Source organism: Phalacrocorax aristotelis, chromosome 2 (assembly GCF_949628215.1).
Source record: "Phalacrocorax aristotelis chromosome 2, bGulAri2.1, whole genome shotgun sequence".
Classification (NCBI taxonomy): Eukaryota; Metazoa; Chordata; class Aves; order Suliformes; family Phalacrocoracidae; genus Phalacrocorax; species Phalacrocorax aristotelis.
In genome coordinates this window covers 51593965-51882322 of record NC_134277.1, presented here as the reverse complement: position 1 = coordinate 51882322, position 288358 = coordinate 51593965, and the positions used below count along the sequence as shown (strand labels likewise).

The 288358-nt window shown below is 40.7% G+C and overlaps 1 protein-coding gene across 16 annotated transcripts; it reads right to left on the bottom strand.

Moving 5' to 3' along the window:
• Positions 1 to 57110: 57110 nt before the first annotated feature.
• ARPP21 (cAMP regulated phosphoprotein 21) lies at positions 57111 to 260158 on the bottom strand. Of its 16 annotated transcripts, none has more exons than XM_075083542.1 (22): positions 259834 to 259964; positions 163279 to 163447; positions 161350 to 161555; positions 160927 to 160968; positions 160486 to 160527; positions 159445 to 159534; positions 155221 to 155371; positions 153885 to 153963; positions 152525 to 152584; positions 151491 to 151631; positions 135650 to 135758; positions 133720 to 133821; positions 127252 to 127289; positions 125083 to 125142; positions 122269 to 122501; positions 114575 to 114805; positions 110015 to 110184; positions 108311 to 108415; positions 105603 to 105866; positions 97747 to 97873; positions 59082 to 59233; positions 57111 to 57933 (listed from the first exon to the last, which is right to left on the bottom strand). In XM_075083542.1, exons 3-22 carry the CDS (start codon positions 161515 to 161517, stop codon positions 57676 to 57678), a joined length of 2622 nt encoding a protein of 873 aa, XP_074939643.1. In that variant the 5' UTR covers positions 161518 to 161555; positions 163279 to 163447; positions 259834 to 259964; the 3' UTR covers positions 57111 to 57675. The 16 variants fall into 16 exon arrangements, with proteins under 16 accessions (XP_074939643.1, XP_074939645.1, XP_074939640.1 ...); XM_075083544.1 differs by having other exon boundaries at positions 161350 to 161518; positions 259834 to 259961; XM_075083539.1 differs by lacking the exon at positions 259834 to 259964 and adding an exon at positions 198764 to 199016.
• Between the last annotated feature and the right edge of the window lie 28200 nt (positions 260159 to 288358).

Genomic DNA, 288358 nt, shown 5'->3' with positions numbered 1-288358 from the left:
CAATGAAGTCAGTATTCCAAAAGATGTATATTTCTAAGTGGATTTTCTCATGTTCGGTAACAGATGAATGCTGAGGGTTTCCCCTCTATAAGAGCGTTAACAGGGCTTTTCTCCATCACCCAGCTGTCAATGTCTGTGCCATTTGCAGGAATGTAATTGTTTTTAAGACCTCTGCCCCTCTGCCAAATGCCATTAGAATTGGCCAGTGGTTCAGAAGTTAATTGCCATAGTCTGACAGACACACATACACATATGCATAGAACGTGACTCCAAAACCCTCATTTCCTTAGGAAACCAAAGAAACAGTTACATTTCCTTTAGATATCTGAGAATAAATACATGATTGCAAGAGTAATTCATGTTTTGCCTGGTGGCTGAAATGGACACACAACTATGGATCTTCCAAATAACCTTTCTTTCACCTCAAAACAAGCAGCTGTCACCTCTGAGAGCTGCTTACCCCAGCAACATAAGCAAAGGATTGCTGGTTATTGATTCCATTAATCACAAACCCAGACTGTGAATAAAAGTAATCCTTATGTGCTGACAACTACTATGGAGCTTTAAAAAAAGAGGCTATTTTCATGGGTAGAGAAGGATTAGAGGGGGACTGCAATCACAACATAAGAGCTGTATCAGGGACAACATGCAACTACTGCTAGTGCTTAACTGCAAAATACATTTCATGCTAGGAAATAGCTCCATCTCCTGTTCTGCACACAGAAGTTCTCAAAATCCTCATTAAAAAAAAAACAACAAAGAAACCCACTCTACAGCTGCTGTTTTAGAGTCTCCACAAAGAGAAAATAAAATTCAAGCTTACGTCTACAAAATTAAATCTTCTTATGTAAAAATTTAAATACCCCTTTTATCTTGTTGGGGTAGAGCATTAGAAAAAAAAAATTCAAGTAGGTGCCAAGAGAAATATGTTCCTATTTGTCAAACCATCATCTGAAATGATGGTGCAGGATGTTCTCAGCAACCCCTAAAAAACTCTCATATGATTGGAACATAAATCTGTCCTGTGTCCTGTGCTGCAGAGCTTTGTTCTCCTCTTTAGAGAGCGCTTTAAAGATCTTACTCCATAATATAGCCAATCTTGGGTGCTTTTCCAGTCTCTTCAGTGACATAATTATCCCACTGAATACTTAGATGAAGTTAACAGGAGTTTTGCAATGCGTTTTACGACAAACTTTTCCCTTGCAGCCAAACGAAGAGTTAGGAAATTAGGGTGCAATACCCTTACTCTTTCTAACAGAAAGACGCATTCTCATTCCATCTCCTGCTGTACCGCATGCCCTAACACAAACTGAAAAAAACTGTATGGGAATTATGTCCTTGAAAGGTTGTACCTTCTGCAGAGAGACATTACACAACTTCTTTTGAATCATTTCTTGCAAGACTGCAACCACCTGTGAGACTACCAGGGTGGGGGTGGGGGTGTGTGTGGAACCAGGGTAAAATCAGCTGTGACATCTGATTTAATCAGTTATAAGCAGCCTGTATTATATCAGTCAACAACAAGACGGATATAGCAGCCACACAGGACAGCATCATTTCATTCTTCTACCAATTCACCTGCATGAGAGGACTTGTCCTGTCAGAGATCCATTCAGAATGGCAGAAAGGAGCTTCTACGCACAGCTCTGGGCTGCTTTCCAGCAGGTCAACCCCCAGCCTGTACCACTGCATGGGGTTGTTCCTCCCCAGGGGCAGGACCTTACACTTCCTCTTGTTGAATTTCATGAGGTTCCCCTCAGCCCAGCTCTCCAGCCTGTCCATATCTCGTTGGATGGCAGCACAGCCTTCTGGTGTATCAGCCACTTGTCCCAGTTTTGTATCATCAGCAAACTTGCTGGGGGTACACTCTATCCCTTCATCCAGGTCATGGATGAATATGTTGAACAGGATTGGACCCAGCACAGACCCCTGGGGAGCACCTCTAGTGACAGGCTTCTAACCATACTCTGCACCATTGACCATGACCCTCTGAGCTCTGTGGTTGAGCCTGTTCTCTATCCACTTCACTGTCCACTCATCCAACCCACACTTCCTAAGCTTACCTATGAGGATGTTGTTATAGGAGACAGAGTCAAAAGCCTTGCTGAAGTTGAGGTAAACAACATCCACTGCTTTTCCTTCATCTACCCAGCCAGTAATGTCATCATAGAAGGCTGTCAGGTTGGTCAAGCATGTGAATCCAAGTCTTTTCATAAGAAATAGCTATTTTGTGTCTGTACCTCGCCACTTTTTTTTTCTGGTTATTGAACGAATGTAAGAGTAAATACTACTTCCTCTAAGGACATGGGACCAAGCTTAGGGCTTCCTCCAGTTCACACCTACTCACACAGGAGTACAAACCCCAGCAGATACTTGACTTGCAGGACCACAGTGAAAGGTTTCATAGCCATTGCTACTTATGTACCAACTACCTTTATGATCTGACTTTTACAGCCTCCCTGGATGCCTTTACATCAAAATTTAACCTATACCAGAATAACATCTGTCACATAGCATTCAAATAGAAGGCATCTGACTTATGAATGGGAGCAGTTTGAGTACTACAGAGGTTGGCAGAAAGAAAAAGGATCCTAAGGGCTTAATTTATTTGTCCATAAATTGCAATGGAGATGGAGGCATGCCAGTCATTCTATAACACTCCATCAGCCTGCTGGCAAAGGCAAGATAACTTATGCCGAGCATCTTAAATCTTTCAAGAGGAGCAAGTGGTGCACTACTTACATGCTGGAAACCAAGTACCACCCTGCTGGGAGATCATACCCTCTTGAGGAAGCGTATCTGCTTGCTGGACAAGAGCCAGACTTCCCAACTGCTCCTGGGAGTAATGTGGGCTAAAATCCTGCTCATACCCTTGCAGCACTCATACTAAAGTCCTGTATGTAGTATGGGCTCACGTATATATTGGATGCAACATGAGCCTGTTCTGTACCTGCTTGTTACAACAACTGGAGCTCAGTGCAGTTGCTGGGCTATTATTTCACATTGGCGGAGTTAGCATGATAAAAATTCAGCTCTGCAGAGCTGGGAGGTTTGTAATTCTGATATGTCATACAGTGCATTCAGACTTTGACACTGAAAATAGTTATGTTATTTATTTCATAGTCTGGGAAAGTAAAGAACACTATAATCTACTTTTAAATGCCCAGCAGACAGCATGAGGCTGGTGGATCTGTAGGGAGCATTTGTCAAGTAGGTGCCCTCTGAAAATGTATGAAAACCCAGCAGTTTTGACCACCCACCTGTAAAACTGCAGTATTGGTTGATTGTATTCCACTGCAGAAAGTAACACCACTCATCTCTTTCTTCTCACTTTAAGTATTAGTCTTCTCAGCTAAGAGCTCCTCAGCAAGGAAATCAAAGCAGCATAACAGCAATTTTTGAGCAATTACCTATTCTATGGGCCTGTGAAGGAGGATCGTGATATGTGTTGCCTACATTCTCCCGTGCTGTTTCAGATGTTACAGGGCTAGCAGGATGGCTTTGCAACGGGAGCCAGTCTCAATCCAAATACCACTGCCCAAGGCTTCTGGGAGCAAATCAGTTTCAAGGGCTGGCTTTATAGTGGATTAAAGGAGAAGGAAAATGTTTTTGCAGCTCCTGGCAGCTTCCTCTAAGAATAAGTGCTACAATAAAACAAATAGCAGTATGAGAATTCTCTCAAAACAAAAATCATTGCAGCACATAAAGCAAAAGAACATATAAAATTAAGCCTGTTCACGGTAGCAGTATGGTCTGTCTGGACACCTTTCTGTTGAGGTATTGGGTTTTCACACAATTTTGACGTCCTTCTTTGCAGATAGCAAGGCCATACAAAGGCCAGGCAGGGATAAATCCAGGGAGGTGGGAAAGAAAGGTGCTGCAGTTGCACTGCTTATTAGCATTTCCCAGAGCAGCGTGTAGAGCTGCATTGCCAACCTGTGTCCTGCAAGAGAAGGGGGTCTATTTCCTACGTGGTATAGCTTACGACAAGGGAGAATAGGTAGATGTCAAGCTGAGCACCTCACCCTGATATCACTGCACTTGAGGTCAAACTAGCTTTTCTTGAGTGTCTCCAGAATGTGCTGGGCTCAAGAACTGGTCCCAGGGACTCACACCACCTCTCCCATGTTGATCATCCTGCAATGTATTTTGCTGTTCCCAGAGGAATGATGAACTTTTGTCAGAGACGCTGACCTAAGATTCAACAGCTTGGGCTGTAATTCCTAGCTCACATGGTCCCTGTGAGATTTTGGGTAAATGACTCTGTGGCTCTGGTTTAACCCTCTAGTGTGACTATTGGCACTTTCTTTCTCTGCCCAAAAACTGGCCAAGCAGCATGCAGACCTGATCTTCATGAGTGTTGCTGCCTCAGAGTATGCACAGCACCAAACTGACCATCCACGAAACCCCCTCGAAGTGACAGTGTGTTCCTTTGATCAATCCTGCAACAGGATCATATGATACCTTGTTGATTATCTATGCCTCTTCCTGGATAGAAGATAGATCATTCAATCCTACCAGGTGAAACCTAAAATATCTAAAGGCTGTTCCTACTCAGGTGAGGTTTTGAAAGAGCTACTATTAAGACAAGGTGTGTGATGCAATGCAGCAAGATCACTTTGAATGACAGACCAGAATACACATGGGTATAGCCCTCTCCTGTGTGTTGAAAATGTTCTCACCTACAGGAATAACAATTCTTGCAGCTTCAGATTTTTAAATATAAAAAAAATACATCTTAGAAGTAGAGTTGGTTAAGTAGTTCAAATAGCTGAACTCTCCAGTGTACAAGGCTATCATTTTAGATAATGAGACATTTCTCCATTTTCTAAAAGGTTAAAGACAGACTCTATAAATTCTGCATCTAGCAGCCCAGGGAGGCTTCGCCTAATAGCCCCAACAGCCATCATTTTATTGTCTAGGATGCATGAGGATCAGCTAATGCTGATGAAGTGCAAGGTTTTGTGTTCAGAATAAAAGCAGGAGCAGGTGAGGTTTCATGACTTGAAGCTGCAAAAGAGCTTTCTGCAAATAAGGTGCAGGAGAGGAAAAGAAAAAGAAATTAACTGCCACCAACTACAATGAAACCAGTAAATAACTACTACAAAACATTTGCTGCAAGAGGAGTGTACAAGGTCATTATCATACTATACATTGCATAAAGGGTAATCTCTGCAAACCAGACTTTATGGGCCAACCTGCGTTTCACAGAGCAGGTGGCAACGATGCCCTTTAGGTCCTGGCAAGCCAGAGGACGTGTGCCTCAGCCATCTGGAACTCAGTCAGCACACACTCATGCTGGAAATAAAATGCATAAAGATTTGCATGGCTGATTTTCTGCTTCATGCTTTGGCGAGGACAGCAGAGACGAGCAAGACGAGCAGCCTTGCCCTGCTGACCACTTGTGACAAGAATTAGTTGGTGACAGAGACCCTCAGGTGGCTAGATGAAACCAGCCATCTGTTAGCTGGGAGGCTACAGCCAGCCACTGCATGAAAAGGTAAAAATTAAAATGGGGGGGGGGGGGAGAAATCAAAGAAAGGACAGAGAAAGAACACTATTAACCGTGCTGCTACAGATTTCTTTTTCCTTCCCAACAATAGAGGGCATCAATCCTCCATTCTGTCCACGGCCTTGGCCCATTGCAAGCACAGTGACACACTCTGGAGGTTCTCAGCTCACCTCTCAGCAACAGGCAGCAATTTTATTTCTAGGGAGCAACACATTTTATGCATACTGCTTTACCAGAAACAAAAAAAGGCAAGAAGATTAATGGTGGCTTCAGGCAATTAAACAGACACCACTTCTCCTTTATTAAATAATGAAGATTTTTTTCAGGTTGAAATGCAGAACTGCTTTTACACTAGGCATGCATTCACAGAAGAGCTGTTTAAAAAAAATACACCAGCCCTCTAAGCAGACTTTAATCTCCGCTGGAATAGCAGTCTTCCACTGTGGGACACAGAGGCTCTTTCTTCTCCCCTCCTCTAGGCTTTGAGCCCACTAAGAGGGCTCTGCATGCTGTCTGGCCTGAGATAAGATAACTGCTCAGAGAACTGGGCAGATTGTCACCTGTGGACTACTGTAAACCCACATCACTCTAGCTGATCACCTCTATCTTGAATCCAGTTGGTCCCCCATGGAGAATCCAAGCATTAGACTCCAGATTTCATCAGGATGGAATCAGGGAAAGGACACTCCGCATCCTGAAAGTCTTTAGGGTTTATGAAGGAAGGAGGAGATAGGACTTGGACATTCATGCCATAGTTTTTGACGCACAGCCCACCTTGAAGAAAGCCTCTCAAGTGTTTGATATCCTGGGCTGGAGAAAAAAGCAGCATCAGGTCATGTGCCAGAAGTTGTGTCTGGTGTTGATGCAAAAAACACAGAGGACAGGCAATAAAGCCAGGCAGTAGATTTCCTGCACCCCCTCTGTTTTAAGGCACTCCAACACCAGTGTCACTGCCTGCTGCACTACAGATCAGGCTATCCTCTATAAAATGCACCTGGGGCCAGGGAGCAGGAAAGCACAACCCTATGAGTGCAGAAGGGGAGTGTGTACTCCCTCATCCACCATGTAAAGGTAAGCCAGAGTCAACCTAAGTGTTCAGTCCATGCAAATGGGGTTATTGGGCAGTCCCTGTTTGAGAGGGGAATCTTTACCTTCATTACATAAGGGATCCCAGGTCTGTGGAGAGGATGTGCCTTGTCCAAGGCCACAAAATAAGCCCAGGACAACACGAGAAAAAAAACCTGCACCTCCAGAGTCCCTGGCACTCATGCCATAATGCCACATCCACCGGAACTCCGTCCAAGAACTTCACCTCTGAGCCCTGATAGGATAATCAAACATTTCCTGCTCAAATCATAGGCCACATGATTCAGAGAGTTTGTGTGGCCCAAGTCTCCACATGGCAATTTCTGACCCAAAGAGACTGAATCCGAGTGGCAGATGCCTCCAAAAATCTTTCACACTGGTTCATGTTAGCCCCCCAGCCCTGATGTTCAGGAAAACATTAAGTGTCACAGTCCAGGTCTCGGTTTCAGTAAAATTAACGTTTTCCCTGTGAGCTCCAGAAAGTAGTCACAAATGCAGTCAAGCCTTGTCACTGTCAGGTGCTCAAGTTCTATCTCAAGGGAAACAGGTAAAATACATACTCCTTCAAAAAGAAGAAATTTTGATTCAAAGTGGCAGAAGGACTGAGGCTTACAGTGAACTCAGAACAGAAAAACACAACTCATGATCCCATCTTGCATAAAGACAACAGTAGCTGCTACATATATAATCTACATATATAATTTATGGTGCTGAGTCAGCCATGTCCCAAATTTGAGGTTTTAACTATTACTGTAAATTTAAAAAAAACCCCAACAACCCCAAAACAAAACATGAAAACAAAACACCCATATCTAGAAACAATACCAGTCACTGAGTAAACAGATTAGTTGGGTAAGGCTTTGAAGTGGTCAAAATTATTAGGTCCTATTTTTCTACCGACAGGAATCATATTTGAAATCAACCAAAGCTTTGTTGAAATAACTGGTGTAGCTGTTTTCATTTTTCAGCTAGCATGCTAGTTATGAATAAATAATGAAGGTGCCATTTATTTAAAAACATATCCAATATCTCTCCCTTGGAAGCCCCACAGGGTGAATGTGCAGCTCTACTTGCCTGTTTGCCTCACACTAAAAAAAACCTTGTGTCAAAGTACAAAGATGAGAGCGGGTGACCAAAGTACATCTATTCCCTCCCTGCCCCATCTTCCCCCTGCCAAAGAGTTATCATGCCAAGAGAAATTATCATTTATTCATGTTTTCTTCAGAAGATTAAAAGTGTGCTGAAAACTTGCAATTTCAAAACGAAGCATCTACAGGGAAAGCATGATTCTTCCCCTGGTCAAGTCTACAATCTCAGATTTTGTTGAATGTAAGTTTTCAATGAAAGCCCAAGAAATGCTTTTGTAAGTAAATCATATGCATTTTCTACAGAATTTTATTTTATTGAACAAGTGTTTGAAGAGAAAAATTCTGACTGTCTCTGCCAGACAAAGGGTACTCTCCCAGTACAGCACGTTCAGATTTGCAGCTGGGCATTCTGGTTGCATAGTATCACAGCCATGCCCAAACCGCTTCCTTTCTTGCTATTTCAAGACATTAGAAGAAACCCATCATTGTGGTTGCTCATAACCAGTGGTTGATCTGAGCACTGTGTATCCAGTATATAGTGGGAGGGGAACAGATAGAAGCTGGAAAGTATCGGCTGTTTTCCTGTAACCTGTACAAGGGCCTATGCGAGTAGTCTGACACATCTGCATAATCAGGTATGGGATTTTTTTCCACTCCCTGTATCAGCTGGTGCTAAAGCTTAATTTGACCATTGTATCAATACAGAAATGTAAAATCTAGAGTCTTTATGTTTATGTTCAGCCTTACTTTCTACCATGAGATACCATTCAGCATTGCTTAGAAGAGCAAAATACTATTTCCAAGAATTGTGCCCATATTTAAAATAGACAGAAAAATATTTTTAAGGGAATGTATTCTCATCTAAAGAATGCTAACAACCTTATAATTAAGGTTGAGATTTCCCCTATAAACAGAGTTTAAAACCAGCTATTTGAAGATGTTGCACTGTTTAGCTCTGGATACCAGCGTCTGACCCTCCCACTGCAAGTCCAGGGCAGTTTTTCAAGCTGGCTGTCTGCTTCAGTGTGCTACAGAAACCAGATTAGTTAGGACCACAGTATTCACTTTCCACAAATCGTGGGGTTTGCAAGAGCTTGTTGTAGGCATCTAGCAACACTAAATAGCAGCTCAGGATAAATTCTGATCAGAAGGTAGACTGACACTGATTGAAGACAATTTTCAAATACAGGCTCAGCTTGGTGTCAAGGGAAGATAATACTATACTACAAAAGCAATAGCAGGTGCCATGAAAGGCCACCTAGTGAATTATCAGATAGAAGGACTAAAAGTTTAACAAAAGGAAGTGGTGTTATTATTATTATTACCAAAATACTCAATTAATATGTGGCCTTGTTGTATACCTTGGAGAGTGCCAAAGCAGGCAGGGAAAATAAATCCATGAGGAACCATGGCCCATCCATGGCTTCTAAAATACAACCAGTGGAAACAAATGGGGAAAAACCCTCAGTGCATTAGTGTCAGGACATCTCTGACAGCAGAAGGATTGCTAGGGTTGCCCTGCTTAAAATGCACAGTGGTTGCTGTCAAAAGCAGGGGTCAGGTTGGACTTGTCCACAGTCCCGACTGACCCCAGGCAGCAGCACTAAGGGCCTGCTCAGGAACTGCTTAGGCTGTGGTGGAGGTCTTTGTGCTGGATGTCATCCCTAACCTTTTCACAACCATCATTCCTGCAGCACTTGTCTGCTGAGGACCAGCAATGGAGGAGGAGACCAGGGACATAGCAAAGGCAAGTCCTGCCAGTGTGACTGTTAACTGCAGCGACAGAGAGAGATGATCAAAAGCCTTGACCCAACCTAATGATGAGAGATGTTCATTCTTCTAACCAAACAACTGTGTGAAGAAGATAGATTAAACTCTCCTTTTAAGAGGGAAAAGATAAGCCATATTTTATTCCAGAATACAATACCAAACATCTTTACCGACTGACATCTTTGCTTCCATTGGATTTTTCTATGGCTTTTCATTTATTTATTTTAAATTTGAGACAGATTTTGTTTCTTTAGGTCAAAAGCCCTCAGTTTACCCAGCTATTTTTAGCCATGCTGGACAGATTCATTGAATTATTCCATGAATTATTCATAGCATCAAGAAACAACCTGGGCATTCCTACGATATTTGAAGACAATGACAGCTTCTCACATTTTTGCTGTGCAACTGCCAATCCAGGCTCCAGCAAGATTCTTACAGGTTTGTCAAGGGAGGCCAGAAATGAGCCTGTCTGTTTTCACCCAGACAACTACCTGTGCTCAAGTGCTGGAAACATAGTGAAAATCAGTAAGGCCTATTACAATGAAGACAGAATATCCTGTTGCAGGGGTTTATTTTTATTTTATTATTATTTATTGTGTCACTGTTACCCCAGTTTTTATATTTGTGTTTTCCAGGCTTAAAAAAAGCCATACCTACCAAAGCAGACAAAAGGTCCTCAGAGCAGAGAAAGGAACAGCAGGGAGGAAATTGCTGCTGATTGTTCTGGAAATATCCTTCACCCAACTTACTAATTACACACTCCGTTGATCACCTATAATTATGATCTGAAAGGAAATTCTACACCCTAGCAATTTAGCTGGTGTTTCTTTTTTAAAGTCAACCATTTCCACTCTAATGAACCTCAGTATGAAGCAGCAAAACCTTGGAGGGAAAGGCTACAGACATGAAAATGAGTGCTTGCTGTCTCATTAACATTTTACTTGCTTGGCTAGGAGTCCTTTTGTTACAGGAAGCTAAGTGTTTTTATGGCCAACTCTCCTGAATCTGTAATAATATCCAATATGAATGTAAGTGATTTCTGCTTTTAAGCTACTGAGCCTCTAAATAATCTCCACTAAAGCTAATGTATCCACAGTCAATGTGCAGCACTAGCTAAAATACAAGTAATTGCTGCCTTGGCCAGCTTCACAGCACAACTCTAAACCTGACATTTGGCAGCTGTTAATATATATAGCTGGATGGATCCAACCTGTCAGATATCATCTTCCCAAAAGCAAGAGTATGTCTGGGGCTACAGTTTTCTTTCCAGCCAGTAAAAAGTTAATGTCAGGCTGAGATGCCCCAACACCGAACTAAGCCCACAGCAACCATGGAAGAGAGTTTCCCTGCACAGGTAGAGCTAAACATACCCATGACACATAGATATTCCTGCTCTTTTCTCAAAGAAACCTACAGCCTAGGTTTAACACCACCTTTAGAAGAGTCTTAAGGAACCACAAGGGATACAAGGGAGTAAAACATACACTTAAGACATTTCTGAGAAATTAATATAGCAGGTATTTAAGTGAAGTTTAACAGTAAATAAATTGCCGTTAAGACTCCTAGTGTAGTGGGATCCTTCATGACTGTACCAGCTGAAAAAGCTGCCTCATGTCTCCAGAAATAATACATGACATAAAACCAGGTCAAATATGAAAATCAGAAGAGAGCTAGCTACCTCTCAATGAATGAATTTGTGCAAGAAATGTGCTTCTCCTGAGCCCTGCTCTCACCTTCTCAGTGGGCAATTCATTCTGAACAAGAACTGATCAGATGAGGGTGAAGAGGTTTAAAGAGAAGATGGGCCTGCCAGTCCTCTTCCCAGGCAGGCATGTGTAGCAAAAATGGTTCAGACATGCTCTTTCCAGATGCCTTCTCGCTGCAGTGATGAAGGCTGTAAAGGAGGTGGATGAAGAAAAGAGATCAGTAGCAAGGTCAAAAAGGAGACAATGAAGAGGCAAGCACAGAAGCTGAAATTATACAAGCCAGTAATTAATATTTCTAAACAGGACTGTTAGCTGTTCTCTCCATCCTTCCACAGAAACCAAGGCCATTTTGATTTTTAAAAGCTCTCTAGCAAGCATTATTTGAAGACAAAAGCAATATGTGACACAGGCCATGTGATTCAAGAAGCCAGTAGCCTAACACAGGTGAGGCCTCAGTACTCTTTAACCACCTAAGGACCAAAGAGAGAATAATCTTCTAGCCAAGAGAGATTCCCCCCTGCCCAGAAAGCTTCTCTCAGGGAAATGTGCCTCCCACTCAGGACTTCATTTAACCCATCTCTACAATGGAAGCCTTTGGGCCACCTCCTCAGAGGGCAGGGACAGCCATGCCTGGAGCTCCTAATGGGGTCAGTGCTTTCTACTACAAGAATCTCTTAAAAACTTTCCTACTACCTTCAGTGATATGGAAGTCACCTTTTCCTTAGAGGATTTCATTTCTGCAAGCTGACTTATTCTAAGACAGAAGAAAAATGAATTGCAGTAGAGATTATTTTCTGCTCACACTAGTGTACATTAGTTTCTCTCACTTTTACCATTTCTTATATTGCTGTCCCTCTGAGATCTTATCTCCTCTTCAGCTGTGTTTACACTTTGCAGCCTCAAGACTCTCCTGTTTGAGAGTGTGAAGTTTTGTGTAAAACCAAAAGACTGCCTGTCATCATGGATTCTTAACAGCTCAACTCATTTGTCTTATTGGCTTTGTGTTGAAGTGAATATTGATAGGCTACTACCACAAAAAATATTGTCATTGTGAAAACTGGTTTTACTCAATGAATCATGATTCAAAGAACAGAGACTAGATGCCAACTTAGTCCCATGTACCTTTCGTATCAATCACACAGGCCAGGCATTTGAAACATTGAGTGACCTTGCGTGCATTAGTTCCAACAGCAGCTGGGAAAACAAGTAGTCTCACAGAGACCAAAGAAAAGTCTAACTAATAGCCTGGGATTGTTTCCAGCAGTGCCAAGTAGCAGAAGGTGGGAGAAAAGGTAAAAATCTGGCATGTTTCTTTCTCAAATTGGCTCTGTTTCCTCAATCCATGGTAGGATTTTGTGAGCATGGGATGCTCAGAAGGGTTGAAAGATTTGGTATGGAAAGCAAATTTAATTTTCACTTTTGAAAACAGTGTGTCAGAGTTGTTATCAAATAATTAGCAAATTTTCAAATTTGCACTTTGTTTTATAAAAAATAGAAAATTAATGAAAAGCATTCTTCAAAACATGGTTTCAGACACGGATGGGATCTTTGGCATTGCGGACAAAGCTGTGGTGAGTCAAAGCTAAACGTGACTCAAACACCAGCTACTGAACAGAAACTCTTTTTCTATCAATGTTAGTGCATCTCTTTTCCAGTCTTAAGCTGAACCAAACATCCTTTTTTTTTTTTTTTTTTAAAAATCAAGGTGGTTTTCTAGAGTCTCTCCTGTTTTAAGAACAGCTCTTCTAGAGATATTCCTCTGAGGTACATTGTGTCAGATTCTCCTTCATCTTGACCATCTCACTCTGTCCCTAGAATGGGAGGAGGGTCTCTTATGCACACCTGCCATAGCTAGAGTTTTGAACTTTTGCTAGGTATTCCAAGACCTTGTACTTGAAGTCCTAAAAGAGTGTAGTGCTGCAGAACAAGAATGGAAAACAGATTCAAAGAGTAGATTGTAGTCTTTGTTATTTGATTTCAGCTGCTTCCCTGAAACAATAAGCAGCACCGCGTGAAAAGGACCTTACACAACACTTGCTGCATGAGAGTACAATTCTGATTCACCCTTTGTCTAATGAATCATAGAATGGTTTAGGTTGGATAGGACTTTTAGAGGTCATCTAGACCAGCTCCCCTGCAGTGAGCAGGGACATCTTCAACTAGATCAGGTTGCTCAGAGCCCCATCCAACCTGACCTTGAATGTTTCCAGGAATGGGGCCTCCACAACCTCTCTGGGCAACATGTTCCACTGTTTCACCACCCTCATAAAAAATCTTTTCCATATATCCAGTCTAAATCTACCCTCCTTTAGTTTAAAACTATTACCCCTTGTTTCTGTCCTGAGGGCCAGGAACCTCAATTTCAAAAGCCTGAGACCATAAAATTCTACAGAAACCAATAAACACATGCTTAGCAGTTCTGATATGAGGTTTTACCAGAGGTGTGGAATTTGTCACCTACAGCATATCATTTCAGATAGACAGATCATCTAGGAAGACTCTAAGTGCTTAAAGACCTTCTACCACGGACATCCCACTACGGCATCACAAATTGTTCCAGCAGCTACGTGTTCTCACAGAAACTGTTGTGCCATTATTTGCTACTGATAACTGACTAACATCAGATTTCATGTTTTGGCCTATCTTTCAGAAAACTGTTCCTTGTTTAATCTGTTGTGGGTCAAACCACAAAAAGTTTGCAAAGCTTGATCCTTCCCAGAGTGAAATCCATAACTGGAAGTAAGATGCATTAACCTCCCTACACAATAGGTAGGAGTAGACTCCTGTTCCAAAACAATATGAATTGCTGGTATGCAGAAGAAGGTTAGTCAGAAGGAAGTATCTAGGATAGAGCCACATCTGTATCTCTGGGCTGGGAATTAGTTGCTTCTGGCTTTTGAGGATCCATCACACCACAAACACCTGGGCAGAATCATCCCCCACCAAAGATAAAGGTCAGTGTCTTTTCTGTGGAAGAGCTACAGAGGATTCAGCCTTCTTTCAAAATGTATGCAAAAGTGGTGGTGACTGCCTTTTACATCAGCTCATTGACAGAGCACTCACGTAGGACTCTGAAAACTTGAAGTTTAAATGCATCCTTGGATCAGAGAACAGAGGAAGTTCACATTCATACCACCATTTTCTTTTTTAAAAAATATGCCCAACACTGGTATATGTGGAGACCTGTATTCCATTGCCTTTTCTCACTCCCCTGCCTCTCAATTCTTTAATGGTTTCCTGGAGAGTAGCAAAATTTTGGAAACTGGGTAAAGAGTGCTACCCACCATTAGAAACCTCTCAAGATAGCCTTGTAGTTACAACATTGTCCTAGGAAATGAGATCACAGTGATCTTCAGTCCGGCACTTCCCAGGGAGGTGTACAACCTAGTTGCACATGACACTAACATGAACATCCGTACATTTAACATGGAACACAATGCTGGGTACTTTCATCAGTCATTCCTACAGCTCTTGTCGATGACACCCCTGGGGCACAGATACAGGGCAGCATCAGACGTTGAGGATGTTAGTCAGGCCAAGACACAGTCTACGCACCATTCTTTCACCAAGAGAGACACAGTTCTGGTCTCCAGACCTATAGAGAGTTTCAAAGCCAAACAGGGAAAGTATGTGTGAAATACAGGCATCTCCAGGCACCATAGCAGCTAAGAGGAGATTTTATAAGAGTGCTAGTTTAGATGTAGGGATCTGAATTCCACATGCATCTTGTATCAGGCATTTTAGTAGCTGGAGATTTTATAGGCTCCATGATCAAGTCATTCCTTAACTTTCCTCCTGGATTACATAAACAGGCTGACCACAGGTTTAATCTTCTTTCCTGTGCCCCATTCTTGCAGCTGTCTTTGAAAATTTAAGATATATGGATTTACTAGGAAAAGGGGACACAGTACTGCCCCTGTAAAATACATGGCAACAAAACCCTTAACAGGCACAGTAGCATCCTCCAGGTTCACACATATACACCCCACCCACCCCAGTTATTTGAAATCCTGTTTATGATAGGCTTTTCAGGAGTCTGGAAGGGGAGGTTGCATGTATTTTTTGCTGACTTTTTCCTCCCTTCGTAGATGCCTTTTTTTTTTGTCAGAAACAAAGAGACTATGAAGGAACAGACATCACCTCCTCTGAAAGTGTCTGAAAGGACATAGCTGGAGTTTTACAGCTGAAAACCAAAAGGGAGCTCTTAAATACATCTGGTGAGAAATTCATTAAGTGCATTTTGTCCTCTGAAGTATTTTAGCATTAACTTTGGTAAGCTTTTCTATTTCTTTTTTTTTTTGTGGCATATGCAAATAAAATGTGATGATCCACAAGAGAAGCCAAGCCTACTTTTTTGCTAAGACAATCAACTTAATGAATAATTAGTGTAAGAATATTAGTAACATTAATGCTTAATGAGTTGAATCTTCTTTGCATCATATCCTCTAGTTTCCCCAGCTTGCTGAATAAAAGTTTATTTATTGTCTTAAATTAAAGGACATTTCTGAAATGAGATATAATAAAATTACAAAGAAGGAAAAGCTAATCAAGATAATTAAAATGAAAAATTGTTAGAATAATTCACTTTCACCTGCAGTTGCAGTATAGTTGAACTAAGAGTTTCTAATTAAACGAGAAAGTATGTGAAGTGCAGCTCAGCTGATTTGCATTTATGGAACTGGAAGAAAATATTACCTTATTAAAGTGAGTTTCAGAGGAAATGTCATAGCACAGAGGTTGGCCTGACTTGACTTTCTAGTAGATTATGCAGTCATTTATAAATTTGACTGCTTCACAGAGCCAGCTCCTCTGCGGCTCTAAATCAGCATGGTCTCACTGAAGTTAATGAAGCCACATCAATTTATACCAGGTAAGCATCTGCCCACTAACCCTTTCAACGTATATACTGCTGCACAGAGCAAAATTCAGCTACATCTGCCACTGTGTACATCTGAGAAGGATGCCAATGAAAGACACCATAATGCTGCTGTGCCTAGATAATCAATTTATCCAAATTCTGCTGCTTGGACAAGGGCTGTAGCACACTGTCTGCCTCTGGTGATTTATTCCTGCAGTTATACACAAGAAAATGAGCTAGGTGATATTTACTGGCCATGTTTTTGGTGAATTCCAGCCGATGAATACCACTGCTCTCAGTGCTGTATGCAGCACTTGTTAAAACTACCATATTTACCCCAATCCATGACCCTGAATCCAAGTTGACCTCAGATGTACAAAGCTGGGAAGGAGGAGAGGGGCTTTTGCTGGCACTGCCTGGTGTGATGTACAGCCCCCTGTCATGGTGGGTCTCTGCTTTCCTACCTGCACTCACAGCAGTGTGGTTAACACAACAACACAGTTGCCGTAAAAACAGGGAAACCGAGCCCTCTTTCACCGACAGGAAGCAGCCTATTACTGCTTTATGAACATGGAGTAGCCAACAGCTAACCCTGCATTGCCATATTGCCTGTGTCCACATTCTTGGTACAATATAATTATGAAGGTATTCAAGGTATTTTGTTCTGATTAGGGTTAACCTAAGACAATTCTTGAATTTTTCAGCTCTTGAGGCAGGAGGAAAGGATCTTCTGAGATTCAAATAATGCATTTCATCTCACAGATGGAGTCAAGCAGAACTCTAACTATGGGCATCTGCTGCAACACCACAACTACCCCTAGGTTATCAAAATGTAATACTCAATATTGGCAGAGTATTTACTCTGTCTCTTTTAAGAAACCAGGATTCAATCTATTGAAGAAGCAAATGCCATTGCAGCTAAATTACACTTATATTTTGTACAAAAAAAAATGACCGCTTCTATCATGCCTTTGCTAGGAAAACCACAGCTGGTCTTGGGAGGCATTCTGTGGTCAAGGATTCAGCTGTCAAAGTTGTGTTACATCAGAGACAACGACCTGCTGGCAGAGATAACAAGATAACACAACAGAAGAGAAGCTTCAAGAGAGAAAAGGCTCATTTCCAGCACCGCTTCATTCATTGCGGCTACAGGCCTAAATTAACCTTGCAAAACTGTCATGAAAATGTATCAGGCCAAGCATAAAATTTACTCTACAATTCTTTATTATCATAACAGTGATGACAAAAAATATTAATGACATTCAGTTCACCTGCCAAGTTGATTGCTCAGCCCAGATAAAGAGCAACAGTTTCGTGGAGCTGTTTCAGCGGACAAGCCCCAATCACAGCCATGTCATAGCACAATATCCAGCAATGTAGTCACACTAATTAAGGGGCTGTTCAGCCCAGTCTTTTCCTCAGCTGCTGGGGGTGAGCTGATAGCTCAACAGCCCAGAGCAGCCTTGCTGTTAAACACAGATGCATCACTAGGTCAAATGACCTTTTGGCCCCAGTTGGTTTAAAGTGCATAAGGCTAGCTTCTTTTTATTTATATTTTAAATCCTTTCAGTTTAATTTTAACTACAGAATTATATATGTGCTTGGAAAATCCATTTTACAAAAACTAAGTTGCCTTAATACCGAGTATGCAGGAACCTATACTTATGTTGACTTTCTATGCTACAAGCCACAAGAACTTTTCCACATGCTTTAAGCAATCTTTGTTAGGATTAAAAATAATATTCAGCACTACCAAACAGATGAATTACAAATAACCTACAGCCACCATCACAACAAAGTGAGGAAGGCAAAAAGATTCATGAGGCAGGCCACTTAAAAACCACCCCCCCAAAAAACATGAGGAAGTGGTACAGGTACTTCTTCTACTTTTGTGTGGCCAGTTGCATCACTGCAATTCAGTGCTCCTGACAGATTGTGGGGAGAAGAAAAGATAGATAAACAAGGAAAAGTGAGAAAATGAGGACAAGGAAGGGAGAGTAGCAGGTTTCTCACCTGGCATGGGAACATCCATCTTGCTGATTATTTTCTTTAGTCTCTCATGGTGTTATTCAGGTTGCAGCTGACACAGGCCAGTATACCAGCACAAAGAAATTGTTACAGGAGAAGATCAGTACACGACATTTTTAGAGTCCTGCACTGGATGTTGGTGGCGAGGTGCTGGCAGTGGGGGCTGCAGAGGCCTCTGTAAGGAGAGGCTGGGGCTGCCCTGTGCCCTGGTTCCAGGTGGCTCCAATTGGCCCCACCACAGAGGACAGCTGAGCCCCTCAGCCAAGAGGGTGGTGCCTTAGGGAAAACCTGTTTTTAAAAGGGCAAAACCCTGCCTGGCAGAATGAGGGGAGAGGAGAAAAAGAGGAAAAAAATTTTAAGAGAGTGAGAGAGAGTGAGAGAGAGTGAGAGAGAGTGAGAGAGAGTGAGAGAGAGTGAGAGAGAGTGAGAGAGAGTGAGAGAGAGTGAGAGAGAGTGAGAGAGAGTGACAACACCAGCCCTGTGAGCCCCGGAGCTTGCTGATGACCTGTCACCTGGCCAACACAGGTCACAGGTTTGAATATGCTGGGAATGCCAGAGGCACTCAGCACAAGAAGTCTCCAGACACTGCAATGGGTCCCTGAAGATGAAAGTCAGGGAAAAGATTTGTGGTCTGGTCTGAGAAGGTTTTTAACCTACACACTTACAAAATCTGCCCCTTGATTTTCAGAGGTGCCCATTAAATGTGTGGTGCCAGTGCTTTGACAGCATCTTTTAGTTCATCCTCAGCATCCTTTAAAGCCACATGGAATGGCTGATTCTACTATCTCTAAAAATAAAATTAAAAAAAAAGCCAAAACTCCAAACTTCCTAAAGTACTCAAACTTCTTGGTACTCTTGAAAAACAGGCACCATCTCAAAATCATTTCAAATGTAAAAAGCACTCTGGAAGTTGCTATTACTACAAATGTGCATGTTTACAGTGAAATGAAATTGTTAGGACAGGAAGATGTTGAAGGAAGAGGATGCCTACAAGGGGAAAAAAGAGGAAAAATAAGGAAATCCTGTATAGAACAAAACCAGGTACAGCCAGAAGAAGGATGCCATACTTTACCCAAGATTGAGGTCACCCTTTTAAAAAACAATGCATCAACCTCCTCTACTCTCAAATGAGATGTTAGAAGAAAAGACCTCTTGAGGCCCTTTCCAGCATTGTTCTCTATGAAGCAAAGAACCATCCTCCAAAAATCCACATGCGTTTTCAGTCTGTGGAGCTGTTGGGAGGGTTAGTAGGCTTTCTTTGGGCACAAGTTGATTGTGTGTGGCCTTGGAGAGTAGGAAGGCATACACAGAAGTCAAGCTAGACAAGTTCCGCCTGTACTGTTTCACCATACAACCTTCCAGAGTTAATATCCCCCCACCTTTCCTTGCAATTAGCATGTTAGAGACAGATTTCCAAGTTTGCCCCGTGCCTCCCCTTTATTATTTTTGGACATATAGGAGGAACTAGGCATTGCTTCAAGAAGTTTTGTCATCTTTCTAGATCTGTAAGCCTGTGAACCTGTGAAGCCATGGAAACCTCCATGAGGTAGATCACTAAATGGTACAAGACCTCCACCTGATGACAGCAGTAATGTTAGTGAAGAAGCCACAGCTGACAGATGTATTGCTTAAATGACAAATTCACAGAACCTTTAATTCAATAACCTTTGGTTCTTTTTCCTTTTTTTTTTTTTTTTGTCTGGATGACGCACATGCTTCCAATTCCAAGGTATTACTATTCAAAGTTATTTAACAAGATTTTTTATGTGAGCATATTCCAACCTGTTAAGCATTTCTGCTACTGCATTTGCAATGAGATTTTCATGGTGAGCAAGAGGTCATGTACCAATCCAATTTCCTGATTACAGCACTCAAGCCAACATGGCCAGCGTATTATGGCTGCTTCAATATCATCTCCTTTTTGCCTGGACAGTTATGATACTTTACCCATGGGCCTTCCTAAGGATGAAATTCACCAGGGAGAAGTAGACACCAGATACATGAAGAGGGAAGTGCTAGGCAGTACTTTTTCTACCAGCTAGTAGTCACAATCATTAGACTTTGCAGAATTTCCTAAAAACGTTGATAGATTTGATATGTAGGGAGAATGTCTTTCATAAAATAGCTGGATATGAAAACCTTAACACCACAAGTCAGAACTTCACAGATGACCACATCAAATGAAGAGGATTTAGGGCTAAGAGTGAGATTTAATGCTGAGTCTTGGAGCACAACAGAGAACAGATGATTTCAAAGTGCTAATCAGGAGGGAAAGAAGGATTCAGAATCTCCTTGTCAAATTCAGCTTTTGGTAACAGAGGCACCAGTTTGAGGAGAAAGGACTTTTAACACTTTCATGTTCATAACTAGCAGTACCAGTAATATATGCAGTAGTGGAAATACACACACATATATAATGTATAACTTACTCCAGCCCCTTCCAGAATCCCTCTGTAATTTGATTTTTCTTTTCCATTTCAGCTTTGACCAACATTCTCCTGGGTCCATAGACATTCTTTTATCCATTCACTTCCTTCATGTCCCCTCGCTGTAGTTTCCTCAAGTTCCTTTTATAAAAAAATATCAATATCTTTCCTGTTATCTTCCTATCTTCGCCTTCTTAAACACCCATCCACTCATCCATCTCACCCCCTCTAAATGCCTCTTTTCTCTTCCCACTCCTTCCATTTTTCCACTTCACTGAGTGTAGCTGCCTTTGGTGATAGAGTCAACTTTCACAGTTCCCATCCTTCCCTGCTGCTTTTTCTACCTCCCATGTTGCAATTTTTTGCCCTGCACCTGTGTCTATCACTGCTAGGACTGAATAGCCAAAGTGATGCAGGCAAGACATCCAATTTCATCACCTGATTCACAGCATGACCCCACAAGCAGTGGTATCAGTACAGCTGATGGGGTGGGGAGCTGCCATGCAAGGGCTTGCAGTTGGCAACACTACGCTGCACCCTGAATTTTGCTTTCTCTCCTTTGCCCGTATCTTCCAGAGTCAGATGCCCTTACTCACATGTAAGACAACTGCAGGCTTTCCTATTGCTTTTAGTAGTAACAGAGTACAAAACCTTTTAAATAAAAGCTAGTAATGTCTAGCCCTCTAGCTACCTCGAGATCCATCCGGCCAGATCAGTGCAGCATCATCCCAGACACGGCTTTTAAAAACAGGTTTTGATAATGTATTTTTATCTAGACATCCCATTATTATGACTTTTTTAACCACCTCTCTATTTTATATCCACATCTCTTTTCAACAGGAAGCTATTTCTGATATATACCCTAGAAGTTCTCTTAACAGCATATCCCTTGTGTAATTAATCCACCCTCCTTGCTTCCTCATTCCTTCTATTTGTAGATTTAAAATCATGTCTGCTTCTTTTTCCTGCTGAAATTGAACAGGCAATGCTCAAAAAAAAGAGCAGATATCACCCTGTCAACAAAATTTTTCCCTGACAGACAGCTACATATAAGAATACATTCAAAGGAATCATACGGAAACTTCAGATACTGGAAATAGAGTAAGGTATTTTACCTATTTAAATTCAGACTTTACCTTCATTGCTGTTGTGCTTAGAAGACAGGAAAAGAAAAATAATAATCAAGGAGGCACATAATGCTGAACAACTGAAGAGGGATAGGAATGAGAATGAACATCTCATGGCCCTAGAAAAAGGAAATTTGGTGTACTCTGTGCACATTTGGATACATTCCCTGAGAAACCAAAGAAGAGTCTGGCTAGGAGAAGAACAAAAAAAGCACACATAAGTACAGCTTTTTAAGTGCTGCAGTATTATATTGATTTATGTAGTCCTGACACTAAGTAATTCACTGCAGGTTTCCTTAATTTTGCATTTAGGATTAAACTATGTAATGACTATTTCCAGTACAAAATTAGAAGTTCACTAAATATGGTCTAGTGTACAGTTTGCTTGATGCGTTCAGAGAATTTTAAAAAAAAAACAAAACCAAAAACAAACCATGAGCTCACATCTGTGAATATAACTCCCATTTTAACACTATTTCAGTAGTATTTTAGTAGTAAGACTGTTTTAGAGATTGCTATAATATATTACGAACATCATAGATTATCATAGATTATGTTTTGTACCTCCTTCCTCTATTTCACAGCAAGCTACATGGGAATGCTATGTAAAGTTTAAAGAATCGTGCTGCTGTGTGAAGCCAGTGTAACCTCCTCTCCTGAAAACCAGAATAGGTGCAGGTAGAAGGATGAACAGGTATGACTGAATAGTTGGAGCAGTACACCTTGTCAGGTGCTGACAAATGTTTTAATCATTGCACTGAAATACAGCTTGGGCATAAAGCACCACTTTCTGTTGCACTAGAACAAATAACTTCTTAAAACCATTCATTTCACTTTGCACCTCCTTCAGCCTTTCAAGGGTTTCTTGGAAAGGAGAGCAATTCTTACTGAAGACTAGGATAAGCATATCTAGGTGTTGGGAGGATATGTCACAAAGGGAGTAACTTGTTCAAAGACAAACATCTACACACTGCGGTATGTATTCCAGATGCATCAGCTCATTTCCTGTTGAAAGTCTCCACCAATAATTTAAATCATGCAATAATTTTAAAAAATCCTGTAACATATCCAGAAACAAACCAACTGGCACAAGGGCAAGGAAAGATGAAAATTCTACTCCTAGGAAAATGAAAAAAAGTCATCATAATCAATTGATAAAGTCAATAAAACTATACTTTGTCAGATGAAAGCACCAGGAAGCAAATAAGTAAGCAAACAAGTAAACAAAGGGAAGAGAAAGTAAGCTGTTTTGAAAAAGAAGTATGGATTTCAGAAGGTTGCTGCTCTGATTAGCCAGGGGTACTAGTTATTGAATTAGTTTAGGGTTGACTTCTGGGAAGTGTCAGACAGATGGTGGCTAAGAGAACTAAGAGGTGTCTTGCTTAAGAGGTTAATTATTTCTTCAAGATTCCAAGTGAGAAAGTTAGAATGCTGGCATAGCCAAGAATAACTACTATTAACTATTGTCATAGAATATTAAGATTTTTTGTGGGTTTTTTTGGGTTGTTTTTTTTTTTTTAATTTCTTTCGTAACTTTGTTTCCAGGTCCGTACTCAGGAGTACATTAGCTTTAATAAAAAGAACTTGCAGTGTTCTCAAGAACAAGAGTTTAGGTGAAGCTGCCTGATACTTCCTCAAAGATAAGGAGTCAGGTAGGAATAGCATGTAGGTACACTACTCCTGCAACTTCAGGTGAGCCTGAAAGTGTCAGGAATTAGCACATATATCTTAAGGTGCAAATTTGCAGGGAGGCTTGATGCTGCAAATGCCAAGATCTGAGGAAAAGCCCCTTGCAGACCCCAGCTGGGCGGAACAGGCAGCTAAGAGGCAGTTCACAACTTATGTCTCAGATCCCTGCCCCAGTACCTAACACTACCATATTTGTTTTGGTTGTAGAAAGAAACCTACTACTTCAAGTAATACTGCAAACACCTAGAATAAAAGATTACCTGTCTTAAAAGTCAGACCTGATTACTAATACAGAGTCCAGGATCATAGGTAGGGGTGCATTAATGGAAGCTTGACAGCTGAGCTAGTGATTTACCGGGTTCACCTTCTTAAACAAAAATTTTGTCAAGTTGAACAAGATCATTTACATCCATCTAAGGAAACCCCTTTTATATTGGCTGATACTCCATGTGACAGCAGACCTTACCAAAAATTAATACGAGCCCTACATGACTTCATAATCTACTAAATTCTGTTGACTTAATCTCCCTTGCCCAAATTACTTTACTCATTCTGAACTCTAATACCTATTGAGGTGGTATTATCAACTGAAATTGCAGGGAAACATAATTAGCCAGGTTTTTCATGGCAGTGTTTTATTGCCTTTACAGATAGTGTTTCATTCTATTTATGACTACCGACACAACAAATCTTATGCGAGTGCCCTATTTTGGTAATTGTCTGAGCACATTGATTTCTTACTAGCAATATTGCTCAAATGATACAGTTCTGAAGGACACTAAACAACAACAAAACAAATCAAGACAGTTATTACAGCAGCAGTGTGATTTATTTACTATTCTCACCATCCACTCCCCCAGTAAAAATAAGATTCGTTTTGTTACAGACCAGTATGACTGCAGATGTTAAATGACTTTTATACACCCACGGATTAATTCAGTTTCTTCATACAAATGTAAAGGCCTTTTGTTATAAAAACAGACCATGAACAGAAAGTTATTCAAAGCATAGGAGGGGTCATACATGACAAAAGGTGTCCTATAACTGATGTTTAACTTCAGTTCCAGTGTACTGAACAAACAACAAGCTGTTAGTATATTCCACAACATACAGGATATCTAAACTGAAAAACAAGGTCACACTTGAGGTGAAAGAACTTGGTTAATTCTCAGGTTTTTTTAAGTATCTAGATGATCCCCTAAGATCTTTCAATTGGATCATTCAGTTGAGTTCGTGGTGCCTAAAACACATACCCTCACACACCAGCTCTAGTAGATGTCCAAAAATATCTAGTGAATTATTCAAAAAACTATTTCTGAGGATAAGTGCATTTCTTCATCACTGAGTTGATGGAAACACACTGGGGAAGTCTGGACAGTGTCTTAAATGTTTCATAATCTGTATTTTTTTCTGAAGGAAAGAGTTCCTAGGCAGTCACTCAGGGACTTAAAATTGTACCATCAGATGAGCCATATATATCAAGGAAAGTTTAAGATCTAAACCCATGGAAATAAAATACAGTTCAAGTCATAAGAAGTGACAGGACATCTTTCAAGTACCAATACATTGTGTCTCAATTGTACTGAAGGACAATAACACATAATGGTGCAGAAATAACATAATTCATTAACATCAATACACAGTAGTACATAATAAAATTACTCGGAGCTGCAGCGTCATTAATCTATGCCAAGTGATACAAATGAGACCGAACATCTGAACATAATATCGCAGGAAAAGTCTAAATGGAGAACATGTTGAAGAATCTGAGCTGCATGCAAAGCACATTGTTGTTTGTGTCATCAACCAAGTAGTACTGTCACTTTAATCATGACATAACATATGTTTGAAGAGCCAATCTTATTCAAGACTGGCTATAGTCCCACTGTAGCTGCAGCGTAACCTCTTTCTATTTGAACTCTCTGAGAGGCAGGAAGGCACAAGCATGGTCGGATGAGCAGGGAGCAAAAGGCCACATTTCTCAGATACACTGATGCAATATTTGGATCTGTAGTGGGTCCTGGGAAAAATGTGCTGCTTAGGGGGTGTCTGCTGGTGATCACCATTGGACAAGAGCTGTGAGGCGGGGTAGATTTTGCCACAGAAAGGTAGGACCATAGAGAAATAGGGACAGGTATAAACAGGAAACATCAAAACAAGCTGGAAAATAAGAAGGTGGCAAGCTGAGGCAGATCCATACCAATTTGTCATGTGAAAGAGAGAGTAGGAGAACAAAGGTGGCAGAAAAACAGCACAGAAAGCAAAAACCAGTAAGGTTCAGCTTAAGGTACCCAGAGATGGAAAAGAGCAAGCAGAACCTACGTTCCAATTGTATAGTGTTGGGACCTGAAAGGGTGAATGAGCTTTTATTTCAACATATTGAAAACTAATCTCCTGGCAGCAGAAGAGATTAGTAATACAAAAGATAAATGTTAGACTGTCATTAGACTTTTGGAACTCATTGCACACATTCCTACTGTCATATTTCAGCATCCCATTAGAAATTGCTGGTATTAAAGGCCATTTCAAAGTGGGGCCTTCCTGAAAGTGTTTTAGAGCAGTACTGATCTCTCACAATGACAGGGGAAAAACCTCAACTTGCTCATGAGACTGCTTCTGCCTCAGCTTCTAAATTAATCTGGGACCAAATGCCCAAAGACAGACACACAGTGCTAATGACAGAAGCCTCTTGCTTGTAAGAAACAGCATTTTTTTCTAATTAAAAAGAAACCCAGCGCATGATATAAGGGAGAGTCTGATTACCTAAGAGACTGGTTCAATAGCTGGAGTTGTTGTTGTAGCAGCCATGGGATTCCCAGAAGCCATGCTGCAAAGAACACCGGTTCAGCATTGCTTACTGTACACAGAAACACTGCATCCTACCATTGATCCCAGAAATGGGAGCCTAGTTTATTAGTCAAGGAGACCTCAGAAAGATGATCATCATTACTATTTTTAGTATGCTGAACCGTAACTCTCTTTGGCTATCTTCAAAGAGAGGATTTTGTTTTAGTATGAGAAAAAAAATGTGATTAAAGACTTCCTGCACCTTGACTATCTACAAACTCAAAATTGAGGGTACAAAATTTGGGTGTTTTAGGCTTTTCTTCAGTGTTTTAAAAATACAATACACAACCATTGCTATGAAAGTTAGAAGAGTGCTTTGCTCTGACACAGAATATGATCCAGTGGCTTGAAGAGTCAGACTGTTTGGGTCTTCTGTGCCTGACCATCCAAAGTTCCTGACCCTTATGACTGTAGGTCTGTCTTTTGATGGTGTTTCTCCCATAGCAGATGAAACATAAGAAGGCACAGTAAAGGACCCTGTATGTATATGAAGAATGCATAAAGACACATCTGAACCTCAGTGTGCCTCCACGGAGGTGTAGAAATCCAGCAAGCATGGAGCCTGCTAGAGAAGAAATGTTAGTTGGATTCCATAGCTGTGTCCAGACATTAAAAAAAAAATAAATTTTTTTTTTAGTCTGTTCCAAGCGGCAATATCATTCAGAGTTTTTGTTATGATGGTGTAATCCCAGTTTGACCTTGTTGTAACTCTTCTCAATGTGGGGCAGGGAAAAAAGAATTAAAATCACTATTCTGTCCATTGAGTCTCCCTAGATTCCCACTATCATGAGCTGAGACTGAGTGCTCCAAATGTCAGTTGAGAGCTGGAGCCTACTTTAGCTAAACTGTGTGACTTATTTTATTAGTTTTCTTGGATGTTATCCCATTAAACCTTTTATTTTATTTCCAAGAATGCTGTCATTGCTCACTCCCACATGTTTTATATGCCTCCTTGGGCATATAAATTCCTCCTCTTGATAGGAATTTCACATTGTTCACGAAATTCCAGCCTGTGCACAGAGCCAGCACCCAGCCCATGCATGGCATGAGTTTTACTTTATAGGCAACCAAGGAGACTTGTTCACATGAAGCCCTCTGTACCTCCCAAGTTGAATTGTTCTCTTCTTCCTCTTTGGCAGCATGAGGCTGTTTCCATTATTTTACATTCACTTTAACCTTTCCTATTCATTGAGGCACTAGGACATTTTATGTGAAAGCACACTGGTCTCAATCCTACATGCAATGGTTGGTTTACGCAAGTATTTAACTACATAGTCAGTCTTGCCTAATGAAAACTGACATACTAAGTACTGTTTCTGCTGAAGTACACTATGTTGATTCTCCTGGTGATTATTTGGTTGTAATGTCAATAAATCTGTCACCAGGTTAAAAAAAAAAACCCAAACAGTTAATGTGGGCAAGTGTAGGAATCCTAATGTGAAGAAAGAACATATTGAAAGGTCTGGAAGGTAAGGTGTTGGGCCTTTTTTAGTAATGATTGCATTCTTACCCTCATTTCCTCACCAACAACAAAGCAAGCCAACCTCTTCCACTACCAATCAAAATGTAAATATGTGGGAACAAGGATTCCCTCCCTGGGAATAACTGCAAGACAAAAAACACCAGAGAGTTTCAGTTGGTGTAAAACTGGAAGTGACATATACCACTTTGCAGACAATCACAGCCAAGAAAGAGGCAGCCCTTTTTCCCTTGTGTTAGTAACTTGCTGAGCTGCAGCCTCTATCTTAATGTATCAGGGTGAAGATAGATGAGACCCAATCTTTGAAAAGCAAACAAAAAGTGTATGAAGGATGTTGCCCCTTTAAACAGAAAACAATTAACTATCTTTCATTTCACAGCAGAACAATGAAGTAACCAGACAACTTCAGGCTGTCTTCGTCAGAGTGAGTTACAAGAACAGCTTGGGCTTGTGGTTAGTATTGAGAGAAAGAACTCAGCTTTCCAAAGCTTGCAGCAGACTGATCATTTTTTCTGGAGTGCAGTGGGAAATCCTAGTGTTGTAATCATAGTCAATGCAAACTAAAGTTATTAAGACAAAGAAGAACTACCAATCAGACTTCTGATCTTGCATCTTCCTGATGAGAAGAAGGAGGGAACAGAGATGGGTGTTCTGCCCTGTCCACATGCTTCTTTGTGGTTTGAAGAAAAAAAAAAACTCAAAAAAATCCAGAAGAAGGAAAAGGCTTTTGCAGAACCCAACTCTCATTTAGTTTATCTTCAAATGGAAAGTTGCAAGTTTCAATTTAGGAATGATTGGCTATACTGGGCACCCCAACAGTCTGATTCCCACCCACCAAGGTTGCAGCATAGCACCTAAAGCTAATGAACACCTGGATTACACTGGGCCACTTTTCTCCATGAGGTCAAGCAGGAGTTGGGCACTCAAAGATGGCAGTGAAAGACTGCACAAAGCCTTCTCTGTCATCATCTGTGAGTGGCTTTTCTGTGGTGGGCTACAGCCATCAGCCATGCTTACCAAACACTGCTGGTCACACTGAATCCCCTGCAAGGAAGGAAGCTGCCTCAGCTATATTTCCTCTCATCTAGCACCTCACATCCTCCCTGGGGTTTCCAGGTGGAAATGCTACCACAATGCTTCTCCACCCTAAGCTTGAAGCCCAACAAGTACCACCTTGCAGCATCTCACCCTGTCTCTTCATTGGTGGCATGAGCTAATTCTTATACTATGACTTAATGGCACTAAGTCAAGAGGGCAGCCATTCAAAGGGATCTTCCCACAGTAGCTACCTTGTTACCCTGAACCAAGTGGGACACTTGTCTGAGGCCCTCCAGCACCATTTCCCAAAACATTTGCTATTTTCAGGTTTGTACTTGTCTGTCAAGAAAGATTGGTTTGCGCCCCCAGGGCTTAACAGTGATTTTCTTAGCACCCTTGAAACTTCCTCTGGGAACAAACCTGTAGCAGATTCCAGAGTCTGGCTCACTCATTTCTTTAATGTTGTAGTTCGAGTTTCCCTTTTCTGACAAATTCCTGTTGTGTAGTTTCTCCTCTCAAACATATACAACCAAGTGTATCCATCACATCACTCCTGTGTCAACTGACCTTTCTCAGCTAGAGGAATTTCTTCAAGCAGCATTATCTTACTAAACACTTTATTTAATGAACTCCTGCAGAAATATTGCCTTGACCTTCAGTTAACACATCACAAAAGGCAACTCCTGCACAGCCTCTACAATACCTTATCCACCCATTTCCTTTGCAGTAGACAATAAGATTTTTTTTTTGACCAAGGAAACAATAAAAAACTGAGTGCCCTCTCTTGTATGTCCTTATAAACACATACACATACTTTTATAGACATGGAGTACTTAACCACATGCGGTCTAGTCACTTACAGCACCTCAGACACCTATATCCTTACAGAAATGGCATTTACCATACTTTGCAATGAGCTTTGCAACCAGTTACCCACTTTTCCTATGTCATCATAATTAACATATTCATGAGTATATACGTCAATAGCTTTCATTCTACTGGGTACCTCACTGAAACATGGGACTCACTGCAACATACATTACACCTACAGCATGGAGCTAAGGTTCTGCTGACTTGGTTCTGAACCCCTCCTGCAATAACTCACTTCCACCCATTCAGAGCTTGTTTCCAAGGAAATATTGCAAGGGCTGCATGAGCCTAAGATATACAGACCACAAGTAAACCCACAGCTTGAGAAGGTCTTGCTCAATCAGTACTCTTTATGCAGTCATCCTGAAGGAAAACAGAGCCATTTTAGCAAACTGAGCTTTACACCAAATTTATGGGGCAGTAACTTGTGGTACAACCCCAAATTGCAGGAACAATATTTCTTCAGATTTAACTTTTGTCCGGTCCCCATAATGGGGAGCTGGAACTGCTTTTACAGCTATGTCTGTAACACACCACAAAACTCTCCAGCCTGGCTCTCACAAGCCTGACCACTGCTTTACAGACAGTCATATGTGTCTCAGGAGCACAGCAAACTATTTCTGTGCCCTAGACGATTAACTGCCTGTTAGAGACATACTTATGTCAGTTTTGGTTTCAGATCCATCAGTCTTCATACTGTCATTCAAGTCATTTGCCCACGTGACAAAAATGAGCTAGCAGTTCATATTACTAGACTACAATAGCATGCCCATTGCTCTAGATCTGGGCCCCTTTCTGGGCAAGGCCCCACAAGAGGGACAGTGGCACATACAGAGTCTTTTTTGACATGGGAATGACATGCAGCAAAAGATTTGCCTGTCCAAAATTGCTTGTGGAGGAAGAGCCTAAGAACATCTATCAGACCCGACAAGTCTGTTCTTTTGCCTTAGGAAGAGTTTGTAGCATTATTTAAGTACATCCCTAAGCATGACATCACTGAACCTGTAAAAGCACAAACAGATAAGAAGGTGCTCCTCTGAGGAGAACAGGAAAAATCTCAAGACACATTTTCCAGGTTTTGCATTAAAGAACGCCTGGATAATTCTTAAGAACCGAAAAACCTGTTTCTTACCAAGGTCTGATAAGCTACCTTAGCACTATTATCCCACAGGAGAAGAAAGGTAATACAGCTCAACTGTATGTTCTTCCTTTGTAAGTTAGGCAACAGTAAATTACCTCATATTTCCTGGTGACTAGGAGTGCATGTACAAAAAGTTGCAGTCCAGTTATAACTCGTGCTGTACTCACTGAATGGTTAGTCAGAGCCCAGATGTCATCTGGTATCTTGAGGTGTTATAGCCAGTGTGAGGTGCCCATGAGCAGGGCCGGTCCCACATCACACAGGACAGCTCCTTCACTCCTTAGAACTTGCTCCTCCTCTCCTTAGAAATTGCTCCTTCTCCATGCAATTAAATTTAAAAAATAGCTCTGTCTTCAGGAACAGATTTGTGGTTTGCTCAGCATTATAAGCTTTTGCAAGCAGAAAATAAAATTCTCAAGCCAGTTATGCTGATGCTATCAGTAATATTGGCTAAGTACATCATCACAAGCTAGCTTAAAACTATAGCTGTGACATTTGGAAATGTAAGCAGGTAGATGAATTAACAAGTACTTTTTACACTTGTATTTTGCATGGAGGAGACCGTTAGTGTATTTCTAAATCTGGGAGGAAGAAAGAATCAGAATGCCATCATTTTTTGGTGGTTTTAGGGAAGAAAAAAAAATTGCTTTTCTTCAACATTTTTCCTTACTTTGATCCCTGTAAGATTTTGTCTAGGAATTAGATTTGGTTCTAAACTACCTCTAATTTTATTTATATAAGTGTGGAATAAGTGAGTGTCTCTATCTTATGAACACTCAAGATAAACATATTACACCAATTCATCATGTTGTAGCATGTGTTCTATAGACTCCAGGAAATACCATCATCTTAAATGCATGTTTCATTCAGGATCACAGCTCATTTCCAACATAGCAAAAAAAAGATGAAATCATAAGAACTAATAATCAAAGACACTTTTATGAGTCCCAGTGCTCCTGACTCTCCAAGTTCTGTAACAACAACAGAAACTCACTTAGAGAATAATGATGTTCTCAATATTTTTTTCCTGTTGCTGCCATTTATACAGTCCTAAGGGTGCTGTCTGGGAAAATAACAAGAGCTACTACAGAATAGCTTGTTGTCAGCTTTGAACATCAGCCTAAGTGAAACAGAGATCAACATGAAGTGCACTTTACAAAGCTTATCTTCAGACCTCAGGTATATGCTTGATGGTAGAAATTCTTCCAACAGCTGGAGTCATTGCCTCCTTCCTACTCCCAGCTGCTCCTCTCTGCTCCCACACCACCCCCTGCTCTCCGCAAACTGAATTGAGGCAGCAACCTTTCAAGCAGGTGCTGCATCTGAACAGTTAACACTTTCTCTACCTCTTCCCTTCTGTAATATGGAAGGATCCAGAAGTAATTTTCGGGATACCATGGCTAGAGGAACAAGTGGGTAGTGTACCTCTTCCCTACCAACAAGCTTGACAGGTGAATGGCATATGATCATTGCTATCTTATTCAGATGAGGCAGACAACTTCAAATTGAATTAAATACCTACTGCACAGAAAGTTATTCTGTCAGGCATGTCATGAAATATCCATCATGTGGCACATGCCACTAGTGGCATTGGCTTGCTACTCCTCTAATTCAGATAAAACAGTTAAGTTTATGCAGATAGTAAAATTGCACCACTGTAAAACTGACATAGCTAGGAGGAGAAAGACTCCTCATATGCTGCTGTTGACCTGTTAACCACATGTAGTTAACAGCTACTATTTCACATACGGTGTGCTTTTTTCTCCCATGTTCACTGAATGTTGCATTTCCCTGTGATGAGTATCACTCCTCAGGTTTCAGATCTATGGCTGTTTGGAGAATAGGTGAGAGAAGCTGCTTACTACTACCAGGCATGTATTTTGAAGCTATTCTGTTATTCAGGGAGTGCTGGAAAAACAAAGAAGTCATTTGACTGAATCCTACCCCACAGCCCCCTCTGCAGTAAGCTGTTGTATATGCCATAGTCACTCTAATACTGCTCTCCCTTCTTCGTTGCTCTGGCACTTTCAGAAACTCTACGTTAACCTTCAGGGGTCAGTTCACTTAATGAGTTGGATAAACTGTTTCATCAATTTGCTTTCAATTGATGAAATTACAAAAATAATCTTCGTGGATTCATGAGTCCTTTTGTGTTCCTCCTTAGAAGCTGTAAAATAGATAATTTATGCTGCACTTACAAGTTATATAATTGGCTAGGTTTTGGATTGCTAAAACCCTAAGAAGGGGGTGAATGAGCATGGGGGAGTAGAGGTGAGTTTATGGACATAAAAGATGCAGCATTTTCCAGGTCGTCTTACACTATCTGTTAAAACACTGCAATAAATCAAGTACCAGCAATTTTTTTTTCATCTGCAGCTCCACATAGAAAAGCAATCAATCCAAGCAAAGTTATGCACACCAACAATTGGATACTGACTTCAAAGCCCTTTAATTTGAAGACAAGATAATTTATAGCTAATGTGAACTTCCAGGCTTCACCATATACTGCACCCCTCACTGACATGCCTCTCGCAAAAGACTGGGCTGCCCTACTGGCCTTTTCACTCCATGAGGTGGACTCCTTCCCTGCACAGCTGTGTAGTAAACTGCAATGCAGCCATCTTGTACCACATAGCATTTACGTAGTTAGTATATGAGCAGGATGAGACTTAAATGGCCTGGCTAGGATTTAGACAGCACATCATTTCTGGCAAATAGTCTTGTTAAAAGGGTCACAGTTGGACATGTGATTTTCAGATAGTGCATTTTCCTCATAAAGATCAAGAGAGACTAAAAAGACATCATCTCTGAAGGGCAATACAGATAACTCCTACTGATTTGTCTCCAGGGGAACCAATCTCTCTATTGACTGCAATATTTCCTCCTAAAATTTGTGATTTCACTTTTCATCATCCAAGTGTTAGCTCTTTCCTCAGAGTTGTAAACAATTTTGTTTGCATCTCATCTCTTCAATTCTGTCTTAAACTGTTGTTCTTTCCAGTTTAACAGTACATCACTTTAAAGTGCTCTGCTTGTGTGCCAAATTTACCCATAGGCATCAGATCAACTAAAACCTTGAATATACATATTTAAAAAATCAACCTCTCTGGCATTTCCACTTGGCCAGAGCTAGTCCACATAGCCTTTCCTCCAGTATTCAATTATGATGAAATTAAGATGTTTCCAGACACTCGCCTTCACCATTAGCAGAAAGTGTAAATTCATATAAAACTATTTTTCTTTCCTCCAAGTCTGCTGTGCTTAACTACCTCAAGCAGACTGAATAAATTTCAGCTGAGTACTCCCAGTATGTGTTTCTCATGCTTTTCTCAAAAAATTGGAATGAAAAATGCATGTATAACAATGCAAGCCTGGACCTCACTTAAAGTATATATGAAGATGATCTTAAGAAGAGAGTAGCATTTTTAAAATATACAACAAAGTGAACAGAAGCCAATCTCAGTAAACATTGGTTTAAAAATATTGGTTCTAACAGCCTTTCAAATAGCCAAGACTCAAAAGTTTTCACTAGTGCTGAGGTTATTTTGTATGGCCTGGTTTATTTGATATCCAGACAGGTCCACCTCCAAAATTTCAGAGATGCGGCAGTTCTGACAATTGCCTCCCCTAAAGAATTTTCCCATGCAGAACTTGTTACCTCAAAGCTATTAGACCACCATCATATGTATCGTCTGTTAAGAGAGAGGAACACAGAGCATGCACTGATCTCATTTACTTATCTGTATAAAACAGTGTTCACTGCCGAGTTACTGCCCAGCCAGTCATAAAGCTGCATTAACACTCAGTAGAATTTTATTTATTGCCTGACCAGAAGATGGCCCTATACAGCCATGTCGGGAGGACAACAGCATTTTCCTTCTTTCAAAATTAAGCAGGGACAATAAGCACACCTGGGGACAAGAAGTGCAAGAAACAAGAAGTTCCCTCACTTACCTCCTCCTGATGCCTTAATTAAATATTGTCTTTATGAATTACAAACTCTGAAAGCTGAAGGTCTCTCCAAGGAGGAAAAAGAGGAGACTTCTCTCCAAACCTTGTTGATGAAAACAATATCTAAAACAATACCTGAAGTTTTACAAGAGGCATGGATCCCAGCCACCGAGCTTTTTAGGTAGGTGAAACTAAAGATAACTTGGAGAATACGTTGTTATAAAGCCTGCTTTTGTCTCACTTCTTTCTGCCTGTAGACCTAAGTTTTGTCAATTTTACCTTACAGTAAATGACATTTATTCTTCTTTAGAATCACAGTGTTGATCTATTAAAATGTTGTTTCAAATGGGCTGGTATCAACCACAGGACCCGGTCTTCCCTGTTCCAAGGGAGGACAGTCCATACAGAGACTGAAGTCACCATTCACAGGTGTTTCAGAGGCATCAAGAGCACCCCATGGCTCATTCACTGATCAATTGCTGACCACTTAGCATTAATTTCTGCACTGAGCTGTCTGAAAATTGGTATGGGAGGGTGGTATTAGGCAGGCTATTATTGAAAGAAGCTGATTATGAGAGTCCTCTAAACAACTCCACTGAATTCAGGACCCTTTGAAAATCCTGCCTTCAGAAGGGACTCTGCAAAGTCAGGAAGCTCTGAGAGAAGCACATCTGCAATAAGGTCTGCCTACCTTTTCCTTTTCTTCTGAAAGCATGTCAGGTACCATTACACATATAAAAAGTATGAACAAAGCTCAAAGCTAGGGTGCTACACAACACCTAGATGGTGTTCTATTACATAATAATATACTGTAGTATATTAATACACAATAATGATATATAATTCACTGATTCAGTACAACCTTGAGGCAGTTTTTTAGTTTTGGCTTTCTTATGCAGCTGTGGCCCAAACGCAAACCTCCTTCTCCCCAGTTCATTGCCATTTCAGGTTGATGCATTATGTGTATGGCCTCATTTCGGACATGCTTCCTGGGAGAAGCGAATGAGAAGAAGTATTGCACTGTCATGGCTCTCAGACGGAAAGACAACCCACATATATACCCCATGATCCGTACAGGGTGAAATAAGTAATTTCATTAACACATTCACATTTTGACAAAGTGCATAAAACAGGTAAGGCATTCCCAGCAGCCTTTGGGCCAAGTGGCTTTAGCATCCATGCCCAAATTCCTCTGTGGACAGCAGTTTCTTTAGTTCTTCCTGGCTGTGAAGGAAAGCTGGGAAATTGGATTGTGATTGAATTTCCAATGCACGCAGTTTAATCCATCTCCATTAGGCAAGACCAGATGAAGTAACATCGGTTAAATCAAAACCTGAGTACTGGTTACTGTGAAGAAAATTAATTCACGTAGGTGAGGTTATGATCAGCACTACCTTCGTTTGTAAGCTTTGCTGCCAAGGAGAATGAGCATGTAACTGAGCAGAGACTGGCAGGCAGTTCCTGAAACACAAAAGGAACCCAGCAAGCACCAGAAGGCCCTCAGTCAAAGCACATGAGCACATCTGAACCCTTTCACTGATTCCCCGAAAGTACTAAGTTGAAATTAGCTTGAAAGAAAACGTGGAAGATTTTGGGAAAGGCAGGTTTAAATGTGAGACCATTGCCATTCCTGATTATTCTGTATTCCCTTGTGTCAGAGTGGCTTAACATTAGGGTAGTCAATAGCAGTTTATGGAAAAGAAGGGCTTATATTGAGGAAACAGTCATGCCTGTGTTTTTAGATAAAAAAAAAATAAATACTGATGACACTACAGTCACCAGTGTGTTCCTAAAATTTACATTTGCTAAATCCACATGAATGCACCATGTCTAGAGACATTCTAACTTCTTTTCTATCATTTTCCTATTCTTTACAAGCTGCTAGCAACAGCGAGGCAACATTGCTTATAACATCCAGAAAGAGATAGGAGGCAGGAGAGCTCACATACATTTCTTAAAAGACCATAACAAGAGGGAATAAAAAAATCCTTCAGCTACATTAAATACCTAGCACATAAAAAATTAGCCAAGTTGGAAATGTCTGCCAATTACATGGCTAAATTAAATACCTAGATAATTGGTACAAGATAATTGGTACTAAGTTAAACTCCCATCTAAAGGGTAGTGAAATCACAGATGGGAGAAGTGAAGTGAGGAGGAGGTGCAAAGTTAGCCCTGATTATGCCTTGTTTGACTTGACCATTTGAACAGCTAATCCTTTGCTAACATATCTGTTTCCAGAGATATCTCATTTTTACAAGGCTGAATCAGTTTTTGCCTTATGTTATATGCAGGATGGTTTTGATCTGAGGTTTTGGGGGTGGTGGCACGTTGTTTTACTCTGCTTCAGATTAATGAATCTTTAATCACATTGATGGGGAAAAGTTAATAGAAAAATTAATGAAAACACAACATCAGTGGCTGTGATGTGTAATGAATAATAATAAGGAGAACAACAGATGCAGTCTGTTTGATGGCCCAATTTAAAATACTTCATGCCCAATTACAGACACACTCATTTTCTATAAGGCAGACAGTTGGATGAGAAATAGATTATAATTTTCTGCTTTATGACTACTATATAAAATACCTAAGGTCATAACACGGATGACTTACAGAAAACAGTAGTTCTCATAGGACTGATGTATGACAAGAAGCCCCAGTTCTTACCTGGCACGCAAAAGTACAATCAGGAGGACCCCAGGCAGCTTTGTGAAGGAAAAACACTAAAGGTGAGTCTTGTTTTACAAAAAATCACAACCAGGAGAGTTTGTCCTTGAATTGCGTCACCCAGATGCAGATTTCCTGGTTAAGAAAGGAGGTTGGGATACAGTCGTGTCCCGCACAGCCACATACTCCCCCTTCTCCACTCCCACAGGAGCTACGTCTGTCCCTGCTTCACCGTCACTGCTTCTCTTGCACAACAGAAACTCCCCCTAGAGAAGGGCCAGCTGAAGGCCCTTCTTGTTTCATTTTGGTGGCATCCTCTTTTGAACATCCTCTTTTGGTGGCTGTCCCTCTTACCTAGGCAAAAATATAGTTCCACTTTACACAAGGATCTCCAGGATCTCTATATTGTCTCTGCTCTGCACCCCCTGTCTGATTTAAACTATAAAAAGAAGAAGATAGCCCAACACAAGTAGCAAAACCAAAAAAGCCATAAAACAAGGAATGACCCAAAAAGCAACCCCCTCATAAAAGTTCCAGACCTAAATATTCAGTTCAAAATAGCAAAGTACAACATCATGATTTCAAATTACTCTATTATAACCCACAATTTGAAAATTCTAGGCCAAATGTACCTGAAAAAAAAATTCAAAGCGTGTTCTTTACTCCTCTGTTTTCAGAGGGCTCTATTCAGGTTTGGCGGTTTTATTGTTGGGTTTTGGGGTTTCACCCCCCTACCCCATCCCACCCCCCAACTAGAACGTAGTTCAACCTCTGATGAATTGTTACTTTTGAATGAAAGAGAACAGTCTGTTAGTAAATCAGAGACTGGATATACTTCAGGCCCTTGCACAGCAGAAGTTCAATATTACTTTAGATAACCTGACATAAACCGCTTTGAGTGCTTTAAAATAAGTTTGCAAAATTACAAAGTTCCTGCATATTAGTTTTATCCAGTAAAAATCTGTGTAAAAGGGACTCCTCAGATTGCTACTGGTAGCTGAGAAAAGTCTTTGAACCCAATGCTAACTGCATCTGCCTGTTGTCTGCACAGGGGCAAAACACCTCCGAGAAAAAATTGTTTGAATTATTAAACCCACCTGAATAGCACTGAAGTGTAAGGTCACTGTTTTAAGAGGATATTGTTGAGACGCTCTCCCTCTTATTGATTTGGGTAGGACAAAAGGGCTAGGAGTGAAGTTGAAAAAAAAGCAATATGATTTCAACTAAATTACTTCTGCTTGCTACCCAGGGCAAAAATACAATGAGGTTTGAAATAGGTCAAGTCCTTCTTTTATCAGCTGCCACCTTAATCAGTCTGGATGTGTGAAGCTATTAACCATCCATATGGCTATTTTATCTAAACAAGATAGTCTGTATTATTGGGAGAATAATTTTCAGATTCATGAACTTGTAAATAACCATTCTGAAAGGGCGTAGTCAGAAACGGCGTTTCATATAATTCTCACTAGGTGCCCTACAGGCACAGAAGATTACATTAATAAAGTCTTAAAATTATACATTAGCAAAAAGGAGTACATATCAAGATTCATATCACATTATCTCACCTAGAATAAAGATCTTACTGCCAGTTAAGTAATAACCTGGTACCGGCAGAGACCAAAGGAGAAAACAGGCTGTATTGAATCAGAGCAAAGTCAATCCAGCACTTAATTCTGTCTCTGACTGAGCCCGAGAGGAACCACTTTAGGAAGAGTATAAGACTGGGAAAACATAGCATGTTCCTTCCCCACGGTACTCTTCCAGCCTCTCAGGATCTAAGGCTCAGGTGACTTTTCAAAGCAGAGACAATGTCCTTATCTAAATATTATAAAATTTTTCTTCCAGAAGTTTGTCTATAAATCGTGGTCATCAACAGCAGCATGTGGCAAAGAATCCCACAGTTCTACCTCATATGATTTAAAAGAAAAAAAAAAAAAAAAGCCTTCTGGACTAAATCAGAAATAAACAAGGAAGAAGCCACCAAAAATTATTCCTAGACAGGAAACTGCATACTATCAGCCTCCCACTGGAGCTACAGAATCATAGAATCATTGAGATTGGAAAAAGACCTTCAAGATCATCGAGTCTAACCACTAACCTAACACTGACAGTCCACCACTAAACCACGTCCCTAAGCACCGCATCTACATTTCTTTTAAATACTTCCAGGAATGGTGACTCAACCACTTCCCTGGGCAGACTGTTCCCATGCTTGACAAACTTTTCATTGAAGAAATTTTTCCTAATAACCAATCTATACCTCCCCCTGGCACAGCTTGAGGCGATTTCCTCTTGTCCTATTGCTTGTTACCTGGGAGAAGAGACCAACACCCACCTCACTACAACCTCCTTTCAGGTAGTTGTAGAGACTGATAATGTCTCCCCTCAGCCTCCTTTTTTCCAGGCTAAACAAGCCCAGCTCCCTCAGCCGCTCCTCATAAGACTTGTTCTCCAGACCCTTCAGCAGCTCCGTTGCCCTTCTCTGGACACGCTCCAGCACCTCGATGTCCTTCTTGTACTGAGGGGCCCGAAACTGAACACCCTATTCAAGCTGTGGCCTCACCAGTGCCGAGTACAGGGGTACGATCACCTCCCTGCTCCTGCTGGCCACACTATTCCTGATACAAGCCAGGATGATGTTGGCCTTCTTAGCCACCTGGGCACACTGCTGGCTCATGTTCAGCTGGCTGTCAACCAGCACCCCCAGATCCTTTTCCTCCAGGCAGCTCTCCAGCCACTCCTCCCCAAGCCTGGAGCGTTGCATGGGGTGGTTGTGACCCAGGTACAGGACCCAGTGCTGAGCCTTGTTGAATCTCATACAGTTGGCCTTGGCCCATCGATCCAGCCTGTCCAGATCCCCCTGTAGAACGTTCCTACCCTCAAGCAGATCAACATTCCCACCCAAGTTGGTGTCATCCACAAATTTACTGAGGGTGCACTTGATCCCCTCATCCAGATCATTGATAAAGATTAAACAGAACTGGCCCCAGTACTGAGCCCTGGGAAACACCACTTGTGACCAGCCACCAGTCAGATTTTACTCCATTCACCACCACTCTTTGGGCCTGGCCATCCAGCCGGCTTATTTACCCAGCAAAAAGTATATCTGTCCAAGCCACAAGCAGCCAGTTTCTCCAGGAGAATGCTGTGGGAAATGGTGTCAAAGGCTTTACTAAAGTCCAGGTAGATAACATCCACAGCCTTTCCCTCATCTGCTAAGCAGGTCACCTTCTCATAGGAGGAAATCAGGTTAGTCAAGAAAGAAATGTCTTTCATAAACCCATGCTGACTGGGCCTAATCACCTGTTGTCCTGTACATGCCATGTGATGGCACTCAAGGTGATCTGCTCCATAACCTTCCCTGGCACTGAGGTCAGACTGACAGGCCCTTCTTGTAGATGGATGTCACATCTGCTAACCTCCAGTCAACTGGGACCTCACCAGTTAGTCAGGACAGCTGATAAACGATGGAGAACGGCTTGGTGAGCACTTTTACCAGCTCCCTTAGTACCCTTGGGTGGATCCCATCCAGCCCTATAGACCCATGTTTGTTGAAGTGGTGTAGCAAGTAGCTGACCATTTCCCCTTGGGTTATGGGGGTTCCTTCTGCTCCCCATCCCTGTCTTCCAGCTCAGGGGCCTCAGTACCCTCAGAACAATTGGTCATACCATTAAAGACTAACGCAAAGAAGGCATTAAGTATCTCAGGCTTTTCCTCAGCCTTTGTCACTATGTTTCCCCCCTCCCCCTGCATCCAATAAAGAATGGAGATTCTTCTTAGCCCTTCTTTTGTCGCTAATGTGTTTATAGAAACATTTTTATTGTCTTTTATGGCAATAGCCATATTAAGTTCTAGCTGGCCTTTGGCCCTTCTAATTTTCTCCCTGCATAACCTCACGACATCCTTGTAGTCCTCCTGAGCGGCCTGCCCCTTCTTCCAAAGGTCATAAACTGCCTTTTTTGCCCTAAGTTCCAGCCAAAGCTTTCTGTTCAGCCAGGATGATCTTCTTCCTGACCTGTTCATCTTTCAGCACATAGGGATGGCCTGGTCCTGTGCCTTTAAGATTTCCTTCTTGAAGAAAGTCCAGCCTTCCTGAACTCCTTTGCATGTCAGGACTGCCTCCCAAGGGAGTCTGTCAACCAGGCCCCTAAACAGGCCAAAGTCTGCCCTCCAGAAGTCCAAGGTGGCAGTTCTGCTACACACACCCCCCACCCCCATCCTTGCTTCTATGAGAATCAAAAACTCTATCATTTCATGATAGCTAAGCCCAAGACAGACCTCTAACCATCACATCACCCACAAGTCCTTCTCTGTTTGCAAACAACAGGTCCAGTAGGGCACCTTCCCTAGTTGGGTCCCTCACCAACTGTGTCAGGAATTTATCTTCCACACACTCCAGGAACCTCCTAGACTGTTTCCTCTCCACTGTATTGTATTTCCAGCAGACATCTGGTAAATTGAAGTCCCCAACCAGAATAGGGGCTAAAAGTTGTGAGACTTCTCCCAGTTGCTTATAGAATATTTTACCTGCCTCTTCATCCTTGTTGGGTGGTCTATAACAGACTCCCACCATGATATCTGCCTTGTTGGCCTTTCCCCTGATTCCTACCCATAAACACTCAATCCTCTCATCACCATTGTCAAGCTCTAGACAGTCAAAACCCTCCCTAACATACAGGACTATCCCATTGCCTCTCCTGCCTTGTCTATCCCTTCTGAAGAACTTATAGCCATCCATTGCAGCACTCCAGTGGTGCAAGTCATCCCACCATGTTTCTGTGATGGCAACTGTATCATAGTTTTCCCTCTGTGCAATGGCTTCCCGTGCCTCCTGTTTGTTGCCAATGCTGTGTGCATTGGTGTAGATGCACTACAGTCGGGCTATTTTCCCACTGTGCAAAGAAAACACTAGCTGCAACATTAGAAAGGAAGGACAATATTAACTGAAACATTGCTAGAATACCTCCTATTTACTGGGTCTTTATAGTTCAGGTTGCCTGTAAGTAACAGTGAAACATGCAGGACTTGCATAATCCATAAATACATGGCAGCAGAACATATAAGCTTATGCCACTTGCCACTATCATACATGTGCAAGAAACAAGTGAATACAGATTTGCAGCCTCAATTCTGGAATAATTCATGCAATCTAATGTACACAGGAAGGAGTGAGTTGTCTCAGGCAACACTGTTTCTGCTGTTTCTAGGAGAGATGTCATCTTTGAAATTAGCTCTGCGCTGCTTCAGTACAGAAGTTTTGACTCAACAGTTTGATCAGAAAAAGATTAAATTCTCCAACAGCAAAGGCACATGAGCTAGCAGGACACAGGTGACAGGACGGTACTCGGTACACCAAAAAGCATGATTACTGCAAGGTCTTTTAACAGTGATAGAAGATGGGGCTGATGAAGAAGGTCCTACTTTCCAGTGGAAGCAAAATGTTCAGTCATGGACAACACTAAAGATAGAAAACTAAGCCACAAGGCTTATTTTAACTCTAACAATCCTTCCAATGTTCGCCTATCAGACTGTCATGTGTAGGTTGTACTACTCGCATACAGCCACTGGGGCACTCACACTGTATGGTAAGCATAAACATATCCTGTAGTTACCTCAGCACTTCTCAGGGCAACACTTTGCTAGCATCTCTAGCAACAGAACTAGAGTGCTGCAGCAGTACTTTGCCACGCTTCAAGGAAAGTATTGCTTCTTTCCCATGTTGCTTTTAAGGGAAACAATGCAACTTCTCAGAAATCTCATGCCTGCTTTTTTCTTTCTAGAAAACAAGCAAGCTGTAATAGTATGACCCTCCACCTTAGCCTCCAACACACATCTATTAGTTCTAGTCATACTGAACTCTGAGACTTCCCACTCTTTTTTGATGGGATAATTAGTCACCCAGTAGTGCTTGTACAACACGGGAACAGGATACTGCACCTTCCAAAATCCAAAAAAAGAAGCAAGTTTGGAAAATACTGTCTCAGTCTGATAACACAGAGGATGGTTCTGCTACTAGATGGTGGCATTTTTGAGCCCTTTTTGTTTTCAGTACAGTCTGACACATCCTAGTGAAGAATAAAAATCATGCAGCTTTGGCAGAGCATATTCGTGCCTACTGTTATGGGTTTAAAAAAAAAAAAAAAAAGCCATCTTTAAAGTTCCTTTTATATCCTTTGCTAATCTGCTGTCTGCTAGCAGCAAGTAAAAATCACAGGAAGAGTCAAAATTATATGTGCTTAAAAGTGAAAGCTCTGCTTCTACTTTGGCTATTCCCTATAGTGAAAAGCTAAGGATACCCAGCATTCAGAAGGTTAAAAAAAAAAAAAAAGAAGCAAACAAATAAAGAAAAATCCCATGTAGCTCTGTGGGGACTCAACAAGGAGGAAGGAACTTCAGAGCACTGCAAGTAAGTAGTAAATATTGCTCACAAAGATCATACCAGTTTTTTACCAGTCACCATTGAGAGAACCTTTCCAGAAATGGCAATGTTCATGTTCGTGTTAAGCATGTATATTGCTGACGTAGTGGTGGGTCCTATTTAGCACCCATCCTACGGGAATACCTGCACAGACTCTTCTATGTGGCCAAGCTGACCAGCCCATCACAGTTGCAGTGTATTTACCATCTATGCTCTGCCCAGCAGCTGGACTGAGGCAAAATAAACAGGAGCAAGCAGGTAGGGTCTGTATGAAGCAGGAACTTCAGCGTGTAACAGCCCAAGGACTAAGGACAGTCAGGCTACAGAGTAGTAGGATTAGAGCAATGCTCTGTATCGAGGGTTCCTAAGAGCTGTAATAGGACTGGGGAACTAGGAGAAAAAGGCAGGGACCCAATTTAGAAAGTTGCAGAAAAGAGTTTTGGAATATGCAGGAACTTTGCACCAGTGCTCACAGTTTCATCTCCCCAGCATGCATGTTTTCCCCTTCAAATCATTTCACGATATTAACCAATTGATTAATACAGTATACCTGGCCACTACAGCAGGAAAAGCTTTTATTTGTTGTGTCAACATGGAAACCAATTCAAAGCAATCACAACTGCTCAAGTACCAGAATTACAGGATACAGTAGCAACTAGAATCAGTACTCACCAGGATGACTTCTAGCACTCTGCTCAGCCCTCAAGCTCCATAACTCAGTTACTTAGAATGGTGTCCTCAAGGAAGCTGAACACAACTCTGAAACAGAGTCAGGAAAACAGAGACATGGATCAACCCTGTTGCCACAGAAGCCCCATCACCTGTGTTTAATACCAGCTCAAATCTCTCTATGCTAGATGTTTGGAGAGCAGTAGGTGTCAAAGCACTGGATAGGTATGGCTCCAAATCATGCACGTGGGGGCAGGGGGACAAAATGTCTATATGGTTTTATAGTCATCTATGGATGAAAGCAAGAGGTTGACACAGTGCCTTGGACAGGATTCCTTGACACAGGGGGTCCCTTTCAGGCTATATTTCTCTTTTTCATGCTTAGGTTTGTATTTACACAAAACCTGACTGACCTTCATAATGCTTTTATTTCTGCTTAGCTATTCCACGTGCTTAAAATGTGCCTGCAAGGGCATTGACTTTGGTCACAGGCCCCACAGCAACCCTCAATGTATGTGTCTGTGTGGGAGCATCCTGGAGAGGCGAGACGAATGCGCTATCAGGAAGTGACATTAGCATACAGGAAATCCCAATAAGCCCACTCCTATGCTGTTAAAATACAGCAAACTGAGGACAAAATTTTCAAATACAACTTTCCCAGGAGACTTCATGTGCTTTACATTCTTCAAACCTTGTTTTGTTGGAGAAATCTAATTTCACAGTAGGCCTGCTGAGACAGTGACAGGGGGGACCTAACATTTTTCAGCCCTTCTTCAGGACTATGCATTCATATCACAGTTTTGTTGGTCCTTCCTTTCTAGAGGACCTAGGAGTCCAGTACATCTGGGCTTACAAGACAGAGCCTTATTTTGCTCTATCTTGCAAGAACCTGGCCAAAAATTGCCCCATTTTATGTGGTTGCACTTATTAAAATCTCAGCATACAGGATGGCATAGGTAAAGCACAAAGCCATGGCTTTTCCATCCTGTGAGTGACTGCCTGCTTTTTCTACACCACAAGTCTAGGAAACGAGGCTGCTGCTGCTGAGATGAACACTGGGGCGTACAGAGAAAAAGTTTTTGTGGGATGGACTTGTCTCCACCAGCATTTCCCCCCCATTCCTCAGCAGCAATACAAGGGGCAGAAAGTCCAGCTTTGGAAATCTGTCTCAGCCCTTGGCCTTCTCTTGTCCACACTCAACCTTTTCCTTTGGTAGATGAACTCTGGATCTGCTCTTGCTTCCATCCTACATCTTGACTTAGTCTGTGAGTGATCTTGCAGCAGAGCCTGAGCAAAATTTAGCATTTAGGTAAATGGGACAGCTGCACAGGTTTCAAATGGAGCCACATGCCTGCTCAAGCCAGATTAGCTCCTCTGCCAGCATCGCATTAGTACCTCTTGCCTCAGTGCCCAGGATATCTCCTGTGCTCTAACCATACCTGTCCAAAATGCCCAGTCCTGAAACTCAAAAAATTATCACCAGCTGACATGTAATAGAGTTACTTTTCCCTACAGAGTCATATCTTTCTCCATCTCTCTTCTGCCTTATATGAAGGAAAAAGCGAGAAAATGAGCCCACAACATATATCATGCTGCATTTAATCAGAAACATAAGTACAAACCCTCAGGAGGCGTGCTGGTTTTGGCTGAGAAGGGGTTAATTCTCCTCACTGCAGGGGTCGGCTACCTTTCCAGCTTCCCCCGCTTGGCCGCGTGGCGGGGGGGTTGGGAGGGGCAGGGCCATGGCGGGGGCAGCTGACCCCGACTTGGCCAATGGCACGTTCATTCCATACCATGTGACACCGTGACCAGTATATTAAGGGGGGGCAGTTGCGGCGTCGTGTGCGGTTTGTTTCGGTGGTTCGTTCCCCTCCCCCCTCCCTTCCCCCCCCCGGGGGCTTTGTGCCTCTCGTTGTTCTCCTTTACACTGCATTTCTGTTGTTTCTTTTAATTTTAATTATTAAACTGTTCTTATCCCAACCCACGATCGTTACCCTTCTGATTCTCTTCCCCATCTACCGGTGGGGGAGTGAGCGAGCGACTGTGTGGGGCTGAGCTGCCGGCTCAACCACGACAGGAGGAAAGCTCCCTTCCAATTCGAGGCACTTCCATTCTGTTTCCTACATGCTGTGTCTCAATTTACCTGTAGAGTCGTGTGCACCTCAAATGTGTTTCAGAATTGGGCAAGATTTCATGGGAGTCAGAAAACCTGAAATCTGTTCCTATCTCTGCCACTGAACTGTAGACTTAGTTGGATCATTTCCCTTCTCTTTCTTCTCCTCTTTCCACATTTTTGATATTAAAATTCTTTCAATGACTTGCTGTTTCTGGGGATAATTTCACAGATGAGCTCTGCTGCTGAATAGAGCCATCATTCCCCTGCCTTACCCGTAAAATCTGCATAGCTATGAGCAAACCATGGTATTGACCCTGGTTAAAACAACATGGGCTTTTTTTCTGTTTTGAGACTGCTGGGGGATTTTGCTGGGGGAACGACAAGGGTAGAGGGCAAAGGCAGGAAGCTTGTCCTGCCCCTTGTCTGACAGGAGGTTGTGAGAAGACCCCTCACACACACAGTCTGCAGCATGAAGCAGCCTCCTAACCTGCCTTCTCTGAGCTGCTCTCACGCTGGAGGACCCTGCCAACAGGCCTGGACTCTGCCTGGTTGTGAGTTTCCCGCTTTATGCTATGCCTCCATGATGCATTCTTGGAATAAATAATGAGCTACAGCTGGGTTCAGATAACCATGTTCATGCACCCTGAAAACAGAACCAGACCCAATACTTTCTGGTGACTTACAAAACACAGTCAGCACCTGGAGAAGGCTCACAAGCTGTTGAGGTGCATAACCCCCTCCCCATCCTCTCTGTTCATTGAAGCTCTGTTGAAGAGGAACAAGCAGAGGGGAAACATGCTTGAAATTGGACAAATCCAAGATGTGCTTCAAAGGCTTCACTGTACCAGACAGAAAGAGTATAGTTCAGATGTATTTAATATCACATTAATACTCAGCCTCAACACCCGAATGAGAAGCAGTGTGACATTATTTATTCATTCTAAAATAATTTACTTCTGTGATGGTGAGACTGAACTATGGCTCCAGCAGCATCTTATTTTTCTTACCAGCTGTAATGAAGTTGGTTTCACAGAAGCGTTCTCCCAGTTGTAATGAGCTGCCTGTCTCCTGCCACTGCAACCCAGTGAGAGAAATAAGACCAGCTGAGAAATACTTTAAACTTTGATCTGTCTCAACAAATCAGTTGAAGAGCTCTAAAACAGAAACCCCAGGGAGAGGAAAGGGGAAGAGGAGAAGTTCAAGCAGGGAAGTTTTAAAGCTGTATTTGATTTGTTTTGCTAGAGCTGTGGTAGTTTAAAAAAAAAAAATCATATCTGTACATCTTTTTTGAGCTTTCTCAGCTCTCTTAGGCCCTACGACACTCCGAACTTCAGGCAACTTTATTTCACTAACCAAAAGAGCAAGTATATATATATTTTTATATATCTATCTAAAAAAACCCCTGACGTCTTGAAAAATCAGGTTCTATAAGCTGGCTGAGTTGGATTTCTGCTGTTGCCAATATATCAGCAACCTTGTTATCCACCTCTTAGGAGAAAAAAATTAATTGAGCAAGAAAGTACAGTAAGAGAAGGCAGGGGTGGAACCACACATGTTTTGCTCCTTGCCTTTGAAGTTAAGCTGCTCTGAATGAACCCTACCTCTGGGATTCATCCTGCATCCCCCTTTGCAACATTGGGGGCGAGGAATTCATTGCAGCCATAAGCATTACCATGCTGGTGTCTCCTAGTTTTAACATCAGCTACACAGAGGAACTTTGTATTTCTCTTGCACTTTTTTTGTTGTCTGGGTTTTTGTTGCCTGCCTACTTGCTGCATCATCTTGGTCAAACCCCTTCACCCAGGTGGCTCCACCTGCTAAGAAATGATGAGGCTAGCCTCCTTACACAGGGAGTATACAATGAAACATCTGGGGAAAATTATCAAGAGTTTGGTGCTGTAGGAGAGGGTTTCCCACAGGATCAGCAGTTCATCTGAAAGATGGTAGAAATGTTCAGACTTTTAGTAAAAGAGAACAGGAATTAGCAGGAAAAAGCAGATTTCCGTCACCATGCTCCACATTATCAAGATCCAAAACTATCCTCATCTTCCTGTATATCAATGCCACTACTGTTATTTCTCAATACCAGCACACACTAGAAGTTGAACCTGTGCACGAGGATGGCCATAAATGTGCAAACCAGTGATGCCTCAATGCAAGTTCACGGCTCTAGCTCACACTAGTATTACATTGTGTAAAACAGGGAATTGGAAGGACTTTGTAAATCTGCTCCCTGAACTGGCAGTTTTCCTGCCCATCTATGTTTTGTAACGGACAGCTCTACTGTACACATTCAACCCAAATGCTCTTTCAGAGAGGCACGCCAATAAAGTCACATTTGGTATCTTGTGTGTTTTAGCCAAAAGTATATTAGCTAGCCTGAGTGCCAACAGCATGTGAGATAACTGATGTTAGGTGGAAAAATGTGTTTTCCACTGTATTGGCTGATTTTATACTTTTAGTATCACATTATGTTTCCAAGAGCATTTTGCAGCTATGAAGACCATTTTAAAGAAAAAAAAAAAAAACCCAACAACCCCTGCCGAAACATTTTAAGTTTAGGAAATTGTGAATTTAAAATCTAAACAATTCAGGGAGAAATTCAGAGATGGTGACAGTGCTTGAAAAATAACTTCCCTTCTCTTCTAGTTGATGTTCAATGGTCAATGGCATTTTAAGAAAAATGCACAGCTGAGAAAGCACACATAGGAAGGAGGAAACAAAAATGAGTGAATAAATAAAAAGCATTCAAGTGCAATACTAGATTAGTTAATTATTTACACGTATCCTTGTTGGTTTTGGTGTTTGACACTATCTTATGTGCAGTGATAGTAACAAAACTGGACTTAAAAAAACTGGAACACAACACAGTTTTAAATAGCTAGGTTTTCAGGAGGACTTTGCATCAGTGTAAAACAACTCTATACAAGTCCCGTCTCTTTCTACAGAACCATGAGGCACGTGGTAAGTCTCAAAAAAATGCTGCTGCCTTACGTAGCAGCATCCAATGCTTTAAACAGAACTGTGTCCCAGTGTCGCTCTTAGCCCCTAGCTTGCAGTCTAACATTTCTGAGGAGCGTTAAAGTTAGGGCTCTCTGAACAGTGGAGCGAGCTTATGTTTAAAAGCAAAGAGCAGCATGACTGCAGTATCCCTGTGCAGGAGCCTCTCAGGCCTGCCTTGCCGCCGCTCCACTGGCTGAGCTGGACCCATCAAGACACCGGTTTGCAGGAAAGCACACATCTTTTGGGAGAACATGTCTACTCTGACTGAGATTGGAAAATAACTCTAGCAAACATGTTCTGTCCTAGAAGGCTCTGCTTCTTTTAAAAGCCAAATGTGTGCAATATTTATACTGGTCATATCATTTTACTTCTGTGCTGGACTTTGCAAGCAATTATCAGCACTGGCTGGGAGGAGGCAACACCGCCTGCTGAAGGGTAGCTCCAGATTCCAGTGCTATAGGCATGGGGGGGCTCTTAACGCCTGGCTCGACTGCTGTAAGTAAGCAAGAAACAAATGCAGGATTAAGTGTTGCAGCAGATTACTGAGCGGGACGCCTGCTTTATTGTGACTCTGAGCTTCACAGATGCCAGGAGGGCTCAGTCCACACAAGTGACCAGAAGGTCACATAGCTGCATGTCTAGGGCCACCAGCATTAGACACTATTTGCAAGCTAAGTGTGGATGTGAACCAAAACTGATTGACAGGAATGTGCATCTGTTGAGGCAGTTGGGCCCGTAGATGACATTTGTTGCTATCTGAAAGCCTCTGACAACATGGGTCTCTGCTGTCAGGGTCTTAACTCCTGCATAGGCTGGCGTGGGACCCAGATTCTTTTACAAGCTGCCAGCCACCATTTCACTCTGAAAGAGACCAGCTGAGAAGCCAGACACAGATAAATGACTGTTGGGAAGAAATGCAGTCGGTAATAGGCTGAGAAACAGTATGGTTGTGACCCTTGGTTTTCTGGGATTCACAGACACAGTGCACTGAATTGAAAGTCCTTGCTCTATTATCTGTCAGCGGAAAAGATTACATCCCAGCACTTCCCCTTGGTCTTCCCACAGCTCAAGATTTTACTAATTCTGAAGAAATAAGTCATTCTGTGAGAGATCATCCCAGACCTTCAGGCCTTTTCTCCAACTACTACCCATGAGACACACTGCACTGATTTGTTTTATAAAGGCTGTGCTCCACTTCGGTAAAATATTGAGGGGTGGGGTGGGGGTGGGTGTCTGTTTAACGGTAGCACAGGGCGTTGGCAATCCAGTTGTCATTGGTCTACCTGGAATGATTACTGTGCCCTGAGTATCATTTATCCCACTTCTCACTGTCTAGAAGTTAGACATCAAGCTGCACTAATTATCTTGGCTCCCCTATTGTCAGTAGAGAGAGGAACGGGGACTTGCACACAGCGATTCATTCTACCCTAGAATATCACATCCTCACAGATCTCTGTAAAGGATATGTCTTTATCATGAATAACTGAGGATAACAGCCCTTCGTCTAATGAAATCAGCAGCAGCAGCAGCAGAGAGAAATATTCTTTGTCGGTAGCACAGGTTGAGAATCTGTAATGGTGCTTTTTCTGCCTGTGTTTCTGTGTGAGCTCAAAAGATCGGTCCTCTCCCACAGAACCAGGCCCACAGTGCAGTTATTAGCATCTGTTTCATGTCCCTTCTGGATCTCAAGGGTGCCAGAGCATTAGGCAACCTTTTTCTATTGATCTTATACATATTGCTGATATTAGAAATGCCCTCCCTAGCACCTTGTATATGGCCACAGCTGGCTTTTTCATGCTTCTGCTGCACAAAGACTGTCCATAATAGGCACAGAGGACAGGCAGCCAGGGTATGACTTCATTTGCAAGCCACGTTGGTATCAGGTCACACACGTGTCTCACGCTGGTGCTGGTGCGCATTCACAGCCAAGCACGAGTGCAGGCTCCTCACTTTAGCCAGCAGCTTCAGAGACTCTGCCATGCTATTCTCCAGGGGCTCAGCACACATGCCCAAAGCATACAGCAGCATGTTATCTGCTGTGAACCTCCTTGCATGCTCCCAAAAACTAGCTCACTTCTCTCACTGAATCTGCAAGCTATTGTTTTCTGTGTACAATGTTTCGGAGCCCCTTTAACCCCAGCTCCCAGCAGTACAGAGTTATTTATGTGGAACAAAACTGGGCAGTACAAAGAGGAAGGGAAAAGGGAACAAAATGCAGTAAAATTTCTCTTTTAGCCACTTGTACCTGTCTCGCAGCCTCCACAGAGCTCATCATAGCAGAGCTCAGAAAAAAGGCCTTGCCACTGCAGCTTGCTTGCAGGTATTTCTGCTGCTCTTGAATGCAGAAGAAATTTTCAGTTCTAACAAAAAAAAAAAAAAAGGCTTATTTCTTCACACAAAAGTGTTTTAAAAGAGCCACTGGTACCTTTGCAGTTAAACTTCACCCCCTGGTTTTAAAAAAACCCATGCTTTATTGATGAGAAGAATAGTCATAAATTACAGTTATACCAGAAGGGCCCTGTGTTGGATGAGTGGTTTGAAAAAATTGCAGCTTCCCTTTACACACTTGTACTTGGACAATGTCAGTTACTCTCACTCACAGACATTTTTGCTAAACAGATACATACATCTGTTCAGACAATTAGCCTTCCCACTGAACAAAAAATTTTATCTAAAACCCAATTATTTCTTAAGGAAAGCGGGGTGATGCTTCTAGCTCTGTACCACAGAACATCTGCTGTAGAGCAAGGCAGCTTTCTGAAAAATACAGCCCCAGCCCAGGGGAGTGTAAAAGCACATGAATAAATAATACCAGTACTCTCAGATCAAAATTTTTCCTATGCTGTATGAATGCTTCATGTCGAGAGCTCATTCCACTGCTATGTGACAGCTCTGATGTCTGCAAAATCTTTATTTGCACATCAACAGTAACTCCTTCCACAACATGCCAACTGCATATAATCTTCAAGGCCCAATGGACTGGGGAGATAAAATCTGTTCAAGAAATAGTTAAAGTAGACCTTTTTTTCCCCCCGTCCATCCCCAGGACAGCAGGAAGGCTCCAGTTTTATCTAAGCATCCAGATTTACCCAAGTGTCTTCCATAATTGTATGGACCCCTTTGTAGTTTCTGAAACACTCCCTGATAATTTCAGCCTAGTTGAAGGTGACAGTGAGCCCCGTGACATGTGGTTTTCTGATATCCATGCCAATAAAAGAAGCATCAAGCTGTGTGTAACCCATAGTCATGGGAATATATTGCCCAACAGGCTTATGCACCCAGTAGGAAGCAGGACTGTGGATGCCTGAAGCAGTTCTGAATTACAGCATGCTGAATGTCTCAGTGTTTCATCTGTACAGATGAAACAAAATGAGAGAGTGGCCATTAACACACACAGGAGCTCGGCTCAAGTGCCACATGTGAGCTTCATGCAAATGAATTCCTGCCTGCTCCACATGAGAGAAACCTCACCTCAAGCTTAAATGTAGTCAAGGCTTGACCCTCACTGAAAATCTCAGTAAGGTATATTCTGGATGCTGGCTGGCCTCCATTTTATTTACTGTTAATGCGATTAACTGAGACTGTACATGTGAATTGCTCTAAACTGTTATTTATGTGAAGCTTACAAATATCCAGCACTTTGCTTTAAGGTCTGCTCTCCTGACCTTTACAACGGGTGGCACAGACTGAGGCACTGAAAGTAATTTCCTTTTTTTTCCCCCTGTGGACATATTCTATAATGTATTTGAGTAGTTTTTATCTCAAAGGCAGAATTTGTCCAGATTTACCATTTGAGGTTTGATGTCAATGCCAATTTTTCCCCTCCTTCGTTCTTAGATAAGATCATTTGTTGTGCAAATAACTGCATGAAATTTTGCACATCAAAGGATTGTTCTGTGACCACCCACCTCCTGACACAGTGTCCCATGACTAAATCGTGCCCTCAATGAATCAGCAATGCTTAGCTTGGAGAAAGAGGAGCTTTGTTCATGAGAAATTTTGTAAAACCTTTGCTTTTAATTGAAAGGCTTTAGAAAAAACCAAACAATTCTTTCTTCTCTGTCACAAAATTTTTTACTCACATACACATGCGCAGAAGCCCTTTTCCTCCACAAGCTCCACCTGGCATAAGATTTGATCCTGCTCAGATCAAAGTTAATGGCAGCTAAGTAGAAGATTTCCTACTATCAATTCACTTGGTCTTCCTATGTCACGGTGGCCCACTGGCCACTACCTACAAAAGAAAATTACCAAATGATTTCATGTACATCTGTTTTCCATGCAGTTAAAAGCAGTTTTTCATTATAGTGGAGATGACCTGGCACAGATTTGCAAGCAAAACCTAGGTATGGCAAAAGCCTTGGTTCACACCCGTATGATTCACCCTTAGGGTTAAAAAAAAAAACCCACGTAGCCTTGGGAACTCTGAAGTCAGTTTTTTATCTCAAGACACACAGTACTTTCTGAGGGGACCTTTTTAAAGCATTCCTCTAGGGCTATATTTAGTAGAGTTCAATGGAGGTAATTTCTGTACTGGGGAGCATATATCTTTGCTATAACATTATCTTCTACTTACATTTCCTCTTTACAACTGTCTTTTGTAAAACTGTACCCACAACATAAAAGGCAAAGGGTTGGTTTTTTTTTGACTTATTTTCCTAAATCTGCAGCATCCAAAATTTTTCCTTAAAAACAGAAGGACGGACTGAGATGTAGTGCTTCGTTAAGCTTCTGTAGGTTTGCAGTTGATCTCTCCAAATGAAAACCAGGGAAGAATTCAACACTGCTTTTGAACAAGCCATCCATACGTTTACCCAGAACACCTGTTATTCTTCAGCTTGAAAGCTAATTTCAGGTGCTCCCTTGCAGTTTATTCCAGTAATTCCTACATCAATTAACCTCTATTAAGTCAGTGACAAGATACTACAAAAAACACTCTTAGTAGCAACTACACCTGGTGCTCAGAAAAGCCTGGACTTCTGACATGAAATAACAGATTATATACCAAAAGCCACCTGAAAAAGAACGATTTCCATTTTTACCAACTAAAGCAAACAACTCAGAACAAATGCATTGCTTGTGCATAATCAACTTTTACAAGGCTGCTAAGCAATCCAGCTCAGAATATTTTTATCAATGAGCAAAAAGTCTAGGAGAAAGACTTAAAAATATTATATGATTAAAAATATAAAATTAGAGAATCAGTTTTGTGCTTTGATATAAAATAGAATTGCTTAATTGTCTTCAAATATTACTTCTTCCAGTGTAAAGCAAGTATGTGCACCACCACGTGAGACGTCTCCCCCATGGATACGATACCTTAAAAATTAGGGCATTCTCTATAGCTGAGGGAGATCAAATTCAGTTTCTTCTGATGCCTAAGGAGATTCAAACTCTTTGGAGAGTGAGACAATCAGAGGATGTAGGCCATTTTGGAGTGGGTGGCTGTGACCTCCTCCTGAAACTGCTCAATTTCACATAAAAATTTAAAGTCATTTCAGCTGGAAGGTGCATGAATCTGCAGGTAGGTGCTGCTGCCACAAGGCTGAGAGAAGTCAGTCAGCAGGATCCCTGCTCCCACAGCTATTTGTGCTGTACATGAGCTGATCATTGAACGGGCAGACAGGTAAATCATGGGAAATCGTGGCCACGGTCAATCACGGGATATGCTGTTTGCCAAGGGGACATGACAAAAAGTGGCACAAGGACAGGAGAAGATTGTGTCTTTACAGAAGCAAGCTTCCTAGGCTTTGCTTTTTGACCTCCTTCCCCATCACTACTAAGAGCATCTACATCCCAGTTTGCCATCGGTCTATGACGCTGAAGGCGGGTTTTTTTTACCAGGCCAGTCATTCATAGCTCTCTGACAAGAAGGAAGGTTACTCAGTAAGGTAACAGTAGTGCTTCAGAGAAAAGAAGAAACAGGACTTAAATGCAGTGATTACCAAAAGGTCTCTTCACTCCAGACACCACGTGCACTTCACTCCCCCTCCCCACTCGTTCAGCTTGGCTACACCCAACCTGTCTGCATAAGGTCACCTGCAGGTCCTTCCTGCTGGAGTCTGGAGCCTTGGCAGAGAAGTACAGCCATTCATTCAGCCATCAGTCATTCAGCAGCAGTAAACCCAATTATGTGTAATTATAGCAATGCTAGGAGAGAAACCTCCACAGTATATAAAACGTTAAAAGACAATAAGCCATACAACACAAAGCAGCTGAAATGAGAGCTCAGGGTCATGGGCAAAATCCGAATGCATATCTCAATTTAAAAAAGGGGGGGGAAAAACCAATCAGTAGGCTTTCCCAAGGCATTTCGCCTCTAATTGAAGAGTGAATTTTGTTTACTTACCTGCTCGTGTTCTTAACTGTCTCTCAGCAAATGAATCATGATTACACTACATAAAATTCAGTGTTTGGCTCTCTCATGATCCCATAGGACTGGATTCCACACTTTAAGCCACATATGTAAAAAAAACCCTGAACTCTTAAAGATATCTATTCATTGTATCAAAAAGAAAAATATTTGTTTTAAATATGGTCTGTAACCCTTCCACTTCCAGCTTCCACAGCTGAAGTGTGTAAAGGAAAGGCCAGCCATCTTAAAGATAAAATAAAAGCTGTTTCACATTCAGATTAACAATGGTCAAGGGCCTAGTAGGCTGCTGTCATCTTGGATATACTTAAAATCATACTATGACACATACAGATTTTATGCACAGAAGGATTTAAGGCTTTTTCATGATGCATATGCATAAATCTGGAGTGCTCGACTCCTACCTATTTTAAAGGTGCTCAAAACTGATTAAAAATGCAGCTGAAGTGAAAAATGACAAAGGCTTTTGTCTGGCAAATACATTTGTGACTCAAATGTTGTCATCATTGAAGCAGATTGAGGAACTCTATGCAGCATTTATGAATGACAAATAATTTATCAGAGCAAGCTGGGAATTTGAGTGAACATGGACATAATAATGAGAAACGCCACAGGAATTACAGAAAAAACTCTAACAATTTCTGACAAACCACTGTGCTGCATGTTTTAAGAGCCAAACCCCCAAATATACTGTTCATCCCCATTCTTTGAACATGATGGACCAGATTCTTGGGTTGTCATCTTTTTGTTGCAAAAGGGCTTTATAGCTGGAATACCAGTAATTGGGAAGAATAGCTCTACATAGCAGAAGAATTGCTGGGTAAGGTGGTTGCTACATCAGTAGCAACTCCTTTTCCAGCCAGCGGATGGGATATCATGGGACATCTACATCATCTTGTATACAACTGTTGTATGGCCTCTTGAGTAGGTGTGACTTAACAGAGGCTTGTAGCAGTGGTGAATTGCGTTTGTGACATTGCTGGTCCTAGGGATGGGAAAGTGCAAGCTTAGTGTAAGATGACCTGGTACGTCATTCACTGAACACTTTCTGGGTGCCTGTGCTACAATTTCTAAGTGGTCTTAGCCCGTTATGGTACTGCATGTTAAGACACAGGTATGTTACTTTCTCATCAGACTCCCATAAGCCCATTAGCATCATTCCCCCCTTAGCTTTGCTCGAAACAGGACGATGCAGAACCAAAGGGAATTTCACTCATTCAGAAACAGAGAGGAGACCAAGCAGGTGGTAGAAACATGACCTTTCTCCATGAGGTCAAATAGCTTTATTGTGATTAAGCACTACAATACAGTATATATCCATAAAAAAACTCTATAGTGTATATAAATTATTCCTTCCATTCAGTAATTCTTTTTTGTTTTCGGTTTTTTTTTTTTTCATTTCCATTACAGCTTTGGTACAATGTGATTTTATTATATTTTTAAATACTTTTAGCTTCACAAACTCAACACAAAGTACAAAACTAATCCGAATCGGGGATATTACAATCTACACAGTGGTGTTCAGTGGTAGGAAAAAATCTTACCTCAATGAATTCATGTCACTAGCTAAGCTATAAAGGCATACCTAGCAGACATGACAAAAATATGCACCATTAACCAGCAAACTTTTTTTTTCAAAATTTATTTTATTTTTAAATTTTTTTTTTACATATTTTTCCAGCAGCAAATCACTTGAGCATAGTCAGTTCTTATGTCCTCAACTGATTATCCTGTTGCGTTCCTCTTCATTTGAAGGCCATGAGTTATTAATGCACCGCTATCCTCGTATATCCACACTAAGCCACGGTGTCAGTACTTGACCTGCCACCCTGCATTATTAATGCTCGCACAGTTTGTCCTGCAGCTGGCAGAAATAACTGGAACGTTATTGGAGGGGCAGTGTGGGGCAATCAACCGTAGGTTGTTCTGTGGGGCAGGAGGTATGACATTACAGTAGACAGGCATTCCAGTGGCTGTAAGTGTTCCTTGACCTGATTGATTAGGTAGCATGATTGGTTGTTGATATGATTGTTGCGGCAATCCTTGAGAACCCTGGGTCATTGGCACCTAGGTAGGAATACAGAAACGATGGGGGAAAAAAAAAAGTAATTAGTAAACGAATTAAAGTAGGTCCCAAGCATTCCTACCTTCCTTCTAGCTGAATTTGAGTATACAACATGTTCTGCCAAAACATGTCGTTCTCTGCTGCTCAGAACTGTGCTCATCCCTGAGGATCTTCTTTTGTTGTAGAAGGGTAAAAGAGAAATCTCTCTGCTCCTGGGGGTAGTAAGTGGCTCTATCATAATCTAGTTGAATGTGGATTTCCGGGATCAGTGCAAAGAGAAGACTCAGTCCTGATATATCTAGGCCATCTAAAAGGTCTAAAACTTTGACCTGATCATTGACCTTTAAAACACATTTTCAGTACAGTAATTCTTAAGACATAAGGGGAAAACTTTACCCACAAGCAATCCCCCCATTTCCATCTGTGTTGCTGTAATGCTTTCAGAGAAGCTGAGGGAAAAGATGAATGGCTGCTCAATCAGTGCAAACTATTAAAATGAATTAGAAGTCATTTAGTTTCTTTGCTTTCCAGAGGGACCAGCAGGAAACATAAGCACAGGCCACCTTGTAGGCTCTCACAGGCTCTTGGCATATGTCACAGAATCCAGGTATAAAGTTGGGGAAATATGTCTGGGTAACTTATGTACTTGGTAAAAATCAAGCCACTTCCCTCTCCCCAAAACCCAATAAACAAAAATCTATCTGGCTACAGCTTGTTATAGAAGACATGGTGAGATCCTTGGCAGGCATCTCCACAGATGAGTAATTTTTAAGTGAATCAGGCAAAGCCCTCAAGACCATTACAGGAAGCAATACTGCATGAGCAAAAAAAAAAAGAACAATTTTTTTTAACTTGCTTTCTTCACAGGAAGAAGTATAATTCCTTCATCCTTTGTTACCTTTTACCTGCACTGCAGGCTGTAATAAATAGTTCATTTAAAGTATTCCCAATTCTGAATGAAAATCGGGAGTACTAAGAATATGTAAACAGGAAGCAAAGAAACCAATTTGACTTAGAAGTGGATTTTTCAGGAGGCTGCCTGCCATACACTGTCCTAATAAAGTAATAAACACCATTCTGAGACAGGAAAAATTAATTCAATTAAGCACTCTCTGAGAAAAATCAGTCTCTCTTTATGGCTTCCAAGTACCTGATAAGACGACATGGCTGGATACTGCACCATCATGCCTTGCACCTGATTTCCCTGTTGATTATTCATCAGGTTCTGGCTTTGGGGCGGCTGCTGCATTCCCATGAGACCCTGGAACCCCTGCTGCTGGTTTGGCAGGACAGGCTGGTAACCTGGAAGAAGAGAGGTGTCTTCAAATAGCCTGTCACTTCTAGGGGCAAAATTAAAACTGTTCTAAAGAACAGCAAATAATCCTGTCATTTCTCCTCGCTTTCGTCAAATACTTGCTCTATTTCCGGAGAGGCGTTACTAGAAATAAAAATCAAAGGGGAATAAACAAACACTATGACTTGACAGTTCTGGCAGGCTAATGTGAGCGGGCAGCACACATTCCCTCATGCTCTTCAACACCACAGCAGAGACCACCTTGAGGGTTGCCTGACTGTGACACAGGATTGTAAAGCCCTGAACAGACACAGGGTGCTACTGGCTATTTCCTCAGAGGCAAAACCCCCACCGGCTTCAAAGATATCACCATTTGGCCTTCACAGTCTAATCTGCTAGTTATCTTTCAGGTCATCTTTTTTATCTTACCCTGTTACCTTTCTTGTAGTGCAGCTCCCTAGTACGATGTAAACAGAGAAGGCTTTATTTAATCAAGAAGAACGTCTGTATGCACACTGGCTCCTCCTTGCAAGGCTTTTGATACAATTAGAGCATATTAAGGGTCATATACCACTCTACTAGTTTTGTTTTTGGCAAAAGAGAAAAATCATAAGTTAGGGAGCGTCTGGTCCTCCCTGTTGCTCCGTAGGAACACTGCTGACACACAAGTGACTGCCCAGGGATGAGAAGTTGATGCTTCTGTTTCAACCTGTGATTGGCTCTGTGTTCAAAGTCACCACAACATTGCAGGTTTTCTGCTGGGGCAGCTCCTCTAGGACTAATTGAGAAACAGGCAAAGTCTGTATGATCTGGAGGGCAAAGCTGCTAACGATGCAGAAGCGTGGATGGGAAGTGAAGTGTGAGCAGTGCACTGCTTGGCAGCAACACAATCCAGCCTGAGAATGTGTCTCGTCGGATGGAAGTGGGCTGGCTGGGTGATGCTACTATTTAGAGATGCAGAATTCTACAGAAAAAGTGGGAAAGGAAAGGAAGATGCAGAAAGATCCTGCCCTTGAAAAATGCAGCCAGCCACAGTCATTATAAATCTATGAATAATTTCTCCTTACGACATTCCCTGTCCTTTAGCACTCACAATTTTTAACATGCAGTTATGCAGTGCACTATTAACTCTGTAGCGCTGTTCTCCGAAAAAGCATATTTTGGGCAAAGAAGAATTATCAGAAGCAGCAATGCAGTGTTATTTTTATAAGAAAAATGTGTGTCACGTCTGTTCAATTTATATTCATGAATACAGTACATGGTTCAATATACTTCACAAATTGGAAATCATCACCTGGGTATTTCTTCATTATGTAAGAAAAAGTAACCCATGTCTCTGTTTCTGCTGGTCTACTGTCAACTGACAGCTTTCCTTCAAAATCTTTTCTGATGCCAGAGAAGCGTTGGGTATCTTTGATCAATTTTTTGGCGTTAAAGATACGTTTCTACAGACACGAGATCAATGTCTCCAGTCAACTGAGAAAAAAAAAAAAAAAACTTAATTCCATGAGTGATTAACTTGGCTGGGATATAGCATCAAACGTCTCCCAAATGCACTGGATTATTACACATTCAAATTTGCTCTTTTCCTATGCACAAACACAGTGTCAGCATATTTTTTAGTCACAAGAATTACCAACATCAGAAGTGCTGTAACTGAGTTTACAGAAGGCTTATACAGCAATAATAAAATTGCAAGTCCTCTTCTGTTCCCATATACCAATTATGGCAGGGGAAGGGAAGAAAGGACAGAAATAAAAAATTTAGCACTATTCTGGTATTTGCAAGACTAGAAGTTGAAGCAGAGAGGAGTCAACTGACAGCAGAAGCAGCATCAGATAAATCATCTCATGTCACTTGCAGTTGTCAAAGTAAATCCCAGATGTTGTAATGAACGATATAGATTGATGGCGGAAAGGCATCAAGTGACACTAAGTTGCGGAATGCAATCAAACACCGGGTCCAGGCTCAGAGTTGGACTGTGATGCACTGGGCACAGGGTGGTGGACTGGTGCACTGCAGACAGACAGACATAATTTGGGTCAAGTAGAGAGAAATCCTTTCATCTCTAGTAAATATAATTGCATTACCATAACTCTAGTCAGACCACTGCTGATACTCTGCTGCATGTTTGAACATACAGCTCTCTCTTCACCTCAGCTTTGTGTTCCATATTTTCTAAATATGACAAATTTATTTCCCAATACATTAATGAGTATCAAACCGGAACAAAAAATTATGGAAATGACTACGTATCTACCCTTATGCTGAACATGTAGGCATTACTATAATGTGCACCTCTGCCCAGAAAATCTCCTCTGTACTAGCAGCACTGCTTAGTACATGGCACAACCACTCCAGGATTTAGGTGCAGGAATACAAAAACGGGACAGGTTAAGAGCTGAGGTCCACTAGGTTATGGATTTTTTTAACAATCTTATTTCTCTTCAAGGACTTCATCAATTTCTCCTGCCCACAGTGCACGTACATCCCTCACCCCTGTTTCAACATGCAGAGTCCTACTTACATCCCGGGAGTCAGGAGAAGACCCCTTTCCTACTCCCTCTGTGAGCCCTTTACAAAGCTCTGACCACACAGAAGGGCCTCAATACAAGCCGAAAAAATACTTCACGTGCACTCTAACACACTTCCAATGCGATCCGACAGGAGCAAACAAGTATTAGGGAAGGAATCTGATCACAATGTCTCCTGAATCTTCTTTGCTGTTGAAGGAAATTAAGTCATTTCTTTGGCCCAGAAAAAGGTACTTCAGTCTCTTGACCACTAGCTCCCTTGACTTGTGGGTGGAAACAGGGATATATTAGAAGGTTACTGCCCTGCTTGTATCCTTGCAAAGATGCTGGCTGTCATCCCTTCCTCACTTAATATTCTTGGACTTCTTTTTAATTATTGTTAGTACCCTTTGGAATATAATGAAGTTATGGATGTCAGACCTTGCTGCACAACTCCAGTAGAACATTTGGTCAAAATCCAGCTCCCCCTCCAAGGCTCTGCAACTTGAATTAAGCCACTTCCCTTTACCTGACAGCAAAATCTGACCCTTTAATATGTAAAATATATGAAGAAAGATGCAAGTTCCTTCATTACATCGAACGTAAAAACCTGACAAAGTACAAAAAATATACTACAATAGTGCAGAGAGGGTACAGACTATGAAAAGATGAATTCATTTATCTACAACAAGCTCTATAAAAGCAAGAGAAAAATTCTGTGAAAAAACAAAGAAGCCCAAGTCTGTTCTGCTAGATGGTTTCTGTTTCAGCACAAATACAAGGGGAAGGAATTGGCACTCTATGTGGCAATCCATTTGAACAAGAAGTTGTTGATATCAGAAACCAGCTGCTTTAAATTTTCCACCTCCGCAGCCCAAACTTTGCAATTCTGAATCTGCATGCCATGTAACCTTTGAAACGGATCTTTCAGTGTTTACTGTGCCCTGATGTCTTCCTATGTTTTTGTGTACTGGCCAGGAAAAGAGCAGGGATGGGAGAATGGAGCCTCTGCATAACTGACAGTCTTATTACATCAACCTTTCAGCAACGTTCATGAAACTGTATAATTCTAGCAAATCATCTGGGTTTTTTGAGGGCTCAGACTGCCAGAGATTGCTATTCCCTCAAAACTATTTATTTTGTACACACATAGCAGTTTCAATCCTGAACTCAGCTCTGCCATGCTTTTGACATGCTATTTATTTTTCAGTGAAATTAAAGTAATACAGCATTCTCAAAAGGCTTGGGAACCAACTGCAGTGCACAAAAAGCCATGCATGGCTGGCCAGAGATGGATGTTTTGGAGCTACATAGGTGTCAGAAAATGAGCAAGAACAGGAAGAGGCACCATGCCTTCTGCAGCAATAGTTTTCTTCATACTTGCTCTTTTGCTCATTAGCTTTCATACTACATAAAGTGTAATCCTTAAAAGCCTCTTTACTGTCCCCTGAGAACATACATACGTGGGTTATTTTCTAATGACAGTACACATCAGATGAACCATCCTATTACTGCAAGCTCCAGGGCCTCTTTACTGCAATTATATCATCCTGCTGTATGTTATCTCTTCTACAAAGGAGGATTTTTTAAATCAGGGCAAACATGAGAGACATTGTTAAACAACCAGAGGAACAAATCGTGCACAGAATTTCAATGAATGCCTCAGAGGAAAAGTGAGCCTTGGATTGCAGTTGAAATGGAGGAGGCCGTCATACCATCAAGGTAATTCTCTGCAACCTTTACAGCCTGCATCACCATGTTGATAGTCGGCTAACTTAAACAGCCTGGGGGAGAAACACTGCATGAAAGACCCACAAATGTTTTAATATCCTGATGAGGCTACAGAGCTCAAAAGATGAATCGCAGTGGTCTTACACCTCTGTCAGTAATGTCACCCAGAGCTGTAATTAAAGCATATTTGGTGCTCTGCTGGCCTCAGCATACACCCTGCATGGATGGCAGATCCATGTTTGGAGGGACTGTTTCATTGCTCATTTTAGATTTGAAGCATATATTCAGAAGATAGCTTTGTAATATGTGTATCAGCACTCTGGGTAAAGAGTAATCAGCACTTCGGCTGATGAGTGTGGCAGTCTGGCACGAGTCCCTGAACTGCAAATCATATTGTACTCCTATTGTACTCTTGCCACTTGAACAGAGTCCTTGCATCTAAGCCCATCTGACTGAAATCCATAAATTCACAGTGGTTTTGATGTGAAGTGATTTGAGAGCTCATCTGCTCCCCTCCTGCTTCACTCAGTGTAGTGCTGGAAGAAGCCAAGCACACCTTGGCAACGTGCTGCAGCAGCGCAGGCAGGCAAAGCCCAGAAGAAACTCAAAAGGGAAACCTCAGCGGAGCTAACTGGGCTGGGTGCAAGGCTGTGCAGCACTGGCCATGCTCCCACCTGCTCCACAACTACTGCAGTGCCCTTCTCAGCCTGGCACCCCTGCTGTATAGCCCTGGTATGGACCATCTCAGCCTCTGCTGGAACTGCCATCAGAAGCACCGGGGAGAAGACTGAGTTTGAGCTCCCAGGGAAAAGCTAAGGGGAACAAGTACCAACACTGGGTGAAGACACAAGGGAGTACCCTGCCATGTACTGAAAATAGTGTAACAGCAGGTTCTCCACCCGGTCTCATGTGCTGCACTTGCCACAGAGGCTTACATTCACAGAAGACTCGCCTAAACTGGAAAGGGCAGAAAGAAGAGCTACAAAAATGATCTGAGGTCAGAAAGTGCATCTCTTCCTGGAAGACCTAATGAGCTTGCTCTGCTCTATTTATTCAAAAGATGAAGAGGTATCTGCTGGTAGATAGTTAATCAACAGAATAGAAAACAGTATTAAAAAAATCATGGTTGGAAGATAAACCTAGAACCATTCAGATTAGAAATAAAACTCAAAGTTTCAGCAGACCCCATAATTATCAAGGGGGCAATTTACCAGAGAGGAAGCATATTTGCTATCACCTGAAACCCTAAAACAAGGATGGACAGCTTGCTAGAAGATATTAATCAGTTTAATAAGAAGTTCTGGGAATAAAGGTATCATTACAGTGTGCTCTGTGTCCAGTATTATTCAGAGCATTAAACTACATATTTCAGACTTGAAATACTTATGAAAACGTCAGCCAGCTAGCTCTTAATGCTTTTCCTATCTTCCAAGGAAATGACTAATCTTTTGCATGTAAGACAGGATCCTCTTTCCAGTCTGCTTCCTTCGGATCCCATACTGGCAATGCCACCCAATTCACTCCACAATCAGACAGCTCACCTGTGTAAGGTGGAGATTCTAAGGGCTATTTCTGGCCTATTTTAGTTTACTTTGCCCTGGCTGGAGTAGCGCTCCATAGGTTTTGTAGGCTGAAAAATATGATCAGTATCTATTCCCACAACTTTGCTAGGCCACATTGTCCCTTTACTTCTTAAAATAAGCTGTGAGTAAAGTATTAAAGTGTTTGGATGCAGCTTTTACTCTATAACCACAGAAACTTAAAATCCCCGTAATAAGTTCCCAATCAGAGAAGAAAAAAATGTCATTGTAAAGCTGTAATTCAGTCATGCACACATCAGTAAGTTTGGTAAAGTTTTTGGCAACTCACTTATTTGCCAAAAGCTCTGAGCTGGTCCATCCCAAAGCACTTGCAAAACTGGAAGGAAGAAAAAAAATGAAGCAAGCAGTTTGGCAAGATCAAACACTTTGTCTTGACACAAAGAACCTTTTGATTCTCAAACAGACCCTAAATTTATCTGTAAAATACGAGGAAAGGAAGCAAGGTTGAGGAATCTTGTGTTTAGGACAGTTAGCCAAGCTGTGGGAGGTGCATACTGAAATCCCTTCCCAGCACAACTAAGAGCATGAATTTGAGGCAAGGTGTTTGCAGCAACCAGAACAAATCCCTCCCTGCTACAGGGGTCCCTCAGTCCCTCCTGCCTATAGTCCTTACCTCATGTGAGATACTCAAGAACTGGACTGCAACCAGATGTTTCACCTCCTACATGACTACTGTAATTACCAGATACAAAATCTCCCCACAAACTGCTCGTTCTAGAGGAGCACTGCTCCAAGGCCTTGTGCTCAGACTGGCTTCTCATGTCCAGGTGTTATGCATTAGATTTGGGTGGCTGCTGAGGAAATCAGGGTTCATTCTCCCCACCCCTCACCCCCCCACTATGCAGTTGGCCATTACCTGGCCAGTTTCACTGCAAATGATCGACTAAATGTCTCACAGAAAACACAAAATTAAGCTATAAATTTAAGCTGACTTTGGTTTTAGCCTCACCCTGAAGCGTCTGCAGTTTGGAAGACTCCCACTGAAGACACACTAATTAACATCTCCCTGCTTCTGTATCATTTTCTGTGCAAGTCTGAAGATCTGAACTTCATCCTGTGCAGCTGGAATCCAAAACACTTTGTAAATAATTTTGTAGTTTCAGCTTGGATCTAAAATCCAAGGCATGCTGCAAACCAAATCTAATGCAGCTGATCAATCCACTCCTACTGTGCCTGCTTTCTCTCTGCAATACACATAAAAATGTCTTGACCTAGGAAGATACTCAGGCCTTGTGTTCCACTTGAAGACGTCACAGATAATTTATGGGTGTGAAGTGGATACCGTGTGAGCTAGGACGACAAATACATAATAGCTTAATGCTAAAAATCTATCCCTTTTCCATCAAAACATAAGACCATGCCATTATTTTATTTAGTTTTCACAAACATACAAAGGAAAAAACAAGAATACCTATGCCTAAAATAAAGGAGTATTAAGAAGCAACAGATAACTTGGATGTACAAGGTGGCTTATAACATACATAAAGCAGCACACGTGCTAACAACCACAGCGGCACACGGACTCCTCTCCTCATGGCACTCTGCAGGCTCAGACCCTCAAAAGCAAGAGAAGCCTTTTCACCTAAGTGACATGGTTTGGCTTCTTTCATTTCAGGTAGAAGCACATCCCACTCCAGCAGTACAGCTTGCAGGAAGACATGGGGTATTATGCTAATTTTGTTTTCAAAATTTAAAACTAATGACATGGATTCTTTCAAGTTGTGCATGATCAAAACAATTTTTAGCTAATGGCACTCCAGTTACGTTCACTTGAAACACATAACACAGTAAATATATTCCTAAACTGATTACAATGACAGTGACTCGAATAATTCTCTGTAGAGCTGGGGTTATAAAACTGCAGGATTTTGAACTTAGAGTCTAAATACATAATTGCTGCCAGAATCATAGCTCCCTGGTCCCTAAATTGGCTGTAGCTTTGCGGAGAGCACATTCATGCTTCCTGAACCTGGTAGCAGATCAACAGCCGTATTTGTTGGCAGACCCACAGAGAAAGAGCCTTATTCAGCTGCATTAAGGAACTCAGCAAGATGTATACGCATCAGAGATATGAGCCAGCAAGATTTATTACCACAAAAGAAAGAAAAAAAATACTCGTCTGTCTTCACTCCCCCTTTCTCTGGTTTACAAAGCTACAAATCCCACAAAATCAATAGTGCAAAAACATCTTCATCCAGCTTCAGCAGAATAAATCAAATTTGGAAATTTGCTGCAATTTTGCATTACTTCAGAGCAACCTATTTGTTGGATTTGGTAAAAACTGCTGATGAAAATACCCTGATACACAGGAAATTTTTTTGTGGATAACAGCTCTGAAGCCCCCCATGTGGGTAGTTCTGTCCAACTGCTAGAGCAGGATCTGCCTTATCTAGCTGAACTGCTCCTCCTTGTCCTCTTCATTTATTCTTCCTCAAAAAGCTATATGAAATCCTGGTTTTACTTGTTTTGTAATCCCAGGGACTGGAAGAAACCCAAGGCATGAAGCATCCGAAGTATGGATGGTTTAATGTGCTACTCGAGACAACACGGCTGACAACACAGCCAACTTCTCAGCTGCTAATGAAATGGAAAAAAATATAGGGGAATAACACAACTCCCCTAGCAATGCAAACCTGCCCAGTTCAAAAGATGTGCAGGATCAGGGCCTCAAAAATCTATTTTTTAACTCTGCTTCTTCTATATAAGCTGGAATAAGGTACATTTTTACAAAAGCTAAGAGCTTTGTGCACAGACTTTTCCTCAAGAATAGTCACTGCAACAAATGGCCTCATCTGGGCGGTAGAAAGCCTCCTGTTATGGTGGTTTAGATTATGCCAATGAGAAATGATGAAAGTAACACTGCATATCACCCGTGAGATTTAGAGCTTCTTACATGTCAGCGCCAAAGAAACACCCATTACATTTTCTTTTACCCTTTCTCTATAATGCCAAATTCCAACTGCTAGAGACAAGGAATAGCATTATCTTTTAAAAAAATATTTAGATGCATGCTCACTGTCCCATGCGGGAAAAATGTTTTCACAAAGAGCGCTGAACTGTTATTTAAAGTCTTCTACCTCATCTTCTTCCAAGCAACTACCTTTACAGCAAACATGCAAAATCAGGGATACAATGAATTTATGGATCACTTTAAGATGCACACCCGCCCCTCAGTTACTTTTCCACACCTTAAAATAGTTGTTTTAAAACTTGGTGACCTCACTACCAAGTAAGAAGGCCCAGACAAATAAGCAGTATGATTAAATACTTTCATTATATACCTAATGAAATCACATACTGTAACATCTTCTGAGACTAAAATTTTAATTAAGGCAGGCTGACATTTTGGCTTCCTTCCCTCCCTCCCATGTTCCAGGGGAACAGCAGGTAAGGTCAAACAAAAAGCTTATGTGATAAAATTGCATGAGAGCACTCTTGGGAGCCCTGGCATTATTAACAAGAACATGAAGAAGGGCACAGTTGAACAGTTCAAAGATAAATGATTGCATTCAGTTTACTTTTTGCTATCAACTGGAGAACCCGAGAGCGCTATTATTTGACAAGAAATGTGTATAAGTAGGCATCAAAAAGAGTTTGAATAGATAGAAATAAAGGAGATTCAAGGTTGGGGAAACATTTTTCTTCAGTTTAAAATCTGGATCTATTTTTTCCTTGTCTACACAAAGGATTTCCAAATTATAGGGACAGCTTTAAGTACAACTTGCTACTGGGAAGTGGCTTGATGCTGAAAATAAACCTGTTCTTGCTGAGAACCTAAACCCATGTTATTACATGACACTTTAATAACTTATTTTATTCTCTTTTCAATATACTTTTATTTTATGTTTTGAAACCATTTAGCAGTGTTCTTGTTCTTCAAAAACTATTACAAAGATGACTTGCTCTTCTCTGTGAAGATAAATCTGAAGATAAATGGAGGGACACCTCTTACAGGCACGGTGTAAAACTGAAAGCTTCTGTAAGATTCAGAAAAGAAAATTCTATTTTTAAGACAAAATCCTTTTATCTCACTTCAGTAAAAATATAGAGGGAACAGCCAGCTGCAAGCCAAAATAACTGCAACACAATAATGCAGGGCTCCATTACAGCAGCATAATTCCGGTAAAGCAGCTGATCCAGGATCTTGGCACTTACCCAGACCCTGGAGCCTGACTTAAATGCATTAACCCAGACAAAGCATGTGCAGCTGTTTTTGGTAATCTGAGGCTTCTGCATTTTATTGGAGACCAGGAAAAAAAAAAAAAAAATCACTCAGCCAGCAAGTGACACAGGTGATACAGAGAGAAAGGAAGAAAAGTATTTTATGCTTTTGAACTAAGTTAATCCACGTTGTCACGTGAACACGCTCAACAGCTCTGGGGAGATGGGCTTTGGAAAGCATTTCCCTGTGGCCAGCACGATGAGCAAGGGTTTACACTGGAGCGGTGTAGATGCCCAAAGCCAGCTGAGATACCTGCAGGGAGGGTACTGCAGGACCTGGAAAACATTATTCAGAGAGGGGTAAAGCCTTCTCATCCCCACAGAGCTAAGCTCGTACATGGTTCTCATGACATCAGGGAGGTCCTGAATAGCGCCAGGGGAAAACCAAGTATAATCCTTCTGCTCTCAGCTCCTGCCCACCAACCCTGATGACATTAATGAGAGTTAATGCAGACCCACAGGCAGGCCAATAGATCATTCTGGAGAATTTCTGGGTTGCTTTTAAGAGAGCTTTACTGCTTAAAGACCAAATGCAATGCAAATCTAGTCATAGCCCTTACTATGACCAGAGACTGTTATACTGCTGTAGTCTGCTGCAATTCTTCTTTATGGGATTTTCTGAATAACTAACATACAACTAAAACACTGATGTAAAAACTCATTAGTGTTATTAGTAAGAATCCTTTTGACATACGATGTACTATAGGTCTTGCCTCACATTTAAAAGTGGCATCTAGAGAGATGCCCTTACCAGCAAAACATAGAGGATCTTCATTTAGAATGATTACGTAACATTATGTTTAGGGTTCTGCTGAATTCAGGGACAAAGTTCCCATCCATCCTTGCAGAAAAAAAAATAATTATTTAAAGCTAAGATATACAGTGAACTGTGAAGAAATGAAGCATATCATTAACTATTTTATTAATATTATTTTCAGAAAAAAACCCAAAACAATAGCTTTCACTGAAGACTGCAAGAACAAACTGCTCTTTTCTCATCTTTCTACCCAGAAAACTGTATTTTGCAGAACCGCCAAATGTAACCTTTGTTACAAATGTATTCATTTTCACATGGGAATATTTTTCATGCAAAATGGTAATGTCCTGTAGTTCAGGGTGAGAATGTCAATACTGTAGCTGGTGCAAAGTTATATTTGGTGTAAACTCAAACCGTTATTTAAAAAAATTGGCACTAACTTAACTCTTGGTATGCATACACATACGCATGTATTTGTATCAGTGAGTGAAAACAAATATTAGATAAAATGGAGACCTAAAAAAGTTAAATAGTTGCCCGTTCATTGCAAGCACTGAGCTCTAAACTAACCACCCACTTTAACGGTGGGATGCAGGGCATGCATCAGCACCAGACTGCATGATACAGCAGCCCAGCACAGAGCTGCCTAGAAGAGTTTGTATAAATAACAAAAATGGGCAAGTAATATCAACTCAAGATAGACCACTAAAGAGATTTTTCTTCGTGATTGCATCGGAATGATTTCTTCACCTGAGTCAGGTAGCAATATGATCATTTCCCCGCTGAGTATAATGAGCCTGGCCTTTCCAAGGACAGCAGACTTACAGCTGTTATTTCCAGCCAAAAGTACCTGCAGACATGAGTGACAGCTCAAGATATAGGAAGATAACAATAAATGTCCAAGTTACTGATCATCAGCTGGGCTATGCAAGCTGACTGTGCACAACCGCTCTGTGCTGAATGCAAAGCAAAGCAGGAGGTGGGTTAAGCCTTTGCGCATCGAGCAGGCTGGAAGCGCACATGATCAAGTCAATGTATCTAATTAGATGAACAGTACCCCATATAATACTCCCTGTAAGTACCTGCATCTGTGTTTGCATTGTTATACATAACAGTTCCTGGCCATAGTATAACAATTATTTGCAATATCCATTGTTTTTGTTAGCAAATCTGTAAGAACCGTGTGCGATGGTAGAGCTAGCCGCCCAAGCAAAATTAAGCATGATCCCAAAACAAGAACAAATACAAAACCAGCAGGATCAGATTTTCCGTGCAGGCTGAAAAAACACAGATTCATTGAATTTCAGCAGGTTCATCTCTACATTACACTAGTTTGATTTTTTCTGGATTGCCCCCAAATAAATAACAGCAGGTCCAAGCAAAGTGTTAATCCCCCAGGTATTGATCTATAACTTAGCTCTTGGTGCTGCTGAAATATCTACAAGCACATGCCTAGGGTGAACCTTCACCATGCCAGCTACTATACGAACTTTAAGGAAAAACTGCAGTCCCTGCACTGTAGATGGCACATTCCTGAATAGGCAAGACAGCTGGAGACAGGAAAATACACACCGAGGAGAAATAACTTGCCCAGAGGAAAATCAGCAGAGCTGCACAAAACTTTTCTGGAAACTACAGCAAAACCTCTGTGTGCTGCCTCAGAGACCACTTGTGCTTAGAGCCCCATCCTGAGCAGGGAGTGCTTGGGCCAGCTGCTGCTCACCAGCACAGTCACAGAGATGATGGTCTACGTGCTCTCACCACTTCTGCCACACTGGTTGCTTCCACTCAGCTTCAGGTACAGGCTCCTGCCCACATCCTGTGTGTTGGAGGAAGGCCGCAGTGTGCTGGTGATGCACGGTTCACCATGCTGTGTTGCATTTACTGAGGGCAGAACAGGGTAGATAACTGCTAGCACTATAAATTCTCACTAACAATCTCTGCTTTTCACCCTCGCAAGCTGGGCTGTGTTTTGTGGCTCAGCCTCAACTAGCGTTTTCATAAACGCGATGCCAACTGTAAATACCATCTGCAACAAAGGCACGGCCACTGCCTGATGGCGCTCTTCCTCCCCACTGCATCTGCGTACACCTATAGGTTAACATATCGAACCACTGAACAAAAGGACTTGTGCTCGTTTATTTACCTATAACATAAGGGCACAGCAACTTATGGGCTACATCCCTCAGCTAGATGCAAACAGATGCAAGGATGATACCCGAAGCCAACAGGACTTTGATGGAGCATATGTCTGCCCATATGGGTCCAACTGAAAAAATATCTTTTCCAAGCGCACCCATGCAGAACGCAATCCAAAGTCTACTGGGGTTAGCAATCAACTTAAACCAGCTTTACACCATACTAGGAGCACTCGCCTGCAACACAGTGATTACTCTGGCCCCTGTACAGCAGCGCCCTTAAGCATTTGCTTCACTTTTAAGCATATGAGCCAATTTCTTAATTTCAAAGCAATGGTATACAGGCTTGAGTACACTTCCGGACTGAGGTCAGGGAACTCAGCCCCTTGAAGGGGCATCCTTTAAAAGGCTTCTGAGAAACTTGACAAGGCAGGTAGCAATCAACCTAAGGAAGAAGAGGCTCCATTCCAATAAAATTAAGTTCTACTATATATGAAATCAAATAATTTTTTTAACTCACCTTTTGCACAGCCATTGCTTAATCCATAAGCTAGAAATTAGGGCAAGATGGGACTGAGCCTGCATTCATACAAGGCCCAATACACATATATGTACACATATGAAAGTGCCATTAGACTAAGCATTGGCTAAGTATCAAGAAATACTGGCAAATAACCCAAATGGCAGCCAGGGATGAGTCTAACCTACTTCACTCTGTGGTGAGACACAGAGTGCTCCCAGTCATGTTTATCTTGCAGTTAGACCCTTCTAGTTTACTAGTAGACCCTAGTTTACTTCTCTTGCCTTATTTTAAAAGAGCTGTTAAGGAAATTGGGTTAGGTCTTTTCTGCTACTAAAGCAATAATTGCCATTAAAACCCTCTATTCCCATTACCCCTTGAAATACAAGGCAAAAGACATGTAAAGTACCTTCACGTACTTTCTATCAGTCTCTGTTCTAGGCATCCACTCCATTCCGTATCACTGAAGAAATGCAAATACTGATTGCAATTCTGCCATAGGTACAAAAAGCAATACATCAGATTACTGCACTAAGACTGGGCTGTATCTTCCAGCTAAACCCATTTCTTGGAAGATGAACAGCAAAACCTACGTAAGCAGTCACTCCAGTGCCTGGTTATCTTCACCTGTGGCCAAATTATTAATCTTACAAAGGAGGGAATAAGTGTGTAAAAGCCAAAAATATCTGAAAAAGTAAAACCATTCCCTTTTGACATCCCAAACACAACACTACCAATGTCTAAGACTTCAAAACCTTTGTTTTATATTTTAAAAATATTTTAAATGAAATTAAACCGTTTAATTGTCCACAGGCAATTTAATGCATTTGTTTCATCTTTTGGGTCACCGGGGGGGGCATGGTAGGGTGGGGAGAAGGGAGGGAAATCGTCTCCTTTCAAAGGAATTTGGGAATTTTTTTTCTTTTAATTGGCCAAGGAATCTGCAAGACAACTCATTCATACAGTTTTATAAACTCTTTTGACAAATCAGGCAGCTTAATCTGCTAAGCACATCATCTCCATGTCACAGGCAAATGTATTTCCAACTTTTGCACCGGGTGGGCAGAATAATATGAACTACATTTCTTTAAAAAAGAAAAAAGGGGAATGCGTGGTGGATGTAAACATGCAGATTTGCCTTTTCTAAAAAGGGTTTAGCAGCACTTTTGAAAACAAGTATATTAACACCTGGACACACAAGTTCCTTGTGTATTCACAAAAGAAATGAATAGATACCGCACTGTCAGCAGCAAGCAGCAAGATTTTCTGCACAGCTGCACCAAGAAATCTTGGCCCAAAGAGAGCAGAAGAAAAAGAAAAGAAAGAAGGAGGACGGAGGTGGCTTCAGAAGAGACTGCTCAGTTTCTACATTGATTCCTGAGTCTCTCTGCCAAGTTGGCCAACAGGCTGACAGTGGTGCTTGGGACACGGGCAGACATCACTCCACCCGTTTTTGCCGCACTTGCGCTAGCTACCGTTTATCTGTGGGCTTGAGTAAGCCTGGAACAAGGCCTGTGGTCAACAGATGTCAAAATGTTCAGCCAGAGCACGGTTTAATTCAGCTACATGGAAATAAACCTCTCTTTGCCCTCGCTCATCCCTAGCTTTCACTGCAGAGCACGTTAATCAATTGAAAAACTCCTGCTGTAGGTGGTCCAGCATTATCGCTGCACAAGGATATTTTGGTTAACCGAACTAGTGCAACAGCCTGAGAAGGCTGATCTGTCAAGCAAAATTATTGTATGCAGACTTGCTCTGCAAAACCCATAGGATCAGTCCTGATCCCCTTATCTCCCCCTCAAGGTATCTGCAACTGTGCAATTGTAAGTGATGCAAAATTTACTTTCATTAGCAAAAAAATGAAGCATAGCACAAATTTAAGTGTAGGAAAGCCTCCGGAATATTTGTGCATTTTCTGCTGTGGGTCTCTCCAGGGTGATGTCTGCTCTCAGAAATCACGGGGACAGAGCTGCCACGAAGCATTTGCTGCCACATGGAACACTTTTAATAGTTTGCAATCCCAGCAAAGCTGTGTTTACCATCTTCACGGCCAAAGGTATTTGCAAAGTCTGAACTTGTGAGCAATGCTAGGTAAGCATTCAGAGCTATGGAAAATGCACAATAAAGACCATAAACATATGGAGTCTTCAACTCAGCATAAATACTGAAGATCAGCCGGGGTGTGCGGTCCAGGCAGATTTGAGAGCCAGCAGCAGAACTTTTTCTTTGCATACATCATAAATAGTGATAGCTTTTTGCTTGCCTGGGACATAGAACACCCTGAGTGCATTACTTCTCCCTTCTGCATATTAGTTTTCTCATCTAAGATTAGGTTTTGAGGGGTGACTTTTTCATGAGACATTCTGAAATCCAGCAGTGCTGAGAAGTGCTATATACTCAACTGATAAAGTCAATGGAAAAACAACTGATTTCCAATATAGTATATAATAGGAAGAGACCTCTGAGTGCTGAATTTGCTAAGTGTTACATACAGAGCTTTGCAAAATTTTCAGTTGGATGACAAAGTATACTTTGATCCAAAAGAGACGGGTTTGTTTTCTTTTTTCTGCCAGCACCTGCAAGGGTAGGGCCGAATTCCCAGAGCCCAAAGTCTGCCAATACTGGCAGGAAGGTGAGGAAGAGGGCACAGCAAGAGTCATTTGCCAGAACACAAGTCTTAACTACAGGTCTTTGCAAATCAGAGATTTGCCAGCAAACCAATACGAATGGGCATTTTGAAATTAATCTGGAAGGGTTTGCAAAGGCTTTGCACTGCTTGCTAAAAGGCAACTGCCAGCTCCGCAGGCTCGGTTGAGGTAGGAGAGATATCTTCTGTGGGAAGAGCAAGTTTCTTAGTGGTTTTTCACCAAAACACAAGCATCCTTCATCCTTAGCTCCTCTGATCCTATTAAAAGATCTATGCATGTGGGCAGGGATATATACACGTTCCTATACGTGCAAATTACTGAATTTAATGCAGCTCCACCATCCACGTTGGCCTTAGGCTGAAATACTTGTTTCTTGCTTACGTAGTCGGTGGGGTAACTGATTCCATATACCACTTCTGGGGCTGCTCAAAATCAAACTACAAAGCAGCTGCCACAAATGTCTCTCCATGTAAAATTTACAACATGCTTTTCTGAAGTGGTAGCTGATGGGCCTATCCAATCTGCCAAAAATGTTTACTTAGCTAAAATTTTTGAAAAGAAAAAATCACAGGATCTTCAAATACATCTGCAAAATGTTCTTTAGCAACTACTGCTCATTCCAAGTGCAAACCTTAAGAATAAGCACTAACTTCTGTAACTGAAAAAGGCCAAGTGTAAGTCATACCTTTAGAGTACTCCTCACAAGGAACTCAATCTACACCTATAAATTTTCCTTAGAGTAGAGCCATTGTTCAATTTTAAACAATTAGCGTAACTTCTTCAAATTAAAAAACAGATGAATACAATCTTCACATTTTAGCAAATATATTTGCTACAAATAAATAATTTTCTAATTATAAAAACTGACTGCTTTATAGACCTTGTTCTCATGTTCTGGAATGAGCTATTGCATCACTTAAAAGAAAAGCACTTTTTTCCCATCATAGGAGACGCCATGGCAAATTGCTTCATAAATATTCACTAGTATTTTAGGCATGGCCATTAAAAGGAGACATTTTACTGGCTGTCCTGGAAACAGTGCATTTAATATCAGAGCATCCCCAAGAAAGGAGAGCTGAGGAGAGGCTCTTGTTGCAAGGAGCTTCTAAGTAACAGCAAAGTCCTGAAGCATCCACAGGTCACATTCATAAGCAGATCTATCACTGTGACGGGAGAAGGAAAACATGCTGGATGAGCTTATGTCTGTCTAGAGCTTACAATGATGTTACCAGGAACTTGCCTGGCAGAGTGGCTGAGCTAGTACACAGGAGTAGTCCCAGCACACCTGGGACAGGGATTGAGTAGGCAGATGGTGGAAGCACAGCTGGTCATTGCCCAGGAGAGTGGGTCTGGCTGCTGAGACACAACTTTCCCTCTCCCCACCCCATGCCTGAGCCTGGGGTCCACACTGCAGCTCTGTCAGTCTTCATGCCATTCATGCTCCCAGCTGTTTTTTATAATTCAGGGGAAGGACTCTCAGATGAAGGAATGAACTATGCCTTTGACACAATTAACTACTTCTGACTTCCCTTTTATGCTATCCTGCAGTCTCAGGTAGCAAGGCTTGTCTGCAACTGCTTTCTGGATTTGAAGAGATTTTTTATTTTAAATCCACACAGTTGATTACTTTGGTGGATATTCTGCACAGATGGCAAGTAAACTCTATGAGACAAGGGTGCCCTTGCATCTCCCCAATATCCTACTTGCTGCAGAGACTCCACAGCCCTGGACGGCTCTGTAGCTGCTCTTCCTGCTACACAGCAGAGCAGGAGAGGAAACAAGCTACAAAACAAAGCTACCCAGCTGCACGGACTGCTTAAAAGAAAGAAAATCAACAAATTGAAAACAAACTGCAAGTGTTCTTAGAGCTAATAAATAATAAAAAATAATTACTATTATAAAACATGTCCCATAGAAGTGCTGTCCTCTTTACAGATCAATGCAAAGTTTCCACTGTAAGAAAAATAAAGCAAAACATTCAGGGCTGCTCAAATTCATTCGATAAGTTATGATGCATTAGAATTTACACAAATGAAAGTCCAGAATAGTATCAAGACTAGAAAGCATGAAGATAACGTATTGTTCTGGCAAGTGATAAAAGTGCTTATAGTGACAGCAGTGATTTATCGAAGCAATTCAAATACACTTTGAGAGTATATTAGCTTCGCCTCTGCCCACAAAGGGCACGTTTGAGCAGGGTAGGTCACGCCAGTGATATATTACATACCAGCAAGAAGTGAAGGCAATTGGCAACATCAGATGCCCGAAGGCCCTGAATTGCTGTGATAATGTGGTTTTCATGATAATACCTCACATGCAACAGCATCTGAGCACCCAGAAAAACATATCAAAGCTGCCTTTTCCTTGGCTTTTTTGGAAGATAACATTACAATGGTGAGAGTGGCTGGGACTTCCCAGCTAAAGTTGACGTACAAAGCCTTTACAAATTGGCTCTTGAACAAAGTTGGGCACAGAAGGTCACAGTTTAGACACTACCTTTTGGGTGGAACCTGGAAAATAACTGCCTCTTGCTTCCAGGTTGTAGGCACTGAAGCAGACCACAGGCTGCAAACCTACCGTAGACCTTTGCTTGCACCTACCGGCTGCACAGCTCTGACAGGACTGGTAAAATGACCCAAGTGTTACCATGGTCTAGCTGTGCTAATATCCAGAATGGGATGGGGACTTGGCCGTATGGCAGTCACCACAGCCATGCTGACATCTGTATCATCACTTCTGTGAAGGAAGCCAACTTCTGGGCACAGTTGTTCACTGGTCACACCAGGTCAAACCTGCAGTAAAAGCCAGGCCCCTCCCATGGCTCAGAATAGCACTGGAAAAGGACCAAAGTCTTCTCCCACAGCATGGTTTTACTATTGTAAAAAGATTGAATTTTGGTTTTTATTTTAAGACGCTTTGGGCTAAATTCCATCCTCTGACGTACTAGCATAAACCAAGATTGACTTCACAGTCAAGCTGGACTTCAGAGGGTGTCCTTTGAAGAGAATGTGACCCTGGACAGTGCCATGGAGAGCTACGCAGCAGACTCTTCCCATATTTCCAGGGAAAATTTAACAAACTCTATCTGCCTTCAGTTATTACAGTCCTTCCATTTGACACACCAGGAAGCACACCTTTGAGTCTTTACAGCTGCTAAATTAAGAGCAACAAGAGAAATTAATGACTTGGTCAAAGCAGTTACATCTTGGAGTGGATCGAAAGAACTTTAGCAGCAATTATACTGTAATCGGCTCATAGCCAAAAGATAAAGCACATTTAACAAAGAGTTTGCTTCTGGCAGGCATTTTAAACTTCTATTTAATCCAAAACACTCCCTTGGGAAGTGATAATGAATATCTATCTATTTCTATGATACCTATTACCATATAACCTGAGAACCTCAGACATATTGCATACTTACAGAATGAGTTTGTGTAACGTTTTAGAGGAAGTTGGCCATTTCTTGAGTTTATGGCAGTAAATGCCTGAGAAAATTGTGTTTCTGTATTTACAGTCTCCGTATGAAAACACCTATATACAGATTGATACTTTAAAAGTAAGCTAGCTAAACCACTTACCCTACAGATGGAGACTTGTGAGAAGATGCAAAAGGGGCAAAACGTAGTAGTTGTTTTCCTAATTTCTTTAAAGCATATGGGAAAGAAGAGCTCAGCACCTTTTTGTACCTACCCCTTTTTCTATTTTTGTACCTGTAATCTAATGATTAGAAGAAAGAACATTTTTCCTTGAACTGAAATTCTGGGTAATACAGATATTACAGCACCGTGCAGGCTATAGCTTCCATTTATTTACGGCTCTACAGCACCATTCTTTAGAAACATTTGCAGGAATCAAATTGATTGTATGTTAAGTGTTAGTCTTAATAGTGTTTTTTATTGCTAGCTAATGGAAATATGGATTCAACATTATTTTAAGCTCAACGCAGTGTAAAAAAATTAGTTTAGTACACTGTAATTATGATTTTTTTTTTTACAGCACTTAATAGAAGCACAAGGCAGAAATAGATTTCTTCAAGCAAGGGAGAAGAATGGGAGCATTTTTATATTCTTACTTGAATATCCAAGTTGTTACAAGGAAGTCACTCCTCCCCTTTTTCTTGTCTATACCCTTCAGATTTACACTTGGTACCTAAATAAAGGAGCATGTTTGCAGCACCCCTCGAATTCTACCTTACCAAAAGACCAGAAATATTCTGCTAAACTTTACTTCTGAGCAGGGGAAGGATTCTCCCCTCTCTACTGCAAATTGAGCAGGGGGCTGTAGTAATCGCCATAGCCCCTGGCTTAGTTTCAATGACAGAAGAAGTAAGAATACCCTTCACCTACCCCATCACCTGCCTGCACTTGTCATCCTGCAACAATGAAATAACCCTCACAGCATTCCAGTAATTGGGACAGTAAAAGTGACCAGAAAAATGTGTGGTGTTTTTTTTTATTCCTCCCACACCTTCTAACCCAGAAAACCACTTTATCCCCTGTTCCCTGGAAAATGTCACTCTTAAATAGGTTCCAAATCTCCCGCCTTCCCAAACACCCATTTCTATGTTGCAGTCTTTGAAATGTCTTTCGGGGCTTTTCCCCTGGAAGGCTAACTTCTCCGTGTGGGCACAAATGTTACGTTGTCTGAAAAGCCTAATTTACTGGAAAACCACTGCTTTGTCTCCATCTCCTCTCACAGCTTTCCAGGTTCTCCATGCTGCACAGGATCCCCAGCCACAGCAGCCAGCCTACCTGCTGCAGTGGCAGTTCATTTTTCTTCCAAAGGGAAAACAAGGGTGGTCTCCTAACCCTCTGAGATCTCATTATAGAACAAAACCCAGCATCTTGTAATACAGTGACTTCTGATTTCATGACTCTCTTTGCAAGAAAAAGCCTAAACAGAGAGCACCATCAAAAGGAAAGGAGATAAGGTGGTCTCTGCTGTATCTGCTCTTGCCACCTGCTCCTTGCTGTCTCCCTTCCCCCATTTTCTCCGTACTGCTCGTACTGCTCAGAAACTTGCTGAGGCATGTATTCCCCCTACCCTTCCTTTTTACTAGGTGTTCAGTAATACCTAGCCATGGCTCTACTCGAGGGCTCTTGCAACTATGGCAACACAAACAAATTAATATGAAAACTGGAAATGCTCCATATATGTCAGGTTCCTTAGGTCTCCGAGGAAAATAGTAGCAGGATTCCCAGGCCTAAGACAGTAGTTCTGGAAAGCTGCCATAAAAGGTAAATACCGTATAAAAGCTGAGAGTATTTTACCACCTGCTTTTACAGCCCAGTAATTGTAAAGCATCTTTCTGTAGAATTGCCCTTCAAATGAAAGGAAAATTCCCCCCTATATTATGTTCAATTTTTCAGTTTCTGGTATGTCAAGATAACAATCTTTTGTAACAAGAAGACAAAAGCTTCTCCATCTTCTTGGGATCAATATTATTGCTCAAGCAAGGACAATTGGTATCTCTTTGTTAAGGCTCTATTTTCATGTACTACCAAAATACAAATACAATTCTAACTCAGTGGATAATAATCTGCTTTTCAGACCAACGGCTGAAGTGGCCAGGATGGAAAGCCTACAGAACCTTTAGTCACGCAGTACTGTTCTCTCCCAAGCCCTGCACACAAATAAGAAATCTGATGGTGCAGTCTGTACAGACACACCTGCCCCAAATGTCAGCTCACGCCAGCAGAAGGTTAAGGTCTGAAGCAAAGAGCAGTCCCATACACCCCAAAGCTCCTTTCATGCCAACCCCACTCCTCCAGTGTGATCACAGCAGTTTCATTGACCCTTGAACAGGGAATTGCAGTTATTCCTAAATCTAGGGATGCATAACTTGTAAGAAAAAGCTCGAGAAATAAATCTGGAGCAAACCACACACAGACAGCTGTACAAAGACAAGCAGGCCCCCAAAATGAAAGTCAAGCACTGAAAACTGAGAAATTTGTGATTGCTTGGCTACAGCTGCATTGTCTTGAGAGGTCACACATTCCAGGTTTTTAAAATTGGAACACAGGTCAATGCATTTGTGCCCACATTGCCTCAGAGATCACAGGGGTGGCATGGTTAATATTCAGAAATCAGGAAAAGGCAATGCAGAAGTAGCCCCTACAACCTTAATTCCAGCAACTTAGGCATGTATGAATAAGATGCAGTATTTAATTACATAATAATCATATATATTGTAACAGAATTTGCCCTATAAATTGCTGAAGTGCCCCCCAGCAGAACTTCTAATCTTCATATTTCCAAAGCTGTAAACCACAGGAGGGATTCAAATTGGTTTTGAGCTTGACAGCTTATAAAGAATTCACCTCAGCCCTTATACAGGTGTAGGTGGTTGATGAGCTGTGGAAAAAATCCTATGAGAAGTATGCTGAGTAGGCGAAGTAAATTTCAAAAGATCAGTCCTTGGTGCAATCTGCATCTGCTTTTGCTGGGACACCTCAAAAGGGCACTCTTCGTGTCAAATGTTAACCTCCTGCCCCAAGGAGAGTTGGTGCTTGAGGCTGCAAGTTTTCTTTCCTCCTTGTTTAATCATACAAGGAAGAATGTACCCGCCTATGTATGTTCTCCTTGTACTCAGAAGTCACACATGTGGGGCTTTTGTTAATTATATAAATGACATTCATCTTTGGAAAGAAACAGATTGACACAAAGCATACTGAAAAATAAACAGGCAAAAAAGCTCCAGACAAACTTATCTGGTCTTGAGGTCATCCCAAAGCATGGGTGTTGAAGATGTTAAGAAATAACTGCTGGTCAGTTGAGATCAGAACAGAATCTGCTGTCTATTAGGAAGCAGTAGTGCTCAGTTCTGCTCATGTTTTTTGCCTCAGATACAGGAAAAAAAAAAAATCCTTGTAACAGGAAAGCATTTTAAACACGTAAGAAAGTCCTACTTAGCAAGATGGGGCTCATATCCCTGAAGTGATTACCTGAATAGGAATGGATGTAAGTATGCACTTCAGTGGCCCACAGCTCCACTGCAGGGGGAAAAAAGGACAAGTCAAAGGAGACTGCTGGTTTTCACATGAAAGCAGCAAAATGGGGGGAACTATTTCAATAAACCTTGCCTATTTCACCTTTCCTTCTATCATACAGAGACTGCTCTTAACCTCACAAAATTGTCTCCAAGAGGAAAAAAATCTTAAGTACTTTTTAAACAAGATTGAGTTGCTGGTATTAGGAAGTCCCCAATGTTCATGCAACAAGGGGTAGCTCTCAGGGCCTACATAATTCTTCCCAAGGATGCCAGTAGCCCACAGACTGTTTTTCTAGTTTGATATATACAGTGGGTCACAGAAATTTTAGGTGTTTAGAGAAGCAAGGTTTCAAAAAGGACAGATTCAGTGTCTTCCCCTTAGTTCTGTCCTTCTTTAGAAAGCAGCAGATAATGCCTGGATAGCCACTTTTTGAGCAAAGACAAAAATTCTTCTGATATACTGAATCCTGAAAGAGTCCTTTTAGTACCTTCATTGTGCAGCACGACCAAGGCAGCTCATGGGCATTTTTTGAAAATCAATATAAAATTATCCCTAGTTTCAAAACGACTGGAAAGACATGACACATGACCTTGACCTAAGGAATTGAAAAATTTGGAACCTTACAGCTTTTGCTCATTTACAGCACAACTCAACTATGAAATTATACACACAACCCCATCCAACTGTTGGACTTCTGGGTTTCACTCCAACAAGCTAGTTCTTAAGATTTTTTAAGAGAAGTTGACTCTTGCAAATCAAGCAGGTGGTTTTCTGAGTTCTTATTCCTGTAACGGACTCCCAAACATTCTCCTCTTTTCTACATTCAGGAAGCACTGCCTTCCTTGCAAATATCTTTCTCTAACCAGTAAGATCTATGGGCCTTGCACTAAACCATGGGAGTCCTATAACTTCCAGGTATTAGGAAATAAATCTCAATCCCAAATTGCTGAACAAGAATATAAATGAGATATTCTTGATTCTACTAAAGCAGAGTCTGAAATCAACCACCTGCGCAGCAGATCTATCAATATCCACCCCAGTTCCATCACCAGTAGAGTGTGCACGGTGAAGTCCTACCTCTCAGTGTGACAGGCCTGTCACCAACACAAAACATATTCAACATAAGTTTTTGACATTCACTTTTGTGCTTAGTGAGCTCAGCATGATTAGAGCTATTACAATAACTTCTGATGTACTTGCACACCACAAAATAATGAAAAGAATGAAGAGAAAGAATGTGTGAGACCCCTTAAGGGGGTACCAGAGAAACGTTTTGGTTTACCAGCCCATTTTTTTGTGCCATCATTCTTCTTGACCCACCTCAGCTGCCTTCCTGGTACACAGTAGCCATTGCAAGTGTATTAAAACAATAACAAACCTATGAGAAATGAGAAATTCAGGATTTCCTTCCAAAGCCAACATTGTGATCACACAGCAAAGTGCTCTGCTGGGATTGCTTCACAGCAATACAGCCACTTTGCTCACTGGAGACTCAGGCTGTTTCCCCTCTCATTTTCTCAGTTTCTACTTGATGGATGTGCTGAGTCTGTTCATTTACAGGAGGAAACTCAGGAAAAGAGTTCTTGCTGATTAATTATAGTCTACTCGGAAACAGCATTTTACTAGTCAATTAGAAACAACTCTCCAAGGCAAACTGTATTTCCACATGCCCACACCTGTTTCTCCAATAAATCATCCCATTCTATATTTACACAATGGGCCATATGATAGCACAAGTGAGCTGCCTGATGCATTTCAAACACCACTGTAAACTCATATAACATATTAATCAGAACTGAGTAGAATGAGCAGACAGAAACTGACCTAGCTGTGCCCTCCTCCAGGCTTCAAATAGTTCAGAAAACTGGTTTGAGGACTAAAATGACTCAGTCCTACCTCACAGTGCTCACTTAACTACAACTCTTAATAAATATTAATAGTTTTGCACTTCAATTTTCTTCCTTATAATGTAACAAGTAAATACATCAAAATGGGGCGGGGGGGGGGGGAAGGAAAAAATGTACAAGCTATGCTTCCTTTTATTAACTTCTGTCAAATGGAAGCATACCATGTCAGCTTTTGTAGCCATTAGTCTAGCCTCAAATTTGTGTAGAAGAAATGAGAAGAGTGTGCAAAATTACACATTACATTTATTGTTTACATTTTATAAAACTAAGAAAGCTCCTCAGTTCAGTTTGTGAACACTCCCATAGCTCACTACTGACACATGGACAAAACAGATAAAAGGAGATGAGTCTTTACCACTGTGAAGTTTCCACCATGGAAGCATCAACATGGTTCACTGCAGAGATATGGTATCTCCCTGAAACTAGTGGGACCAGCGTGCAGACTCAACCGGACTTTGGACAATGCCCTACAAACCCACTGCTATTGCTAGCTATGTTTCGTAGCAACAAGTTTCTTGCTCCCTATATCGCAAGGCCATATTTCTGGGACATAGAGATGAGCAATTCAAAGGAAAGCAGAATAATTGTATTATTTTACTTAGGAAAATTTTGTTCTTTAACACGGCCCTGACATAACAATCTCACGGCTTCCCATTTTCACAGAGCTAGCCAGGGACTTGAATGGCACCTGCCTATTGCTCCAGTGGGCCAGTATGTTGAAGCACACTTCTGGAGTACAAAAATACAACTCTTTTACTTCTTCCTGCATATTTTTCTTCACATCCTTTGCCTCTCCTTATCACAGCATCCTGCACACAGCTCCATGATATGAAGTGATGACCCATATCGTACATGCTGCATTGATCCTTTCACTGACCAGCTTCCACTGAGTTGGCTGAAAAGCCCCAAGGTGAAGCAAGGTTAGCGATGCTGCTTTGGGATCTACAGGGCATGCATGGGAGCTGTAAGGAACAGCAGTGTGGCACTGTGGGGAAAGGCATCCCCTGAAGCTGCAAGAGCAGGAGAGGGAGGCTCAGGGTAAAGCAGCTCTGACTTGTATCTTTAGTCTCCTCAGCAGCTCACCACAATGGAGCAGAAACTTAGTAAGATGCAGTACCACTGAAAATGCCATGGAAGGCAGCACTGATGATATGGTGCCTTGAGGGAAGAGCAGGAAATGATGTGAAAGATGTTAGTATACCCATGCACCTTGGACATCACCTTCTCCCTCCATAAAACAACTCCTATCATCAGAGGCTCTATATGAGTTATAGCTGAGAGAGAGCAAGAGCATTTGCCTATACCAGCACTGCAATACAAATAATTTGGGGATAGCTCGGGTATAAAAGATACTTTGTAAAACCTGGCTCCACTCTTTTACGCACAAATCACAGGCAAATTTATACTTCTCTGGAACAAAGAACAGCAGGAAGCCCAATTCAGATTCCTAACTCCTGCATTATATGATAATTCTGTTTCACCAAATTACTTTTGCCTTCTAATGTAGCTGCATTTATAATTATTTATTGCCCAGCTCAAGGTTAAGTGAAGGAACAGCCTCACTGAGATCCTGTTTAAGCCCTTATTTTTCACAACGTGCTACAAAAGATTAATTGCTTTCTATTTCTCCAATAGAGACAGAATTAAAATTGCCATTTGATACAAACTATTAACGCAGAAATAATTTTGAAGTAGCACATTGCTTCTTATAATTTAATACAATTCCCTTCTTTTGCTTATTCTATAAAGTAGCATTTGGCAACCTTAAAAATTTAATTTGTGGAGGTTTCTTTGTAGGACCTGTAAAAACCCAGTCTTTTGCACTTCTGAAGGCTCGGCACCTGATGAAAGGTAGCTCTCAACAAAGAGCAAACTGGAAATACAGCATTGTTGAGCATATGCTATTGAAGATGTTCTGTTAACCAGCATGCTCCTTGGAAGCCTTGAGGAGAGTGCTGAAACATATAATAAATTGTTTTGGTAACAAAGGCTGACAAAAAGAGCAAGGATACATATATATAGCCTAAATATTTGCTTGCTCAGAAATGGCTGGGTTGTTTGGTGTTTTTTTTTTTTTCCTCTCTTTTTTTCTTTAAGTAATGCTGCAGGGCTAAGGTCTTCTGGAGAGAAATTATTAGCAACATACAAAAGACTGCTCTTATTTTCAGGCAAAGTCCACTCACTTCTTGTTATGTTGTGGGTTTTCATTGTATAAGCAAATATAACACCACGACTGAAGATGAATCAAACACTTGCAAAAACATTAATTACTCCAAACAGTAATATTTAGGAGAGCGCATGTGAGGATCCTACACAAATGATCCCAAAAGCTACTTACCATTTTCAGCACTCAGTGGGAACTTTGGGTGCCCAAGATTGTACAGGTAATGAATGAATGAACGAACAGCTGCTGCAGTAAAAGCTTTTTCTGCCTTTCTTTTCCTTATTTACCTAAGCTGTCTAAGGAGCTTAGGCAGACAATAGCCCTGAATTGGATGGCCACTAAGGTGCCTACATTAATGTTCCCTTTAGCCCTAAATGCAAGCTCTTTGCTGCATCTCAGGGGTGAAAAAGAAAACCTCTTCACATTTATATATACAATTCTTAACACAGAAGGCTCTCAAGGCTAGCTGTAGCTCCTTGGCATGACTATGTCATCACACAGATTGGCTTGTCTTCCTTTCCTTGTTCTGAAGTGCTTGTATGACAGTAGTCAAAACACTGTATTTGTTGCTACAACATTAGATCCCGAGCATTGCACTGAAAATAATAATAAAATACATAAAAATACAGAAGGAAAGTCTGTGGTAAAGTACTTCTTATCTCCTCTCCTTCCAGACATACAAGGGTAAAAGCTTATCTAACTTCCCATTATTCAGGAATGGTTGGCTTAGGGATTCAAACTTCCATATCATGGAAATCTCTATGTTAAAAAGAATATTTTGTAAAAATGAATTTCAGTTCAATGTACCGAGTAGTGTGCTTATTTGTCTCTCCATCCTAAAAAATAACATTCCTGATGAGGATATCATTACTTCTTGCCACCAGCACATAAACAGAAGCAGAAACAGAAGCTCTGAAGGGTATTAACCAACCTCTCATTTGTCAGTTCTGGAGTGAATTAAGGTAAAATGACTCACATTTACAGCTAAGACTTTAGACTAGCAGCAAAGGCTGAGTAAAGGATCACCTTTTTCGCTTCTCAGTCTACATCCTATCAGCTATGAGGGAACCCTCACTAGAGTGTGCAGCAAGAAAATCTGTGTTTATCCTTATTGTTCATAATGATAAATTTCAGCGATACACACTGGAAGTGAAACCTAGCAGGGACTATGTATCACTAGTAATAACAGAAATAATCAAGCTGTTGTTAGAACCAGACACTCAGACACCAAATTCAATTTTTTTTTCCTGTCCAATACCAATGACAGCTACCAGCCATCACGCATCACGATTAGCTCATGCTGCAGGAATGCTATCTGCTCTGGTGCATAGCAAGCGAGCTGCAACAGAGACCAGGACCTGGGGAAGAGATTAAGAACTATTTGGAGAGGTATCATGTATCCTTGCCTGTTGCTAGGGAAACCAACTCCTTTTTTTGGGGGGAAGACTCAAGGGCTGCCTCCTTCACACATCCACTCTATCAGCCTTTCTTCACTTGTAAACAAACAGAGAAATTAAGACAATTGCTCACTTTCTATCTAAATGTATACATTCTGTATATCTAACGTTGGTGAGTCCAAAATGAAAATGTCCTTGCAGTTGCATAGGGATGCTGTTCTTGCAGATGGTTTAGGCAAACAATAACTGACTGTAACGAAGGTTGAACAAAATACATGTAAAGGCACTAGGACCTTTTAACATATCAGGGCTGGTCAGCAGGACACCATTTCAGTTACTAGGACATCGTTCTTGAGTTCCTCTGCCCTAACACTGAACACAAGCTGTGGCACTTCTTCCAGGCAGCCCATACTCACATGCATTGCTTCTGCCATGTCCGGTCTAAATAAGTGTCCCATTCTATTAGGTTTTATAACTGCAAACTATGCTTCAATTCTTAAATCAATCAATAGCAACTGTAAGGCAAAGCCCCTTTTCCTGACCCCACAGTGCAGATCTCTGGTGTACATTCTGAGTATTTCTTCCATTATTAGCTTAGACCCAAAAGCCCTCCTGCACTTCACCCTGTTGCATGCTTTCATCTGCGGGAAAGCTACAGAAAACCAAGTCCCAAAGCCTAGAGACCTACTGTGAGCAGCATGCTTGAAGCAGAGCTCGAAATGGCCTCTGCCCCTCCAGAGAGGCCTTCTAGCATTTCTGTAGGTGGTGGGGCTCTACTTGTTCTACCAATGACAAGATGGTACCAGAAAAAGAAAAAAAAAAAAAAGGGGGGGCGGGGGGGAAACCAAAAAGCAAAAGATGAAGTCTTCTTTGTTCTGAAGGCCTACAATATAAAACTCTCAATTATTCAGTGCTGGAAAATTCCATTGCAAGAAGTGGGAGCACTGTGCATTGATCCAACACAGAAATAGCAATAGAGATGATGTATGATTCTCTGGCAGAGAAAAGACAGCAATACATAGATTCTTTGTAGACATTGTTGAATACCTTAGAGTATTCCCTACATCCTAGTGTGGCCTCTGCCATTTTACAGAGGCTATTTTGAAGTCCTATCCACTGCACAAGGCTGTTAGAAATCTTTTCTCTCTCTGCTTGCTCCTGTACATTTACTGACATGAGATTAATGCATACTGGTTCTCAAAAAAAAACCAAACAAAAAACCCCCTGTATTTTAGTGTGAAACCCTAGGAATGCTGTCAGAAATGGCTTAGATTTTAATTAGTGCTAGAGAAGCTGAACAAAACCTGAGAAGCCTTGAAAGAAAACCAGAAATAAATGCCTGTCTTAAGACACTTATGGCTGTCAAGCCTACTGGTGTTCTCTTCCCTCAATATTTGCTCTCTCCGTGTTAATGCTGAATAATCAAACAAGTCATCTGAGGAAGAAAAAAGCTTTTTGACAAAAGTGATTTTCCCTTTTAATTTTCAGAATCACATACACTGCAGGGACTGTGATAGTATTAATTCTGCTATTAATTTAAATTACAGATATTCTGTAAAGCTGAATGCTGCTTCAGTACTGGTACAGCACTACTGCTTAATGTCAGAATGACAACACGATTTAGTGCTCCGTAGACTAGAAATTTAAAAACTTTTAAGCCCCAGTCCTGGCTTTCCCATCAAGCTTCTGAAAAGTCTTCAATGCAATATAAGAAGGATTCGGTCACAGAATCCTTCTCCAGGTGTTGGGGAATGAAATCCAGGGTGCAAAACACTAGGTAGGAAACTCCCTATGGGTAGCTAATAGGAAACACCGAGGAGGTGGATGGGTCTCGGAGCTAATCTTAATCACACACCCTATACAATAGTGAAATACTATAAAAACAAGACCTTAAACTTGCAAAAAAGAACATAAAATATATAATCAGAAATAAGTGTTTTTCTTGCTTTATGCCCTTCTTTTTTATGCACTTAATAATTCTCTGTTCCGTCACACTTTTCAAGAAAGAACTGTAAGAAAGATGGGAAACGTCCCTGAAGAGCAGAGATCCTGGTGAGCATTTCCCCTGCATTACACAGTGTGGGTTAAAACTTTGTCAGGCCAAGGCATCTGGGTTTCTTATAACATTTAAATTCAAAAGTTGGAACTGGATCATAAAATAAAAAAGCACTCCTCCTCCAAATGTGATTTAGGAAAAAAGAGAAGAGAGAAAAGAGGAGAGAAAAGAAGAGGGGAGAGGGGAGAGAGAAAAGAAGAGGGGAGAGGGGAGAGAGAAAAGAAGAGGGGAGAGGGGAGAGAGAAAAGAAGAGGGGAGAGGGGAGAGAGAAAAGAAGAGGGGAGAGGGGAGAGAGAAAAGAAGAGGGGAGAGGGGAGAGGGGAGAGAGAAAAGGAGAGGGGAAGGAGAGAAAAAGAGGAAAGAAAAAAGAGAAAAAAAAAAAAAAAAAAAAAGACAAGAAAGCCTGAAGAGCAGTCCCCTAGGCTGCTACAGGCACTTCCATGGTATACCTGCCAGAAGTCTCTAAAGCAGCTGGCAGGAGCGCTTCGCTCTGCCTTGGCAGATGCTCTTGGTCCAAGGCACTCAGTACCGTCAAAATGGAAGCACTTGTACGTGAAACTTTAAGTTTCTGGGCAACTTAAAGATAAACTACTTTGACAGAAACTAATAATAACAGTGTGCATAACTTCAAGATCACAATTTTGAACTTAGTCCTCCCACTGCAATTGTTGCAAACTCCTCCTTGACCTGACCCTACCATTTAATAATACGCTTTTAAATTTCAGAGCCTTACATTGGCATTAATGAACGCACCACTATACTTAAGTTTCTAAAACAGTAGGGCTCTGTCCCTCCCATTCCTGTCAAAAATGAAACATACACCCCCTGCAAGGCTTTTCAGGAGAAGCATTATCTGCTGTAAAAAAAAAAAAAAGAAAAGGCATTAAACACAGATGGGCACCTTCAGTACAAATCTGTTTCAATAGTGCAGTAAGCAATTACTGTTGGAGAAATAGTTTCTTCAGATAATTAGATACTTAAAAAATGAAGTTGTTTATGTTTATATAAGCACAGAAATTATAGATGGAATTATGCAAACAAATCTCTCATGGACCATGAGCTCCTGTCAGGTTGCTAATGAAGGTAGAAAGCCGCAATCTTTCTTTATAAGGTTTTCTAATGACCATGATAACAAACCAATTTTGCTTTTAATGCTACACATTTCCCTTTCCCCCTTTTTTTTTCTTCTCAGTATCAGTTTATAGTGACAAATGCTTTCAGAAGACAAAGAGGATGAAAGAAACTTGAAAATAACACTCTTCAATTATGCTGACACCTAAATTATTAAATTAAGCAAAGATTCAGTACTTCATTGTCAATTTCACTCTGATTTCTACCTAACCAGATTTATGGACTCTTTTTAAGGTACATTTTGTCTTCGCTTAAAATTTGTTTCAGAGATGCATTAAAGAGATTATTACCTTTTTTTTTCCTTACTGGAAGCTGTAAAGGCTAACAATACAGCACTCCATCAGAAATATTACCTTTCCTTCAAGACAAACATTTACTGTTTAGAGAAGATCCATGGATACTTATTAAGAAAGGACTCTACATTCAGGCAGTGTTCAGATATATACTTTCCTCACATAATGACTTCCTTTTGCCCATGGTGTTACTCTACACAACCAACTATTCTGCTTTTAGGAAAAAGCAAAGATTTACTATGCAATCTGAGCCTTCCCATGCAATCTGGGCACTGAAACAAGTTATAACGGCAACACTTGTTGATTAAGAAATCCTAAAGTCATTACATTAATTACAGGAATTAAAGACCACCCAATTATGCCAAACACCGTCTTATCTTCTCTGGAAATATTAGAGTGTAAACTTTTGACTGGAAGACTTTTCAAGCAAATACTATAGGTGTTAGCTTTAATCTCCTCAAAAGATGATCTTCATTACTGATGCAAAACACATGGCACAGATTTTTACATTACAACTGTGGGAGGGCTGGAGGTGTCCGAGGACTGGAGGAAAGCAAATGTCACTCCAGTCTTCAAAAAGGGCAAGAAAGAAGATCTGGGAAACTATAGGCCAGCCAGCCCCACCTCTGTCCCTCAGAAGGTGATGGAGCAGTTCACCCTGGAGGTCATCTCCAGGCATGTAGAGGACAAGAAGGTTATCAGAAATAGTCAACAGGGATTCACCAAAGGAAGACCATATTTGACCAATGTGACAGCCTTCTATGATGGCATTACTGGCTGGGTAGACAAAGGGAGAGCAGTGGATGTTGTTCACCTCAACTTCAGCAAGGCTTTTGACGCTGTCTCCTGTAACAGCCTCATAGGTAAGCTTAGGAAGTGTGGGCTGGATGAGTGGACAGTGAGGTGGATTGAGAACTGGCTCAACAACAGAACTGAGAGGGTCATGGTCAACTGTGCAGAGTCTGGATGGAGGCCTGTCACTAGCGGTGTTCCCCAGGGTTCTGTGCTGGGTTCAATCCTGTTTAATATATTCATTAGTGACCTGGATGATGGGATAGAGTGTACCCACAGCATGTTTGCTGATGATACCAAGCTGGGAGGAGTGGCTGATATGCCAGAAGGCTGTGCTGCCATCCGGCGAGACCTGGACAGGCTGGAGAGCTGGGCTGAGGGAAAACTCATGAAATCCAACAAGTGCAAGTGCAAGGTCCTGCCCCTGTGGAGGAACAACCCCATGCACCAGTACAGGCTGGGGGCTGAACTACTGATAAGTGGCTCTGTTGAGAAGGACCTGGGAGTGCCGGTGGACAGCAAGCTGACCATGAGCCACCAACGTGCCCTTGTGGCCAAGAAGGCTGACAATATCCTGGAGTGCATTAAAAGGAGTGTGGCCAGCAGATCGAGAGAGGTTATCCTCCCCCTCTACTCCACCATAGTGAGACCACATTTGGAGTACTGTGTCCAGTTCTGGGCCCACCAGTTGAAGACAGACAGGGAACTAGTGGGGAGAGTCCAGCGGAGAGCTACCAAGATGATCAGGTGTCTGGAGCATCTCTCTTATGAGGAAAGGCTGAGAGTCTTGTGTTTGTTCAGCCTGGACAAGAGAAGACTGAGGGGGATCTCATCAATACCTATAAATATCTAAAGGGTGGGTGTCAGGACAATGGGACTAGGCTCTTTTCAATAGTGCCCAAAGGCAGGACAAGGGGCAATGGGCACAAGTTGGAACACAGGAAGTTCCACCTCAACATGAGAAAAAACATCTTTCCTGTGAGGGTGACAGAGCAGTGGAACAGGCTGCCCAGGAAGGTTGTGGCATCTCCTTCCCTGGAGACATTCAAAACCCACCTGGATGGATTCCTGTGCCCCCTGCTCTAGGTATGCCTGCTCAAGCAGGGGGGTTGAACAAGATGATCTCCAGAGGTGCCTTCCAACCCCTACCATTTTGTGTTTCTCTGATCAACCAAGCTAACTGCCTTTTAGAACTATGGCCCAAACAAGAATCTAAATATTATTTTATCCATTAAATTTCTGTTGTGCTATGAAATTATCCAGAACACGAGGCAGACATACAGCAATGAACCAAAGTAGGAAAAAATCGTGTAATTTGTTGCAGCTTGTTCATTTGTGAACGGCAATAAGAACAGTTGCATATCCCAAAGTAATGCTCATGTACTTATCCAGCTCATGTTTATGAAGCACTTTAAAGATGAAAAATCTTCAAAGTACACTGCACTTGCTATAACGGAAAAAATAAATGCAGATATAAAATAACACATTGCTGATTTCTTCTATCGTGATAAAATACAAATAATTACTGATTTATCATCAATATATCTCTATTTTTCTATTCAGTCACAATATCTAGGATTGAAAACTTTTTAAACTATCAATATAGAGATAATTTCTGAAGAACGAAATACTGATGATGCTAAACATGCAATTTATAGAGTACTGCTAGATGGGAATACAGAAATAATTTCTTCTTCTATGTGGTTACAGAACTGGGCATTTCACAGTATTTTAAGCATCACCTGTTACAGAGTGCAGAAATGAGTAATAGTAATATACCCAAAGATTCCGAAAAATGAGCATGCTGTTTTTGAGAACAGCTGCCTGAACATGTCCTAAGAATCCACCTAGGACGCCCTACACTTGCCATGGTGTGACAGACACCAGCTTGACCTTGGTCCCCCCTCAATGACAACACTTTGAAGAACTTTGCATTGCGCAGGACTGGAGACAAGAGTAGTGCAGAAGTAGCATAATGAAGAGCAATGATGGTATGCATCTGAGTGAAATAGAAGTATATCTGTTTACAGGCATGTTTTCACACTGTCAGATACTGCATTTTGGCTTGAACAGAAATGAACGTAATTCAAATGGCAGAGGTTTTTATAAAATCTTCATGGACAACTGTCTTTGTGCCAGGCTTCTGCCAGAAATGGGTAACTTATATTCTCATACAAGCCAACACTTAAGAAAAAATAAAAAGGGTAAACAAACACACACACAAGTTCTCATTCTTCTTTCCAAATGATTTATTGCTGCTAGAGCTCTAATCTAATTTTAGGTGAGCTCATCTTTTTTTCTGCCCTGGAGCCATTTTAACTTAATACGGCTCTCCTTCCAGAGCCACAAGAGGGTACAGGCTCCCTTAGCCACCACAGATGCTGCGCTGACATTCTACTTTAGCTGTTTGCTGTAAAAGTCATCAATATTGCTCTGCTCCTGGAGAGACCTTTTCTAAGAAAAATGAAAACAAATTGCTGGCATTAGATCGAACTTTGACCTCTGCAGACCAAAGTGGGGGAAGTAAGATATGAACTCCTTGCTGCTGCTTTGAAAGCTTCCAAAAGCTCCTCTGAGCGGGCAAGCTTTTTTATTTTAACAAAACATTTTCTAAGCTGCCAGGCTGAGGCTGCCTCCCTGTTCACACTGCTGTATGAGCTGGCAGGCAGGCACAGGCACACAGCCTGGTCTCCCATGGGCCTGCCTGTGCTGCAGCCGCTCTCTCTCCGAAGCAGCAAGTGTTGCAAGGTCTTTGGGGAAACCATTTCAGAAATCATCTTTTCATCTGCCTCCTTCCCATCTGTTCCCATCCTCAAAATTCCTGACCTGCACTCTGTTTCGCCAGTGCTATTCTCCTTCACGTCTTCATTTTCCTGCCCCTAGTTATCCCTGGCTCCTGCACAACAGGCTCACGCGCTGATCTGAAGCTAGGTCTGCATGGGAAGGGAAACTGCAGTCTGAAACACTCACTTCTTGATTGCTGTTTTCCAGTCATGTACAAGTTTCTAGGAAGATTTAAATGCTTTTCTTGGTGGTTTTGGGTTTTCTACAACTGGTTTCTGAAGCAAAAATGGGTGTGATTACTCTGCCAGTTTTCTCCCAGAGTAACTTTTTGAGCTCATCATCTAATTTCTATCATGTTTGACATGGAGATGCAAAGACATGAAGTTTCTAAAGTTTCATAAAAATTAGTGGCTTGAAAAAGGAGACACATACCACAGCTCACCTGCCCTACCGTCACAAGGCTGCGTTGCAAGCTAGCAGTTATTTGCTCTGTTTAGGTGCCACCAGTCAATCTGCTGCGGTGCCGTAACATTGCCTCCTGCCCAGCAAGCAGCTACTGGGCATTGAAGAGAAGACAAAAGAGATGAGGATTTTGCAGGTGGGTTGAGGCCACAGGGCACATGAGGAGCAAAATGTAGGTGTGTGAGCAGGCTGATGGGAAGAAAAGCAGATGCAGCAACACTGGACATGAAACCATCTGAAACCATCACCGAATCATTTAGTTTTTTGGTGTCTCAGTGCTTACAGTGAACTTCCTGCAATAAATCTGTAGCATAAATACTATACTTTAATTTTTCTTTTATTTTAGTAAAATTTATGTGATATTTTGGGAAGCTAGTTATTTTCCAAATGCCAAGAGATGCAGTGCAACATAAATTCGAATGATCCTTAAACCATCTCCAAGAAAAGATGTGTAGGAAACTGCAAGCTGCTTCCTGGCATGCCTATCACGTGCTCACACAACAACTATGGGAAGGGATGTATCTGAGCCCAAAGGGATGAACCAGCTTGAGGAATTTCTTGTTAGCCAGGTCTCAAGATCTGAGAATAGCTAAACGTTTAAAATCATTGCCACAGCAGGGAGTCTAAACTGTAGTCACAATATTTTCATTTTTAAACAAGAGAGAAGAATAATATTTCCAACTGAGCAGGCAGCGGAAAAAGTGAATTGCAGGAAAAGACTGATGCGCTAGAGATATTCCACAAACTCCTTGACTCAGATTTTTCCAAACACATAAGGAAAACAAAGCAGTAAACACAAAAACGAAATTAGCATTTGCATCTCTGCATTGTCTGTACTCAAGCATAACAGCTCCTGTGCTACAATAAATTTTTAAAATTAGGCTTTCCTCAACATCAAATAGCTGGATCTTCTCCAGAACATCACTCAAGTGCTTCAGACCATCTCTTGTGCCCTTCATTTACCATAATCTCAACTATGCTATGGATGTAGCATTAAACTGATAAATATGTTTTTATGACAATGCAGTAGGCCCAGATAATGCCATCTAAGTTGATTTGCACCTAGGTTCAAAAACCCGCTATACAGAGATAATAAATATGGTACCAGACTGTCAGGCAGGAGAAGTCAGAAAAGACAAATGACCTTCGTGCAATATCCCACCCCTTTCTCTCTCAGGAATGTATAAATACAAAGTTACGAAAGCAGAGTCAGCCACTATAACACTGACCAAAATAACACTCATTTTATTAGAACATAGAACAGCTTTAAAAAAAACCAAACAAAACAAAAACAACAAACCAAACAATCAATTTGCTTAGTTATAGCCATTTGCTGTGTCTTTTTTTCCCTGAGCGCCTGAGAGAGCATGAACAAAATTGCCAGCAGTCACATTAGAGACAGGTTGACGGGCTGGATGACCCCGTAAGTCTTGTTCATGTCTCACATCTGGGCTTTTGACTTACACCTTACGAGCCTTTCATATCAATGCCTTTGCGGGGAACCTGCTCTGCCATTCGGAAGGGTTTCTGCCAAACCCAGAGAGACAGATGAATGCTTTGTCCTACCTGGCGTGTCTGTAATTGCAAGCCCTACCAGGAAGCAACACCCTCTACACACCTTGGAGTTACTGTTTGAGAAACCCTACGAGGGGAGGTGTGCACTAAAGAAACACACAATCAACAACTTAAAAATTAAAAAGAAATCTCCAAACCAAGAACAACTGTTTAATCCCCTGAAATGCAAGGACCCTTCCATAAGCACAACCCCCGCCCTCTCCCAGCACGCACCAGCCCAACTCTGCTTATGTCCTTCTCACTCTGGTGTCATCAGGAATGGCATGACACAGCAGGAAAAGAGACCGGTTCACTGTGAGACCTGCTACTCACTCTCTTACAGTGTAACGGCCCCCCTTCCAGCCGCACATCACTGCGGGGAGCTGGTCCTGATGGGCACCAACCACATGGACCACCTCGCTGCTCCTTGAGCTCAGGGAGAGCAGAAGGTGGTGAAGCATGACCGGCCCCTTCTGCATCACTGCAAACCTGTTCACTGTGTAGTCTTACAAATGTTTGGGGAGTTTGCATGATGAAGGACAAACTGGAATGGCTGACTTAAACATGCAATGTGACTGCTCACACCAGTTCCCTCCCGGCTCTCTCTGTGCCCTGTCACATGGAGGACAGACACCAAGGACACGGTACTGCATGCGGGACAGCAGTGGTGGAGAACACAACCTCTGCTCTTCCACTGCTCAATATCTCCAAGCAAAGGGTTTCTCAATTTGTAATTTTCACACAGAACAGCGAACAGCTTTCTCCTCTGCTGTTCAGATTCAAAATTAAAATGCCACCAATAGGCTTCACCAGCAAAGGCACTGCAAGCAGCTGAAGAAATGAGAAATAGATGTAAATACCTGCTTGCTGTGCAGTCTGTGGTATCTGTTGACTCCGCTGTGCATTGTACTGAACTGAGGCAATGGGTCTGTACTGCTGAGTTGTTGAGGTAGGGTACTGACCAGATGGGTAATAATACACTGGCATCTGCAAAGAAAGAGAAGAGCAGCTAACTATGGACTCTAAAGCATGAAGAGTCACAAAATAAAACTGGAAAAGGAGCAAGAGTTCAAGTCAAACATAATTAGTGATAACAGTAAGCAAGAGGAGAGGTTTGCATTGTGTCTGTTCAAGAACTGCTGCTTGCTTTCAGCTTTGCTAGGAAAAAGGCTATCAGTGCCCAAATTTCTTCTCAGATACTCTTAGAGAATATTCTTAAAAACAGAAGAAAAATAACTTTAATTGAAAGAGACTTACAGGATGACTAAAAAGCCATGTGTATATATGAAAGAAATCAGAGTAAAATATCAAATGCTGCAGAAAAATGGATGCAAATAACACCTTCTATATCAACATAATACATATAGACAGCATGTTGAACCACTAAGTGAACTCTGGAGAAAATAGTCAATTTGAAGCAAAGAATAGCCTGGAGTAAAAATACATAGCAGTGAGATCGAGGGCAAGATGGAGTGTGTGCGCGCTCTTAACTCTTGTAAGAAATGATTATTGAAGTCACACTTTTGTTTAACAGCTACATCCTTCCTTACATGAATGTTTCCCTGCAAAGCCTTTCTCACATTTGGTGTGAATAGGAATACAGCTCAAAAAACAATCATAGCTGTTTTCCTGCAGGAGCTGAGGGTAGGCACTGAGTTGGCAAGTTCTGCCAGGTGGGCTTCTTTTTTATATTATTATTGTCATTACAGAGCAACATGTACTACATCACCTTAGCACACAGGTGAACATGGATGTTTAAGGGTGACTGGAGCTAAAGATTTTTCCTATACATCCTTTACCACCATTACTGAGAGATTTGAGCTACATCGTTTTCAACTAACCCCTGGCAGGTTCAAAGCACTCGAAATTTTTCCTTTTCAGCTGCAGTGGATTCTGTGGGTACGTGACAGGGTTCAGCAGTATATGGTGTCAACAAACTGCAGAGGGCACAGACTTGGGAGAATGCTGCTTTTCTCGATACTTCTGCCACATCTGTCAGCATTTCTTTATAAATCATACAACTGTTTTTTTCGTGTGTGTAGCATTTATCCTACTCAGACATATGCCCAGACATATGCCTAAATACTTTGGGGTTTTTTTAATTCAAGAATAAGAACTATTTTTGCCACTTTTATTTGCATGGAGGAAATGTTCCTGGAACAGCTCATTCAACTTGACTACCCATAAAGTAAAGTACTAGCAGAGTAAACGTAACTGCATCCTTTTGTATACCTGTAGGACATCATAAGAGAGATCAGAAATTTTCCTGGAGACGATGTCAGATGAGAAAGAACATGCATAGATACAGAAGACTAGGCAAGAAGAGGGTATGGATGGCTAATTCAGCAAGTAGAAGACTACTGAATGGGTAACTGTGGTGGGGAAAGTATCAGAATCAATAAAACTGGACTCGGCCTTGTTGGTGAAGTGAAACCCCTAGACTGACTGATAGTCAGTATCACCTGTCAATTGAGATTGAACGCCCATTCATTCTTCAGGGTCTATTCATTTTCTCTTTAATCAATGGAAATCACACAGCTTCCCCCCTGCCCTGATAATATCAGCCAAATTCAAACAAATGTTGTAAGCTATCCTCCCTCCAGACAATACCAAATGACAACTAATGGCTACAGCCTGCCTTAATTTGTTTTGTTAGAGACTAAAGTAGTAAAAGGAAAACGCCTGTGTAAAGTGGGCAAAACCATGATGAATTTGTTTCTCTGCAAAGAAAAGCCACAAGGTATAGGAAAGTTGACCCAAACATTTCAGGTGCAAAAATCACTCTTTAAATATCACAGCAGTATAAATCAGGGATCGGCCAAGTTTAGTGTGATAGTGGAAACCTCTGCAATGGGGGACTTGAAAGAAGTGAGAAGACTCAGCCTAAGTAAACTCAGTGCAAATAGTTGATCCTGCCTTGGAGCAGGGGAACAGAGTAGACATCCTCTCAAATAGTCTTTATTTTCTATTACTGTATTCTACAAATTAAAGAATATTAAACCCCTGTGGAAATACTCTCACTTCTCCTGGCTGCAGCTTAATCTCACTTAAAGGATTTAAATTTATTTGATTTACCCTCAACTTGCTCATTTTCCTCGTTCACACAAGCCCCTAGATATTTGAAAATACACAAGCATACGAGAACAATGTGAATTCTCTCTTGTGGAAAGATTCTGTAGGTATTAACTTTAAAACATAGCCTAAAGGGTATAGATTTTGAGATGACGTTTATAGCTGAACATGCTTAGCACAAACCCATATATGCACGCTGAAGCATTCAGAGTAATTTGGAAACAGGTATTTATTTTTACCACACAGATAACACCTCAGAGTTAGTCAAAGGATTTTCTCCCTTTCTCTCATTTTCTCAGTTCATTGGAATACATTTGTTATACACCCCATTTAGAAGCTTATCAGAGTGCAATCTATCAGCCTGGAAAATGCCAGTAGTAGGAGCACTGGGTTAAAAAAAAAAATTTTTCATTTAGAAAGATTAATGGATGAATTTGCTAGTAATCATGCACACATGACTTGCAAAGAGGAGGTTTGGTTTGGGGGGGATTAAATGTTAAAAGAAGGCCTTGGTGTAAAATAAAGACATGGATAAAATAAGTCTTTCGTGGTTGAAGGGTTTGGAAAAATCCATTTTTGTTTATCTTGAGTACATCTCTGCATCAGTAGCTGAAACATATTATTTGTCCTTTCTAATATTACTTTAGTGAACAGTGGAATTAGAGGGATCAGAGATAACATGTATCACTTACATAGTCTACTCTGACCCTCTTGAATTTTTTAGTTTCTCATTACATCAGAGTTACTAACACCTCTTCTTATGTGCTCTTCAACAAAAAACATTACATTTCTGGAGCAGCCTACTGACATGCCAAATTATACTTGAATTGCTTTCCCATGTGAATGCACAATCTCACCTTGGACCTTTTGCTTGTGTAATGTATTTAATTTACAGAACTAGGAAGTTTCCACTACGCTAACAAGCATGCCAACGCAGCTATATGATTTACCTAAAAACAAAACAACAAAAAACAAACAAACAAAAAAAGAACAAAAATTTAAAATATGCCCTTCTAAGACCATAACCTAAATAAACACTGTCGTCTTTAGTCTAAAAGCATAGTTTCTTGATCTGAATGCTTGACACTGTGAAAATCCCCCACTGCCTCTAATAATTACTATGGAAATAGTTGACAGATGATTCTTACTCCCTTGGATATTCTTATTTTGAAGGTGAATACCCTCCTTGTTTGTAGGCTGTCCATTTCAATGCATCTCTATTTTTTCTCTTACATACATCATTTTCTTTATTTAACTTAAACTGTAACAGGACTAGGCACATCACTTCAGAAACACTCATGAAATGGCACTAACAGGCATTACTTTTTCCCCTTTCTAATGTGCTTTTTCTCTAGATGATGGGCAGAGACTCAATACAGCATTGGCTTTCTGCCTTGTTCTGTCCACATACAGTTCAAAACCCATTACTAGACTAAGTCTCCCTTGGACTGCTCTCTAAAATCCCTTAAATTCACAGCTATATTGTTTATTTCCTCATGGTAGGAATAGGATTCCATACGTCTTTCAGGCTGATTTTTCTTTCCTAATCTATCTCCCTACTGACTTACAGTTTGATTCTACCATCAGACAGGTATTCCACCTTCTCTTAACATCACTGACAACCAATTAGGTTCGGATTAACATCTTAATCCAGATGATTAGTGATGCTGACACTATTGTTAAAGGCTGCTATAGTTGCATACCTGGGAGCGAAGACAACAGAAACCACAGTGATGTATGGACACATGGAGGTACCATTTCTTCCCAATATCTGACTGGGATCAGTCATTCTTGAAGGATTTTTCTCTCCTCCCTACCCCCATCCTCCATAATAATTACAGTAACAAAACAAAAAAAAAGGGCTTGTGTACAACTATAGGCATCTCCTCCAATACTGTCTTCTGAGATTACCCAGTCTTTTTTATAGCAGGTCTTCTCTAGGAAATTGGTTATGAATAAAGATTTTGTCTTAGGGTAGTTATGGACTCTCTAGGAAGGAGCTTCTGCAAAGAGGCAACTAACACCAATGATGACACAAAATTAATTCAGGTGAAAAATTCCCCAACATGTGTATTACTTCTCTCAGACTCTTTAAGAATTCATGCCATCTCATTTTTGGAGATGATTTTGTCAGTACAGCTTCCAAAAAGAATAAGTCAGAGGTGAAAATGACTTTAAAGGGAGTATATGCTTTCCTGCTGGCATAGTACTCGCAGTTTTCCCATTTCTTCATTTGCAGAGGCAGAGCAATGACAAGCACCAATGAGACAGTGCTGCAAAAACCAAATGTGGACCCTTGATGAAGTGCCTGGGCCTGTAAGTGCTATAGAACCACCACCAGAAAGAGAACAAAAATGAAAATAGGAGAAAATAGAGAAAGTAAAGATGTATGTTTGCTCTTTGTGATACAGAGAGAAAATAGGAATTTGCTGCTAAAAATCCCTTTCAGCAAACCCAGAGTAATGGCTGGTGGTTGGTTTGGGGTTTTTTGTTTGGTTTTCATTGTTTTTGTTCTGGGATTTTTTTTTGTTGTTTGTTTGTTTGTCTCCCCCCCCTTCCCCCCCAGTAGGCTGAACAAAAACAGATCATTATTTTCAGGTTATTAAATCATGACTCTGTTGTCAAGCTGTGGAACAGCTGGAATGAAAGAAGCAGCAAAAGAAATGCAACGGGTCCTCTCACCGCTTCTTAGGCATGTCATTTCAAATTCAGTCTGCTGCTGCTTTAATACAGACCGGATGAGAGAAACTCGGAGAACAGCTGCAGAGTCATGACTAATTGAAATTGAACTTCAATACAAAAGCAGTACCATTTTTTATTTAAATGCAGTACCTTTGGGTTTGTAGGCTTGGAGAGCATTTCTTTCTCCTTTCCCAAAGGAAATGACCATACTCACAGGACCTCCACCTAAGTTTTCCTTGCTCTGATATTTTCCAACAGCATACAGGGGCCCACAAGCCAACCGACTAGAACCGTATCACCAATACATTTACAGGAACTAATTAGCCATTAGTCAAGCCTCTTTTTTAGTGGTATAAATTCAATAGCAACATTTAAGATATAAAAGTGCTTTTACATTGATTGCATTGCATTGATTAATGCATCACATAATGTTTTCCATGCATTACCATTTCCAATGCCTTTTTCTTAAAGCCTGCCTCAAACTGCTTGCTTTAGCATCTGAGAGCAGCCTTACTAATGCATCTAAACCCAAAAGATTAACAGGTGATTCAGATAGCCAATAGCCACTGCCACAGTGAAGTTTTGCCACCAGCAGGACAGGGAGTCAGGGTCTCGCTGCCCTGCACAGAAAAGCTGAGCTGTTAGGGCAGAGGAACTTCTATTTCCCAAGGCTTTGCTCATCTTCCTGTAAGAAGGATCCCCTATTTACTGTACAGATGCTACAAGTAGTATGCAAGCCACTAGGTCATATTCTAGGGCTGAAGGGAATGAATGAAAACTTGAAATGTTGATCAGAAGTTCCCATCTGCGCATGTGGACGCAGAGAGCTGCTGCTCCCTCTACCTCCTGGCAGACCAAGGCCACTGCACTTTCACGGTACAGGCACATGGGCAGCAGGGACTGACCTGCCCCCTCCCCCACCGCTCTTCCACAGGTATCTGGACAAGACAAGGATTTTTTGGAATAGTGACAAGCTGGAGGTGAATGGTGCACATGGTGCAGTGGATGCAGAGGAAGCTGACAGCGCTGAATTTCTCACCTTTCTACACCCCCCGAGGACAAACCCCAGTGAAATAACTGAGGTTGTTGCAAACCCAAAAGATATTTTTCTGCCCTCAGTAACCTTCCACTTTGTTAGAACAGGAGCAAAGTACCCACACGTACTGTATTTGGGGTAAGGACAGAGACACAGTAGCCATCAGACGCACCAGTACAGTACTGGTCCTACAGCAGCCTATATGTGAAAAGGCATCTCCTCATCACTTGTCCTGTGAAGATGTTTATCTGCCTCTGCAGTAGCACCAGAGTAAATATTAATAAGGGAAAAAAGCTTCACAAAGCAACACTACGCCAGACTGAGTGAAAACCCCGCAGCCTGCTGCACATGCTAAGGTGAAATCCAACACTCCCACCCAGGTGACGAAGGCTCAGCCACGCACAGGCAGAGGCTGCAGGGAAACCCACAGAAGCAGTGTCTGTACAGTCAAACAAGGGGGGATCTAGCAGACACCCCAGGGTGGGCTGCAAACCTGGTCTCACCCAAGAGGGGAGAGGAGGCAGTGCAGGGTTCCCTGCCACAGCAGGCAGCACGATGCTGCAGCCCCCTTAGCTCCCACAGCAAACCCCAGCCTGCAGGGCGGGGAAACGCATGGCTTCACCTGCTGTGGCGACAGCTTGTAAAATGGAGGTGTTCGCATTTATCAGGTTCACTAGAAGTGTTGTGAGGTTGGATTAAATGATGCTTGAAAACACTGGGCACCGGGGGGTTGTACATGAGAAGAGAAGCCTGGACAGCCTCTACTTACTCAGGAAACACAAGTCTAGATGGGGGTAGATGGATTCATCAGGAGATTCTGCTCTTCTGGTCGTTTTTTCCTCCCAAAATTTCTTTTAAAATGCTACATTTGGCAAGCAGTGAAATCTTTTTCTAGGAATATTTTCAATTAAAAAAATAATCATATTATATTGAACATCTGCTTAAAAATTATTTTTCTGCAAGCCTTCTCTTCTCTCAGAAAAAAATGGCTGCATAGTTTCTAACCATAGAAACTATGGATGTCACAGTCCTGTATGGGGTATGAGCATCCAGTAGTCTTCAAATTTCTTTTATTGTGAATTAGTTATCTAATTAACTAGATCTCTAGCCCACTTAAAACGTTATAACAGTATAAATTCTTCATTACTGTGGCAATACAAAATCCCATTAACAAACACAATTGGAGATTTTCAGTAAGAAGTGGCAAACAAAAAACCAGTAGGGTTTACACAGTTTTACATCAAAAGAGATGGTGAGCTTTTTTCGCTTTACTTTTTACTTCTTTTTCTTCCAAAGGATAAAATGAAAATAGGAGAAATACTATTAATACCATTTAAAAGTAGAATTTAATTGAAGCAATCTCTAATCGGATAAAGAAATTTGGCTTTTTAAAGTGTATGTCTTGAAAATGGGCCAGAAAGTCACCTGTGCATTTTACTTCTTGACAGTAACCACTTTCAATATTCTGTAAAGGTACCCAGGAGACAAGTAGAGATGTTTGGTAGTGAACAGTAAAACATAATCAGTCTTCAGAAAGACAGTTAAAATTACTGATCTGTGACTTCTCACATGTTCAAGTCAATTAAATATGATTAATGACTACCTGGCTGATATGCATGTTACTCTTTTGGTATATACACAGAGAAAAAGGACTGTGGATATTTACTCACCCTCCTCCTTCATATTCATGTGCAGATGTGTCCTGGAGTACAAACATATGTTCAAAAAATAGTTTGAGGATAGGTAAGGAATTGCTGAAACCCAGGAAATGATAGATGATTTGCAAGTTTCCTGCTGCTTAAAAATCTGCTAAGCTTTTACCAGAAGGCAAAAAAATATTATCTAGAATCTGGGTAATTTTTTTATATCCTTCTTCTAACGTTATAAAAAGCACCATGCCAAACTGGTAGCAAAGGCTTTGCCTACCTGAGCAGGTGGCGGTGGTTGTTGCACAAAGCCCTGGGGCGGCGGGGGCGGCTGCAGCACTTGCTGGGATACTGGTGGACCTGAACCTGTAAAGCCTCCTGGGGGAAGCTGCTGACTTGGGGAAGCCATGATGTAACCCGTCTGCTGGGCAGGCTGCTGCAAGATAGGCGATGGGTAGACAGGACCAGAAGGTGATTCGGGGTTGTCTCCTGATGATTGACGACTTAAGCTCATCTGGTTAAACTGTGTTGTCATGTCATCTCGCTGCAGGGCATAAGGCAGTAGAAAATGATGTAGACATGATGTCTGCAGTAGACATGCAAATTGGCAAAACAAAACAGGTTCAAAACAGAGCATAAGGGGGAAAGGAATCACTCAGCTCAAATAGGTGCCAAACTTTGCATGGATAGCTGCAAAAATGGAGGCAATTAAAATGAAAATCACTCTGAATGCTTTGACAAAGCCTTCCAGACTGCAGGGTGAATGGTATCACTTGGCACATAAGCCATTTAATTTGGCTTTTAGCACTGCCCCCGCCCCCCTTTTATTCCAAAATGACAGGTGAACTTCAGAGTGTTCAAAAGACAACATTTTAAATATAAAAGTTGGGAAAATGATGTTATGAATAGCTCTTCCCCCAAACACAAAATTCCTCAGCCAAATACATGCTGGTAATTTCATCTGTATTTCAAAATGATCCCAAGGGGAATTCAGTAGGATTCAGGTGCAGACCTTTTCCATTTTGGACTGTTTTAAAAATCCAAGGTTGTAAACATAGAGAAGGTAAAAAAACCATAAGCCTTCAGTTGCTATTTCAAGGCTTTTTATTCAGTGTTGGAAAGAAACAAGTACTTTATTCGACTGGAGGGGGAAAAAATAAATCTGTGGTAGGATGAACATACTAAATAAAATCAACGGACCTAAGTTTCATTACAGGCTGGTAAGGGTGCAAGGATTCTAGACAGTATCTGTTCAGTCTTGCAAAAAGATCCATACTAATCAATGCCCTCAAGTTTATTCTGTGAAGGTCAAAGATTTACAAATTTGGTTCTTTGCATCTTCATTTGTGCCCATTTCACAAAACTTTTAAATACTCAAAATTAAAATGTACTCTATCTGACAATGAACCTAGCATAAAACTCCACTGTGTGCTAATATGCAGGTGACAGTCCCTTCCTTATACCCCCTCACAGATAGGTAATAAGCACTATAAAAATGCTTTTCACTTAGAACATCTGTGCTATTTTTTAAAAGGAACCTCTCTGACCTTGTTTGCATGCCTGCGGTGTTCATTCTCCAAAACTATCCTGCCCAACAAATTAATCGGCAGGAAACTCCAAAATGGGGGGGGGGGGGGTGGGGGTTTGTTGGCAGAAAGCACTGCCAGAGACTGCACAGCGACTCTCCCTCCCACTCTGAGAGCAGATACCATGGGACCACATTTTAAACATTCCTGGCAGGTCTCCAGGTGGTATAAGAAAGTAATGCTATTATCTTTACCATCATCCTACATCCATATTCAGGCACATAAGTTGTCTGTCTGAAGTTGTTTCTTTAAGAAGTTAGGATATTCATTACCTGGATGGCGAATGACTGCAGACAGATTCTAAGAGAAACTTAATTTAGCCTGGAATGTCTCTGGATTTGCACAATAGAGACCAAGAGCTTCAAAACCCTATAATTTATACATTACGTGTGTAATGTAATATACATTGAAGACATTAACTCAGGTGAAGTTTCACTATTAGATTAGCCACTAAAAATATCAACCTTTCTATGACTATCACTAGAACAACCTGAGATGCCTGCAAGAGAATTAGCACCGAGATATACAACTTCTGTTCAGCACAGAACATTTTTTTAATTGTCTTTTAAATGGTACTGCTCATCTGTGAGGCATTAACAACATTATTCTAGCTGCAAGGATCCGTTCAGCTTTGTTTCCATCTCTTACTATAACTACATGACATCTCTGCCTTGGGGGGTGGGGTGGGAGAAATCAGTCATAAACAAGATTACAAGAGCAAGAGAGAAAAATAAAAGAAAAAAATCTTGTAGTGCCTCTTAAAATGTCAGCTTTGTTTTACAACGGTATAATCACAGCCCTGTAAGCACCAAGACACATTCAGACTCTAGAAGAGCACTCTATTTACTTTTATTATACATGTCCATGGGTGCTTTGTCATGATGCATAGCGTATCACACCTTCTGCAGCTGGTTCACCGCAGCTACTTTCTGAGTGCTCTAGTATCATCAGGGAATAAATCCACTACCTGGATTTAGTATACTGATGAAATAATATAAAATAATATAAAATAAGAATTTCTAGAGGTGTCTTCTCCAGGCTCCGTGGACACAAAAGGGGGATAACCCAAATCTCAAACACCCAAGTTAGCGATTTAAGCTCCCTTGACAAAGTGGGGGGACAGAAGCTCCTATTACACACACAACAGAACATTCTTCTGGAGGCCGTGCTAACCAGGTCGAGAGCCCTGCTTCTAACATCATCCTCCAGGTTAGATAGCCAGAATCAGTGGGAACACTCTTACAAAATGCTTGTCAGTACCAAAAGTGTTAAGGCAAAAGGAAATTTAGATGGGGTTGTCATGTGGGATGCCACTCACAGTGCTCCCCAGAGGCTCTCCGGCATGCTCATGCTCACACACCCAACTTCAAGGAAAGGAAGAAAAAAATAAAATATTTAGTACCACAGAAAATTGCTGCGTTGGAGAGACTGGCAGGAGATGCTGGGGAGGATAAGAAACTGCTGGATATTGGACTGACTGAGAAGATGGCTGCATTGCCTGAACAGGCTGCAAAATAAACACAGTGAAAGACAATAAATACAACCTGTGTAGAGATAGATAACAATAACCACCACCACCACCTCCTCCATTACCAAGAACAGAGATCACAAACACAGCTCTGAAAATGCAGGTGACTCATCACCAGCCCAAATATAAGAGGTCAGGTACTGCAGTTTTAGTCTTCATTTTAGCCTTATACCAAACAATTCTTTATTACGGATTTTTCTACCTATTTTCATATATTTGATGGCTGTTAGATTAAATAAAGCCACAGCTACACCACCTTATTACTGATGTGAGGCAAAGCCAAATTACGATTCTGCATTTCATTTACAGAGATAAAATGGAAAGGCAGCACAGTGTAAATGTATATTTGAATTCTGCTGATAATGACTGATTTAACTCAAAGTATGTCATAGGCAAAGGAATAATGATTTTAAAGCTGCTTTGGCAGAACACAATAGCTAAAAAAAAAATTGACAAAGAACAGGCAGCGAATTAACAGAGACAGGCCTGTCAGCTTAGAGCAGATGTTTATCTAAATGAAAGAACAATTTTCTACAGCACTATTACCTTGGAACAGCTTTACTATTCCTTTCATTTTAATCTCTCATTTAACTTGAGCCTTACACAGGTTTGGTACTACCTCCATCTTCTAAAACTGCTAAGACCAAATCAAGAAAAAGAGCCACAAACATATAAGTCCCAGTAAAATGAAAGCAACTTATCTGAATTTAAGCATTGTATTTCTGGGTAACCTGGGATGAAACTGTGCCAAATTATAAAGCCACACAAGAACCACAGTAGATCTTGGCTGCTCTGCGACTAAGCAGGATGTAGGATTCTTGCTTGAGTAGTTTCCTCTGCCTGCTCTGCTCTGGGAGAGCAGGCACACAATCCACAAAACTAAGTTTGAACCAGACCCAAACCCTGCTGCCCAAGCTCAGCCACATCTGGCCACATGCCACGGCCAGCCCAGGGGCCAGAGAGATGACATACCGTGGCACCGTGCCCAAAGTACTCTGCTCGTCCCCCCTCTCCTGCTCTCCTGCTGTAGCTCCAGAGCTTCCAGCTCAGAGCAGGGTCATGGCCATCACATGGGGCGCAGGCAGAAGATGCATACTCTGGGGCAGGAATGCTCAGCGAGCAGGCTGCCCACAGCTCAGGCCTGATATAACTGGACATGGAAGAGTTTGTAGAGCCCTGCATTGTACTTGATTCTTTGACTCAACCCCAGTGCTGCCAAAAGGGACAGGGAAAGGTCTCCAGCTCTTTGGAGAGAATTACAGGCTGCACTAGTCTGAGAATGAATGCTTCAGCTTTCACTTATGGGCGATTTTTGCAAAATAAATTTACGTAGACATATACCAACTCACTTAACAGTCCTTTTCAAAATGAAACCATCCTTTAGATGGAATTGAAAAAGGAATCTGCCCTCTCCATCTGTTTCATCAACATTGAAAATACATATCATGGGCCCCATTTGTTTCAAAAGAAAATAATATCCTGGTATTTTGGGTAACCGCATCCTTTCCTCCTACCCTTTAGGCCATCCTTTGTACCCTTGAGAGCATCTTCTCCTTTTCCAATGTCCACCATACCTACCTGTGTGACAAGGTGACTTGCCATTTGCTGCTGTGGCTGTTGAACCTGCTGAGGCTGCTGGGATGAAGGCTGCTGCTGAGACTGTCCCACCATCTGGCTCCTCATTGTCTGCTGGCCACTGGGAGGATTGTATATTGCCGGCGTCCCATCAGGATTTACAAATGGTTGACCTGAAACAAAACACTCTGCTGAGCACTTTTAAAAACATACTCTTTTCTGTATGAAACCATACAACCTTGCTTTAACTGAGCACTCTTTAGCTGACCTGCTACAACAGTAAAGTGCTTGTCACTCTCAATGCCTCATTACAGTATCAGCCTTACTTTTTTTTTCTTTTATGTTTTTTTGCAGGCAAGGCAGACAGCAGGTATTTGCTTTGGCATTATGACTTTCCAAAGAATGGATGGAAGGTTACCATGGCTATAAGATTCAGGTGTTACAGTTACCTGAAGTCATTCAATGATGAATCAATTAATACTAAAATTGAATTCTGGAACAAACACTGGAGGTAGAGAATATTCATGTACATTTTATTGCCGTGCAATAGCAGCCAAATGTACACAACTACTCCTGACACACTGTAGTTCGTATGGAAAGGGAAAAAACCAAACCCACCCTTGTTAACTAATATATTTACACATTCTAACAACAAAGTGCTGTACTTTTGAGACCTATGCCCTTTGTAATTAGAGGCGGCAGCACTGATAGTTAACAAGGAAGAAATATTTAAGATGTCTTTGAAAATCTCTTATATACAGGACAAATTCTGTCCAAAGTTCTACTGAGTTGCTGAACTCTTTTTGCTTCAGATATTTTAGCTGGGGGAAGTAACCTTGCAAAAGCAATGTCAATTTAAAAAGAAAAAAAAAGAAAAGCGTTTACCCAAGCCCTTGTCTTACAAAGAGAAAAGAAATGGTATTGCTCTGTAGGGAAAATGTTTTCCATGACCTCAGTTAACTTTTGACTTCCATCATGAATTCATAAATCAAAGGAATTACAGATGTTTCCATGACAAAAGATGAATTTTAGCAACGAAGTGATAACAGTTAAAGTAGGTAACTAAAGTATGAAAATCTGAGATAAAAAGGGAGATCTGGAAGAATTCAGTAACTGATAGCAACAGCAAAATAATGAACTTCCGATTTGTATACCACAAGCATCTCTACCTGTTCTGTCTACTCCCCAGCCTCTCAGCTCCTCCCCCTTATTAATCATGTTCAGAAATGTATGAGGAGCACCAGATAAAGAAACCTTGCCTTCTCTCTCTAAAGCATGAAGATTTTCTGGATGAAATTGCCATACGATACTGAGCATGTCTCACACTCACAGCGAGAAAGGTCAACGACTAGCTGATTTCCTGCTTATTGCTGTGACCACACTGGGTGAGACAATGGCATGGACTCCCTAGATGTGGGAGTCTCAGGCTCCAGAAGTACTTTAGGAGACTGGGGAAATCAGACTGGGTGAGTGGGATAACAGGCTCCCAAAGCCTGCACCAGACGCTCAAGGGAAGCTGTAAAGAGCATTTCCCATGGTTCAGTGAAGGATGACAGAATGGAACTGAAAAAGAAAAGGCCCAGCAATGCTTTTAATGATGAAAAAAAAAAAGACCTTTCAAGAAGAAACCTTGAAATAAGAAATGAAAAGGAGAGATCAGATGGTGACAGGGAAGACATTTGCAAGCTATGAACTGTGGCCCTAATAGAAGGGCAAAAATGGCGATGTCATTTAAAGGAGTAAGAATGAAACATAAATGCTCTTAAAATTGTCAAAGGGGTTAAGTCAGAGAACTTGTCAAGAGGAATCCTTTAAAGGGTAAAACAGACTGGTGAAGTGGGTAAAATGAGAGTAAAACAGCTGAGTCACCTAAATGGTCCTTTCCCAAAGCAAGCAAGAAGTTTCTCTATCTCGGGAAGGAGAAGAAACAAAGGAAACTGCAGATATGGAAAAGAAAGTGTGGACTGTCAACACCTGAGAAGGAGCTGAGAGGTATAATCAGAGCAAGAAGATACTGACAGAATCCACAGATGTCATTAGAGGCTTGCACAGTCAGTGACTATGTTGTGTGAAAGGAATCAAAGATCTTTAAAGGACACAGTATTATGATCAAAAGAGAGAAAAAGATTGGAAGAAGCCACTCTGCAAGAGGAGAAGAAAGAGCTAAAGAACGGTGCTACATATGGAAAGAAAATCTATTCATTACAGGAAACAAAGCTCCTTTTTCCTTTTCTTTAAACTGTCTTCTCTTCATCTATGTTTCTGACAGCATCCATCACTTTGATAGCCGATCACAGCATCCAGCAATCTAAGTCTCCTCCCTACGGAGCTTCTTTTGTAACATTACCTTAATAAGATGCAAAGATTCTGAGCTCAAAGAGTCGCAAGCCTGCAGCATGTGTTTTGCTGCATGCTAAAAACACAGCAGATGGGCTACAGGATAGCCTGACTTCCAGCACAGGTAGCAGTGTGAAGCTATACATCTGACAAGAATTTAAGCTGTTAGAAGCAGCTGCTCCCTCCATTTTCTTTATTATGTATGTATTTACAAGGGAGCTACAGAAACAAAACATGCCATTTGGAAGAAACACAAAATTTTATGTACACAAAACCACTTGCTCCCTGAATATTAAACATGCTAACACACATGGAGCTCTTGATTATGTCTCTGCAGACAATCAGGCACACTAGGAGCGACGACCAGGCACTCTGGTCTAGTTAATGTTATTGAAAGGCATTATACTTATGGCAGACAAAGACTCCCCAGGTACCAGGGAGAAATATGAGCTAGCTGCTGCAAATTACTAAATTGGGAAAGCAGATGTAGAAGTTCCTGTTAAACAGCTCTTCTGGCTTACAAGTGTGGTGAGCTGCAGCCTCTGTCCTTGCCGTGGCCAGGAACAAGCACAACCTCTCAGCTGTTGGTTCGCTCAAAGCAGCAGCGATTCCTTTCATTTGTTTCTCTCAGTCCTATCCCTGAATTATGGATGTTTTATGTGGGATTGGACCACATAGCACACAAAATGCCTTCTTCTCTATTGACCAACAAATTCCAGTGTTACAGACAGAACTGTCAGCTACCAGAACAACAGAAATGAGTAGATTAATAATTATAGGGTTTGCCTTATGTCCACCTCTCATTCTGTCCTCTCCGCAAGTCATTTTAAGAAATTACTAAAATCTCCATTTATGCTGACAGTATTAGGCTCTCATGTCAATAAAGTAATAGTTTGGAAAAAAGTACACATAAATACTAAAGGCTTTAGCAACTTGCACAAATGTGTACTTTTCTAAGTCACCTTTCCGGAAAGAACTTATCACATTTGAATCTTATCAAACAAGAACTCCTCCCTGATTTTATATACACTGATATATATTGATCAGCCCCAGATTCTGCTATCTCTAAATGTCTGTGAAAAGTTTGATTTAACAGCTTGGCAAGACTGGGTTTTTCCTAAATGCTGTAACTTTCAGTTTTTCTTAACTGCATTCTGACAAAAAAGTATTTTTAGCGGTAGACTCACAAATAAGCTTTACATATTTGCACCAAAATATCAGAACACAGAAGTGTAACATACAAAAATACTGATTATAAATAAAAATCCCCAAATAAAAAGCTTCTGAATGCTTTATTAAGGGTTTTGAGAAAATATTTTGGACCTCAACTCTGAGGTCCCAGTATAATGGAAAATACATTGCACTGTAGGCTTTGTTATTTTAAGCCCATTATAGCTCAGCTAAGGTTGACAGCACAGCTAGTCATGGTCACTGAAATAGTCCAAACCACTGAAGAAGCATCAGAGTCTCAACCTCCCTTTTTAATGCTGTCAGTACAATACTGTGGGGACTAATAGTGTAACATTGTCTGGACTTCATTTGGACCAAGGAGGTAAAAAATTGCCTTAAACTTTCAGAAAGCCCTCAAGTTCAAGCTGAGTGGTTTCTGAAGTGTCCACAGTGCTTCAGTGACTGCAAATGCCTCATTCAAGCACTGCAGCGCTGCTAACTACCAGGGCCACGTTGCAGAATTGAAGAGATTATGACTTTCTCTTATCACAAAATTTCTGATTTAAATACAACTGCTAATCACACAAGGAAATTAACTCTGAAGAACTAATTCAAATGCAGCCATTAAGCCTTTTGAAATTCTTCTGCTGTTAAGCACAATCTCTAAAACTTTGAGCATGATATTTCAGTTGTGCTGTATCTCAGCACACTCAATATGGAAGAGCATCTATCTGTAGTGAAGCTAACGGGATCTCACAGGATTCACAGCCAGGGACTGCCAGGACTTTACAAGACGAATACCCTGTCTGGGACTGCACAAGTGTGTTTTGCATCACTTCTACCAGCTATGCCACAACAGCCTCAGAAAGCTAATCCAGCTTTGCCTGCAGACTCAAAAAACCAACCTGCCAAACGTCATTTCTACATATATTTGCTGCTTGCTTCCTCATAAAGTGCCTCAAGAAAAGTACCTCTAGAAACATGAAATTTGCCAATTCTCCAGTTGACATTAGAAACACTGAAGGGCAGTACCAGGCAGGAGAGCATTGTACTGACCTGTGTGCGGGTTGAGAAGGATACTGCCAGGTGGTATCCCTGCAGCTTCAAGTGGAAGAATAATATAGCTGGTGTTGCTGGGGGCCACCTGGCCACTCATCCCGTTCTCAGGGTAGGACACGTTGCCTGAAGAGCTGGCTGTCACCCCGGGGACAAGAGATGCACTTTGGAGAGGCTGATGTATTCGTGACAGGGATCCTGAGGAGCCAGCGCTGCTGGAAGACTCTGAGCCTAATGGAGACACACAACCACAACAGGGGGGGTTACAAGGGACCCCAGTTCCCATCAGACATGGCATGTACACAAGGACAGCCTTCACAGACTGCAAAGGCAAGCACTAGACCATGCCCAGCTAGTACGAGTGGGGTTTTCATTCTCTGCTGAGCTCAGTATCCAGTGGTATTTCTATAACTCAAAAGACCACTTTCCTCTGCAACATTTGCTTCTACCCCTGCCAGTAAGCAGCTTTATCAAACAGAATATTAAATGATCATCACGTATTTATAATGCCAAAGTATTGGTTCATAAGGTATAAAAACTAAACACCAGGTTTGTAAATGAAAAATTAAAAAGACAAAAAACCTCCAAAACCACCAGATTTTTTCAGTAAGAAAACAGGAAAAACAGCAACTGAGTTGTCAATCAGGTAACAAGGTAGCTGTACCTTATGTGTATTAACTTAGAGCTAAGACCCTACCTAAGACTTTTGCCACTTTGATTTTTCAGCACCTAGCTTATTAAAACTGATCAATCGAGATAAATGTGCTAAAACACATCTGTGCCTGGAAGGATGAGGAGATGCATTATTTTAAAAACCAATTATAATTTCCAAACTTCAGAGATTTTAACTTGATTAGATTTCAATTTGCTTCACATAAAAATGGCAAGAATCTCTGACAGCGTAAGGCTCAGGTGAACAGCTTCCTTACAGCAGGATGTTAAGGCAAATACACAGGAGGTATGAAAGCAAATGTCTGTATGGATTCTTCCTTCCAAAAGGAAAGTACAGTTTAATTGCAACTTCCTTTATTTTACTTCTGTGCACTGCCTATGCATCTCACACTAATAACTAGCCTCCCTAGTGCCCTCCTGCAGGTGTAAACTAAAAGAAAAGAATACTTAGGTTTCAGCAAACTTCTTTCTTAGAGGGCAAAGTACATCCCTTCATATTTGGGATACTACAGGAGGACCCTGCAGTAGACTACTTAGAGCTTCAGATTCATTTTCAGTCAAATCCATATTGGAAGTCATTTATTTCCTCCTCTAATTCGAGCAAACCAGGTTTCCTCTGAAGAAATCACACCAGCATCCTTTTGCTTAACAAACAGAGGGTCTTTCCACAGATTACTGCAGATTGCTGTGTAAAACATTTACATCCACCTTCTTCAAACTTCATATCCACAGGGCAGCTGCTAGAGAGATAGTCCTCTTTATGAGCTGTGCCCTGTTTGCCATCAGCAGGACCCTGAATCTGCTTCTCCAGTATCTAGTCAAGAAAGTAACAGAGACTTCAGAAGAAATTTTAATTTCTATAATACATGTCAAAGTTGAATTAACGGCTATATTTTTTCCCCTCATTGTAGACTGAGGTTGGAAATTTAGAAAGATTATGCCTGCTGGGATAGTTTTATTTATTGGATCATTTCAGATTTCAATGTTTCTACAAATTGCAGAGATATTCCTGGATGTCATCCTCATCAAGCTGCAAGCAGCATTTGGCATCTTCCTCCCAAATGATTTACATTTACTCATGCAACCGCATGAGTTTCCTTTTCTTTCTATAGCAGTTACTGGGTCCTTTCCTGCATATCTCTGGCCCTTCTACATGCCCTTCATGTTACTTCTTTGAGCTCTTGCTTTACTTCATCCTCTTTTTCTTTCACCTATTGAATTCAACAGGTTAGAAAGCTACCTGGAGATTCAGGAGCGATTATGAGATTTCATAAACCTCCCAGTATTGTTTCTAAGTGTGTAAGCAGAACCAAGCCCGTGTTCAGACCTTTCTCTCCCCATTTTGCGCTATTCTGAAGAAACACCATTATAGCATGAAAGAAGATGGCAGCTTTGACATTCAATAGTTTTTTGTGTTGTGGTTCTCTCCCCCCCCTCTTCAGCTGTTCTTATGATAGGATCATGAATTGATCTTTACCAGCTTCTGAATGTTAAAAGCCAAAGGACTGCAATGAATTCAGATGTACTCATCTGAAGGTAGGCAGCAGGAGCGGAACAACTTCTGGAGCTACCACCACACATCAGCCAAGATGATAGCTTTGAGGTGTCTGCCTTAAAAAGATCAGAGATCTGCTTCCCTGTGTCAGTAGATCAAGTCAGTGATTTTGAAAGAACACAAATAAGACACAAAACCATTTCAGCAATTTTCTGAATTTTTTTTAAAAATCCCAGAAATTACACTTAACCAATTTTGCCCCCATTTATCCTGTATAAGAATCATCTATTTTAATTTTTTTTCCATCACTACAACTTATTTCCTATCATTGTAAGTCTAGACATATTAAACCAAGTAAATTCCAACACTAATGTTTGGAAATTAACACCAATTAATCTTGTCTTTGTAGCTCTGATTAGCTGTTTTCACGGTGTCTAAATTTGGAATAAGAAATCACCAGATAATGAATTCAGTACTGTAACAAATGAAAAAAAATGAACTATATGACTTTATTCAGATTCATATTAAGAGATGTCTTGCTAAAGACTTCTGAAAGGAACTTGGACTAAATGAGATTTTTGCCCCATTACACAATTCAACCTCTCTTTTTCAGTATGTAATGATGGCTACTTGTTCTAGAGTCTTCTATAATTTTCTTGCTGCTTCACAGTTGACATAATAATAACCTTCATTTTCTCATCACTTTCCATTAATATATTTTTTAAGTATTCTGAAAGATACAGCAGTTCAAAGGGTGGTAAAAGAAAGAGAGACAGAAAAATCACCACAAAGTCTTAATAGCTTAGGAGGTTTGCAGATGGAGAGCACAGAGGTACCATTAATTTTCCAATATCCTGAGTGCTACTGAGCAATGCAACATGTCTTGCTCTATTTTCTTTGGGTCAGCATTCAGTATCTGATGACTTTGAACATCTCTGTCATCCCACCTTCCAAGTCTGAGGTAAATTTTTTATTAACTGGACTCTCAAGTTCTACCCACTTCTTGCTCCAGATGGTCAGTTTTTTAGGAGCAGTACAGAGCTGATCACCTCTGGAAGTATTTATGTCATGGATAAATTTCCTTGGCTTACGAATATTTGTTATTTTCCTAAGTCCCTTTTCTTTCTGTATATTACAATGTATTTAGGGTATTTTGTAATAATGGTACGTCCTCATATGAACACGATTATTCCTCTGCAAGTTGCACTTCTAAAAATAACATTGATGTTTCAGCACAGTCCGTTGGTGGGAAGCGTACTGGAAGCAGTTGGTTCGTGATTTATTGCCCATACATCAACATTCCTACAGTTTCTCTTGGACTCACAAAATCCATCAGGCTATCGCCTGATTAAGAAAAAGCAGCAGAAATCTAGTTCTAACACTTAGAGACAAAGTTACAATTTACAGGATACTTTATATATAAAAAAAGGTTAATGTATTGAAATGCCTGCAGTACAATCATCTTTGCCCAACAGGAGTAGCAATGAACACCTAACAGGAGAGATTAGATTGTGGCTCCGATTACTTGGAGCCCTGCCAAGAAAGTTAATGATCCCTACAGATCTGTATCAACACAGCTGATACCCCAATGCAATCAGCTTTTTGTAAATGGGGAGGGGAGGTAAGAAATAAACTCCAACAGATGTGCATTCCATTGAATGGAAAATGCATTAGAAGGAGCTAAAAATGCAATATTTACATCTTTTAGGTCTTCCAACACCTGTTTAAATAGCTATGTAGGTACACACACAGAGGACACTTCTGTGAAACGTATCTTCCCTCCTAATAATGTATATTAAAACCTGTTGTAATGTGTCACTGGAAATAACATGGGAGTTTGTAAGTTATATTCTCTCTTCATGGGTATAGTTAGAGACTGAACAGGTATAACTTTGATGCCTGTAGGGACAGCTATTTCACTTACAACTATACGTGTTAGTCAGTCTTGGAAAGCCCACTATATTACCAGAAATCTAAACTAACCAAGGTTTTGTATGATGTCCCAAGTTGTAGGAATGTAATCTGATTGCAATTTGTTACGTTATTAACTCCCCACTCAAGACTAAATTATGACTTAATACATTCCTATATATCTACTAAGTTTCAGAATAACAGAGCAGGAAGTTTTATTTGCAATATACAATCCGTGCTTTTCAGTGCAACAGGGCTTTCTAAACAACCAACAGGTGCCTGAACATAATCATCAAAACCATTAAGGTAACCACTTAATGGGTTTCAAACAGCCCCTTTTGTGAAGTTTGCAAAAAATGAAGTAACGTAATTCCTTTGCTAAGCTCCAATTCCTGTGCAGCTGAACACAATTAAAGTATAAGTCTAATTGACACTGCTGGACTCTACTGCAGAGAAGAGCACATTCTATGATCTGTCTTTGCCTAAGGGGAGGCTAACATCTTTCTGTACTTCAGTTTCTGTTTTTCTGCTATGTACCATTCATTACTGATTTATCAGAAGTTAAGGTTAAGGGCAGAACATTTAATTTTGGTGACAATATTAAAAATTATCCAGAAAGGCTACAATACTAGTATTACATCACTATATATACACTCTCAAAGGGAGTTGTGAGCCATCTGTGAGAATCCTGGAAGTTTTAATATCCTGTGCTCAAGAAGTGTGTTTGACAATGCTTCTGAACGACCATCATATATGTAGGATAATTTTCACATTTAAAATGGTCATAAGCATTTTCCATCCTTTAGCCAACGAAGAACATTTTGACCAACTAATGACTTCAGCCTGATTTCATACATACTATATGCAAAACAAAGATGTTTTAAATTTACTCTTGTGAATCATAAAGCACTTCAGAGAACTCACTAGTACTTCCTGCAGAGGAGAACCAGGACAGAATTGGTACCTACTGGGCTTTGCCACACTACCAGGGCAGCATGCCTAATGTTTGTAGCTACACCTCTGCAATCCCATTTCAATCACTGTAGTAAAGACAACAGAAGATAAACAAAACCCCCCAAAATAAAAAACTTCTCAAGCTTTAAATGTGTACTGAGCTATGGAACACCCAGCGCTGCCTATGACCGGAGTACAGAACGAGGAAGATCTAATGCAAAAGCTTGAACAAAGAGAAGTGCCACTTCGTAGCTAATGTACCTTAGGAAACACATGCAAATGGCACGTGGAGGCTCTGCCAGCTGTATGAATGCACTCAGGATTTTTGGTGAAGTGAGAACACTTTATCAAGGTATATTTCCCCATTGTTTTTTGAACAGTCATTCTTTTCTGCTTTAATGCCATTCAATACCATTTCAGATAGAAATAGCGATTCAGATATTATTTCTTCTTACTCTCCTCAGGCTGACTGACAGTTTGACTTTGTGTCCTGGCTTTGAAGGTGTAAATGTGTTTTGACATCCAGCCTGGCTCTTTTTCCCCACCTCTTACTTTTATTTTTTCTTTTCTTTTTCACTCTTCCTGTGCTTAACTAGCTTTCAGATTTGAACACTTGACTAAAAAAAAGTCAGAGCACTTAAAATATGTAATTACTCTGCAAAGAACATGGGATTTTAATATCACTGATGTTTTAAAAATGTATTATAAGGGCTTTTATTTGAAAGCAGTTTTGGGTTTGGTGGATATGGAATGCAGATGCATTTACACATAGTGGCATGCTTCAGACATCTCTCCTTTAATACATTTTTTTAAGTGCACCCTTTAATATGCTTGATTTTAACACTAAAACAGCTACTTAAAAGTATTACTGTCTTGCAATTAGATGTCTCAACCCTCCAAACTGCATTTCCCTGACACCATTTTAAATGCTCTGCACCTCTGCAATACAATGCTGCGGAGAAATACATTTACCTGCACTCTACTGAAGGTGAATGATATGAAAAGACCATACCAGGAATCTGTGCCTCCTCCCTAATTCATGCATATCAAATTGGATTCTGATGCAATGGAAAGATTTGTGGGAGGCAAAGAAACCTGGAGGTAAAAACACGGTCCACTGCATACTTCTGGCTCCACTGTATAGCTTATTCAGCCTTTATACAAATTAAAAAAAAAAAAATACAGGAGAGTGTAGTTTCAAAGCTACATATGCACTGTTTTTGGTATGTTGCATATGCTCATGCTCAGGAACAAGCCAGAGGTAAACAACTATACTGTACTGATTTTCAAAGTCAAATTAATGTCTTAATTCCATTGGATTTTGCACACATAGGATGGAGTAAAATTGAAGGACAATCTTATCTTAGGAAGGGATCCTTATGGGTCCCCTCCAGCTTGAGATATTCTATTAATTCTAAGATAATAAACCAAATATTTGTCTAGAGTCTCAAAGGAAACAAAGTAGAAGCATTAAGAGGAAGATGCAGGATATTCCAGAAGATCCCAGCAGCTTGACAACCAGTAGGGTTTGAAAGAGCAGATTTCTAACCAGCCAGGTTCCTTTACAGCTGTGAAATACAACAAAATTTTTAACTATGTTCAAGACTCGGAGGTCCAGAATGCAGTTAACAAGTCAAATGTTTTCTTGATTTATTCTGAACACTCCATTCCCCCGCATCCTGAATCACAGCAAAGGCTACCATACAATTTTGGGAACAGAAGTGAAATCTGACTAACCCAGGTTTCATAAACTGGGTTTAAATTAAGCACTGTCCATAAAACACTCTCAAGCTGAAAAAGCACTAAGTGCTAAGTATTGATTACCACTTGTCCTGTACTACATTTATCAAATGAACCAAATTGATGGAATCATCTGATGGGCTCATTATTTATTATGTACTTTTACACCAAAAATATAATAGAGTACTTTAATGGCATTGCTTGAAATTGTTTAGATCTGGACCTTGTGACTTGGTCATACATTAAGGCACCTGTGAAGTTAACGCAAATAGATGCAGAATTCCCACCAGGTTCATAGTCTCCTTAAATGGTGCTTTCATTTAATGGGAATTAAACAAAAAAGTGAGAGATTTTGGGACCTCTGTGAATCCAGCGCTTCTGACTGCTTCTACCACAGCCCACTGCCTCATCTGCCATCAGTGAGGGAGAGGTTGTACTCCAGGATAGACGGCCTGCGCTTTAGCAACGACAACAAAATGGTCTTGGATTTCTCATCAGGTACAGATCATTTAATTCTTCGTGATTCAAGTAGAGTAAAATGAATAAAAAGATAAAATCTGTGCTTTGCCTCAAAGGACCACCACCTTTTCAGGCTATAGCAAGTGCAGTGTTCACACAGGACATACATGTACTCTACTCCAGGAAAAGCCTATCTCACCTACAATTTGCAAACCTCAGACACCAGGTTTTCTTTTCGGTTCTTAAAAACTCAATACCAGGTACCCAGATACTAGCATACGTTGATGGACATACACATATGCTACGCACAGGACATAAAACTGTTCCCATAATTCACTACATAAATGATCTCTGAAAGTCCCTTCCAACCCAAACCATTCTATGATAAACCATGCTCAGGCAAGTACTAGTATACCCATTTATCACAGCACAACAAGTACTGTGAACCCAATACAGTACTAGCTACCTGTTTTAGACAGTTTGCCGGTGCTTCTGTTACTTGACGAGCTATCTCCTCTTGTCAGGACAGTTATCCCACCAAAACTGGCTGTCTTTGTTATGGCTGGCTTCAAATTTCGATTTGAGCTGTCCGAGTCTGTGCTGCTCCACGGCCTCTGGTGGTCTGTCCACTTCAATTCGTTCTCTGTACTGCTCTGCCGACTGCCAGATGCCTTCCCCGTGCTGTCTCTGTTACCCCTATGGACATCAGGAAACAAGGATTTATACACAAACAAAACCACATCAGGGCAGAGTCTATCTTTGGATACCCTGCAGCGAGCCTAATGAAGAAAATGGAAATACTCTGCATTTATGAAAGCATGCCTGAAACAGGGGATTTGACCCCAATACTCATCTGCCTTCAGCAAGTAAATACTGCTATATCCTTTTACATGCACAGACTTACCACTGCTCCCCTTTCGCATATATCCTAAGAGCACTTCACCGGACGAGGCTGACGCAGCAATATTATGCAGCACTGACGTAGCATTTCTGTTGCCTGTTGACCAGTCTCTTTCCTCAGCAAACCCCTCACTACTACTCCCTTTGCTGTCCATCACCTGTAAGGTTTTTCTCACTAACTTCACCTTCTACCTCTGTCTTCATCCATTCTCCTTATTTCTACTCCACCTTGTCCCCACTTGTCTGTCTCTTCCTCTACTCTGCAGTGTCACCCAAAGCCTTCCCCTAAACACGTGTCCTGCCAGCATGACCCCAAACTCTTCAGCGCTAACACTCCACTTAGAGACCCACCAGCAGGGATTTGTTTTATTTTGCCCTCTGCATACACTAATTGCAAACATTTCTGGGTAGAGACTGCCTGTCCTTAGACAGCCGCAGTGCACCCAGTGTATTGTGAGTAACACCACAGTAAACTGTGAGCAGAATCTGGAGGAGAATTTGGCTTAAACAGCTTACAATGTGCTGCTAAAATGACAAAACCAGCATGCCTACTATAGCTTAGCACACCATGACCATTATGGCAAACGATGCTAGTAACACTGGCTTTTGGAAGGCTTTTAGAAGACGTTTGCCACCCCTCTGTCTTAATTTACAGTATAATACCTTGCAGGCTCAAAAAACTTTCTACAGATCAAGTGGATAGGACTGTATCTATTTTGTTTGTTTGTTTGGTCCCCCTTCTCCTTGCGAACGTGGCTCCTGTTTTTTTATTTGGAGAACCTGCCGAACTGTGCCACTCGGGACGTGAAGGAGCAGCGTGTCAAAGACGGGATCAGGCTGGTGCGTTCCTTGCCTGTGATCAGAGCCTCTCACAGATGTGATCAGCAGTATTAACCTGTTGACCTTTGCTAGACCCAGACACTGGGAAAGCATGAAGAGAAACAGCACAGAAGCAACAACATAAAAAAAGGAAAAAGATTTTAAAAAGAAATTGTCCTTACAATTTAATTGGAAAGAGAAAAAACAAAGTATATTATTTACAAATTCTTTTTCATCCTTGTGCTTCGAAATTAACAATTCATTTATATTTACATTCTACTGGAAAAGAGAGAGAGAAACAATGCTTTTGTATCCCAGTTACGTGTGGTTTTGGGTTACACAAAATTCCTTTTTGTTCCCCAAACTGGAACAGGTATTAGTTATTAAGAGTCTCTGTGCATAAGATGTCCCCTTACTCCTGTATGCCCAATCCAAGACTCTCAGATCATTAAGGCTATCCCAAAGCATTAAGGAAGGTTTTTCTGCCTGCTGCCTGTGGCCATGGGACGCAGCTCCAGATGCTCCAGCACTGCTCCTTATCCGGTGCAGTCTCACCGTCTCCTCAGTGGTTGCTGACATGCACAGCCAGCAACCACACGTCAAATAATCCCGCATGCTTTTCTCCTTGTAAGGAAAAATTATGTAATATAGATGATATAGGCTTGAAGTGACAAAAACTATCACTGCTACATATGCAAACCCAAAAGCATACAGACATCGAGTGACCACCCTACTTCTGCCTAGCTATCCATGTGCCTTACTGGGTGAAGGACATTCTTCTGAAAGCATCCATTACTTCTGCCCACTCTGCTTAAGACCTGTGGCATCCGACTGACTTTAAAAGCAGCTTGGCATGCTCATGTTGATCTGAACTGAATCTGTGGGACCTCATGGTGCAGAAGGAGAGCCTTTCCAAGCCTCTCAGAGGAATCCTGTCACTACCAGGTTGGGTATTCCACTGATCTAGTGTGTCAGCTGATAAAAAGAGCTCTCCATGAAAATATGGACTGACTCATATGGATTCCCTGTGGCTTGGGACATGATCTGGGATAAGGGATACACCTGAATGTTCTCTGGGCAGAAGGAATTGGAGTTTGGAAGACAAAGGTCACAGAGAAAGTTTCAAAACATCGCTGCTTTAGATAAGGGAACTTCAATCAGTTTCACTTCAATGTACTTTTACTTCAGCTTTTAATAAACCAACAAAAGGAAAAAAGGTTAGTCTGGGCACTAGTCTGTGAAACGTGCCTGTCATATATACTAGAGCATAATGAACTTCCACCAGTCACAGTCAGCCCCAAATTGTGGCAGTCCAAGCAGCTGAAAATCTGGTATGGCTCCTGAGCCAACAACCCATAAAACCAAAGGAAAGGGACCCCCTGTGACCTCCCCACTCAGAGAGCGTGGGATGAGTGGGGTAAGAATTCTGTTCTCCACGCTCCTTTCCAACCAGAAAAATGACATACCCACACCCGTCAAGGTCTCCCTTGGTGAGGACATGGACTGAATCACAAATAAGAGTTACTGGGAAATGAATATTAAATAAAGTCATACAAACCTGAACAGCTGTCTTTTCTTATGGGTATCATTGCATATACTACTGTCTTCCAACAGCCTACTGAAAAATGAAAAGAAAAATTATGGTAACCGACATGGTAATTAAAATTTATCATATCTGTAAAGCTATGTTTAGTTTCTAGCAACACCTTCCAACTTGTGCTAGATTCATAGTTCATCAAATCAAGTAAAAAAAAAAACAAAACCAAAAAACCAAGGCTAAAATTGCCCCCCTTCCCTCTCCCATAACTGTGCACAGTCAACTGAACCTAAGATATGTCAGCCAGGGAGGCTGAAGGCCATTTAACATTTCCTGTTATTGAGCAAGGTAATTCTCAGAAGCCAAGGAACCATACGTCTACATCCAAAAGAAAATTCATAAAAATATCATCTAATAAGAACATAAAAAAATGCAAGCCAGCAAAATACTGCATATATAATTTTAAGCACTTGCTAAGTCACTTGGAAATCTCTGCAGCTCAGAAAAATGCTCAGGTTCTCTGATGAAAAAGGCAGGCAAAGCACTTAAACACATACCTAACTTTCAACACAGCAAATCAACAAGGTTGTTCATGTGCACAGAGATAAGTATAAGTTTAAGTGCTTCACCTGGTCAAAGAAAGAAAAAGCAGTGTTCTGAGGAACACGGCTGAAGTCTCCCTCCTGCAACAACAGTGCAGGCAGTAACAGAAGCACAATTTCCAACCTGGCCTTTTATTGGCCTCCACTTGAGGCCAATCTTCACACCAGGAAAGCTGGTCAGCCAGCTCTCGGGTTTGAGCAAAGTGAACCAAGTAACACCAGAACTGGCCACACTCTCCTGCATGCAGGTGTGGGATTGAATGCATAAACCAATGGATGCCTGGCTATGAAGTTCATGGTTTATCCCATACAGGTCCCTGCCCTACTCTCAGCAGCACAGTGTCTGAGCACTTTCCATACTGACTTGGGAACGTGAACAACTACATCACGTTTATTGTCCCATTCTCTCCAGAGAGGGAGAAGTAGGTTTATGAGAACATCTTTTTGGTTTTTTGGGTTCCTCAGTTGCCTTTTTTCATTTTGATCAAAAAAACCCGTATCTCCACAGTCAGGATACAGAAGCAGCAGCTGAGAAAACATCCTCGGCTTTCAGAATACAAGGCGGTTAGGTGACAGTGGCCATTACCTCCTGAGGTACTTCCCTCATTCCACTTTTAGGACTGTCCATCAGAAAAGCTGGTTTGTACCATTACCGTGGAATCATTTTCTATGGGAACAGCCTTTCCCATAAATGTATCTGACAGATGTAAAGATGGACAGAGATAGAAATACTGTGAAAGATAACCTCCCCTTCTTCAAGAGGATGATAAACAGTTTTAAAGCCTGCACAGGACAGACTTGGGCTAGCCCTGCTCAAGCACCCACCAGTGAAATTCTCAGCGTTTTGGTTAAAATCCTTATCTGCCATAAATGTGCACAATTTCTACGATCTTCAACACAGCTAAGCTAATTTATGGCTGCTACAGAGCTAATACTTGGTATTTTGTAGATCTTATTTAAGCACAGTTTCTTCTTCCCTTTGCTTTAAATGGATTTATTATGATAAAACGAACATCCATAAGAACCATCACACAGTAATGCAAAGTAACAGTTGGCTCAGATATCACCATTTTATTACCACAATGGAGCAGTAAAGCAGATCTGGTCTGGGGGCCTTGTGAGCCTTCATAAGCAACAAGAAGTCAGTGCTGCTGCTCAGCCCCACAGCAGAGCAGGTTAAACAACAAACGCAGGTGTGGTGTTTCATAAATACCATCATCCAGCCACTGCTGGAGTGCTTTTTAAAGATCCATAAGTTAAATTCTAAAGGCACTCCAGAGACAGGTTGAGCATTTGAAATGAAGCATTAGGTGGGTCATATCCCCGTCCCCCCCACGCCCCAGTCTGCTTTTTAAACTGAAATGCAAAGTCTTGGGAAAGCAGCAGTAACACCTTATCTGCTCAGATACAATACAGCAATGCAATCTCTTCCCCCCCCTTAAAGCAGAAAAACACTGCAGATAATATGGATTACAAATTTGCTCAACAGCCTTCGCATTAGGATAAGCAACTATAGATAGACAAAATAATAAGAGAGAAACAGCTAAGTTTAACACCAAAAAAAAAAAAAAAAGAAGCTATTTTTTACCTGTTTTCCACAAAAACGTTTTCCTGGGAGCAAACTGACTGAAAAATAAAAAAGGCATTGTATCAGACGTTCTAGATATGCTCTGCTGTTCCAATTCCTTCCTTGATTTTAGAATTATCTCCCCTGTTCAGGCTTAAGGGGATTTCAATTCATGCATCATTTGCATTTGCAGAAGACAGGAGGGGAAAAAAGGTCAAGAGTAAGGCCAGGCCAGTAAAGTAAACTCCATGCATTACAACACATTGCCAACAAGGGGTCTCAGTTTAGAAACAAACTGAAACTTCTCGGTCCTGAGATCAGAAGGCGGCAGTATGTGCAAAATACTGGCAATTTGAATGGGAAAAATGTTTTTCCTACATAATATAAGGTTCCACTGGTCTGCCCTACCACCTCAAAATAAGATTGCAGAATAGCACAGAGCTGCAGGTAGGAAGGACACACAGGAGGAAAGCATGCAGAATTGACAAAGTTCTTCAAAGGGAGAGAAGATACTGCAGTACCTAGAAATACTATGTGATTTCACATTTTGCAGTTGGAAAGGAAACAGTCATACCCACACTGAGATATAAAATGATGATAATCATCTTAATATTAACAACAATAAGTCTATTGCAGAAAGGTTCTCTGCTGGAGGACTTAGATCCCGAGAAAGGTGAAGGGCTCAGAAGAAATAAATCCTATGGGCGAGTGTATAATTCTTTTAGTATTACTTAATTTTTTATGCAGAGAAATGAAGCTGTGCTCGAATTTCCCATGAATAATTCTCCCTCTTTGATTTTTTTCATTCCCCTCCTATTTCATGTTCACAACACGAAGTGCCTCATAGCTGTCACTGGGTTGTATCTCCACAAGGTACAGAAGAAAGGACAGTCAGTACTTGCACTGAATTTAAACAAAAAGGCAAGCAAAGGGAGGAGGGTGCCAGAGATCAAGCCCATTACTTCTGTAACAACAGGACTCAGCTCAAAGAATAATGCAATGCCATCATTAGCTGCATCAAGTTTTAATGGTATGGGATATGCACAGATTTGGGATGTTTCTGTTTTGAAAAGGGTCAGCTAATGACCTACTCAAAGAGTGCTGGCCAACACCAGAAGCAAGACCCTGCTCATTCCCAGTGCTGCAGCAAATACACAGGCAGTTTTCCCTTGGCACCACAGCCAGTGCCATCCCATCAATTTACACAAGGAATGGATTTAGCCCTGAGAAGGCAACGTGGTTTCTCGTTAAAAGCTGTAATTCACCTACCCAGCACCCATGTCAGGGAACATCTGACAGCATTGTGGGCTTCCCAGGCGAGCTCCGGCCCTGCACTCCAACTAAATACACACGGCTCTGGGCTGCATCAGTGGCAAGTGAATCTCTCCTCAGCACAAAGCCTCAGGATAGCAGAAGCAAGTTCTCCATTGCCAGGAACCAAATTCCCACCAGCTACAGCAGACCTAGGGTTTCACCCCAGACATAAACTGTTCCACTTAAAACCACTGGGATCCTTTGTACAGCTACGACACTGCCTCTTCTCTCACTTTGCAAACCTTACTCACAAGGTTTCATTAACAAATGTGTCTGTGCAGACTTCAGCATAGTCTACCTACCTACAAGCACAGTGAAATCACCCCATGGGATTGTAAAAACCTCAACTGTGGGCCTGTGTCTTCACTTGAGGTTCATGATAGGCATTTGTGCATTGCCTACACTGCAGTCACATTTCCAAAGCAGCGTTATAGCTACTCTTCCAGAGCAAGCAAGTAAAAATCTTTGCGTAGGCCAGAGTACTGGTCTGTGTTCTCACAAAGTTAGAAAAGGAAGGGGGCATTTTTTTTTTAACCTTCATTTCATTTTTTCAAGTTTTTAAAGAGACTGGGCATAAAACAGAATAAATATCTGGGATTTATATTTTTATCAAGCAAGTGGAGAGGTCTGCTCCCTTTTCAGTGTCTTGATGGGAATGACTATCAGCTGCATTATAGACTTAAAGAGTCTGTAATAACTCCATTTGTCTTCCTGGTTGATGATGCTGGCACAGGGCCACACAGTCCCTGGAAACTACTTTTCAGTACAGGTGCGAGGCTGAGAGGCAGAGAAGACAGACACTTTTTTATTATGTTATTCTTACTGTTGAAAATCGGATGGCTAAGCAGCTCTGGATAGCAATTTAGCTACTACAAGGTCAGGACTCACTTTACTGATCTATAGCATCAGTAATGCTCGATTTAAAGCACCAGGAAAGCTTAAGCACGTAGCACAGCTGTTGTCAAAAACATTCTTAAAGCACTTGGCTCTTGTATAGTTATCAAAGACACTGACAACAAATCTACAAAAGGAAAAAAATTATGCAAGATTAACTACAGATTCGCCTCCTCAGAGACCTCCGCATGCAAGATTTCCATTAGCATGCTCTGTATGACTAATTGTAATTTATGAAATTAGTATTTCACTATTCCAATTTCCCAGAACCTTTTAAAGTCTCAACTGGAAAGTGTGCATCAGCTCTGTCAGTGCACTAGGTATACCGGGGGTTGCTGCTCTTGTTTTTAATTATATTAGCCAACATAGATGACTATTAACATGCAGCAATATCCTGCAGTGGATACCATCAGGTAATCATTTTTAAGTCAGTTAACAAGATGTGATAGATCTCAGGCTTCCAACTAATGCTTATTGCTTGATCTGCAGCCACAAACAAAAGGCTCTGTACAGCAGTAGGGGAGTTTTAGTACCTGTGGGTTTATGGTAGCCAACACAAGGCGTGTATTTGTTTTGTTTTTATTAATTAAAAACTCTCTTCTTCCTAATCCTTTCCTACTAGAAGGATAGGACAGGCTGAAGCCTCTTTTTAATCAGAGAGTGATAAAGATCCTCAGTGCTTTCTTATGTAGAGGAATTATGATTTATTTTATCTAGAGGATCTGGCTCTTCAGAATACACTCCTTAGTCAAAAACAGCCATTACAATTAACAACAAAAAAATAAAAAGCATGTGTATTTCCTTTAATAAGTTCCATGCGTACCTTGGGCAAATCTAGCATTTGTGTAAGTAATAAAACATCTACATTTTTCAGTGAATACACAATGATTACTAGAGAATACATTTATGAACAACGGATGGTCCTTACGTGATTCTGGCTCATGAAGTTATACATTGCATTAACCTCGAAGAATGAAATTTCCCCTATGTAATTTGATTGCTAGTTTTTAGAATCAATTTTCTGCCTGCTTAAAAGCCAAATGTAGTGTACCATTTATGCATGCATTTGGGATTCTCAGTTAAATCTACAATTGGAATTAACACACAGGGAAAGAACAACATACTTTTTTTTTTATTCTTTAGATTGTTCTTTGTCTTTCTTAGACAATTACTTTTCAACTTGCTAAAGGCAACTAAAGCAGGTCAGACAAGAGACAACTTCTTTGCAAGACCCACACACTCCAGGTCCTCTGCTCCAGTGCACTTGGTTGTAAAATCCAAACTGTTATAAAGCTAAGTTTCCAATAAAAACATGTTTTAAAAAGGAAGGTGGTAGGCTTTGCAATTAAAGTATAACATTGAAAATATCTTTGAGCATAAAAGAGCTCACGCAGCATTGTTTTACTGTTAGCAGCCTGAAAAGGTTGAGGTGCACTTTGTAGTTCTTATTTCAGTGAGCTGCAACAATCACATTTATTAACTATTTGTTTCTTCACCAATCCTTTTATTAAGATATCACATTAGCATTCTTCTCAAACCCTGCCATTTGCTATGACTCTACATGTGACAGGAGTCATTAAAACTTCCAAGCTCCCCTTGTCAAAATTTATGATAGCCAATACAGCAGATGGAAAACTTGCCAGAAAGTATAATTTAAACTGACTAATATCAGACTAATCATCATAAGGACTATCATAATGATGGCATTATTCATGAACGTATTTATTTTGTTAAAACCTTCCCACTTGGAAATGAAGCTATTTGGCACACTAGAGTGCTGCAAAAATCAAAGGAAGGGCAAGCAAACTTTCTGTTGGCTGGTATGTGGGGCCCAGGTTAAGACATTTTTTTCCACGGCATATGAAACATGCACAGAATTTTTTTGCTCCTGTAACCAGACTGCCTTTTCATCCCATATTTTGTTCAAAGTTCTGACTCTCGGGCTGATATGTTATCCAAAGAGTTTTGGGTACCTCAAACATGTTTAGAGAGGTGTGCTAGGTGCCACAAATTAAGGTGGTACTCTTGACCTTCATGGCTGCCCTTTGGAGACCTCTCATGCAAGCTCTCTTCATGCATACTCTAATTAGAAGTGAAGTACCTATAATCCATCTGCTAAGCTTCATAAGCAAGGCATTGATAAAGGCTTGACTACAGCAGTGTAAACAGCGTAGAAGTAATAAAAATACCACATGATTAATCCCTCCCTGTGTCTCTTTCTACATCTATAATTTGCAGGATGACAAGGCTTAGGTACCTACCTCAGAGAAGCCCGGGAAGAACTAGGTTAATTATAGTTTTAAACCCTCTGCAATCATTAAAGTCTTACATGCAGTAAGTGGCTACCTATAATAGGAAGCCATCGCTCTCTTTCCTAAAATTGGGAAAAAAAACCAAACATTGTCCACCACCACAGCCACTGACATCGTCCTAAAAACACCTCATATCTGAGGAGTGCTCCACTCAAAAAAGCTCAGCTAAGACATATATTCCTGTCAATATTATTAGTACAGCTTGCTGAAATTCACTGCACTATGATGCTCACTAGCACCTGCAACAGCAGAGAGAGAGAGCAAATGAGTGGATATGAGAGAGAGAGGGAGAGATATCTAACGTTGCTGATCTTTAAAAATGCTCACTCCCAATCCATTTAAAACGCCTGCCACAAACCACGCTGCTACTTAGGTCTTGCCGCTCAGAGATGCTAACCCAATGGACCACAACAACCTCCTGTGGCAAGCAATTAAAATGCTCGCCGCTTGCCTGTCTTTAAAACACAAGTATCTAGAGATAAAAACAGCAGCACATTGTGGAGCAAGTTTCAGCACGATTTTCCAGCCACCTCCTTTTCCCAGCCTGGCATTTCTAGCTGCTGCTTGCGATACAAACTGCATTATTCTGGCAACAACTTTCCATATGGTATTTTTTAACACCATTTTGCCTCATTTGAATCTTGCTTCAAAACCCAAAGTTTTTTTTTGTTTTGTACAAGCTCCTTTGCAATAAGCCAGAAACAGCAACTTCCATACAGGAGACAGGTTGCAAAGAACAACTCTCTAACTGTACCGTATACACCGTGACAGTTTTTACATCAGACCCACATGCTGAAAGCAAAACGTAAACTAAAGGGCCTCTGCTTTTACTGGAATTGTCTCAATCAAGAAAGGGAAAGCCAGGCTAAAAACATTTAGCAGTTGAAAGCTACTTGTAAACAAGCAAAGTTACTTATCACAAATGAGACAACACAAACCTTAAAACTATACAGTGTATTCTGCTAAAGAGAAGTAACTTGGATGTGTGCAACTCCAAAACCAGAGAAAAAAAAAATGATATCTAAAATAGTACTATTAGCCCTGAAACAAATGAACAGTTTTAATTTAAAAGGACACTGCCAAATATGATTTTCGGTAATAGTTTTAATTGGGTTTATTCCCATATTCCTCTAAGTGCCAGAGCTCCCGCACTGAGATGTGAGATAAAACAATAAAATGTTGACTTTTTTCTTTTTTTCCTTTTTAGGACCCTGTCATTACAGTATTATAGCAAAATTTTTTTTTCTTCCTTTTTCAGGAACATGAGATATTGCTCACAGATGTTTCATATTTAAATGTTTTCCTCTAGCTCACTGTACAAGTTCTGATTTTTTGGCAAGGCAGGGATTATAATGCCTATTTTATTTTATTCCTTTCAGAATAAAGTTATCAACAATGTGACCAACTCTTTCGGATGTCAGAAATACAGTTCCTTAATCAGTCATTTCAAAAAGCCCAGGCAACTCCATGTTTAATGTCTGGCTTTTCTTTGTTGTTAGCATCTTAGTGCTACAGCACCCGCCCAAAGAAACAAAATCCTGAGGAGGCTCTGCAGACGGACACTTGCAAAATTCGATCCAGCCCGAAACGAATATGAAATAACATGGCTATTGGAAATTATTGAGAGTGTCCATTTAAATCACTGCTCTTTGGCTGGCAAAAGAGAAGGAAAAAAGGAGACCTATATCACACAAATATTCAAAGAAAAGGGATAAGCACTCCCCAGACAACATGCTGGGCCTGATCTCTCCTCTACCCTTCTACCTGCAACTCTTGTCACCTCCTGCTCCAGAAGCCAGCCTCTGCACCACTCAAGCTCCTCTCAGACCCTCTGCACCAATCGCCCTTCCCTGTCACCTCCAGCTCCAGAGGGCAAGTCCAGCTGCGGTGTTCGTGTCGGAGGGGAGCAAGACTGTCTGACTACCGGCGAAGGTATGGCACTAAAGAGGCAATTAAAACAACTACTCACATCTTGTGCAAATATTCTCTCCCTCACTCTCTGATACTCCTCTTCTCTCTCTTCAATTGATTTACTTCGTCTGTCATCTCTAAATGGAAGAATTCTGTTTTGCTGAGCAGAAAGAAAACCAGGAGGGTTATATAAGTTGAGCTGTTAAAAACTGCCGTTAAGTAACTGTCAGCTGAGAATAATAAATGTTCACTTAAACAAATGAAGCATGAAAACGATAGCTGTCATTCCTGCACGAAGTGCCCAGCAAGACTGGGCACCTGAGGGTTTCCAGTAGATACTGCACGCGGCTTTGTAGAGCGAGTGGCTGAAATGAGGCTTTCTGCACGGCTTTTGTGGACCCGCCGTCCTAAAATCGGGTGTTTTCACCCCAAACCTAAGTGCCATTGCTCTTGACTGCTAAGATTTCTCGACAATCCTACCAGCTGCAAGGAGCAGGAGGGCAGGCAGTGCTGCACTCCCTATGAAACTGAGGAAGAATAGAGGAAAAGTAGGCTTCAAGAGCTAAACTGCAAACCCTAGAAGGAACCCAAAGTCTACGTGTACAAAAAGTCCCAAATATTGGGTGTGACAGTTTTAACCATTTCTACACCATAAGGAACCCTCAACTTCAGTTTCACTGGGAAAAAAGGGCCATTTGTGCCTCTCAGTAAAACGCAGTGCAGGAAATGGCTGTGCCATGGGAGGGTGGAGAGGAGAAGAGGACTCCCAGCAGGAAATGTTTCATTGGCAATTGGCTTTCAAGTACTGCTCCTTCTCCCCCTGCACCCCAATACTTGCGATAGGTCATGCTGCTTTCCTTTGGCTGATCCCCATGTTCACCACACCCTGAAAATGCTTGGGGTTTGTTTTTGAAGCCACCTCAGATGCAGCATAACTGGCAAGGCTACTATGTACAACTGAGAGCCAAGGAAAAAAAGGGGAAAAAAAAGAAAAGAGAACAGAAAAATCAGTCCTTTACTGAAACAATGAAGGAGAGTGGAAACGAGAGACTCACTGGCAGGTTCCTCCACAAGTAAAACCTAAGCAAAGAAAGCATATACTGTCTTCTTACCTGTGAGAATTTCCTCATAAAAGCAATTCATGTCAAAACCCTTTTTTGTTTTATTTTTTTTTAAATATATTCCACGTACACAGCTTGCATTGGATTGAAACAGCACAACACCCGCTTTTAAAGGAAGCACAAACACACACATTTCCCTGGCACTCCCCTACTCATCGAGCTCACCTAAGGTAAGGTAGTGTTATGGCACAGGCAACACAGAAGGGGAACGTCTGCCACAGTACATGCATGACAAGCAAGTAAGTTACACAGACAGTAAAAGGTGGTGAGGGCACAGGAGGAGGGAAGGAACTAAAAGAGGAAACATCTTTATTCTGTAAAAACTTAATTTAGCATGGCTTTTAAAAAAAAAAAAAAATCAACCTGGCCTCACCATCACATGTTTGTTTGGTGTGTGTTTTTTTGTTTTGGTTTTGTTTTGGGTTTTTTTCAAATTTTTTTTTCCCCTCTCCTTTTTGAGCTACATCAGTTTATCATCAGTCCATACTGAAATCCAACTCTGAATGAGTACAACAGAAGGAGGAAGCTGTAGGGAGCGAACGACTGCCATAGTTAGGCAAGACACTGAGAAATGCGACTGACACAGCCTTCCACGCAGCCCGGAGCCGCTGGCATTCCCCCTCCCGTGGGCATGCAGCAAGTCCTGCGCCAAGCAAACCACCCATGCAAACCCACACACTGCCATGGCTGAAGCGGCCACGCCGGGGCTCGATGCTACCCACGGTGGTACGTACGCCAGAGGAGGCAGGGAGGGGGCAGAGGGCAGGGGAGGAGGAGGAGAGCAACAACAAAAGAACAACAATAACATCAGTCAGCCCACCTTCAAAAACAGAACAAATTTCAGCAACTCTCGAACCGAGAACCAACCTGATTGTCTTCTTTATCAATACTAGAGTTATCTCGCTTCAAGATAAATCGCTTCTGGGATTCTTCACCTTTTTCATCTTTTAAATGTTCAGAAAACCTTTGCTCTGGTCTGCCAGCAAAGTAAAACATAGCAATAAAAAAATCTTTCTTTTGGTTTTGCTTTGATCTTTATTTCTCAGTGCTCTTTGTTTACACAGTGGCATTCAGTGCAAAAGCAGTTAACATTTGTGGTCATGGTGAGACGCTGCCTATAGCTGTCTGAGGCTGCTGTATCGCTGCTAACTGTTATTGCTATAAATAGCTTTTGTTGTTGTTGTGTAGCAAGGAGCGGGAATCCAAAGTCCCAGTCACTGAAATATTTAGGCTCTCCTCACTGTGACTGAAGGACAGGGAAAACAAATTAACATACTGTATGCTAATTTGCTTCCTTCAGTAGTTGTGGCGTCTGGCAACACTGCTGCTTAGTGAAGCCTATCCACCTTTAAAAGTAAGGAAAAAATTATAGGAAACTTAAAAACAAAACTAAGAGTTTCCTCACTCCTGATAAGCAAAACTGGTAATGGCAGGGACTGATGGTGTTTTGCTTAAACAAAATATTATCTCATCACCATTAAGTGGGGAAAATACTCAAGAACAATCAGAGTATCAATTAGTTCACTGATTTAAACCCATCCAGACATTTATTTTTAAAAGCCAAACCCCACTGGTTAAAAGCTCAACATTTTCAGGTTTGTCAGCCGGGACGATACTGTTCCACATTCTCACCTTGTGCAAAACCAGCATCTCATGTCACCTCACCTTGCACAAAAAACAAATTTTAAGAAACATCTCAATGTCAGTGCAAACGCCTCGTAGCTGTTAATAAATAACACTCCAGCCTGCACCACTCCCAGACCCAAACCCAGAGTGCTTCAAGCCCCACCGGTGTCAATAGGGCAACCAGTGGCTTTGAGAACCGAGCTGGGATTCATATGCCGCTATCACCCAACTGAGGTGCTACTAACACACAAGCTGGTTTTTAAAAGCAGTAATATGCCATGTCACACCATGAGCTTTCTATCAGGGAATGCAAACTTTATACCCTGTGTTGAAGGAGCTGCTAACAGCAGTACTGGAAGGAGATGCTCAAGTCTAGAGACCTAAGTAAACAAGACACAAAGCTTCCACTAACGGACCAATTGTGAAAAAATCAAAAGGTAGAATTTACAGAAGTCAGTGACTTTGTAAATAAAAGTCCTCTCCAAACTTTAAAATAAAATCTCACCTTCACCTTATTTCAGAATGGAAAATTAAACCAGATGTGTAAATCAGCCACCATTTTGTTGTTATAGCATTCAAATTTACACTTAACTAACTAGGAATGTATTTCAAATCAAAATACAGCACATTTTCACGCCATAATTAGAGTCCATTACAATTCATTATCAGATATGCAGGAAACATTTGTAACAAACTGTTAAAAATGCAGTATTAAGAGACAGCAACTCTCCTGCCTCTCTTTCTGTATGAATTTGAAGGACTCCCAACTTCTTCTCACAATCTGCATTTTTGTGACAAAGCAACAAAACATATCGGCCCCATTTCCACAGACGTTGAGAATTCAAGAAACCTTTGTCCATCGTCCGTAGATGCTAGCACTAACAGATATAGGGCCTGACACATGAAAGTCAGCAGACTCTCCAGATGCCCTACTAGCCTTCTTTTGGGAAAGCCCAGAGGCGAATGGCGCTCTGCATAGTTTTCGAACCTAATGGGTCATTAGTGATGCTTCCTCATAAACAGAAAGGCTACAAAGCCCTGTTAATGGGTTACTAGGTGGGTTGTTCTGCCTTTGGCCTCATTAACGAGCACTGTGCCTGCACAGCCAGAAACAAAGATTCATTCCCTCAAATATTCTGCTTTGACAGGACCAGCTGAGGAATGTTATTTTTCTGGTTTTACATCCTAAAGCACAAACAAAATTTTGCAGTTGTACTATCAGTGTAAAATTTAGAGTTGTAAACTATCTGCTGAGCATCTAATAAACTACATACAAACTGTAATAAAAAACGGGATTTTAAAATGAAGAGGGGAAAGAGTAATCAGAAATTAGAGAGAAAAAAGCTTGAAAAGGCAATTTGGGAAAGTGTCTCCTCCAACTACTAACACATTTAAACAACAACATGCCTTTGACACTTCATAGCATTACTTTCATTTTTTAATCCCATTTTCACTTCATTAACTATTTATTAAGCATTTCCACTTGTTAGAAGAGACTAGGAGAAGCATGAGATCAAGCCACAAGCCTAAACTAATGATCTGGTATGTGCCTGTTGATAAAATTAATCTACAAGCCCAGTGGGTGATTGCTCTCCAGTTGTGAAAAGAAGTTTGTTTGGGCAGAGAGACTCTGTGTAAGTGCAGAGCATTATGGAGCACCACAGTACTACCAGCACCATGAGAAGGTTCTTCCCTCCCAGTCATCACTGCAACTCTGGGTTACCAGCGAGGCTGCAAACAGCATGACCAGCTCAGTTAATAAGGATGCAAAGCCTGAGGGAAGACTGTCAAGTGAGAAATAGGATACACAGTGACAAATATCTTCAGGCATGACAACCTGCAGGCCTCCCTCAAACATTAAAAAAATCAGAAAAGGTCATTTAGTTGAAAGAAATGTAAGCTATTTTAAAGATGTCAGAGTCCAGTGGTATTTACATACGTAATTGTGTTTTTTTTTCTTCAATACTGCATTTTCTATTTTAACATCTATTGCAAAAATGTATTATTAGTAGGACACAGATGGCAAACAATGTTTAACACGAGTAAGTGGAACCAAATGCTTTAATCATCTGGGTCCAGAAGAGGTTGACTCTGCAAAGATTTGGGTCTAGTCCTCTGGTGGAAGTCTGTGCAAGTTCCACATTCACAGCTTCCCTCTAACCCTATAATGCATTTCTGAAAGGAAGCAGAGACACTGTGGGTATTCTGGGGAAATCTGTTGCATTAGTTTATGAATTTGCAGATGAATCAACTGCTTGAAAATGGAAGAAAATAATATGTAATTTTGAGCAAGATGCAGTATACTGTCAATATACTAATACAGTACATAATTACAGTAATACAGCAGATAGAGTGAATTCATCTTATTTGAATCCTAAATTAATAACAATCACATTTACTTCTCTTCTAGGCTTTCTTAGCCCTAATACTGTCAGTAGTAGAGTCTGCACAATATACCAAATGGTGTTCATACAAGTAAGAGAGTGAATTTATCAAGCTTATTTTAGTTCTGGCATAAATTAAGATCTTACAGAAATCAAAGCATGGTTTACAGTTATTATTACAAACCCATGTAAAATCAGGAGCATATTCACTGTTACCACACCAGTTGCCTAATTTACACCTTCAAATCCTAACCACGTCTCAGTATAAAGTTAAATGGTAAAAATCGCACTTGCAGAGCCTTTTTGAAGACACACTGGGAAATTCTGAAGCTTTATCACACACTTGAGTACTCTAACTATTTAGGGATCTTCGGGGGGGGGGGGGGGGGGGAGGGTACCAAACAAAACCCACCCAACAAACAAAAACAATCTACAATACCTGTCCTATATTGGTGGGTTGATCCTGGCCACACAGTACACTCATCTATGTGCTATCAACCATGTGCAATAAAACAGACGTGCAACGTATGCTTAGAGAGAATGCTGCCCACCTGTATGACATTCAGTATTTCATTTAGCCCCCATGTCTGGAATCAGTGGATCACCTGAGAACCTCATACCCCACTACTCTGAAGAAAGATTATGGCGGAAATAGCGATTTCCTTTTAAGTCGATAGGATTTTTGCAATTTGGGAACTGTACTGAGAAAACTGGAAAGTATGACCCAATTATACCTTAAATACCTTAAAGACTCAGAAACCAACACACAGGGAGGAGGAAGTCACAGAGACAAAAAAGAAAAAGTTAAGTTTGGGGTGGATTTTTGTTTGTTTCTTTTGTTTTTATTTAATATAACCTTTTGATTATCCAAGTTTTTATTGCTTGACAGTATGGGTAGAAGCAAAACACCTCTGCCCTAGAAATGGAACTTCACAAAAACACAATCGCATATGAACTTATTTAATATTTCCTAAAACTTGTCAGGTAGCTCAGTCATCTTTCTGGCAACGTGTTTCAGAACAAAACACACAGTGCATTTCCTCCTTCCCTGTAAAGCTTTTGATCAGGTGCTATGAATATGTAAGAGAAATTTGATCTCTCAGTAACTTAGTGCTCTTTGCCAAACACCCTCAGGCAGTTGCACAGCCCCCTTCTCACCCCTAGACCTGCCAGAAAGCATAGACCCTTTCAACAGCCAAGACAACCTCTCTTCTCCATCCTGCCTAGCAATGCCATGCTGTTCAGGTAGGTGCCAGCAGGGTGCCTACAGGGAACCAACCTCAGTAGGCATCCTGCAGCACCCAAACTTTTCACCATGAAAAGCTTCCTGAAACTCTCTGGGCGTCTGTGGACACCTGCTCCCATCACTCAAAATCTTTGGAAACCTTTTCCTAATCCATTTTCTTTCACAGTTGAGAAGAGGGAAAGGATGGATTATGAAATAATTTTTTGGTGAGTGATCAGTTTACCCAGTTGCCAGACACAGTATGTAACAGGCATCATTAAGCCTCCTATCCAGTGTTTTTCCATGGTTCAGGAGCACTTCTGCATACTTCACTGCAATATCAAGTCCAGAGTTGCAGAGAGTGTTCAGGTGAAATCTTGGGGCAATACTGCTTTCCCATGTCTAGTGGCTGTGCTCCTTCTTCTGCAGACAATGATCATTTCAACTCTTTCAGCCTCATTGTTTGTATTGGGAGAGCATTATAATGGTCACTTAAGATATAGATCAAGTTTCTTATTTCTGTGCTTGGAATATTTTCACTGTGAGGGTGACCGACCACTGGTACAGGTTGCCCAGAGAGGTGGAAGTCTCCATCCTTGGGATGGTCCTGGGCATCTGGCTCTAGGTGGCCCTGCTTGAGTAAGGGGTGTTGGACAAGTTTTGCTCCAGAGGACCCTTCCAACTTCAACCATACTATCATTTGGTGAAACACTAAGCCAGTAGCAAATCCATAGCAGAACAAAGCTCCATCACTACCTCTTTTAGATGTTTTTTGTGTCTGCTTTTTCTTGTGCAAGTTGACCATTATCATTTACCTTTCTCAATTATAGTCAGTTTAAAGCCATCTGCAGTCCTTGAGCAAGGACCCCACAAAGATACTCTGTGGGACTCATTCCTTACAATGAAGCCAATATTTTGGAAATGGTAAAGCTGGAATAAGCAGCAAAACATTTCTGTGTGTCAGAAAGTAGAAAAAGAAAGTTAAGATTTTGATAGCAGCATCTATTACAAGATTTTTTTTCTGCTATCATTATGCCGATTTTAATGGAAGCTACTTTCATTCACTTCAGTAGAGTTCCCCTCAATTTATCTCTGTATGACAGAAAACAGAGTTCACCCCTCAGGCTACTTTTTACATGGACTCTTTAGGGAGAATTCACCATTATGTGCTCATTTAATGCTTTTGATTCTGAGTCAACCATTTTAAGTAGTCATTAAAAAACCCCAAAACCCTAAGTACCTTAACCAGGTATTCACTATTTAATCAAATTACAGATTTTTAAAAACATATTGCAGAGTGGTAATAGCTACCAGGATACACGGACTAAGGAAGTCACAGGGCATTTCCTTGCATCTGCCATGTTCAGAAGCGGACTAATGTGGTTTCACAGACCTTGATTTGCATGGAAGATAAGGAATGAAATACCGGGGGTGGGAATCTGCACTCATTTAAAATAAGTTAACTAGCTCTGAGATAACTGGCTAAGAAACAGGAAACACAGATACCACACCAAAAGGACAAATGGAAAGAGACAATATGGGCTTTGAACATTATGGTTCTGACGACTTAGTCACTGTATTAGCAGAGCACACAAACAGTCTGGGCTGACATATATACACAGCACATAAATCTTTATTATGAGACATATGTTTCTGACAGCACCACAGTGCACGGGCTGTTGCAAGATGCCTTTCAAAAGAAGCAACAACCTCACCATGTGTGGAAAAGATGGGTTTGCCAGTACAGCGCCTGATGTAGCTAAAAATCTAGCAAGTGCTGTAGCTTATGTCATCTACAAAAGCCTCACAGGTAATAGTGAAGCAGCTTTCTGAAGAAAGGCAATATATGAAAGCAAGTTCTAAAGTGGAAATCGCTGTGATGTGCAAGAATTAAAACAACTTTGCATTTGCAATGCAATGTTCATTTAACGCACATAATGGGGGACAGCATGTTAATATCCCTCTCCTGAATGAGCCGCAACACAAAGTGAAAGATAGGTAGGATAATGGGGCTAGGAACAGGCAAAACACCACCCCTGGGTATTCATGGGATCATCATCTGACAAACAAAATGAAAACCCAACAAATTGTTCTTACATAAGGATGCCATCAGGAGAGCAATAGGATGGTGAGAGTAGGGGAGAAGTTGCGAAGATTTAGGGCACTCTTATGCAGGTGTTCTGATGGTTTAACAGAGTTTTCTTGTTATTTGCAATTGTCTTTAATTAAATCGACTGCTCAGTCCAACATCACATTGGCCTCTATGTTGAAGGCATGCTGTGACACAGTATGGTGGCCTTTCTTGCTTTGCTAGTTTGTGAATATCTACTACATCTGCCTGCTGTGCTTTTTGGGGTTTTATGCTGGAGGCTCTCCTAGGGCTCTGCAGTACCACCACAGTATGACTACATAAGCATCAATTTATTTTCTTTACCTTGTGGGCCAAAACTCTATTATCTGCACTGCAAATGACTGTTTTGATCATGGAGGCATGGGAACATATTCTGAGAGTTCAAGAATTTACAAAACTTGGAAGCAAATATCATCACTGACAAGAGGCCCCAACTAAATGATGAAAGGCAGAATTCCAGTCCTAGAGATTAGATTATTTGATTAAATTCTCTCAGGATAACATTTTTCAGGAACAAGGGCCCAGAATTTCAGCCTTCAAATACAAATAGGCTTCATGTATTTAGGGGCTGATGGATGCTAAAATATAGTTTCAAAAATTCAGAGTGGGAATTTAAATACAGATAATTGTTAAAGTACAGTGCATTTATATTATCACAACTTAATACTTAAAACCACTCAAGATGGCATTTCAAGCATTTGAAAGTAAATGCCTCATTAACAGATTGCTGCTTTTATAGCGTGAGTCACTAAGAACTTCTGTTATGATGATAAAAGCACATTGAAAGCCATCCAAAAAAAAAACAAACCCAAAAAAACAAAACCCACAAAATCAACCCTGTATAAGACAGTTCCTTCAAGGTGCTGCACTTTCTGTAGCATAGGGGAAAAACATCTGCAAATACCAAATGCTACATTCTTCCTGGTTAAAGACTGTAATTCTTGAATATTTTTTTCAGAACAGCATCTGGACTCTAAACATGTTCTGTATTTATTACTAAACAACAAGGATGTGAAAAGTCACAAGTTATTTTGACAGGCATTCTCCCCTCTAACTGGAGTTGCAGGTAAGTTTGGCAGGACTGAAAGGAAGAGCCGGTAACGCTACATGGAAGCGACATCCCCCTGGGTTTTTGTTGAGAGAGTGAGGTTCATTCTGTCACTCTCGCCCACCCCTTCAAGATGTTCAGACCCAGTACCCCAGCAGCACAACTTCAGTGGGGCTGGCACCAGTAGTATTTCCAACTATGAAAGTGACTGTGAAGGTGAAGGCTGCAGGATGGACACAGACTATGTACACCAAATCTCTTCCATATCAAGTTATGTTGTGTAAGGACCAAGCAAGAGGGACAGATCCTGAAGACTTCAAGAGTGTACAGTATTTAAAGAACCTGAGCTAATGTTAAGGTATCATAGCACAACTCATAACCCTCATGGGCTTTCCTAAAGTTTAATTCTGGAAAGTCATCCTACTGTAATCTACGGATGCAAAAATCATAGTGTATCTTGATTCCCTGAGTCTGCCTGATTACAGGCTTTGACATTCAGCCCAGTATTTTGGGGCCAGAACATGGGAACCCAGGTCTGAACTCACAGGAGATGGTGGCAGGCCAAGGGTGTGCTGAAAGACCAGCTCTTCTGCCACACACGGCTGAAAGCACAAAGCTTCAAAATGCCTCTCTGTCCTCCCGTGATCAAACTAAGATTCTTTCTTTACCTGAAGGACCTGCTTCTCCCGCTCCCACTCCCCTGGATTGGATTTAGTTCTTGATATTCAGGATGTCTATCAAGACTGAACATTTTGCACAGCATCAATTTATTTCCAGCTAGTAGAGGCTCAGAATTGGTAGCATAATTTATTACAGAATTCATTAATATTTGATTTTAAGGACGTGGCATACTGTGTAAGTGGCTCAAAATTAAAGTGTTGCATAACTGCAGTGATCTATTTAAAATTACATTTTTCTATCTTAGATGTTCAAAAATTAACAAGGAAGAGAGAAAGAAAAAGGAAGCAAATTCAAGATCTGAAGACTACCAACGAAGGCAAGATGGCTACCCAAAAGCTGGCGGGCTAATGAAGAAACCATTAGCCCTCTTGAAATGCCCCATGTGTACAAAATAATACCATAACAATTCTTGAGCTCGCCTCTACTTCAGGCCATTAACATTTTCCCTGTCTCCAGCAGGAAGACTCATGGATCAGAAGTGATTCCCTGAAAAATAACTGACCTGAAGAAGAGCACCTGTTTTTAATAACTTGCCAGAGACAGCCTCGCAAGGCTACCTTGGAAACAGCGAGCAGAATCAACTGAGTTTGCTTATAAAGACAAAGGTTTCTCAAAATTCATAACACTTTTTTTTTATTTCTAGTGATCATGTCATATTTTCTACATTAAACAAGAGGCAGACAACAGAAGCAATTATTAAGAGAGGCAATTATTAAAAAAAATTTGGATCACCCCTAAGATTCACTTGCTCGTGTATCAGCACTTCATTTCTGAAATGCCCAGCTTTAGAGACATCATTCCACATACTACTGACGTACATTTACCTCCAAGGAAAGCACAGGGGCCATTTCGGATTTCCAGATCTCCCTCCAGTGATTTGAAAGTATAAATGACCAAACAGCACCTTGATTAACAGGCCCCTTCCTGCTACAGCTTGGACAAGCACATAATGATGTGGGTTAATTACTCATGCAAGGAAGAACTTCCCTCAACCAAACTATCTACTTGCTACTCCATAGAATTCTTTTCCTGGGTAAGCCCCCCTCTCCCCACACAGAGCAGGTGACGATAACCTTCTAGGTTTATTAGAACTTAATACTAAGTGGTATGATTGTAAGGATTTTAAAAAAACCAGAACAAAAGAAATACCATAGATGTATTCTGATTAATGCTAAACCAATATTTCATTACAGTATAGAAGAGCTGTAAAGTACATGTCCACCTTAATTATAAACAATTTAGTTTTGATAAATTACATTAGGTGAAAATTTAATATTAGAGCTATTAGAACTGGTTCATTAACCCTAACATCTCATTTACAGAGTAATTCATTTCCATGGGTTCACTACATGGCTTGCACTGATCAAAGTAAAAATTAAGCCAGTATTTAAGGGTCAAATTCAGCTCAACTCCAAGTGTACCAAGTATTTTATTTTTTTTCTTTTGTATCTCTCATGTAAAACAGACATGTGACTAAAATGACAGAATGAGAGAATGCTTGCTCAGAAAAAAGGCTGTCCTAATTCAAGTATCATTAAAGCAAATAAACATTTTAAAAAAAAAAAAAGATGACCAGGAGATAAAAAAGCTCATTCTCTTCCAGATAAGCATCAAGCAGTAAAATTATGAACCTCATAATTTCACCCTCAACCTCAACTAATGCATTTAGCGGAACAGTGGCAACTTCATGTCTGAAACAAATGCCTGTAGTATAATATTAAGATATCGCTAAAAACTAGCAGTTATTAACATATGTAAGCCCTGAATTACTTCTGCAATCACCATGTGACTGGATAAAAGAAAGGCAATTCCTCCACATCAGGAGGCTCTCTCCTATGGTAAAAAAAAAATGGGGCGCTGCAGTGCATGAGGAGGCTCACGCTTCAGACGTATCCTGAACCTCAGTGTGAAACATCTAATCCCCTTTAATGCTTTTCTGAATAATTTCTCAGGAAGTTCCCCATCCCTTCTTAGATGTGAAAGTTTTCCTCTGCTTGGCACACAGGGATCCTCTGCCCATCTCTGGGACGCGGCAGGAAAGGCCACAAAGGAGCTAAAGGCCAAAAACCAGAGGGAAAGTATAAATAGCCCTAGTTTCTGCTTATTTCTTAGTAGTCAAGGAGGAACTATTCAGTAGTGAAGATGGGAAAGAGGTAACTCCATAGTGCCTTGAAGAAAAGTAATGCAAGACTCCAAGGAAAAAAAATAAAACCAGAAATAATGGTGTTCACATATGTTTTCCTGAGTCATATGGCTCATAAGTGACTCTGCTCTCATCACATCATTACTCTGTGTACATACGTGATAATCAAGGACAGCGTAAGGTGCTTAAATGCAGATGCAATATACCATATAGCAAACCATTTGCCAGATGACTATTCCATATTACAACGGGGTGGAGGGGAACCCAAAATTGTGCTTCAAACTCTCTGACAAACATTGAATTGCTTTGGCTGAGACTTTACAAAAAAATGAGATACATGCATTCAGGTACATACTTGTAACTACTACCATATACCTAACTAAAACAAGAGTCGTTACCAATTGCATGTGGAATATGTCCCATCTTTCCCATCAGCAAACAACTGCTTAAATTTACACTGAGCAACAATGAATACCTTATTCAGTCAAGGGGAAAGGCATACTTTTCTGCATGCTCCAAAGGCTGTAACATTTGGCATCTCAAGGAAGTCTTCTTGGCACTTCAACCTAGGGTAAAAAAAATTCTAGAAACTATTCCTCATTGAAAATGCCAATTTTCAGTGAATGCCATTTTACTGATACGACTGTAAGATCCTGTACCAAAGTTCAGATTCTTATCTTGAGATGATTCAAATGGCACAGGGCACCTCCACTAGCATAGGTGTTAATCTACAACATCACTCAGTGCATACACAACAGAAACCCAATGAGAATTTTTTCCTCTGTGATTCAAACCACCCTTACACAGAGGAGACCAAATAACACAGATTGTATTGTCATAAATATGAAGGTCTTGTACATTATTCAAAGTACGTGCTGTACAGTAGGTCTCACTCTGCTAATACAGTTCAACCCTAGCTTATGAGGAGCCCCTGTAATATATATATAACATCTTACCATTGCCTGAAGTTTCTGATGCATCTCAAAGGCACCAAAAAACCTTTCGACTGGGCCAATATTATCTTCACATTTACACAGCAACAGAGTAAGAAAACCAAATATTACAGGGATCATAACTCATGATGCTCTTGAAAAAAAAATTAGTCATAACTGAAGATGTGACTTGGTATGAAGTTCGTAATAGGTATGCTACACCCTCAGAATGTATGAAAATGTCTAAATACAATCATTGTATACAATAAACACTCCACCTTCTCAATGCTGATGAGCCCTGCTGCTCACGCTTATATAAAAACGTACATGAATGCATGTGTGGGCTGTGGTACAGACATATTTGTCACATGGGTGATGATCTAAACCAAATAAAAACCTTTTTCATTTACCGAACACACCAAGCCCACTTCCCCTACATTTCTCCACCTATCTACAGAAAATCAAATGAATGAATATAATTGAACTGATATGTGAAATAATATGAACAGTTCTGTAAAAAACTCTGAAGTACTTCCAGTTGTTTGATAGGAAATATTAGGAATATATGAAATAGAAGGTGGCACATACACATTTTTGGGGGTTCAATTTGGGATGCCCTGTCTAACATATTGCCTCAATTCCAAACTTCTGTTTATATCAGATTTCACTGTCTTAAGTCCCCTGTACATTTCAGTATATCTTTAGATAGATGACAGGCAGACACAGATGACAGACATATACACATTACAATGGTGACACAAGAGCTTTTTCATACTGAACAAAGCAGACTTCCCATTTTAAGTAGTATTTGAGCTCTTTGACTATAAAACCAAAACAACAAACAACCCTCCTTCATTTTCTGATCAACCTTTCTCATGGCTGCTGCTGAGAATAAGATTTTAGAAGTTGGAGGACTGAGTTAGACAGTACTTTGCAAGATATCAGACCATGAAAAATGACATTTAATTTTGGAAGTTGCTCTTTTTTAACCTAGCCTTCATTTAAAAAACCATATGGAAAGATAATTTGTTTTTTAAAATCCACTATTCTGTAACGAGAGCTAGAATACATAGACTTAACTTTATGAAAGTTAACAAACATTTGGGTAGTTGAGGTCAACTCTGTTTAAAAATTCCATTTCATAAAAAAGCTTCAAGAACAGTATGACTTGTTCACATTCTGATAATCTTATTTTTTTTTTTAAAAGGCACCTTAGATTAAGCTCCTCATCATAAATAGTCTTCAGACTGCAAAATTGTCATTATGGTCTGACTGTATTTTTAAGAAAGACTTCACTGTGAGTTCACTAAAGCTCCAGGATTGCAGCCCCAGGGAGATTCAAGCCCTGGTGCATTTTTATCATTGTCTTCCCCTCTCCATGAAGCAGCGCAGTTGACCAGACAAGCCACAGCCCTCCTTCCAGCTGCAACCTCTTCAATAAACACTTTCTCAAATTCCAAGCTCTCAAAAAGCAGGTATTTTTTTATAGGCACAGTGGATATATGTTGCCCTAAGACGGCCAATTGATGAAAAAAATTAAATGCCCCCATCCACTCCACTCGTACCCTAGTCCCGTGTTTGACAGACCCTACTGTTCATCTCAAAGCCATTAACTCTCCTGACACTTGTGCCTCCAAGCACCTGCGGGCAGCAAGAACGAGAGGTCTCTGCTGAACAGAATAAATGCATCTCATTGCCCAGAGCCAGGGAACAACTCATCACCTGCAAGCGTGAGCAGAGATGTGACACGAACCCTCATTCACCAGAGAAATAAGCCACATGGTACTTAGTCAAGCCCACACAGTCACTCCGCAGAGTCATACGCTCTTCCCAAACAGGCACACATACACAGAAGTAACAGCCAGTGCAGAATTTATGAATTCTTGAGTAAGCAAAAATATTCTTCCCTCTCCACAGTATGCAGCTGAAGTACTTTGGAAACCATATGCGATAAAGAGATAATTTATTGTCAGAATGCAAGTCTTTAGAATGTCTGTCTATGGGGCCTCTCCATAAATTTGCATAAAGCTATAAAGGCTCAGGCTTACAGCACAGCATAACCACGTTGAACAGCATTTCAGCCGCTCTCCAGATTCTCCGGTATTCTGGATACTGTCCAAGTAGTAATTAATAGAGTCAACACATTCCCAGTATTTGGTGTTGATTCTGAACAGCAAAAATTGTCTCCTCTGAGAGTACTGAAATGCAGAACACATGAAATCACATCGGACACTTTCAGATGAGGAAATTACACAATATTTGCTGTGGATAATAAAATCTCATCAGGCCTTATTCAAGCTGGATAATAACAATCTATTTTCTGTCAGAGCCAGGCACATCTTAAAAAAACATTCCTTCTCCTCAAGTTATGAAAATAAAGAGCTACATCTACAAAGCTCTATTTTACAGCAGTATCAAAATAATGTAAATAACACGCTAGAAGCACCATGATGCAATATGAGCTTCATATAATCCAGTTACCTACCATCAAATCACTGCATAAGAGAAAAAATCTGCAGTTCGTGCGGTGCTTACAAAACAGCTGTACTCACAGTAAACGGGCAGCAAAGTCCTGTGTTTATTTCTGGAAGATCAACACAGGAATGTTGTCAGAACCAATTTGTCTGGCACCGTGCCTCACCTCCAGCTTGCAAGACCACAGCTGAAAGGGTCATTTGATCCGTTATACCCCTGCAATGTCCTGCCCGCTGAGCTTGCCCAGAAGGATGCGAGTTCATGCCTGGTAAACAGTCTTGGTTGCTCATTCCCACCATGCAAGAAGCCACAGCTTCACCAGAGGACTAGAATAAAGTTTTGACTGTTGAAGACGACTTCAGTGTCCTCTCCAGAACTGCTGTGCAAGCATTCGCAACAGCACTGTCCAGTGCTACCCATCCGTACAACACACAGCCACACAACCAAGCAAGGCGTTATTAGATATTAATGTGATATTCTCACATTATCAAGTCAACCGGGAGAAAGCAATGCTGTGAGGAAAGATCTGTAGCCGTCTGTACACTACAGAGGTGACACAGATGTGAAGGGAAGAGGGAGAACTGTAAAGAGAGAATATTGCCTAAAAAGCATTAAAATATGATAGATTGTGTTTTAAGAAGAGACTAATTTTTTTTTCCTCATTTACAGCTCAAAAAGAACACCCGTTTGCTACATACCCAGATTTTTCTTATTTGTACCCAAACATAGCCCTTGCACAGGGGCAGGTATTACCAGACCCTGAGGCTAAGCCTTATCAGCCTGAGTGCTAGTTTTATTGAGCTACTGTAATTCTCTTGACTTCCGAAAACCAGACTGTTCGTGCACGCTTTACTCAAACCTTTGAAAACATTAATGTCTAAGTGTTGCTTTACAGATGCCCGAGTATCTCAGGGATAGCCCATGAAAAGGATCTAAAATAAATTGTCCGTGACCCTGAATTTACTTCACACGCATGGAAGATTTTTAGGGCTCAGTGAAATAGCAAATACCAATGTGTTTGTCTCAGGTTTTGATCTTGCGAAATTAGGTAGTCCCTCTAGCCTTTTACAGGAGAAGCTAACAACATTTACAAAAGAATAATACTCTCTACAACTGCGTCTAAGTAAATCACCCAACTACTGGATATGTAAATTAAATGCTTTTGTGTCTCCTGCTAATTGAATACAGGAAGTACACAATTTTTAAATAGAGCTTTCATGTTCCAATACCAGATACCAAAACTTCATTACCCAGTTGTAATTACTTCCCCTTCATTATGTAGTTTATCAGTAAAGAGGGCGAGGAAGGTTATGGTTCCATGATGGTTAATACACGTGGCACTCGGCAACACAAGTGATGCTGGTTGGGCAAGGACACATGACTGCATCTTTGCTGAATTAGCCAAGGAACTTCGTGTGGAGCTTTTGCTAGCTTTATACAGGTTCATGGAGGAGAGCATAAAGCATGCCAGCACAAGTTTAAGCTACCAAGAATTTCACAACACATTTGAACCATCAGAAGGAATTTATATCCCACAAAAACTCTGTGGTCAAATGATGACATCTGAAGAGAAAATAAAGTGGAACCAGGAGGGGATAAGAAGAGGAGAAGGGAATGTATGGTGGCAGGTGGTAGAGGGGAACCAAATCCTAGATAATCAGGTTGGGCAGAAAGTTACTGTTGCAGCAGGAAGAGCCTGAACAAGGGAAGAGGCAATCTTCCAAATAAATTTGGGTTATTTAGGAATATAGCCATATGGTATCAGGTGACAGGTAAAGCAACAAGCTCGTTTCTGTAGCACTACGGAGTCAGGGAAAGTAACATTCCAAGATACTATGTTAAGTTTCTTGCAAGAGACAAATTGGGTTTATTTCTCCCTATGCATCTTTATATCCTTAAATAATCTCACAATGCGAGCCCTGTCCTCCCCTCCCACCCTAGAAAGCAATAAACAGCCCCCACTCTTACTACAAAAGTAATAAATAAAAAAAATAAGCCAAGCAGTTATGGTACAAACCAGCTCTTGCGAAAAGGAACAAGAGAAAACAAGCGTTGCTACTTACATTCTTGTATTGCTCGTCTTGTTGATAATTACAGATTTTCCAGTCTGATCCACATTATGATCCATTCCAAAGTAAGCTGCCACTCTGTGCACTAACATCCTCTGATACGATGACATCTGAGGGAACTTTTTATAGTGATTACTGGAAAAATGAAAACAAATCTCACTGATAATTACATTTCCCTCTGAGCTATATTTATATTAAAATAGCAATACATTCAATAATTCAGTGGACAGAAATCTCACTGAAAACTTCTTTGTGCATTTTCATATAAACGTTTGCTACAAGAAAGCAGAAAAAAAAAAGAAAGTTCCAATAAGCACATTTCCATGCACTACACTGCGACAAACAAAGCTCATGCTTCATGGTATCTCCTGAGTATTCTGTAAATTGGGAAGAACTCATCCCCCGGCCCCGTGCACGCACACACACTGCCTGCACAAGCAATCCTGCAGATTTGCTGAGATACTGGTAACAGCTTTCTGCCTTTCTTCCAAAGGTCAGATGCAGGGAGATGCTGGAAAGATCTAGTTTGGCAAATAGGCCTTTTTTTCTCTCTCTTACTGACAAAATGCTTATTTCCCATCAGCATAATTTCTCCCTCTGCGGCTATTCCAGCTCTCTGGTTTTTAAAGCTGCAGAAATATTTTATTATAAAGAGCATGTGGTAGCAAGAATCCCTCCACCCAAGTCCAGATTTATTTTTCAACATACTAGAATAATGCAGCACACAGGGAAACTCGTGAGGTAGCATATTTGATCATCCTCCACACTGAAAGCTTTAATTATATTTTTGGACCTAAATGAGCAGAGCCAGTGCAATTATGATGCAATGAAGAGCAAAAGGTTTTCATTTTCATCTACTGTATTTTAAGCAGTACAACCACGTGTCAGGAAATAAAAGCCTGATCTTGCAGCGTGCCAGTAACAGTGCTCAGGAGCACTGTGGTCCATATGAGCATACCCCTTGCACAGCTCCCGTTGCTACACCCCCCCCCCCCCGATTTAAAAACCAAGCGTGGAACTCTACTTACTTGTTGTCACTAATAAAATCAATAATTTCCTGTTCCATTTTCAAGAGTATCATTCTGTCCCTGTCAAAAAGAAATGCAAGGATGTATAGCATCAACTGCCAATAGACATTTTAGATGAAGAAATAAATATATCAATGTTTGTAAGGCAATTTTGTAAGCCTTGTCAGCCATCTCGATTAAAAATTAAATGTGTTTTGCCCTGGCGCATCTGGAAAAGATTGTGGGCTCCTTTGCTGCACCTTCACTGACATATATGATAGATTTAGCTCTTTCTTGAGCTCAACTATGGTCTGAGAGTGCTTCCAGCCACACCAGGCTGAGATCAATGCCTTGCATAGGAAGACTCTGACTGCTATAGATAGCTTTGGTCCTTTTTCACCTTTTTTTTTGATGGAAAATGTTATTTCCAGATAGCCTAGCTATATCATGACAAGAGTTGCTACCCACAGAAATTTTCAACATTTTGTCTGAGACATATCTTCCATGAGGCATTGATCTGCAGGCAAGAAGACTAGGCACATCTCATCTAGTTAGAGAGCACAATGGAGAACAATGCCTTTGAACTATGGCTCCCAGGAGGCAATGCCACAGCATTTCTCAAAGTGCTCTGTTTTCAACTAGATTGTCTCAGATGTTCCCTTTCCCCCCACTCCTGCCAAAAACATTCAAAAATTTCCCCAGCATATTTCTACACACACTTTTTTTTTTTAAGCTTGATGGAGTCCATCTCTCCTTAGTTCTTTTGATCTTTCTCATTTTGTGCAGATAAAACAATCTGAGGACCTTCTGTCATCTATACAAGAGGTTATGCAAGCTATTAGGTACCCAATTATTCCTATTTCTCCTACAATTGCAGAATTACGTGGTACCTATTTAACAGGTTCAACTGAAGTAAATGATGAATAAACACAACATATGAAAGCGTTACATATCCTTCCTTATACATTTAGAGGCAAATTTAACAATGAGATGAGCTTGTTGCTCCCACTGCAAACTACAGGAATACTAAGAGCAGAATTTGGCACTGTGTACAGGGTTTTAACTGTGTACAGCACTGCCAAAAGAAAGCTACTTTATATTCATATACACATCTCTAACTGCAATGGTTACAATATATATGCAAGAAGGTAAGGACAAAGACCAGATGCCACTGGAAGTGAAATTAAGCAATGGGTGACTGGACAGGAAAGTAAAAGTTGACACCTTTTTATAGCTTTTTGCTCAGATAACAGCCTAACTCCTTCACATTTTCCCTCATAACTATCTCCAGAACTAATAAAACACAGCATACAGTTACTGGAACTCAAAGGCTGCCAGCTTTAATTTCAGGAGTGCCAACTCTAATGCAGAAAATACCTACCTGGGATTATTCTTTAATGTGTTAATAAGAAACTCATGCAAATCTATGCCTGTTGAGTCTGTATACTCTTGACTGCAATCTGAAAAATAAAAACAAACACCCGCCCCACTCATTTATTTTATTTCAACAGTTACGATTAAGCTATGCTATAAATCAAAATCCATTTTCCAGTAACAATCTGAAAGCATATGCTCTGAAAGAAAATGTTCATTTGGAGTTCAGCCAAGAAAGATCTATGCTCGGAAGCACCGGCTGGACGTTCGCGGTTCCTCTGCGCCGTTCTGCTGAGAACGTATCACCAAAACTAGACACTGACAGAAACTGCTGGTCATCTCAAACTCACGGGAAACCTCCAATGCCACTCAAAACCCTGTCAAGTTCTTCCTCTAAACTACTGAATAAAATTTTTTAAAAGTGGAAAAAACCACCCCAACTGTATTCATCAGTGTCTCTCTGCATTCCTTAATATATGCTGTACACACAGCAAATGAGGCATCATACCAGTGGGAATTTTATTTGCATTAACAGACTGAAATCCAGTGACACCCGAGAGTGGGCGGGTAATAAGGATGCGTGACAGTAGTCAGAATTGATTTTTCAGCATTGCTATATCGCCTGGCTCAGAAGTACACACAGATCCTCAAGCTGGCGTGAACTGTGAGAGCTCCATTGAAGCCAACTGACAATTCACACCAGCTGCGGATCCACACTCAGGTAGGCAATTATTACTTTTAAGAGATTACACTGCAACTTCATACCATGGATTAATAAAAAGATCTTTTAAAAAAACACCACCAAATTTAAACACAAGATCTTTTCTGAAGAAGTCTTAGTAGGTGATAATAGTAGATTGCAATGCAGGTTAAAGGTCATGGATGGACTTCCCTGCAGCATTTAAGAGAAATCCTCTATGAAAGGGAAGCAATAGTGACGAGGATTACTCTCTGCTGCCGACACTGTGCAAGTGACATGCCACGATATTATCGTTAGTGGGGAAAAAAGTGTATTAGAGTCTTACACTTACTATATAATCACACATATATGAAAATATATGTGTTTATACCAACATAGTTAAGTATTCAGAAGAAAGACTTTAAGGTAAAGTAAATTAATAACCTCTAATAACAAACCTCAGTTTAGAAGGTTTCTTCACTTTCAAAGCCTGACGTTTGTATGAAAAACACTCTCAGGCATACACATTCCAGATTCTGAATTTTCTCAATTTATGAAAACACTTCTACTGTGTATTGATACAAAAATAAATAAATGCATGCTTATAAAAACATACAAAGCTTTTTATAATAGTAATTAGCAATTTAAATATTTTTCCGTTCACCTTTTGATAACATTCTGATCTTGGTTTTTTCACTGTTTTTATCTTTTTCTTTATTTTTATCCTTCTCTTTTTCTTTCTCGGAGTCATCTTTACTAGATTTATCTTCTTCTTGCAAGCTAGGAAAACTTGAAAGCTGCAGTTGGATTGATTCCTGTTGGGAAGGAGAAAAAAAAAATTTAGGGCCAGATTCAATAAGCTTCCCATGGCTTCAGACTTGCAGAGATTTGCATTAAACTATGTGTAGCCAGAAAAGCTGAAGCCAGATACATTTCTTTCCTATTTGAAAAATTATTTTTTTCCAGGAGAATAATGATATCTTAGAGGCAAAGTTTTAGTGGTAAGTATATTTCTTCCCTAATATTCGAATACCATAAACTTTTAGTCTACCTATATTAAAGGCACTATATTATTCTACATTTTAGTAATTCTCACTTAAGACATATTAGAACAGTAAAATATATTTTATATGGGCTTTCTTAAGCAATTCTATAATTTAATCAATACTACACATATTATATGATTATCAACAGATAGATGTCTGAAAAATATAACTCACTAAAAAATCCTGCAGGTTCATATGAACTGTTTTGCACTCACAATAGCAGTATCAGCTAGACTGAGCTTTCAGGCTCTGACAGTGGAAGAATGCCAGCAAATTATATACTCAGTTTTGTACAAGAGCGCTTACTAACTTATCAGGTACTTTATATTTAAAGACATATGCAAACATGCCTTTAGCAAAAGGGGTGAAATGTGCATTGTGATTTTCAAACAAGTTGTGGTAAGAGAACTTCTCCAAGGCAGCACAAGTTTTAGTCTCAATAAAAATCAGTATTTCAGAGACTATGAGTCCCTTTGAAAGCATGCTTCAGCTTTAAAAACTTAATTAAAACTGATAATTCAAGCTGGTTTTCTCTTTAGGATTTGCTTCAAAGAATTTGTTATTTCCCACTTACATCATTACTTTGTATTGGCTTTGTTTTAACAAAACACAATTTGTTGTCTTTTGAAGTTACCATAGCATAATCTATATATTTCAAGAAATACCAATCTGGCTGGACAAAACTGAAGGAAGCATGCTTCTGTGTTCATATTCTTTTGAAGAAAAAATGGCCAAAATAATATGACATGCTTAAGTAGTGTAAAAATGCACATTTTAAGCTGTCACAAAGCTCCCTGGTAATGCAGTTTTCTTTAATAGAAAAAGAGTCCTGCATGCCTGATAATTTTCAGCATCATGTTAATGAAAATCAAATTCACCAATACTGGAGAAATCAGTGTTTCCTGAATGCTAGTAAATTCCCTTCCTTCAGAATTTTTCAAGGAGTACTAGCATACCAAAAGATTGATAAAAAAAACTTTAAAGTAAGGGGTGTTGTTTTTTTTTTAAAGCAACCAGACCATTACGAATTCAAAAGATGCTTCCAAAAATTATTAAAAATTTTAGGTTTCTTAATATTTTTTTTTAAAGAATTACAAATCATCCACCACAACACATGTAAGACAAGATCCTAACAGAACAAAATATCAGCATAAACCTGCCACAGTAAAACAGAAATTGGGTAATTTCTCAGCTTAATTGACTTTGTGAAGTTTGAATGTGGCTCAAAAGACTTGAGATGAAAAGCACTGTAAAAGAGAAACAACGCCCTAGAGCCAATATTTAACCTGAACTACCATCCTTAATTCCTACTTTTGTTAGTTTTAGCTGACAGTATTAGCCAAAAACTGAGCGAACAGAGGGAAAGAGTGGGAGCTCCTGGTCATTTGAGGTAAGGATAGATTTAAAAAGTTTGCTAACATGCCCAGTTGCACTCAGAGCACTAACATTATACCTGATTTCTTTCACTTCAAATGGCAGTTCAATTTCTCATTCAAAGAACAAATTTTGGATCAACCACTGCCAAAAGACTCTGATTCCCTGCACTGCCCAGAACAGAGCGACTGCCACTGGCTTGTCAAAACAGGAGAAAAATGTAACTGGCCATGCTGTTCCCAGGATATTAATCCTAACCTTCACAGTGGTTATTAGAATGCACTTATGAAAAGAAAAACAACAGACTTTACACATAAGCACACATATGAACATACAGTAGATACTGTCTTACGTGTAACATGATACTTATATATTTGCACTAGAAGAAACACACACAAGAGGGCTGTAGAGTCGTGAAAGCAAGCTACTGTATATTTTCTTAGATTTTTATTGATTTTTCTCAATAATAAAATACAATGTTAATAAATACATTGATACAAGGTAAGTATAGTGAACAACAAAATAAATGTTCAAATTGCAATAATACACTTCTTGGTCAATAGTATAACATTAAAGGCAACATTCCTTTTAAGTAAGGACATAGTGAACCATCAGGTAAGCGTTCAAGATCAAGTAATACAGGTAAACAAGTTTTTTTTCCCTATACAGGAAAATGAAGGCAAGTATTCAAATATCAATACAAACATCAAGTCTGCAGTACAATCCATACTCAGTAGTTCTGGCAATCTACCATACATTCTCTGGTAATTAATTCCCTGTGCTTTGTAAACCATTAAGATAAAATAATAATTTTAAAAAAATGCAAACTGAAAATAAGCTTTTTCTCCTCTAATGTGAAAGCAAAGCAATTCAGTTGGCACAAAACTTCCTGCATCCTTCAGCCAGTCCAAGGAGGAGCCTGCAGGTCCAGCTTTCCATGGCAAAGCTGAGCCACATTCATTTGTAAAAGGTCACAACAGCGAAAGTGCAATTCCTATCTAATTAATTACACCAAGCCAACTGTGTCCTTAGGAAAGGGATGCTGGCGTGCAGGGGAGCATTTTATCTCCCATAAATGTTTCAGTACAGTCAAAGAAATCTTTGCCACGGCTGGTCAGTCAGGTAAGACCAGAGGCTGTGTATAACAGGAACCCCTCCTCTGCCTGGCATCAGGGTGCAATCCACACAGAGATTTTACCTCAAAACCTGCCAGTCTCTCTGACATTTAATACAGGTCCAGTGAAGTACATTATAAACCACCATGTGATGCTTCATACTATCCCTTCATATTATTCTCCTTTTCGTTTTCCGTTAAACAATAGAAAATACAAACGGAAGCAGAACAGAAGCCACTCATCTTGAGTAATGCAAGTTAAGCAGAAAGCATATACCTACAACAGAACAACTGATATAATAACCTGTCCATCTACTGCATAAGCATTATTGTAGAGCAGTAGAACATGTAGACGTCCCCCTGCTAAACAATCTGGTTTTTGGTCTTTCAAAAAATTTAAAAAAGTAGAAAAACCTCTCCATACTTATGAGCTAAGAGGAGAGCCGGATTTGTTTTGTTTCAAGTCAATAGAGGAAACGGTGAGAAAGTACACTTAAATGTGATTTTTTGTTTTCGTGCTAAGCTCACAAGAAGTCACTTGCCCTAGCTCTCTCGACGGATGATCTCATCTACACATACACATCTCGTAAATTATAGGCAGTGCTCATGATATTTTGGTTTGGGTTTTTTTTTTAAGCCTTGCTCTTACCAGGCAAGCAAAGAAGAGTTATTTGAGGTTTATACTTTTGCTTTTTGGGGCATTTTTAAAGTTAGTCTTCAAAGACTGCCACCAGTGTTATTGCCCGAGGTAAGGGGTGCAGGAGACAGAACTCTACCAGCTGCTGGGAATACAACACTACCCATACAGATAAGCTCAAATACACGGTTTTTTGATACCAGAAAAATCTACACCAAGAGTTTAGGAAACGAATGGTACTGAGTAAGATGCATCCTTGGGTCTAGAGAGCAAGAACCTGTGAATTTTATGTGAAGGGGACACTGATATGAACTGGAGTCTCAGAGGAACCAGAAACCAGAGCATATTCATAACTGTATCTGGTGCAGCCTGGAAAGAGATAGCCTTAGAGAAAAGAACATATTAATATTCTTTTTGATTGTTACTCTTTTTTTTTTTTTTAATTTTAAAATCTTAATTCTTTTGAATTCTTTTCCATTTGCTGAAATTTTCAGGGGGTCTGGAAAAAAAAGCAAACAACACCCTGTGATATAGTATAAAACTAGTATTTCAAAATAAAGTTCACGCTAACCAGATAACTTCATAAAAAACGTGTTCATTGTCGGATGTAATTTTTCCCCCAAGAAAGACATTGTTAAATGCCCGATTAAGTAACATAATCATGCAACTGAACATGGAGGTCAACCATGCAGCTAACAGCAATGATTGCGAGTGTACCTGATTATCATGAATATTTTCTGCTCCCGGGCGAGGGGATGACTCTTCACACACAGCAAGACTCCGGACGAGTTTTCCTTTAGCTCCTGACTGAATAAGAGAGAGAGAGAACAAAACAGAGAACACTACTACTGACCCCAAGTCACATTAGCTGCACATATCAGCTGCCCCTAAATATCCCAAATCACCACTGCCCACCCAGCCAGCAAAACTGCATCTGCCTTCAGTGTGAACAGAAATGGATCCTAAGCAACAAGCCGTTTGACACACAGGGGAGGTGGTAGGTTTCTTTTTGGTTTTAATAGTTTCTGCAACAGTTCACTCCCACCAAAAATCATAACAGAAAAGAATAGATAATCCAATACCAAAGGTAGTTTAACATCAAGTTAAACTCAAAGGTTCTTCCTGTCATTTGGTTTCGGGGTTTTTGGTTTATTTGGTTTGGTTTCCCAACCCCTTTTTCTAATAGCATTATATCCAAGAAACACAGACAATAAAATGTGCAAGTTTTAGGGATCTGCACTTCGAAAACTAAAAGAAGTTTTTTTGTTTGTTTGGGTTTGCCTTTTTTTTTTTTCTTTTTTCTTTTTTTTTTTTTTCTAGAAGCTCCTTCGCCCCTGCCCCGCAGGGGAGCTAATCAGGGAGTGCCTCTTTATGTCAAGATGAGTCCATTAAATAAAATTTGAATAAAAACATTAATTTCAAAAACAAAAAGAATGACCTTTTTCCTTCCCCAGTGGTGTACACAAGCACATATTCTGTCTAACACAAGCACACAGTGAGCCTAGCAGCATAAAAGTATGATGGATAAATAAAGGGGAGCCTGACATATTTTCTCTAAAGGAGTTCCTCTGCCTTTGTGTAACAAGATTACAGGGTAAGGCAGAGTGGGGAAAAATTAAAAAAGAAAAAAAATTGCCCACAAATAAAAAAAAACAACCACCACCCAAGGGATGAAGCGCCATCACTTCAATTGCACATGGACATTTGATTGAAATTCTTGAAATTGGAACACAATTCCAAACAGAGATGGACCCTTACCTTGGATCTCTTTTTCTGCTGGTTCTGATTTGCACCTCGTTTCTAGGTATAGCAAAAAAGAGAAGTAGTTATCACTTCCGTGGAAAATGTGCATGACAAAAGCATTACCAATAAAGATACTACATCACTCCTAAATGATATTTTAAATCACTTGCTGACTGCAAAAACAACTTCCCCAAACCCAGTCTGGAAAGCAGGGAAAACCAAGAATCATCTCTGCTCACTTTATTCATTTTAAGAGCAGGTATAAAGAACAAAGCCACACTGCAAAGTGTTCTGTAATTTTGCATATAATAAAAATGTAAGAAAAAAGGCATACTTAGGTAAATGCTCCCCCTCTCCAAATTCCTCTTAAATTGTAGTCTCCCCCTTTATATTTATATTCGATTGAGCAAAAAGGATTAAAACCCCCTCATCCGATAAATCTTCTTATCAAATTACCTTCTTAGGCTTTGCATAACAACTTTTTGTTGGCAGTAACACCTACAAACCAAACCACACATTAAGTAATTATTCATTAGTATTACCTGTAAATTCATGAGTTCAAGGTAGTTTTCTAAATCCCCAAAGAGGGAAAACAGTCAAATATTTCACCAAGCTTTAACACAGACGTCTAGGAATTAACTTCACAGAAAAAATAACAACATGGACAGCAGCCTAAAGAGCTTGAAAGGTATAACAAATAACAGCATTTATTTTATAGGGAGATAAAAGAACAAAAAAAAAAAAAGAAAAGATAAACAGTCTCAAAATTATGAGAGAAAAAAATAGGGGAAGTGTAGGCAATGAAAGAGGTCATAAAAATGGAAAGGCAATGGTAACACACTGATATTTAAACACACCCGTTCACCATTCCCGTTTTACCTGCAGCTCTGTCTTGGCATCGCTCAGCTTCTCCTCCTTCTCCTCTACTTCTGAGCTTTCAGATTTATTAAGGATACAGTTGTCTGGGTTTGCTTCAGAGATGGCAGTCTCCTGCTCTTTCGCAGCTTCCTCTGCTGTCTCCTGGTTCAATTTACCTTGCTCAGACATTCTTCCAGACAGAAATTAAAATAACAAGATTTGGTGACCTGAAAGGTCAAAATATCACAACACAAACACACAAAAAAAACACTGGGGGTGAATATTTTTTTTTCATTCCTAAGTAAGTAATTCCATTTCCTTTGATAAGCAAACCAAAATATGCAGCTCAGGAGTAGAAAGCTATGTGTGTCCCAGCTGAAGAGATACACTGAACTGACAATATTGGATAACAGCAGAATTGTGTCAGGTTAAAAAACAAGCAGAGCTCTGATCTAAACAGTCTTCGTGGAGAGCAGATTTGAGGTAAGGTGCTGCAAATCCCCAGCCCTGTCTCTCCCAGCCCAGCCCTGGGAGTGCAGGGGTGCAGGCAGGGATGGTGAGGGACTCTCCGCTACAGTGCTCAGCGGCACCAGACAGGAAGGACCTATTCAGACTTCTAGGTCTGTGGCATCTCAGTGCTCCTCTCCTCTAGGAGGGAGAACTTCTCTATTTTAATTTTTTTTATATAAAAAAGAATAGCCAAAACACAACAAAAAAACAACACGGAAATAAAAAACAAGTGCGAGCAACACCACTGTTGCTCAACCATGCTCAACCATGGTTTTTGTACATAGCGGAAGCCCCATGGTGTTCACTACCAGTTAATATATATATATTTAAGAGGTAAAAATTCAATATAAATATGGAATCTACATTTGGCAATAATGCTCTCATGGTCAACGTTTTTAGGCATCGATCTGACAGCTCCATTATTAAAATCCTAATCCTCTTCTCAAACCCCATGTCACTCTCCCGCACTATGAAAATCCTACAGGAAGCCCCTGGCAGGTATTTCTAATGAAGATATCTTAACTGAACTGCATTTACTCTCAGCTCACAATGTGTTGCTGTACAGAAGCTTTAAAGGCTTTTCAAAGTTAAAGCCTATTATTATTTTCTCTCTCTCCTCCCAGCTCCCTCTTGAAGCCTCCCCCACTGATCAATTATCAAATGAGACTCATGAATAATTTAACTTTTCTTTCCCCATCCATTTGGTTTAAGAAGTACCTTCAGGAAAAACAACTGCAGTTGAGAAAGGGAGTTATTTCTGAAAGGGTCTTTTGCAATACCTTGCCACTTCTCAACAGCAAGACAGTGGCTATTCAGCAAAACCACACTTGGCCATATTTCTTTTTACAGCTTGTAATTAACATTCAACAGATCTGATATCATTTACCCTTCATTTTTTTAAGCTATGTTTTAAGTGAAAAAATAAGACCTACTGAGTTTTTAAAACTTAATTCTTCCAATTTTTGCTTTTGTTTTGATACTGTAAGCAAGTAAAGTAATAAAACCTTTCCTACATAATCTTCCCATTTCAGAAGAATGGTGGATTTCACAAGAAACAGAGCTACATGGTTCATAAATAAACCAACTGGGATATGAAGCTCAAATTAGCTCACAGTAAGTCAATTCAAGGTTTGGTCTGTTCTCCTTCCTCCCACCACCTTCCCCAGGAAGTCCCATGGTACTGAATAACTCAATAACAACTGAAACTTGAAGCACTTTGCTAAAAATTCAATACACGATGAATGGCAAGACCTGAAACTGGTCTGTTACACAACCCTTAATTTCTTAAGGATTTACATCAAGAAATGCACACACACACAGACAAATACACACAAGTTCTTCATGGGCATGTTACCCCCGCAGCCCATCTACATGCTTACGGAGTGTTCACAAAAACAATTACCCTCACAGTTTATCAGCTGCACCAAAGAAGCCATTTACCTGAAAAACTGCTATAATTCCCACTGTCTTTCTAATGTCTTCTGTTGCTCTTCACTGGTTAAGTCCACGCAAATGATCAATGACAATGTGAGTCCCATGTCCCCATTAACAGTTCAGAGTGCCAATCTCCATGCTGGTCCTTCAGAGAGTTTGACGGATCATAGTCAACCTGGAAAAAGATGAAAAGTAAATAACAACAATGGTAATGATCATGGTACAAGTTAAGGATGCAACAGATACGACCAGATTTCTAACACTAATGACCAGCTTCAAGCAAATCACTTTCACAGCTTGATCCAGCTCCACCTGTCTCAAAACTGCCTGCTTCTTCTCTAATGAAGGCTAGAGCCGGCTGTTCAAGTCATAACAGCTCCTACGCAAGGAGCTAAAATTAACAATTGCATTATGCACTGAAGATTACTCACTTCAATTTTAACCTTTTTTAGTGAATTCCAGCACTTTTCATTAAAAAAAAGCATATATACATATTTATATATAAGCTCATCTGTTTGCTTCAACAGAAATCAATGAGGGCATGAGGAAAAAGGACTTGCCTCCCTTTTATCTACAGCTTCTGCTCTAATTAAAATTTCAGTAGTTAAACACTATTGAAAAAGAAGCTAGGTGGGTGCTTTTAGAAAGTGATGTCCTTTGCCAGGGCAATGAATCAAGACGTTCGTTTAATAAGCTGAATAAAATTTTAAATGATCAAGAATGGGAGGAGGAGAAGGAAGAAATCCTACTCCCCGAACAACAGCTACCAGAAAAACTTGCTTTTGAGGCACTGTGTGAGGAGGAAAAATGAGATCTCCAGGTTATGATTTGGAAAAATAAACATGAAGAGAGAGTTGTCTCAGCAATGCAATCTATGCTGTTCATCAGTATTGCGTTTGCCAGCTGAATAGCTGATCTGACAGAAAAAGGGCATTTTGGGATGAGTCGGACTGATTTATAAGCCATGGCCGTGTGCCAAACTGTCTTGAAACAACAGTCACCTCTTCCTGCGGCTTGTACATGAATCACAGTTGAAGCAATTACTGCAAATACACAAAAACAGCAAACAGGAGGAAACACGTATCATTCTACTTGGGGGTGGGGGGGTGGGGGGGTGGGGTGGGGGGGTGGGTGGAGGGAAAGGTGAAAATCATCTCACTCTAATATTAGACTCCTTGTTTCTGAGTCACATTTTAAATTGCGCATGGTTGCAACTGCTGCACAGATGCAGCAGTGCACTGGAACTCACCACATTAAAAGAGCTGAATTTCATGCGCCAGAAATGGAATTCAGCCTTTCACAAAAATCAAGTCCTACTCTCTCAGGGAGCTCAGGCACACAGAGGAGACCAGCAGGCAGTTCTATAAACTACCACTGCCAGCCTGCAAATTTATACAAATAAAACTATTTCTTTTCCTCAAACCACTTCATTTGTACAGAGTAATACAGAGTAAGGCTTCCTACTCACTCTTTGGTATTCCTCATAGGACGTTTTCAGAAATGTTCTCTCATTGACAAACATAGGATTGCAATGGGAGTGGAGGAACAATAGGGAAAATTATGCCTAAGCACTCAAGCACATGCAAATTTATGTTATGGAGCAAATACTCAGACAGAAAAGAGTGAATAAACCACTGACTAAAAAACCTTTCCTCATAACCATCTTCCATTAATCCTTTCCCTTACACTTCCAAAAGGGGGGGGGGGGGGAAATCAATCAGAGCCAACGAAAACCCAAAACCCCCAAGGAAATACAGTGCATTACAGCTTCACCTGGAAAACAGCCATCCAGGGGATAGACCATTGCAATCAAACCCCTCCAAAACTGAGAAACATGTACAAAAATCAGGTCACAAAAAATTATTTCAGGATTCTTCAGTGTTACCATGTGTTGTGAATTAACTATTCATAAGACAAACAGAGAAAAACAAAAACCAGACAAACCAACCAAAGCTTATCATATCCAGCAAGTGAACAGATCTGCCAACACTCCAATAAACAGCATTTCTAGTCTTGTGCCACAGATGCTCAACATAAACTTATCATTCTTTACCAAAGACTTATTTCTTCATAAACTGAGTCCCCCATATTGTTACACTTAAAATCTCTCATGCCAACATAATTTTTCATTGGCAACGTACAAGACCACCATAGAATCTTAAATTAAAACAAAAAAAAACCCTATGAATTTCCCTCAGAAAACATAAGCAACTGGAAAATAAGCTTACAGTGTGCAGCTACTGTTTTTCAAATTTGCAATGACAATGTTTCTTAGGATGATTTTTTAAAAAAAAAAAGTCATAATTATCTCTCATTGGGGGTGGGGGGGCAAACCAAAAAACAGGAAGAACTGAGACATATAGCAGTCACAATCGAGCTCTTCACCTTCCCTTAATATAAATTCCCTCCCCCTCCTCCATTAGGCAATTTACAAGTGATGACTAATCATTTACATACTAGAATACGTAAAATACATTTCTGGTTGTTTGGGTGGGTTTTCAAAGGGACTCAGGTTTCTATAAAATACTTCAGGGAGAGTATAAATAGCAAAAAGGAATCAGTGAGAAAATAGCCATTAGGAGTGAGAAATTTTGTTTGAAAATATGTCTCAGTTTCTCGTGCGTTTCCAGGATATCTGGTTATTCAGTGATGAATGCACTTTTTACTATTGTCAGGCCTGCAGTGACAGCACTGCCATGGAAAAACATACTGGATTATTCTCTTTCTTGCACATGAACAGAAATGTCAGTGATGATCTGGCTGTCAAAACCTTCAGTACTGAAGTGACGCAAAAGGCTGTACAAGTGCACTTGTGTTTTTGATCCTCAGGTAGAAACTGCAAAGCTTGTTGCTAGGCAAAAAACACCTTCTTTATTTGCAAGCGAGCAAAACTTCATAGGGGTGGTGGGATCTTAGAAGCAGTCTACAGGAGCTTGCGGCAAAATTTCAGCCTCTAATTCCTTAAAGCAACTTGAGTATTGCACATCACAATGCAACAGAAAATAGAGGTGCCCACCAAGCCATTTGTAGAACCACTTTAACGAAAATATAATCTGTTTGTACAGAATTTATAAGTACCAGCTAATCAGCATACACTGTGGGATGGAAATGCTGGGTTTTTTTTCTTTATTAGCAGGATTTTCACTTTAGAAGCTGAGGGTACTACTACTGAGCTTGAGCAGCGACTGCCAGAGCTTGAAGAGAAAGGGATGGAAGACGGCACATATGGTCACGTACATTCGTACAACACACAGGATGCAGATTCCAAGAAAGGTCTGTGGGAAGGAATACGGTTAATTTAATGCGAGAGATTAAAAAACTATGCCCAGAAGAACAGCTGTCAAAAAAGGAACAGCACAGAAAAAAAAGACATTAGGAAGGCCTCCTCAATGAACACCTTGATAGCTGACCATCAACTGAAATTAAATATGGAGATATCTGACAAAACCCTAAGAGCCCATTACAGGAGAATAAGCCCTTTCTATATTATGTATCAGGAAACGTTTTGATAGTCTCAAAAGTATCACATACTGAAGCAGGAATTTTGAGATCCTTATGCTCCCAGTAAGTATCAACATGCCCTCTCTCATAAGAGAGGATAAGCAGGCTTTAAGGCCAAAGAGCATACTCTTAACCAAGAGCAGGCAGCAGCAGGAGGTAGGACTGAACCCTGCCAGAGTGAAACCCAGAAGTTTTTTCTCCAAGTGAAGCTGCTATGCATAGAGGTGAAGTCATCTGAGCCCGAACGGCTCCTGTAACTGAAAACTGGCTGATGTTCACAGTACTTATGCATCAGGACCCTTGTCACCCCATAGCAATTCTCCACTTGCATGAATGGCTTGCGGGTACAAGCCCATGAGCTGGAAGCAGAGATGTCAGTCATGACTTCCACTATGCGATATATACCTCATCCATATATATAAAGATAACTTTGCCTCATTATTGCTAACTCATCAGATTCTTGGAAAACATTGGAAATGGACTATGATGTTATCTTATCAGCACACACAGCCCTCAGTATTGCCAAACTCTCATGGCTTAAAGCATAAACTTGCTGTTAATTGACATTTACTTAAATATTTCCATTCATACCATCAAGCAAATCTATGAAAATCTCAGGTTTCGCACTGAAAACAAAAGCTTCATCTCTCTGTGGTGGCTTCAAAGAAAATCTTCAGGGTATAAAACCTATTGTTTAAAAAAATAAAACAACCCAAACAAAAAACCAACACCAACAAAACACCCACACACAAACCAACCACCCAAAAAAACCCCACCACCAAACGCAAAAAAGGCAAGTAAAAGAAATCCTAGAGTTTTAGTTTGAACACATTACTACTCAGTTGTCAGTCCTACTCTTCAGGAGTAGGCAAGCGGACTGTGTGCTCCTTCTCACTCTGTTTTCCCACATTTCCCATGGAAATATACATAGGCACTATGGAAGCCAAGTTTTCTGCTGCATATTAGCATAGTAGGAGAATAATCCATACCAGCTCTCACACCAAAATCCTTTAGAACAAAAAAAAAAAAATTAAGGCTGTGAAATATGTGGAATCCTACAAGTTCACTGGTTGTTGAAAGACTGAAGACTAAACCTTAAAACACAAGGGCAAAATTGTTTTTAAAGGAAATGTTTAAAGACTTATTTTATTTCCCACCTCCTCTTGTCTCACGTTGTTCCCTCTCCATCATCACTACATAAATAGATATGTGATTGCCTACTTCTTCTGCTCCTACGTGCCACAAACCTTTTATCTGCAAAGGTGATTTAGCCTCATTTACTATTGGCATTTTAACAGATACTGTCAGTTAGCAGATGCAATTTTTTTTTTCCCCAGGAGTTGTAGAAACATGAGCATCTGTGCACAAGCAACAGCGTAGAGGCCACTGACCCACCTTAAATAGGCCAGCAAACAATAAACATTGGCAATGCTGGTCAAATGTGATGACTACAGGATGGACTGAACCATACTGGGTCAGATTTTAGATCCTATGCAAAAACCAGTTGTCTTTAATAGAGGTGACTAGATGATATGAGGAGCAGCATCCCTCTGTCTTGGAATAGCGCTGGCTTTCCTCCCAACCTACTTGTGAAATCCAGTATTTACAAATTACAGCAGGGATGAGTGAGAACAGTCTAATGAAAAAACAAAACAAAACAAAAAAGCCAGAAGCAAAGAAATTTTTTTGTGGTTTACACCCAATTCCTTTTTTCAAAGGGATCCTCTTGTTCCTAATGGATTGCCACCAATATTTTCCACTTTAATCCCCTGTCAGAAGGCCTCATGTCAATGTCATCATCTTCAGCCAAGTAATAACGATGATGTTCCCTCTAGCTTGTTATATTCTGCAAAGCTAGAAGCTTTACCCAGGAAAATAAATACAGATGGCCTATAGGGAGAGCGTGTTTTGTTTTAGTACTTAAGAAAAGGCTGAAAAAATGCTCTTTTATCTGTCACGATGACCATTTGAAGTCTTCCAGGATAAGCATGAAAAGAACGGGGGCTTTGACTGATCTGGCTAATAAATGTCAGTCACACAAGTTTACCAGGAACAGAGTAACACCCAAACTTTTAATAAGCTAATCAGATGTACAAATCGGCACCCCTGGAGTGAGCCACTAGCTTTAGCCCAGCCTTCAATACAGCCTTGCACATCCCAAACACACGAATTTGTATCTTGTTCCCAAACATAAACCTGACAAACTTCCCTAAAATCAAAGTAATTAAACTCACTGGTCTGACTGTTAGGTGGTGGAAAACAGCACAGCTCCCGTGACTCCAAACACAGAGACACAAGAATTCCCAGCCATCCTTCCAATGCACAGGTCTCCTTGCAATACACAAAAGTCATTTTCCTCAAATCCTGTAATGAAAACAATAGCCAACATAGGCAAATACACAATTCAAAGCTAAAGGGGGACTGAAACTCATCTTCCCAGATAATTAGGTCTATTTCTTAGCTATCAAAGATAATTGTATCCCAAAGCCCTCTTTAGAGGCCGATAGTTTTATTTTAAGATTAGAGGGGGTTTAGGGAGGACACTCTGGGTCATCCTTACAGCAAGATTAGAAGAACCTCATTGCCTTGGCAGGACACCTTCTCCATCACCCCACTGTATACATTAAATACTTAGCACATTTTTCTTCTTGTGCCAATAGTTGTTCTTTATTTTAAATAGCTTTCCTGATTTCTTGGTAGCTCTCTCTTCCTGCAGGAAATACTTGTAAACCTAACTGCAAATAATGAGGTGATATAAGGAAGCCAATTCCTTTTAATTGCCAGTTAAACAGGTATACGCCATTTCCATTACTATCTACAGCTAGTCTAATTTTTATCAACTGGCGGTCTGCTTCAACATTTCCTTACATCTTCCTCATGCTCTTCCTCCATCAAGACTGCACTCTGTGCAGTCTGACATTCCTCTGACAATGGTGGATGCACTAGGGGAGCTCTGTTTTCACAAACATTGAAACCGGTTTAAAGACAGTAAATGTCATAAGGATATCCCAGAAGAAATACTACCATTTCAGTATAAAACACTGATCACCAACACAGCATAAACGAGCCCAGGTTCCCCACAGAGAGGTCTTGGCAGCACTGAGGGCAATTGGAGCTACTGCAGAGTCTGGGACCTGTCAGGCTGAAGGGGTGAAACTACAGGTATCCAGCACAGCCTAGGTGAGAAAATTCAAGATATTTGTGGTACACTGTGATATGCTGCTATACTTAAGGAAATAATATATACCTTACATTAATTTTAATTTGAACAAAATATATATTTATTTTTTAGTTTAATGCAGCAGTTCTTGAAACAATTTTTGATTTTCAAAGTCAAGCTATTCCTACTCTTTCTTGCTTCAATGCCTTCTATTTGACATTTCTGTCCTCCTAGATAAGCATGGATTAAGTCCATTTTGCTTTATACACGGGAACTACAAGCTCAACATAACCTATTTCTTTACTCAGTTCCTCGTAAAGCTTAAGGACTTCACTAGAAAACTCGAGCACCATGAGTCTCCATTTTGAGCATACATGCCTCTAAAGAATTCAGTCTAAGCAGACTGCAGGTAATAAATGAGTGGCCAGCTAAGCCATCATGCCTCACTCACTAATAACCAAGCAATTGTGCCAAACACAAAACAGTTGAGTCCAAGCAGGGAAAAAAACCAAACCAAACAAACAAAGAGAACCCTAAGCAAAGCAAATTTGTACACAACATAGTCTTTGCACAAAACTTCCCAGGCAGCTTCTCCCAAAGCAAAATTTTATTTTTTAAAAATACATAATACTCAGGGCACGGATGGCCCATAACTTATGACCAATTGCTTTACACTCTTCCAGCATCACCAGTGGATGAAGGCATTACCAGAATGAAAACGCCGCAGGAATGGACAAAGTATCACCACGTCTCGTGTGCTTTTCCTGATTTTTTTTTCTTTCCCAATTTATATAATGGCCCCTATATTTCATTCTGCCATTTCCTGACAAATTAGGTGCATTTTCACTAGGACTAGCTTAATTGGCAAACCCTGAAAGAAAATAATTGCTAACAGCAAAGCAGCATTATGCTGATGAAACAGACCTGCGCTTAACCACTAGAATTGCCTTAGCAGACAAATACCAACTGCAAAACAGCAAAAGGCTATCACATAAGAACTGAAAGAAAGAAAAAAAAAACAAACTCACCATTATTTCCCTCCAAAAGTTTCTTTTGATTACTGGAATTAAACATAGTAGGTATTACTATTTGTCTTAATACCATTTTCTGAAACAAAACTATCCTGCAGCTAAAGAAAAATTCTTTCTGGGAAAGTGGAGGCAGGGGGAAAGGCAAACTATAAATCTATATAAGGGTTTAAAAAAAAAAAAAAAAACACAAAAAAACACCCCAGACCAAAAAAAAAACCCCACCCACCACACACTATGAGATATTTCCGCATTTAACTTTGCTACTCAGAAACTCTGCAATTTATACTCTCCATATTCAAAGACAATTGGTATCAAGCTTGTTTTAATGCAGGCTAAATTTTCCAAGTTCATATTGCAAAGGCAACAAAGACTAGATGCTTTGAGAGTTCCCAATACAAGATTATTTTATTATTTTAAGATACTATTTTATTAATTTATCTTTATCAACATAGGAACACTCCTAAAACATCTTCCTGATTGTGTTTATCAGAAAATATATTGGAATACAAGTGCTTAGTTTATGGCTTCTTTTGGATATTAATAGACTTAGTAGAGCAATGTCCAGTGAGAACAGTTTACATAGACAAAATCCCATCAAGTAAGCTTATTTTCCCTAGACCCCACTACTCTGTCTAAAAGCTTGCAAGAGATATAGACAAGATTTTGGCAATTTTCAGTCAAATCTGGAGATGCCCCTTGTTTTTAACTTTGAATGTCCCAAGAATGGCTACTTTTTCTTGTTAGATTGACATCCCCCTGTTCTTGCATTGCTTGAAACCCTTCTGAAGAAAAAGAAAATTAAGACAGAGGAGTTACCTTACTGTCCTAATGCAATAGAGAAAAATATATAAGTATACCTATATGTTTATATAAAAATTGTACATTTTATGAATTTATGTATCTTTACATTTCAATATATGTACATTCGTATTTTATGTAACTACATAAATCCCATTTCGTTCGTCCCATTTTGGCTGGTCTCAGAAAATGCAGTTAAGTAGTAAATACCATGCATCACAAAAAGAAGCCTTAAACCCGCTATGGTTTGTATTCAATGCTCTACATTGACATGGTTTCAAAAGAAAAGAACCAATTATAATTATAAATTAGAAGTTAAAATGGATCATGATTAAATGCATGTTATAAAAGCCAATGAAACCATTACACATTTCTGTGCAATGCTCCAAGCACTTCAGCGCCAAATATCCTCAGCTTATGCTCGCTTGTAGAAATAAGAAATCAACATTTAGATCTTTTGTCAATTCCCTTGTGCCATCTCTAAAAATATTGTTAGAGATTCCCCCTCTATGTTAAAACTCATCTTAAGATACAAACTGATATACACCACATTTCCTCATGAGCAGCACCAGTACAATATACTGGACATTGCAATCAATTCCTGAAGAAACAAACAAAGAAAAAAAATCCAACTGTAAAATGCCAATTGGATATTTTATACTGTCACCCTAACGGCCAGCAAGAGGATGAAATCCTCTTCAAAAGCAGTTACAACAGAAAGAAAAGAAAAGGCACAAAAAGAAAAGAAAAGGCAGAAACCCAGGTTTACAGAACCAGCAGTACCAGTTCACAGATTTGCAGCTTTGGCTTCCGAAAGTACCTTGCCAGAAACCCTGCGGTTTCTGCATTATGTTTGCCTTTTCCAGTGGGTAATTCCAGGCTCCATGTGACATTCTGAACAAAAGAAAATGCAGAAAAAACTGTTTCGATGTCTGTTTGTGGTTTTCAGGGAAGAAATTATGACATATGTACGAGAGCACGCTAAGCAGTTTTGTTAAAAATGTAATTGGCCATTCCACATATGCCTAGCTGGAAAGCTTCATGACACACAAACTAATAAAAGAGAGCAATGAATGCACCGCAGAAATCAAATATTCAAGACAATGTCTCCAAAGAGTATGTCCTATTAAATTTAAAGTAGAAATATATATACATAAAATCCAAAAGGACATTCAAAAAAACAATCAGAAAAACAGTGAGGGGGTTTTTTTGACTACTTTATATCTTGTTATACAGATTGAAGTCTACACAAGTTCAAATATGATTTTAAGAAAACTTTTATAATATCCAAAATTGTGTTTACCTGCTGTGAAACAATCTGTCTTACTTGGCATTATAAACCACTAACTACATCAATGATCTAAAAATACTGAGATTTAAATTACAGGAGAGAAGTGCAGGACTGAAGTTCCATCGCCTGTAATATATTCAATTTCCACTGCAGAATGGCCATATCATCACATTTTTTCATTGCTTTGCTCAGTATCGTAAACAAAAATATGATTATAAACCACAACACTGAAATGGTAGAGAAAAATATATTTTATGAAATTTGACGAAGAAAAATGGAGGTGGTAGGACTTAACCAACTATGACAAATTGATATATATCAAAGACAGCTCTATGCTACAGATTCTTTAAAGTAAAGATGTATTTCCAGGCTTCGGTCCCAGCCTGGACATCAAACAAGACTGTTAAGTGTAACCTTCATTTAATAGCCTTTGGAAAAACAAAAGGCTTTCATAAAAATTCAAGAAGCTACCTCTAAGATTTCAGGATTTAATCAGTACTTTGGAACTTCAGTTGCCCTAAATTCTGTAACTAAAATTTCATATAAGCTCGTTATGAATATTTTAGTGGTATTCAGCCACGTAATCCAGTGACTTTTTTTCCCCCCTCTAAGCATTTTTAAAAGTCGACCTGTGAATAAAGTACTTTTCACCTATTTAATCATATTTTGTGTCTAGGCTGACCTTCCCCTTGCAAGAAACACAAAATCTGTTTGGTCAATACTTCTTAATATGTAATGCTATGCTATTTGAGCTTCTGGATTTATTCTGATACCTTCAAGATTTTCAAAGGCTGATGAAACATGACACAACTACGAGAAAGGGCAAGTCAATAACCACTCCTGTCACTGTAAGTCTAGTTCTGAGGAACAGCAATCCTTCTTGCAAGTCAGCCTTCCTAATAAAAAAAGACCCTATCCTTTGCATGGTTTACTGTAACCTGTCAAAGTGCAATAACAAGAATTTACACCCTTGTCTTTTCTTCGGACATTAAAAATTATCTGCTTGAGAACTTTCTGCAAAAGACAATAAAAGAAGTAAAACTAGCTTACTGTTATGTTTTGCTTAATTTATGACACACTATAGGAAAACAAATCTTCTGATCAAATATTGATTAAAAATCTGAATCTGTTGCACAACTTCAAACACTGGGAAGAGCGAAAGAGGGTAGAATCACAGTTTCATACAGAAGAATAAAGCAAAGGAACACTATTCCACAAATGGTATTCTAAGTGCTACAATATCTCAAAAATCACACAAAATTATTATGAAATTTGGTTTATAAGTATTAATTAAAACAAAACAAAAAAAACAAACAACAAACCCCAAACCGAACCCACAAAATCCCCAATAAATACACACCATTTCAAAGTGTGGTTAAAACACCCAAGGACTTGTTATATATAGATGCTGACTACAAGCAAGCTTATAGACATTCCAAGTTTTAGCAGATAACAGCAGGAGCAAGCGTAAATAATCACACACTAGCAACTCTGATGGAGAATCACTGGACTTTCAATAATGCAATTCCAAGCAAATCCATACAACTGAGTGAAATCCTTCACCCCATTATAGGGGTGAAAAAATCCCAGTCTGAAATACCAAAACTTTTCTTACCAGAAGAAATTTCTCTTTGTGACTAAATGAGTAAACACCTGACAGTATAAAAGTTATGGAAATACGTTAAAAAAAAAAACTTAAGGGAGGACTTGAAAAAATAATTTTATAACAAAGTATATTTGAAATTAGCTTCAGCTGCCTTAAAGAGTTCACTTACTTTCAAAACTAATTCCATTAAAATAGTTGTATCTCTGTTCTCTATCTTCTTAAAATTCAGAATTCCAGAATGTCAGCTGGATTTCTTTTTGCTGAACAGGATTAACTGGGCTAAGTTTTTTTTTCCTTTTGCTATTGCCTAGGTTTCTATGTTGCATAGGTGATTTTTCACAGCTGTTACAGATAAGCATTGGCTTTTATATGCATGTACTATATATGTAGAACAAACTGACAAGTTTCATTTTCTTCCCCTAAAAGGGCAACAGAAAAGAAAGTTAATAAAACCGTTGCATACCTCAAAAAATATAAGTTCAGTGCTGTAATTTGCTTTTAAGTAAGTCCATAGCTGTCATGAATCAGAAAACTTGTGGGTACAGTATAGGTTATCCTAAGTAACATATCTTTAGGAAACTTCCATAATTTAGGAGGAACAAGAACAGGCCGTCCAGCAACTTATGTAAATCCACCATGCAGTCCAATATATTAAAGCCTCAACTAAACACCACCAGCAAAGCTATGTTTGTTTCCAGTCGAGAATTGGGCCAGAAAAGCCCTGATCCTCAGAAACTCCTACATGCAGAGATCTGAATGCATCTCAAGCCTATGATGTCAGGAGGTGCTACACCTAAGGGACACTTTTTGTGCCAGAGAACAACTAAATAGATAAAACCCCAAAGAACAGTACTATTTCTTTCTTCTTTCTACCCCACTTCTGAATCTTGGTTCTCCCAAAGAGAGCTGTTGAGTTAGACAGCCAGCTCATGGAAAACAAACCTACAAGTCAGGACCTCCCTGCTAATGTATGACAATAAAAATATTTGGTTTTATTCATGATCAACCTCATCTCGACCTATAAGTAAGGAGTCTTGAAGTTGTGGCTGTCAGAGCTACTGTCTCACAGTACGTCTTCCAACACCAATGCAAGACTATCAGCAGCTGCAAAGATAACACCTGTGAAAACATGAAAAGCTGTAGCTACTTTTCAGATATTTCAGATGATGCCATGATTTTAAAGTCTAATTTGTCATTTTAACTAGAACTACAAAATGAAATGGATTGCATCCTGTTTGATGAGGGAAATACTTTTTAATCTGTGTTTATCCAGCATCCTCCACATTTTGACAGGAGCTGCTTGGAGCTACCATAATACAAGAAACAAGTCCACCAGCCAAAACAAGGCAAGAATGTGGCATGTATATTTAGAGATAAAACCAAATCTCTATTAAAACTGTAGAAGTCCCATCAGCATTCTGTTAATCAATGTTAAACTGCAGTTGCCCAAAACATAGGACAATAGACTCTTAAAAACATTCATTAACCTCCAAAGAAAGCCGGATACCAAAATCTCTCAGACCCTTATCATAATAAGATACAATTAAACAGGATTTCTGCACTTCAACTCCAATTATAGCAAATTAAACAAAATCATTGTAAATGCAATACCCTGCTGTTGATTACAAACTATCCTGCTGCTCCATACAAACTTATCTTGGTTTCAATGGGAGTCGTAAGAAGAGGATGATGGTAGAGAGCCTGAAGCATGACAGTAACACTGACACTGAACACAGAGCTATCTTTTACTGAGCAGAAATAATCAGACCCTTGCATGACCAGTTTTAGGTCAATCTTCCTGGCCCTGTAAGTTACACATGAAAGTCTTAATTTGGCTGACAGCTGAAACATTCACACATCAGAACCAAATCGAACAGGATAAAGGAAGCGTAAGGCTGGAAGCAGGCTAAAAGGAGATGACTACAGCCCAGGCGTTCCACCACTAGACTAGTGAACAGAGCAAGGCTTGCTATGCTGCCATAGCAGCTTGGTGACATTAGCTTCAGCAGACACTGGGAGTTTACTTCTGCACAGTTCAGGGTTTTAGTAACCCCTTGACATCTCCATGGTGTAGCCTTGGCACAGACACTGTTAATTGTACGGCAGTACAAGAACCAAAGGCTGGCTAGATTGCCAAATGATATGGCACTTACCAATCAGCAGAATAGAAGCGTAATTAAGTTTCCCTTTACATGTATCTGTAAGCCAAGAAAGTAATATTTCAATCTGTTTTTCTAAAAGCATTTATCAGAGATCATTTGGAACTTACTGAGATGTAACGTGGCCGTAACAGCAGCTCACCGTTTTACACTTCTCATTTCACTGCATGCTGTTATTTATTTCTTCTTGTATCAGTTTGCATTGCAAAAACATTAAATGAAGGAGAAGGGCTGGTTGCTATGCAGAGTTCACAAGGATACCAAGATAGCATTCATGACCTGATTTTTATCACCAGTGGGCACAGAAAAAAATTTACACGCAAAAGGAAAAAACACATTAATGTTACATTTCAAAAGAGGTTTTGAAAACACAGAAGTCAAGATTTTCAAAGTGATGGCTCCCACAGCATGCATAATGTGTTATATGGAATATTCCTTATTGCTACATTCTATGTTTTATGTCTTAATACATATGTGCAATTTAGCCTAGTTATGATTGTTGTGGGAACCATAAGCAGCCATCCTGACAATTTCATTCTCAACTGCAATGTTGGACTAATACAGTTTCGGTACTTAATCTCTTTATTTCAAAAATGAGGGATGAAAAGAAAGGAAAAGATACAGGAAGACTGCGGGGGGTGGGAAATGAGGGATGAAAAGAAAGGAAAAGATACAGGGAGAACTGGGGGGGCGGGGGATGAATATTATAAATAATCACAACACACAGAAATTAAGTCTACAGTGAACATGGTATTTAAAAAGAACCGAGACCACCAACTGGAAAACCAGTACTTACACTAATACACTTTTAAAACACCATGGAGGCAAATCCACTCTCCCTTGTATACATTACTTTGCTATGGCAAGTCCAATGTGCATTAACACCAACACAGTTTGATTCCCTTTATCATGTTCCCAGTTACAACACAGCCAGCCAAGACAAGACCTATGTTTCTCAGTCAACTTAAAGACCTTATATTTTTCCATTAACAGATCATAGTAAGATCTCTGGCGAAAGGGAAATTCTTCAGTGGACAACAGTATGATACCAAACATAATACTAAGTGCCAATGAGTTCTGAAGACGGACAAATTCAATCTAAAGGGAAGCAACAGGAATACTGTTCTTTCCTTATCTCCAGGAGAGAGACATGAGGTCTACGGGCTAGTCTATTGTCATAAGCCATATGAAAAGACATCATCTTGTCATTCTTACAACATTTGCTGCTCTATGTCATTTATTCAGTTTGCATGTTTACTACTTTCCCATTCCCTTTTCATCTTCTCAGTATAGACAAAGCTTGTTAGACTGCACAATAGTTAAATCAGTGGGACTGGACCAACCTTTCAAGTACTACTACTACAGTTCTGAATCTAATTATTGTAATCTCTAGCTTTCGACATGATTCTCAAGAAAACCCCAAAAGCAAACAAACTGCCCCAAAACCCCACCACCTCTTGCTCAGAGCTTTGCGTTTCTACATAAAGTTTTGCAGTTCCTCTCCCCAACCCCAAGTTTCCCACCCATTTACACACAGAGCAGGTATTGAAGCACAGAAAATTCTAGCCACTGAAAGAGTCTTCCCTGGTTTGTTTTCGCCTACAAAAATATCCAAACACGTTATTGCCTTCTGGAACTTCAAATTTCAAAGCCACAAAAGGCTAAGAAAGACCTGATTTTCTTTCAGAAGTTTTTCTGAAGAACAAGGAATAGAGAGGGAGTTTACTGCTCCTCTTAATTTTTTTCCCTTCATCTGACTTTTCCCAATCCTTATCTGCATCATCACCATCTTAAATCCAGACAAGTTTTAGCCTTCCTCTAGTCTAACCAGAGATCTAAGAATAAAAAGTCTGAGACTCCTTATGTTTGTATATGACCATGGCCAAACACAGGTGCAAAGGTTGCCAAATGTAATTGCTGGCATGTTAATTTATGCCTAATGTTACATTTTTTGTTATTCAACAAAAGGTTAGAATTTGAAAGTTTAATGGTCTCCTAAAAGATATTCTCCAAATATCTTTAATCTGATAGAACTGCCCAAATTTAAACTGTCAGGTTCAACAAAGGCACTTTCTGCTTTCTTGGAAACCTTTATTCTGGGAAACATTTAGACCTCACACAATCAAAATACCAAGGCACTGACAGAGTAGAAAAATACTGAGATAGACTAACCAGCCTCCAACATCCATACCAGTTGCTTGATGACTCAGCATGAAGCAACAAGGCAGGATTTGTTGCAGCACCAACTGAATGAAACCCATACATCTGTCTCAAACATACTTGCTTTGACCAATAAAACTTCTACTTTTAGAAAACCAACCCATCCTAAAATACTTACCTACCTATCCACATTTACAGAATCAAGCTTCTTGCACTGCAAGTAGCTTGTCACTAATTGTATAAAATCAGAGAAAGGATAGCCATATAGCAGAAGAGGCACACCTGCTTCTTTTTAATCATGGTTTTAGAACCAACAACGAAAGAGAAGCCCAACACTTACAATGTATGCTACCATGTGTGATTCTGATCCACACTGCTTGAAGCTGGTGAGACCAGAGTGCCACAATGGGAAGTTTTCAAACTTATTGGGAGAAGAGCTCATGATTTCCTGTCCACACAACAATTCTGATTCAGTCTATGTCACATCTATATATTTATCTCACCAGCTACTGCCCAATTCTTGGCTATCTTGTCTTCTACCAAAATCCTGCATCTCTCACATTCTGGCTACAATCATAGCTGACAAGAATATTATCATTCAGGAGGCTCTGGCATATAGTAATTTTGATACCTGGGACTGCTTAAGAAATGAAGCATCTGACATTTCAGTACATTACACACACACAAATGGGACACACTAGTTTACAATTTACATGGCTGCCTAAAAATACTCCTGTTGTCTTATGATATACAGAATTAAAATTATTAACAAGAATACTGGGCAGTATTAAAAACGAAACCAGGAAAGAAAACACAAAGTAAAACAAGAGTTTCAAATGTGTTCTTACTCCTGTAACTTTCACAAATCAATTAACTAAGTTTAGGTTCATCAATATCATTATAAAGGTATGAATTTGAAAGCATACATTCATTGGGAAATGCTTTCTCACTCATTGTCAAAGAAGACTGTGACTCATCGTCAATGAAAAAAACCCTGATGCTACTAGTGCCTCTGCCTCCCACGCTCTATTTGGCTGCATGAATGTTGATCTCTGCCTATATTTCTCCATCTGCCTCCCACCTTTGCACGTTCAACGCAAAGGACCCCTTCTTCAGTCTGTGGGACTGAAAAGGGAAGAGTTTAATAAGCCTTTGATCTCGGCTGTAAACCCTAGGCACAACCACAAAATATAACTCAGAGATATTCAATTAGGGAGGTGAGAATAGGTCTTTTAGAACAACTTGTAAGACTTTTCTGCTCCTCAAAGGGCTTCTCAATACAAAAACTTCTGAAGTGTGAAGTCTCAGACAGAGCAGGGATAATTAGGAGAGGCAGTTGCAATATTTTGGTGGGTACACCCACTGGTATCACAACAACTAATACGCTACTCCCTGGAGAAGGACAAAACATGTAGCTGTCTAAGCATCATTCATGCAGCATTGTAAGACGGCTTGCATACCGCTGGTAGTACGCACACCACAAGACAACCTCCTCTAGAAGATATTCTTTCCCTTCCCTTTGTTATCAGATGCCTTACTATTATTCTCCTGTACTTCAAGAAAGCTCTCTCAAGTGTTTAACTTCTGGACAGTCATTTTGTTCAGGTTGCCAAGGGTTCAGATGCAATAGGAGAAGCCTGTCTCAATTTCAGTGGAAGTAACTTTCTCAATATGTGAACATTTAATATCTTGTAATGATTGATTCAAATATCAGACTGCACTGACTCCTTGCCACAGCAGAGAATTAGCAGTGTTTTAACTGAAGTTGTGACTGGCAAAGCTACTGTTCCAACCCTCACACACCCCAGTCCTATGCGGCTGCTGGCTGTAATTCCACCCATGTATTATACCTATTATTAGGGGCCTTGAGATCAGCTTACTTCCTTCTATACTGAAAATACTCTGCCTTCTTCTACTGAAATCAAAGCTCCTCTCACTTAAGTCCAAACATTAAACCTTTTGCATAAGCAACCTGACAAAACTGTGGATACAACCTAACCAAAATATGACAAAACATTTAAATTATTTTTTTAAATTTTCTGAAAGTAAAAGCATCCACGTAATTTTCTTTTACATCCACTTCACCACTTTTTCTAATCTCTTATGAAAAAGTTTTATTGACTTAATATGTGAAATATTTATATCAATCGAAATATATGAACAAGTACTATACAAGAAAGAACTTCATATACCTAGTTGGAATCCCTGGCAATTCAGACAGGGGTGGGGGGGAGGGAGGGAGAAATAAAAAGAAAAGAATTACATAGTAATATAGAGCCTGAGGTCTGAAGGGATAATTTAAGTACATTAAATTTATTTCTGTTTCAAGAGACACGACATAAAACTTCTTTCAATGATCTTTAGTTTCTTTGCCAAGCACTTCTCTGAGTATGTTCCAAACTCAAAATTACCTCCCAGGAGAGTATCTCAGGTTAGAGCTTTCTTTCATTGTTTCTGGGTTTGCTCCTATATTATAGATTATTGGTTCCAGATGTGAACTGGGGATGGTAAAAAGCCTTACAACTACTATATTTTTGGGGGTTTGGTCCCTTCAGTTACTATAGAATCTCCTAAAGGAGTCAATTTACTTTTCATATACGGACTGTCTCTTGGGGAAATCTGATCTCAAGGATGTACCATAAAACTTACAGACATCCTTCTCTCCTGAAATGCATGTTTGTGGACACTTCTTACTGCCCCAATTTGGTGAAATCAACAAATGCTTATGTGATACTTCAGAGGCTTTCACTAACTATCTTTAGAAAACAAAGAAACAAGAGGACCTGACCAGGGCCCTTCTTTTTTAATGAAAAAAAGAGATATTACAACACCGATACTTTCCCTCTTCCTCCCCCCACCCTTTTTTTCCAAGCACCATACTACACATGCAAGTAACTGGCAAGTGTATGTAATTTTTTAAGAACCAGAAATGCCATTAGTTTACCTGGTTAAATTTAACCTAATCATTTTCATTCCTTTTGTCTATCTTAGCTCTATTTTACTGCTCGTGAGCACAGTGAACGCCAAAAAATTTAGTTGCGGTGAAGTACAGCTGAGCACTGTATATACACACATACAAGAAATCTGGGCACGAGTAAAACAAGGCAAAACAAGTCACTGAACAATGACCGCAGTCGTATTTATTTTCCCATGGTTCTGTGGAAGCTAACATCAGCTGAGTATCATTCTACTGGGGACAAATGGGTAGTGACATCCTGTGACCACTGACACACACATACGTAATTGAACAGTAAAACATTCACAACTGTTTTAGCAGATCAGACCTAAGGCTTTTGCAGCATTAAGCCCTAAAGAAACATGCGTGCAGGCTAAATAGTGACACACTTGGAAGACAATTTATGCTTCTGACTCACTCTACATATAAATTTTCTAAATGCAAGTGTACTTTTAATTGCTCAGACAATGGATACACATTTTCATCAGACAATCAGAAAACCAACACAACAGTCTAACTCAATCTATACTTCACCATAATCGGAAAACATTGTCTTTTGGGTCTACTGTCTGATAGAAGAAGGTTCTATCATACAATCTTACCTTTCAAATAGCAAATTGATACTAAATACATTAATGTTTTACTGCTGCCACAGGTTTATTTTATTGCCAAATCTGGCTTTCGACTTTATGCCCCTAGCCATCTGTTTTCTGCAAAATTTAAAAGGCATTACACATTTTCAACAACATAAGAAACTATTAAAGAAGCAAACAAAGAACTCTGTATAACGGGGAAGCTGCTTTTGCGCAGACAGAGAAGACCGAACAGGCATAGGGGTGGTCCCTGGTTCAGAGAGATGTGCGAAACAGGTAATGTCATATCAGAAATACCAGAAAAATTCAAAGGAACTCAGTGTCAGAGAAACAGGGTGTTACTAAAATCAAAAAGAGAAAGACTGGCTGGAGCTAGCTGCAGCAAGCAGAAAATTGTAAAATTTCCAGTAGTCAGAGAAAACTTGGAGACCAGGATAGGCTCAATGCTCCAGGGCGGCTGGAAAAAGGATAACTCCTGTTTTGAATTAAAACCTTCTTTCATGTTGAGACCAAAATTGGAAGAGCAATTAACACACGTATCCCAGCTGCTCATCCATAGCTTGTACCTCCTTGGATAAGCAGGGCAACAGGAGATACACAAAGTAAGGTACCTGCTGCACAGCAGTCAAAATTACTGCTTAACATAAGCACTAAAAATTCTGTGAAAAAGCCTAAGATTAATGGTATGGAGCAGATATATAAGAATTTATAAGTACTATAATAAGAAAGCAAAATCTTTTTTTTTTTTATCCAAAAGCTGTACCTACACGTACAATCAAGTGACATGGAGAAGTGGTTATCACGGTACACAGACTTCAGTGATGTCCAGGCCACATCCAAGAGTGAGAAACTGTGATCCCACAGAAGTCAGTAGAAGCTTTAAAGGTAAAACCCTGGACCTCTAACACATACGGAGCCCAGCAAACCAGACAGTGTCTGCTTTTAAGTCACCTCTGTATACCAGCCTCCGGAAAAACGCTGTCAAGTAAGAAATAACAGATTCTAACACAGAGAGTCTCAAGATAAAAGTTAGGAAGTCCAAACAGAGATGCAAAAGGAGATTAAATTCCTATGTATACCTACACAATCATTACAATATCATACATTTTCATGATACTCTTAAAAAGCTGTTTAGAAAAACATTTACATTCTAACAAACACACAAAGGATTCATTTTAATAATTATATATAGAATCTATAATTATATGTAGAATCACTGCTGTATCAGGAAAACAAGTATTTTTGAAACACTGAATGGAACTTAGCGTATGGAATTATAAATAATTATTGTTTACTGAAGGGGGATGACCTTTTCTGAATGGCCTACACAAAGCGAAGATAAAGGCACAAGAAGGGAATTCGCATGCCTCTAACAAAACAGATCATGCCTACTTTAAATTTTTCAAAAGCTTCCCCCTCAAAATGTTTTGTCCTGCAAAATAAATAAAAAAAAAAAATCTACCTACTTAAGTGAAAGCTGTGTGCAACACTTAAATCTGGCATTTGTGGATGCATTCTTTTTACTTGTACATTATCATCAGGGTTGTTTTTTTTTAAAAAAACCCCAAAACACAAAACACCCAAGATAACCCCCAACCAACCAGACAAATAAAACACCACGATTGTTTGAAAAACTATCCTAGCAAGGGCTAACCCTGAATATGTGCTCTACATAAGCACGTATTTCTAGACTTAGAATATAAAATACACCAGCTGAAACTTATCAATTCTTTCAAGCTGTGCCTCAGGTACTAAAACTCTTAAATTTTAACATGGTTGTGACTTTTTTTTAACATATGGTGATTTTATTTTTCAAATTCTGTTTATCTTGTACTTGTTCAAATTCTCCATCTATCTTCACCTATTCTATCACCTGCTAAAACTACCAGAAACATGTTATTGCATGATTTGTCTGGAAAAGAATCACTAAATAAAGGCAATAATACCCAACACTGACAGCAGAGAGTAACAGCAGCAACAGGAAAGCAAGAGGTCTTCATATTTGCCGGGGACTGAAGGACTACACAGAAATAATACCTGTTACTGAGCTAAGTTCCAAAGGTACCACAACTTGATTTTATATGCCAATATTAGCGCAACAGAGGCAAAGCGTATATAGTGCCGCTTTATTACAAAATATTCTAAAATATCACAATCTATAATTAAGGACAACACACACATTCAGGGAATAGAAGTACAAAAAAAAACCCCAAACAAACAAAAAAAAAAACAGAAACAAAATCAAAACAAAACAACAAACAAAACCCCAAACAAAGAGTATTTCCTTCCAGATGAGGACACTGAGGAATACAGAGGTTAAATGAGTAATGAAGTTGGTCAAAACAAGAGCTAGAAGGGTAAGCAGCATCCCCTTCCCCAGGCAGTTACATGGCCATCATTCTCCAGCATCTTCCATTCTTCAGTGCCCCCTTTAAACACAGGCGCTTTTGTGGCAGGTAGGGAATGTGTGTGTATGAAAACAAGCCACTAACAAAACTGTAAGGATATTTTTTAAAAATTATGTCCATACAGGACACATAACAGAAAACCTAGAAGGTCAGCATTTTTAACAATAGTAATAATAATTGGAGAAAACCTTCCATGCTTCTTTTGTATGACCTCCTGAAGCACATTACAATTAACTGTAGCCTCTGGATCAAACTGTTTTAAGAACTACTACTAAAGATAGTACGTAGGAAAGTGAAAGAGCGAGAGAAATGCTTTTACTTATACAATATTCTGTCTACAGGATCTATTTTGTTATAAATCTAATTAGACTGAAATAGCACTTACAAGTAATTTCTAATAATGGCTCAGATTTATTTCCTAAGAGAAATGAACTGAGAAATAAGCAGCATGCAAGCCTGCATCATAACACTGAGGGAAAAACAGGTAGCTGTATCAGCATCTAAATACTAAAGTGACGACGTTTTAGTTATTTACAGCAAACGCAGTATTGAAAGGGGACTACTATTCTTCATATTTCTTCCACTAGCCTGATGAGCAGTGCCTACACTTCTCAGAACGTCTTCCCCTCCTTCACTTACACAGGAGGAGTGTTTCTCTGGGGTATCTTGAAGCTTGAGTACATCAGCTGTACACCCATTAGAGTATGCTATAGAGTATCAATGCAAACTGAATAAGGCAATCAGTAAGGACAATCAGCTCAATTTCATTTCAAGTCTGCTTTCATTACCTGAGCTAGAATTCACTCCAGTGCTTTTCAAAGCCTTGCCAGAAATATTCATGTATACCACAGGTTTTATCCTCACTGTCTACCACATAGCTCAACCGCCAACATATTGTACAGACATACTTCGGATCACCACAGTTAGTGGTTGGACAGCTTACTTTTCACTGGGGAGTGCAACTGATGAATTTTTTTTGTCTAAAAATAATTCCTTTTGTTTTGTTTTTCTTTCTCTATTCACTCCCCAACTGACCTTTGTTCAAAAGTTTCACACTGAGGAGAGATGTCTGGCTACCTATTCTCCTTCCTGGGAGACATCCACACTTCTCAAAGGTGAATGTGAGGAAGGGAAATTCAGTGCTGGAGAACGTTAGGAAGAAAAAAAAACAACAACAAAAAAACCAACCCAAAACACAAACAATAAGGATTTCTATTGCGTGAATGTCTGTCTCCAAGTTACTGACTCATGGTAGACCATTCCCCTCTTCAAACTGTTTCATGTTACTCACTCACAACATACCCATTTAACTGTCTTTCCTTTTTGGAAAATGCATTTTTTGGGAAAGCTCTTTTTCATGAGGATATTGGTACGGCATACAGCTCGGCAACTGATACTGTCTGTAGCATTTGAAATTGCAGATACTTTTTAAGACAAATATTTTTAAAAGCCTCACTGGAAAAGAATAACACAAAATCATCCAAATAACTTCAGACTAGCATTTGGAAGTACTGAAAATCTGTCCCCTTCCTGAAAAACAAAACAAAAGAAATCTGTCACAGTATTTCACTGTCTCTACCACAAAATACTCTTTAAAAGGCAGTAGCCCTGTTTTTCTGCTAGTGACTCAGTGAATGCATCCTCTCTCTTGGCAGACTAGTTAGCCAATTTATAAATGGGTGTCCTTTTGTTTTCTGAAGTAAACAGGCATTTTATGACTATCACACCCATCACCTATAGCCTGTGCAGGACAGAAGGGAACAAGTCTCCACTGGCCCATTACCACTGCCGGACTTTTTCACCATACACACGCTTCACAGCTAGGCATCAGTGGAAGAAGCTCTCCTACAGAGCCATGTACTCTCATTCATGGTAATGGTATTAGCCCAGTGTCATCCTCTTCATCTTAACCTTAAAGACATCTTGTCTTTACTGGAATGCCAGGAAAAAAAAAATCTTCAATAAATAAAGGGTCTTTTCATTTAGCTGGCATCAGTGAGCACAAGAGTAGGGATTGTCATTCTGCATTTTGCATCTACAGTGATTCTGGTTGGCTGAAGAACACAAAGCAACATTACTTTTAGAGCAGCTTCCTTTACCACATAAGAGGAAGTCACCTGTTCTAATGTCTGAATTTAGCAGAAAGCTGAAAACATGTGTTTTGCCCATCTATCTTCCAAATGCCATCCAGATGTTCTCCTATCCACTGCAATGGGAAGGCAGTTTAGCACCAGACTGATAATACAGTCATTTGGGAGACACTGCAACTTAGTTTTATTCAGAAATACAAATATTGTACCTTAAACTTAAGAGACTACAAAAATACGTGGATGCACAAATATTTCGGAAGGGTCTTCCAGCCATACCAGTTTCCTGCCGCAGGAACAATGAGGCTGCATATTTCTCTGAGTTGCAGCAATAGGGTTATATGGACTAACATTTGCCTTTATTTGCAAGGATTAAGACTAGAGAATTAAGTCAAAAGCAAGAGCTTTCCTTCAGTCAACTGAGAAAACAAGCCCATCTTGCCGCATTCCAAGTCTGTGCTACTAGACACATTTACATGTGTGCTTTTTTAAAAAAAAAAAAAAAAAAAATCACAAATCAACTCCTTCGCAAACAACTGAACTCAAGAATTCAATTATCACCAAGTACACTGATGAGAGGATTGACACCATCTTTTGCGGAATAAACGATTTATTTGTATGACGTCCCTCTAAAACATGGAATGACTCCACAAAACACAGAACTTTGTCTTTAACCGGTGAGAGATTTCTTCATTTCAGTGCTGCTCGAGAGATAACTGAGCTGACTGTCCATCATAACTATTGCTGACTGAGCTGACTGTCCGTCAATATAACTATTATACATCATCTGTTCAGACTGCAGCCATCATTTCTTTATTAGGTTTCAGAATACTCGGAATGTTACTTTCATAATAAACTGACAGAGAACAGCGGGCAAATAGTGAACTAGGCACTAATGGCAATCAAATTACTGAAAAACAAATAACTGAATTAAATCCATAATTGGCAGCTGAATACAGGTGCTTCTCCTGCTATATCTCAGCAACAATGAATGAAGAGAGGCTAAAAAAAACCACCACCAAACAAAATGTAGAGAAAAAAGATTAGATTTCCAGGAAAAATAGAGTTTCAGCTTTCAGATGATGGCAGGAAACCATGCTCCTTCAAACACATCAATCTTCTACTTTAGTGAGAAATTTCAGCCAACAGTTTTTACTTCCCTGTCTTTACAGGAGCTTCTATATATGCATTTCACAAAAATGGATTATGTATTTAGTATAGGTCCTCAAATGAAGACAGCCAGGTGTCTTAGTGGCTATCTTTACAACCAATCAGTCTCCTCCACTTTTGACCAGGATCTGTGGCTACACAATCATTATAATCAATGTTACGAGAACAGAATGTAACCTTCAGCTTCAGAGAAGTTTCCAAGCTCACCGAACTAGTGTACAGACATGAAATACAAAATAATTCTCCATGTAAGAACTCCATCCATCTTTCCTCTTTCACTGCACACCCAGTAACACAGTTAACTGTATCCAAGGTAATGCATCAAGTGCTACACTACCTGTTGGGATCTCCTGCTCACACCACAGACAGCATCCAGCTGAAAGGTCAGAGAACCAACATGCAAAGTCTTTGGCAACAAACACAGTCAAAGGCATTTAATTTTATGTCATTTCCATTACCCTTTATTTTCTAAGCAACTGACAAATATGAAATTTATTGAAAAATATTACTAATCCAAGAAAAAAAAAATCTACATAAATAGATGAGAGTTCAGGACACAACAATTTCCAGGAGCAAACATACATGTGATTCTATGGAGCTACTGATTTCAAAAGGAGGCCCCAAAGGAACACAGGTACACTGATATGAGCTGTATACATGAAGAAGTTCGAAAACACAAGGTCTTCTAGATTCTACCACAAAACCTTTTGTTTCACTGATGCAATCAGAGCTGTTTTGGCACACCCTCCTTAAGAGATACCAAAACAAAGTCCAAAAGATCTGGGAACTGGCATATTTTGCATGAGGATAGTGTGCTTTATGTAACACATTCTATTACAAATTGACTGTCCAAATATCTACAGAATTACATTATTTTTAAAGTGCACTATTGTATGAAAAATAAATCAAAGTTTTCAGCTATTTCAAACACGGGCAACCAACTGACGTAGACAGAGGCTGAGAAATGTGAGCGAATTATGAAAAACCAAGAAAAGTCAGGAGGGTCAGTTTAACAAAGGGAAGCTCACACAAGGGGCACTACTTCTAAAGGCAAAGGCCCAGTATGAACAATGGTCAGACGATGTAAGGAGCAGAACAGAGACAACTGATGCACGTGTGGAAACAGCCAGGAAAGAGGTAGAGCCATAAATGCTAGAGACTACTTGAAATACATATATCAGGAAACAAAACAAGAAAAGCGCTTATACTAGGAGTGCAGTGAATTCCTCTGATGATTGACTTCTTGCGCTTTCAGCAATCTTTAAGTCAGGGCAATGGGTAGTTTTAAGTAAGATCCCTTGTCTGTACGCTACACCTAAAGATGCGGGAAGCCTCTTAACTTCTGTGTGCTTTAGTTCACGTACCCTGCTGTTGCCAGAAGAATGTAACATTAGCTCCCCTCCATAATTTTAATTGTCTCTGCTGAAGTTGTAAAGCTACTTAAAGTGATCTCCATCTTCCAATTTTACAATGCTTAACAACAACAGCACCTCAAGTTACTGGACCCAAACCATCAGAGGTCAAAAACAGAGCCTTTGAATTCCTTTTATTAAAATCATCTGTCTGGCATTGACTAGACATTGAAATTGCTTGTACATGCAGCTGATGGCCTGAGGAGCACTGGTATGTTACACCATCATCTCCCAGCCTCATTCCAACTACTGAGTAGAGGTAATAAATGATACATTCCAGAGGAACACTTAATGACGCATCAGAAGTACTTGGGTCACTTATGCTCCTCCTGATCTTGAGTCAATGTAAATCTGGCAAACACATTCCCATACTATAGAATTCGCTCATAATACACAACTGAATTGCTCAGTCTGCTGTCATTTTTTAGGCAAGCCAAAGAATCAGCTATTACTGCAGTTGCTCTCGAAGTACTGAAGTAACCAGAACTGATTTCCATTTTCCACATATGGAAATTGTGCTGTTTAATCAATAAACTGTTTTGTTAAGAAGTGTCAATATTTAATTGTTTTGTTTTCTGACATGCTCTTATGCTGATGCAATTTTATTACAGGTGGCTTTGAAGTGCCTGACAACATAAATAAAGATGTGACACAACTGTACATTATTAAACACAAACAGGAATAGGTGTCAAAAGAATCTACATTTTTACTTTCATTACCTGGACACTGAATGTGAATGTAAAGCAGAAAAAAAAGCAGTAATTCTGTGAACATACAGCTCTCTAAGAGATGATCTTTAGAGGAAAAATTACAATTAGCCTTCACAAGTACAAATTATGTTCTCTGTTCTTCCCGGGGAAAAAAAAAAAAACAAAAAAACAAAAACACAAAACAAACACACAACCCTGAGGAGTAACAAACACATCAAAGAAATATGTGGGCTTTGAAAGAGGTAGGTGCTTGCCGCATCTTCCTCCCGCATTGCGGAAATGATCACAACGAAAGAATGAGTGGACAGGGTGTTTGCACAAACCACAGCCCCACAAGTATGGCTGTAAGGTTACCGGTAGCATAACCACAGGCAGCCAAAATGCTGCATCAAGATTTGTGTCTCTACCTGATCTTTTCTACTGATCCTTCTCCATTAATATAGAGCCCTTTACAGGAAAGTGTGAATTTATGCAGTCACAGGGCACGTCATGCCATTTCAGTAAATACCTCACTAATTTATGAGGTTACTGGCATGCCGAGACAAGAGCTACTAAAATAGAAACCAATTTAATCTCACCGAAGAGCTGGCTACATACTATAGAGCCCATGATCCTGCATGCCTCCCCAGGACTCACCCACCCGCTTCACGCACTGACATTAAGCCAGACTAAGAAGCATCACCCTAATGCATGCTGCCATATAGCTGCCCTCAGACTTTGGCAACAAGTTCATCATCTTTCTTTCCGTTCTGCCAAGTAGGTGGCGGAGAGGAGCGATTCAACAACAGCAAAATTCAGAAGACGTAGATCATTTACAATTCCTATAACCTCAGATTTGAGGAGATGAAGTGCGATTGCAGTGGAATACTCACTCTGTCCTGAACCTCCACGCAAAGACACATCACATGTATAAGGATTTTTATTATTATATTTATCATTATTTTATTTCTTATTTTTAAATCAGAAAATAAATTATACTGAAAAGAGGCTACACATCTATATTTTTTCCCTCTGGATGATCCAAAAATCCAATTACTTCATCTTCAGGGAACATCTCCTGAAAGTCCTTCTTTCCTTTGCTGTCCTTCTAATTCTGATACCCCATAACCCGATTTCACATTACATGCAGTACTACTGCTGCTATCCTCCATTACACCCCTTACCCCACCACTCCCTTATCTCAGCCTCTGATTTTCGAGATGGTTACTTCAAGAAGCAGGTCATTCAAGGACTTCTTTCAAATGCAGTCATTTTCATCAGTACACAAACTAAACAAGTGTTACATTATCCATCAGTAATAATTCATTGTCTTCAGTATCTAACAGGATTCTTATGCTCCTTGCCACAGTTCTTGTCACTAGAGACCACTCCATTTTGCTGCTCAGATGTAGGACAGATTGCTATATCACAGTAGAAAAGCATATTAAAATACATAAAGCTGGTAAATACAATGCATTTTCCAATTTAATTAGACTTGTTTTCTATGAATTACAGGTTCCCAAAAAATCGTACTTGAATCAAAAATGGGTTTTTTATAGTTTTCTTCATAGTAGTATGTATTATGAAATACAGCACTTCAAGATGCCCCAAGTTACTTATTATGCTTTCCTTTTAGATCTATGTTCGCAATTTTCCTTTTTTTTGTTGGTAGGAGAAAGCTTTGAATTTTTCTTAAAGGAACAAAACCCAAAAGCGTGGAAGTCAGAACTCCTCACTTCAGATTTCACGGGTTATAAAGTACACAAATTATAAAGCTATCAGGCATTTCCCGGGCTCACATTAAAATCTGTAGTGGGCCTTTAGAGTGGACCAATTTATTTGATGTGTTTCTCCTAAAGCTTTTATGACACCATAAACATTTCTGACTCCATGACAAATACTTCATAATACATTAAGCAAGCTCATTCAAATGATTCTAAATGTTATGCCAATGGCAATGTATTTGGAAATGGAACAGACACTTGAAGAATGGAAAAACCTTAAAGTTTAGTTTGAGCCACCGCAATTTATTATTTACTTTCGTGCAACTGAAGGCAAAGCATTTCAAATTGAGTTCCACGGCACAAACACCCCAAAAGCACAAAGTGGGCGCATTCTCCAGAACATCATGCTGTACCTATTTCACATGAGCATCAACACCAGTCTGCTCCCCAGTAAAACTTCCCATTGAACTCAATATTAATTAGCATGGAGCGTTTAACTGCACAATTTAATTGTATTTACAACATGCTTCTAATCGCTGCAGTTTATCCGCATTAGCTTCATTCAACCAAAAAGCCTCTTTTTACTGAGGAACAAATTGAGATAACTTCCTTCACAATAAGTAAAGCATTACACCATGAGAAGCTCTGCAAGTCACCAAAAACCAAGATGCATGCACTTCCCATGAAGAGAAGTGCCACAACCTGACTCTCATGTTTAGTGATATAATGAAAATTCACAAAATGTTTTCTGCATTGAAGGCACAAGGAGACGTCAACTCATCAGGCAATACAAACACTGCAACAAGATTAATTAATGACAAAATTATTAGTTGTTCAGGCATGCTTTTGAGGACAGAATTCAATTCCTAGAATAGAAAACCAGCTCTGATGATTTTATGAATCCAGTACATATCACTGCTGTGTGGCCATTAAAATTGGGATGAAATTTCAGAAGCCATATGGATTCATACATATTTGATTTTTATGTTTTAGCACAGATTCCAAACAGAAGATGAAAACTTTGATAAATAAAAATCAGTATTTAACAGAGGGGGAAGGTATGTAGGGGGAGTTGTTTGGTTTGTCGTGTTTTTTTTTTCTGGCTGACTTTTTTAACACAATCCTGCTGACCATTTAAGCTTTCCTTTGACTCAAAAGCTTGAAGGCATCCAATTTAGGAAAAGAGGCAGCTTTATCATTTGGAAGATGTTACTAAGCTTCCATAGTTTTAAGACAGATGCTGTATAAACAGCTCATAAATAAATAATAGTATTACCTAAGACTAAATGAGAAATATACTAGAAAGCATTAAAATACAAGAATACTTTTCATAGGAGTTTGCTTTCTCATGGTATTCTTGTTAACTGCGACTCTTGGCCTGAGAAGATCAAGAGCAGACATCTGATTTGCAGAAAGAAACTTAGAAGTGTCCCAGTTTCTCTGTGAAAAACATTTTCTTTCACTTATAAAAACATACTTCTCACCTTACATACTTCAACATATGCTACACGAACACATCTGCCCTCAGAACACTCTTACGTTGTCACTGACTCCATATTGCCAGGGACTAGAAAATACCCTAAACCCCCTGCTTCAGAAAGACATTGGATATCTGCATCATAAATTTCAAATTCCCAGCTGTCACTGCCTAACTATGCCTTCTGCTTTTCAGCTAAGTCATGCTGTATGACATTATCATTCTCTCACACTTCATAGCTTCTTCAACGCTAACAAACAAACCTATGGACTGTCTAGTATTTTTTACCATGTTTATTGCAGTAGCAATTACTTAATCTAAATAGCCCTTATGAACTCACTCCTGTAAAATATGCTATTTTGTTTACTCCTTTTTTCTCTGTATTTCTCCCCATATCTAGTCCGCTTCTTCCTCTCAGTAACAGGGAATTTAGGTGCAGGGGAGGGGGAAGTTATGTAACATTTTCATATACGAGCTTATTACTGCATTAGGTATCTGGAATGATCTACAGTGGTTTAAAGATCTCACCATATGATTAGAAATCGATAAATTTGACTGAAAGGAGACCTTTCCTGCTACTCCTTTTGCCAAAGAACCATAAAGAAGTGTGCTGATGACAGATTACCTAAAAGCCTGGAAACCACAACAGTAAAAAATGAAACAGTAGTAAATATTGGCAACGTTATTAACAGGTAGAAGAGGGCAATTGTTGGAAGACATTACTAAAGTGTTTGCTCGGGGGCTTTTTCCCTAGAGGCAACACAGAGCTCCAATACCCTTCCCCTGGAATTAATGCAATTCATAACTTTGGATTGCATATGCCGCACATTAAGTATTAATATACATTATTTATGTATTCTTATAAATTAAGATAAGCTAAAGAAAAACATAAGAGACCTCTATACAGGGAGCACTCTTACAGAGTGTCATTGGCAATGCATCATCAAGTTTACCTACTGTAAAACCATGTATGATATAACATGAATCTGAAACTGGAGTTCACTTCAAACGTCTAAGGGAAGGATGAGCAGCTTAGCTCTTAAGTCCTATAACTAAGTGGCCTGGACCTTCCCTGACAAATTCAGACTTACTTGGCAAGAACCCATCACAGATGTGATTGATCAAAAAATGAGTCTTAATTAAAACATAAAGTATTGTAGTTTTAGAGTATACCTCCTTTTTTATTTTTCCAATAAGTTGTGTGTGTGCACACACTGGCATACTCACACAAGCCATGGTGGCTGTTATTATGACAGAGGTTTAAGTGTCCTTCTTAAACAAGGACCCAAGAAAAACAAATCCTGTCCACGAACAGTAACCAGTATATCTACCTGAATTTATAGGCACATTTAATGTATTTCAAAAAAACCCCTACCACACCCAAGACCAGACATGGGTCATACCTCGCACTTTTTCTGAAGGTATTTCCTTGCCAGAAGGTTTTATCATTAAATTATGTGAAAATGAAATATTTGTAATAGTTGTAAACATGTAAATTTATTTACATCTACACGTTCCTGAAAGTTGCCATTTTATGTATGAAGTGGAAAAACTAGAAAACAAAACAAATATCAGCAATTAATCAGGGATCCTTCTCACCCATGAGTGACCCGCATAAGACTGGAGAAGCTGTCGTTTGATGGCTGTCAAAAACCAGATGCATGACCTCACATGGTTTGCATAATTTATCTGCAATTGAATTTACCCAGCCTCAAAATGGGGAAAATCCTACTTACCTGGATTGCAGTTTGCCATCAAACCTAGAAACACATTTTACCACATAGATACAGAGATGTTCATATACAGTACTTTCAAGTCTTCAGAATCAAATGCTCCCACCGGAACGTACAGAGCCTTTGCCATGTATTACTTGTTTGTTGAATGTTTCAATCTGCTAGAAGAAAAAGTGACCTGTTTGCTTGACTTACTACCTGCTGAGAACATTAATACAGACTTCAAATTTAATAAATGAATGAGCAGGGGACAAACGGATTTTGCAAGTTTATTGCACTACAGTTACATTAGTTCTCAACTGGCCAATATTTAATTATATTTTTTAAAATAGATTACTTCACACAAATAGCATTTCCTTTAAATAATCACCTAAGTTACAAATTCTCTTTACAACTGAGGAAACAAATTGAGCTGGGAGCACTCACTGGATCAAGCCACTCAGTTGTGAGCAGTCCCTATAAACAAGGATTTGCCAATCTGCCAAAATAATTTTCCTACCCTGAAATTAAAGCCATCAAAATTGATAACACCACTCAATGCAAGTTACAGATCCTGTATGTTAGAAGCAGAGGAGGCGTATCACCAGCTGGTGTAAATCTATACTGTTCTTAAAACCAGTGGCACTACATCAATTTACAGCTGCTGAAGATTTGTCCCTGCGTCTGTCTTTAGCACTGATAAAACCATTGAACCAAACCCTGGACGCACTTCCCCAAATTTAAAGCTCCCATTGACTGTAGTGAGAGCAATGCCTACAGGAGGAAAGGCAGACTATAAGTAAGCCATCCTAGAATTATAGTGCACTTTTCCCCCTGCCCCATTCATTCCAAGTTTAAAGTTAGCTGTTAAAAATCATAACCTGGGAGGAAGCCAAGAGCACAGCAGATTTTAAAACTTCTTAGGTTTCCTTTATGTATTACCAGAAATCCTGTTTAATTCAAGTGATTTATCAGGCCAAGTCCACTTCACTGGTATCATGCAAATAACCCCAGTAAAGCCCACTGGAAAGGCAGCACCACCAGGAAGATATTATTTGGCCCACAGTTTTTCTCCAGCAGGATAAAGTTTCAAAGCGACTGTCGCACTGTTCTTATCGCTTTCTGAGATCTATCATTACACCTGTGTTACAAATCATATTGTGTTTCCTCTACTGTCCTTATACATTCCTTACATAATTTTTCCTCCAAGCATACGATGCAGCGCAACGCTCATCTGAGCGACCCTCACTTGCACACTTAGCCCTGGGGCAGTCAAAAGGACTAGCACATAGCAGAAGAATAATCGCCTGAAAAAGGATTTTGCAGGAGGGGTACTCAGCCATTTCTTAGACCGCCATCCTGTAAAACTGTAGGCAACAGAGAGAAAATACAGTTATTTTATAGAAGATCTCTTTAATGATGGTGAGTTTCTCTCTATGATTTTGAGTGCATAGATTGTTGCAAATAGCTAATAAATGCATTTCTGACTACAGATACACGAACTAAACAAGGCAGTTTTTCAAGAGTATCTACATGCATCTTGCACAGCACCGTACACTGTAGTTATCTATAGGTCTTTTCCTTTACACATATATCACAGGCGGTTTACAGCTGCTTGTATTCTGCGAGCATTACATGCAACAATGATTTTTAATACCAACTGAATTAACTCTTAACTCCAAGGAATAAAAATTCAAAACTCCTGCTTCAGGAGGCTACCAATGAGAACATAAATAGTTAATCATTAAAAATGGTTAGCACAAGAAGAAAATAAATACTTTTAAGATGTTCCTTAGCGCTACTCCATTGTAAGACATTTCAACATTAGAAAAACATTAAAATGGAATATTCTTCTTCAACTTAAACTTATCCAAGTACAGCCAGATTTATCAACAGCATGAAATCATTTCCTATCTACAGTTTGCTTCATATAACTTTTTAAAAGATTTTTCTTCTTAAAAATCATCTCAGACACCACAAAACAGTTCAATTTAAAACCAGCTAATCGATCACCTTTCTGCACAACTATGTTTTCTTTCATTAATCTAATAAAAATATTTGCGGGATTTCCGTTTTTACCTTTGCATTTTTCCTTTTCCAGTATCCATAACCAATCATCGCTCTGCTCTTCCATTATGCTTCATGTATTGCAGAGTGAGAAGCATCTTCATTAAATAGTATTAAAAATAGAACACACCCGATCTCCCCACCGGAGCATGCTCTGACAGTGCTGATACCACAGCTCTCAAGGTAACCATGCCCAGCTGGGAACTGAGAGGCAAAGTCAGTGCGAGATTAGCAATCTGCAAACCTAATTGTGCGCACAAACTTGCCTCGATCCGTGACGATGACTGCTAAAACAAAAATCAGCGTGCAGTTAAATTATGCGACTGAAAAGTTGCAGGTCAGTTTACAGTATTTTTTTCTCCCCTCCCCATCACCCTCAGCTTCAATGGCTTTGTACTTGCCTCAAATTTACATATGCCATTTAGAAGAACGCACACCAGGCATGCATCTAGCTCAGCGCGATGGTAGAGAAGTCAAACAGGTGATCAACAAAACACTTGTGCTGCTCTTTAATGCCTTTGTTTCCCCTCTCGGCACATTTACAGCAATGTCACACGACAGCGGGATGAATTTAAGCAAAAACCGCACACACCTGGAAGGGCAAAGACGGGAGGGAGAGTGGAAGCGCAAAGACACACCTAGCACGGGAAAAATCACCCGAAATTTGACTGTGTTTCCCCCCGCTGGCTGAAAAGGCAAACGAATGAAAAAAAAAAAAAAAAATGTAATAAAAACAGTTAAACAAGACTGCGCAATGGCTGCACTGGATGGGCACGTCTTGGTTAGATCTACAGGCGATATCGTTGAAAGGCACACACGAGTAAGTAGAATTACACTAAGCGGAGTCACATTAACTAATTTTTACGAAAAGAGACGGCTAGCGTACCGAACCATATGGCTGCAACTCCTGGGCTGCGACCCTCCTTCACTGCACGCAAAGCAAGACACGCTGAGGAAGCATCAAGTCAACCTCAATCGCCAGACCGCCACCCTTCAGAACAATGCCAGTCAAACGAGCCCGGGCTTTCCCTCCGGCGAAGCACGGCTTTTTAAAGCGTATCCCTCGATGTTGTTCACAAATCAGCGAGTAAAAGTTGGTTGTTTTTTCTTTACGGTTTGATACATTTTAGCTACAGCGACTGCAGGGCAGAGGGCGATCCCCTCCCGCAGCTTCCCCCGCTTGGCGATCGCCTCCCCCAGCCTCAGCCCGCTCCCCGGACACCGGCTCCGAGGCTCGGGGACGGCCGCCGCCCGCAGGCCGACGTCCGGCCGCCTCGCCGCCGCCCCCCGGCCCGGCCCGGCCCGACCCACGGCCGCGCCCAGAGCCGGGGGCGGCCGCAGGGCTCCCGCGCGAGGCCCCTCAGGCACCCACCGGCCGCCAACGGCGGGAACTTCGCGAAGGCGCCGCCGCCCTCCCTCCGCCCTCCTCCGCGGGGGCAGGCGGCCCCACCGACCGCGCCGGGAACCGCGGCAAGCCCTCGGTGCCGTACCTGGCTGGCAGCACCTCCGCCCCGCCGCTCCGGGATCCCGTGCGAGGCTCCGGCTCCGGCACCGATACCATCCTGCCCCGCTACACTATCAACGACAGCCTTTTTTCCCTTTTTTTTTTTTTTTTTTCTTTCTTTCCCCTCCCCCCTCCGGTAAATACCACATCTTAGAGTCGGAATCCTGCAGTTGCTATAAATAATTGCACATCGCATGTAACAAACGCAAGCCCCGGCTCCATGCACAGCTCCTATTTCCCCTCTCCCTCCGCTCCACATGCTCGAGCCGCCCTGACCTCAAAAATTAAAAGATCACGGGGAGGGGGAGGGGGAGGGGGGGATGGGGGCGAATGACTCCAACGAAATGACAGAAGACACACGCTGGAAGGAAAAAAAAAAATCGCAACAACAAAGAACATCACGCTACACAAAGATTCTGCTTTGGCTTTTTTGGTTTTGTTTTGTTTTTTTTTTCCTTTTTCCATTTTTTAATATATTTTTTTTACCTTGCCTGAAAACGGGATCTGCCCCCAGCGTCTTGGTGGCTCGGGTTATTTTTGTTTGTTTGGTTGGTTTTTTTTTTTTTTTTTGTTGGCTGGTTTGTTTATTTTGCTGCAGATACGCTGCTGTTACAGTACAGTGCCTGTCTTCCTGAAAGACATGGTCTCTTCCTCCGCCTCCGCCCTCCTCCGCGGGAGGAGATCCGCCGCCGCGGCGCGGTGGTGGCCGGGCGCGGTGGCCGCGGTGCCGCCTCCCGCCTCAGGCCGGCTCGGCTCGGCTCGGCTCGGCTCGGCTCCCCTCGCCCCGCTGCGCTGGCGTCGCCCCGCTCCTCCGCCGGGCTGCCGTCGCCTGCCCTGCCTCTGGCGCTGCCTGTCCTGGGTCTCCCTCGGCGCCTGACTGGATCCCCGCTCGCTCCTCTCCCTCTCTGCCTGTCCTCTCGCCTTTATCTGCCGCGCTCCCCGGCTGTACTGTCTGTCTGCGAGTCTCTCCCTCTCCCTTTCTCTCTCTCTCTCTCTCCCCGCCCACGCAGCGTGGTGCGCCTCGGACCGGAGACAGCGGCGCGTTTCGTGTCGCTCCTCGCCGGCTCCGCGCTCGCTGCGCTCAGCGCCGCTACTGCGGCTGGTCCCGGCTCGGCCGCGCCACGGGCCGCCTGACGGGAGCCGGGGGCTCCGCCGCCATTGCGTGCGCCCGACGCCCCCCCCTTCCTTCCACGCCCCACGCAGACAGACACACGCCGCTCGCTGTCTGCGCGGCCGGGCCGGGGCGAGGAGCTCTCTGTGTGTGGGGTGGCTAAGGCTGTCCGTCTGTCCGTCCGGCCCTGCGTGTGGCTTCCTGCACGCCGGCCCCTCCAGTCGCACTGCCTCCCCCCACCCGCCAAGCCCTCCCCGTCAGCCCATCCCCAGCCGGGAGCAGAGACAAAGCACCCGAGCGGCGCTAATAAAGAGAAAGCTCGTTAATCTCCTCCGATTCCTTGTTATTTGCTTCCACCCACACCCCGCCGGCCCCAACCTCCCCCCCCACCCCCCAAAAAAAAACAAAAAGGGAAGAAAATGGGCGCTTGACTCCAGAGGACAGCTTTAGAGAAGGTCTGGGGAGGGTGGTTTTAATTATTATTTTTGCTGGTGAAACCTGACAGCATCCACACTGATCGGGCGAGCTGCTGAAAGGGGTAAAAAAAAAAAGAAATACCCCAAAAAAAGACCGCAGCAGATTTTGGGTGGTAGCAGATGAGCCACTTAAAATGGGGCACATGCTCCCCTTCCCCCTCCCCTCCCCCTTCCCAGCATGTCTCCATCTAGGATCTGGCTTGACGATATTTCTCCAGGAGCCTCGCTGCACACCATCAAGGCAGAGGGAAACAGACATTTCACCAGTAAATGCATTCCCAATACATAAAACCCCTGCTATCCATTTAAAAACCGAGCCTTGTTTTACCCAATTGAATACATCCAGGCATTCATTCTGCACCCAGCCGAGAAAAGGGCATTTACCTCTTTGCTAGGTGGCTATTAATATGCAGTAAAATTATAGCTGTACAACGCCAAACGTAATTGCCATAGATCATTTAGAGCGGATCCAGCAATTCAGCTGCTGGAAATGCATGCTCTGTGAATAACCATGCATCTGGTACAATGCCCTCTGCTACAATAACCTGAAAGGAGACAGAAGCGTCTGGTACTAGCTGCAATTAGTAATCCTATAGATGAAAAATAAACACTCGATAAGTACAAAGCAGCAAGGTCCTATGAAATATAGTGATCGTTTCTGTCTGCAGTGATGCAAATAACCCAACTCCCACAGACAATTCTTATTTAAAATACACAGTTAAAAATGCACTCCTTTCATTACATACTTTCAGAAAGTCCTTGTTACAAAAGACAGTTCGCAACAATTAATGAATGTAGAAGAATTCGTGTGTCAGTCAAACACAGACAAATATACAGAAGGTTTTGGGGGGTAAAGTGTGCTGTAGTGGGTATTATCCTGGCACCCCTGGAATCTCTCTTCCCCCTCAGAAGCGAACACCTGCTTTTACCAGGGACCGCTGACTGGAATGAGTCTGGAAGAATACAGTCAGCAATGAACCTCAACAGGGTGTGCATTAGCAGGCTCCTGGTGCGTGCCTCAAGTGATCAGAGGCATTCAGCCAGGCACACCAAAACCTGTTCTGCTAATGCACCTCCTGATGGGGCTTACTCCTTGGATGGTCGTGTGTGGCTCCAGCTACTTTTGATTTCATTACTTAACATACCCCCACACTGCGTGCTACAAGTTGCATCTGAAAGCAAAACGACTGGCAGAAAGGCTATAAATGGCACTACGCTGAAGCGTGCTACAGCTGGCAATGGGGGAAAGGACCAATTCTTTGTTTCTGAAGTGTTTCTTTCAGCCATCTCCGCCATGGACCCAACTTTATTTTCCAAAATGGCTACAAAACTAGTTTGAACACGCACTGAAATGCCACAGACCTCACCTCACTGCTGCATATCATCCCTTACCTCCCAAGTAGGCTACCCGGCTAAGGGTGGGGATGCAGGCTGCATCGGGGCATGAAAGCACTAGTCACTCATGCCTTCACTAGACAGCTTGCAACTCACCTGCCGGCTTAGGAAAGGGGGTGAGTGGGATGAATGTTTCAATCCTTACCCCAGCCACTGGACACAGTGACCATGTGAAACAGCCACGTGTCCACAGCTTGTCTCCCACCGTTGGGATACAGGAGTGACTTCAGAGGGGGAAGGGTTGAAGCTGTACGTCAGGTCTGTAAGTAGGTAAAAATTCATCCAAGCTGTAGTTCTGGCATTTCACTCTACTCTCTCCTGTGTGGCAGGATGTGCTTGGGGCAAGTTACCAAATGCTAAAAGATGCCAGCTACAGCAACAGCGAAGGAAATACTCAGGAAAAAAATCCCAGTACCACCCCAGTATCACACAAGCTAGTATTTCAGCACAGAATGGTGAGCAGCATCAAATGCAGCATGTGCAAAGAGGTGAAATTGCTGCCCTTTGTTGAGAAGCCACCTCAGACCTCAGTCAGATGTGAATCTAATGGAATATGCTCCCACATCCCCTCTTGAGGACTTTTCTGTGCAGAAAGGAAAATCACAATCGTTGCACTATCACAATAGCTAAGAGGTAGGGAACCACGGGGATGGTTTGCTGCTGCCTGTAAATCTGCTGCTGATTTGTAAACATGCACAGGGGTAACTGTCCACTTAAGGCTCATGGAAGTCAGCAGAAGCTGTGTGTTTAAGCAGAGGCAGAATTTGATAAACTCTTCAGACCTCGGACACCTTTTTCCGTCTGTTGTGTAGCCAGACTTCAGAGGTAATTGGGGGAAAAAAGAAAAAGGCACAAGACCTACTTCTCCAAATACTTTCTGGAATAAAGCATTTCATTAACCCCCAGCACATGCTTTCTAGGCTGTGGTCTTGCAAAGTGCACTGGCGCAGTAGGACCACCCTACAGCACGGGAGCATACGCGCACTATAGGTACACAAAATTCCAATAGGCAACACCAAACCCTTCAGCTCAGGGTATTTTCGAAGCATGACAACAGATTATATTACTTACTGCAAGCACACTTTCTAGCTATGTTGTCTTAATTTCACTTAGAAATCAAGAAAACCTTAGTGGGCTCTCAAAACCCGACATCGGATTGGAAGTATGTGATGTCAGACAAACATACAGAGCTTCACGCAGTTCTGCAGTCACAGAGGATTCCTGTAAGAGAAGGCATGCAGTGTTACTTAATACATTAGTAAAAGCTTTCATGACTGGTTGCACATTTCTTCTGCCTCGAGTCATTTTTCAGTGAAACAAAGCTAGCATGTAAAGTCTATTGTGTTTTAGAGTTATGGAATGATTCTGATTGAGGCATAACAGTATGATAAGCTAACTGTTGATGTATTTTATCATAATCTTCTGTAAAAGAGATCAGTCTTAGTTTTTTTTATTTTTAAACTTTTTTTCCCATTTTCATGTCCTAGGTGTTACGAATTAATGATGCGTAATTTGCAGATGGACTTAAAAATACTGCACTTCTATTTAAAATGGCACTTTACAATATGTAAATATAGCCAAATTGCTCTAGTTTCAAACACTTCTCAGGAAGAGATGAAATATTTATTCCAGCTAAAACATCACAAGTAAAGGAAAATTAACAAAGCAATTTGCATACGGCTTGTATTGGTAGCTCAGATTTGATTTAAAAAAAAGAAAAAGCAGCTTTATGCTATTCCCACTGAAGTCAGTGAGAATTTTGTGATAGACTTCATTAGGATTAAGATCAGGTACTTAAATCTAAGACTCTCTCTTTGGAGGAAGACCAATGAACAACGCTTTAAAAATATAATCTGTTGCTAGAGGGGCTGAGGAAGGTGTATTTTTCCTGCTAAAAGCAAAGCATCATTTCTTTGTGTTTGACATTTCAAATCCCCTCTTAGTTGATTTTAGAAATACCAAAGTGTTTGTTGTGCCATATCTGTGTATCTTGAAAAGGATACTCCAGTGTGGAGCTCCTCACCCCACAAAAAAAAAGTTGTCTGATCCCCCCAAAGACCAGAAACTGCAGTTCCTGCTCAGCTGTGACTCTCAAAAGAAAATGAGCAGGAATTCGAACTCTAGCTTCCACCGCTAGCATTGGTGCAAATGGTCTCTCCTCTTGTAGCCTTTTCCTTAATTTTTGTTGATAGGCAGGAGGACCGCGGGCCTTTCAGGTCACAGTGTTGAAGGGACAGCGGACTGTTTCATAGGCTAAAGGAGGCCTGGCAGCTCAGAAAGGATGATCAAAAGCAAGCCAAAGGCCACACAGAGGGCTAATACCGGTACCCTTCTGACTCAGTCGTACTGCAGACAACATTCAAAGAGCTATGACAGGTTGAGAAATTCAGGCAGTGGGCAGCACTCAGTTGCTCTGGACAGAAGCACATCTCTGATGTAGAAATTAGCATCGTGGTGTTTTTCATAATATATATGTGCAGCGTGCGCGTTAGGGCAAAGAGGCGAAACAAGCAGTGTTGAGTAAGAGAAAGAGCAGTAAGAAGAGAGAGTCAGCAAGAATGTTGTGAGCTGTGGTGTTAGGATGGGCCAGGGAGAAAATGGTGAGAAAAAGAGGAGGAGGGAGAGTCCCAAGCAGGGAATGCAAGGAGTTGTTTATCTTGAGATCTGTGATTCATTGTGGGGAATGGGCACTACCTACACATATTAGAGTACTGTAGGGAAGAAATCAGGCTGAGGAAATTCTGAAGTCTTTCAATAGGATTTATGATCTTTAATAATCCAGTGGCTCAGGGTCATGTAAGAGCCCAGGAACTGCTTGGCTCACAAGTATGAGTGGGTCTAAGGAGACATATGACAAACACAGCATCTGCAGGAAGGTAGTTTCAGTCCTCGGCATCGGAGCCGTAAGAATCACAAACAATTTCACGAGCACAAAGCAGTTTCCCATCAAGATCTCACCAAGAAAAGCTATTACTGCAGCCCTTTGTCTAAAGCAAAGTATAAAAGCATAGCGTTCCTCCCAGCACACCTAGAGAGCAGACAAGCTTTGGTGACAATTTTCAACTACCACAATAAGATGTGGGTAGTACAGGCTTTCAAAAGTACATGGTGCCTCTCCCCCTGCTAAACCACAACTAGACCTACATCTGTCCTTAAGGTATCCTGGCAGAAGGGAAGCCAGGGCACTAGTCCACTTCTTGGGTGAGCAAGTGGATCTAGGAAATGATAGAGAGGGGAAAAAAAGAGGAAAAAAGAGAAAAAAAAGCAACAATCTCGAGACCTTCTAGAAAACCTGCCATAGCAATATTAAGAATAGCAGTAAACCATTGTTCTGTAGTTGTAGGCTTGTTTTAACACTCAAAAGCAACACCAGTCTATTTTAGAAAAGACCATCATCCCAGCTGTAAGTGGACAGAGAGCAATCATACAGACTGAGGTATTTCAGTTCAGCTATTTATTTCATGCAGGGAGGAGTCTGGGCCTTGGCAATGTCCAGTACATCTCTGTTCAATGTTTCGTTCAGGGCACATAGATGCAACTCAATGCATTGCCTGTTCAATAGGCAGTGTCACTGCTTAGATTGAATACCATATGAAAACTTAGAGACTCAAGTTGGCAAATGATTTGGAGGTGAAGAAAAGACTTGCCAATCAGCCCCTGTAACCCAGAGTACTCTCCAACTGCCAGTTTCTCCCCTTGAAATTCCCCTGAAGATACTACCCTCTTAACTTTTGCTTCTAGAAACCTCTAGTCTTCTCTAAAATGCATGTGTTGAACATAACATTTTAAGAGAAGGCTCCCATTGACATCAGGCCCAGATCTACCCTGCAGGTATTTTTTCACAAATAACTTGATACCATACCAGTATGTTGATATTCTTCAACCTGACACCATTTTCCAGTTTTCCTTTAATTTTTTTTAAGAATAATGTTTAACTTCTCCCATCAGAATCTCTAGAAGGGATCCTGACTGCAGCATCTGTGTAAGTTTTATGTATTGCTTTCCTGCAGCCCACCCTACCTCACTGCAGAATGCTCTGAGGCTCACACTGGCCAGGAAGCCACAGCACTGGCCTCCAGTGAGCAGAACACAGACATATAACACTAGGACTTCAAGCTTTCCTGCCGCCCACAATACCTAAATGTTGACTTGTATTTGAACTATAATATAGAAGAAGCCAATGGGGACCTCACAGAGAGAGTGGTACCGGCCTTGAATTCTATACAGCTGCTCCCACCTCAGACCTCCTGCGGATGCAGCTGCAAGGCTGGGTTGGTAACTCAGGACCATAAACGTGAAGTGATGGAGTTCAGTACATCACTATAAAAAGGCTCTGAAAATATTGCTCTTTTAGGATCCCCAATCCACAGTCTATTTGTAGAAGAAGGTTGGGCTTTATCTTTGCTAAGGTCACTCCCACTCAAGTTAATAGAGATATTGTTTGAGGCTAAACAGGCTAAAAACTGTATAATGGCTTCAAGATTGGACCCCCAGTACTATGGATAGTCACATCTTAAACACTGTTGTAGTAGGAATAATTAAAAGAGAAGCCTATGAAAAATATGTCTTACCTAAACAAGGATGAACCTGCCAGATCACAGACTAATTCTCAAAATCTGTAATCTATACACAAATTGGTGTATAAAGGTTGGAATTGCACTAAAGAAAGGAAAGGCTAGTTCTTATTCTGTAAAGCTGTGACCATCTGTGCTTACACCCACCAACCCCCAGCTTTATTAACCTATTCAGTTAGAGAAGCTGCAAACAACAAACAGTGGTCATGAATGCTGCTCAAGAGGAGATGAGGAGACCCCCCCCACAACAGCGGGTGTTAAGAGCGTGAGGTAATTTGCTGGCAGATCGGTTCCCTTCACAATCCATGTGAGATAGAGTGGTTGCCCCCTTTAAGGCTACATCATGCTTTATGTGCAAAACAGTGTGCAGATGTGCCAGAGAACAGGAGCAATCTGAAAAAAACCCAAACACCAAACCCCCCAACCTGTGCTAAGTCATGCTTTCCAAAACCAGCCCTCTACAAACTCTTAGAGGCAGTATATCTGACAGCCTGTTTTTACAGCTTATATATCATCGCATTAGTTTTGTTTATGCTAAATAGCAATGACCAGAAAAGGCACAGGCATAACCATAATTTAGCATAGTCACTGTGACTCTACTTTAGACTGTCCTACCCAAAAACCCCAAGAGTAGCAGCAGCCCTACAGTAAGCAGAGAATAATTCCTGCTACGTGTCCTTTGAAAACCCTCTCAAGTTCTTTCAGTGGTGATAAAACTAGCAAAAATTTGGCCTTTGTCGTGCGATTGAGGAGTCTTAGAAGTTTGTCAAGGAGCTATGTGTTAAAATCCTACTGAGGTAATCCTTTGACAAGGCATGGGGGATTGCTATGTTGCACTGGCCCAACGGGCTCTGTATTCCCCCGTCTGACTGCCGTTACAACCTTAGCATGTGCCCCTGTACCTGTGAGCAGAGCGTACTGCTTTCCAGCACACCCTCACCTCTCCAGTTTCACTCATTTGGGACCACTGCTCATTTCCTAGGACTCTTAGCAGAATATGAGTTTGATTAGCAACAGTTTAGCAATTTGCAGTGTTTCTTTTGAACACTGTGGAATCAACTTTTGTGTTGGCTAGTGGGCTGCAGAAAACAGACAGCAAAGAACGAATGGCGGCCTATAAAAAAATTAGGTCGATTCAACACGAAGTGATGGGGGCAATATCGCTATACTTCATGGACTGAACACAAAGACAGATAGTTAAGCTTCCAGCACTTTGAGGTCTTGGACCTATCATGTCTTAAAGTCTTAAGCATAGTTATTTCTCAGTTACTACTCTTAAAATAATACAGTTCCCCCAAAATTTCTCCAGCTCCCTTCTTTTTGTTTCGCCTTGCCTTATCCTCTAGACATATTTAAATTTTCCTTTGTTTGGAATCTACATTTCTTCACACCCTAAAATTATAGCCCTTGCAATGCTCAATACTGTAGAAAGTCCCTTCATTGAAAGAGCAGAACATGGTACAATTTTAGCATCATATAATTTCCTGCATAATTGTTAAATCATTTTCTTCCTTTTCTCCCTCCCCCTCCCTTCTTTATTTTTTTTTTAAGGAAAGAAAGAATCAAATGCATATCCAGAGAGAGAGAGAACTTAACAGCCTCATAATACTGTGCTATACCACACCTCACCTTTATTGCAACAACGATCTTGCATCCATGACAAGACTTCCCTATCTATTGCTTCAGTCGCTCAGCATTGGACTGTGTACTCTGCAAGGCACTATTGGTTCACGAATGCAAGCCTCCTTGTGTGTTTGTGACATTGTATTCCCAAATATCACATCACAAAAATATTAAAATCAAACTGTTCATAACATTTTCCTGTGCACCATCTGGGCCTTGCAAGAAAGCTGACATTATCTGTCAAACTAAAGATAACCACATTTTCTCTCTTTTGTATCGTTAATGTTTGTCATCGCAAATTTCACTTTAATGCTCCAATTACATTATGACATTCTTACAAACTGAATGGCACTAATGACTTTCATTATTATTTACACACTTCCTTAATTATAAGGCTCTCCCTCTCATTCACAACATGTTCTCCCTCATAACACTCACTCTGATATAAAGCTAATGAATTTTAAACTTTCTGTTACATAAAAGCTTATGATTAATTACCCAGCTTCCCAGTCTCTTTATGATACACAATACAGGGCTCTCCTGCAGTGATGCAGCAAAGGGGGAGAAGTATGGAACTTTTATTCCCTCCTCAGTGAAAGCAAATAAAGAGATAAATAGAGTATCTCTCTCTTTAAAGCAGCATATGCAAATTTAATTGAAAACAAATATACATCAAACCATTCCTCAGGAGAAATCTAAATCTCTCTATATTAGCAGCATGTAGTAAACAGGATAATAATGCCTATTATTATAATCTTCAATTTTTCATGACAACAATTTCTTAATCTAGTTCAAGCAAAAGAGACAGTGGAAGTAAAAAGACATGGCTTTTACATAAGACATCTTAGTGTTGTATGCTGTATCACCAAGATCAACTATTTATGTGGTTTTAATTATTCAAAATACTGGACTCATCCACTAATAAAAAAGACAAGCCCAAGGTTGCACCACCCCAGATGAAGGGCAGTTGTGACAAATATAAATTACTGCACTTCACACTGACAAAGGTAATACAGTGAACCAGAGCCTAGAAGACTTTGAAAGACATTGTGGGGGCACTGAACAGCCTAGCAATGAAAATTCAGAGCTCAGTATTTAAGCACTGGTACAGGCTGCAATCTGCACCAGCTGTACATGTCTCAGTGCCTGTGCTGCTAACAGAAATAGGATTCTCACAGCCAAATGTAAATTTACTGACAGCCAAGAGGAAAAAAATGGGTTAATTAAAAAGTATGGCTACTCTTACCCCATTTGCTGGCTAGTAAACTTGACCTTAAGATTTCAGGGAACCTGTGCATATAAAAAATTTATTTCCTGCCATTCCAAGGGAAGTTCCCTTTTATGCCTCTCCCCTGTTAGTAAAGCAGGAGCCAATATCTGTGCAAATATATACATAATCCAAATAGGGTTATAGTCCCAAATGGGACAAAAGCACATCCTGTTATGACTGAATCACTGGATAACCAGCTATGAATGACATATTCCTTAAACCAAGCACAGGCCACCTAGAAAGATGAAGATTCATTTCCCAGAGCCATTTACCTATGTGTTGCCTTTATAGTAATTCCTACTGCTGATCAGCTGATGGAACAGATAGGAAAATTGGCTTTGTTGTGAGAAAAGCCTGTTCTTTTTCAAATTTGGTTTGTTTTCTTTTTAATACTATATGCTTTAAATTTCTAATGTTTCCAGTGTCATGGAAAACCCTGGAGGTGTATTAAATTAAATAAGTCCCTGAGAGTCCAGTACAACACGATACAGTGTAGCCCCAGCCTTGTAAAAATCCTGAGAGATGATAACCATACTTTGGTCTGCTTTTGAACACCTCTTGATGATTATGGCAACCCTGTGGTCCTACAGAGCAAACAACTTAAAAAAAAAATTTCTTAGGGCCTGATCCAAGGCCCACAGAGTAAACTATATGATCATCCTACTATCTTCAGTTAAGGTCTCATTCCAAGGCTGCTACTCATCAGCATTTCAGTTATGTGAACTATGAAACTCCTTAATATCAGAGAATGTTCAATAGTTGAAGAAAAAAAACACTTGAAGGAGTTGAAAATCGGTCCTTCCATTCTCTTTAATGTTGTCTTGCATTCTATGTATCTTACAAAATAGTTATTAGGGGTATATTATGAAGCAAAAAGTATAAAACACTCCTAATATTTCTTTAAATCTGTATCTGGAAGCCAGGCTTGAGAGGGCAGGCAGGCTCTTGGCAGAAATTTAACAAATAGCAAGGATGGAAGAGAGAGAGACAGATGCAGAGAGTAGGTCTCAGAACAACATTACTTTTCTGATTCTAATAAAGTTCCTTTGCTCAACATTCAAAAAAACTGGCAACTTCTGTGCTATTCCAGCTCTAATCAACATGTGATTCAGGGATTCACCATTTGCCCTGAGATATTGTATAACTGCTCTGTGTGAATAGATAGTGCTCCTGAAATCCGTTTTTCTCAAGATTCATCAGCTTTCTGTGGCTATTGTGGTTGTTTATCTTTTGTTACTGACTCTAGGGGTCAAGAGCACTGGACTAAGATATCTGTAGGGTATGTAAGTTTACATTCAAAGCCTCCTGACATTTTGGGCAGAGAGCATCAGGCTTTCACAAGGGGCCAGATTATACTACTCAGTCACATTCACATGCCCATCAAGAAATTTCAGAACGATCCTGTTGAGAATCAATTGTATGCACACACTCACCAAGTTACTTGAACAGCATAAGAGACATCCTATATGCCTCTGAAAGATTGGACCATGAACCTAAACTCTGTTTCATTCGTTGATGGTTTATGTTGCAAGCAATCTTCCTTAAAATACAGTGAATAATGAAACACAGTAGCCATTAATCTTGATGGTTGTTTCCATGTAAAATCGTTTCTATGTTTAGACACATTCACCCGGAAAGCCTATGCATTTTCCGATATTATCCAGGAATAATTGTACCCCAAAGAAAATGGTGTAGTCCTTGGACTTCATCATGTACTTGACTATCAGTAACAGCACTTACACAAAAAAAGTGAGACATCACAGAGGAAAACACAAACATAATAAAACAGTCAAGCTAATCTTTATACAAAGATATTAAAACAACTGGAGAAGGTTGATAATAATGCCAGAACAGGTAAAATTAGTCACAGTTTAGTAAGTGGCATGAGGGTTTCCAGTTACAATTTTATGGCCCATTCCTAATGCAGCCCAAACTTGTGGTAAGTTTACAGCCCACAGGATCAATTGATTAATATGACAATTAAAAGACAAATGTATTTTAATGACATATGGCATTATCACTATGTTATGTAGCTTTCACCAACATTTTGTTTATTGTAATATTTATGTTACAAAATTCTGGTTAAGATAATTAAATATGTTTATATCACCATATTCCCCCAAAAAGGAGTTAGACACAGGCCCTCCAAGATTCCTTATGAAGAAGAAAAAAATTTATTAAACCATCTGAAAGTGTGATAAACATGGTGAACAGGAGCCTTGTTTCAAACATGTAGCTATTACATGGCCCTGTGATCCACATATGAGCAGGTGAGGCATGAAGTCCTCTCTCTATCTTGCCTTTTCTGTCAGTGTCAGGAGAGCTTCATGGCTCACAGAAGTAAATGACGGAGAGGGGAAATGTTTCATAAGCATGGGGATAGGGCAGAGAGAGAGGTGAGATGCCACTACGAAAAGTAATTAGTGGCAGTGGGGAGTAATCTGCCGAAGCTTGTTCTTACAATTGATTTTGTTGTTACACGCTATATGAGATCTCCACAGCCCAAGAAAGATGAACCTGAGCAAGCTGCATGTGAAGCAACATCATTAAGCAGGAGCCAGGTCTTGACTTCAAATATCAGGGCTCTGATCCTGATTCTACCTTTTATTTAATGGATAACTTTGAGCAATTCAGCCCATCTCCTGGAGCCTTTGTTTATTTTTCACACCTGTTTCTTCTCATCATTTTTGCAGCTATTGTAATTCTCGGGAAAGGACTATCCATCATTATAAGTTTACATAATGGCAGTCTGTAAAAATGTAATGCCCTATATCCCAGTCTGAAAACAGTCTCATTGAAGACGATGGGAATTTTACATTGATCTCAGCAGCAATCTTGTTTGCCAATAGTATTATCTGTATGTATTCTTTTGAAATGTTTGGTATTGATTAACACAGTTTTTAAAAGCACAAACAATAAATTATTCATTTTGATTTATAAAGTAGTTATAGTAAGTGTTTATCACAGACAGAGTATTTTAATACAAATCAGAATACTTAGAAAATAAGCCAAATAATCCCACAACAGACCAGCTTTTCCCTGTATTATAACTGTAATCACTTTCCTGATTACAGGAAAAGTGGGAACCTCTTTCCTGAAATGCCTAAGTAGAGAGATGAGCCTTGCAGACCAAGAAAGGCAGTGAACCCCATAAAAGATATTGAGAATATCTCACTAATACCTCCCCTGCATTAAAGCCACAAGCACCTCTGACTATTTCTAATACAAGTATATTGGACAAATGATGCTAAATCTGCAGAAGTAAAATTACAAAGCTCACCAATTTCTGATAGAACTGTGCATCACTTGAGGACCTAGATGAATTTGATTCAGTACAAATCAAGATAGACCCAGACATTTGGAAATACTGCAAATAAGGTCCTTAAGTCATCATACACTGCCATTGAGAAAAGTACACATTAGGGAGATGAATTTTGAAAAAAATAGGCATTGCAGCAATACCTTAGCTGTACAAGTAATTTCTTCTTGTGTCTATCATTCTTACTAGTTGTACAATACCTGTATTTCTTTGTCCTGCCTTTCTCCTACCAGGAGCTGGCAGCTTTTAAGACTGACTGCAGGGATGGGGCAGGCACCCAGCTTTGCATACCTGAGCATCACAGCCAAAAGTGGTGTGCTTATTTCCAAAACAGCAGCAGGGGAGTCATAGCATGGCCATCAGTAAAAGCATCACAAACCCCAAAATAGCAGAGCTCTTTCTTTTTAATTGCAGTGCCCACCAATTTTTTCAAGGGTGAGCATTTCTCCAGTGTCCCCTGAAGGCCTTTTGTCAGCTTCTGTGCACTCTTGGCTGTTTTGCTGATGCTCCTCAGCAAATATGATGATAGCTGGTAAAGCCATACATATCCACACATCCATTTGAGAAAATGGGCAGAATTAAAAACAATGCTTCAATGCCAGGCTTCTCCACAACTTTTTTGAATGCCTGTGAGGAAGGTGGCCAACAGCTGCCTCGTGTCTAGAGCAAGACGCCATGCTAAGAGTGCAGGAAAAATTAGGTTTTCCAGTGACATTGGACGTCGCCCACAAAGCATGAGTGTAGCACACGTTGTGGGTCCTCAAGATTCATGATTTATGCTGTCTGCCTCTTCTCCACTACCTCCATTACCCTTTACTTCTGAAAAATAAGCTCTTTCAGACTTCCTTTGCCCATCTATTCCTCCATGCTCCTGTCCTGTGTCCCATGCACTCTCCTTTCCCCTTTTCCCTCTCTCCATATTCATGCCGGAGGGTATATCATGATGAGGGTCTCTAATCAATTGTCTGACTCATTGCCTTATGGCAGAATATTGCCATGGCTAATGACTAATATGACTGCAGGATTTCCAAATGTCATCTTACAAGATCTTGCAGATTGCCTGTTAACCATTTTTTAGCCTTACCAGGATTATCTGGGTAGCAAAATAAACCAGTATGATTTAGCACAGTAAACTCATTTCTTAACAGCTGATTTCTATTTATAGGTATAGCCTACATAAAACAGTATGGGACAAAGTATTCCCAAACTGAGAAATGCTCCATTTGTGAACAGCTTTTCCTATGATACTCCAAGTGTTTGTTTGCACAGTGAATGACAAAAAATAGTTGTTGAAACTTTCTAATTCTTGAAAGACAAGAATTGATATTTACACTTACATTATGATTCATTATCAAAGAAGAAATGTGTGAAACTGCCAAGACAAACAAATCCTGTTAGAGGCATTTCATTTGTTGATTTTTATTTATGCTTAGGAAACACTTTTTCTTCTACATTACAATTTTGTGATGAGCAAAGGAGTAGCATAGCACATTTTCTCTCTGCAATTCCTGTGTCCCTGCAACTGAAGCTAATACTTGCCCTTTCAGTTAAATGCAGTTTTTCTGTGATAGCAACTAAGGTTTATTTTAGATTGATGTGAAAGCAACATATAATAAGAATTTTTCACACTGATAAAGAATTATTACAAAAAGCTGTAAGAGGCATCAGCAGAACTGTAGATGATTTTAAAGGCTGACAATATACAAAGGATGCTTTCCTGCAATCCTAATGATGTTTAAACATGTCCAGCATTATTTATAGACACATACATTAGTCCTCTTATTCTTTTCTTGCCACGCTCCTGTATATAGCATGGAATTACAGACATTCTGACCTTTTTGCCTTTTTCGAATTCCTGTGCTGGCATGAATAAAGAACTTGCTAATCACAGAATTTTGATACTTCCTCTGGGCAATCAACTGTTACACTTCTGAAGTTGAACCATTCCTGAAAATACAATAATATTCGACCAGTTCTCTTGCATAAAACTAATTTCAGCATTGACAAATTTCCCAGATATCAATTTATAAATACTTACTAATGCCTTGTTGATCAACTCATCTGGTCACCTTGCCACTGACAGTAAAATGACATTGATGTGGAACAAACATCCTCAAAGATATTGCAAGAAAGGTAAAGTGCCCGGGAGTGCTTTTCTTTTTTTTTTTTTGCTGTTGATTGTCAATGAATTAACGGGAAGCATTATCTCAGGTATAAAAGAACAGAGCCCATAGCTACAGAAGGAGATACAACATCAAATTGGGAAGTGTACTGTAAAGATTAGTGTGTTAGAAAACTAATGAATAATGTCACAAGACCTTAAACTACCTAATCTCATTGAGACAGCTTGTTAGATCATCAGATTGCCTAGCTGAGAAACCTGCTTCCATTACTGCTGTGTTTGTGGTGTCAAACCTGATTAGTGTTTCTGCAGATTAATTTTCATTCATTAGAGTTGGAAAGCCAAGTAGAAAAAATGCAGTGGAACTGAATTTGTTTCCCTTTCACTAGCAGAGTTTTCTCTGTGCTTATGTATCACCAATATGAGAAATACACACTGAGATCAGCTCTAGTAACTGTCACAGCTCTGTTCCTTCCCCACCGCCCTGCAAGCTTTAGCTTCCCTAACACCTAGCCTCTAGCAGACAAGCAGTAAGGAGCTCCACCATATTAACCTGAAAAATCCAACACAGCAGGAAAATTTCCACCTCCTTACTCAGCCAGCACGAATTTGCCATCAGCCCTCATCTCAGCCGAAATTGGGTATTCCTTCTTCCAGTCTTCCAGTGTTTCTAGTTCATTCTGTGTATGTGCTTTCCCCCCCCCCCCCCCAAAACTGAATATGCAAAGGTAAGCACTGCTGACTCCATCCACTGTGGTTCCACCTTAGCATGCTTGACTACCAATATTTCCTGTAAAGCCAGCATCTGGTAGAAGAAAGTAGAATTTTGGCAGCTGGGGTGAAATCAAAGCCCTGCTGAATTCATGCAACTGATTTCACCTGACTGTAATTTTTACCACCCATCTTTACAGGGGTGTTATACAACATTATCTAAGTTTTAAAAATTGCCTATTTCCTGTTATGTAATGAAAAACTTCTATCTTAACCTCATGCAGCGTACCTAATAAACTGCCATAGAAAATTGCTGAAATATTAAGGCTATTATGTTGTCTCAGTTTTTAAGAGAAAACACTGCAGTCATTTTTAATTTTTTAATTCAAATGCAAAACTTTCCAGGTGTTGAGTTTGTGGTGACATTTTCAATGTTCCTGACACATTATGAGGGGAACCGGTGAATTTTAAGTAGTGACAATCAATAAGGTTTGAGAAATATTATATTAAAACTTAAATCTCAAGCCTATGATCCTGACAGAGCTGACACTTAGTATGTACTTGGTCATCACCATTTTTATCATTTTTCCTGTTTTGTGAAAACACTGTTGATTTTGTTTTAGCTGTCGACTATCCAAGCATAGTATTAAACTCATTTAATAAGATAAGCAGTTTCTAATGGGATTTAAAACTAGGTGCAATGCAGTCAACATCAAACACTGGCATAAATCTCTTACACTAAAATTAATTTTTGTCATCAGAAGGTGGGGGGAAAGGGTTTTATTTTGTTTTTAAAGCATCTGTAGCTCATGATAGCAAAGGTTCTATATTCAGGAACACACTTTAACTTAAGGTGCTGTTAAAGAAGCCTACTCCCTCCAGCTGAACTGAAATTAGGTTGATTTCTTCCAGTTTCTTAACAGCCAGATAATCTGAATATTCAGTTTTCCATCTGTTATACAATTACTTCGTTATTCTGAGTCATTTGGTAACCTCTAAAAATAGTTCACTCTTCTTGAATTAGCAGCACAGTGTTATAGATCATGTAGACAGAAAAGCCTGTCTCCTTGCTTCTGCATAACCAATGTGCTACAGGGCTCCAGTATCAGAAAAACCATTGCAGCGTATCTTAACTCTAACAGATGTTACTGCTGGCCTCTTTGAGAGCTAGAAGGAAAAATAAAAGAAAGAAAAGCAATGGATTACAGGCCAAAACAATTGCTCGACTTCAACAGTAAGACACTATGTCCATGAAGGTGGACTGCAAAGTAAAAATGTTTTTTTATAGAGGAATGCGTCCATTTGTTGTTATGGAGTACTACTAAACTTTTATTTGATACTCAGCAGTAGGTATTCTTTTAGGATTATTCCCTCAGGTAAATTAGATTCTCTTTTGTTTTGCTTTTTAGCTATGTGATATGTCTCAAGAGAATTATTTTCCAGTAAAGACATTTGAAATATCCTCTGCAAGCTGGTGGGATGAGAAATGACACCTGGAAAAATTACAAAAGACCAAGTGAAAGTATGTTTTAAAATATAATTTAATCAAAGGCAGACAAGGTCAGTCATGAAGTTAGAAAGGACTTTCAGATGAATGACAAAGTAGTGTTAACAATCCAAGCTTTGCTGAGAAAGCAGACAAATTTGAGAACAAAAAAGAACAGCGTGCTGGAATGTCATGCATACAACATAAATATGGTCCATGCAATTAATGCACCAAAGAAAAGAAAAAGATATTTTAGTTGTTGAAGCTTATGGGAAATACTAGCATTTTCCATGTAATTCTACAGAAAAAGAAACATTTAGTTACTTGTGTCTCACCTTCCTCTTCCTCATATTCTAGGAGGGATTCATGGGACAGAATACAGACTATAAATTTTCATTGAGAAGGCAAATGGGTTTGTTTTCCTCATGCATCTCAGGCCTTCCTGAAAGTGTTTGTTGTTATTTTTTTGTATCAGTTGCCTGCTATGAACTTTCCTCTCCTTTTTTTCTCTCTACTCTTCTGTCCAAAGGGACTATGAAATAGAAGGAAACATAGTCCATTTCTACCACTAAAACCAGGAGAGCCTTCTCTGCTGGGCTGGAAGAAAGGATGGCTGTATCCTAAAATGAATTAACAGCTTCCCTCCAGGACAAAACCCAACCATGGGATCCCTTTATGGGACCCATGTCAGAGCCCACGCCTGCTCCAGACAGAGACCCAGAACCTACACTGCACTGAGTTTGAGTGGTGAAGAGCTCCAAAGCTCTCTCAGCTGTTCTTGTGCTCCACAAACTCATTGTGCTGTCATGCCACCCACCAGGGCAGACTGCGCACACACAGCATCAAGCCATCAAATCACCTCTCTGGTTAGCTGCGGCTTTGCCGCCTTGTTATTTTAGTCATTTCAGGTGATCCATTCTACCTCAAAAAAAAAAAATTTAGAGATAATAGATTCAGACCAAGTTCTCTGTGTTATGTAGATACAATCAGTCACACTCCCAGGGTCTACCAGCTCAGGAGGATTAAAGGATTTCACAAGTGAAGTAAGTTAAACTGCTTTTCTTGTCCAGCCTCTTCTACAGCCAGCAAATAACTTCAGTCCCTATAACATGCTATATCGTACTTTCAGGAACAATTTCAACTGAGAAATTTCTTCTCCCTCTAGGTAAAAGCCTACAAAAGTAAGGTGAAATAAGGTGTCTCCTGGGGTTTACTGTGCTAGGATTGGAGGGGGAAATTGTTTTGTTTTTACTGCACTTAGGTTTCCGGTAAAGGAAGGGGCATTTTTAAGATGTGCACACGTACACACACATAGAAATCACCATAGTGGAGCTGATCCTATCAGAATCCTACCTCTGTTCCTGAAATGAACTAAAAGAAATGCTTAAACAACTCTTCCCAAACTCTTTCCTAGCATTAAACTTGAGATATTTTTCTTTATCCATATAAATGACCAAGATTCAAGTATATTAATTTTGCTAACAATATTCCATAGAACTTTGATGTCATGGCGAAGAGTATTTTCTATTGTTAAACACCCTCATTTATAAATTCCACCAGAGCTGCAATACAGAGGCTCCTCGTCTACCTGTTTGCAACCATTCACTGCTTTATGTAATTTTGTGTCACCTCTGAGTCTTCTTATTTCTAAGGTAATCAAGTTTTTCACTATATATGAGAGCTCTCCTATGCCTCTATTCATAGCTGTTCTTTTCTGAAAAACCCTCTAACCCCACAGAATCCTCTCTAAGATAAAGTGACCTGTTCTATACAGGTTACTCCAGATGAAAATGTATTTATGAGTCACACAACAACATGTCAATGTTTATCTTTACTGTTCGCAACTACATTCCTAATTAATATTTTTATCCACAAATGCACATTGCCAATAAGCCGGCATTTTGATGCCCATGTTCCCATCTTACTACTGTTAATGCAACAATCCTGTAAGGGCTGGCTAGTAAACAAGGGACTTTTTAAAAAAATATTCCAATATTTCAACATTCCACTTCAAAACAAGGCTCTCAAATATTTCAAGGAAAAAACATGAGAGAAAGTGTGCACAAACCACACACAAAAGCTCTCCCTAGACTCTTCACAGTCTCTCAGTGACCATGAAGCTACCAGCAGCACAGCAGTAGGAGATCATGCCCTGAATCAAGCAAAGCCATCCAACTTCCTTTCTCTCTCTTCTGTGATAAAGACTAACAGGTCATTGAGATGCAATCTTCTTTTTCCAAGAACAGTTGTTCAGATCCTTTCGCAGACCTCCTACTACTTTATTATGTGGCATATATTGTAATTTCAACCCAAATATTTGAAACAAATGTTTTCTTTGTCTATGTACTCATGCATATATATTAATATTGAATATAGGGAAGCTGATAATGCAGTAAGATTTGAGTTTAACCTTCATAGAAAATACAATTTTAAGTTAAACAGTCAAAATGGCCTCTTCTTAACACAGCTTGTTTTGGATAATTAGAAATCAGTGACATCCTTAACATAAAGCCAATGCCCTTTCATATAATCTGATTGTATGCTAAGTGTTAACTTTGTAACTTCTTCACGTTACAGTTTTCTTTATTTTTCAATGTTTTGTTTCATTCCGTGAGGCAAAAGATGAAAGGGAAATGAACTTACAGCAAAGACTGAGCTCTAGTGAAGCAGTTGATTGTCTCCAGAGAGAGTTATTGAGAAAACTGCTAGCTTTCAATTGTTTCGTGAAAACTAATTATTGCTAAATGACATTTTAAAATCTTGTGTGTATAATCATGGTGTATGTATTAGGTGACCTTCATTTAAGGCTGGAGGAACACGTGAAACAGCTTAGGAAAAAAACTTGGCATGAATCTGTACTAATTTATTTTATCCTTTCTATGATTTGCTGAACATTCTTCACCAAAGGCAGTTCGTAATATGAGTAGCAACTCAGTGGAGTGCTTATGGATGTGTCCGAAGGCTGCAACATCCTAAAGAGATGTTCAGAGGTCCAAAACGACAGTAGTTCAAACAACCTCATGATAGTTTAGATAAAAGAATGCATCTTTGTTTACTTTCTAATTTTCAAACCTTTTGGCACAGGAGTGCATTTAAAGGCTTATGCTTATATGTGTGTGAGTACGTGCCCACAAACACAGGCAAAAACACAAGTTAGAAACTCACCCTCCTTTTCTTGCTTAATCATATCATCCCAGGCATCATGCAAACATTTGGTACCACAGCACAGCTGCCTCCCTGCATTATCTTTTCCATGCAGAAAGAAGCCCCGGTTCTGTGGATCCCCGAGCACAGTAAGCACAGAACCGGGATTACTATGCACGGCTGGTGCTTCTAACCCATGGCTGTGCAATGTCATCCCTGAGACATGAAACACACTGCTTAGCAGCGCTAACAGGCAGGCAGCAGTCCTGAACTCTCGGTAAACCTTTGCTAACACTATCAGCTGGAGATCTTGCCGTACATGTCGCAAAAGTCTGGTCTTCAATCTCCCACTTTAAGAGTCTTTCAATAGAGAGCAAGCTACAGGCTTATGTGGAGTAGCAAATGTTGATGTATCAGGCACAGAATGAGTTTTAGGAGCATGAGTCAAGCTGTTGGGATGTATCTCTGGACCTGCTTTTTAATAGCCACCTCTTTTATTATTTATCTTTTTTTAAAAAAAAATCACCATTTGTGAAAACTTTAGCTTTCATCAGTCTTAAGAAGTCCAACATATCAGAAATGTTAAAGATAATTATAACAATTTTTGTTTCTTTTAAATTAACTGCTTTGTCTTTAAATAATCTGACCTGAAACTTCTATTTTTTCATAATCTGTCCAATGCAGAGATGTATAGTAGGTAGCTCTATGTATACATTTTCAGTTGAAGTAAAAGCATTTATTTATCTTTTTTTTTTTTCCCAGAACTGTGAAAAGCTGGAAAATTCACTTTATACCCAAATCTGCCACAAACAATGGCAGAGCCAAGAGCATGGGTTGATGAGATTTCCTATCATTTAACTTTCTAACACACTTCACTGGGATATTTTCTGAAAAATGCAGGAAAGCTATCTGGAACTATGCATCTCAGCTGGGTTTTTCTCCTTCCATTTTGCTTCATGAGAGCAAAACAATATAAAGAAACTATATTCAAGGAGGCTGCTGAGTTACCAAATTGTCAGTTAACTTCTATAACACACAAGAATGTAAGGCTGATGTACATCCAACGTTGTATCATAATGATTCATGATTTCTTTAACAACAAAACTGTAGAAATCGATATACAGTGTGCCACTGTGATTCACAAAGAATAGAATTCTACAAAAAAACTGCTGCTGTGTTCTTCAGTTTCTGTTATTGTCTGGTTTTAAGATGATATCAGATAAAGGCTTAATTATAAGCATAATATATAATCGGACACCTGTCCTAATCATCTCCATTATCTTACAATTAACATACTAAAATGTGTAATTGCTGCTGATACCAGGATTTCTCTTCAGGCATTTTATTTAGTACTTATTTGGTCTACCATTTAGTTTTATTATTTACCTAAGTGTCCTTGGAAAATTAGCTTCCTTTTTTATTTTTTTTTCCTCTTTCCAGCAAGACAAATTTCTTTCCCTGTGTTTACAATCCACTGCTTACAATCGTTCATTGTTGTTGATGTTTTCTTAGTCACAGCTTTTTTTCAGTTCATGCCAAATTCCTTTTATTTGCCTAAGTGGGATGATTACAACGGCTAGGTGCTAAAATACCAACCCCCTCCTTTAGGAACACCTACAAAATATTTTTTATGTTGTAAATCACTATCCTGCCACAGTGAAACACAAGTTTAGGGCTCAAAAGCACACCAAAAAAAAAAAAAGCATGCAAACAAATATGGTGAGATGGTAACTTTACATTAAATGGTAATCAAGTATTTTAAAGATTTCATGGCATTTTTCTATTACAGATATACTTCATCTATCTACAACCTTTCCAGAAAATAGATGTTGCATCTAGAAAAGACCCATGAAACAAGATACCCGGGGAAGAGGGGAACAGTGTGTGAACCTAGCTGTTACGTACGTGCCACGTGTTGGGGGTGGCACTGGAAAGAGGAATCTCAGCAGAGAGAGGCTGAGGTTGGCATCCGTGGCCGTGCAGTTGGGATGCGAGGGAGCAATGTGCGAAAGAAAGCAGCAATGAACAGGGTGATAATGATCTGTGTGACGGAGGCTTCACTGAGAATCCTAAACTCTCTGTGCTGAAGGAGAAGCCGCACCATGGGCTTCAGTGTTTGTGTCTGTGGAGTGAGGGGGAAAGGGCCAGGCAACTTTTCTTGGCATCATCATTGCGTATGAAATGGAGGAGGGAGAGCTTGATTGCCAGAGACATGGAGAGTCAATTAACAGAAGGAGAGAGCAAAATGCACGTATACCTCATGTTCTTCCTCGACTGTTTTGGTGCTGCACTTTTCTAATGCCATTTGCCAAAATATCAAATGAGGAATTTGGGTAGTAAAAACATGCTTTTCACCTTTTAATTGTACCACATAAGTAAAATCTTACTTTGCAGAAAATTACTGAGTTTTTATTTATTTCTATCTTTCTGTGGTGAAATGACACCTCCCACACACATACACACATATAGTCTCCTGCTGTTTAGATATAGCATGCCCTAAAATGTTAATTAATACTGTAAAACTGGTTTGCCTCCCTGAGCAACTGAAAAGCATCTTAAGCTGTGATCCATCTTTTTAGTTCCTTGTTTTTACTTTTAAGCATGTGTCTCTCCATTTGTGGCTAACTTAACCTTGCAACGGTATTACATGATCCTTCCCATTCCAGTTAAACTCCTAATTGATGGAGGTGGCCCTCAATGCATGACACACAGGAAAAATAAGTAGAGAACACTACAAATAGCAGTAGTAACATACAACTGCACCATTTCATTTCCAGCTTACCTACTAAGAATATCCACACATTTTGACTTCCCACCATGGCCTCTTCATTTCCAATACTTCTTTAATTTACTCATTACTACTACACACCATAGTGTAGCACAATGACAACAAAAAATTACACCTGCTACATGAATTATGTATGCTGTTTTCAAAACCCCAAAGAAAAAGACAAAAACAACAAATGATGTGCCTTGAATGGTGATCTGAAGGTTACTTGACGTAGCTTACCAGTCTTGCCAAGAGAAGCAAGCCCCAAGGGAAAGGAGTATTGATACCAGTGGACAGGAAGCCTTAGAGATGCTCTGCGACAGAAAAACAGCCTCCCTGAATGCCGTTCCAGCAGAAAAGAAGAGAGGAAGAAAAGCCTGCTACACATTAATTACACTGCCAAGCAGTAACTACTTCTGGAGTTTCTAGTTTCTAGTTTACTGGTAGAGTAAAGACCCATTGCTAAGGGCAAGTTTTTTAAGATCTTTAACAGAAAATCCAAATACTATTACATCCTTTGCATTATTCGATTCCCACTGTTAAACAGCATTGCTTCCATCACATGTGGAGTCTCTCATAGAAGGGGTGAAAGATCATGTTCAAACTAAGCCTGCCTACGAAAGCATAAAACCCCTGATGAGACATGCTGAATCCTGTTATGATGATGAACAATTCAGGTTAACTGAAACTAGGTCTTGTCTAAACTGTTCAGAGATTTAACTAAAACAGAAAAATAACTGTAGGTTTTTTTTTAGTACTTTACTAATCTTAATATCATAAAACAAGAAGGTTCAGTGTATCTTGTAAACCGGTCCCTCCTAGTCTTTTGCATGCATTCTTCCTTAGTCCCAAGGTAAATGTATACTACAGAGTTCAAGGAGTGTCTGGACGTCGCTCTTAATCATATGGTTTAGTTTTAGGTAGTTCTGTGAAGAGCAGGGAGTTGGACTCGATGATCCTTATGGGTCCCTTCCAAATCGAGATATTCTATGATTCTATGATTACAGTGAACTCTTACAATAGAATTAAAATGCAACCATACTGATGAAAAATTATACTGTGGGCAATACTAGACCATCAGAGAGCACATCAGATACCTAAGCCTGCTACGCTATTCGGTCTTATGCAAAGAAACAGTTTCTCAGAAGAGGTGCTAACTGAAAATAAACCAATTTAACAAAAAAAAAAAAAAAGAGTACTATTTTAATATATTCCTTGAGTGACCCTTTTTTCTCTTACGTGTTTTCAGTTTTCAACAAATTTCATTGTAAAACCCTGGCTCTGCTTTTCTTTGGCTTGGCTTCTCAAACATTCCTCATGCGACCAGAGATGGCTTTCTGTATCATGAGAAAAGAGAGTTATCGGGGGAAAAAAACACCTAGAGGAAGCTTTGTCTTACCAATAATACCCATATAGCGCCTGCTGTTTCTTGTTGCCTTGTTTATTTTTCCCTGTTATCACTAGACCCAGTGGCAGAAAATACTCCGGTGATCCTGATGGGGAATTAAAACAAACTTATATCTCACTTGCAGGACAATATTACTCGAGGCTCTTTCACTGAAAGGGATAGGCCATTATTACTCCTGGCATATCAACCCCTGCTTTGCTTGTTTCCCTAGATCATAAACAAAATTGTAATGCTCATAGCCTTTTTATTAAGTTCCGACACATTCCCACAAAAGAAATTAGAGCTGTGTAAAAGGAAGAGAGGATTCAGGAGCTCTAGAAAAAAAATGCAGAATAGCTTTGCTGTTTTATATTGCGTTTGGATTACCGTTTCCTCGAAAAACCAAAAACTTTTGATTACCCAATAAATTGAGTAGTCTGGACACATCTGGCTATAAGAACCTAACATTATGAGTGCCAATATGCTTTCTGTTGTTTAATAAAAGCAGAAGGCCCCTCTTAGTTCAAAGGAGCTAAACAAGATTTTGAGCTTAGGCTGGGAGGCAAGTTTAAGCAGTTCATAAATTTATTAATCTTTTCTGCTGTGCTCCAGCCAGTAACAGACCATTCAAAGACTGTCTCCTTAGCTCCGACTTGACACAGCAGGTAAGGGAGAATGTCCAGTTTTGCACATCTGCTCCTTTTTATGCTTTTATTTGATGTTGTGAGATTTTCTTGCCCCTCGTGTACGTCACGTTTCTTCGTGTTACCACACAAACTGAACTCCAAAATCACATGAAAAAACCTGCTCACTGGATAAACTACTTAACTATTTCTAATCATTAGCACCAGCTGTTCAGCACATCCAAGTGACCAAGGGCAAGTACACGATGTGTGCCAAAAGTGCAGTTCAGGGAAGGAAAAAGTCAGGGAAAGAGAGAACAGATATATCGGTCACAGCTTGCAATACAGCGTGATTATGAAATTTCTCATGGACAGCAAGACTACTTGTAATTAAAACAGTTTATTACAAAACAGCCGATAGCAGAGATGGAGCAGGTTTTAGTATTCATGCTTAGAATAAAGGGTAGACTTGGATTACTTTTTTCTTTTCCAAATATAACAGTGTATTTCATTTAGAAAAATTATTTTGAGTGATGCTGAGAGGAAGCACATATTAAAAACTCCATGAAAAGTCACAATTAGCAAAAACCAATAAACAAGACAAACCGCGGTCATTCTTATAAGGAAATAAACTTGTCTTAAGTAAAAATTTTCTGCAATTATAGATAAGTCTGCATATGCAGTGATGACAAACGTGATAAACTGCAGAGAAGTGTTATAAATAGCTTGCTCAACTCTACCTTATCGATTACTTCACTCTCAAGGCTACTCCTAACGCCCCACTTTTTTGAGCAGCTTCAAATGGCCTGTGCCACTTCAATTTTACTCCCTCTATGAGAATGCATTAGCAAAGAGGTTTTAATCACACGGTCACATACTACTGCTCTGCAGATTCCTTGCACCATCCAACACGCTGGATGAATGGCACTCACTTTATGAGAAGCTGTTCGGTATTTCGTTTCTCATCAGTGTTAATGGTTCGGCTTTGTGCTTTACTCCTTGCTCTGAATATAACAATCTGCTTACAGACTTTTCTTTGGCACATACCACTATAGTATTCAAGCAGTTTTGGGAATAGGAATTTTTCTTTTCAAAAGTCTGTGGGATTAAAAGGTGGTACTAACTCCATTTTAAATTACAGGAATTGAGGCTCAGATTTTTTAAAAGAAGTAGTTAAAGAGGCATTCAACTTGCTTAGGGAGTTTAAGTGTACTTAACATTCAATGGCATCTTTCATGTCCAAAGCACAGCTCCCACTGATTTCATTTGATGCTGCGAGTCCTCAAATGCTTATAGAGATGAGACCCTTGGGTGTCTGTTAAAATGAAGACCTTTCACTCCCAGCTGAAAGAGCGCAGCTGAATTTGAAAGTCTTTCTGATGTTACTGCCTCTCAACCCCCAGTTACTGCAGCTTACATGGAAGGTACTATGTCTTCAGCTGAGGAGGAGTAGGTGACCACATGAGCACTATGGCTCCTGTTCAGCGTAACGTAGAAAAGACTCATTGGATCCATTACAGAAGCAACCAGTGAAATTGTACTGTAGCTTTCACATGGTCGGTGACGGACTATCAGTTAAGGGGACAACATTTTCTGGTTTAAAGCAACAGTTTGTGGAACTATTCAAATAGGACTTTTAAAAGCTTCTCTGCCTTTGTCTTGTTTTAATTAATATTGCATCAGAACATGGCAGAAGCAATTAAAAAAGCCTTCAGGAAAGCGTTTCACTATGATAATTTTCTTTTTCCATTTTCAGGTCCCCTATATAATCCCTAATTTCTGCAACAGATGAGGCAGGGAATCTGTAGATAAACAACAACCTTTGCTGCACAGTATGTATTTGTCACAGTATCAGGTCTATCCTTTGCAGTGAAAGAAGCGTGAGTCCAGAGGGAAAAACTTGATGATGCAATTCAAGTCTATTTTGCAAAGAGTAAATTATTTATGTGCAGAGCAGGGAGGAGCTAATTAAAGAGACACAGGCAAAACTAATCCTGTAATTTCCTAGTGGGGATCTAGTAGGTTAGTGTTGTTCAGGTGCAACAACACTAAAAGGGAGTTAAACACATACTGTGCTGGGAGGGGGGACACTTCACAGGAGTTTCTAAAAGCAAAGCTTACATCCAAGGTCCTTGAAGAACCACTTCAGGTTCTGGAAATAGTGCGTTTGTATGGATTCAAGTATGATGCTTTGTTGAAAGCTCCTGATTGTGACCTTGACTTGCTTCTCATCCAGCTGGACTCCTTGTCCAATGATCATTCTCCCTGCATAGCTAAGCACAGCCTCCAAACCTAAGACTTATCACAGATCTATTTCTCTTCTTTAGTATCCTAACTGTCATCAAATCCCAAGTGCAGTGCTTATCCTGACACCCCTTAGAGTATACAGACCAATGTAATTTGTATAGTTATTCCTGATCTTTTCCCTTTTTCTCCAGATCTCTTTTTCAGCTTTTGCTGTAGTCTGACTTCTGATCACCCAGACTGTAGCCCCACTGGCTCCCCTTCTGTCACTGCTAGTGATCCCGAGAGTCCCACTCAGCTCCCAAAACACCTTTTTGAGAGGGATGGGGACTGAGACCCACCTTCCTCATAGTTTGAAGTATGCCTGGAGGACAGAGCTCCAGTTAGGACCAAACTCAATTTTTCTGAGCCAAAACCAGAATCAAAATGGCTTTTTCTTTGTTAGAGGGATCAAAGCAAATTGGTCAAACAAAGTATCAACAGAAGTAAACACAGCTGTTCGGCTGTCAGTGACTTGACTGATCAACCATTTCAAGTAACTGAAGACCAACTGAAAATCTGTGCAGATAATTAAACATGTTACAGGCAGCAACACATGCTAAAGAGCTGATAAAACACACATATCATGTTCTTGAGAAAGCCATGACTTGTAAAAGACCCTAATGAGAAATGTGGCTTATATGATCTGTACATGTCAGATAGCTTCAGATATTAAGTGTGAGCCAAAACCTCTGTGCAGCATATTGTGACCCAAAGACTGAGAGGGGCAGAAAATCAATAGTTCATTGTTATTTCCTTAACAGATCCCCAGCAGTGCCAAGACTGGTTGCTTAAACTCACTGCGTAGCTGCAGCCTCGCGCAGTTAAATTATTTAGAGGATTTAGTTTACAAAATGTTGTGAAAGCATGAGGAAGATCAGCTACTAGAATTAAAATATATTTCTACTGCACGTTTCTGAGCAGCAGTTATAAAACTTGTAATTTTAGTGGATGCTCATGGGAAGAGCAAAAATGCACATCTCCAAAACAACTGCTATTTTCAAAGATCTGATTCAGGTCTTTGGGGAAATGGGCCTTTTCAGGAAAGTCTGTCAGAGCGATTCTTCTGTTTGCTTGGTTTTAGTAAGGGAAAAACAGCCAGTGTTCTGCCTAGCTTTGTTCTTAGAAACAGCCGGGTGACGTTGGATGAAATTTCAATGGAATTTAGCCCAAAGCATACACTTTGGAAGGTATCTACCCAGAGAATGGTAGAGAATTAGGCAGATATATTAACAACTGAAATAAGAGTGGGGTTTATTTAGGTGTTGGGTGTTTTTTAAAGGGTAGTGTCTAGCTGTGCTACCTGCTCCAGCTGCGGCACTATCTGACTGGATGACAGTAGCCACGCATCAACTTTCAGGGTTGTCTTCCTCATGGTACAAGAAACAGTTTCTGAAGAAATGCTGTGACAGTTTGAGGCTGGTGGTTTGAGGGTTGTACTAGACAAGGTGTTGCAGATGTCAAAAGTTTGATTTCTGCTTTCTTTTTCTGTTAGTCATCATAGAATAGTTTGGGTTGGAAGGGACCTTTAAAGGTCATCTGGTCCACCCTCCTCTGGCAATGAGCAGAGACATCTTCAACTGGATCAGGTTGCTCAGAGCCCCGTCCAAGCTGACCTTGAATGTTTCCAGGGATGGGGCATTTACCACCTCTTTGGGCAACCTGTTCCAGTGTTTCACCACCCTCATTGTAAAAAATTTTTTCCTTATATCTAGTCTAAATATACCCTCTTTTAGTTTAAAACCATCACCCCTTGTCCTATTGCTGTAGGCCCTACTAAATAGTTCATCCCTGTCTTTCTTATAAGCCCCCTTTTAGGTATTGAAAGGCCACAATAAGGTCTCCCCGCAGCCTTCTCTGCTCCAGGCTGAACAACCCCAACTCTCTCAGCCTGTCCTTATAGGAGAGCTGCTCCAGCCCTCGGATCATTTTTGTGGCCCTCCTCTGGCCCTGCTCCCACAGCTCCATGTCCTTCCTGTGCTGAGGGCTCCAGACAACGACACAGCACTCCAGGTGGGGTCTCACAAGAGCAGAGTAGAGGGACAGAATCACCTCCCTCGACCTGCTGGCCACACTGCTTTTGGTGCGGCCCAGGATACATTTGGCTTTCTGGGCTGCAAGCGCACATTTTTGGCTCACGTCCAGCTTTTCATCCACCAGTACCCCCAAATCCTTCTCCACAGGGCTGCTTTCAATCCCTTCATCCCCAGCTGGTATCATTACCAGGGCTTGTGCCGACCCAAGTGCAGGATGTTGCACTTGGCCTCGTTGAACCTCATGAGGTCACATGGGCCTACTTCTCAAGCTTGCCCAGGTCCCTCTGGATGGCATCCCATCACTCAGGTGTGTCAACTGAACCACTCAGATTGGTGTAATCTACAAACTTGCTGAGGGTGCACTTCATCCCACTATTACATTGGTGGAGATATTAAGCAGCACTGGTCCCAATACGGATGCCTGAGGGACACCACTTGTCACTGATATCCATCTGGAAGTTAAGCCGTTGACAACTACCCTCAGGATGTGGCCATCCAACCAATTCCTCATCCACCAATCAGTCCACCCATCATTCCATATCTCTTCAATTTAGAGAGAAGGATGTTGTGGGAGACTGTGTCAAAGGTCTCACAGAAGTCCACCATAGATGGCATCCATAGCTCTTCTGTTGCCCACTGATGTAGTCACTCCATCACAGAAGGCCACTAGGTTGGTCAGGCAGGATTTGCCCTTCGTGAAGGCATGCTGGCTGTCTCGAATCACCTCCCTGTCCTCCATGTGCCTTAGCATAGCTTCTAGGAGGTTCTGTTCCATGATCTTCCCAGACACAGAGGTAAGGCTGGCAGGTCGGTAGTTCCCAGGTCCTCCTTTCTACCCTTTCTAATAATGGGCACAATGTTTCCCTTTTTCCGGTCACCAAGGACTTCACCTGACTGCCATGACTTCTCAAATATCATGGAGAGTAGCTTGGCAACTACATCAACCAATTCCCTCAGGACTCTGGGAAGCATCTTGTCAGGTGCATGTTCAGGTTCCTCAGGTGGTCACAAACCTGATCTTTTCTGACAGTGGTAGGGACTTTGCTCCTCCAGTCCCTGTCTTGCAGCCCATCCACTCAAGAGGTGTGGGAAGCAAGGTTGCCCGTGAAGACTAATGCAAAAGTTTTTGAACACCTCAGCCTTCTCCTCATCCGTTGTTACCAGTTTGCCAGTCTTGTTCATCAGGAGGGTACAGTTTCTCTGACCTTCCTTTTCTGGCTGACATACCTGTAGAAGCCCTTATTATTCTTTGCATCCCTTGCCAAATTCAACTCCAGCAGCACCTTGTCCTTCCTGACCTCAACCCTACAACCCCGGGCAGCATCCCTATACTCTTCCCAGGATGCATCAGATAAAGATGATGCAAATATAAGCACATGCACCCTTTCTAGTCCGTGAATATGTGTATAGACAGCAATATAGTGTAGCAATCCAGAGATCTTTCTACAAGCCTTGCTTCCATCCTGCCATAGTAATGATCTGCATCTATATACAGATCCATCTCAAGCACTCTCTAAAGACATAAAGCCGGTTAGGTCTAAAGCCTCGAATTTCTGCAAACTTCCTGAATTTGCTGAATTAGGAAGTAAATGTTTCTTAACACTTAATATTATATTTAATACTTAATAATCCAGTCTTGCTCTCCAGCCATGAAGATTGTAAGCAGGTACTTAGCAGAATGAAGAAACATCAGCAGCCTTTGTGCTACATGATCGCACATTCCTCCTCCCTCCCCAGGCTGGAAGGTGATGCCGCTGGCCACTGCACTGGGGTGGCATGCTTGGTTTTCTCCCCAGAATAGTCACTGGAGCTAGATTTTCCCCTGCAACTTTGCTGTCTGAAGTGCAGAACTGGAATCTAGATAATTTGGGTATTTAGCCTGAACATCAATTATTTTTTAAAATTTGGCTCACTGTGTATTAGCACTGTAATATGTCACCACTTGGTATTTATGGTGCTCTTAAATCCCTTATTTCTGTTCCTGTTTGAAGTAATGATAGTAAAGCACACAAGATCTGACCATTACATATTAATGAGTAACAACTCTAAAATAAATGCAAAGACCTATCAGGAACTCCATTTAACTTCAGAAGCCATAACAGTGCCAGCTTAGCACTTTACTTTGAATGGTGCAGTGATAGCAGAAAACCTTCCTAACAAGTTATCTAGGGTCAGCCTTAATGGTACCATAAAATTTCTTCATCATGAGGCAATTTTTGCTTCATGAGAGCTATGTGAATTTGCTGTAAGTGCATTTATACATCTGAGTATCTAACAAAAATAAATTAGCAAGAAGTACATATTCACCTAAATGTAATACAAAGTCTTAAATTACTTACTAGTCTGATAAATCCTCTTATTTCAAAGAAACATTTTAGAATAGAGTAATGAATACATATAAAGCACCAGAATATCCATTTGTATATACTCTGCAAATATGTATTTATATGTATAGATTATCTGTATGTCCCTTGACAAGTTTGAACTGGCTTCTGTACTTCAAGCTGGATTTAACTACATTGCCATGTATGAAGAACACTGCTCAGGCTCCTAATGTTGATGCACTTCAGCTTTCAGAACATAATTGGCTTTTCCATCTGTTTACAAGTAAATTTGTTAATTAGTTTCTAATATATAATATTAGAAATATTGATTTCTATTATATACTATATATTCTAAAGTATAATTTGAAATGGATCCTTAGGCAAATTTAACATCTCACAATCGCCTGTTGCTTTGTCCCAAGCAATTTTGATAACATAACAGTGATTAGACTTTGTATTTCCTGTGTAATTAACACTCGGATGCCTTCTGCTGTGCCTACCTGGCTAGAATGAAATGGTTATTTTCTTTGCATTACTTCCCATTTCTAAAGGTTTATTTTTCAATATGGGACTACTAAAAATCAGACTAACAATAATTCCAGTCTCTCTAGATTGACACAGAAAGCAGTGGTCTTTTTGTAATGGGTAGCATAAGGGAGGATAATGATTGCATGTTATCTAAGGACAGCCTGGTTAAAAATAATGGCAGAAAGACGCTGTTATGAAAACTGGAGCTTCTCTCAAGCTTCCAGAAGAAAAACAAAAAAACAAACATCAGCCTCTGCAGAGATAGATTTTAGCTACATGTGAAAAAGCTTTTATTAATTCTTAATCTTTGTCATAAAAATAAAACTGCTGATGACAAGATTTGTGTAGAAATCAGGTAAAAGACACCATGCACTGTACTGCAGTCTAGTGTCCATGAATATAGGAGACTAATTTCTTACCTATCTCCCTTTAAGCATATCCTTAAATGAACATGTCTTCTCATCCAAAGCACAGATGGTGCAATGAGATTATAACTAGAGTTCTGTTTTGATACAATTGCTGACAGTCACAATTTAAAAACTAACTAGTGCATCAAGCCATCCTAAAATCTGTAAAAGCTCTTTTTCTCTCTAGAACAGTGGTTCGCTAGTCGCACAAAGAAAAGATCTCAGTAAGAAGAGAGGTAGGCTTTCACTTTTGAAAAATACACCGAAGACCAGGTTAAATGATCCCTCTATCAGTTGTCTCCGTAAACAAACAGACATTAAGAAGTTCGTTACACCTTAATGGCTGAACGCTGAAGAGATCAGAATGTCATACACTGTAGAAGGCAACGGGCACCTTCCCAACAGCAGGTAGCTTTATTTCTGTCACCAAGACAGAGTTATTTCAGCCACCGCATTTTTACTGAAGATATTTTTTCACTTTAATTTCCGTAAAGCTGTGACACTGGGATGTAGCAAAGCAGAAATTACTGTTATTATTTTAGAAATCTGTGGTGGAAAATATCTTTGTATTTACACAGAAAACACTGGAGATGATAACAAGGTCAAACCTGAAGGATTTTTCAAATGTTTGACTAATAGTTCTGTTTCTTTCTTTTTTAAAAAAGTTAAAAGAAATTAAATTTTAAATTCCTCCTTTTCTCCCTCCACTGAAAACAAAACTAATAAATTGAGCACTAATTCCCGTCACTCATAATTCAGAAAAGGAAGGTTAAGAGGAACAGAAGTAGAGTTACAGGCTTACATGAGCAGTTAGGACTCATGGGGCTTTCCAGCTGACATATAATCCACCTAAATACCCCCCAAATACTAAATAGATCTGTTCAAGCCTCAGAGGAGTCAGACTTGAGCTGAGAGCTCACAACATTTAAGCCACAAAGCCATCTCTAGGACCACAGGTCCACTTGACTCTCTCCAGCACGCTGCAAATTCCATCAAATGACGTTTCCAACTAGAATTTCTGAGGTTGGATTCAGATAATTCAGCGAGGCCAAGTTCACCATTCTGTGGATGCTCTTTGTAGCTCTAATCCCTCCAAACCAATCTGAGCTCATTTTCAATTTCATGGGTCCAATTGGTCCATGCAGCTGAGCTTTGGGAAAGTCTGTGAAGTTGAAAATTGCCATTCTGCTGAATGCCTGCAAGTATAATGATATATGTATATTTCTATCTTTCTGCAGAGAGATGTTACTCACACATATTCTTTGCATATCAGCCAACCTGCAAACCATAAACAATGACATTTTTGTGCCAAGGAATTCACGCTACTCCTTTTTAAAAAATATATATTTTATATTTAGATATAACTCCAGCACTTATGCTCCACAATAAATAGAAGCCAACATTCAGTAAGCATAAAATCAAATATGAGGCTGAGAAGAAAACAATACAATTAATTTTTTTTATTGCTTATTCACACTCCTCTATCCCTCATTACTACGCTGGTAACTTTTCCTTATCAGCTGGTAAGTCTCCAAGAAAAGTTGAACGTTTTTTTTTATTCATATAAAAGTCCACTGTCTAGCAATGATATTTCCCTCTGCTTAACATTTAGAAAGTGCTATAAATATTCTGTTATATATGACATTAACAAGTTTTAAAAAGGTGTCCTTTTAAAACTGAAGGCCCAATTTATCTTTCAGTGTACTTCTGAGACCAGTTTTGTCACGCAGTTGTGTTGCTTGCATGCTGTCTAGTGTCATTCCCGTGCTTCCTTCTGCTCCCCACAGAATGACAAATTCCTCCTGGCCATTGGGACAGAGTTCTCAAACTTTTGTGGTCCTACAAGTTTCATAGACAGCAGAAGGTAGGTAAAGGCCAAGCCACTGCTCGTATTGAGGAAAACACAGGTAAAAGTCAGCTGTTGTCTGTTCTTTCAGGTAGTGGCCAAGCAGCCAAACAGTGCGTGCAATGCTCCCAGCTAGCCCCAGGCACCAGAGAGAACAGAGGGGCCACTTTGGGGATGAGGGAAGTAGACAGAGGGTAAAAGAAGAAATCCAGAGCAAAGCCATTCTGTTCTTCAGGGACTAATGAATTTCACAGAATCACCAAATGGCAGGGGTTGGAAGGGACCTCTGGAGATCGTCTTCTCCAGCCTCCCTCCTTGAGCAGGGACACCCAGAGCAGGGGCACAGGAACGCATCCAGGTGGGTTTTGAATGTCTCCAGGGAAGGAGACTCCACAACCTCTCTGGGCAGCCTGTTCCACTGCTCTGTCACCCCCACAGGAAAGAAGTTTTTTCTCAAATTTAAGTGGAACTTCCTGTGTTTGTACTTAAGCGGAACTTGTTTGTATCTATGTGGAACTTCCTGTGTTTAACAGAAACTAATTTGCTGCAATACTGAACACTTTAGGCTTAGACTTTCTGTTTCTGAGTTAGCACAGGTGCTGTTGGAAATCATAGAGTACTTTTAAATTAAAAACAAAAAAAAAATCCAAACAGAAATCAGTTCATATTTTGCAAGGGTGGGTTGTCAACCCCTATCTCTTCTTGGGAAGGAGATGAGAGTATAGCCCCGTGCACTTCTGCTTTTCCCCTGTGCTGTTCCACCATGTCTGCTGTCACCAAGCACGGGTCTCAACCTCTTGGACATCTGTCAAATACAGCCTACACCCCTCACACGCTTTCTCTGTGTGGATCCTCTAGACAGCAGCAGACATATCTTAGATGTTTTCTGCACCTCATCTTGCTCACATCCAGTCTCCAGAAACTGCCAGGGCGCAGGACTTTGGGTTTCTCAGGCTAATCTTCCCACGATGACATGTCAGAAAATTATGGATCACAGGCTTACCAAGGAGCCCTTCAGTCACATCGCAGTCTCAAAGCAACCAGACAGTTACAGATATCTGAAAAAATATGCCATCTGTCTTCAAGTACACATTGGTCTTACTTCAGTACCTCCTCCCACCTTGTGGTAGCCCAGGCAAGCCCATGCTAGTTGGATCCATTGATCACAGTCTCAGCCTAGTCTCCAAACTACCAGTTTTTGACACAACCCCTTCCACAATCCTGCGAGGATTACTTTATTGTCTATGAATGTGACATTCTTGTTTTTAATTTTCAAATTAGTTTGCCTGCAGACAGGCAACAGACACTTCAGCACTAACAATTCGGATGCTACCTACATGTTTACTGAGGAGCACCTTATTCTGAGACATATTCTTCCTTCCTTTTAGTTTTTCTTGATCGCTCCCAAATTAAACTAAATATTCTTGCAACCAGGTCAACATAGAATTCATGAACTAGGATACAACAGCTCCAATTTGGTAAAAAAATGGGAGCTTAAAATTTAGTTGCAACTGAGTATCTTTAAACATCAGTCTTATTACAAGCAAAGCAAAATGTGCATAGTATTTTAAGAAAGAAAATAAAAGCCAGCTAACAAATACAAAGCATAGTAGTTAATTCATTTTAATATTTTCCTTGAATTTCAAAGAAGGGACTCCTTTCCAAATTAAGGCAGAACAGAGGAGAAGGCTAACGCCATATAATTATACTTCTAATACTTTTCGTGGACCTTTATGACTTAGGCTATTATAACTGTTTCTGAAAAAGAGCCTTTTCACTCTGACACTAAATTGCTGAAACCTGAAGGGAAACCATTAACTTCAGCATCAGCTTCTTATCATAGAGTTATTTCTCATATCACAATGTCAATATTATTATTTTATACAAAAAAGAAGTGGAAGGAGAAGGTGTTATGAGAGAAGAATCTGCATTCAAATATTAAAAGAATAAATTCCAGTAACTGTAAAAAATTTGAATAAAGGAATGCTGAGGGCAATCTTCCATGTGCTGACAGGAAAATCAAACTTCCTGAGAGACAAGAACAGCTTCTTTACAGTCATCATCTATAAAGGTCCTGTCCCAAAATCCAGTGGACTACTGTGCATTTTCAGGATTATACCCAGGTTTCAGGCATCCTGAGCAGACCAGACCAACACTCAGACTCTTTGGCTGATAAAAAAATCTCAATATCTTAATTTCAGTCTGCTTAAGAGAAAGACTTTCATGTTAAAAGAAAATTCTCGAGAATAGGAGCTTGTAAAATTTTCATTTTTGAAATTCTGATTTTGTTACAAGTTCCCATAGTTTTCTTCAAAAATCGTTTCTGTGTTGTAATATTACATTGTGAGACAATAACTGAAACTTTCCTATTTTAATATCTTTAAAGCCAGCCACTACTTAGTGCTAATCATAATACTTTGTATTCTTTTTCTGTTTCAAATTATTTTGTGTCTGTGTAGTAACGAAGCACATTAATATAAGACACGACAAACAACTTGGAACTGCAAAGTAAATGCCTGAAATCCTTAAAGAGGACTTAACCGTGCCATCAGGCTCGGCCATATCAGTAATAAAAATATTATCACAACGTAATGAAAAAAAAATATTATCAAATCGTGTTTCACAGAATCACAGAATCACAGGTTGGAAGGGACCTGTTTGAAATAACAGTATTATGGTATGCCAATAACACTAAGATTTGAAAATATCAACAAATGCTAGCCTTTTCAAATGCTGTTAAGTGTTTGGCTGCATAGAGTTCACTAAATATCAAAATAGTGTGGTGTTAATCTACACATTGCCGTAGCAGCTGTTGTCCCTGTATTTTCAAGAGACGTTAGACAGTGATTCATTTATCCTGGATTTACTGTCCACACTTTGGTCATTTCCCTGTGAGAGCCCCAAGTTTGCTGCTGGTAAAGAGAGATGTTAGGGACAACACACTGCAATCTGTATGGGCAAACATGCCCGTACGGTGCAGTTGGTAGGAGCAGAGCGGGCACTCAGCTTTGTGCCGGTGACTGCCATGGACTTGGTTGTGCCGCCAGGCAACAGCCAAACTCATCGAACAGAGACAGTACCTCCAGAGCTTCCTTCATGTCACTGGACTGCTGCTCTGTCCTTGCTTCGGTGTGGTTTGACAAATGTTTTTCCTCTGTGACTATTTCTCTCATTGCAAGGTGGAGGCAGGCTGCTCTCTCCTAATTCACTGCTAGTGGTGGGAAGTTGAGGCGCTCTCCTCGTAAACCACCTAGTAACAGTAATTCGTTAACAGCTGACCAGACCTCCTCTTCCTGTGTTCCACCTCTAAAACATAACCTTTCTTGAGGAATTTTATTACGTGCTGTAAAGTTGCCCAATTTTCATTTCCCCCCTGTGTTCAGCGTTCTGCAGCATTCCACCTTTCCAGGGGAGGGGGTGAGAGGGGAGCACAGTATAATGCGGTTTGATTTAAATTATTACCCTGGTGCACGGTTTCTTTGAGATGCTATTTTCCCTGCCTGTTCCAACTGCTGAGCACAATTGCTACAGCTCAATTATTAAAGAGATTCTAAAAATACTGCCATGCAAAGCTGTCTACAAAGAAAAATCATTCAAACGCAGCAAGAGGCATAGCCCGGGCAGTGAGCTTTCACAGTTATTAGCTTCTTAATTCTTTCTTACATTCTTTTTTCCCCTATCTGTTGCTCTCTTCTCTCTACCTTTCCATTCTTCCCTTCAGCCACTATAAGTAAGAGGGACCTCCAGGACCTTCTCTCCACTACCTTAGAAATATAAACTAGCTTATACACACATTGACTCAATAAAGCATTTCCTTTTTAGTAAACACCAATATTCACTAACTCTTGTTTTGAGAGAATCATGAACCGGTGTGTACAGGAATATAGCCAAAATAAATAAAATAAATAAATGCAAGCGCTAGTATTTCTAGCTGTGAGTCTTTTCACGCACTCTTCAGTGAAGCTCAAAACAAGGGCATGGTTAACCATCTGGAAGCCACAGAACTAATGCGTCCCTGGCAGGGATTTTCACGAGGCTGTGATTCACTTGATGATTCCTATATGGGAAAGCACTTAAGGCTGAAGTTAAATCTCTAATTAAGCACAGGTAAGCACTACCCTCAAGGAATCACAGAATCACAGGTTGGAAGGGACCTCAGGGATCATCTAGTCTAACCTTTCAAGGAAGGTCTCTCTTATTTTGAATCACTAGGTAGGAGGGGAGGTAGGTGGGAAGGTGACTAGGATATCTAAGAAGGTTTAGCTTATAGTTGATGTAGGCATCCTAAATCCTGGCTACTCTTTCAAAAGATATCTTTAAGGATAAATAAGGAAATTAAGGCTGATGCAAAATAGTAATATGTTGACCTCTCCATCACCTCTCTGAGCAGCCTGTTCCAATGCCCGACCACTCTTTCAGTAAGGAAATTTTTCGTATGTCGAGTTGTGTGAGGGAGGAAAGACAGAAGAGGAGGGAGAGACAGGAGGAAAAAGCGAAAGGCTTTTTGCCCCCCACTGCAAAGCCTGGGTGGATACACAGTGTGTGTACGTGTGCCTCTTGCTCTGAGGCAGAAGATGCATCACCATTTCTGCCAGCCCCAGCAGGAGCCTTTTAAGCAGGAGACTAGTGGGATCACACCAATTTCACCTGGCTAGAGGCATCTCTGGTTGGAAAGAAAATATCTTCCTCCCCCTTCCCATCTCTATCAATTCCATATCCCATTAACATTCAGGCTAAATCTACAGCTACAACCTCGCCGTCAGGCTACACTTTGCAGGAACAGCTCTACCAACAAAGCTGTGAGGACTGCAAACGTGTCAAGGGACTTAGCCTGAAAATTAAAATCCCGGGGCTATCAGCTTAGAGGTAGCACGGTGCATGCAGGACATAACAACAAGGAATGAAAATAAATCTTGTAGTATTGACAGCTCTGAACTATTTTACTCTGCTTTTCACAGTGAGCTTAGGTGGCCATACACCTCTTTCACATGCCCTGTCACATACAAGAAGGGTGTTAACTGCTAATGCCAACAGTGTGAAGCGGTTCAGGAATTTTTTCTGCTAGCTTTTGCAGCAAAGCAACCTATTTAAGGACCATACGATCCTCAAGACTGTGTCTCCTGCTGTCTCTAAAGTACACACAACAGATGAATGGTCACGCACTTCTTGTAGGAAATTAATGTCCATGGTCATTCTGAGCTAGACACTAGCAATTGAATACATATGTCTCCAAAGCAGAATACAGAAAAATACAGGCTCTTTGAAAGTCGCTGAGGTACCATCACTGGGTCCTTACCAGGTTTTAATACCAATTTCAGCTATCCAGCCTAATATAAAACCACATGAAGGACAACCAGTTACCAGAACAAAATATATTTCACATTTAAACCAGTCATTTGGGATATACAGTTGCCATTGTGAAGAATATCTGAGTTCAACGGTGTTACAAAACTGAATTTTAGGTGATTTGTTTTTTATCAGAAAAGAAATAAAAAGAATAATGGAATAATATTTTTCTGTGATCAATTACACATGAGACATTTTGATCAGACTAATTATTGCACAAGAGCATCTAAACACTCAATTTATAGAAATCACCACTTACATGAGAAGAAATTGCATAGTAACCTAAGTTTCCATATAGCCTACATGCTTTAAGTTCAGCAGGTGACTTACACCATAGAAGAAGCAAAGCACTGAACCTTAAAGAGCAAGAACTGAAATCTACTTCCTCTCAAGAACATCCAAAGTAACTTGTACAGCACTGCCACAACCACCAACCAATATGACATGAGCAGAGTCTCACAGTCAGGTTGACTGTGTCTTAAAACGTGATAAAAGTATTTCGCTCAATTATTCCACCTTAAAGTGGAAAAAATATGCAAAAGAGCATTACAAGTAACTGAAAATATATCTGTGAAGTACTGCTGATTCATAAAAATAATAAAAATCAGATATAAAATACAGCATCCCTTTGTTAATTACAGATTGCTTTCTCTAATTAAAACACCATAACTAATTATTGGCACTTCCTTTAAAAAAGGCAGAGTTTGCCAGAGGCACTATAAATACTAATAATTCCTTTCTATTGAGGTTTTCATCCATGCAATCCATATGCAAATGGAACAAGCATTGGTAGCACCCTTTGGTACATGCTGAAAGCAGAGGGAGCTGATTTGACCAAGGCTGCAAGGAGGGCTGGTGGCAGAGCGGGGAGGGGGCGGAGGAAGGCAGCGTGGACGGGTGGATGGCTGCTAGTCAGCTGCTAATGTCGAGAGTGACGAGACTTTATGCTGGTTGTCACACTGATACACAAAGAGCAAAACACATTTTCAGCCTGAATGGCTTCAATGAGATCAGGGAAAAGGAAAATGCTCAACATGTCTCCACAAAGAGGGAGCGCAATCAGTAGCACAATGTGCCGCAGCCACCGTGAGTGGCTCCAGCACTTGGTGCCAACCTCCTTGGAGACGCGCTGAAGCTCCCTTACATTTCAAAGGTTCAGGGCAGGCAGCAGAAGAATCGGGTTCACAACGTCTCCCCTGTATTTACATAGCTAATACATTGCTGAATACCACCAGCTTCCCTCTTCTTGCCTGCCATTCAAGACCAGCCATTAAGCGCTGAATGAACTAAGAGCAGCTAATCTGCAATACTTTTCACATGCCATAATTTAGTATGATTTGTTGAAAGTGGCCTTCTTTGACAACCTCATTTACTGTGGAGATGTAATGCCTTTCAAACGTTTATTGTGAGCGATGTATCCACGCGGTAGCATCAGCCTTTGCTGATTTTATTATTGTGCTGCTGGAGGAACACAGATGTATCCTTCAGGTTTTATGAAACTCACAACGTTCTTGTCAATTTAAGGATGAAAGACCTAAACCAGTGACACTCCACCTGGGTATGTGATCTATTCTATTTCTCATACTTCCTTTGGAGACTAAGTTTGAAAATAAGAAAACAAAGCCAGAAATCTCTCTCACAGGGAAAAGCTGTCCTATCAAACCCATGCACATGATACAGGGCTTGATGTTCTGCCTCCCTCCTTGCCCACAACCATGCCAAACTCCACGCCAAATTCCCAATGGTGGTCGGGGTGGGTTTTTTGTGGGCATTTTTTTTTTTTTTACAGCTGTCATTAATTCTAAAAGAAAACGAGCTACAGAAAATGGACAGGGTTCTTTTTTCTTTGACTGTTGTTGTTATTTTTTTGGCAGCGTTGCCACAGCTGCTGCAGGCTGCTCTGGGGAAGGTGGAGCATGAGGAGCCAAACGCAGAGTTCGCCACCTGCACCTGGAAACAGTTTAGCCGCAAAGAGCTGGATTCTTGTTCTGCTCAAATGTGATACACCTGCATGGGAACCCCCGATAGGGGAGTAGATGAACCACTCCAGTAAGAAACTTCAGGCTGCTGGGAGACACACTTTGCCTGCCAAACTTTCAGGAGAGTTGTGCCAGCTCTCCAGGCAGCATGGAGGTGGGAGCATCAGCCTCTAAGCCTGCCTCTTCTCCTAAACTCCACTGTGGTTCTTCACTTGCAGGCTGCTTTCCATCCAGGTTGAGTAATGCCACATTTCTCCCTGAATAAGATATACAGAGACAGAGAACCCAGAAAGATTTCTTTTTTCTGTAGCTCAGCTTGCAATTTACAGACATATACCCTGTTCTTACAACATGGTTAGCAGGGAAATTTCACATTGCAGGATCACAGGCTAAAGCAGTACAAAAAAACCCCCAAAGCAAACAGGAAAAAAAAACCAACCCCAAACCCAAACATGTCACTGTTAGCTAATGGCTATGATATTTTAGGCTGAACGAACTATGTTGGCTACTCATGCATACAATACCATAGAAAATACTTGACAATAATGAGGTCACTGAGAGCACTTTAGGCAAAAAGTAACCACAGCCTACAATGCTTGGCACATCTCATACAACCTGGCTGTTTGCCGGTCTTTGTCAAACCAGGGAATTAAAGGTTTCTGTATAGAACTTGGAATAAATTCATCCCAGCTGCATCTTCAGGGATGAATCACATCTGGATTTTGCACATATTTGGTAAGCTGGCACTCCAAAGTCTCTACTTGCATTTAACATAGTGTGGATGTCTTCAATTTCCTGGGCTCTTTATTTTAAAAGGAAAAATAAAATTTAAAAACCATTCAGGCACCTTATAGCATGAATTTTCCAGTTCCCCACCCCCTTCCTTTTTTTTTTAATAGATAACATCTATTTTAAAATAACCAGGCCAGAGCTATGATCAGCAAACACAATTAAACACTGACTCAGACTGAGGCTTCTGCCAAATGGCAAACTGCCCCATATAAAGGTACTTTTAGTCTATTTATCTCTCTCTGCCTTGAAGTCTTCAGTATTAGAGAGCAATGAGATTTTGGGACAGCTAGGTAGCATGCTGGGAAAAAGGAGCAAAAGGACCATTTTATTTTCTTGGCACATCCTAGCTACAACCAGGTTTCCTACAATAGAATAAAAATTGAGCAACTTCACAGAAAAGTGGACAGCTGAAGTCTTATATAAGGGCCTACTTATGTCTGAAAAAAAAATCAAACTAATGTAAAAACAGCATCTGAAATAAAAAATGTGAGGGAAATTTAAGACAGAAAAATTATTTCCCAGTATTGATACCTATCACATCAGTCACCGCAGCTCACTCTTTGGTGGTATTTTACTGCAATATTCCAAGCTATGGAAAAACTGAAGTTTCACTATAATGATGGTTGCCAACTCTTCTCTTTATAGCACTACACCTGCCAGCTGAGTGCTGGGTAAGCTCAGGTGAGGACTCTGAGCTTATAAAACAAAATGAGCTTTTCACCAGGAGAACTTTTTCCATGAGGTTGCAACTGCCTTACACCTGCTGACCATGGGGATATAGGCAGTCTTGCCACCACTTATGTCCTTTCCTCTAGACTTCAGAGACTACCTCTTCCTTCAGCGGTTGTTGCTTGGTCTCACATGCAGGCATGGGCTGACTTGCAGGGTCAGATGTTACCAGAGCATTACTTGTCCTAGGGAAATGGGTTGGTGCTTCCTTTTTACTGTAGCCTGCAGGGCTTCATGTGGGACTCCTCACCATGCATGGCACGTTCTAACTCATGCCCTCTCAAGTCAGATCAACTGATGGAGACTGCTATAAATCTACAGTTGCTTTTGGTACCATATCCTTTGCTGTCCCTGAAACCACGTCTTTTCCAAATGACCAGTATTCCACTGCAACTGGGACTGTTGCATTTAACCACTGAGCTTTAGTGAGTACGGTGACAGCTCATGACCGCAGGCCTGCCAGCTTCAGGGCCTCCCACAGGGCTCCAAGTGCCACATTTGTTACAGTCTCATAAACCACATACGGCTCTTTTTCTAACTGTATTTTCATCAATGCCTAGAAATGTCCCTGTGGTCTGTTAGGCTGAGAAGGATCCCAGCGTTGCTTTCTTCCCTCCTCTGTCAGAGATTGTGGGTTTTATGTTGTGTTTAGTCCCATTGCTATCCAGCAGTGAACAGTATTCTTGCCTTTCAGCTGTGATAATCTCCAAATAATCCAAACTATCCTGTGGTTTTATCATCTGTCTGCATATGCCCATTTGCCTCAAAGTGATTCTCTTGGCCAATGCAAGTGCCTGGGAGCCCAAGCTCTTCCATGTTACACAAAGCTTCTCCAGGCAGCATTTGGTTTGTCCATCAGTCACGCTCCCCCCTTTTCTTGGGGTCCCACCCACCAGTCCCACCAGTAGTACGTGAGTACTACGCCTCATGTATCCCATGATGAAGTACAACATGCCTAGACTCAACGTCTCTCAAACTCCACAGAGAAAAGGTTTTCTAAGATTTCTGGTTTCTACACTGAGAGTTACACTACATCCAGACGGTTTCCCAGAGCCTCCTTCAAACTCTGAGATCCTTTTACTGAGCTCTGCATACGCTATCCTCGCCTCCCCAGCTGTAAATGCATTTTCTGGGAATCTGTCATGCTCTTAGTGTTTTGCCAGTCTCCAGACCGGCAGATGCCGGTGCTCACAGATCAACACAAAAAGAACAGAGGCCTGGAGACTGGAAGGTAGCTCTTGGTTTTCATGCTAACGTGCTGTGTACCTCTAATTGGGGAAAATACGTCACAAGGATACTGAGAAAACGTATTTGTCCTTGCATAGCATACGCTACTTAAATGAAATAAATAGATAACAACCCCTGCGTTGCATACCAACAACACGCAGTATACGAATGTGACTCACGAAGCCAAATGTTTAAAGCAAATATGCCAGTAAAGGAGAACATCAATCTGAGCTGAAGGGAAGCTGCTGGCTGGGTGATAAAACCAGGCACGGCCCTTGTCTTCAAATTCAGCGTAGTCCTTGAATGTTACGGTGAACTCTCACCTTCACATGATGAAATCCTGAGCCTGGGTGGGCAGGGAGGTGGAAGGGAGCTGCTGGGGAGGGAGGGGGAGGAACCGCAGTGCCTCTGAGTACTGCTGAAGTATAAAGACATTAAAGGGCCATCAGCAGCTCACCAGCAAAGCTCTGCATTTATTACAGCATAGCAAATTTTCAGAGATGAGCTCCTTTCATTTAGGTCTGCAGCTGCCTCTGACATCTCCCAGCTGAAAAGGGCTGAGCATTCTCGCAATATTAAAAACTCAGCTTCTTCTCCTCTTGAAACTGTAGAGAGGAAGAGCAATAAAAAAAAATGAAATAAAATAAGTAGTCTGCTGTGTCCTGCCTGTTTACTCTCAGGCATAGGAAGACTGTATCAAATTTAACACGGTGGAAAAACTGGAGCCAAAAGATTTGTTTCTAGAATCTGTGCTCTCACTGAGTGTATGTAAGCCTTATAAAATTTAATATGTGACTCTGATCTTTACGGTAATGCTGTGAGTCATCTGCTAATGGTCAGTCTCCCCCGGTTGGAACTCATTATGTGGCGAGACTCATTATAAATAAATCCTTTTATCAGAAGAATTTAAATTCCCACTGCTTGTTCCAGGTGCCTAAACAGCCAGGGTCTAATTACTAATGATGCTGGCCAAACTGCAAAACCGATTTGTTTACCAGGTGATGATACCATACATATAAGCAACATCCTCTGGCAGCAAACTGGCAGTATATATAAAAGATCATGGCTTTAAAAGCTCATTTTCCATAGGCACAGGTCAGAAATGACACAGCCACTACATTTGTCCTATATCCAGCCAGTAAGTGAGACTGCACTGTACAGCAACCTATACGTACACACAAAGTATATATTAATGGATCAAAAGATGAGTGTTGTCTCTACAGCATGTCACTCCATTTTCACTAATGCGGGTTTGCTGTTTGGCTCTCCAAGCGCCTCGTCGTTCATCAACACTTGTTGAGTTTACAAAAACTTAATGCCACAGAAAGATGAAACTGAAGAAAACAACAACACTTTATCACACAGAAACATTAATATCTCTCAACTGGAAACAAATTGCCCAAGGGGTCTGCATGATGTCTCCAAGCAGAGGAATGCTTTGAATGAAACTAGGCAAGGCGTGTGTCTAAAGAATTGTTTGATCCTGGATTATATGGTCTAACAGAATAATGCCACGCAAATTAAAATAGGGAGCATGCTTCACTTTTTTTTTTATAAAACCAAATGAATGGTATCTAAATAGATACCTATAGAAAAGATTAAGCTATAAAAAAAGATTTCAGCTATAATGTAAAAAAACTCTGATCTATAAGCAATGTTAAGATGTGCTAGTCAACACCAAGTAACAGCTGCTCTTAAGGTTTAAAAAAAGAATCGATTAAAATAAGTATTTCAGCTATTGCAAAAAAGACCAAATGAAAGATGAAAACCAGCTCTGTGTGCTATTGACATACCAGAGGAGAATACAGAAAATAAATTCAGAACTGAAAAGCCAGTAAAATAGGACGTTAAGTGAATTTTTAGAATTCTGTGCCTTGAGAAAGTCAAGAGCATTTTTGTTCCCAGTTCAGAATGAAAACAACACTTCAGCTTTTTTCCTCTGAAATAAATCCCTCTCTTTCATCTCTCCCAGACCCAGTGGAGGCAGAGGGGGAAAACCCAAAATGTTACAGTCCCTAATTCACCTGACCTGTACCTGGGTGACTCTGGACAGGCACCATGTCCCCAGTCCTGCTGGGGATGGTGAGGGGACAGGGAGAAGTCTGGGAGAGAGCTGTGAAGATGAAAAAGAGGTTATGGAAACCACTGCAGTCACACTCCCTTTCACAAATCCATTTTCCTCTGCTCCGGCAGTGCACTCATTGTGAAGAGGTTAGCAGATGAAGACAAAGAGCGTCTTAGTCTTTGATGTTCTCCTTCCATGTGAGAACTGCATGGCATGTGGGTACCAGGCAGAGCAGATCCTGACATCTGCATCTTAAAAGTCACCCTCCTTCTGGGGGCCAATTCAAAATGCACTTTATATTTATATATTTTACAGATATATATATATATGCACAGAAGGGTTAGGAGGGAGCTATGACAAGAAGTGAAACGTGCCATAATCTTCCTCGCCCATCTCTCTCCAAAAGGAACAGACTCCCGATTCAAAGAGGCGGATGCACAGACCCATCTCTCCAAAGCTACACTGCAGATACTAGTGTTTTTGCAAAGAAGCAACAGAAGGCTTGGTTATTCTGGGCCATCTTCATATACTGCTGTTAAGGAGTAGTTTAGATATTTCTTTAAAAAATAAGAGTTTTTAATAAAAATTTTAATGAAACTGTCAAACTTTGAAACTGCAGCTTCTCTCTCCCTCTCCTCCTCAGCTGATTATAAGAGAAAAATCAGAAAAAAAAAATCCAAAACTTTTTCCCAGAATAAAATTAACTTTTTTCCACGTTTTTGTAAAAAAAAACCCTATATTGCTTGCTTTTGATTTTTTTTTGTAATTGCCTATCCCCCAGAAGAGGAAACCAACATTTACCCATCTTTGCTGATATTTTAGGCCCTGGAGTGGCAGAAAAACATGAGTCGTTAATTATTCTGGCTTTCTTGTTTGTTTAAAACTCTACATTACTGGCATATTATTCAAGATCTGAAATGTTAAAACCAGAACAAAATATAGTTTTCGTGTTAAAACAATGAATACATAAATTTTTATCGACAAAGTCTTTGGCCACTTAACCATAGGACATTCACAGCTGCCATTTTTTCTCTCCTCTACCACATAATGATTTTCAATATCATTTATCATGTCAAACAAGTATCCTTAATATTTATGAATTATCTGACTGAAACGACAGTTTTTCATGATATGCACTTTCTGTTTTAACACCGGAACTCCTACTGCTATAGATAATGTCTATGTGCTGAGAAGAGCTGGCTGAAAGTACTTGATGAAGCATTTTTGAGAAGATTTGGCATTGGTTTTAGGTCATTTTCAGTGAACATCCCACATAATTTAAAATGTCTCACTGAAATTCACTTTTAATTACAAAGGTTCATTTTTCAAATGAAAATGACTTTTCATTTCAAAATGGATGCTAATGGACAGCAAAAAAAGAGATTTTCCTGGAGTAAAATGAAAACAAAAAGAACCCCTGACTTGACATCATGCAGGTTTGGGTTTTTTTACCCTAGCTTTTCTAGATTTTTGGTCCACAAAAATTTTCAGGTTGTTCAATCTTTGTAAAAAATTATAATGGAAACATTTGAATTATAAATATCAACATTGCCTTAATTAATTCATAACTCTTGTAAACGTGAGAACAGTTCCCCTGCCTGCTCCATGGACCAGCACGGCCGCCCCCTCCCGAGCGGAAGAGGGTCTGCTCGGACATTTAGAAATGTCTTGCTTGTTTGCACCACCAAAGAGAACCAAAGCCCCAGTACTCCTACTTCTTTTTTTCATTTCAGGGGCAGATTAAAACCATTCAGTTTTCCTAAACAGATGGCATCGTTTTGAATTGTGACCGCATTGTCCACATGTGTCCTGTATCTGTATGGATTATTCCTCACAATTGCTTGCTGGTGGTGGACCCAGTGGCACATTGTGCCTTTGTTCTGCTCCTTGGCGCTTCCATAAATGTCTCCCCTTTGGAGCAGCGTAGGCTTTCTGTTGCATCTCTGTCACCAGCACGTGTGAAGCCCTGCCATGTTTTAATGGTATAAATATTAAGGAAAGGCAAAGCAAACAGAATAATAAATAAGGACACGCTCTCCCCCTATTGCTATTGCTAAGGTACTATTTAAAGCTAGGAGCGCCTGCTAGAAAGGTGATCTGAGGGGCAGGGGGTTTAAAATGATGAATTATTTTTTGAAAACATCACTTACACCTGGCTTCTGTTCTGTCAGGTTTGCCAAGCAGATGTGTTTGCACTGTGGGATCCCTTCCCACCCCCTGTACTATCTGGCTGGAGTCCACATCAAGGCACCACTGTGAACCAGGTCCTCCACTGTACCTGAGTGGGCACAGCCTCCAGTAGCTAAACTGAAGGGATGTAGTTTATCCAAAATAATACTCTTGGTGTGTGGTTTTTGAGCTCTACACATGATTGGGGCTAACTGCAAAGAGCAGCTTTGATTCAAGTGCAATCTGCTTTCTGTTTTTCCTTTCCTGAATGCTCGTGCAAGTTAAGTATATTCTAGAGAGTCTGTCCACTTGGCACGTGTCTCTGAATGAGCAAAGGAACTCACCTATAAGTAGGTTATCCTGCTTCCTCAGAAGTGGTCTCACTCTGCTTGTAGGGTGACAGTCATCAGGCAACAAGGACAACATTGCATCTTGAGGAACCAAATTTACCTACCTATTCTATAACCCACTGACACAAAATGAAGAGTAAACACCTTATAACCAAAAACTTTTTGGATTACTATTTTGCAAGCAGAAAACACACGGCAAAATTTTTCAGATAAATTGAGTAGTCCAGCCAGCCCCTTTCCCTGGCTACATAGCTCTCTTTGGAGGAAAATGCTAAGATTCAGTTATTGAGGGCAGATTACCGCCAACTTTATTGACTGTGTCTGAATCATACAATCACCCCCACAGTACTAAAGTAACTCGGGACACTGAAATCAATAGGCTGCTTTACACCAACAGAGAAGAAGTCTTCCTATGCCTGAGCCAATAATAGCTAGGGAAAAAAGCTTAAGTGGGTTTACTCATGGGTGAGGGAATGGGGGTGGAAACAGTTTCTCAGTAAATCCAAAATCCTGGCCAAGGATCCAGAGGGGGATTAGTATTACAGTATCCCTCTTACTAGCTGGGCTGAGCTGAGCTTGTTAGAAAGGTGTTAAACTTCCCTCTGCCAAGACCACTTTGCAATAATCAGTTTATGAAAAATTCAATTTGGCAGCAAACTCTTGGCAGTCTCAAATCAACTGTACCTATTATACCCCAGTCACAAGTGGATGGGCAAAGGTGGCTCAGCACATCACTCTCTCCTCCCCCTCCTTCATGGCCTTGAAATTTGCTCAGCAATGCTGGAAGAGGGAAAAAAACAGCGTTGTGTAACTAGTCTCCAAAACCCAGACAGCCATTAAGGACAAGAAGGGGAAAAAAAAGTAGTCAGAAACAAAAGACAGCCAGCTGCAAAGCTTCTGGCAGCAGCTTCCAGGTAGAAAGTCTGTTTGCACAGGCTTCCCAGGGCAAAGGAAACAGCCTGTGCCCTGTCACGACAAAATATTCACCCCAACTGGGAAAAATGTAAATGATACTGAAGTGATAATGAGCACTCAAGTGGATTTCTTCCTGAAATGAGTCACAGCTGCTGTCAAAGCTCTGTCAATTTGATTGCTGTAGCAGGGTGAGGAGAAAGCTCTCAGGAATGCCACCTGAAAGCCTTTGCCATGGAAGAGGAGACCCACCAAGCCCGGGCAGGGGCCCAGCAGCACAGGGCAGCGTGAACACCTTCCCCACCCAGCCAGAAACAGGGTTTCCACCTGCCTCCTCTGGGGAGAAGCAGCAGTCCCTCCGCACACACAAACCATTGCGTTATGGTGCATTGCTGTGTCTCGTGTTAGTAGCTTCACGACTGTTTTTCCACTAGAAGGCATTACTGGGACCAGGGAGAGCAGGCTGGAGAGGAGACAGATGGTATTTTCTTTCTAATTTTGGTGTTTGAGAACAGAATTTGCACAGTTTGTTCTTCAGTCAACCCTTACTTTCAGGATAAAAAACTGTTACCTGCCAGAACATGAATGGTTTTGAAACATGCAATAAAAAAAAAAATTAAAAAAGCATGCGGAGGGGGAGCTTTCATCTTAAAGAGCTACCAAATTTGCATTCCTGAGGTCTGATGCTATGGTTATTAATCAGATGCTTTGGAGATATTAAAGATTGCCTCTAACTAATATCAAATGCGAATGTCCTTTCTTCCTCAAGATTTCCCAACAGATCGTTAAAGTCTTAGAGTTCCTTTCATTCTTAATACACACCGTGATCATCTTGTATCTGCAGAGTTCTCCTTTACACCAACTTTAATATCTTCCCCTCTCCAGCAGCTCCATTTCAGGTAACTGCTTTTCTAAAACCTAATTTGTCCATTTTTATTAATATGTGCTCTCAGAAGAACAGAATTTGGAAGCTCAGCCTGACATCTGCTGTGCCCATGCTCCACCAACTTGCATGGCGTTATCCTGTCACAGGAATCTGCAAGCCTAAGTAAAAGCCCCAGCTGCAATTCAGTGAAATCTCCTGCTCCATTTGATGTGGCCAAATGACTTTACGTTGCTCATTCTCATCTTCCCAGCCATACTGAGAGATGGGCAAGGAGCAGATGAGAGTCGTAAGGTGCAGAATAAGACTCCTCTCTGTTCCTTTCTGGGTAAAGCAAACTGATTCCCATGTACAAGACCCTTTTCAGGGATGAATGCTGTAGAAAGAGCATGAAGTAGTGTGCTGTCAAAGTGACAGGAGAAAAAATTCATAAGACCTGAGAAAGCCATGGGCAAACCCTTGGAAATGGTGGGTGAGAAGGTAAATGTTATTTTACGTATGCAAAAAACAGGCCCCAGGAAAACTGTGTTTGCTCAAGGAGCACCTGGTGCTACAGCTGCACTGAGGCAGGAACCCCTGGCCTGCTTGGGCCATGTTGCTCTGACTCTCCCTCACAAGCACTCGCACACACTCGCTCAGATACATCACCTTAATTAAAAGTCTCCAAAATCCAAATTCAAAGCATTTCCCCTTTTCCCACCTCACTTCCACCAAGCACCACTCGCTCTGCTGAAGGTGTAAATAGGTCAGGTGTTTCCATGGCCACAGTGAACCAAATAAGCAGTTGGGGTTCAGCAAGCAATGTGTGTTTTTTAATTGTTCCAGTGCCAGGTAGCACAAGGTGTGCAGCACCACGCTGACAGTACCTAACTATCTCCTCTTGCTCATCAGCTATGTGATGGCTGGCACTGGCCCCTTCCCCCCTCGAAGCCGTTTTCTCCTGCAAGCTTCAACAGGCAGCTCCCCTCATGGGGTAGCACTGATGAAAAGTACATTTCACACGGAAAATGTCTCTTTGCATCACCACTGCAAGTACTAATTGCTGGTTCCAGTGTAGCATTGAACCTATTCGCACAAGGTGTAATTAAGTTGTGACTCACAGCCACAGGATGCTGCAGAGGCCAAAAAGTATAAAATAAGCCTAAAAGGAGACTAGGCAAATTCATGAGGGACATGTCTAACCAACGGGATGGTTGGGATGGCACACCGTTCAGGAAGCCCCTCCTAAACCTCTCAATGCCTGAAGGCGAGGAGTTGTAACATGGAGAGGACGTTTTTGTACTTATGTCCTGTATCTTTCCCAGAGTCCCAGCTGTCCTCAGGATCCCAGGCTAGATGAACACATAGACTTCCACCTTGTCATTGTACGTAACAAACAGAAAAATTGGGATGAATTGTGGAGCTGATGGATCTGAATCTGAGGAGCGCAGAGATGCCTCTGACCCTAGTTAATGGTCTGGAGGGGAACACCCAGGACACCAAGGGCATCAGCCCTGTGCTGTATTTGATCATTTGTGACAAGGCATTTTCTGACTTCTGATTTTTCCTGTGTGATGAATCATCTGGCTACTATGGCACAGATCAGTTTTCACCCAGTGAAAAGCACCAGATCTTTCACACATCACAGACTCTGTTGTCTGTCAATAAAATTGCTCATTTAAGACTGATTTACCTCCCTTTCCAGGGGCCAGACATGAGGATGTCTACTCTGGCTAGTGTTGCCCATGAAAACTGTGGCTGGAAGATTTTGTCCCATAACCTGCCACCTAAAGCCATCTCCATCTCAGCTGTAATGTTCACTGAAGCCTCTTTGCAACGCAGAAGAAGGTTTTATGAGGAGGAGCCAGGGAAAGACTTTAAGCAGGCTGCCTTGATGACCAGCAGGAGACCCCTTTTTGCCCATCCTATAAAATGGACATACCAATCTCTTCTGCAAATTGTCAAGCATATGGACCCCCTGATATAAATACTGCTACAAAAGTAAAAATAGTACTAGAAATATTAATAATCCAAATATGCTATGTGATCCTGGGATTTCACTTCTGTCTGTAACGGTACACGGCTGAAATACTGCAGTTTCTTGGGTCCCTCGTTTATCCCTTGGGCTAGCAAAGGAGAAGGAGGGTCCACACCAAGACCCCCTCTCTCCTGTAACCAAACACAGCTCAAACCTCCACAGGGGGAGCCTGAGTTTTCCTGATCAACTTCTAGTACAAGCTTGCACCCTGCTCTAAAAAATCATCTCAGCTATAATTCCCACCTTTTGGCAGTCTGGCTTATCAAAGGACATCGGGACTCTATTGCCTGGGCCACGCTGAAGCCAACGATGCTCTTCACATCTGTTCACTCATCTCAGCAAGCTGGGACCTGAAACTTGGTGTTGTCTCCTGCCAACACTACCACCACGAATAGCTGGTGCCAACCAAAGCAACCGCTCTTTGTCTTGCCCCTCCACATGTTGTCTTCTTGCACAACCAATGGTGCTTCAGGGTGTTGTTGAGGGCCCGACAAACAGTTCAGAGGGTAATAACCAGGTCAGGTCCCTGCCCTTCCCCAGCTTATTGGCTTCACACCGCTCTTATGCCCCCGGTGTCTAGAAGTGGGAAAAGGGAAAGGATTTTAATTTTAAGGCAAAGTTCCTCAAACTTAATTGTTCTGTGAGGCTTTGTATTTAGCCTCCAGTGTCTCTCAGAAACCTGATAAACATACGATCCCAGTTTGAAATTATTGATTTTTTTCCTCCTCACTATTTTTTTTTCCTAAGTGAAATTAAAATCAGTAGAGTTTTTCTTGTTTAACAGCATAAGATCTGGTGTAATAAACAAGTATCACCTTGTCACGACAAACAAGCTTTACTTATTCATTGGCATTAGCAATGTCCACACAACCCTGGGAACAGCGTGTTGTTTCAGCTCATTACTGTGCTGTCAGCAAAAGGAGAGCAGTAGGGCTGAAATTCAACCCCCAGATATGTGTGCAGTGTTTGGAGCCTGCAATGGGGAGCAGTGTTATGGGTGGCTGTAAAAATCTTCTGCAGGAAGTCAAAGAGGACATAGCATGGGTGGCAGCAGACCTGGTGCTCCCATCTAACTTTTTCTCTGATATTCAAGAAATTGGATCCCTCATCTGTAAAGTGGGGATAACTGAGGTCGCAACCACTCTGTAAAGCATATAAAATCTAGAAACAAAAGAACAGTAACAAACCAGGTATCCCCACTACTATCAGTTAGCTGTCTTCTAGGGAAACTATCTCTCAGATTCTTAGGATTAAGTTAAATATTATGTTGGAAACAATATATGGTATATATAATTATTTCCTCCACCCCCTTTTTTTTTTCCTATGTAAAACTAGGTAGTCTTGCTTACCAACTAGATTTAGACCTATTAGGGTTATTTGTAATAGAACAATTATTTGGTAATTAAAAATACAGGGTTTAGGGGACAACAGATTAATGAGGAGGAAGCATAGTGCAATACTATGGAAACTATATTGCAGGATTCAATATTGCATACTCCCGTAGTCAGAAAGTCCTGCATTATAATCCTATGATGCCAATGCTGTACTGAACAGCAAGTAATCCTAAAATCCAGTTAGCTTAGGCTTAGCATACTGCAGAAGCACAGGAAATAGCAAGAATCTATCCAGTCACATTGAGCTACCATAGTAATGGGACATGTTCAGGAAAAAATGTTTTGTTTTGTTTTGCAGACCTCACTTTCTAAATGCTGGTGCTCAGTAGGTCTATATAGCAACTGTTGGGCCATTGCCTAATATTGTAAGTCAAATCATAGGTCACTACATGCCTATTCCAAAATAATTCTTCCTCCCTGCCAAGTCCTAAGTCCCAGAAACCCTTATCATGGATGAGAAAATGGGAGATATGCAATCAGGTGCACAAGAAGGCATTGAAATGACAAAGCTTCTAAAATCACAAATGTACAAAACCCCACCTACTATGCCATTTAAATTCAATGCTGATTTTATAAACTCTAAATCTCTTGGACAGTCCTAGTAGTCCCGCTGTAGACACGAGCACCCCATCTGGGAGAGGGCATTAAAACCTCTCCTGGGCTCTCCCTTATTCACTACCACCATCCATCCTAATTACCAATGGCCCACAAAAACTCAGAGATTTAGCAGTGTGATCTTTGGAAACTAGAGCTCGATTGTATAAGAGGTTTGGTTTTAGGTTTTTTTCTTGTTTGGGTTTTATTTTTTTCTGCAGCGTAGTTGTCCTTTAAACGTGGAGACAGCTGTTATTACATTGAGTGGTATTCTTGCAGAGGGTAAAAAAACCACCAACAAAAGCCCTGCAGAAAATATTCTGAAATGCATTGTACAAGACCTTAAGCTTTGGAGGTTAGGCAGACAATGTTAGTACTCTCATTCCCTGGCTGCCCACTAGCCCTCAGATATGTGTTTTAAATTTAACTTTTTTTTTTTAGAATGAAATTACTTATGCATTGCTTAGGTGTTTATAAGGAACACAAAAAGAGGGGGACATGGTTTTACTGGTTTCAGTGGACTGTGGGTAAGACTTCTGAGGCTACCTCAGAATGTTAAAAACACAGCCAATGCATTCTCTCCACTCTTTCTATTTATTTATCTAAAAAGAGATTCTACCCTGTTTCTTGAACAATCCCTTACAGATTCATAAATCAATTAATAGATTTTGTAATCAAAGTCTTTATTAATTTTGTAATGCTGCATTCAGGTAATATTTGTCTACTCAGCAAAAACTAGCATGGAGAGCTTACCTAGTTGACCAATGCAGCAGCAGCAATGGAGGTCTGTTTTCTGGTATTCAAATAAAAATAAGCAAAAGAGGAAAATTAATACAAAAATGGGGGGGAGAGGGGAGGTAAAATATTATAGAAAATTATAAACAGGAACACTCGGAAACTCCAGGGTGGAAGTTGAGTCTGTGGCCCTCTGTGTATTACCGCGTATCGCATATAATAAACCAATGCCGAGGGCAAACTCTCTGATTGTCCCCATCTTTGCAGCAGATCTGATAACAAGTGCAGGAAAAGAGATTATTTTAACCATGAATACAGTGGTGGGGCCTCACTTCCAGACAGTGACATTAGACAAGTCGCAAGTGAAGTTGTTTTGTAACCTTAGCTATGACAACTGAGAACCTACAGCTGCAGCAGTACTGGACTTGGGTCTGGATCAGCCTTAGATTACGCCGACTATATGCAACAAACATAGTTTTATTCATGACTGGCTATTACAAATAAGACTCCCTGCCTCCCTACCTTTTTCCCTCAGAGAAAGAAAATCAGAAAGTATTTTTGCTCCAGCACTGCCTGGAGGATCTATAGCAACATGAGCTTATTTATTACCTGTCACTTCTACGCAAACATTTCCTACTGTGTCAGACCAACCATTCATTATATCATTTCTCTCTGAGGTCTCAACATCATCCATCACCGTAGTCACCTATCCTGCTCCTGCTCTGGGCCTTTGCATTGTGTGGGGATTCACCAGTTCAGATGCTGGGGGTCTGGACTGCTGCTGTTTTCCATTCCATCGCTCTTCCATTACCACTTGGCTTGCCTGGAGCTGCCAACATGTTAAGGGTTCAATAGGGCACCTTCTTTATGAGCCTTCCCTACCAACATCCCCTTAATATAGAAAATGCCAACCTGCCTCTTTCATGAACACCTCACATCCTTCTTCCTTTAAGAAGTAATGAGTGGTGGTTTCCTTGGCTGTTAAGAATTGTGTTGCCTTCCTGCCCTCCCCTCCACACACAGGTATGGACACCTTTAGCCTGAAGACTGGGATACATAGATTTTTACCTAACCTTTCTTAATTGCTGCAGGGAAGAGGTGGAAGTGCAAGCAAAGGTGCAGTTGCCATCAGAGCAGCAAGGGAGAAATGGCTGAACTTGCCAGGAAAGTAACAAGGGAAACCCAGCATCAGATAGATCTAAGACAGATCCAGATTCAAGACAAAGATAATTAAATGTAATCGCCTGCAGTGAGAACATGTTAATTTTACCCTAGTTTGCCAGTGAGCTTTGTCAGTAACAAGTGAGGCAAGAACTGGAGGCACCTGGACAGCAACAGACCCAGCTCTGTGTGGGTATGTCCTCCTCACACCTCCCCAAAGGATGGGTCACATAGCCCGCTTGAGTACCTCTATGCCTCCAGTAAGATTGTTCATGCATTCTTTTTCTGTGTTTCCAATAATTTCCCCTCCCTTTTTTGGTTTTTAGGGGGTGAGCATTTGTAAACAATACACAGCTGTAGCTGTAAACAAACTTGTCTGGAAACTGCCTTTGTTCTGGGGAGCATCTGGTAGAAAATTTGTCCCAGTCTTCCCTTCCCAGTCACTCTGCCAAACAGCCTTTCTCCCTTGCTCTTTATCTCCAGACCCTGGTGAGGAGGGGACAGGCCATCATCAGATTTTCTGTGCCAGAAAGGGAAAGAAGTGTTCCTCTACAAATTCACAGAAGTGCAGGATTGTCAGTATAGGACCGAGGGATACCTTGCTTGCATGCTTGGTTATCACCATCTTTACCACCAATGTAAAGTGTCAGGATCCTAAGAGGGTCAATTTTATGAGTAACTAGCCCATACTTTTGGATGTTATAGAAATAATATTCTCAAAAGCATATATGTATACATACTACTAGGGCATAGGAAAAGGCAGATGTTTGTAATAGCTGACGAAGCAAAAAGGATTGTCTTCCTCACCAGCTAGATGAGTATGTCAGTAGAGTATATTATTCTATTTCTTTATCACCAAATTTAAACACTTCTGACCAGGTAATGTATTTACAGTAACAGAGGGGATTTCTATACTGCTTAGCAATGTAACTGGATTTTCTCATAATACGTTGCAGTGACATTACAAGCTAAATGCACAAGAAGTTACTAGAATGATGGCAGGGTAAGTTATGAGTATGATGTACTACATAATATAATACAGGAGGCCATAAACCCATATTGCCATTTTCTTACGAAACTGAGACATAATTTTAATTAAAAAAAAAAAAAAAAGAGAGAATTGTGGAGATAGGGCAATTGACCTGCTTGATTATAAAAGGTCAATTGTAAAACTTATTTGGATATGCCCTCTACTTCCATCTAATATCAGTGATTTGTGTGCAAAGTAGGAGAAACATTTTATTCTTTTCAAACTTTTGTAACTCTGATAATTTCTTATAATGTCTAGCGTGTCCCCAGCACTGCTGGAGGTCCACATGCTCATTTGTGCTTTCTTACATGGACACAAGATCCTTTGTGTAAGGTGACAGACCTGGATCTCCAGGGGTGCAGACTGCTGCACCTCTCCTTAGCTGCCGAGCTTAGAGGCAGTGAAATCCACGTTCATCTTTTATTTGAAAACTGGCACAAAATTTGCAAATGGCTTTTCTGTGAGCTGCGTAGAGAGGCACTTTCAAAGGGAGCCGGTGATGTATTTTCCCTGTGCCTTGGCATGTCTCCCTTCAGCAAAACACCAGCCCTTGGCGCTGGCCCACGCTTGCATGGGAGCTTCTGCTCAGGCATGGCTGAAACACTGGTTTGAGGCGAAGCAAATTCTGCTTCATGTATCAAGAGGAACAGAAACCGGGATGGGTGGGTGGCGGGAGGCAGAGAGGAAGCTGGGGAAAGGTTTGGCTGGAAGTATGAGTCAGTTTGGCTGGAAGTATGTTATGAGATGTATGGGATTATCATAGTTTACATAGTGTCCTGACTGCCAAATGACCACGTCAATTCTCTAGCATGGTGCTTGGCAGTGGAGAGGTCGTGAGCAGCAGGACAGTAATAGTGTTACAGTAGCACAGTGTCCTCAGTCAGAGGTACTGGCCTGGGAAGGATCTCGTAGTCCCTCAAGATGTTATGGTTCCTGTGGCAAACAGCCTGCGGTGCACACTGAGGCAAGACCCCACACGCAATAGTCACAAGTAACACTGATAAAAGGCAGTTTCTCTCTTTCTTGTCAAGACCATGTTCAAATTTTAATGGACTCAGCCAAAAACCTCTCCTGGAGAGAAATTTAGACCTGGACTGCACTTGACACTTGTGAAGTTGGAGCTTCCTTTTCAGCTCCATATTGTATTTATTTGACCCAGATCGCACTAATTTATCCCACAACTTCCAGAAAATTGTTTCACCACTACCTGTAGATGGAAACAGTGAGGACAGCGCTGATCCAAAGCCTACTAAAGTCAAGGGATAGATTCCCACTCATTTTTAGTGTCTCCTGCATCAATCTAACTCTCCAGGAGCGCTGCTGGGGCTGTCATTCTACCCTTGGTAGTGCTCCAATTCAGAGCAGAAATCACTGAATTCCAGACACGAGTCCCTCTTTCTATTTTTGCTTTTTTTTTTTTTCTCCTTAATTTTAAAAGCAGCAGCAGTATCTGGCTTCCAGGACACAGCAGACTCTCACACTGCAGACAGAGCCTGCTTGACTCCCTAAGCAAACCTGCCTTGCTCTGTCCGTGAGCATGCATGTAGGCACCCACACGCACATGTTGTTCAGCAGAAGTCACACTGCGGCACACGGATCTCTTCTGATCTGCCTGACGGCCCTGCCTCTCCTCACAGTCAACAGAGAGGGGTCACATAAAGGGAACAGGACGCTAGAAATGATCCTGTGAAGCATTACAAGCCTTTCGGCTCCCCCTTCCTGTCTCCAGCCTCTGTGCTAAGTAAACACCACCTAGGCATTTTGTTGTTATTACCAAAAGAAGCTATTATGGGTTTTGTTTTTTTTTTAAAAAAGGGCAAAAAGAAATGAGATGGGAGACCTTGAGATATTAGCCCTAAGCAGACAGATCAGATACTTTTAGAGCAGAGCAATAGCACTTCTCCCTTCCCCACAAGTGCAGTCAGCACATTTGATTTCTTTTTCTATATCTCTCCCATGTTTATTCTTAAAACACGTCATCACCATCTAATCACCACAGGAATTGAAAGTAACTTTGCACAGGAGCATTCTAAAATTAGAGAATACCAATTAAAATTAATGCCAACCCAAAGTGCTGTGCTGCAAAGAAAGCACAGCCAAAAGAAGAGGAAACAACCCATATCTGCTAAATTCACAGTTCTGATACTTGATTGTTAATAATTTTTTTGGTGGTTCCCTCCTTTAAGGGCAGCGCCGCAAAACCACCAGCCCAGGGCTCTTCCAAGACCTTCTCCTTACCCCATCGACACAGCAGGATTAGTCCCATCCAGGAGCCTCCCGTCTTTCCGCTCCGGAGAAGTCACAGTTTGCTCCTCTCCGCAGCAGCCTTTCTGGGTGCCCGCCGCCTTGCTCCACGTCCCGCAGACAGCTGGGGCCAGCCTGGGGGGCCGGGGCATCGCGGCGACGGGACACGGCCCTTCCTGATATAATGGGAAGGCCAGTGCCAGTGCCGGCATCAACCCGGGCGGGATTCCAGTGCGGCGGCCGTCCCGCACCTGTCACAGGGCACCAACCAGGACAATCAGCTGTGCAGCTAATATTAACCACTCGCGCCGCCGGGACCAGGGAAGCGCAGCAGGGACAGGAGCATGATCCAGGCACAGAGCAGCTTGCAGGGAAATAAGTAAAGGCCAAGCTGGACAATTAAAAGGGAAACAAAAGAATAAGAGTGAATATCCCACCAGGCTGATAACCTGCATGGAAGGCCCAGAGCCCCACGTGGTCCTTTCCTGTTCATCACATTAGCCTGCTTTTCTCTCCAGCAGTGATTTTGGTCCTTCCAAAATTGCTGGCTGATAGGAAAGGATGTATTTGCATTTACTGTCTCTGCTGCCTCAGCGCCAACAACCTCAGGTCCTCCAACAGCCAGAAGAGAAACGCCAGGCTGAGCCTCAGCCATGCCGAGGGTGACAGTCACACAATCTCGATACTTAGTGGCACGCTTTAATTTGTGGCTACTGGGAAAGCACCATGACAGACAGTGCTGTTGCATACAGCAAGAAGGTAAAGAAAGCTAGTGCTATAAGTGACTCATAAAACACAAAATCAAGAAAAACTTCCCTCCCAGCATAACCTCCAATGACAAAACAACATGCTAGCCTCCTGCTTAAAATAAAACATCCACAGAACTGGGCCGCTTTTTTTTTTTCTTTCTTAAAGGAATTTTTGCAGTGCTTGATTTCCTCTGCTCCCTGGATATTGCAGGGGTCTCCAGGCACCAGGGGACGTGAAGAAGGCATGCACTGCAACAGCGATAAGCACCAGAGGGCAGCTTAAATACGAACGTGAGCTCAAACTCCAAATTCTCCAAGCAGTTTACAGCAGATCTTCCACAGTCCTAGCTGTAAGCTTCTTTGATGCATCCATTTTGTTTCCATAAAACAACCATGTTCAAGATGAAAGGGATGGAAAGCAAGAGCTGCAAGGTCCTGCTTTCTGCAAGACCCATCTGGAGGGAATGGAACCCAATGAATACAGTGTTTGTGGAGAAATATAGGTGGGGAAACTCTCATACTGGGTTATGAAAGGTGTAAAGTCTCGCTGCTGGCTTCATGCTGGCTGAGTTGTTATTTTAAACTATGTCAGGGACCAGATGGTGCCTTTTAAAAAAGTGTGATTATAAGCTAAATTTTAAAAATACAGCAGAAGCATTTGTGAAACTGTAGGAGAATTAAAGGGACAGACACCAAAAGTAAATGTAGAGAGACCTTGGCTTCTGAAGAAGAAAGCTGCTGCAGTCTGAGAAACTTAAAATGAAACTGGATGTTTCCACTTCTGCAAAACATGGGAGGCTCCCTAGACAGCTAAATTAGAGAGAAAATGTGACACAGCTGAATCCCGACATTCCCCTTGCATCCCCTGAGTAACCTCTTTGATCCCTGGGGAGAAGAAACTTGATTAATTTCTACCGCCAAGTGTCTCTTTTGATAGCAATATATAGATCAGGCAAGATCTGGGCAGGTTCTCTCCTTCCCTACTAGCTGTATTTTTTGTTTACCCAATCAAATCCAGATGGGCTCACCAGAATGCAACAGCCAAATATTCTCTACTCATTCCCTGACTAACCATTTCAGTCATTCAGTTTAAAAAAAAAATGTTTCAGTTTAGCCAGAACATCTATCTTTAGGCTAAATCTTTAAAACAAGTATTTAACATTTACATCTTTCAACTAGCATTATCGGTAGATTTGGAAAATTCTCTTTCAGAGAAAAATGTCAGGTGATGAAAGCAACATAATCCAGCCCACTAGAGAAAGGAACATTTCTCTTAAGGAATGTAGATTCAGATCCACTTCTTCTAACCCTTATAATACATACCAAACTGGAACATGGGAAGTCTCCTTTGTCCTAATGTGACACAATCTGTTAAGTGACCACATGCAGCCACCTATATAAACAAATAAATTTAATTGTTCTTTCTTTGTTTGGTTTCTGTCAAAGGCATTAAGCTTACTAAGGAAGAAAATTACAGCTTTTCTTAAAAGAGGAAAGCTCCAGACATCAGTTTAGTGAGGGATGTTTGTGGCTGAGGCATAAGTTCCATATCCATTTCAGGAAACGTGTGTTCTTAGCTAGACTTATCATCACAAATGATTCAAGATCGAGTGAAGACCAGATCTAGCTGCAAAGCTTGAGTGCAGATAAGAGACTATCTCACCTCTGAGTGTACTGGGGTTTAGCTGCCTTCTTTAAGCTTGAATGATATATGGGACAATGTGCCAGCATATACCATTAGTGGGTAAGCATATCAGAACAAATATTTGATGTGCAAAGCCATATTCTGCAAGAGAGTTATAATAAACAGCAGAGATATTCAGGAAGATACTCATTTCTCTTTCAGTCTCAGCTTCCAGACCTCTGCTTTTCAGTCTAGCAGCGAGCCAACCATTCCTGCAGACATGGTGTGTCCCTTATGGCCACCATCTAGCTGTAATTCAAGAACCTGAGCACAGCTGGTATCATCAGTCAATATTGCACAAGCGCTTATGACAAGCTGCTCAGACTCTGGTGGGAGGCTAGTGTTGGACCTGGATGTGCCTGCATGCAATTCCCACAAGAGATTTTACCCTACTATTGAGTTTTCTCAAGTATATGTTGATTTTTTTTTAAATGGGTATTACAGATTCTTCTGGTGATTGGTCTCCCATGATGTTGTCAGCCTAGCTTGCTATGCACTATCACAAGAATCAATATTAAAATAAAGAGAGGAAAAGCATTTTTGAATCCAACCACTGCACTTTGAAACGTACATCCAAGGATACGAGAGGACAAAAATAAATATGATCAGGTCCACAAAGAGTAGAGCACTCAAGAGCCGCACTTGGTTTCTGCCTTGTGGAGATACCTCCAGTTTTCACTACAACTACTCCAAATATCTGTAACTGGATGTACTCAATTGTACTTTGTCACATCAGTACTAAACAGCTGGATCTGTAGTTTATATTGAAGATTAGGCCAGCCAAGGTCACAGCTTATGTCTCTCTTCTTTTTTTTTCCTTTCCCAAAACACCTTGTAGTTAGATCTGTGACCCAGTATATGAAAAAAAAAAAAAGAGTCAGGTTTCTTCCCTGTCTAAAGGGAACTGAACCCAACAAAAGGCCCTACTCATCAAGCTACAGCGACAAAGCACTCTGAAGGAGATGCCTGCAATTTCAAACTGTTGCTATTCCAGTAGAATAGGTACAATAAACTCTTATTCATAAGACAAAAGCAATATGCAAGTTTCCAGCCAGTCTGTATATACAAGAGAATATTCACATATTTCTGCAACAGGACTTTAACTTGGCAGAATGCCTTAATCACTAGACTAGAGGCTTATTTTTGAACTCTCTGTCAGCCACCCTTTAATTACCCAAACAAAAATTTGAATGTTTTGATGCACATGGATCTATTCTCATCTTTGGTTACTAATAATCACCAAGTTTTTATTCTGTTTCAGTTTAAGTAGATCAGCTCATCTGAAAAATAGTAATACACACAGTTCTCCATCCGGTGTGCAGAACGGTGTGTGTGATGTGCAGGGCTATGTTGTGCGAAATAAGGCTAAGCAGTAGCTCCTCTGAACTACTTGTGTCCGGAAGCAAGATTTCCAGAACATCCTAACTCCATTCGTACAGAAGTCTGTAATTATGCCTTCTCTACCACTCTGGGGAAGGCTCAGTTGATCATCAGGTTAGCACAAAATTAATTCCAGGCCAAGCCTTATGTGACAGATTGGCTTAATCGTTTCTAAAATAACTCCTCAGGACTTTGCTGCACCTACTCGCAGAGAAGCAGCCCATCACTATATCAGAGGGCAGAGCTGCACCAGGGGTAGTAGTTGTGAACACACAGAAGCAGGGAGCTGTTGGCATCCTCATACTCCCTTTCTTCATTAGGATTCAATTTCTCCTACAACAGCGGAGGTCAAGGCAAGAACCTAATCACAGTTACATGGGCCTGTTACTGAGATATCTTAAAGAAACTTATATAGCATGAATTGAAGCAACTGACAGTCATGGAAGGAAGACGAGCATATTCGAAACTACACTGTATATTTTAGCCACAGATGAAAGCAAATCTCCCAAACAGCATAGAGGTAAAAAGCTCCAATGCTTTTTGCTTGCAAGCCCAAATAGAAAAGGCACCTCTGAGTCATGCAAAAATACACTGAAAAAAAAAAAAAATGAAGTCAGAAGAGGAGTTTAGGAAAGTGTAAGCCATCTCACCAGAGGAAATTCGTATCATGCTACGCAGAGTATATTTAGATCCTAGACCAGGAACGCAACACACTTTTAGTTTTTACGTACTTTTTGACAGGTAATCAATGCTGCATCAGTGGCAACAGCATTACTGGCAAAGGCAACTCCTGCTTCGGTTCTCTGTTGGGTACTACTTCACAGCAGCTCATATAACTCCCATGGTACATATATCACCTTTTGGAAATCCCTGTGCTTGACAAAATCTTTCCCAGGCACAAGCTCGTGCTGACCACAGTCAGGTCTTTAAAATCTCCTAGCAATTAATATCACAAAATCACGATTAACAGAACTGCTGATATGTGAAGGCAGGGAAATGAAGATACACAGGCAGAGAATATATATCAAAACTGACATAAAAATGGGACACACAAGACGAGAAAGAGATTGGGTATTGAGGAGGTAACACTGGATTGTGACCCGATTTGTAAATTGTCATGCAGCATGAGGGGAGAAGTGATCCTGTGGCCTCACATCTTTGCTTTTCCAGACCAACACAGCTTCGGCGATTTAATCTCAACCACCAGGGGCTTGTGCAACTTCTGCTGTTTGACAAGAACCTAGCTGTGCCGATGAGCTGACAAATCCAAAATGCCTCCCACCCCCAGCCCCTGCTGTGTGCCAAATTGCTATGTGTGCACTTGTGCACCACTTAGGATCCATCTTTGGTAGTTGCCAAGATTGCCCCCCTCCCAGTCTCTCCAGCAGAATGAAGCAAGCAGAGAGAGGGAAGCGGGGGGAGACAGAGAGGCAGAAAGAAAGGGAGTGTGCTGTGCACTTAGGAAGCCAACTTTTATTTTTAGAGATGTGAAGCAGTGCTCGAGCACAGCTTGTTTTCAGCCCAAACAGAAAAGGTTTCTCCTAAAAAGAAAAAATGTAAAAATAAATTAAAAAAAATCAGATGGCAGCTCAGCATTAGATAGGCACCTAAAAATGCCATTGAATGATGCAAGAACCTAGCTGAAGAAAGAGGGAGAATTAAGAAGTCCTAATGAGCAGAGATCAAGGCACACACAGCCCCTTTGCAGGTGCCCAAGCAGCCATTCCTATGCCCCTGCAGCCCAAGGAGCGCTCCCATCCAGCCTGCCTGCTCTGCACTGGCCCGTTCACAAACCAGCTCATCCAGAAAGCAGGCAGGCAGTCTGCTGCGGCATAGGTTTTGGGAAAGACCACTTGGTTTAACTCACTACAGGCACTGTGATGCTATCCCAGATTGGTGTTTAGACCTGGATTTAGTGACCATTGCAGTCCTGCGAGGAGCAGGAGGAAGTCTGCTGAATTGCACCAGCTGAAGAGAAGAAGAGGCAGCAGAGAGGAGCAGAGGGAGCAGGATCACAAGTGTGGCACAGGAGCAAAATGCAAGCTGCTGGCCTCAACGCTTGACTGATACAAGCTGCCAGCAAAGCCAAAGGGTCAAAGGAGGAGGCACTAATGATTAGATATTAACTAGAAGAGGCACATCTGAAATATGCCTGGTAGGAAACAGGACTGTATCATTGTTATATGAGAATGTTGATCTGCGTTCTGGTTGATTTTACATATACATTGCTCTGCTTGGCACAAGGGAACACATGCAGAAAGAAGCTATTCTGACTGAGTTAAAAAATAGCCAAACCTAGTTCAATCCTAGTTCAATCCTAGTTAATTCTCAGTCTCTCAGAAAAACATGTTTGAGTGGTTTCAAGGATGGTTTGGGGGAACCTTGAGACTTTTCTGTCTCTTCTTAAAAGAACGTGGACTTGAAAACAACACTAAAAAAAGGAATACATATCTGTCTAATTGCTCTTCAGACATCCATATACTGCAGTAGGCTCCTTCTTCATTCCTCTTTTGGTAACACAGAATGAGTTTCTGTAAGTCATGAGGGAAGAGGTGACACTGAAGACTAGCAGGGTAGCAAGAAGTCAGTTCCTCTGCAGAGGTGGGCCCCTATACAGCACAATCGTTTGGCAGAACATGCAGGTGAAATGCCAGTCATCAGAGGTCCAGCTTTGAAGGGCAACTTTAATTTCCAGTGCCTGTGCTGGGCTGCCGTCTGGCACAAATGAAGCAGAGCGTCAGGAGCCTATTAAGGATGCTTGACTAGATGCATCATTATGACTAGTACAGCAGTTCCTCTATTTATAAGCAAGATGCATTTTCCTGAAATATAACCACTTCCAATTTATTTTTTTTCTTCTCATTCCTAACCAGCAGGAAAGGAAGATCTCAATGAAACAAACAAGTCCATCTTTGGATGGCAAGGCAGACTAGGCTAGACCTCTTCACTGACAGGAACCTTAAAAGACTCTGGGTTCATGTTTGGAGGAATCCTTTAGAATTTTAACTCTCTCATTTGTGAAATGATACTACCCACAAGTTTATCACTGTCAGAAGCTATAGCAAGTATGAATATCTTCCAGATGAAGAGTCTTCACATTTTCTCTTTAAAAATGCTAGTGGTTTTATATTCTTAGTGTTCACATTCGCATTCTGGTTAGCAACAGAATTTCCCACTGTACTGAAAATGTCTTCACAACACAGGGAGGAGAGCAACTTCAAGGCAACAACACAGCAAGGCAAGCCATAATTATATTTCATTCTCAGCTCCCCTTCCACCCCCAAATTATGTGTGAGGCTCATCCCATGCTACTGCCAGATCCACCCTTAATATCACTTACCAGGGCCAACTCACATTTTACCACTGAGCTCCCCTCTTAGAAAGCTTCTTACCTGCAAGCAAGAAACAGAGCAAAGATTATTACTAACTCCAATCCCTGCTTCTGATCTATCACTATCATCTCCCACTCATTAGTGTGACTGCCTCCAGTTTTGAATAGAATAAGACATCCTTGTCTCTAAAAAAAACCACAAAACAATAAAACCCCAAAACTGTTTCCCCAACTCACAGTGCTTATTCTGTCACGTTTGATTATACATTGATTTGTTATAGGGGATAACAAATCGTTGTCCTCCCCCCATCTATATCTGTCACTAGTCAGCTTAACTAGCAAGACTAATACTGAACTGGAAAAACACATATTAATCTCCTGATTAGTTTCCAGCCTGGAATACATCATTGCTGTCATTCTGGTATTCATAACTCACGGCCAGTGATTTCTTACACTGAATGAGAGAATCTGTTTAAACAGTCCTGTATTCTCCTGGAAGTTGGCAGCACAAATATAATAGTTTATAGTCATCCTCTTGCTGAAGCTGGTTTTATTAGTGACTATTTCTGTGAAAGTCACTTCCGAAGGCTGTTATTTAACCACTAAAATAGTAAGAAAGAGGAGAAACATGAAGAGTGTCATGCTGTCCAACTGACCATGCTCTCTCTCAGATGTTATTAGTTTGTAGAGCAGCAGCACCATGTTACAGCTTTGTTTCTCTACAGCTCTGTATAATTTTTAGAGATTGGCACTGCACAAAAAGCATGTCATGAAAGATAACCTGAAAGCTTGGGTCAGGTATGTAGAAGCAGATTTTCTTTTCTTTTTTTCTTTGCATTTTCAGGTTTGCATAACAAAATATTTATGCAAGAATGCTCACTCTCATAAACACAGTTCTACAGATTTTCAGAAGAGTGAAAAGGGGAAGGAAGTTTACCAATGCTGGACTACTTTCAATGACAGCACTTTTGGTCTCCGTCTCCAGAGCTTCAAAAATCAGACATAACAAGTGTTGCATTGTCTGCTCTCTACAGTAGAAACCCATCTGGCAAGTCAGCCTGATTTGTTAAAACAAGATCATGGACCATATTGTGTCATCACTTTTTGTGCAAACCACCCCCCTCCATCTAAATTTCAGTGGCAATGGGAGGGGAATTCAGGTCTAAAATTGACAGAAGAATATGGTCTCTGGGGTTCTGCATAATGCCTGAAGGTTATCCAAAATGGGAAACATTCAGACCAACCTACAAGGAAACTGGCAGCACAGATAAGTTTTTGTTTCCTAATACATGACTAGACATTTTAGAGGCTGCTAGTGATTAAAGAAAAACAAACAAACCCCCCCAAAAAGCTCTGCCCATCTTCCCCCCCTTAAGTCCCCTTCCCCTACGAGCTGGTTCACTCATACATTTGCTGTGTCAGGGAAAGGGACTGTTTAGGGCAAACAGTGAATGGCTGACAGCAGGTTCTGACCCCCTTTTTGTCATCTTAGATTTATTGAGACATGAATGAAAGATGCCAGTCGTGATCCGAACAGTACATGTGTGGAAAGTTTTCTGACAAGGGTAGATGTTGTTCTGTCTCTTTCTTTCAAGAAGTCTGTGAGTTGCACCCTCACATTTTTTTAATATATAAAGATGAAACTTAGGGTTCATGGGAGGAATTGGGATTGTCCTTTTAATGTGCGTGTGGCAGCCTGGAGTGGCGTGGAGAGCAGTGCTGCTGGGAGGTCATGCTCACCTCACAGCCCCAGTGTAGGGAACAAGCTCTAGGTATGAGTGTGAACACATTTCTGCAACTCAGACCTAATCCGCGACCATTACGCGACAATGATGCCGTGTTAAAGAACGTAACTGCAATGCAAACAGGTTATGCTTGTTGTAGTGCCTCTGGAAATACAGCAAAGCAGCAACCAAGGGGGAGTGGGATAGAGTGAGGCAGGCTGAAATGCCGTGATAAAAAATGGAGAGGGAGCACGAACCCAAAAGCAAGATGGGGCTGGCCAAGGATGCTGCCCCTGCCAGCCGCCTAGACTGCCCGGCAGATACTGTGCCATGTGTTTCTAGCTGAGCATTTAGGAAAGCAAGAGGGCCATATCTCATTACAATTCCTGCCGGCAACTGTTTAGTAGAACCACCATGAAGAAGACCTAGGATGGATGATATACTGACATTTTAGAAGTAAATAGCGAGCTCTTTATAAGAACAACACCTACTGTACAAGGGAAACAGAGGGCTAATAGATCATAGGCCACTATGGCAAGTAAAACCAGCACTCATCTTTTTAAATGAGAGACCATGAGTGATAATCGCTCTTCCCCATACTATACTTCACTCCTCTTGGTCTTTAAATGACAGTAATAAAGCACTACTGTCCAGTTAGTAGTAGGCTTTTTGGTTGCTGAGCATTACGAATTTATTGGTATATATTTGTATTCTTTAATACTTTTTAAACACTACAATATTAATTTGACATCCTCTCATGGCAGAACCACAAATAGATGAACTTTTAGTTTAAAATGGATGATAGTGGGGAAAGAGAACAGAATGCAGAACATGAGGCAATTGTGTAGCCTGACAATTGATAACACTACCTGTGTTCTGCTGCCTGGATATTTATGGCTGGGTGGGGAGATAAAGGAAAGAAGGATAGTTGCAGGGAGGACAGCTTAATTTAAAACATTGTCACTTGCTCCCACTGAAGTCAGGAGTCAGGTTCTCAATATATGTAACAGGTGCACTGCCTCTGAGCAGATCCACTAATAACAGAATCACTTTAAAATAAAGTGTTCCTAAAAGAAAGATGAATGAAGAAGGAACAACAACAACAACAAAAAAAGTCAGAATGCTCTTTAAGTGTGGACCTTGATATATCAGCTGAGTACAGCTGGCCACCAAGACAGAAATTAAAAGCACCCCGGGTTTCCAGCTCTATGGCAGAGCAGGGGTTATATGTCTGGGCTCTCCTAAGTGTCCTCTCTCAGTAAACATATCTTCTAGCCTCCCATGTTAAAACTCCATGCCCAGCATTATAGGTTCATATTCCATACTCAGACTCAGATCAAAGCTGTAGCCTGTTGGATCTGCCTCAATAACCATCCAGCAGCACAAGCGGGAGCGGCCAGAGGCAGCAGGATGTTTCTAGGAGCACCCAGCAGACAGGCAACATGGCCAGTTACAGGCCATCTCCCCATCAGGTTTACAACACACCAAGCCAAAATGCCTCCAATGACAGAAAGCAATAACACCTTAAACCTTGGGGTTAGCAAGAATAAAGGCATATCATTGCTTGGGTCCAGTTATGTGAAATGCTGATTGCCCAGGTTTGCTTTTTTATCTTTTTCTGTCCTTTCCCTCTCCACACCCACTCACCAATTCTTATGCTAGCTGCCCTCGGCTACAATAGTTTGCAAAGTGTTTTAATGTCTTAAGTAGGAACGTTTATGTATTGTCCACTCCCAAATGCACACGGACAGATCAAATCTGACATTCATTATGAGTCTATCCTGGGAAACGTCACCACTTTCATTTCAGAAAAAAAAAAAAAAGCAGTATCTTTCCTGGCTACATGCTCTCTTTATAGATAGCAAGAATTCATAAAATCTGCTTACATTAACATTAAAAAAAAGAGGATGTAAGAGAAATATGTAAAACCTCTGCTGAATGCAGGCAAATTTCACTCAATTCTTCATTGGCATTAATATCAGTCAAGTTAATCTGGGCTGAAGTCAGCTGAGTTACGCTAATGTAAAAAGAAAAGCAGCCCATTGCTTTTAACTTGGGCCACGGTCACACAGCCATCCATGTATTGGAAAGGGAAAGGAACGGGCATTCAGTCACGGTCCAGACTCTTATAAAGGTATTAAAAGTGCTGCAAGCTCAAAACTAGAATTCATAAATCCACCATGCACGTACATTTGAAGCTTCCAGTTTCACATCAGATCTCTACAAAAATGGAAAACGCCAGAGCATCAGTACTGTTTGCCATGAGAACAGAAAGCTTCTAAAAAAAATAAAAGTGTTCCTACCAAGCACATTGTCATGACAATGAGCAGTGGCAACACAGCAAGAATCCACTGTCACCAAAAGTGTTCTCAAAATAAAGCTTAGCAGCAGATTAATTTGCAGGTTAAAGACTATCATGAGATCTGTCCTGATGACAAGGATTATAACCAGAACAGAAGATGATGTGGATGATACCCACATGAACAGCATCAGCAGCTGAAGAAAGAATTATTTCTGCAACTGGTGAAAGACAGCAAAGCAGCATTCTGCTGCTTTATTAGTGCAGAGCTATAATGGGATTATATCCTTATCCCATGCTACCCTTATTCTAACAGAAACAGCTCTTATGCTGACCAAACATTTGGATAGGACATGACAACTTTCAACATTATGGGAATGTTGGGTTTTGGTTGGTTTTTTTTTCCAAATAATCATAGCACTCAAAAAAGAAGAGAAAACATAAATATAATTGAAATAATTTCACTTTTATCCTCTGTTTTTGGACTTTGCTTCCATTGCTTATTTAAACGTTTGCTTCCTATGTTTTCTGTTGAATTTTATTAGAATTATTTTCCAAAGATCTCACAGAGGAATACTTACTCTTCTACCGGTGACTGGAGTTGCTAACACCCAGCCAACTGGCAGTAAGTCAGACAAAGGAGCACAGCCCTTCGCAGAGGGCTCTGATGCTGATTCATTTTGGTATTGGCTACCACCCCTGCCTTACTATGCACATGCAGCCAAAGGAGGCTGCAGGCAAGCTGTATCTGCTACAGGACCCTGAAACTCTTCTTCCTATACTGGTTACAATTTTGAAATATGCAGAACTGCCCCTCTTCTCTAAATCCCAGCTTTCTTTTACTTCTGCCATCCTCTCCTCCCTCTCTCTCTTGTATTCCTCACTGTTTTTTTGAGTAATTTTATTTCTCACTAAATGCCCCCTCCACCACTCCATTCAACAGATTCACTCACTGCATTTGTAGGATCTCACTACAATTTTACAACGGTACACTTGACAGGATAGTCCCAAATTACATTGTTAGCTAGTACTCCAAACACTCTCAAAATCTGGCCAATCCATCCATCAGCAGAGCAGGGACCCAGGACCCAAAATGCTCTTGATAACATTTAAGCATGAAAATCGCCATCAATATAGCAGAATAGCATGTCAGGTGGGACCCCAAGGGGTTAAAAGAATAAAATCTCAACTATTTAAATACATCTTGCTATAAACTGCATGAACACCTTTTTTTTTTTCCCCTGACACTTGTCTTTTTAAAAATATATTTCTGTTTTGATGTCCCGGTTCTGAGCATATTTCACTCCTGCCAACCCACTGTTTGTGTTTTGAATAACTCAGAACAGATGAAGTGCTGGTCCAGAGACAAGAAATCCTCCAAACATCTGTCAACCACTTCAGCCCTGAGAGCTGAAAGCAAACTCTGCCAGTATCTCTGCCCATCCTGCTGCACTCTGAGGCTTCGGGAGTTGTTAATATGCCTTCGCAGCTGGCCAGGCAGCAGAGGATAAGGAAGACAGCACGGCTCAAAGCTGCAGTGGTATAGCAGTGGTCTAAGGCTCACCAGGATGTGCAGAATGGGACAGGGGAAAGGTTATGGGTAACAAAAAGTCCTGACAGTCCTACAGTGGTGCTGAAAAACAGGAGTTCAGCACCCCATATCACAGGTAGGGTCTGGGAAAGGAGAAAAGAAGGAAAATCCATCCTTACGCAGAAAGCACATGATTTAGCGGTGATTTTAACGAGACCAAAGGCTTTACACTGGCAGTCTGCACAGATCCTTTAGCACAGCCCTTCGAGGGTCTCTATCCCTCCAAACCAACCCCTATGCCCTCATGGGATGAGAAAAGACTAGGTGAAAACAGATACTAGAGAACTAGGGGAAAGGTTGAAAAATGAGTGGAGAGAGCCCGTGTGAGTGATGAAGAGAGCACCCTGGCGTGTCCCATGCTGGTCTCCAGGGAGTTGGTGGACCCTGCCCAGTGGTGCTGTGCCTGCAGTGAGGAGGGAGTGAAAGCAGGGCTCACGGTGCTTGGGGTCCCTCCCCAGGCTGCCTCCTGGTGCCACCGATGGCAAGTGTGGGCAGGGCCAGGAGGAGCTGGAGGAGGAGGTTCTGTGACTTGGTGAGCCCTTCGGGCAGGCTCTTCCACAGGGAATTAGCTCCTGAGCTGGGGACCTGCATGCAAGGACTTAGGTTTGGGGAACTGAACATGGCACCACAACCTACTGCGCAGTCCCCATTTAACAGGTTTTTGTACCCATCTCTTTCACTAAGATTCTCTACAGTCTTCAAAGTTATACTGTGAAGACAAAACCCTGCTCCAGGTCTGACAGGGCACACACCCAGCCCTCCTTCCTAAATGTGCAAAAATCACCAGTGACGTCTGAGGCGCATAATTTCTGAAAACATGCTGCTCATAGATGCCAAGAAACTGCTCAGGGTCAATGTTTGGCTAGATAGGTTTAAAGATTTGCCATACTATTCTTTTAAATAAACAGTGTCCTATGAAGTGGCAAATCTGTTTAACATTTAAAACTCATGAGTATCAGTTTAAGAATCACATCTAAGCTCAGTTTTTCTGGTTGACCCAATGCGTCCCACCACTGTTCACCTCCTTTCCCCACATGCCAAGACTTCTCGGTGGTGTCAGCAGGGGTCCATGGCCCCGTCCATCCTCACAGTCTTACACACACACATACATGCTCAGGCTTCAAAAATTCACCCTTAAGTATTAATGTAATATGTCTGCATATATCAGTAATCTTTTCTCATTTATACCCAATGCTGAGAAAACACATATAAAGACCAGGAGGTATACAGACATTCATTGAAGGCATAGGTTTCTCCAGATGAGGTTAAAGACACTGTCATATGACTCCCGTGCCTATGTTGGAGGGTTTGCGCAGCAGGCAGGAATCCTGACAGGAATCCATCAAAATGGCATTTCTTACTGAAAGAAGGGGGACAGCAGTCCCCTCCTTGTTCTTATGACAAAACAAGGTTTGCTTTCTCGTCCAAGCACTTTATTTTGACATTGATTCTCTATCAGAAGTGAAGTCTCCACGTTTGCTGGCCTTTCAGGAAGTGCTAAGCCCTTTGGTGTTGCCTGTGAATGTGACAGATACAGTCAGTATAATCACAAAGAGATGATAAGAGAAAGAGAACATTGAAAGACCATTTAGTGTTACAGCCTTGAAAAAAAATACTATGAGCAGGATAGAGAATGTTCTCCTGAGTGGCAAAGTCATTCCCAAGTCCTTTAGCTGCATTTGTTTGCTTATTTGCTCACAGGAACAGCTAAGGTGTCTCACGGAACAAAACATATCATGTCCCTTAAGATGGCGGCATGATCAGATTCCTGTTGCTGTCTCAAGAAGTGGGACAGCAGAGAGCAGCAGGAGATAAAATGGATAAAATAATGACACTCAATATTTAAATTAACCGGCAATCTGAAATTAATGAGTGGTGCTGCAACCACATTAGGCTTGAAAGAAGAGACAGACTTCAACTTCTATCATCTGTAACTAACACTGTTTTATCTAGTCACTTCTGCATCTTAGTTATGGTAGAAATCTAAAAATCTGCAAATAATGAAATGGTATTTCTATGTGCAAAACAGCTCAATTATTCAGGGCAATTAAAATAATATACTAAAATAACTTGAAAAGGGAGTAGCACAGCTTCATCAAGCAAAAGCCTAAACTTTGATAAAAGTAAATAGAATATTCTGCAGTGAAATTAGACAAAAAAAAAATACACAGTTGAAAACTAAAAAGAGATCCTGGAATTTAATGTCTCCTTAAAAAGGTATTAATAGTCAGAAGTCTGTTTTGCTTGGTTTCTTAAGTTAAATAAGCATGTCTCAATCTTCGTAAAAGAAAAACTAAATTAAAACATAGCTGTGTGTTGTTAACTGTTGAATTATTTTAACTAACAAAAGAAACTGGGCCAGGATGTAAGGGTGACTCTGATGCAACTGTATTTTGGGAAGAAGTAATAATCCAGAGTGTGAAGCATCATGATAAGAAAGGAGCTGAATTCTACTCTTGACTCTATTGCAGACTCCTGCTGTGACCTTAAACAGGGCATGTTCTTTGTGCCTCAGTTTCCCCAGCTGTACAGTAAGTAAGATAAAACTTTGATTCTGTAAAGTGCTCAGGCTTATGTACGCAGACTTTAATGTTAAGCTCAGCACTTCTTGAGCCCAAATAGCTTCTGTTTTCCAAAGTAGAATCTGTTGGTTGATGGGAAGAGTAGCAGTGGGCTCTGAAAGACCTGTGTGAGTTCACATTCAGTTTTCAAGCACCTTCTGCTCAGGTAACCAGGGTGCAAGCTACCTCTGACTTGTATTTTGTAAACACAGATTACTCATATTTTTCAAGTAAATTTTTTTTCCCTCTGAAAGAGCCAGTAAGTTTCCCTTATAGGAGCTAGCTCTTTGGTCCTCTTCTGCTTTAGAGATTTAGCTCGCTACGTGTGGTACAAATTAAATGCAGTTTACTCCTCTTCGTCACAGCTTTGAAATCGGCTGTTTGACTGCTGCAGCTTGTTGTGGAATCAAAACACAGATCAGCCATGTGGCTTATCACAATTTGTAATGCTACCTCTTCAATGTGCTATGATCTTTGATAACACCTACTGCTCACATCTGTCAAGGCTTTCATGTATATATGAATATGTGTATGCATACACAGACATATACGCGTGTATTTATCTAACACCGTTCATGTATTGTCTAAACTAGACTTCTTAAGCATTATCCAGCAAAGGGTGAATGAGCCATAGAGATCCTTTCAAACATAGGACCTATGATGAACATCTCTCTTCATGACCTATCTTAAAAACCTGGACCCACTTGGCGGCCAGGTTCTCACAGACTGAGCCATCCATCCCAGGGCAGCAATGAAATGCAAGATGGGCAGGCGGCCCTCACAGGCTGCTCAGGCTGCTCCCCGACACAGTTACAAACAAACATATTCTGTCCTGAATACTGCCAGGCAAGTCTCAGCCTCAAAAAGAAACCCAGTTATATTTTCTATTAAATACTTCCAGTAATTAAAAGAGAAAACAAAAGGGTATGGGGAGCTGTTCAAAGTGGTGGTTGGGGATACATCCTTGCAGATGTCATTAGCTGGGTGACACTAGGCAGACCTATAAACAAGAAGAATTTTAGTCGTCTATTTTTTAACACACGAAAGATATCTTAAAATGTTCCTAAATTCAGTGCCTTTCACAGGCACGGATCACAATTTTGACCATGGGGCAAATGGTGGACAAAAAGCCTATCTGCAGAGTACCTTCTCTCTTTACCCTGAAAAGGAACCTATATTGCACTGGTGGTGAGCTCCTTGGATGGAGGTGTTTAGGTCTTCATAACAGAAAGACAGCCTTAGCATGAAGTCTTTAAGTCAGCATTGACTTAAGCGTGGGAAGCCATTTGATCCCTGGACCTCTGTTGCAAAAGAGGCTGCCCGGCAATCATCAGCACTCCAGAAACTCGCTCTTGATTTTTCATCCTTTTGCATCTTGCTGGTCCCCACTGATGTTGCACAGCAGCTCACGTATGCAGGAATATTTGTCATGCAAGTTCTTTTATTGCCATTGTTTTTTTTCTTGCCCAGTTACTACTATGCTTTCACTAGCTGAGGTATTTGAGACCTCACAGGCGCTCACCTCAGCTTGCACCTGTCAGCTCTCTAGCCTGTCTTTTTTCTGACATACTCTAAGAGAGACTTTATGTGGGCATCTGGATATTATAATTCTTTCCTCAGCTCTGTGAAAGTGGGAGTCTTCCTTGGGCCATCTGTGGGAAATGAAGGGTGCACAGGATTTCAAGCAGAAGAGAAGTCTATGCGTAAAGAACGGTGCTCTGGGAAACGGGTATACTAGAAACTATTCATCCAGTGGCACTAGAAGTACACATGTTTATGCATACAATCAGCTTGCAGGTACACTAAGTCGTTCGCTATGTTACCTTTCATGTGAAACTTTTCTGTTGCACATTATGCTCTATATTCCTGCAAGTAGTTTATGATAGGACAAGAATTACTTTAGGCAGCCGTTCGGCAGGAAAAGCAGAAAACATACCATTGTTTCAGACCTCGATTATGCAGATTGGCTTCACTTGTAAGGAAATTAACTCTATGCCACAGCTGTGGGGACTAAAATTACAGAACAATCAATATTTTGAAAACTTTGAAGATCTGCCAGAGAAGAAAATTACATGATTGAACAACAGCTTTTGTAGAATCAAATCACTAATGAATTTGTTTAGTGTTTTGTTTAAAAATTTAATCGGTGACTATATTCTGATATACCCAGCAATTTGTCCAACCACATATAGTTTAGAAATTCCTGTTAAATAAAGAACAAATGAAAAGAGTCATTACTTATTTGAGGCCTAATACACAAAGCAACCTTTTACTGAATGCTTTAAAATAGTCTTTTAACTTTTTTCTGATCATTGAGTTCTGTAATACAACTGATATGATAAAAAAAACCCAAGCAAACCCACAAGACATCCCATAGAGTGTTTTAGCCCAGATGCAAGAGGAAATTGAGGAAGCCTTCAGAAAAAGGTGGAATCAAATGTGTAAAAACTACCTTGAATATTTTTTAAGGATTTAGGATCCTTACAGATTCCATCTACTATAAAAACTAACTGCTACTAGTAGCCCCAGAACTGTGCCTTGGTATGGTCAGAAATTTCTATGCTTCAATACCCGGGAAAGGATGGCAGCAAGATAGGACTACTGATGGTGAGCAGCTAGAGAAAAGCAGCCAGATGAAAAGCAGTCCGGAAGCCCATCCCCAGACACCCTGGGGACTGAGCAATCATCAACAACCCAGAAGCTACAGAGTCATAACTTGATAAGAGTTTCAGAAGACTGGCTTCTAGATATCAAATCTGATGATATGGGTATGATTCACATTTATTATAGTTGAATTATTCTGAGCCCCTCTGAACTCCTGCCTCGAATGTCACTTCCGTCAGCTCAGTCACTCATTTTTAACATTATTCCTTCACTTCCTCCAAACAGAATGATACAATGAAATAAATGTGCCGCATCCAGTGTATTCATGTTGCAAAAGTAGCTGATGCCAACAAGGCTGGTCAAAAAAATTCACCACAAGATTGCTTTGGAAGAGATCTGTACTAAAGGATTCAATAGCTAGGTAATCGCCTTATGCCAGCAAAGGGAAGAGAGAAGGAAATAATTATATTATTTCTTTTTCCATCACCACTTCTCTCTTATTTGTGGAGGGAAGATAGGAAGTTCTAGCTGTTCAAGGAAACACAGAAATTAAGCAAAAATAGTGTCATATTTTATAAAAGAGAGCAGTTGTCAAGTCATATAATTTGGTTATTCATTATTGCAGCTACCATAACCAGAAGCCAGCACTTTACAATCTAGGACAGCCATGCTTTCTTTGCTGCTTAATACTACAGGCAGTGCCTCATACCATAAAACTACCATTCATTATAGTGGAAGAAGCTGACAGTTGTTCCCTAAGGAGGCCAAGATTACTTAAGTCTGAAATGCCATACCCTGTCAACACAGGTGTACAGGAAAGAAGCTCATTTACTGAGAGGCTTGGTAATACATAAAAATAGCCACTGCCCAAAGTTGATAATAAAAAAAAAAAAAAAGGCAAAAAAAGAAAAAAACCTCAAACACTAAAAAACAATTCAACCAAAAAGGCTTGATGCTTGGCTAATAAGTTACTAATTCTCCATTTACTTCATTGGAGCTATACTATTTAAGATCTTCAGAAGATAAATTATCTTACGCATAGCTTGCATACGATTTAGCATGTGGGCTCTGCAGCCACAGAAAAGCATTTCTAGGACTCTCGTGCTGAGATATTGCCAGTCTCTCATCTCAGATCTCATGACTGAAATACAGCGCATGGCACAGTGATGTAGGGATGCAAGAGGTCCAATATAAACCAAGCATCTAAAATGACTGATTTCAGTTATACTGAGGTTTCACCTAGACCACTGAACTCAGTCTAATTATGTGCATTTATCCTTCACGCTAACAGATCCCTTTAGTATAGCCCCTTTCAAGTGCTGGTGTCAAGCACATCATTTATACGACAGAATTTGCTGAAAGAGAAGCAGGTTCATTATATAATGCCAAACTGTACAAGGAAGAAGGGAAGCTGGAACTGGAAATTCCTGCAATACTGTATGCTGTGTTTTGTCCTGATTCAAGCTCTATTGCTATTCTTTTTTAATAATTATTATTTTTAACCCCTCTCTTTCCCACTCAGGGAAATGTCAAAAGTTTACAGAACACCTGTTTAGTTACCCACCCTTTGTCCATTTTAAGTCAGAGCAGGAAAACATTTGCTGACCCAGACATATAAATTACATCATTACCTAATGAACTCTTGCAGAACTCATTTGAATGTAGCTGACACTGTGAGGAGCATGAATCTTCCACTGATTTAGACAGGAGTAGTTCAGGATAGACAATATTAATTTAGGGATGAGTCATTATGTTCAGTACCAGTCTGGGGCCTAATGATTTGATTCAAATTAATTTAAATCACTGGGGAGGAAAAAATAATACTAAGATTGCACATAAGGCAGAATATCAAAACCACCTTTTCCAAGACCCAAAGCACCTAGGGGCTTGAAATTGCTAAGCTAAAATTTTTTTTTTCACATCGCATTTCACATGCACAATCTTGCTCAAGCGCAATGGCGCACATTACATCGGTTAGATTCACTGCAGCCCCATAGCCCCTCTGAGGAAGAGAGGTCTGGGGTTCAGAAAGTTTTCACGCTAAGTGTAGAAAGGTTTCTGCCACTCCCTGATGCAGGTGATATTTCAGAGTGGGCAAAAAGAGAGAAAAGACTGGCAGAGAGAGTCAATTCCTAGCTGATCCCTGATGCTAGAGAATGGAGGACTGGGGGGGAATAAAATAGGGATCAGAGTTATGTTTCTTTCTTTTTTGGCTAATGTGGTGAAGAGCTTCTTTTAACACTTCACTGTGGAAACAGGATAACCTTGGGTTATCTTCACATACATCATGCCAAACAGACCCAAAGCCTCTGGGATCTGCTACTTGGATATATTTGCTCCATTTATGCATTTGCGGAGAACTCATGGAGAACTTGTGAAGAAGTCTGCAAGTGAGATAAACCTTTCCGTGCTAGTAAGCTGAACCAAAGTCAGTAGATTATTTATTTGCAGAGGTGCCCCTGTGTTAGGTAAACAGAAAGAAAGCGCTGTTTAATTCTTCTTTGTATTGTTCTATTCACTGCATCTCCTCCCGTGCCTACCCTTGGGGCAAAGTCACCCATGAATTGGCACCCAGCAAACCAGGGGGGAGAGCAGGATCAAAGCAGCGCATTGGGTTTATACAGCATTCTGGGCAAGGGTTGATTTAACCCTTGTGAAACAACTACCATGAGCTATGTCATGCGATGCTCACCTATAGTACATGTTCAGCAGCAGGGCTGTTTTTTGTTGCTTGTTCCATATAGCATACCTGCCCAGTTGTCCATATGATACCTCTTATAGTGGGGTTGTTGTAGGAAAGGAGAATATGAAGCAAGGGAAAAAAAACAGCAAAGTTGTTGAATACAGAGCAGAGATACCTTAACAAATCTGCCTTCACCAGAAGCTGTATGTCTCATGGATGCTTTGATCCTAAGCTGCTGAAGGGTACTTTATTCTCCTCTCCTTCAGAATACCTTGAGGGAGGATTACTTCTCTGTTTACCTTTTAAAAGATCATTGATAATAATTTGGATGGAGGTGCAACAGGGAAGTTCTTTATGCTTCTGCTTTTGCAAATTATAAAGAAGCCTTTTAATTAGGAGCTTGCTTGCTTGCATTTTAAGTACAGGATTAAATGCACACCAACTCAGTGAACTGGTGCCTTTGCACACCGAGCCACATCGCCTGTCATGCTCCTGAATTCTTCAGTGACTGGTGACCTGACGATATAGGAGATACAGCCTTTGTTCCCCATGCCACAGCAACCTAGACTCAAATCCCCAAATAACAAGATTAGGGGACTAAAATGAGCTGGAGCTATATAAACTGGACTGTAGAAAGCAATACAGCGTTGCAATCAACAGATTTGGTTTTGTTGCTGATTCTGTCAGTAGGTTGAGGCGGGGGGAAATGGCTCTAACTCAGTCATTTTCCTGCATCTCAGTTTCCCTCTCTATAAACGAGCTTACGATATTAATCTCCTTTGCAAAGTACTGATAAGAAGTGCCACATAAAATCCTTCCTGACTATGTGTAAATAGGAGACAGAATTTAAGATTAGCCCACATTCAGGCTGACTTGTGACCAAAGGCAATATTTTAACAAAAGTCTCCGAAGATGAACACCCACAAAAGAAATTTATTGCAGCATATTTTCATCTACAGAAAGCTGACTTTGAAATACTTGCTTACACTTCACTGACTGCATTGGCTCCTTCACTTGGGAAATCTTATTGTTAGCGTTAATATCGCTGCATGATTTTCAGCCCATCAGGTTCATCCTTTGCTGCAACGCGGTCAGCACATCCAGCCTTAGCTTGTGCAATGTGCAAACAGTTTGCATGTTTCGCTGTATTCACTGAGGCTTCACAGCTCTGATTGCAACTCTCACACAATTTCCCAAGAAAAGATGAATGACCTAAGCTTCAAACTCAGGCCCTGTCCACCTCCACACAAAAAAATGCTACTGCACAAACACTGTCGGTGGCTGCATGATCCATGGCAGTTAGCCCAAGAGATTTCATAACCATCTGACTTTTGTTTTCAGCAGCCTATATCCAGTTCATTAGGAGAAGCTGGTAAATGTCAGCTCTACAAACAGGACAAAAAATGATTCAGTCCTCTCTATAGAATCTGTCTAATAAATTCAATAAGTGTCACTTTTGTGGAAGGGTCTATATACCTCAGCAGTAATTTGTCACCAAGAAACAGTTTCAGGGCATTTCACAGTTGTGTGTCAGTGTTTGTTTCAGGCCTTATCTTCAATGAACATTTCTTGCTAAGAGAAATTAATTCCTTGCATCTGTCACTATAGGAACAAAGCAAATGCACTTTATGTAGAAGGCCCATTATTCAGTACATTAGGCACTGATATGACAGTTCTCCTCATCCCACAGTTGCACACAACAATAAGTAACCTCACTCATCACTAAGACTTGCAAAATTTAATATTATGGGGGTAGGTATTTTCTTTCTTTTTTTATTTTTGGTAGTACTTTTAAATATTTTAACCCTGATGAAAAAATCCCACCCCTCCAGCAAATGCTGCATCACCATTTCAATTCAGCGTGACAGATTCAGGCAATTTGAAAAGCAATGGTGAGACAAAAAACATAGCAGAGGGTTTATTAAGGGGACAAGACTTCTAAACTACACTAAGGTATACTGGAAATGATTTGAAATGAGCAGATCTGTCTGCAGCATGACTTTTGCTCAACTCTGACCTTTCAATCCTAGCCTGCCCTCAAATGTAATGGCCTAAATAAATTCCAAATCAAGAGAAGTTGTTGTGGAGGACTTTCCATAGGAAACAATTAGGTATTAAGAATTCAGTTATACCACCTCAGGATATCATTCAAAACAGGGGAAAGAAAGGAAACACTAGAAATGCCAGGAAAGAAAAGCAGACAATGGCTTGCTCATCTGATGTTTGCTGCAATGAGGAAGAACCAGGGAGATTCACATACAGAAGCTTTTCAATCAAATGGAAGAAAATGAAAAATGGAGGAGAACAAAAATTATATTTGTTCTTTGTGATCTGAGTTACTGGTTTCGTGGAACATGACCATACTGTACAAACTGCTAGGTGGTGAAATTAAACAAGCACAATAGCTACGTTATGCACTCTGAATATTTGGAAAAAATACATATGCACAGAACAGTCACTGAAATAAGAGAGGCAGTTAATTCTAGCTGCCCATGGCATTAGTTTTTCTCAGTGATGCCAGCAAATATATTAATTCTGAAAACCTGCTAGCTAATCATTTTAAGCAACCACTGGAGAAAATTCAATTGCGATGCAGTTAAGCAGGCACCACAGGAAGCTCATTCTGGGACAAGCTTCCAGACAGTCAAAGAGTTATTTTCACCTGAATTGAGACAGAAAAAAAATCACGTGACACACAAGGCCAGTCAGAGCTAATCAACATAACACAAATTGCAGATCATCACAGTGCAAAAGACCTCCTTTGTAATAAAGTTACCAGCTGCTAATGCTAGAAATGTGATGTAGAACTAGTTATCCTGCACGCCTCAGAATTAATGATGCCGATTTTCTTAAGGGTTTGTGCCATACATTCACATGTACTGCTGCCATACTTCTCTGAACAGTTGTAACTTGTCTTCAGTGATTCCTGCACCTGGGCCACGCTGCCATTTCTCCTTCCCCTTCTCCATGTCCTCTAATCCCTCTCTTGTTCCCCAGATCTCTCCTACATCCCTCAGCTCTTGATTATGCTTCAATATATCATGTTATGACCAGATTTGGACTTTGTTTGTGGATGGCACACATAATGGTTTGGGATATTTTTCCCCCCCTTTATTAGTTGCTAATAAGACCTTTTCTCCTCCCTTGCCATCAAGCTTCACTCAATATGTAGGAATCTACATTTTTGACACATTCATGTGTTTATTAAAGTTAGGGAAAATTGGCAAACAGGTTCAGGAAAAGCCCAGTGGTGCTATTGTAAAACCAGGCTAAAATGAGCTACAAAACCATCAGTGAGCTATGGCTAACTTAATTCTTGGGTCAAAACAGGAAGTTATAGTCAGTGAAAATTCATCTTCTATCATTAATTTCATCTCAGTATTTGCAACTAGCCTAGACTTTGCGATATATATAGCTTAAACTGTTCCCCTGTTTTCGTGAATTAAACCAGATAGTTTTTCCACTCATATAAGCTCTTGGAAGAGTCCCAAAGTCATTCTGCCTCTTCTGCTCTCGGCAACCACTTTATGGCAGCCTGGGATGAATACAGGTACCCTGCGCACCAAAGCCCCTCTCACCAGCTGTGCCCCAAGGCCCTAAAGCCTTCACCTCACCTTTACATACAACAGTCTTCAAATACCTCAATTTACCCACTTTAAAACAAAGAAATAGTGTAAAGCAGCTCTAATCCTCTGTGAGAAAAACTAACTCCTAAGAAATGTTGTATTTTGATCAGTAATATTCCACTCATCTAGTTGAAATCTAATAGTTAAACATAACCATCTATTAGCTGCAATTGCTTTTTTTCCTGTCACAACATTTTTCAATAATGTATCTCTGCTCTGAATTAGGAAAGGCCACTGAATGTTTTCTTAATGACTAGCATACAATCCCTGAAGCACTGTGCAGCTGTTTTTCTTCCCCCTATTTAAATTTCTGAAAAATATTTGAACCTCTAAATAAATGAGGAATTGCTCTGGGGTTTGTTGAGTTTCCACTGTTTTTTAGAGCCTCTATTTCTTTAGCTAGCTCCTGAGTCATTCCAGAAATACCCTAGCAGCTCCTATGTCAGAGGTCCTTCGGACCACATAACTGTTGCAAAATAAGATGCTTTTCTGTATCCAGATGAGTTTTGTCCACTCCAGGTTAAAGAACTTTGCCTTTATACTTTCTCATACATTTATATACACTTCTCAGTCCCTTGCCTCTCCGGCCCCATTACTCCATGAGCTCTTCAGCACAGGCTGCCTCTCTTCTTGGGCACTAGCCTCTTGCCTGACACATGGAGGAACCAACTTGGCTGGTACCTTGAGGTGTTACTGCCAGGTACACCACTCAAACACACACTGATGCAGAATTGCAACCAGCCTTATTTAGAGGAGAACTTTTGAAGAGCACAGAGAATAGAGTGACATTTTAGCTACTTGGGAACCAACATATTTTTAGCTTAACTTAACTGGAATTTTTTTATTATTTAATATATTAGTTTCCAAGTGCCTGAAGGAAAAATATTATTTTCCAAGCCACTTGGAGTATTTCTGTTCATCCCTTGTATTCATGTTTTCTTTGCTGGGTTAATATTTTGACATTTTTAAGTGCTCTAAATTTTAAAATTAATTTGTCCCCCACTCCAACTGCTGCCAAATGAGATTTCTAGTAGTTTAAAAATCCAGAAACAGGCTGTTGGTTCAACAGTATCTTACTGCCTATTGTTTAAATCCGATTATTTAGTATTCCTGGAATAATGACAATTGATTTAAACATATAGTGATAATTTTATCTTTATCTCCTTGAACTGTTTTTTCATAATCGTCTTAGTGTTCAACAGTCACTGTCGAGCCGTTATCCAGTCACAGGTTCATAACACATAATTTGATTAAACTTATTACAAAAACATTGAAATTTTTTTTCTTTCCATCATGCTTTACCAGAACAATGAAGAGATGCCATGCACAATTCCCTCCTCCACAACAATTCACACAGAAACATTCCTTATTTGTAAAGCTTCTTTGTCCTGTGATGCTTAATTAAGGATATAATGGAGAATATTACAGTCATTTTAGAGTAGTTTGGAAGTAATGATGCCTGAGGCAAAGCATGGAGTTCTGTTTAATTCTTCTCAACGTGCAAGTGTTAACAATGGCCTTTACAAACGGACCCTATTGCTATCACAATATTCAGAAATAATTTGTAGTTCCCTTTGGCCCCCTCACTAATAACTGTACTTTTTAATTCCTTGGGTGCCATGCCACTTGGTGGGATAAAGTTGCACTTTGTAAAAGCTTATCTTTCTCCCTTAATAAACAGCATACCTTGAAATCATTTTATATTGGCATAAAGTTTCCTTCCCAGAGGCATGTAACTCCTATTGCAGGTTGCATGCCACATCTATCAAGTTAGTCATGTGGATTGCAGAAGTATGATAGCTGCTTATACTGAATAAAGAAGATCTAGAGGTGAATTTTGTCCAGGAATCGACCAGCTAATCGCTATGAAGACACGCTACAGTTTTACAGGTTTTCAAGAGAAAGTGCTCTCACCACCTCAGCCTGGTGCTGAGGAAGACCAGGGTGGGGTTGTGACTCAGCCACAAGGCATAGCCGTGTCAGACCATGCTGTGATATGCAGAAACTGAAATAAGGATATGGCCGCTATCAAGTTGCAGTCCCTGGCTGGCATCGGCATGGTTTGCTGGCGACAGGTTTGCACATGGGTGTTTTGTCCAAGCTTGTTCTCCTGTTATATAGTCCCTGCCTTCCCCCGACCCCCTCAGGCTCTACTGAGGCTAAAAGGGGCATTATTTTTTATATGCATAGCCTTACTATAAAGGTTTCCAACATATATACATTTTTTCCATTTAAAACGTGCTTTCAATAAAAGGTATTTGACTGTCATAAAATAACGAGTATTCTACAGAGAAACTACATGCCACAGGTTGGCATGTGGGGAGATTAGGTACTTTTTCTAATGGAGATATTACATTTATCTCAAACCTAGTTTTATTAATGTTTTAGCAAAGTAAGGAATCAGAACAAAACTTTAAGTTCTCAGTTAGACCACCCTAAACATGCAAGTCTGCTCCCACACGTTTCATCAGGAGAAGTCCTGGACTGAAGTGAGCCAGGCTACATGCTGGAGCAATGAAAGTCTGTCCACACTCCAAAATATTTGCCCAAATCCAAGCAAGATCTCTCCAGTGTAGTTCATGTTTCATGCTCATTTATCTTCTCTACCAGAACTGGTAAATTTTGATGCCTAAACCTGTGAGCTGCACTGTGAGCTGGATTGTGGCCTTTAAGCTCATTTCTCCCAAGGCAAGGCTGCCAGGCACATGGCGGCTAGTTTCACTCTCTTCTGACTAAGGGCAGGTCACAGTTGCAAGTTTTCTACTCCATGAGTCAGTACTTCTTGAAAGCTTCTGTTAGTGAAATAGTACAATCAATGGACCCATTTGAAATCTTATACCCTAAAGAGAAAGGTCTGACAAGATGGAAAATTTCTCCAAAATTAAAAATATTAGGAAGTCAATTAAATCAGCAGGAAAACCTCCAGAGTTGCTTTATCAGCCGAGGCCCTAAAACCCAAATTTGAGTGCTGTGCAAAACTCAAAATGTAAAATTTATCTGTCACTCCCAAGCACAGGTGTCTGGATAAACAACTCCCAACCATCCAGTGATGCTGACTTGAGGTGAGCATGTGCCCAGCACAGCTAAGGTTCAAGCTGCGTAATGCAAAGGGAACAAATCTGATCACAACTCTAGCTGCTATACATTTTTCTACCTGCCCTTATTAATCAGCTTTGAAGTGCTCACCCTCAAAGGAGGGCCATGATTTCATTTTTTCTTTTGATATATTTATTTTTGTTTATGTTTTCCAGACTGGCATATTGTTTCTTAGGGTAAAGAAATACAATAAAATTAATTTTAGAGCCATGCACTCCAGGGCACTTCACATTAAACAGTAGACACTACAGGCAACTAGATAGCACTAATAGCACCTGAGGCAATTTCCTTTCCTATGTTTCTTCTCAGTTTCCAGCTGGAGTCTGGGCTAAAAATAGCCTTGCCATGACAGAATAATGAATCCCAATGATAAGTGTATTTCACAGCAACGCAATGAGGTCATTATCTATGCATTAATGGATGAATGGGGTGGTAAAGGGAGGGAAACTGTTATTGGGTGGTACAATAAAAATGCAGAATGAATGAAAGAAATGTGAACAAATGTTACTCAAAAGGGTCTGAAAATCATGGTCTCCTTTCCTGTTTATGTTAGCGTAGGAATAATATACATGACATTAAAAATTGAAAATAATCATAAGAAATTCTTCTTAGCTGGCAATTCGTGTGCATGAGCAACTAGAATTTTCTTGCCTCTGTGAAATTGTTCTGTTTTATCTATAGGACATTGCAATATCTGTACCATATAGTATCACTAACAGTAAAGGAAACATATTCCAAAACTAATCTACCAACAAAATAAAAGAAAAAAACCACACCAAATAAGAATCTCTAGAGGAAGCCACCCAAATCCAAGCATTCAGAACTACATGTTGCCTAAATTATTTTCCTCCTTCAAAAGTTCTAAAGAACAACAGTATACCTGTATTCTCATTACCACGATCTTAGCTGAAACAGTAGATCTGCAGCTAGGCACAGTTGACTTAGGGAGGGGATACATTTAAGACTAAGACTACTTGTTTAAAAAAAACCCAACAAAACCAAACACAAAACCAAACCAAACAAATCTCAAATCTTGTTATTGGGGCTGTAATATCTAATATCACTACACCCAACAAAGAAATCAGCCTTTTTACCTGCCAGCCCGTTGATCATCATTTGATGTAATTTGCCTACTGGCAGTTTAGCATTTCCCCTCTTTAGAAACCAGCTGATCATATCTTTCTTCACTGC

Excerpts from the sequence above, each read along its gene's own strand:
- ARPP21 (XM_075083542.1), bottom strand. The coding sequence starts at position 161,517 with ATGTCTGAGCAAGGTAAATTGAACCAGGAGACAGCAGAGGAAGCTGCG. Across the intron at positions 127,290-133,719 it reads AGAGAATATTTGCACAAGAT|TCAGTTTGCTCCCAGGAAAA; the intron begins GTGAGTAGTTGT and ends TTTATTTTTCAG. Across the intron at positions 59,234-97,746 it reads ACAGACTGCACAGCAAGCAG|GTTACCAGCCTGTCCTGCCA; the intron begins GTATTTACATCT and ends CTCTTCTTCCAG.